Raw genomic sequence first — 285026 nt, 5'->3', positions numbered from 1 at the left:
TTCCAAGAATGTGAGATGTGGGCTCTAGAAAGCAAGGTCTGGGCGTTGGCAGTGCTTTGTTGCTCCTGGAGCGTCATTGCATTAGGAGGAGGTGGGCACTGTGTGCGAGTGGTCACCCTGTGTGTATATACAGTGTTTCTGTGGTCCTCTCTATCTACACCTGGTTTCCTACTGATGTGGCTCACTTTGATAAAGGGTCAGGGGTCCCTTGTTTTCCTGACCCTGAGAAATGCAGCTCCCACCACTCATTTGAAAGCAGTTCCAGAATTGCTAACCATACCCTTGTGGGAAACAGATTGACAACTAGAGTATAGGCTTATGCACATTCTTTTTCTTCTCATCTTTCCAGTTTGTAGTCAGGACATTGATGTCCAGTGTTATTTAGGTCTGCTCCTTTTCCCAGCCGTCCCTTCAGTGGGGTTTTGTCAGCGTTTCTGATAGTCATTTGTCAGAGGATCCTTGTTGATTTTTGAAATTTATTCTGCATACCTCACAGTTCATTGTTTGAGTGGGTTTGACAAGTGCATAAAGTCACATATCCACCACTTCAGGACCCTGGAAATAGTTTTATGACCTAGAGTTCCCCTGTATGTGCCCCCTATGGTTGGTCACTGCCCTCCACTAGTCTTGGCAACCACAGATCTGTTTCATCCTTGGTGGTTTTGCCTTTTCCGGAATATCATATGTGGCTTTAGGGTCTGCCTTCTTTCACTGAGCAGTATGTATTTAAGTTTCATCCACGTTGCTGCATGGATCTGTAGCCTATTCCTTTTCATCACAGAGTCGCATTCCTATATATATATATATATATATATATACATACATACATACACACACACACCTTTCTACTTTGTACATTCCACTGGACCGCGGTTTGCTTATCCATTCTCATGTTGAGGGCTGTCTTGGTATCTTGGTGTTTTCCAGTTTTAGTGACTATGAATAAAGGTGCTGCAAGCATTTGTCTACAGGTTTTTGTGTGAACCTACATTTTCAGTTCACTTGTATAGATGCCTAGGAGTATGATTGCTGATTGTATGGAAAGACAATTTAACTTGATAAGAAACTGCCAAGTTAACTGGAGGGTATTATGCTGAGTGAAGTAAGTCAGTCAGAGAAGGACAATCATCACATGGTTTCATTCATATGGGGAATGTAAAAAGTAGTGAAAGGGATTATAGGGGAAAGGAGAGAAAATGAGTGGGAAAAATCAGAGAGGGAGACAGAACATGAGAGACTTCCTAACTCTGGGAGATGAACAAGGGGTAGTGGAAGGAGAGGGGGTGACTGGGTGACGGGCACTGAGGGGGGCACTTGATGGGATGAGCACGGGTTGTTATGCTGTTGGCAAGTCGAACTCCAGTGAAAAATATACAAAAAAAATGGATTAAAGAAAAATAAAACACAAGTTCAAAAAGAAAAAAAAAATCTGCCAGATTGTCTTCTAAAGTTGCTCTACCCCACATTTTATTTTGGAAACATACCATCTTAATGCATTGTTCTTAATCTTGGTGTTTCACTTAATATAGTATAGCCATCTTTTTTTATTGTTGGGTTTTTTTGTTTTTTGAGAGAGGGAAGAGAGGGGAGGGGAAGAAGACTTTTTTTTGAAGATTGGTTTATTTTAGAGAGAGGGCATATGTGTGGGAGAGTGTGGTGGGGTGGGGGGTAGAGGGAGAGAGAGAATCCCATCCAGACTTACTGCCCAGTGCAGAGCTGGACCCAGGGCTTGAGGTGGCAACCCTGAGGTCACCAATGGAGCCAAAATTGAGAGTCAGGCAGTTACCCAAGTGAGCCACCCAGGCGTCCCTAGTGTAGTCATCTTTATGTATTTGCACATAGAGAACGACACAGTATTCCACTGTATGGCTAAAACATAATTCAGTTGTTAGTGAAACAATTCTTTAAATTATAAAGGTATTGCATATCACGGCATAAAATGTGAGTTTTATCAAAGAGAATAGAATGAAAAGCAAGTCTCTCATCTGCCCCTCCTTTCTCCATTCTTCAGAAGGGAATTGAGAGCTCATGGGCATCTTTCCTGTCCTCCAGCAGAACTTTGGAACTTCTGCTAGTCAGGTGTTGGAGGTCCCTAATCTCTTTGCCTTTTTATTTTCATGTTGTCCATTTTTCTGTCTTTATTTAGTTAAAATATTTTGGAGATTTTCTCTACTCTGGCTTCCATGTTACTGATATGGTTTTGTCATTTAGTTTGGCAATAGTATTTAAAGTAAATTAAGTAAAAACACTTAGTTTTTCATTTGGCAATAGTCTAATTTTCAAGAACAACTTCTTTTTCCCCCTAGAAGTTTATTTTTTAAACAGATTTATTGAGGTATATTTTGTATGCCATAAAATCTTCTTGGTGTAAGTATAATTCTGTACTTTTAGTACATTTAGAGTTGCAATCATCATTACAATATAATTTTAGGACCTTTCCACCACCACAGAAAGAAACCTTGTGCCCGTGAGTGGTCAGCTTCCCAGCCCCAGTCAACTACTGATTTGCTTCTTGTCCCTGTGAACTTTCCTTTCTGGACATTTCGTGTAAATGAGACCTATGCATGGCTTCTTTCACTTAGCATATTTTTGTTAAGGTTGATCTCTGCTGTAGCGTATTACATCTGTTGTTCCAGCATCATTTGTTGAAAACACTATCCTTTTGCTCTGAATTATCTTCGAACTTTTGTTGAAAATCTCTTTACGGGACTCTGGTGCAGGTCTCTTTGGGGACTTGGTATTCTGTTACGTGGATCTGTGTGCCTGTCCTTCGGCGCTACCATAGTTTCTTGAATATTGTTGTATAGTAAGTTTTGAAATTATGTGGTGGAAGTCTTCCAACTTTGCTTTTCTTTTTAAAGATTATTTTGGCATGTTGAGGTCTTTTCAGGTCAGCTTAATGATTTTCACAAAGAGACGCCTGAGTGGCTCAGTTGGTGAAGCGTCTGCCTGCAGCTCAGGTCATGATCTCAGGGTCTCAGGATCCAGCTCCACATAAGGCTCCCTGCTTCTCCCTCTACCCCTCCCCCACGTGTGTGTGTGTGTGTGTGTGTGTGTGTGTGTGTGCGCGCGCGCGCACGCACGTGCGCGTGCACTCTCTCTCTCCTCTTAAATAAATAATCTTAAAAGAAGCCTGCTGTGATTTTGAGTGGAATTAAAGCAAATATCTAGATTAATTTGAGGAGAACTAACATCGTAACAGTTTGAGTCTTCCATCCTGTGAACATGACATACCTGGCCATTTATTTAGGTCTTTTATATGTTAGCAAAGTTTGTTGTTTTCCGTGTGTAGATCTTATACCTGCTTTATTGAATGTATCAATCAGTATTTCATGTTTTTTTTTAATGTTGCCGTAAATTATATCATCTACAGTTTTTTTTTTAAGATGTATTTATTTATTCATGAGAGACAGAGAGAGGCAGAGACACAGGCAGAGGGAGAAGCAGGCTCCCTGCGGGGAGCCCGACACAGGGCTGGATCCCCGGACCCCGGGTTCACGCCCTGGGCCGAAGGCAGGTGCTAGACTGCTGAGCCACCTAGGCATCCCTCATCTACAGTTTTATTTTTCAATTATTCATGTCTTATATATAGAAATAAAACAGGGACATCTGAGTGGCTCAGTTGGTGAAGCATGTGACTCTTGATTTAGGCTCAGGTCATGATCTCAGGGGGTCTGAGCTAGAGCTTTGCCTCGGGCTCTGTGCTGGGCATGGAGTCTACCTAAGATTCTCTTTCCTTCTCTGCGTTCACCTCCCTTCCCCTATCCCTATCACAGGATCTCTTGCTCTCTCAAAAAAAGAAAAAAAAGGCTTTTGTATTTTGACCTTGCCTTGTGCAGCCATCCTAAATTGAGTTACTGTTTTTATATTTTCTGTAGGTATTTCTGCATATACAGTTGTTTGCAAATCAACCCATTTTTACTTGTCTGATTTGTGTGTCTTTTATTTATTTTTCTTATCACACTGGCTGTGATCTGCAGTACAGTGTTGCATGTAAGTATTGTGGTAATTTCTCCTTGATTCATTTTTCGGAATCCAGGTAGCACTTGCTGTACTCTCTTCTTGAACTCTTAGCTCCAGGGCTGGGGGTAGGTCAGTTTTGCATTTCTCTGGTGGTCTTCCTGGAGCTTTTTCTCTTAACTCCTTCTTTTAGCCTTTCTAGTAATGTTGTAAGCACCCAGTTCCTCGCTGAATTCTTTCTCCTTAAAACATATCCATTTTCTGTTTTCTGCCCTGAGCTTTGACTGATACACTTTTTAAAAATTTTTTTATTTATTTAGGATAGTCACAGAGAGAGAGAGAGAGAGAAAGAGAGAGAGAGGCAGAGACACAGGCAGAGGGAGAAGCAGGCTCCATGCACCGGGAGCCCGACGTGGGACTCGATCCTGGGTCTCCAGGATCGTGCCCTGGGCCAAAGGCAGGCGCTAAACCACTGCACCACCCAGGGATCCCTTGACTGATACACTTTAATTTACCATGTTGGTCATTCTTAGGGCCCTTGGGAGACGACTTCTTCATGGGTCAAATAATAATTAACATTGGAGGAGAAAGAAATGAATGTCTGCCCAGTGTCCTTTTTTGATGGGTCCTCCATGATCTGATGATTCCTCATGATCTGATACCACTTTTGAGTGAACTACATGGAAACATTTTTGCTATGGAGAATGGGAAGGCAGCCTCATGATGAAGATATATTATCTAAGAGTGGTATAAGTAACTAAATAACTGACTAACTAGCTGGCCATGCCACTTAATTACCAGTTGTTTCTTTCAGTCCCTGGGTGCATGTTCTACAAATAGTGTAGGTTGGAGAGTACAGCAGAAAGTAACTGCTCAAAGCCAGACATTGTCTGAATGCTTTATTATTTTGAAATGTTTGAGGTGGCATTTAGATTTAATTGCTTCGACCGTGTTCTCAACCAGGTACCTGAGCCATAGTATATTGAAAAGAAATGTGCTCAGTTGTGTATCAGACAGGAGATTATAAAATTTCTTAGGTGAATTTGCTTTTCACCAGAGGTAGTCTTGTTCTTCAGGTAAATTTTTGAATGTTGACCCTTGAACAATGTAGGGGTTAGGGGTGTCCACCCCCTGCACACCCCTGCACAGTTGAAAATCTCTGTGTGTGACTTTGACTTCCTCAAAACTTAACTAGTAATAGCCTATTGTTAACTGGAAGCCTTACCAGTACTGTAAACAGTCGATTAACACATATTTTGTATGTTATGTGTGTTACATACTATATCCTGACAACAGAGTAAGCTAAAGAAAATGTAACTAAGAAAAGTCATAAGAGAAAATACATGTACAGAACTGTATTTCTCCAAATTTCCAAAAAACTCCCCAAATATATTTATTGGAAAAAAAATTCATGCATAAGTGGACCTGCACAGTTCAAACCTATGTTGTTTAGGGTCAGCTGTGCTATTGGGCTTGGAAGACCCTGGAGAAATGTCCCTCCCCCGGGGCAGGGAGGACAGTCACATTTGTAATTGCCATGAAATGTGGGGATCATACAGCAGGAGGAGTTGGGGGGAACATCATTATGGAAGTGATAACTAAGTTAAGACTAAAGAATAATTAATAGGTACTAGCTAGACCTTTGAAAAGGTCAGGACATTTGGGCACACTGAAAGATGTCCCGAGAGGTTGGGGATGATGATGGCTGTTGGGGAAGTGTTAAGCCGTTGTAAGTGACTGCTGGGACCATCTTCTTGGTCAGAAAGGACATTTTGCTCCACACCAGGGTTATTCTGAGGAGTCCACGTTGAGTGTAAGTAACCGCACTCGAGGTATTTGGCCAGTGATGCAGTCAGAGGTCTGTTGCTACCGTATTCAGCTCTGCCGGTATTAAATTTTTTGAGGATTGATCGAAGGCTCTGCAGTCCATCCCTTCTGGAGGTCTTGGATGGACATTGTAGTCTGGAATCCCTTGAAATTGTATTCAAAATTGTGCATTTGGTGAAGGGAAGGGAGGATTGCTCCCTTTAATTAGTTTCTCATAGGGTTTTGAAACCACCTACCTGCTACCCCGGTCTCATCCCCCAGGTACTTTGATGTGCTCCTTCAGAGTGCAGAAAGCGTGCACCTACCTGTATAGAGAGGTCTTGACTGAACTGTACTTTGGATGCTGTCCCTGCTGTCCCCAACCAGGGGAGGAATGCTGTCAGCAGCCCTCCAGTGACACTCATCTGGCTGTTAACGAAGATGTTGCATTTCAGTGTCCTTTTTAAGGGGACCTGGAGGAGAAATTAATTCTTTCTGTTAGCAATGCAAATAACTCTTTAATCATTAAAAAATATATTTTTTAATCTTAGTGGCGTTTAGTTGTGACTTTTTTTTAAAAAAATACTTATTTTTTTCATGAAAGACACAGAGAGAAAGAGAGAGAGGGGCAGAGACACACAGGCAGAGGGAGAAGCAGGCTCCCTGCAAGGAGCTGGATGTGGGACTTGATCCTGGGTCTCCAGGATCACACCCTGGGCTGAAGGTGGCACTAAACCGCCGAGCCACCTGGGCTGCCCTAGTAGTGACTTTCGGATCATACTTCCTTTTTCATATAAGCTGCTAGATTCTATTAAGACTTGACAGAATAGTTCCTGGTAGCCAGTGGAAGACTGGATGCATGTACATTTGAACAGTTATAACTGTAGTGGTGGTTGATTGGTTCATATTAGTCTTGATGGACAGTCTACTGGTTTGTGTCAGGGTTCCTGAACTTGATCGATCAAGTTCCAAGAAATAATCACTGGGTGAAGACATGACTGTATATACTAAGTTTATAGGAATCACAGAAATCGAATGACCATTAGGTTAGTTGATAAAATCAGGATTTAGAAAGCTTTCTACAATTGTGCAGAAAATTTGCTAAAATAGCAGATAGTAGTTATTTGTTTTTAAAACCATTTCCAGTATGAGGTCAGGGAGACCTAGCTTGGCAGTAGGCAACTTCTGATAAAGGAGATCTATATTGATCACTCTTTATGTTAGAATGGGCTAGGTTATGTTGTGGTTAAACACATATGCGCGCACACACACACAGACATACCCCTGAAGACCCCAGAGGTCTCTGCTCACTGAGGTTGCTCTGTGACAGTGCAGCCACCATCTCAAACATTGCCAGAGAAAAGCACTGTTTATCTGGAGGCTCTGTTCAACCAATAAAAGCTCTGGCCAGAAGTGAATGGAGGCACTTTCACTTACAAGTCACGGACTAGATCTCATCACATGGTGCCTCTCTAACCACAAGGGGGCCAAGAAATGTATTCTTCCCCTGGTGTCTGACAGTGTCGCTGACAGCTCCATTCTGTTCCTAGTGCACTGTGTAGTCACTGCTTGACATATATTGAGCACTCAGTAAACCTAGGTTAAATGGATGGCATTGTTCAAGTTGCTGCTAAATTTAAATCTCTGTAAAGATGGTTTTAAAGGGAACTCCTTTGCAGATTATATTAGAACGAGGCAGACTTTATTTATTTATTTTTTTTAAGAGAGGGAGAGATCGAGGAGGGACAGAAGGGGAGAGATCGAGGAGGGACAGAAGGGGAGAGAGAGAACCTTAAGCAAACTCCACGCCCAGCAGGGGCTCATCACGGAGATCAATCTCCTGACCTGGAGATCATGACCTTAGCTGACTCATGACCTGAGCTGAAACCAAGAGTCCAATGCTCACGCTCAACCAATGCTGGAGCCACCCAGGCACCCCTCGCAGGCTTTATTGAATTTCTGCAGTTGTGGTTGCTTCTTCATTAGTACCCTTTCTCAGGCATCTTTATTCCTTTTCTCCGTTCATTCCTCTTTTCTTGACTCCTTCTGAAAGTGTAAGCTGTGTAGATGAGAGTGCAGTGTCTTATCTACTCTGAGGGACCATGAAAACTGTTTGAGTATCCGATCTATATATTTAGGATTATTTTAGCTTATACTTATTCTTGATTAGCATTAATATTTTATGTTCGTTGGGTCAGTATAAAGTGTGATCTACATGTAAAGCCTTCTTTAATTAGCTAGAAAATATACCTTAAGATGAGAATTACTATTGGTCTTCACATTAATGACAGTAGATGATATTTGTATTTTAGGGCAAGTATGGTCATTTCTATAAAGAGGATAGATCATAAGTTGCATAGTAATTCTGAATACTATATTGTTACTGTCCTCTTAGCAGTCCTGATGTAAAACTAGTTTGAAAAGTGCAGTCTTGAATTATTTGTGTTTAAATTATGAGAAATACCATCCTTTTTTGGATTTTTGAATAGTACCCTAGGTTATTTTTTTAAGTATGGTGTGCTGTGTTTTTCCTCCCCATTCTCAATTTGAGTCTCTGGAGTCTGTTCTATTTTTACTTGTGGATCCTGCATACTGAAGCAGTCTCTGATTTCATGCTCTGCAGATCAACAAGAGATCTCTTGTAAGATGAGAATTGGGTAATAGGTGACTATTAGGGGAGTAAACAGTTCTTAGTAAGTTAGTAAACATTTATTGAGTGAAATGTTTTCGGTAACAGCAGTTCTTTACCAAATGTCTGTTGGTACTATGACTAAAAATAATTCCAGAATAAATGCAGTAGTTGGCTTTTTGCTGTGACTGCTAGAAGTGATTTTTTTGTAGTATTGTTGAAGCTCTATTTTCTATGTGTTTAATTTTTTTAGCTATTTTTTAAGGGATCACTGAAAGTAATATTTATGAAATATTTACAATTGTCAGAAATAAGCCAGGACTGTTGAATTTTAAAAAGTCTTCATTTGGGACGCCTGGGTGGCTTACTGGTTGAGCGTCTGGCTTTGGCTCAGGGCATGATCCTGGGGTCCTGGGATCAAGTCCTGCATCAGGCTTCTCACAGGGAGCCTGCTTCTCCCTCTGCCTGTGTCTCTGCCTCTCTCTCTCAGTCTGTGTCTCTCATGAATAAATAAATAAAATTAAAAAAAAAAGTGTTCATTAATGAAAGTAAAATACTGTTGTTTGTTTATTTATTTATATATTTATTTTTTTAAAGATCCAACATCCCAGGATCACACCCTGGGCCTAAGGCAGACGCCCAACTGCTGAACCACGCAGGCGTCCCAAACACTGTTGTTTGTTTGTTTATTTATTTATTTAATCTATTTTTAAAAGATTTTATTTATTTATTCATGAGAGACACAGAGAGGCAGACACACACACAGGCAGAGGGAGAGGCAGGCTCCATGCAGGGAGCCTCACGTGAGACTCTATCCTGGGTCTCCAGGATCATGCCCTGGGCTGAAGGTGGCGCTAAACCGCTGAGCCACCTGGGCTGCCCAGCACTGTTGTTTAAAATCAAATTGTGCCACATTTACTCTTTGTAGGGCATTAGAATCTGCTTGGGGCTGGGGTTAAAAAAATTATTTGGTTGTTAGATCACTTTTGCTAAACATTGCAGAGAAGACCTAATGACACTGTTTTTCCCCTCAAAGTGATGGACATTAAGTTGCTTATTGGGAGATTGGGGCTTTCTTGCATATCTGCCTATCTGATTCCTTCTGGGTGTCTGGCCTAACAGGACATCATATCAGATTTTAATTATGAGTCAATTTACTTTGCAGAACTGTTCTAAAATTTTCAGATTATTTTGTTTTCAAGGTGAAGTTTGATTTTTATTTCTTGTGCACATGAATGCATATGGTAAAGCAAAACTTGTTTGAACTGGAGGGAATTTCTAAAGGTAGGTTTTCCCACAGTTGAACTCTTAGTGCTTGGTTCTTTTTTTTTTTTTTTTAAAGATTTATTTTTATTTATTTATGATAGACATAGAGAGCGAGAGAGAGAGAGAGGCAGAGGGAGAAGCAGGCTCCATGCCAGGAGCCCGACACGGGACTTGATCCTGAGACTCTAAGATCACGCCCTGGGCCAAAGGCAGGAGCGAAACAGCTGAGCCACCCAGGGATCCCCTAGTGCTTGGTTCTTAAATCCTGATTTGTCTGCATATTCAGTTTGCTCTTTGACATTGGTATGCTCAGTCTGTTAGTTGTTTCTTTAAAGTTAAATCATCCTCTCCCCTGAGTTGTGCCTGCCTCCCACGCATTTTTTTTTCTCTTAAATCTGTGGTGAGTTAGATGTCTTGGATGCAGGCAGATAGTCACACAGAACTTTGTTGGACAGGCAGTTGGTCTTTTTGTCAACAGTGGAGCAACAGGGAGACAAAGGACAGGAGATTTCAGGAGAAAGGCCCACAGGGTGTGGTAACACATTTATTTACTGGTTCTCACTAAATGGAAACAGGGCTCCACAGAGAAATGACTGATTTGTCTGAGATTGGCAATGTTGGGAACATCCTGTCTTGTGTACAGAAAGCAGGAAAGCTATCAGAGGTCAATGGGCAGGCAACTTTATCACTGGGCAGGGTTCCCATTGGACAGATTGCTCAGTGGGACAGTTTGGGTGGATAAAATGAGTACTAATTATGGATTGAAACAGATTTCATAATACTAAAGCCAATGACAACAGCAGCAGCAGTAACAGCAAAACACTTTAACAGTCACCTTGGAAGACATGGAACCAGCCCCCTCTGAGGGCAAGAGTAAGGAATCAGGTATTCTGGGTAGGTGAATCAGTATCACAACTAATAAAAATATGAAAGAAATTAGAGTATTGCCATTTTGAAGCCTAATTAAATAGCTATAGGTAATGATCTATAACAACAACTGCAGCTAGTAGGTTGAAGAGGGTGGCTTCTGTACAGATCATAAACAGGGACCAGCCAGGACATGGGCTTCCTGACGTGATGTAGTGGCACCCCCTGTGAAACTGTCTTGCAAAAAAACTCGATTCTGAATCTGATTAAGCCCTTAGGTCTGCCAATTTATAGGAAATACAAGGTACAGAAGATCATGTTCAAAGACTCCCTGAGAGGATACACTTGTAAAATCCAGAAGTAAATTCTATAGGAAAGATGTCTTGGCTTCAACAAATAAGTGACAAGAAAAGAAAACAGCTCAGGGACCTAGAAATTAAAGAGCCATATTGACCAAATATAGTGTGGGGATCTTGTTTGGATGGATCCTGGTTCTCACCAAGTAATTGTAAATTAGTCTTATGGAGCCAAAGGGAAAATCTAAGTGCTAGATAAGTGATGCTAGCAAATTGTAAACCTTTCTTAGGATATAATAATATTGTGGTTATGTTTTAGAACCTATCTTAAAATATATTTTTTAAAGATTTTATTTATTCATGATAGATAGAGGCAGAGACACAGGCAGAGGGAGAAGCAGGCCCCATGCAGGGAGCCCGACGTGGGACTCCAATCCGGGTCCCCAGGATCACATCCTGGGCCGAAGGCAGGTGCTAAACCACTGAGCCACCCGGGGATCCCAGAACTTATCTTAAAATATTAATAGATGGAAGTATGACATCTGGAGTTCCTTTTGTGCTGAGGCTGCAGCCATGAGTGTGCTCAGGCTTCAGAAGAGGCTTGCCTCCAGTGCCCTGCGCCGTGGCAGAAAGGTCGGGTTGGACCTCATGAGACCAATGAAATCGCCAATGCCAGCTCCTGCCGGGAGATCCAGAAATTGATCAGAAATGAGCTGATCATCCAGAGGCCTGTGACTGTCCATTCCCAGCTCTGTCCCGGAAACCACTTTGGGCATCGGTAAGTGAAATGGTATTTTCTGACAGTGCTCGAATGCCTGAGAGGGTGGCCTGGATGAGGAATGAGAGCTCTGCACTGGCTGCTCAGAAGATACCGTCAATCTGAGAAGATAGGCCACTACATGTGTCACAGCCCGTACTTCAAAGTGAAGAGTAACATGTTCAAAATGAGCGGATTCTCCTGGAACACATCCACAAGCTGCAGGCAGACAAGGTTGGCAAGAAGCTTCTGGCTGACCAGGCTGAGGCCCACAGGTCTAAGACCAAGAATGCCCATCAGTGCTGCAAAGAGCGGCTCCAGGCCAGAGGGGAGATCGGTAAGACTTTGTCCAAGAGAAGGAGACCAAGAAATAGAACTCCCACTCCTCTGTATGTAGTGGCCTCAGATCAGTTATTCAATAAAACAAATCTTTATCAACACCCCACCTCCCAATAAAGTATGACAGCTGGAGTTTACTTTGAAATCTAGGTTGGGAGATAGGGTTGCAGATATAGGTAAATGAGAATGGTCATGTGCTGATTTGAACCTGTGTGGTGCATACATGGTACATCATGTAACTATTCTACTTTTCTTCTAAAAATCTGCTAAGTTTTAAAAGTCGTATATGTTGATGCTTTGATCCTATCTGAATTGCATAAAATTCAGTTATGTATGAGGAAAATTTGTTTTCTCAATTGTTAAATTTTTTTCTTTAGCTGTTTACTCAAAGAACACTAGAACTTTTTGGTAATGGTATTTATAATTTGAATTCTCTGTGAAACTTGAATTCATGCGTTATTTTTTCAAGTGTAAGGTTACTCTAATTTATCATCAATTCCTGCTTGCCTAATGGTATACTTTTCACTAGGGTATACCTAAAACTATAGTAAAAAAAACATGGTGTAAATATTCCTGAGCTATCGATTTACTGACAATTCAAGAAAAACCATGAGTATTAAATTAAACATGGATGTATTACAAAGTTAAAATGAAAAATTGCCCTAACATTTAAAGTAAAAATGAGATTTGAAAGAAATTTATATTTGAAGATATTTATGTTCTCTGCAGTTAGAGTTTTTTTTTTTTTTTTAACTTCTGTCAACTTTCAGTTTATTCATAGGTCTCCTGGTTAGGCTACGGATTTTTTTTTTTTTTTAATATTAAGATTAAAATAACGCCTGGGACCCATTTTATTTATTTGTTTATTTTTAAGATTTTATCTATTCATGAGAGACACAGAGACATAGGCAGAGGGGAAGCAGGCTCCTTGCAGGGAGCCCAAAATGGGACTTTATCCCGGAACCCTGGGATCACACCTTGAGCCGAATGAAGGCATGCGTAACTGCTGAGCCACCCAGGTATACTGAGACCCATTCCTTTTAATTAGACTTCTGTTTGAGTACTAGGGCGAGTGGTAAGAACCCTTTTTCCGTATTTTTTAAAAAATTATTTATTTATTTATTGATTGATTGATTGATTCATTCATTCATTTATTTATGAATGATAGACCTAGAGAGGCAGAGACACAGGCAGAGGGAGAAGCAGGCTCCATGCCGGGAGCCTGACATGGGACTCGATCCCGGAACTCCAGGATCGCGCCCTGGGCCAAAGGCAGGCGCTAAACTGCTGAGCCACCCAGGGATCCCCATTTTTCCATATTTTTGATTGGGCTTCTTGGTTGTAAAGTCTTTGAGGTACCACATGTTACGTTGTATGCTCATCCTTAATAGCAGTAGCTAGCTATTCTTTATTGTTTCCTTGTTATACTATTTTTTCCTTATACTGACTTGCCTTAATGTTGAGCATAAAACCTTGACTCTGCCTTCACTATATGGAGGACTTGGTTTTGTTTTAGAAACTTGCTGGGGTACCAACATACTTGTTAGCCTCAATTTTTTTTCTTTTAGCTAAAAATCTTTGCTACTTTTTTCCGGAGATGTCCCTGGAGCTTTAGTCTCCAAGGTTTATATCTGCTGCAACTGAAAAGACATTTACTGGTAATATGGGTTTTTTTTTTCCCCCTTTCTGGAAAAACGGTTTGAAGAAGAATGTAGTAAAATCTCTTAACCCTTATACAGGAACAAAGGGCTTGACCTTGTTTGAAAATCATAGCTTTTAAGCCACAGGATCATGTAAAAATTATCTTAATATAACACTTAAAGCACTGACATACCAAATTTAATCTTCAAATTTAATTCTGTAGCCACTTAACAAATATTTTGGGTTCCTGTTTCTCTAAGAATAATACTTAAAATAACAGCGTAAAAATCTTGCAGGCATAGCATTTACTTTTAGTGTGTGAAGACCGATAATAAACTAGATAATTAAATTTAAAATATGGTGTGTTAGATTGTGATAAGTGCCCCAGAGAGAAAATAAGGGAGAGAGAGAATGAACAGTTGGGGGTGGTGTATTGATGTCTGGAGTGCTTTCCAGGCCTGTGGACTAATAGCCAGGCTCTGCTCCAAGATGGGAGGAAAGTCTGATGAGGAGCTCAGTGGGAAGTAGTGGCATCGTCTTCATAGGTAAGGACTTTGGTTCTTACTCTGAGGTTAGATAAGCCATTAGAAGTTCTTCAGCATAAGAGTGATAGGATCTGGGGTGCCTAGGGTGGCTCAGGCATTTTTTAAGTGGCCAACTCGATTTCTGCTCAGGTCATGATCTCAAGGTCCTGGGACCCAAGTCCCATGTCGGGGTCCATGCTCATTGGGGAATATGCTTAAGAAATGTCTCCCTCTGCCCTTGCTCGTGTGTATGTGCGTGCTTGCTTGCTGTCTCTCAAATACATAAATCTTAAAAAAAAAAAAAATCTTAAAAAAAAAATCTGACTCCTGTTTGATCAGTCTTGACTCACAGGGTGAGAATGGACTGCAGGGGGACAGAGGCAGAGACAAATACGTAGACTGGGTATGAGGCTTTAGCAGTAGGTCAGATGGGATGCCATATTGGCTTGGTCCAGGATGGTGGCAGTGGAGACGATAAATGGTTGAATTCTTACCTTTGTTTTCTGAACAGAGCTCTCAGGATACTCTGGTGGATCAGATGTTTTTTGGAGGGGTGCATGTGTGAGAATGTTTCAGGATGCTTTCGGGGTTTTTGGCCTGAGCAGCTGAAAGGATGGATGTGGCAGTGAGGTGGAAGGACTGCAGGACCAGAACATTACCAGAGGCTCAGTGTTAAATAGACAAATTTTGAATTGCCTGTTAGACATTGATGTAGAGGAGTCTTGTAATGTAGGCAGCTTATCATACATGATCAGGAATTCAGTGAAGAGACTTGGTTCAGAGCTGTAACTAGGAATTGGTATATAGATTGTATATATAGGGCAGCCTGGATAGCTCAGCGGTTTAGCACCGCCTTTAGCCCAGGGTGTGATCCTAGAGTCCTGGGATGGAGTCCCACGTCGGGCTCCCTACAAGGAGCCTGCTTCTCCCTTTGCCTGTGTCTCTGCCTCTCTCTCTCTCTCTCTTTCTCTCTCTGTGTCTCTAATGAATAAATTAAAAAAAATCTTTAAAAAAATTGTATATATAAACTGAGGCTGAATGGGATGAGTGAGAGAAGAGGGTTAAGGAGTAACCGTTGGAGGCACACCAGCGTTAAGCAGTCAGAAGTTAGCAGAAACGAGTGAAGGGGTAGGAGGAGGAGTCAGGGAGGTAAGTGGAAAACCAGAATATGGTAGTCTGTAAGCCCACCAAAGAACATTTCAAGGAGGGAGGGAGATCACCTGTATCAGATGAGAAGTCTCAGGTAAGATAAGGGATAGGGGTCACTAGAGGTGAATGGTGACCTTGAGAAGGAGTTTCAGGGGGTGTGGTTGGGGCAAACGCCAGATCAGTGGGAGCTTGAGAGAATGGGTGCGGGAATTGGAGGCATGGATATGGAGAAGACCTCTTAAAATACCCCGCCTCAAAAGTTAGACTATAAAACGAAATCAGAGAAATGGGACAGTAACTGGAATGAGGTTGGGCTTTTTCCTATTTCTTTTTGTAAAAGTTGGAGAAATTATAGCATGTTTGTTGAGGGGATTGAATTCAGTAGGGAAGGCAGGAATTTCTGGAACAGAGTGTCTTTGAGTTGGGGAAATAAAATGGGATCTGATTACTGCCCAGTTTGGAAGCCTGAGCTGGGAACAAGGACAGTTGATCCAGAATTACACAGAGAAGGTAGAGGAATAAAGTATATGGGCAGAGATTCAGGGGAGAGGGTGGATCTGTGTAGTGTGTGTAAATTTAAGTAGTCACTTCACAGGATTTTTGTGAGGATTAAATAGGTTAATACTTATAAAGGGATCATGATGGAACATACTGAGTGTTCAGTTAGTATTGACTACCATCATCATCTCTTGTAGAGGTAACTAAACGATTTGGTGTCTGAGACTGTTAATGTTGTAATATTTATTTATAAAGTTAAAGAGTTATTTAAATAGCCAGTTTCCTTAAATCTGTGTGACACTCTGGAAATACTCTCGTTTTCCCTTGAGCCATATGGATCAGTCTGTAATTTCTGGTTATGCAGTGGTTTCTTGCAAAGATGCAGGCCACCAGAGGTGCTGCTCATACAATTAGCAACTTAGAGCACATCCCAGAAAAACAGGATTTCTGAATCAGAAACATTGTAGTTTTATGTTGATGGTTTTGAAGGTATTTGTTTTTGTATATATGAGTGAAAGTTCCTTCAACAAAACTGTAACATTGTGTGATAGAAAAGAGTTCTTTTTATACTTTGGTTAGAAGTAGCAGAGAAATCCACATGTATCCAGGTGAAAATTGTATTTGCAGCTTTAGGGTCAGTTGTGAAGTGGGTGGGTGGGACCTGTGGATACTTAGGAAACCTGCTTAGACTCTCACTCTCAAATAAATATTTTTAAAAAGTAAAATAACCTAAAAATTGAATGTAAACAAAAGAGCAAAAAAGTGAAGTCTAGTAATGCCACCTTGATGTATATAAAAATGTATCAGTGGGCATTTTCACTACTGCTTGTTGGCCCATGTCTTTGCCAACTCTTGTTACGATTGAGAAGTGCTTCCCAATCTTCAGACACAAGTGATTTCCTTGTATTTTTATTTTTTTTTAAAGATTTTATATATTTATTCATGAGAGATAGAGAGAAAGGGGCTGAGACACCGGGAGAGGGAGAAGCAGGCTCCACGCAGGGAGCCCGATGCAGGACTCGATCCAGGGTCCCCAGGATCATGCCCTGGGCCAAAGGCAGGTGCTAAACAACTGAGCTACCCAGGGATCCCCCTCCTTGTATTTTTAAATTAGTGGAGTTTGATATGCCTTTATTAGACATTTGCATTTACTCCTCTGTGCTTTATTCGTGCTCTTTACTTGTTTAGGGATTCATGCATGTTTCCCCCTCAGTGAGTCTTTTGGGTTCCTCTTCCTCCTTTTCTGTTTTCTGCATGACCTCTTTCTGGAACTTCTATTCATAATGTCAGATGTGTTGGGTCACTGTGGGGAGTTTAAACAGGAGAGCAGTGGAAGAGGAAGATGGACAGCCAAAGAGGCAGCACGTGCGTGGTCCTGTTGGGCCTTGTGGGCCCCTTGTAAGGGCTGGGCTTGGCCGGGGGTAGGGGTGGGGGGGTGGAGGGGGGTGTCTCAACAGGTGTCGTCTGATTCTACTGTAATCCTTTCCTTCTGACACAACCCGAACCTCCAAGTGCCACGGAAGATGTGCTTAAATAGAAGTCAGAATGTGCTATTTCAGCAGCTAGAAAAACAAGCCCCCAAATACTTAAAAATTCAAATGGTATAATAGCTGCACTTTTTGTTAGATCAGACTTTTTTTTTTTTTTAAAGATTTATTTATTTATTCATTCAGAGAGAGCGAGAGAGAGGCAGAGACTCAGGCAGAGGGAGAAGCAGGCTCCATGCAGGAAGCCTGATGTGGGACTCGATCCTGGGTCTCCAGGATCACTCCGCAGGGTGCAGGCGGCACTAAACCGCTGCGCCACCGGGGCTGCCCTGTTAGATCAGACTTAAAATATCTGTGTGTGTAAATTATTAGTGCAGTATTTTATCCTTGAATGGTTTGTTAGCAGCTAATATTGGGCTGTATGTTTAACATTTATTTTAGTAAGTTTACATTTTGTTGTAATTAACCTTTTCTTTTGCATTGAGATTATTTTTACAAATTTAAAAACTGTTAAGGATACTGAACACTATTTAAAATGCAAATGTTACTACTGGTATTCAGATACCAAGGGAAGGCATACTGGCATCTGTTTACTCCAGGATTGCACACCCTGACATCACCTTGTCACATTCCATTCACCACCATGCCCTCCCTCTTCCCCCAAACCCAACCCAGCATTTTGATGGAGTGAGTGGCCCTGAATTTATAGATTAATTAAGGAGGTATTTGACATTTTTGCAATATCAAGTTATTTTTCCAAGAACAAAATCTGACTTCCTACATAACCATGTCTTTCAGTGGGCATTTTAATTTATTTTTAGAGCGTGTTCTACGTTTTCCACCAGATTTCAGTTTCTGCTGGGGACAGTCATTTTTCAGTGTATTTTTTTATTACTTAGTATTTATGTATAAGAAACCTGCTAATTTTGTAAGTGACTACTTTGTTAATAGTTTTTATTTGGTTTGGTCAGTTTCCTAGCTGTGTAATAATTATATTCAGATCTCTAATTATTTTCTTCATCAGTGTACATTGCCCAGTTCTAAAATAGTGTTAAATATTTATTTTCATTATTTTTTATTAATAGTTTATTAACCATATTATATGCTTCTGTTTTTGTTTTTCTTTCTTCAAGGAACATCCATTTTATTACTTGTCTTCATTTCTTGTCTTCTGTGGTAGTTATTATGGCAGGTGACCTGGTTTTTGTCTTGTTATTGACTTAATGGATATACTTGTGATTTCCATCTTTGTGGCATGATGTGTTAATGTGTGTATGCAAGATCCTTAATGAATATACACATATTTGCAGCTTAATGTATGTTATGTGGTATGTCTTTGCTAAAGATACTGGTACTATACCTATCTCTATTTTTGGGGGATTCTCTTTCCATTTAGTATCATAAAATAGATAATCTATATACATCTATATTACATTTTATGAAAGATTTTCAGCAGTGGAGATGAATGTCCTTTCTCTTGGACCTTGATGTGATGTCTGCGAAACAGACTGAGCCTCTCTTGAATTTGTGAAAGATTGAGACTTTTAAAATTTGTTGACTTTTATTTTAGAAAAACAGTAAGTGCCTAATCTCTGAGGTGTCGTTGTGTACGTTCAAACTAGCCTCTCTGTTAGCACAGCTCTCTGGGGTTAGCCTCCTCAACGGTGCAGAGAACCAGTCTGCAGCTCTTCAACAGGGTGTGGCCGTCAGCCCGCTGGAAGTAGTACTAACGTGATGTACTGGCTGCTTTCTTGTGACTGGCTGGGAAAGCGGTCATACCTGGCACAAACAGGGCTTTCCGGACTCTGCTCTAGCAGAGCCAAGCTCTGGCACCCTGCTGGTAGTAGTGGTGAGTCTCTTGTGCTTGCCACCCTCCAGCTGGGCTCATTGTTTGCAAACAACTCATATACATTGCTACCTAGACTGGTGTCTGGAGTTCAGTAACTACTACTTGGTAGTGCTTGCTGTTAGTATTTCGAATTTTTGCCAAGTGTATTCTCTGTGTTGTTTGTGTGCAACTGGCTTCCTGAGATAGGAAACTTTGTTTTTTGGATATGATTTAATAAAGTTTAATACAGGAATTACCTTTTGAATTTACTGTGAAAGGTTTCTAGAATGGTTGGGGAGATAACTGACACTACACTAAACCCTGTGGTGGTCAGCATGGTGTTTGTCTAGTCAATCAGTGGAACTGGAGAACACTCTGGATTTTCCTTGAAAACCACCTACTTCATCTATATCACAACATTTAGTACCTTAAAATTTAGTGGAGACTTTTTTTTTAAGATTTTATTTATTTATTTGACACAGCAGCATGTGTGTACAAGCAGGGGGAGCAGCAGAGTGAGAGGAAGAGGGAGGAGCAGGGAGCCCGATGCGGGACTTGATCCCAGAACTCCAGGATCACGACAGGTTGCTGAAGGCAGACGCTCAACCACTGAGCCCCCTGGGTGCCCCCTACTGGAAACTTAGGTCATACTTAGTTTGGTTGCTTGTGTTTCATCTTGTTTGTTTTTTAGCCCTAATTTTACATAATTGTTTTTTTAGTCCTGCTAATATGTTTCTTTTTATTAATTTTTCTTTTTTTCAAAATGCAGCTCCTAGATTTTATTTATTTATTTATTTTAAAGATTTTATTTATTCATGAGAGAGACAGAGAGGCAGAGACACAGGCAGGGGGAGAAGCAGGCTCCATGGGGGAGCCCAACGTGGGACTCGATCCTAGGTCTCCAGAATCACATCCTGGGCTGCCCATGGTTTTTTTGTATATCACTTTATAAACATATCTTCCTTAGACAGTGATCTTGATCATTATAAAAAGCGATCCTTTTCTGCCACATTTCACGTTCTTTGAATTGCACTAGTTTTAGGAACATGTTGATACTTGCCTGGTGGACTTTCATCTCACTTTCATTTGTAACCTCCCAGAGTCTGTTCTTTTATGTATGTCTCATTGAGACCCCCTACTTTAATCTAAGGTTGGGGGTGGACCCCGTGTGAGACACTTTCTATGCATTTACATCAATATTGTATGTTTGGTTTTGCTTCTGTGATATGGTTTTCTTCATTGACTATCTTTTTGCTTGGTTTTCTTTTTTCTCTATTATTTTTAAAAATAAGGGCATTTTATTTACTTATTTATTTAGTTGTAAAAATATTAACTTATTTTAGAGAAAGCTGGCGTAAGCATGAGCAAGGGGAGGGGCAGAGGGAGGGAGAGAATCTCCAGCAGACTCCCTGCAGAGCATGGAGCCTGGGCTTGACCCCTTGACCCTGAGATCATGACCGGAGTCAAGATCAAGACTCAAACGTTTAACTCGCTGAACCACCCAGGCACTCTTCTTTTTTCCTCTGTGAAGTACGGTGTTTATTTTCTTATTTGCTATTCCCATGTCATTTTGTAAGTTAAATATCCTATGTCATTATGTCTAAGGTACCCTTGAGTAAGAGGCCTCATTATTCTGGTAGCCATGATGGTGGTCAAGTGCGGCCTAAGAACCTGGATGTGCTATCAGTTGTGGTACATGTACTTTCAGATACGCTCAAAAGTGAAAAAAAGTGCATCTTAGAAAAGATGAGATAAGGTGCTTTGTTTATTTGTAGTTATTATAAAGTTGTAGGTTTAACATATACTGTCTTTTATGTTTATCAGGTACATTTTTGTTTGAGGACGGCTTGTGTGTTTAGAAATGTCCATCAGTGGCTTCCACAGGTGCAAAGATATTTTGGCTGATTATAGAGTTTTTGAGCTATGTTACCTTTCCCTTAACACCCAGTAAACATTTTTCTGTTGTCTTCTGGTTCTGGGGTGACTCTTTCCCCCTTTGTTGGTGACCTCCTTGTGCCTGGGTGTTGGTGGGGTTCTTTCTCTGGTCTCGTCGTCCAGAACATCCTTTCTGCGAGGCGATTCCCTGTCTTGTGGAATCCTGGCTCCTTCACTCTGACCTGGAGTAGTTTCTGATGCATCTTTTACTGTGCTTTCCTTCTTATCTTCTTTCCTTGGGAAATACCAGGTTTATGCTTGTTCATCTCTATGTCTTAGCTTTCGTTTTATTATTTTTCTGAGTGCTTCCTTTGTCCTTTTCTGCTTTGTTCTCTGTAGATTATCTTTCATAGCATTGTTTTCATCAATATGAGGTCTGCGTCTTCCTCTGTATGATACAGTTCTCATGTTGCCGGTGGCTTCAGCACACCATCCAAGTGCGTTTATTTACGTCTGCGAGCAGCCCTTTGAATTTGTCTCGTTTATCTCCCTATTCTTAAAAAAGCCTTTATTACTCTTTGTGGTAAAAACAGGTAAAACCACATTGTTTTTGAGAAGATGGGGAAAACCATTTGCAAAGCAGCTAATACCAAAATTTATTTTCCAAGAGCACAAAACAAGTGTTTGTTTATTTACTTATTTAAGATTTATTTATTCATGAGAGACAGGCAGAGACAGGCAGAGGGAGAAGTAGGCTCCCCAGGGAGCCCGATGCAGGACTTGATCAGGGATTGTGGGATCACGCCCTGAGCTGAAGGCAGATGCTCAACCACTGAGCCACCCAGGCGTCCCTAAAACAAGTATTTGTTTTATCAAGTTCTACTGTTAGGTAGATTTTTTTTTTTTTTTTTGTTAGGTAGATTTTAATGACACGAAATACGGAAGAGCCATTATTCATGTGCAGGCTTAGAGATGCTTCTTCTTGCACTTGGGTAGCCTTCTTTTGTACATGGTAGAAATGTTTTTCTATCATATGTGCTTTTGTGGATGAGGAAGAAGTGTTCAAAGACTTTTTTTTTTCTTTTGTTTCTGTTAATCTTTAAATCTATTGATTTTTTTTTTTTCTTCCATTCGGTGAATTGTAGATGAGGAAAGAAACTCATTGAAATCATGACCAACAGGGGCACTGTTGTCCATGTGGGCCAGAACAGACCTGGTGTGTGAATTTGTCCTTCCTGCCGAGTTGAAGGACACAGCGAAACTGTGAACGTGTGCAAACTGTGATTCCTGAGAATGAGACTTTGGCTGTGGCTTCAGAAAAAGACACCAGACTTGTGTACTTGGAAGTTTCTTAGCTGTTTAGGGAATAGGTTCTTCCATGGTTTGGTTGGTTTGTTTTTAACGATGGCCAACACACAGGCATTCTTTCTGTTAGTGTGTTAACAGTGGTTGTCTTATTTTGTAGACTTGCCTCTTCACTGTGGCTCATGGTGTATGCAAGCAACATGTTCAGTATTGTGAAAAGCCTGAATTTACTACTCCAGAGTCTAAATCATCACTTATCTTTATAATTAAAATGATCGCTATCTTAACGGTTCCAAACTTAAAACTTAAACACACACTTAAGCTGTGTTTAGTTGCCAGTAATAACAGCATCTTCCTAAGATCTACCTATTTCATTTTATTTTTATTTTTTAAAAGATTTTATTTATTTATTTATGAGAGACACACACACACACAGAGGCAGAGATACAGGCTAAGAGGGAGAAGCAGGCTCCATGCAGGGAGCCTGATGTGGGACTCCATCCCGGGACTCCAGGATCACACCCTGGGCTGAAGGCAGGTGCTAAACCACTGAGCTACCCAGGGATCCCTACCTATCTATTTTAAAGACTTTATTTATTTGAGACAGCGAGAGAGAGAGAGAAAGAGAGAGCAGAGGAAGGGGGTAGAGGGAGAGGGAGAAGCAGAAGCAGATTGGGTTGAGCAGGGACCCCAATGTAGGGCTCAGTCCCAGGATCCTGGGATCACGACCCAAGCTGAAGGGTCTGCTTTACCAACTGAGCCACACAGGTGCCCGAGAGCTATGTAACTACTGCATTAATTTAGCAGGTAGTTGGCAAAGGCCTGCTCGGTGCTGGGGGCTGTAGCATGGCATGGATTGGGCACAAATTTGTCTTTATTTATTTATTTATTTATTTATTTAAATTTGTTTTAAATGGGCACGGATTTAACCCATGATTGCTGTGGCTCCATCAATAAAAAAGACACCCATGCCTTTTAGAGCTGTGTTCTCCTGGGGCTGGGGGAGGACACAGGGCTAAGAGCACAGTGTAAAGGGTTGTGGGGGATACAGAACAGGAAGGGGGATGAAGTAGGAGCAGTGTGCACGTGTGCAGGGGTCCTACTTTGAACGAGGGTGGTGACACTACAGAGGTGAGTTAGGTGAGGGCCAGCTGGAAGGTTGATGGGATCTGCTGGTGGAACTTCAAGGGCCCTGTGGCCAAGGCCACCATGCCGACTCTGATCCTGCTGGCTGTGAACTCTGGACACGGTCACTGTGTCCCCCCCCCCCCCCCCCCATGTAAGTGAAAGTCCATGACCAAAGTGAAAGCTTCATCAACAGCATCTCTGTCTCATTGTTTCCTTTTCTTAGGAACAAGAGATCCTTCTGGTGCCCCCCCTAGATCTGTGTCATGATCCCGTGACTTGGGGTGGAGAGACACCTGCTAAATGCCATGTGGGCTGTGCTGTGACGGGGAGGGAAGGGAGGGAGACAGATGGCCATGTGTATTAGGGAGAAAGGGGGAAAATGTAAAAAGGAAAAAGAATTAAAACTTCACATCAACATTATATGTACATTTAGTTTCAAGAATAATTAACTGTGAGGCCTTCAAGAGGCCTAATGCTGAAGAGCCCCGCTTCCCAGGGGCAGCTGCTTTTAAAACACCTTTTCCATGAAAATTTCATGGGGCTCCATGTTTCTAAATAATGTGTTTGTCATGTTTATTGTTTACCAACCTTAGATGCTTGCTGTGACACATTTTCAGTGTCCACGTCTCACTGCTGATCCTATTCCCAGGCACTCTGCTCACAGAGCAGTCTCTGCCCTTCTGCCTGGAAGACCAACCACCGCTGCCTCTTGCCTCCTTCTTCCTCCCCCTCCTCCTCCCCTCTCTCCCTCCCCCTCCATCTCCTCCCCTCCATCCCTCCTTTCCCCTCCTCTCCCTCCATCCCTACCCCTTCATCTTGCCCCTCCCTCCCCTCCCCCCAGTGGTGGGGGAGTACCCTCTGGGAGTAACCTGTACTCTGATGCAATCACTGTCTCCCATCCATTTTCCATCTTTAAGAGCCATGGACAAATCTACTTTGTCTTTAAACAAAATATTTTTAGCTAAACGGTTATTTTAAAATTTGTTTAGGTAAATTTAATTATTAGGAAGAAGAGGAAATGAACACATGGGATCACGCTGGCATTGTAAACTGAAGATAGATTGGAGGTTGGCCACAGCCTTTTTTTTTGTTTAGTATGCACAGTGTGTATTTGTTAAGAGAGATAAATTTACAGTATTTTATTTTTTTATTTTTATTTATTTATTTTATTTTATCTTTTTAAAACCAATTTTAAACATTTGCTCATGTCATTAAATGCTCTTTCAAAGTACTTTATATTATTATTAGTAGTTTTTAAAAATATTCATTTATTCATGAGAGACACACAGAGAGAGGCAGAGACAAGTCAGGCAGAGGGAGAAGCAGGCTCCCTGCTGGGAGCCTGATGCGGGACTTGATCCCAGGACCCTGGGATCACACCCTGAGCTGAAGGCAGACGTTCAACCACTGAGCCACCCATGTGCCCCTCAAAGTACTTTAAACAGATGCATAGCAATTTTCCATATTTTGTTAACCATAATATTTCTCGAATTTTGACTTTTAGGTTGTTTTTGATTTACAAATTATTAAAAATTATTTGTTATAGCTAATGCTTCTCTGGATTTTCCTTATGAACAATATTTACATGTTATCTTAGATTATTTTCTCTTAGGATAAATATCTAGGAGTGGTCACCATTATATCAAAGAAGAACATTTTTTCTTACCATTTTATTCAGATGCAGCTGACATACAGTATGGCATAAATTTAAGATGTGCAGCATCATTGCTTTACATAGTTAAAATGAAAAAAAATTGTTCCCCATCTGTCTCCCATCCCTCCCCCATCATGAGAGCTTTTAGGATTTCCTGTCCTGGGAACTTCCAGGTGTGCCTCAGGTTGTTAGCCATAGCCATGATGTTGTGTGTTACCTTAGGAATGGAAGTTTGTCTTTTCTGAGGTTGTTCATAATTATCACCAGCTGCCTGCTAGGAGGCTTGTGCTAATTTATATTCTCATTGTTGTATTGAAAATTCACTTTTTACTATGTTCTTAATACTATCAGGGACTTCTGAAAATGTTTGATTCTGCCAGGTAAAAAGAAATAATTTTATTTTAATAATTGCCAAGAATGTTGTAACATTTCTTGACAGTTTTGAATTTTATGTATGTATGTGTTGGTTGTTTTAAATAAAGGTTTGTAAGAGCAGTTGTTTGTCTTTTAATTTTTTATGGTTATTTTACGTGGAAAAGTTTTTTTTTACTTGTCCAATTAATTAGGCTTTCCTGTGTTTTCTCCCCCCCCCCCCCCCCCCCGCACTTAGAATGTTTCCTAAGATGAGATAAGGCTACGGAAAATTTGAAAGTCTCTTGGAAACGGGCGTGGGGGGAGGGGCGGTGCGGGGGGGGGGGGGGGGCGGGGACTTGACATCCCTTCCTTTAAACACAGCTGGCCTTTGGCTTGTATTGAGAAAAATCCATCCTGGTAATTTAATTGTGGTATGTTGTTGTCTTGCCTTGTACTGTAGAGGTGTTAAATTATTAGATGCTTCCATGAAAATACTTTATAACGTGTCAAGCTTTGTAGATGTATGAGGATTTACTAGTCCTAGCAGCTTGGAGCTCTGGGTAATTGGGCTAAATGAGTCCACTCACAGGGCATGATACTTCAGCTGTCTCTAGAGTCATGGGATGTCACCAGGGAATTTGTCACTGTTTGGCATAATTTTATTAGGATCTTCTGGTGATAGTTTATAGTTCTTTTTGGGAAAAAATTAACTTACTTATTTTAGACTAAGAGAACTTTTACTGACATTTTAAGGTATTTATAAGTAGCAGTGTGTTATAAAAATGTTTAAAAATTACCATTTAAAAAGCCTACATGGCAGTGGGCCATGCAGCATCGTAAACAAGGTATTACTGGGAAGGGAGAGATTGGCTTATGAATTGGCTACGGGAGACAGAGAAGAATTATTTTGGAGGGATCCCTGTTTTCTGAAATCTGAGAAATTATAGAGAGTGAACAATCTGTCTCATTTCACTTGCACAATTACTATGGTTTTGGTGTATTTTTTTCTCTAGACTTTTTATTTATTTTATTATTTAAAAAATTTTTTTATTGGAGTTCAATTTGCCAACATATAGAATAACACCCAGTGCTTATCCCACTAAGTACCCCCCTCAGTGCCCATCACCTAGTTGCCCCAACCCCTCGCCCACCTCCCTTTTCCACTACCCCTTGTTCATTTCCCAGAGTTAGGTGTCTCTCATGTTCCCTCACCCTCACTGATATTTTCACTCATTTTCTCTCCTTTCCTTTTATTCCCTTTCACTAATTTTTATATTCCCCAAATGAATGAGACCATATAATGTTTGTCCTTTTCCGATTGACTTATTTCACTCAGCATAATACCTTCCAGTTCCATCCATGTCAGAGCAAATGGTGGGTATTTGTCGTTTCTAACGTTCTTTAGCCTTTTTAGTCTGCATTTGTTTGTATATTTTATAATCATGTGAGCATGTTGCCCTCGGTAGTGAACAGTGTGTTTGCGGCTGTGTTTGGTGTTAGTGTGGATGTGGCACAAGAGCCCTTCACATCATTTCTCATTTAGACCTTTCTGTAAAAGTCTTAATTCCGGTGTTTCATTTGGGTGGTTAAATTTCGTGTGTCTGTTCCAGTAGAGACTGTCAGAGTTGTCCCATGGGTTCTGGCACACGTCCCTTGGTGGTGCTGGCGGCCCAGCAGCCCCACATGCCCTTTGTTGTGCCCAATCACCTTCCCTCTCTGGTAGTCAGGGTACAAGGCCGTGAATTCAGATGGAAACCTTGGGCTTTACTGAAATGTTTGTTAGTTCATTGAACATTTATTCTGCCCATGAAACCACCTGGTACAAGTGAGAGCTGTTGGTTTGCATCAGGTACCAAACACCTTGGTGTGTTTGTGCTTTGAAGAGCAGAAAATACTAGCAGCTTATGCATGTTCCTAAGCATGTTAGTATGTGGAAAGTATTTCTCGTGTTTTTTAAAAACCAACACTGGCTCATCTTTACCATCTAGTTTTCAGCTGGGAGAAGTAGACTGACCACTGTGTGCTAGTCTTGGCTGTGACGTCCCACTCTGGGAGGGCGCCAGGCCTCAGCCTGCTAGGGTTTGCTGTCTCCTGTGAGCCCGAGCTGTCTGTGGGTCCAGCTGGGGTTGCTTCTGCCCTCTGGGTGTTAAGCAGTGTTGGTGAGGCTGCTGGCTTCCTGGTACTACGGGGACTCTGGTAGGGACTCCAGTGTACCTGTCACCTGCAGAGAACAGGAGAGAACATGGTCCTGCAGGAGGAGAAATATAGGTGTGTCTTGGGTTGCATGTGTGAAGGCAAGGGTGGCAGACGTGCTGGCACTTGTGTGTTTGGTTGGAGTGGCTGCTGAGTGTATGGCGTTGGGAGGCCTGGAGTAGTGTGGCTGGTGATCAGTGGTGCCTTCCTGTGGTGTGGCCCACATCACGGCCTTGAGAGTGAGTGAGAGCCTTGGCTCTTGCAGTCTGTGCCTCGCTGTGTCCACCGGGAGGCAGGAAGGTGCTTGGCTTCCCTTTGGCAGGCTCCACATTGATCTGATTTGTATTTTGGGCATTTTTTGTTGTGATACGATACACATAACTGATCCTGTTAACCCTGAGTTTGTAGTTCACTGGCATTAAGCACATTCCACCACTGTGTGTATTGAGAGCATTCTCTTCATCTCAAACTGAAGTCTCTACCTGTGGCACAGTCCTGCCCATCCTCTCCTCCCCCAGCCCGTGTAGCCACCATTCTGTTTCCTGGCTCAGTGAATTGGGCGACTCCAGGTACCCCCTATCAGAATCACAATATCTGTTCTTTGTGTCTGCCATGTGTCACTTACTGTAATAAGTTTTCAGGGTTTGTGCATATTATAGTGTGTATCAGTTCCTTTTCAGAGGCAGCAAAATACTCCACTGTGTGTATGGACTGCAGGTGGTTTGGCCTTTGTGAATGCTGCTGCTGTGAACTTGGTGAACCAGTGTCTGTTTGAGTCCCTGCTTTTAATCTTGTGGGTAGATAACCAGAAGTATATTTGCTGGGCCATACAGTAATTCCACTCTAAATGTTTTCAGGAGCTCCTGTACTGTTTTTTTTTTTTTTTTTTTAAGATTTGATTTAAAAAAAAAGATTTTATTTATTTATTCATGAGAGACACACAGAGAGAGGCAGAGACACAGGCAGAGGGAGAAGCAGGCCCTTGCAGGGCACCTGAAGCAGGACTCGATCCCAGGACTCTGGGGTCACACCCTGAGCCAAAGGCAGACACTCCTACCACTGAGCCCCTTCTGTACTGTCTTTACAATGGCTGCACCATTTAACATTCCCATCAGCACTGTACAGGGGCTTCTAATTTCCCTATATCCTTGTCAATATTTGTTTTGTTTTTATTTTTAAAAAGATAATAGCCATTCTAATCGGTGTGAAGTGGTATCTTCCTGTAATTTGGATTTGCTTTTCCCTAATGGTGAGTGATGTTGAGCATCTTGTCAAGTGCTCACTGGCTGTATGTCTTTGGAGAAGTTCCTGTTCAGGTCCACGGCCCATTTTTGACTTGGGTGTTTGCGTGTGAGCGTGTGTAGACTTCATGTTTGGGTGTCCCTCTTATATTGGGTGATTTGAAGATCTCTCCCATTCAGTGGGTAGCCTTTGATGCATAGGGTTTTTTCATTTTGATGAAGTCAAATTTACCTTTTTCCCGCTATGCTGCCTTGTGCTTTTGGTGTCCTATATTTAAAAAAAAAAATCATTACCAAATCTAATGTCTTGAAGACTTTCCCCTGTGTTTTCTTTGAAGAATTTTTTAGGTGTAGCTCTTATGTTTAGGTCTTTGACTCATTGTGAGTGACTTTCTAATATGGTGTAGGAGTCCGCTCCCTTCTTTGGCATGTGGACAACCAGCTTCCCCAGCACCTTTTGTTGAAGACATGGTCCTTTCCTGGTTTTGAGTGATCTCAGGTTTCTGTGATGAAAATCATGTGACCATATACATGAGAGCTTATTTCTGGGCTTTTATTCTAATCCACTGATCTATAGATCTTTTTATGCCACTATACTGTTTTGATTGTTGTAGCTTTGTAGGAGGCTTTGAAATCAGAAAATAGGAGTCTTGCATCTTGGTTTCTTTTCAAGACTGTTTTGGCTATTTTGGAGTCCCTTGACATTCTATATGAATATTAGGATGGGTTTTTTTTTTTGTTTGTTTTCAAGATTTTTATAAGGCTTTTGTTGAATCTGTACATCTCTTTGGGTGGACTTTTTGCATATTTGAGGAAAAAAATTCAGTTTAAGGGTCTCATTTTAAAAAATATTTTTTTCGGTTTCTTTCAAGTGTTTGTCCTTTTCACTCTTATGCTGTATATTTACATAGATAGTATGTGTATGTGATCCATGTGGTTTAAAGAGATATGTAAGGCAGCGTGTAAGAGTATGGATAATCAGGTGGTTGTGATTGCAGCTGAAGTCAGAAAACAGAAGTATGCTCCTCAGGATGTGGTAGGGAAGAATGCTGTATTAGGGGGTGTCTCGTGAGCTGGGGACAGGAGGCCAGCATTGCTTATAGCCTGGTGCTGCATCTAGAGTAGACAGCGTGAGTGCTTGTGTCGGGAACATTGCTCTGGACATCAGCTAGGAGTCTAAATCTGTAATGGTTTTGCCAGGATTAAGAGTAAAGGAGCTAGAAAGCACACCTGTTAAAGCAGAGTCATATTGTGAAAAGAGTTAAAGCTAGTTTGAACCCAGAATAAGCTGATCTGGTTGTTGCTGATTACTGCTCTCAAACCCCACACTATGCATAATTATAGTCAAGTGTGATTGTGCATCCATTTGAATTGCCTAGATTTCAGTGTGATTTTGGCAAACTGTAATAATGGTAGGAACTTTTTTTTTTAATTTTTTTTTTAAATTTATTTATGGTAGTCACACACAGAGAGAGAGAGAGAGAGAGAGGCAGAGACATAGGCAGAGGGAGAAGCAGGCTCCATGCACCGGGAGCCCGACGTGGGATTCGATCCCGGGTCTCCAGGATCGCGCCCCGGGCCAAAGGCAGGCGCCAAACCGCTGCGCCACCCAGGGATCCCCTAATGGTAGGAACTTAATATACATTTTCTGTAAATCAACAAGTGCTATATGGAATCTGTGCTTAGTGTGGTTCTGATAAGTGTAGGGTTTCTACCGACAGGTTTGTGTGTTATAGCTATCAGGTGAGTTTTTGCATATCCTCTCCCCTAAATTAATGGCTCTCCTTGAGCATTTTACAATATAATTGAATTATTAAAATAAACCTAAATTAATTAATATGGCCAGAATGTGGCAAACTCAGTAATACAAAGCGGCGGGGAGCACAAATGAGAAAGGTAACTTATATTCCTGGTTTGGCATGAGGAGAGGGGGCCAGATAGGTTTAGGAGGAAGTCGGCAGTTGTCAGTATGAGCACCCCTGTAAGGGTGTTCAGGGATGCAGAGGATGTATAGGAAGAGATAAAATGATGGAAAACTTTATTTATTTATTTATTTATTATTTATTTATTTATTTTTTATTTATTTATGATAGTCACAGAGAGAGAGAGAGGCAGAGTCACAGGCAGAGGGAGAAGCAGGCTCCATGCACTGGGAGCCCGACGTGGGATTCGATCCCGGGTCTCCAGGATCGCGCCCTGGGCCAAAGGCAGGCGCCAAACCGCTGCGCCACCCAGGGATCCCGAAAACTTTATTTTGAAGTTGAATCACAGAGGACGAGAATTATGTCTGAGGAAGAATAGTCTGGTGGCAGTTTGCAGGTTGGATTGCTTGGAAGGACAGTGGAGGCAGGTTGGAGAGAGGTTAGCCATCAGGAGCCTGCTGCAAGGCTGGGCGACAGGGGAGGGGACTGACATAAAGTCAAATGGAAGCATGGTTTAGGACAGAGCGTGGGTTCAGGTTGAGCTCTGGTAAGATTTTCTGAAGCTAGAAGCTTGAGAAAGGTAAATTTGGAAGTAATCCTCTACAGAAGGTAGAATTTGAAGCCTTTATTGTGTGCAAATGCACAGAGGAAGAGGACAGATGACGAGATCTTGGAGGGGAGATGGAGGGAAACAAGCCATTAAAGAGCCCAAAGATACAGATGTAGTGATCTGAAGGTGCACCTGCCACCCCAGTGTTCACAGCAGCAGTGTCCACAGTAGCCACATTGTGGGAGGAGCTGATATGTCCTTCAACAGATGAATGGATAAAGATGTGGTGTAGATATACACTAGAATATCAGCTATCAGGAAAGATGAATACCTACCATTTATATTGACGTGCATGGAACTAGAGGCTATTATGTTGTGTGAAATAAGTTGATCAGAGAAAGACCATTGTCATATGGTTTCACTGATAGGAGGAATATAAGAAACAGTGCAGAGGTTCATAGGGGAATGGAATGAAGACTGAATGGGAAGTCATCAGAGACAGACCAACCATGAGAGACCCTTACTTCCATTTCGGAAACACACTGAGTGAGGGTTGTTGGAGGGGAGTTGGTGGGGGGACAGGGTAACTGGGTGATGGGCATTAAGAAGGGCACATGAGGGGATCCCTGGGTGGCGCAGAGGTTTAGCGCCTGCCTTTGGCCCAGGGCGCGATCCTGGAGACCCGGGATCGAATCCCACATCGGGCTCCCGGTGCATGGAGCCTGCTTCTCCCTCTGTCTGTGTCTCTGCCTCTCTCTCTCTCTCTGTGACTATCATACATAAATAAATAAAAATTAAAAAAAAAAGAAAAGAAAAGAAAATCAACATAGCCCTGCTGTGAAACTAACATAGATCATCACTGATGTTTTAAAAAAAAAAAAAAAAAAGGGCACATGATGGGATGAGCACTGGGTGTTACATGGAACTGATGAATTATTGAACGTTATATCTGAAACTAATGATGTAGTATATGTTGGTAAATTGAATTAAAATTAAAAAAAAAAAAAAGAGCCATTAATGCAATGAGCAGTGGCGGGATGAAGGAGAGAGTCACTGAAGCCTGAGGGATGGAAGTCTGGAGGGGAGGTGCAGGGTGGGGGGAGTGCAATTCCTAAACCCAGGTGGTGTGCCCAGCCACAGGGCAGGCGGGGAGTACGATGGAGCTAGATTCCAGAGGGAGGCTCTGTCTAAGGGAGTTGGCGATCTACCAGGGGAGAGGTGAGGGCTGAGGCATTTTGAAGGATATGATTTAGTGGCATTACATCCATTCACATTGTGCAACCTTCACCATCACCAGAAACGTGTTTGAGTGGGAGAGATTGGAGATAAAGTGCTGTTTAAATATTTTTTGGTTTGATGAGTTGGACTATCATTTTTTCTCTTTCTCATTCAAAAAGGGCTTTGTGGTGGTTTATGGGGATTCTTGAAATGCCCAGATGTGTACAAGTGCTCCCACTTGAAGGTTTTGTAAACTATGCCCACTACTATGCCTCATCCTGGTCCTGTTTTCTTCTCCAAGCTTTATTTTTCTTCACAGAAAGCATCACTTCCTGGTATACCTTATTATTTGTTTGTCTTTTCCAACCAGAATAAATGATCTGCAGACTGTCAAAGGGAGCAAAGATTGTTTTGCTCATTGCTGTATGTATCTCCAGTGTCTGGCACATAACTCAAGTAAAAATTTGAATAAATGAATACCTTTAGGTAACTATTGACATCAACTATTAGAAGAGAGAACAAAAGGGGAAAATGGATACAGGCATAAAGTATTCACTAGAATTATCTTTTAATAAAAATACATACCGAACAATTCTGTGTACTTACTGCTGGTATAAACTGCCTGTTCAGTATTCTCGCAGCCAAAATTTAGAGGCAGATTGGATGAGTGATGCAGTTCATGGAATAGATAAGATAAAAACATAAGCCACATACTCTGAAGAAGCCTATGCATTGCTGAGGTCAGAAAATTATTTCTCTTGAATGCCTTCCCTCATAAGGAAGGTACACACTATTTGAGTATAATAAATAACACCCTCAACCATCTTTCCAGTAAATACAGAAGACAGCCTTTAGTATAGGTGGAAAACAGTTGGGATAGTTTTATCGTATTTTAGGATTAAACCTAGGCTATCGGTATCCCTGGGTGGCTTAGTGGTTGGGTGCCTGCCTTCGGCCCAGGGCGTGTTCCTGGAGTCCCGGGATGGAGTCCCACATCAGGCTCCCCACAGGGAACCTGCTTCTCCCTCTGCCTGTGTCTCTGCCTCTCTGTCTCTCATGAATAAATAAATAAAATCCAAAATAAACAAACAAACAAACAAACCTAGGCTATGCTGAAAGAAGAGAGATGGTGGAGATATTTTGGAAGGAAGGAACATCTAGCTAGCAAGGGTGACTAGAGGCTCCTCTTTTTTTTTTTTTTTTTTTTAAGATTTTATATATTTATTTGGGAGAGAGCACAGAAGCAGGAGGAGGGGCCCGGGGAGAAGGAGAAGCAGACCCCTGGCTGAGCAGGGAGCCCGACGCCCGCACACAACTCGATCCCAGGACCCAGAGATCTTGACCGGAGCCGAAGGGAGGTGCTTCCCTGATGGAGCCCCCAGAGGATCTTTAGTTATGTTGAAGGGACTGGTCGTACATGGAAGGGGGGTCAGAGAGTAAGTCTTGACCCTGCATGGTTCAGGAAATGGGGGAGGTTGTGAAGAGAAAGAACGAGTAGGATGAAAGTAGACTCAGTACTCATCCTGCCATGAAAGTAGCTTTATTTTCTGATTATAAAAATATTAATATTGCTTTTTAAAGTGTCCCTCCCATTTTTTTCAAAAATACTAAAAAGCTATATATAGAGAAAACCATTTTGCAACGTTTTCTCAAGTACTGTATTTTTTGTTAAGATTCTATATATTTATTAGAGAGAGAGCATGTGCATCCGGGTAGAGGGGTAGGGGGAGAGGGACAAGCAGACTCTGCACAGAGTGGGGTGGGGGGCATCGAGGTACCCATCCCAGGACCCTGAGTCTGCGACCTGAGTCGAGATCAAGAGATCAAGAGTCAGGACCCTGAGACTGCCACCTGAGCTGAAATAAAGAGATCAAGAGGCGGTGGCTCAAGTGACGGAGCCCCCAGGCGCCCCTCAGGGGTGGTGTTTTGAGCACAGCAGCAGAGGCTTTAGGGTAGCCTGTCGGCTTTTCTGTGTGAGCAGTTAGCCTGGCATTTTTTTCTTGTTCTGTGAAATGAAAATATAAGATGGCTTTCATTTCTAAGAAAGGGCCTGCTTTAGAGATTACAGAGCTGCTTTCCAGTATTATCCTCTTTACTAAAAAAGATGTGTAGTAGCCTCACTGTCAGCAGTGGCTGTTTTCCGGTGATATATAATGTCCGCTGTCTCCAAGACCATCCAGGACTTGCTCAGCAACCTGACTTTCCTACTGAATCTTGTCCTCTCACCTCCTCCCACCTTGCACGACACCAAATGCCTGTTGTTGTGTCCACATGGTGCTTGGCGGCGTCCGTGCTGACTGGTTATAAATCTGTTGTATGGAGGGCTTGTCTTCTCTCTTCTCCAGAACAGCCATCTGTACCTCCTGCATTTTTATTTCTCTTGCATAGAAACAGTCTTATATGTGGTTGCGGGAAGTGTGATCACAGTCAGACTCCTGTCTTTGGTTTTGTTTGGGCCTGTGCTCCTCTGGGCCCCTTGCTCATGTTTACCTGTGTTTTCACAGGACATCCCGGTTTCTGAGAAGCCGCTTTGGCTTCATGTGGAGATCACTGTACTGTGTGCTTGCTGGTAAAGGTTGTGTTGCTCTCACTCCATTTCTGGCCATGCAGCAGGGTTCTCTCCTTTTGTTGATGTGATGATAATGAGAAAAGAAAAAAGCACCTACAAATAAAATGAATGGTAATTAGAAGAACATCATCTATCAGTACCACTGAGGGAAAGGTTTGAAGAGGAGTTTAAGATGATGGGGGAGGCGTGCCATAATGAATTAATACATATAAGTAAAAAAAAATAACACATAAGTAATATGTTAACATAGTGATGTTACTGCTGTCCCCACCCTGTCACACCTATGATTCTCCTCTTGGGAAGAAATCTTGGCCCCGCCTGTTTCTCCCTGCTGCAAGGGAGGAGGACATTGTGGTAGAACCAGGAATCAGCATTGTGTTTAGTATGCATTTGTGATGCAGCATCTTGATTTGTATCACTCATCCTAGATTTTACTTTGTGTGTTGCCTTTTTTTGGTATTTGTTACGTGAATCCACTAACACGTGCAGCAGAAGTACGTTAAAACTTGATCATGTGTTAGTAATCTTTTTTTAAGTAAGCTCTACCCCCAACATGGGGCTTGAACTCTCAACCTTGAGATCAGGCGTTGCAATGCTCCACTGACTGAGTCAGCCAGGCGCCCCTAGTAATTTTTTCCTGTCATTCATTTCTGTGTAGACAAAGCTGTTAATTGACTGGTGTGACTTTTGAGTTTCATGTCTTGCTTAGTCCCGCTAGTGAATAAAAAAAATCAAAACTAAATTATTTTAGTTTGAAAATTATTAAAAACTTTAAAATAATTTAAAAATTATTATAGCTTATATATAAATGTATAATGTGATATAAGTCTTAGACTTATTCCTCTCTTCCCCAATGGACAATTCTATAAATTCCCAAAGAGCCTGTTTTTGTCTAGCATGTTGTATTGATCTGTTTATTCTGATATTCATGTCACTTATTCATGTGACATGAATTATAACTATTATGAAGATTATAAAGCTTCCTGTTTCATTTGAGCCTATTATAACCATGGTATCCAAATCTGACAGCGTGGAAACACTCTGGACCAGAGGGTGGAGGAGGGGTGGGCAGAATGGGTGGGGCATGGGGGGTCCAGGCATCCAGATACAGAAGGAATAAGCCTCAAAAGTAAAAGGCACAGTGCAAGGAAGATAGTCAGTGATACTGTAGCAGCCTTTAGGGTGACAGGTGCTGGCTACACTGTGGTGAGCATAGAATGAGGTATAGAGAGGCCGAATCATTGTGTTGTACACTGAAACTAATGTAACATTGTGTGTCAACTGCGCTCAAATAAAAACATTTATTAAAAAAGAGGGATCCCTGGGTGGTGCAGCGGTTTGGCGCCTGCCTTTGGCCCAGGGCGCGATCCTGGAGACCCGGGATCGAATCCCACGTCAGGCTCCCGGTGCATGGAGCCTGCTTCTGTCTCTGCCTTGTCTCTGCCTCTCTCTCTCTCTCTGTGTGTGTATCCCATGAATAAATAAATAAAATCTTTAAAAAAAAAAAAAAAGCACTCTGGACCAATTCCAGTATAGATGCCAGATCCTCAGTAAGATCTTAGCAAGTTGAAGCCTGCAGAATAGTAAATGACCAGTGGGATTCCACTTAGGGATGTGAAGGTGATTCAGTACTGTTCCTGCTGGTACTGTACATTAATACATTAAAGGAGAAACAGTCCACTAAATCACTGAGCCACCCCAGCTGCCCATCATTCTTCCTTTTACAGGCAGTGGAATGCAGTTCAGCCAAACACTGGTTAGCAGAGGAAAGACAGCTTCCTTTGCTCTGGTTCCAGCCCCTTCCTGGTTGCCTTCAGAACTACCTGCTCTGTTGCAGATGGTCTGCGCCACCTGCCTCGAGCCTTAGTACCTTTTCTTTCTTTCTTTCTTTCTTTCTTTCTTTCTTTCTTTCTTTCTTTCTTTCTTTCTTTCTTTCTTTTCTTTCTTCTTTCTTTCAATTTCTTTTTACTTCTTTTTATTTTTATAGTATAGTTGAATTCCTTTTTTTCTTTAGGGATCTGCTGTTTTCCCCAATTGGAAATAGTTTACATGTCCGACTCTCCGTAGACATTTTATCTGGGCTTTGTGGAATGCTTGTCTTAGGTCGTTACGGGTGCCCAGAAAAGCTAGTAGAGATTTTATTTATTTTATTTTATATTTTATTTTATTTTATTATTTTATTTTATATTTTTTAAACATTTTATTTATTTATTCATAGAGACACACACACACAGAGAGAGGCAGAGACACAGGCAGAGGGAGAAGCAGGCTCCATGCAACAAGCCTGATGTGGGACTCGATCCCGGGTCTCCAGGATCACACCCTGGGCTGCAGGTGGCGCTAAACCGCTGCGCCACTGGGGCTGCCCGCTAGTAGAGATTTTATTTTATTTTATTTTATTTATTTATTTATTTATTTATTTATTTTTTTTGCTAGTAGAGATTTTAAAGCACATGTGTGCGCTCACACTGTCTGCTTTTATCTCCTGCATATTTTTGAAAAGACTCACTACCATTAAGTTCTTCCTTTTCCCACTTTGCCTAAAATACGCTTTTCCCAGTCATAAAAACAAGTATTATAGAGAATTTAGGGAAGTTTAGGGGTGTAATTTTTTTTTTTTTAATTTTTATTTATTTATGATAGTCACAGAGAGAAAGAGAGGCAGAGACACAGGCAGAGGGAGAAGCAGGCTCCATGCACCGGGAGCCTGACGTGGGATTCGATCCCGGTCTCCAGGATCGCGCCCTGGGCCAAAGACAGGCGCTAAACCGCTGCGCCACCCAGGGATCCCTAGGGGTGTAATTTTTAATAGTTTATTTGGACTCTTTTCTAGGTGCTCTGTAGCCAACTTAGGAGTTTATGTATGCATATAACAAATGACAATAAGACTCTCAGTTCGGATTATTTCAGCTTCTGGGTAGATACTCAGGGGGAGTGAAAAACTTTATAAGGAAATGCTGTTACAGACGAGTCCAAAGCCTAGTAGTGAGTTAGGGCTTGATCGCCTTCCCGTCCAGGGTCCACTAATAATTGGCTTTCCAGATCTTGGGGAAAAGATGGATTATTTAATAAAATTCCCTGGAACACCTGACTAGTCCTATTTGAGATAGTTAGATGGGAACTGGATTCGTATCTTTATGTTTACATAAATTATAAAAGGATCATGATAGTTATTAGTGTTTCCAACGTGCTGAGCAGTAGGTTAGACACTGTACACGTGTGAGTATATTCTTCAGACATGAAGTAGACACTGTTATCCTCCTTTTACAGATTTGGAACCTGACTGTTGACAAACTATTAGCCAGTAATTGAAATAAAAGATAAAAAGACCATTAGAAGAAGATAATCAAGTATTTTTTAGTCTGGAGCAGAGGGAGGGGGTATTTCTAAGCATGATGAATGAAGGAACCATGAAGAATATTGACTTTTTTTTAAGTTACATTGCTTGAACTTCTGCTTAGCAGAACACTAAAATTTGCAAAGCTAAAGCAAATAAAAAGTATTTTAAAACAAAATGGCAGTTATCCAGAGCCATAATGTTTAAAAGGCTCAAATCAGTAAGAACCTAAATCACTTAATATAATAAAAAGGGGGCAAAAAATATAAATAGGTAATGCATGTAAAAAATATAAATTATTAGTGCTCAGTGGGAAAAGGATAATACCCAGTGTTAGAAGTGCTGTAGGGAAATAGGTACCTACAGTGTCTTTAGGGATATAAGTTGAAATAAACATTTTATGATTGATGTGAATATTCCTTTGACCATAGTTCAACTAATAGAAGTTTATTTATTTAATTTAATTTTTTAAAAGATTTTATTTATTCATGAGAAACACAGAGAAAAAGAGAGGCAGAGACACAGGTGGAGGGAGAAGCAGGCTCCATGCAGAGAGCCTGACATGGGACTCGATCTCAGGTTTCCAGGATCAGGCCCTGGGCTGAAGGCAGTGCTAAACTGCTGAGCCACCTGGGCTGCCCCAACTAACAGGAGTTTAGATTTGGGGTATACTTCCTCATAGGTACTAGGACAGCACAAGAATGCTCTATGGCAGTATTATCTATACCTGGAAAAAAAAAATAGGAGGAACCAAGTATCTAATGTATACGCCATACCTACATGACCCACATGGTATAAAGTGATTCCATTTTCTGTACATAAGGGGTGTTGTTCAAAACCAGAATGTGTATAGCAAACTGTTAACAGTGTTTATTTTGGGAGGATGAGAAGGTAGAGTGATTAACTGCTTACATTTTATTTTCCTGTGTTATTTTAGAATGAATGGCCTTTTTTATAATTAAGAAAATAGAAGTAAAAATAAAGTTGAGGGATGCCTGGGTGGTTCAGTGGTTGAGCGTCTGCCTTTGGCTCATCAGACTCCCCATGGGAGCCTGCTTCTCCCTCTGCCTATGTCTCTGCCTCTCTGTGTGTTTCTCATGAATAAATAAATAAAATCTTAAAGAATAAAGTTGAAAGAACCCTATCACGCACATAGTAATAACCATCACTGACATTTGACAAACAGCATTTTAGACACTTTGAATGCATATGTGCAGGTGGAAACACAGAGTTATCATATGCATGCGAGTTAAAAATCTTAACTAGATTGCATTTGACTGAAACAAAACACAACAAGCTAAAAGGTGTTATTGGAAACCCGATTGAACCATAGACAGATTCCTGAAAGAGCTGGAGAGTGGATAGGAGAGATTATGGAGGCCTCTGGGTGGTTGTGAGAGAAGGCATTCATTTCTTGGTCACCTGGCCCAGGAACAAACATACACATGTTCTCCTCCTTCCTTGTCTTCCCTTTCCTGATTTTTTTTTTTTTTTGGGGGGGGGTGTAAGTTTTATTTTTACATGATCAGGGTTTATAACCTAATTTTAAAAGTTTAGAACCAATCATGGTGCTTTAGTTTGAGTTACGTATTTACATGGGGTCAGTGAGTACACTGGTCTTTTTAGTCTGGCTTTTCTGTTGCATAATTCTTTATTTTGATTCATTTCCCAGCAGTTACTCCAGGCAGTGCCATGTACTTCTGGAGTTCTTAGCTCTTGGTGTTGGGGAACACTTACTGCCCTCGTTTCCTGGCCACCTCTTCTGGTTCCGTGTCTGTGGTGCTCCCCTGTCCCTCAGACTTGTGGTTGCTCCCTCCTGAAGGGAGTGCTGCAGAGATGACTGGGCCTGCCCTGCCCCAGGCCTGCCCTGCCCCTGCCCTTGCCCTTGCCCTGCCCCTGCCTTGCCCACCCCACCGCTTCTCGGTCACCGCACACGTGCTCTGGTGGCCTGCGTTTGGTGCCATGGTTTTCCTGGCCTGTGTGGTGTGTTATCAGGCTGTGTATTTAGTTAGTATGGGAGAGTTTTATTTATTTGTGGCCTTTTTATTTTCTCATCCGTTTGCGAATACCAGATCTCCCTTTATTGTCTTCACTCCGTTCAAGTGTATAATCGTTTACCTCCTTAACATTAGGACCATGATTTATTTACTAGCGATGCTAAGAAACATTTGTCCTTTCTAATATGACAGTAATCCCTGTTTTTTCTTATTTTGTTTCTTTTCTAAGTTTTTCTTGCTTGCCTTGAAGGTGTCTGTTGCTTTATAAATAATGCCTTCTTTCAAATCGTTGAAAATTTTTAAAATTTTATTTTTATTTGAGAGAGCACGAGTGAGCACACAAGTGGAGGGCAGAAGCAGACTCCCCACTGAGCAGGGTGCCCGAGTCCTGCAACAATCCCAGGACCCTGAGATGATGATTCCAGCTGAAGGCAAACACTTCACCGACTATGCCACCCTGGTGCCCCTCAGGTCTTTTTTTTTTTTTTTTTTAAAAGATATATTGCAGTATTTTCTTTGAGACTCTATTTGAGTCTTCCTGGATTTTTATATGTGTTATTAGATGGCTTAAGTCAACTTGAACTGAATTGGCATAGAGATTCAAAAACCTCATTATTGTGCTGTGAGATTTTTTTTACTGTGAGTCTCCTGTTGACAGTAACAGGGATGGTAGGGAGCGGTCAGCTTCACTTGGAGGTTGTTGAGACCACAGGTGTAGGTGAATACAAAAGAAAGCAAATTCCAGGTATTGATAAATTAGAGTAATTTAACCTAGTTTCATTGTACAAAAAAAGGTAGATAAGGAGATAAGGTCTGCTAGATACTGAATAAAACAGAACCTGGTTTTGAGAATTTTATACCCAGAAACCTTAATTTAATTTGAGCAATACTTAAGAAAATCAGGATGTAGGATGTAGTAAAGTGATTGACTCTCACCTGCATTCCTGGCAGTAGGAACAGACTTTCCCTGTTCACCTGCCCTGGGTGGATGGGTGGCTGGGATTGTGCGCTGCCACTGCCACTGCTGCAGTCCCTGCGAACAGCCTTTAACTTCTGTATTCCCAGTGATGTGTTTGAAGCTGGAAGGAAAGTTGAGGACCTTGGTTGTGCCCTATTCAGGGGAGGGAGGGGGCAGAAGCCGGCAGAGTCCAACTGGATGTGAGCTTAGAAAATACAATTCTTCGAAAGGAGAAATAAGTACCCTTAGTTGGAAGGGATAGGAATTGAGCTAGAATGAAGTATGGATACAAAAGGACATTTGGGGGATCCCTGGGTGTGGCTCAGCAGTTTAGCACCGCCTTTCGCCCAGGGCATGATCCTGGAGTCCCGGGATTGAGTCCCGCATTGGGCTCCCTGCGTGGAGCCTGCTTCTCCCTCTGCCTGTATCTCTGCCTCTCTGCCTCTCTCTCTCTCTCTCTCATATAAATAAAATCTTAAAGAAAAAAAAAAAAACCAACCAAAAACAAAGGACATTCGGCTCCTCCAGATTTATGGAAGGGCAAGAGTGTACCAGGTGTCAGGAGCTAGAGTTCTGTTAGAACCTCTCTTGCTGTTGCTTACTTTTTTCATTTATCTCAATTTTGGCTTCATTTTCTCATACCACCGTTCTCCTTGAGATTTGAACAGCTGCCATGCTTCATGGCACAGCTTCCCCATGGAGTTGGGACTTCCTTTCTTTAATGCCAGTTTGAAAAATCATCCAGAAGATCTCATTCTTCTGGCTTGAGTCTGTATTCATTCACTCATTCTTATGACCCTGCATGTGGGTCTTTGTTAGACAGCTCCTACTGGAACTAAATAGTTGAGTGTGATGTGTTAGATGTAGGGTAGGTAGTATTTCCCCAGACTTCAAAATTCTAAAGAACATTGATTATTCTTTTGGTAACCTGTAGCCCAGTGAGCAGTTTTAAAGGAAGAGCTGTTGTAGGTTTTACCATACTTTACCAAAGAGGGGGATGAGACTCAGAAGGAATGAATATGAGAGAGAGAGAGAAAGAAAGGAGCAAGAAACAACTCGTTCATCATTACAAGGCCAGGGAGTGAGTTGGCATTCACACCCAGGTCTGACTGACATACTACTGTATCATATTGATGAACTAATGGAAGCTTGGAGGAAACAAATGTTTTCTCTATTTATTTGGGTGACTTGGTTTGTGGTGACTTAAATGTTTTAAATTAGTATGGTAATTTATTCTTACAATAAGGTCAAAATTATTTTAATAAACCACCTCGATACTTAGGAGGAGTCATTAGATGGTATCTGGATAAAAGGTTCTGTTTGTTATTTCGAAAGTTCAAAAATAAGCCAGTGTAAAAATAATCACTTACAGAATTGCACCTTCGAGCCAGTTATGTGTTATAGTAACACACTGGACAGGAATGCACATTCCCTGGACCAGGAGGCCACAGCCACCCAGACACAAAGGAAGATCACTGCTTGGCTATAAATATCAGTTTGTATTTGGCTTTGTAGCAGTTAGACTTAATCAACTATTGGTTTTGGCAACGTGTATTTATAGTTAAAGTAGCTTATTTCCTTAAGAGTAAAGTATAAAATGATACATAGTTAGGTCTTTGAATGTTGTTGTTCTAAGACCTCATATTTTTGCTTAGGCTCAATGATAGCGTGTTTTCATGTAATTGATAAAAAATTGTAAAGCATTATTTTTAGAGACATTAGAGTGCCTTTAAAGCATTTTTCTAACTATTTGAGAAAAATTTTAGGCATATAGTAACACCAGAGTAGACTGATTGGTACCTGACTCTCCATGTACTCACCTAGCCTCAGGAATTAGTAGGTTGTGAGCAGTTTTATCCATCCCATATGATTTTGAAGCCCATCACAGAGTCATGTATCATTCTTCATTTGCCTGTAAACATTTCAGTATATGTTTCTAAAAAATGGGGATAAAAGACCAGCCTGTTACCATCACCACATTTTTAAAAGCTAATAATTGGTTAATATCATAAATGTTATATTAATAACTTAATATTACCTAATATCTATTTAGCCTTCAGTTTTTTGCATGTGTCATATATATATTTTTTAAACTCTTGAGTTTAGTTCTCTCTTCTGTTCCCCATGTGGTATGTTTATTGAAGCTTTTCCAGGCCCTGCCTTTTAAAATTTCCCTGCAGTGGGGTCTTTGCTGATGGTGTGTGTCCCGTGCTGTGCGTAACCGCATTTCTCTGTGTGTTTCTGAAATTGGTAATTGTGTCTGGGGGCATGGACAGGCTCAGGTTTGTGAGCGAGGTGAGATCAATCACTTCCTGAATGGTGGTTTATCAGGAGATACATAATGACTGGTTGTCTTCCTTTTTATTTATTTTTATTTTTATTTTTATTTTTTTTAAGGATTTTATTTATTTATTCATGAGAGACAGAGACACAGGCAGAGGGAGAAGCAGGCTTCATGCAGGGAGCCAGACATGGGTCTCGATCCCAGGTCTCCAGGATCACACCCCGGGCTGCAGGCAGTGCTAAACCACTGTGCCACCGGGGCTGCCCTGTCTTCCTTTTTAAAATGCCTGGACCAGAATGACAGTATGACAATGTGTCCATTTTTCATTTTTTAACTGGATTATTTCTATGGAGAGATACCTCATTTGATCAAATTGTAATTACTATTTGATTACTTGGTAGTATAATTTTGTATAGAAAAGGAAGAATAAATCTTGAATCTTATGCCATTTTTAATTGGTTTTTAAAACAACAAAATGGTTTATTAGCATCATTGATACTCATATTGTCTCATATGTGGCCAGTGGGAACCTCTCTAAGTTGGATGAATCCTTTTCAATTAGCAATAATCACACCTCAGATAAACCTCATTGGCCTATGATACTGCCACTGCACAAAGCTTGGATGGGTCCTTTGAAAAAGACCATAGTATTATTTGACAGCTTCCTTTTGATTTGGCGTGTATGACATGAGCCTAGGACATGTGCTTTCAGAGACCTGTACTTAGCCATTTCTCTGAGTATTCCCTGGTCCCCGTAAGTAGTAAATCCTATCTGGAGCCATATTCTGGGCACTAGTGATGCTTGTTTCTACAGGGCTGGTCATTGTTCCTAGACCTTTCTGTGGATAGAGCACAGAATTTTTTTTTTTTTAAGATTTTATTTATTTGTTCATGAGAGACACAGAGAGAAGCAGAGACATAGGCAGAGGGAGTAGCAAGCTCCCTGTGGGGAGCCCGACGGCGGGACTTGATCCCAGGACCCCGAGTTCCCACCCTGAGCCAAAGGCAGATGCTCAACTCCTGAGCCACTCAGGCATCCCCAGAGCTTAGATTTTTTAAAGCTTTATCATGAATTCATACTGAAACTTGGATTCAAATTCAGAAGTATAGTTCTTATTTTTCATATGCAGCCCCTATTCCCATTCTCTTTTACTCTTATCTCTCAGTAATGACCTATCGTAAAAGTCTGCTCATGCATTATTGTCCATCACTTATACCTCTCCCTGTTGTCATACTTGTACCTGTACCTATTGTTATTCTTAAGGACATTTCGTTGTCCTTGGTTTGTTTTTTGTTCATTTTTTGTAGACTTACCTGTTATGTTGCAAACAGTGTCTCCTTTGTACGAAGCTTTACTGTTGTGCTGGGTTTAAAATATTTGGTGCAGTACAGTCTGTCGAGCTTTGCCTGTTGGAGGTAGCTTAGGAGGGCCGCCTCCAACCCAAAATTATGTAAGAAAAACAATCCTATATTTTCTTTTCATTAAATTTATTGGTTAGTTTTGTCTTGTAGTCCATCCAGATTTGAATGTATTGGGAGGTATCCCTGTTAACATTTGAATGTTGGTAGGATGTTGAAACATTTTTCTTTGGCCTTTCTCATTAAACACCCATGGGAATTTTTTTTTTTTTTTAAGTTTTATTTATTCATCAGAAAGAGAGAGAGAGAGAGAGAGAGAGAGAGAGAGGCAGAGACACAGGCTGAGGGAGAAACAGCCTCCATGCCGGGAGCCCCATGTGGGACTCGATCCCCGGTCTCCAGGATCACACCCTGGGCTGAAGGCGGCGCTAAACTGCTGAGCCACCAGGGCTGCCCGGATTTTTTTTTTTTTTTTTTTTTTAAGATTTTGTTTATTTATTCATGAGAGAGAGAGGAAGAGACAGAGGCAGAGGGAGAAGCAGGCTCCACACAAGGAGCCCGATGTGGGACTCGATACCAGGACTCCAGGATCACGCCCTGGGTCAAAGGCAGGTGTTAAACTGCTGAGCCACCTGGGAATCCCCTACCCATGGGAATTTCATCTACGTGTGGCTACTATACTTTTCCATTTACAGGCCTTAGAAAAAGTTTCCACTTGTATTTTTTCCCCTTACCTTCTTTTTGTCACCTCTGTGTTGCCTAAATGGCTCCTGCCTTTCCATTATTCTGACACTGGTTATGCCTGGGGCCTTCTTGGCTTTCCTTTACTGAACCCAGTGGATTGATTTTAGACCTCCTCTTTCTTGAGTAGTGTGTTTATTATTGTTGGCAACTTTCTCCATTGGCTTCTTTAATATAATTCTCTCTTGGGTTTCCTCCTACTTCTCTGTCTTCCCATTCTTAGTCACTTTTATGGCCTCTCTTTTTTTTTTTAATCCTCAAATATTGGTATCTCTAGAATTCATTCAGTTAGATCTTCTATGTAGGCTTCACACTTATGGCTCATCCTTGATGATGCTATCAATCTTGAGACTTCAGTTCCAACAATATTCTGATTATCCCCCTCCCAAGTTTCTCTCTTTAAGAATTAACAAAAAAACACAGTGTATTTATGCCCATAGGTTTTTAAAACTAAGCCTATCATCAGGAATGCCTGGGTGGCTCAGTTGGTTAAGCATCTGACCTGTGATTTCTGCTCAGGTCATGATCTCAGGGTGGTGAGATGGAGCCCCACGTCAGGCTCTGTGCTGAAGCGTGCATCTTGCTTTAGATGCTCTCTCTTGCCTTCCCTCTGTCCCTCCTCTTCATTCCCGTTCATATTCTCTCTCTTAAAAAAACAAACCGGGGACGCTTGGGTGGCTCAGTGGTTGACAACGCGTCTGCCTTTGGCTCAGGATGTGATCCTGGGGTCCAGGATTGAGTCCCGCATCAGGCTTCCTGCATGAGGCCTGCTTCTCCCACTGCCTATATCTCTGCCTTTCTCTCTCTCGTTTCTCTCATGAATAAATAAAATCTTAAAAAAAAAAAAACCAAAAACAAAACTGTTAGACCCATCATCGTTTCTTTTTGTCACCCCTCAAATGAACACATCTTCCTGATGCTGGTGGGCCGGATCCCCGGCTGCACAGGATAGAAATAAAATGTGAGCCAGCAGGAGGTAAAAGCGGAGTTTATTGAAGGGCTAGAGAGAGTACAGGTGTGGACAGTGTCTGGGAGACTTAGAGAGGAAAGGAGAGTCCCGTCCTCTGGGCCTAGGGTTTTTTATTGAGGATTGTGGTCCAGTGTATATGACCTCAGGCATCCAGTAACAGGCTTGACAAAGAGGAGAGTCCAGGTGTTACTCCTTGGAGCCAGGGAGCTTGGTGTTCAGTAGTCTCTTGCCTGCAGTCAGGAACATGCATATGGTGGCTTCGTCCAGTCTTTCTTACCTGGTCATTCCTTAGACGTGGTCTGACTCCTTGTCCCTTGCAAGGAGGACGCACGCTGTCTGTTTTCTGAAGCCTGTGTGAAGTGGGGGTGCAGGTCCCAGCAAGAATAGAAGCAGGAAAAGGAGCAGAAAGCAGAGTTGCATGGGGTCCTCGGTTCCCTATTTCATGCCCGTAAGTCTCATTTCTGAGAAGGAACAGACTTCTGCTCTGTTGCTCTGCAGAGAAACCTGTTTATTTTTGAAAATTGATATAAAATTAAAATGACATCTGTTTTCAGGTGGACAGTTCAGTTGTATGGAGTGTATTCACAGTTTTGTGCAAACCACTGTCTTTTCAGTTCCTAACCATTTTCCATCACCCCACAGACACCCACTGTGTCCGTTTCCCCTTCCCCCCATCCATTGGCAACTCTGCTCTGCTTTCCATCTCCACGGACTCACCTTTTCTGGACGTGTCCTATAAATGGAGTCCTACAATATATGACCTTAGGTGTCTGGTTTCTTTCACTGAGCCTGGTGATTCTGAGGTTCATCTAGGTTGTAGCATATGTCAGTATTTCATTCCTTTTAGTTGTCAAGTATTCCACTGTACACACACCAGAATTTGTTCTTCCATGGACGTTTGGGTTTTTCCACCTGTGACTATCATGAATAATGGTGACACATAATCATTTTTGTGAAACTTGTATGTGGACAGATGTCTTTGTTTCTCATGGGTAGATACTTAAGAGTGAACTAGTGGGTATTTGGTAACTTTGTGTTTAACTTTTGGAGGAATTCTGTGTCATTTTAGACTTGTTATTTTAACCTGCACATCACCAATTTAGTTGGTTGATTTTTTTTATCCTAAATGTCCCTGTTCCCTGCCATTATTCCCACTGGCATTTACTAAAGGTACACTTTCCAGGATTACCTTTAAGGCTTCCTTTTTCTTTGGTTTTTGTCATCATTACAGCTGTATTCTCTGTCATCTTTTATGCTCTGCAAGATTTGTTTTTGGAAATGTAAATCTCATGGTCACCTCATTGTTTTAAAAACAAAACACCAACCCTCAGAGGCTTGTCATTGTCCCATGGATACAGGGCTTCTGACCTTCTGTCTGCCCTGGGCTGCATACCCTCCTTTGTTCCAGCCAGCTCTGATCCCTGTTTCAGGTTTCTGTATAGGCTCCTCTGTCTAAGCCTTGCAGCAACCACCCAGATCCTTTGTCTTATTTCAGAGGTCTCCTCTGATTTTAGAACCCTTTTCCTGTCTCTTGAGGATGCTCATGTGCCCCTCCAAATCACTGCACTGGGTACTTCCATGGGAATCGGGGTGTCATGCAGAAGTATAATTGGGAACTTAGCAGAAGTATAATTATTGGGAGCTTAGCAGAAGTATAATTACTGGGAGCTTAGCTGAAGTCAAAAAATGATTATTTGGTAAATTATTTAGGTAAGGCCTCATGAAAACAAGAAGCGTTTGTGAAGGTGTGGTATCACTCTGCCACCACAGGTGGGTGGAACCTGCTGAATACCTGTGAGTCTAGGCCTTGGGATCCCCTGCTGGGGGCAGAAGTCACAACAAAAGTGAGATATTGGATATCTTCAGTGTTGCTTTTGCATTACCTACAAGCAGTAGATGTGATCACTCCTGTAGAAGAAAAGCATGGAGGGAATGTGCAGAAGAATTTTGGGAATTATGATGCATTGACAAGAGTGAGAAGCAGTCATGTACTTTATGGGACATGTGAGGAAATTCCCAAGGGTAATTTTGACCATATGTGCTACTTTCAGGGCTAACCCACCTCCATTTATAAAACTCCACTGGACTTCTGATGGAAAATGCAGCAGGAAGATGATTTCTGGATAAATGATAGAATCTCCACAGGTCTTGAATACAATGTTGAAGAAAATGGTCTGAGAAATATGATCATGTTCATCTAGAAAAAGAGCATGAGTGCCCTTAGTGTATGGTCTGTGCTGTACCCTACCCTGTGGACCGTGACATGGGTCTTAGGGTGCCCCCCCCCCCCCCTGAGCTGGCATGAGCGTTCACATGCAGAAGCAAATGCAGTTCCTAGCTTCATGTCTTTCCATCCTCAGTATCCTCTTAAAAATATCTTAGACTTGCCATTTATTTGAAAGATTTTATTTATTCATGAGAGACACAGAGGCAGAGACACAGAGGGAGACAGAGGCAGAGACACAGAGGGAGAAGCAGGCTATCCCCGGGGGGCGGAGGGGGGCGATGTGGAACTTGATCCCAGGACCCCCGAGGTCACAACCTGAGCCAAAGGCAGATACCCAACCACTGAGCCCCCAGGTATCCCTGACTTGCTATTTAAAAGTAAAAATACATTTCTTGCCCTTTGAAATACAGTCTTGATTTAAAACGTTAGATAAGTCTACTATGCCTTTTAGGCGAAAACTTAGACTTTTGTTTATTTATTTATTTATTTATTTATTTATTTTTTGAAAACTCAGACTTTTAAAAAAAATCTCTCAAATATTGAGAAAAGACATTTGTATTTAAATATAAATAAAATTTAACTTTAGGCTCGGTGTTTCACTGGCATGTTGGGGTGTTAAATTCTAGTTATTGAAATAGCACCACCTTCTTATTCCTCAAAAATTAAGATCTTCTGGGTTGGTAACACACTCTGTTCGGTCCTCTGTAAAAGCACTCTGGGTTGTATTACACTCACTTGTGTCCTTAGACTGAGCTCTTTGAGCCTGACGGCAGAAGCGTGAGACTCACACCCTTGTTCAGGCCCCAAGTGTGCGGTCCCCACTTCTCACTTGGAGCCAGTTGGTGCTACTGTTTGAGCTCCTTGTGGTTTTTTTTATATACAGGGTGTATATATATTTTCTATCATAGTGTTGATGGCTTTACAGGTGTGTACGTATATTAATATATATCAAGTTTTATTTAAGTATATTAATATATATCAAGTTTTATTTAAATATGTGCGATTCACTGAAGGTCAATTGTACTTCATTAAACAGCTGTTTAAAAAAATCTGTTCATAATACCCACTATCAGTAGGTCATTCTTTTTTTTTTAAAGATTTTATTTATTCATGATAGAGAGGCAGAGACACAGGCAGAGGGAGAAGCAGGCTCCACACAGGGAGCCCGACACGGGACTCGATCCCGGGACTCCAGGATTGTGCCCTGGGCCAAAGGCAGGCGCTAAACCGCTGAGCCACCCAGGGATCCCCAGTAGGTCATTCTTAAGCCTTGTTGGCCTGTGCGCCCCCACCTCACTAGTACTTTGCTTCCATCATCCTCTGTCCACTCCATAGCACTGTCTCTCTGGAAGGGGGGAAGCTCATGATGCCACTGCTGTTGCTGTAGGCTCCAGCTATTCTTCTTTTTAAAATATATTGATTGACTTAAGTAATCTCTACACCCCATGTGGGGCTGGAACTCAGGACCCTGGGATCAATAGTCACACTCTCCTGATTGAGCCAGCCAGGTGCCCATCTGGCTGTTATTCTTAAGCCATCCCATATGCCGGAAGCGTGCCTGGCAAAGGGGTCAACACACATGGGTGGGCGAGATGCGAGGAGTCTTTGCTCCCTCTGTGCTGAGTCTGAGGAATCATGCATGAACACCGGCTGTGGATTTGTCCCCCTGGGGCTACAGAGGGCTCGGTAGATAGACACACATTAGTATCAGTGAAGGCTGGGTGAGCTCCGCAAACTCCAACAGAAGGTATTAGGTCCTCTCGTGGTGCTTTTTAAAGTGTCCGCCAGAGCACAGTCTAAGAATTAAGAATGCCTGGGCATGCTGGCTTCCCTCACCTGTGGGCCACAGGCTCTGAGGGGCTGGGCCTGATGGCCGTGTGTCAGGATGTGTCCACCACGGAGGTCCCCCCAGAATGCTGAGAGCCTGCTGGAAACCACGGTGGACGTATGAGGGGCCAGGTGACCCTCTTTACAGAAATGCAAGTATTTGGCCGTCTGGTAGCATTTTGCTAATGGACCCCAGTATATCTGCTGAAAGGTTTGGAATTTATACTATGTATATTCATATTCTGTAATTTATCTGTTGGGTGAAAATTTTATGCCTAAAAGTTCTAATTTTTTCCCCCCCACAGAACTCAACAAAAATCCTGTGGAAGGCTTTTCAGCAGGTTTGATAGATGACAATGATCTTTACCGGTGGGAAGTCCTCATCATTGGTCCTCCTGACACACTTTAGTAAGTACCATGGAACTGATACTACAGTGGCTCTCATCATTAATTGAAATCTAAACTGCTTTGGCAAACTGAAGTGAAATTATCTTTTAAAGCAGTTGAAATGGCTTTGTTTAGGTGAAATTGTTTGTACTAAATGATCATGTCTAGGGTTTTTGTGTTCCGCTTGAAATTCTAGTGTCTAAAACCTGTTGCGCCGAGACACTTGCACCCCAATGTTTATAGCAGCAATGTCCACAATAGCCAAATTGTGGAAGGAGCCTCGGTGTTCATCAAAAGATGAATGGATAAAGAAGATGTGGTATATGTATGGAATATTACTCAGCCATTAGAAATGACAAATACCCACTATTTGCTTTGACGAGGGACCTGGAGGGTATTATGCTGAGTGAATAAGTCAGTCAGAAAAGGACAAATATTATATGGTCTCATTTATTTGGGGAATATAAAAATTAGTGAAAGGAAATAAAAGGAAAGGAGAGAAAATGAGTGAAAATATCAGTGAGGGTGACAAAACATGAGAGACACCTAACTCGGAAATGAACAAGGGGTAGTGGAAGGGGAAGTGGGCGGGGGGTTGGGGTGACTGGGTGATGGGCAATGAGGGGGGCACTTGGCAGGATGAGCACTGGGTGTTATGCTATGTGTTGGCAAATTGAACTCCAATAAAAAATTAAAAAAAAATGTTGCTTTCTTAAATATATAATAGTTTCAGAAATTCCGATATTCTTAATACCTGGAATAAATTTATTACAGAAAAGCTATTTTTAAGGTGAAATATATATACTTTATATGAAAAAAAAATATATATAGGCCCTCCTGACACACTTTAGTAAGTACCATGGAAAGCTATTTTTAAGGTGAAATATATATACTTTATATGAAAAAAATATATATATAGGTCCTCCTGACACACTTTAGTAAGTACCATGGAAAGCTATTTTTAAGGTGAAATATATATACTTTATATATATACTCTATGTATTTATATATATATAAATAATGTATTTGTTACTTGTTCCTTGGATATTGGATTCATTTTGGCAGGATCGGGGGGAGAAGAAAATTCTTGATTGAAATGTTTCTCCCTCTTCCCTACACTTGTACTGTAGTGTGCCTTCACCCCCAAAGGGAACATTGTGATTTCAAAGATAAGTCTTTACCTTTCTTAGCACGTTATCAGTTTACTTAAAGCATAGTATTACATCTGGCAGATGTTCATGCAGAACAGTTTACGTGGCAGTGTCTTCAGACTGGAGAGAACTTGCCAAGATCATGAGTGTTTAGTGCTGCTTTAATTGGGTCCCCACAGAACACTGCCCAGAACCAAGGTGTTCTGACCCTTGAACTAATAGTGAGCTAATGTTTACCTTTTCCCAGGTCATAAAAGTGATTGTTACAGCTAATCAATTAATCGTTGTTAACTGATGTGAAGTTAGACAGCAGAATGTAGTGGTATCAAAGAGCAAGGGAAAAAGAGAGATGGGATTTCTTAAATATTTTGTCCTACCTTTTAGATTCAAAGACCACAGTCTTATTTTCTGCTCTGAATGTTTGCAGACTATTTTAAACTTACTAATAGTCTGTGTTCTGTAAGATGGATTGTTAGTGATGAATGTAAGTTCCGTACTGTTTATATAAGTTGAGGTTTTGGAACAAAACGCAGTGACCTTCTTAGAGCCAAACACCCAAGGGACAGAGGGCAGATCTGTATCTTGACTTTCTTGGGGACTACACTTCCTTGCTCAGCTGTGGTCCTCGACGCTATGCAGGCAAGGATTTGGATACAGTGGTTTCATTTTAGGTGTTAAAAGATGCCCCCCCCTCCCCCCCCCCCCCCCCCCCCGTAAAATACCTGATGGAGAAGAAAATTCAGGCTACTAGTTACCAGGGCAGGCTGGCATGGGACATACAGGGTGAGCTGTGGTGTGGGCTTTGGGTTTTCTGTCGTTTGGAAAAGTGATTCACGTTTGTCACGATTGTTTCCAATCAGAGTTTTTGCTCACGTATTTCTCAGTGCTGTGTGTGTATTGGTGATTGCTGCAAATTCCATGCAAACATGGAATGGTCGTTCCGTGGTGTTAGTTTGGGTAGGTAACAGTAGCTGTTGAAAACCATCTTTGAGGTACCCCCTCACCTTCATATTATTTAAAAGCAAATTTCTTATTAAATTTTGCATGTAAAAACCATACATATAACCTGGTGTATAAGCCTGATGAAGTCCAGGTTTTCAAGCTAAACACATGACATGAAGCTTCACTTGGGAAACACAGTGACGTTCCAGTGGCAGAGTCTTGTTACTCTTCCAGTTGATGGGAGGTAACAGGAAGGATTCTTCTAAACTGGTGTCTGTAGAGAAGATTAGTTAGGCTTCCAGGCATGAGCTCCATTTCTCGGGACCTCGTAGAGCTATCACACTTCCTCGTGCAGTGCTGGCACGTGTCTCTAAAGACTACTAGCTGCTTCTTATGTATAACATGTACCTTCGGCTTCACCAGAGAGAACCACTTTTTAATAATCGCTGTACTGATTAATAGCCCATTCTTTCCATCAATTAAAAACTTATTTCAGTCTTCAGTATACGTTTAAAAAGTGCTAGCTGCTGGTCTGAGATATGGGTAGCAGAAGCCTTTGTGGCAGCTCCTCTGGAGTGTAGACGTCCTGAGGAGACAGCTGGAGGCCTCCGTGCACAGTCCTTCCTGATGGGACAGCTGTGCCACACTTGCATGATGAGCATCCTGTGAGTAATGAGGCATTATGCCTTTGACAGACATCATAATAACCATCCTGAATAACCTGGATAGAATTCCTTCTTGTTAAAAATCTTTTCTAAGATTCATGTGCTGAAAGTTATGGTATTGTTTTTTTAAGGCTCTCAAAAAAAAAAAAAAAAAGGTTTACTGAGCCTAGGCCATCGCTTTGGCAATTTCCTATTTAGAACAGTTGCAAAAATAAAGCATTACACTGGTGTTTACATTGCTCCTTCATCTAGTCCTCAGATGTTTTCGAGCACTCTTATGTTAGATTCTGGGAACACGACCTTGGTTAAACGCAGCATCCCTGCTTGCAGAGCGGTTACCGTATAGTCGGCAGAACAGATCACCACATGGTCACTTACCACACTGGGTAACGGCCACGGTGTTAGGGCAGCTCACTGAGGGTGTGGCCGGTTTGGGGCACCAGAACTTTCCCCCAGAGGAAGCTGTATCTCAAGTGGGAACTGAAGAGTGAGGTAGTAGGCTTTTTTGGCTACAGGCAACCGAAATCTGACCATAACTGGCTTAGAGAATAAGAATTTGTTGTCCTGCACTGTTAGCAAAATGGTTAGAGCAGTTTTGAGACATGTGAGCATTTCAGAACATCACCTGAAGGAAGAAGAGAGGCTAGGTTTTTCTTAGTTTTATGTGTTTTAGACACAATCTAGAGACTTTCCCATGGGAGCTCTCCAGCTGTCAGAGTGGAGTCACCTGCTCATTTTTACCCAGTAGCTGGTAAGACGGACGAGATGGCCACAGTGGTTTAGATAGCTATTCTGGAATGGAAGAGATTGGAACTGTTAGCAACTGAGTAGGGATCAACTGGACAAGTGTTCTGGCAGAGGCGGGGAGGGGGGTGGTAATGACGGGGCCACGGTGTTTCCTAGGGGAGCTGTGCGTCATGGGCATGGAAGGTGGGATGCTCCACGGTGTGGCTGCGGAGAGAGGTGAGCACACGGAAGGTCCAGATACAAGGTTGGACAGGGAGTGGAGGGCCACTGGAAGTTTATCAATGCTGTTAAAGGGCTTGGATTTGTATTTGGTCCTGAGGACAAAGCACAACCACTGGAGAATTTTACCCCATGAGCCACCAGTTAGGTTTATAGGGTACAGTGTGCATCGAATTCCTGAGTATCACAACTTTGGGATTATGGATTTCATTTTCCTTCAGCTTACTTGCATTTTATTTCTGCAAGAAAAATTTGTTTTTAACACTGTTATTCTAAAAGTTTCTTCGTGGTGGACAAGATGGGCTGGGAGTTGGGCGCTAACCATAGCAATCCCCGGGAGGGAGATGTACAGCCTTTGCTCAGAGGATAGAGTGGGAGCGCTTGGGGGCAGATGAGCCCCAAGGGGGTAAAGAGAGGAAAGCATGTGGAGAAGTAAGCTCTCGAAAAGTGTCAAGAATCCAGTATTTCATTTTTTTTTTTTTTTTTTTTTTTTTAAGAATCCAGTATTTCATAGTGTGTGTTGATGTAACAGTAAGGAAATTCCCGGTGTTCTTGTAGTTGCCTGAGTGGTGTACAGAGAGTCAAGGCCACATTGCAGTTGTTGGAGGGGTCTATGGGGTGCAGGTGTGCAGACTTCCAGTGTAAACCACTGCTCGCAGGGCACACAGGGGGCTAGGGTTAGAAGTCAGTAAAAGTTAACGTGGACTGATCACTTCACCACCTAGCAGATGTATGTAGTAGACAGCAGGAGTTAGTGACGTGAGTCATTGGCCGTCATGTAGTCACTAGAGGGCACTCTACACCGTTCAGTTGGGTGATCAATAACTAGTCATCCCCCAGTTTCCCGAAGCCTGAGAGTTATCACGAGTGTTAATGTAGCCGTTGTAGTTCTCCTTCCATGGTATTATGTGTCTGTTACCGCTTCCTGGTGCTGAGAACAGGCTCTCTAAGCTGTGTTTCTGTGACAGCTGAAAGGTGTGTGCACCTCTGTGTGTAGCCTGCCCGTGTCAGGTAGCGTCCACAGAAACAGACATTTTAGGCAAGAGCGGCAGCATGGTTTTTAAAAGAAGCTCAGGAGACTCGGATATCACTACATAATTACGAATTTTATAAATTTGTACCAGTGAATGGTGAGTGTGTACCTTCTCTTATCTCTTATTCTTTCATCATCAACGGCTAGCCTGTTCAAGAAGTATGCTTTATTTTATTACTCCTGGCACGGGTGTGGAAATAAGATTATATTGCATTTTATTGTACTGCGTTTCCTTGAGTGGGTATAGGAAATGTAGAGTCGATTAACCAAACTCTGGTTAATATTATTCTATAGTAACAACATCCTTTTACGGTTCTGCTTAAGACTTGGAAGTACAAGCCATATGTTCTGTAACGAGAATTTGGAAGGAATGAACCTTGTACCCGCATTGCTTACCAACTGGTGTGTCAGTGGCAACGCCACGTCCCTTACCACTCAGCTCCCCGACCCTGCCACTTCTGTTTGCCGTGGTGACTTCTTAGTTACTTCAACTTTGTCTTAACAGTTTTGTGTCTAGGGTAAAAACCCCATGCCCAGGAATGTTTGGGATACTCACTGTTCTGCTGCATGTAGTAGCAAAAAATTTGTAAGTAATCAAGTATCTGTATGAATAAATTGTGAAATGTGGTAGATAAAATGAATGGACAAGAAACAGGTATGACCAGGAATATTTTTAAAAGAACAGTGTTGAGCAAAATTTCAGATGGCAGCATTCAGGATGTCGTTTAAATAAAGTAAATATGACAGAATGATAGAGTCTGGTCTCTGTAAGATTTCTGTAATTTAATACAGAAACAGTAAGTGAGGCTCATGGAAGAGGGTTCAAGAAGGCTTATTTAGGTTTCTCAACCTTTTCAAACGTGAAACTCTATTGGTTTCTCACCCCTTTTTAACATCATGCTGATAATTGCACTATTAGTATCTGTGATGTAACAGAAGATATTTTTTTTTTTTTCAGAAGATATTTTTAATTCATAGATGCTTTTTACTGAACTGTCATGTGACTCAACCCAGTAACATTTTTGCAGATTTGGAAAGTAGTAAATATGTGACATACATATGAACGTTTAGTTTATAAAATTTCATGCCCCAGGGGTGGTGCTCCTCTTCCCAGTCTGGCTGTTCACCGGGAGTTTGCACCCACAAGCCGAGAGCACTGAGCTTGGGTTTTAGAGAAACAGGTAGGAATCCACTGATAGGAGGAAAACTATCAAGAATAATATGGTTGGTTCAGAGTGGGGAGGACTCTGTAGAACTCTGTACACAGAGTGAAAATTATGTGCTTTAAACCTTTTGAGATAATTCTTTTAATAAAATTTGATATTTTAAAGATTAAAAATTTAAGAGAGGGAGGCAGTTTTTCATGACTGGGATTCCAATCAGCTAATAGAAAGTGGATCTAATCAGTCAAAATGAAGACCCCTAGGGTGCTTCCTCAATACAGAGGCATGCATGGCTGGGTCCTTGGACCGAAGCACGAGGACTTTGTGGCAGCTCTTCTGATGTCCTTTTAACGTAGACTTTTAGCTGTTTTCTGTTGGTAGCTTTCAAACTGGCCTTTTTTTCCTGCCATCATCAGAAGTGTTTTACATCATGACCCAATGCGTGAATGTAGATTACAGTAGTAAAAATGGTTCATCTGGGATTAGCGCCAGTGTTTTCTACTTGAGTTTTATTAGGAAAACTGGTTAGTGACTCATTTAGTTGGCTTTGTAGCCACAGTTTGAAAAGCGCATCCATACGTTCACAGGTCCCAGGGTCAGTCTGGCACTAAGTCCGCACAGGGAGGGGAGCTGTGTGCAGTCCTGCCACCGACATTGCGCAGACCCTTCCCACCAGGGCCCTGCTTCCCCTTCGGTCCGTTGTCCGTTTGTTAGGACTGGAGGCTGTGTGCCAGGCATACACTTGGTCATCGTTCTAACTTTTTTTTTTTTAAGATTTTATTTTATTTATTTATGAAAGACACAGAGAGAAGAGAGAGAGAGCGAGAGAGAGAGAGAGAGAGAGAGAGAGAGAGAGGCAGAGACACAGGCAGAGGGAGAAGCAGGCTCCATGCAGGGAGCCTGATGTGGGGCTCTATCCCGGGACTCCAGGATCACACCCTGGGCCAAAGGTGGCGCTAAACCACTGAGCCACCCAGGCTGCCCCTCATTCTAACTTTTTACCCCGGATATATGGACCGCATTCAGTCTGTTCTTTCAGCACAAAAGGAAAAGATGGGGGATCCCTGGGTGACTCAGTGGTTTGGCGCCTGCCTTTGGCCCAGGTTGCGATCCTGGAGTCTTGGGATCGAGTCCCGCGTCGGGCTCCCAGCATGGAGCCTACTTCTCACTCCTCCTGTGTGTCTCTGCCTCTCTCTCTCTGTGTGTGTCTATCATAAGTAGAAATAAATAAATAAATCTTTAAAAACAAAACAAAACAAAAGGAAAAGATGTTCTTTCTTTTTCCTGAGGAGCTTTTCTTCCAGTGGCTTAGTTTGAGTGTCACTCATCTTCCTTTCCCATGTCCTTGCAAACAAATTCCAATTTTTCCCTCTTTTTTTGAAGCCTGGTATTTGTGGTGTTTCCCCATCCAGTTATCCTGTTCTGTAAGTGCCAAACTTTTCAAATTGTCCTGCACATCATGCTTGTCCTTGACCACCCCATTCTCCCTCTGACCCTCTGTAGCCCTATCCTGTTGATTTTACCACGATGGTGTCACCATGGTTACTCTGCATGGTGGGAGCCCATCGGCCTTCCCTGGGTGTTCAGAAGTATTTGGTTTTAATGATCTGCTGTCTGTTTTAAAGTCGTTCCCCCAGAAACTTTGTGCTCAGGAAAGGCGATAAAAATTAATGCTTGTGGTTAAAAATTCGATCTATATTGAAATATACAAAGCAGAGAAGAAAAGATCCCATCCTCTTGTGCTCTGTCTGTAGTAGGATTGTGTTTGCTGATGGTTTTCTATCTATACAGAAGAATTCCCTGTTTTTCCTTATGAGGGACAAATGGGCTTATCCTATAGATACTTGATTTTTTAAAAAATTTAATATTAGATTGCTCCCATCATTCCAGTAGTTATTACTGGTATTTTGCTTGATACTTTCTTCTGCCACTACAATGGTAAGTTCTGTGAAACTAGTGGTCTCTAATGTCTGCTTCCCTGTTTTATTATTTTACATAGAAGAGGGCCTCACACAAGCAGGTAATCAGTGTATATTAGTTCAATTAATGAAAACCATTTAATGAACCACAATGAGATACCACCTTACACCAGTGAGAATGGGGAAAATTAACAAGGCAGGAAACAACAAATGTTGGAGAGGATGCGGAGAAAAGGGAACCCTCTTACACTGTTGATGGGAATGTGAACTGGTGCAGCCACTCTGGAAAACTGTGTGGAGGTTCCTCAAAGAGTTAAAAATAGACCTGCCCTACGACCCAGCAATTGCACTATTGGGGATTTACCCCAAAGATTCAGATGCAATGAAACGTCGGGACACCTGCACCCTGATGTTTCTATCAGCAATGGCCACAATAGCCAAACTGTGGAAGGAGCCTCGGTGTCCATCGAAAGATGAATGGATAAAGAAGATGTGGTTTATGTATACAATGGAATATTACTCAGCCATTAGAAACGACAAATACCCACTATTTGCTTCAACGTGGATGGAACTGGAGGGTATTATGCTGAGTGAAATAAGTCAATCGGAGAAGGACAAACAGTGTATGTTCTCATTCATTTGGGGAATATGAATAATAGTGAAAGGGAATATAAAGGAAGGGAAAAGAAATGTTGGGAAATATCAGGAAGGGAGACAGAACATAAAGACTCCTAACTCTGGGAAACGAACGAGAGGTGGTGGAAGGGGAGGAGGGCGGGTGTTGGAGGGGAATGGGTGACGGGCACTGAGGTGGACACTTGACGGGATGAGCACTGGGTGTTTTTCTGTATGTTGGTAAATTGAACACCAATAAAAATTAATTAAAAAAAAAAAAAAGAAAACCATTTAATGACCTGAGAATCCCATTTCTAATTGATCTGAAACAAATATAATCACATGACCCTGCTCTGATGGAGCATACACCGAACCATAAAGAATCAGATGTGCAAATAGATGTTGGAATTAAAAAATGAAGGCAGTGTGATAAAGGGACACAGTGGGTAGTTAAGAGTGGGGAGTCAAGTAAGGTCTCAAGAGGTAATGTTGAAGCTGAGTTCTTTTTTTTTTTTTAAGATCTTATTTATTGGGGTCCCTGGGGGTCTCAGTGGTTGAGTGTCTGCCTTTGGCTCAGGTCAGATCCTGGGGTCCTGGGATCGAGTCTTGCATTGGGCTCCCTGCAGGGAGCCTGCTTCTCCCTCTGCCTGTGTATCTGCCTCTCTCTGTGTTTCTCATGAATAAATAAATAAAATCTTAAAAAAATAATTTTATTTATATAAGAAGAGTGAGTGAGTGTGTGAGCATGCGTGGGGGTAGGACAGAGGGAGAGGGAGAAGCAGACTCCTTGCCATGTGGGAAGCCCGACTCAGGACTTGATCCCGGGACCATGAGTTCATGACCTGAGGTGAAGGCAGATGCTTCATCGACTGAGCCCCCCAGGAACCCCGAAGCTGAGTTCTAATTGATGACAAGGGGAGAAGGGTATTTCAAACACAGGAAATGGCCCATACCAATGACATAAGGCAGGAACCCAGTCATATGCCCCACAAGGCTAACTTGATGTCCTTGGTTTTTGCTGTTAACATAATACTCATTGTACTGGTTGACAGCCCTTCCAGAACAGATCTAAGACAGCACTAAGATAGCCGTCACTGGCTGTATGTTCTATTAAAATGAGATAAAATTAAAAATTCAACTCCTCAGTTGCATCGGCCATATTTCAAGGGTTATGGGCTACCATCTTGGACAGCATGACTATAGAGCATGACACCACTTGGGAAGTCACTGGAATGTAAACTCCTTGAGAGACTTTATGCTCCTAGTGTCTGACAGGTAAAGGGTGAAGAAGTATTTGTTAAATGATGAGATGAATAAATGAATGGATGAATGGAAGTTCAGCACATGTGTCCCCATGGGGAACAGCCAGTACGTGTGTGAATTCTGAGAAAGAGCTGATGTGAGCTGATGAAGGGACAGAAGACGGCCTGGAGTGGAGGGTAGGTGGTAGTTGGATGTCAGGATGGAGGAATTGGCTTTGGCCCCATGGACAAAGTTACACCCCCGGCCTCTGACATGTTAGAGTTGCTGGCACAACAGTGATGTGACCTGGTACGGATGCCTGTTCCTTCCATTTTCCCAGCTCTGTGAGAGTTTGGTAAAGTGTAGGTGCAGCAGCGGTCTGTTAACTGACTGTGTGAGTGAGGGAGACCCAGAACCTTGATTCCCTTCACTTACAGTTGGCAGCCAGCATCTTCGTCTCATGTTTGTTGTCTTTATTGTTTGTTGATACACAGAACTCACGGCAAGAACTTGTCTTTGTTTTTCTTCCAGCGAAGGTGGTGTTTTTAAGGCTCATCTCACTTTCCCAAAAGATTATCCCCTCCGGCCTCCTAAAATGAAATTCATTACAGAGATCTGGCACCCAAATGGTAAGTTTATCTGGTTTTACTCTGACATGTGTAAATATGATGACCCATCACTGAGGTTTTCAAGGTCAATGAGAAAGAGGTGGTTGTCAGTGAAATCACAGTGGGATTTCTGTGCCCAGGTCACTGTGTTCATTATGCGCATGGCCTTGTGTTCGTTTGTCTAGAACAGCAGGAGGAATAGACCTCATATAAAAATATTTATTTATTTACTTAGTTTTCAACTCTTTGAGACTCAGGGTTTCATGAGAGGCAAGGTTATCACTGGGTAATACTTGCCATGAATGGAGTGCTTACAATTGAGGAGACAATTTCCAAGGTATGAGGTGACTCGAGCTACTGTGGAGAGCACAGGACTAATTAAACCTGGATTTTAAATTTATATTTCTCATCTTTATTCTTAGACTGTGGACAACTGTTAACTTTTTACCTATATTAGCTGTTAAGGGAAGCATCTTGCTGGCCTTAGGAGGTGACCGCCAGGGTCAAATGAGCTGTGTCCCTTTTGGAAAGCATCCAGTCCTGCTGTGCCTGGAACGCGGTGACACTGACTCTTCTACCCAAAGATGTATTACCATTTAAATTTTTTTTTCCAATTTTTATTTATTTATGATAGTCACAGAGAGAGAGAGAGAGAGGCAGAGACACAGGCAGAGGGAGAAGCAGGCTCCATGCACCGGCAGCCCGACGTGGGATTCGATCCCGAGTCTCCAGGATCGCGCCCTGGGCCAAAGGCAGGCGCTAAACCGCTGCGCCACCCAGGGATCCCTGTATTACCATTTAAAATCCACTTTGTGGGCCAAAGGTTGGGCTAGGTAAAGTGTGTTTGTACACAGTCTCCCTGAGCCTTTGCCCTTGGTTTGTGGGGTGGGGCTCACAAGTGTTTTTTTCTTGAGTGTCAATGTTTTGTCACCAGAGTTGTCGTTTCTGGCTCCTGCACTGATCTGCGTTCTGCTTCTCGCATCGGCGCTGCGTTGCCAGGGAGCAAAAATCCGTGAGAGTGAGTGAGTGAGTGAGTGAAGGCTTTGTTACAAGGATATGGAGAATATAGGAGAGCCCAGAAGATGGGTGTTGGGAGACCCAAACTGGGGAGCGGAAAGCCCTCAGGAGCCCCGTGGGGAGCCAGCTTCATTGCGCGTGCCGCCCTGACTGCCTCTCCTCGGCTCTGGCGGCTGCTCTTACCTTCCCTTGTGGGATTTGACGTGTCAGAGGCAGTCGTCTTGCACCCGTCCCGGAGGAAGATGGAACAAAGCTTCCGGGTGTTGGCTCCACCGCCTGTTGGCTGCGTGGCTATAGGCGAAGCCTCCATGAGCCTCAGTTTCTCTGAGAGCCCCGCGTGAGAGTCTCTTCCTTTGGGAGGCAGGAGAGCAGTAGCCTGGTAGTTTACCAGGACAGCTGATAAAATGAGGGCTTGTTGTAGGTTGGAGAGACTTCATTTTGCAGGCCACGAGGGGAGAGGCGGTGGTGAAATCACCAACACTTGACTGGAGAGCAGAGGTGCTTCGTGAAGAAAGGGCACCTGAGGAGGTGGTGGGGCAGAGAGAGGGGGCAGGCCTGGAGGCAAGAGAGGTCATTCCAAGGGAGAAGGAGGCAGCCATGAGTTGGGCCCTGAGGGGAAGACGGTTCCTGAGTCTCAGGGGAGGAGCGGACATGCAGACGTGACATTGGGAGGACAGTGTTGTTGCCACACGGGCGTTGGGCCACATGGATGAGAGGCTTGGAGAGTGCTTTCTAGAGAATGTGATTCTTAAGCGGAATTTGACGTGTGAACACCTGGCTTTAACTTTGTTCCTTGGGCTGTGGGTTCGCATTAAATTCTGGTGCTTTATTTTTTTATTTTTTAGAAGATTTTATTTATTTATGAGAGACTCAGAGAGAGAGAGAGAGAGAGAGAGAGGCAGAGGCAGAGACACAGGCAGAGGGAGAAGTAAGCTCCATGCAGGGAGCCTAATGTGGGACTCGATCCCCGGACTCCAGGATTGCACCCTGGGCCAAAGGCAGGCGCTAAACTGCTGAGCTACTCAGGGATCCCCAAAATCTGGTGCTTTAAAACTGTGTGGAAGATTCATTTGAGTGTGTCTCCTTCTGGAAAGATGACACCCATGGAGGAAGGACTGAAGAGTGAGCCAGACCAAGGGCTGGGAGACATGTGGAGGATGAAAGCTTGAGTGGAGAGTCGAAGCAGGAAGGGAGGTTTAGTTCCTTTCACTCGCTGACTAACAGCTGTGGGTGGTGGTAGTGAGGGAAGGATTTGGAAGTGATGGGCCACTCACAGAAGGTCTGTGGAGTCAAAGCCACATCGAAATACGTTACACTCACCAGGTGGCTCCTGTCAAAAAGGAAGATGACAAACGAGTATTGGCGAGGGCACACAGGAGTGGGAACCTTTGTCCACACTAGAAAGATCACAGCGGTGCAGCCACTGTGGGGGGAGAGTCTGGCGGTTCCTCAAGGGTTGAACATGGTTACCTCACAACTATTTCTAACTCACTCCATTCCTACTGGGTGGAGAACCAGGAACGTTGGAAGACATGTCCACACAACACTTGCACTTGAATGTTCCTGTCCCTGGATTTGTCATGGTGAAGCACTAGAAACAACCGTCAGAAGTCAGGCTGAGAGGCCTGGACAGTGAGGGATCCCATGCGCTCGAGCTCGCATGACAGGTGTGCTACAGGGGTTGGGGCAGCAATCCTCACCTGGGTCCCTTGTCGAGGGCTGGGGGCTGGCTGTGTATATATAGGCAGTGGATTAAAACTCCAAATGGAGTGAACAATTTCAAGTAGCTTAAAAAAATAAGTTATTTGTTGGGTGTTAGGGCAAGAATTTCCTAGTTTCACATCCTGAAAGGCTAAACAGTGAGATGAGTGGCCACTGAATGGAGAATCAGGCTTGTAAGTGAACCTGTGTCAGCAAGAGCAGCGAGGATCCCTGTTGGGGTGTGAAGGTGACAGGAAGATGGGAAGGAAGCAGTTTGGCAAGAAAAAACTAGACATTTGAGTCTGTAAATGGGTAAAGGTTAAAAACGGACATTTCACCAGAGGAAATATATTTTCTTTCTTTTTTTTTTTTTTTTAAGATTTTATTTATTTATTCATGAGAGACACAGAGAGAGGGAGGCAGAGACACAGGCAGAGGGAGAAGGAGGCTCCGTGCAGGGAGCCTGATGTGGGATTCGATCCTGCGACTCCAGGATCACACCCTGGACTGAAGGTGGCGCTAAACCGCTGAGCCACTGGGGCTGCCCTATTTTTCACTTTTCTAATTTAAAGATTTATTTATTTGGGAGATAGAGAGAGAGAGATGGGGGAGGGGCAGAGAGAAAGAGAGAATCTCAAGCAGACTCCCCACTGAACACAGAGCCTGATGCAGGGGCTCCATCCACGACCCTAAGGTCATAACCTGAGCCAAGGCCAGGAGTCAGATGCTCACCCCACTGAGCCACCCAGGCGGCCCACTTGGATTTTATATTTTAGACTGTAATTTGGTAGTAGGTATGGAGCCTATAAAAACCTTTCACTTAAAAAAGTTAAATTATGTTTAAAATGAAAGGACTCAGGTTAAAGATTTAAAGATATTAGAAGATAACAGTAGTTCCCAAAAAAGGAAAATGAGTTTTATTTTTTTAAGATTTTATTTATTTATTTATTCATGAGAGACACACGAGAGAGAGAGAGAGAGAGAGGCAGAGACACAGGCAGAGGGAGAAGCAGGCTCCATGCAGGGAGCCCGATGGCGGGACTCAATCCCGGGACTTCAGAATCACACCCTGGGCCGAAGGCAGGCGCCAAACCACTGAGCCACCTAGGGATCCCCAGGAAAATGAGTCTTAAATTGATTCTGTCTGATAGAGTTCTATAGAAACATTTAACACCATGTTTTCAAAGAAAATGACTTGGAAAAATCCCTCATTATGTGGTACACGATGAAATTAAAGAACGCGGTACAAGCATTTTGTGTCACATTTCGCAGTGCGCTTACAGTTTGTCATTACTTTTCCTGCCTCTGGTCTAGTGTCTGCACTCTGCCAATTGTACTGGGAGGTGGGGGCCTGAAGAGCAGCCCAGATGAGGCCCGAGTTGCAGGCCTGTCACAGCTGTGCTCGTACGCCCGTGTGCAAGCAAGCATCAGGGAAGCGTTTGTTGGGGCACAAGCAGTATGAACAGACTTGGGCTCAGCTTCCCCCGAGTTTCTAACAATAAGGCAGGGGCCCAAGTCAGGACATGGAATGTAACTGTTAGGGTGGTACCTGTCACAAGTCTGTTAGACCTCAGGTGCAAAAACAGGGATGAATTAGACATATTGCCACTGATTATTTATGGGATTTGGACATTTGGTTGAAAAGCTTCTTAGGCCAAAAATTCTTAAACTTTCCTGCCTTTTCTAACATTTTCCAAATGAGTATACTTTATCTTCTTTTTTATTTTGCAGTGGAGAAAACTTCACCATAAAAGATTAGTCATGAATTTTTGGTATATTTGTGTGATATGAGCTGGTGGGTTTGAAGTTCACCTTTGTTGTGATCAACAATTAGTTTGTGACTTGGATTTTAAATCCTAGTTTTACAGAAAATATGCTTCGTGAATGTCATTCACATTGATGAAATTTCATTGGCAATGTGACATGTTCCTTTTCTGAATTTGAGTATGCTCCTGTCCCTGAAAATGTGATTTTGCCTTTATGTGATTTAAAAACTACATGATGAGGTTACTTCTCATGTTTTCTTTAGGGAAGTCTCTGGATGTTTGTCACCACTTTAGATCAGTAAGTTGGTGGGGAATCTGGGAAATCCTCACATAGAGACTCAGCTTTGGCATTTGGATCTGTACTTGATACGAAGAGCAGAGTCATTTTGTATTTCCTGCGTGTAAACCCATGCATGTATAGGCACCTTGGGGCTCTGCACATGGAAGAGATTGCTTGTGTGTGTGTCGGCTCTGACAAGTGGGGCCTGCTGGGTACAATCTGTGGTCTTCCTAAAGGTGAACAGGTTCCATCTTGGAAATCATCTTCTGTATATTTTGAATTATTGAATGTTTTGTACAGACCTGTGGGAGCCAGGGCCCTGTCTAAAATAGCTGCTTCTATGTTTAACCACGGTATTGTAAATACTTTAAACAGACTCTCACACTTTAATTTTGCAGTTGATAAAAATGGTGATGTATGCATTTCCATTCTTCATGAGCCTGGGGAAGACAAATATGGTTATGAAAAGCCAGAGGAACGCTGGCTCCCAATTCACACTGTGGAAACCATCATGATTAGTGTCATTTCGATGCTGGCAGACCCTAACGGAGACTCACCTGCTAATGTTGATGCTGCGGTAAGCTGGTCATGCACAATGTTCCCTTCCCTTTAACCACCCTCAACGAGGGCTGCAGTATCTGTGTGTGTGTGTGTGTGTGTGTGTGTGTGTGTGTGTGCGCGCGCGTGATCTATTCACACACATGTATGTCTTTCTGGAATCTGTACAAAAATAGGTTATAGACGTTAAGTAAGCTTTACCCCTAAATACTTGAACCTGCATCTTTTAAGAATAAGGGCACTATCTTTCATAGCTGTAAACACTCTTCACCTAGATTCACCAATTGTGGAGATTTTATGACATTTTTTTTCCCTAAAGTGTTTGAGAAGTCTTTACAGATGCCGTGACTCTCCACTTGTAACACATCACCAGCCTCTCCTGAGAACAGAGGCATCCTCCTCGTACCCACAGCACAGGTCTGTCAGCGTACAGTCCTGCTCATGCACACGTGGTCCATAGTCACACTTCTCCAATGTTGTTCTTCATACCTGCCTTTTTTAAATCCAGAACCTGGGAATCTACATTTTCTTTGTGTTCATGTTTTATTAGTCTCTTGTGCTCTGGGATAGTCTCTTTCCTCAGCCTTCTGTTCTCCTTTGAAAAGCCTTTCATTCTAATTCTTATTCTTAGGACTTTTATGAGCATCTGTCAAAGCCAGGAGATTAAATTCGCCTTTCTTCTTGGGTTACTTCAAACCGATAGAAGAACCTGGGTGAGATCGCCTGTATTATATGTAGAAGAACTACATTGATGAACCCTTTTCAAATTATGCCTTTGAATTTTTGAACTTAGTGAACAAATTGAAATAAAAACTGGCAGAAAAGCCTCCTAGCTTTTTACTTAGCTGAGCGCCAGTCCGAGCACTGGAAGCAGTGGGAAGGGAGAAGAAATCCTATGGAGTCATTTTGAGAGAGAACTAATTCTTGTTTACTTTGATGCATGCTTGGTTTTCTGTAATCAGATCAGAACTGACAAGCTGTATCTTAATCTTCATGAAGGTTAAAATTAAGGATAAAATAAGAGCAAATACCTGAAAGTATGAATATGGAAAAGTTATTAACTCCCCAGGAGAACAAAGTCTGGAACCATGGGGCCTCCTGAGAAGGGGCTATCCTTGCCTGATGCTGGACGTTTCCATGAAGATGGGAGTAGCTTTGTGCAAAGCTGAACTATTGCAGATGAGACTCTGATCTGTGCACCACAGGCTGTGGGACATCTGTCCTGCTTCTTCTGACTTCATCAGTTAGTTGCCTCCTGTACAGATGGTCCTGGCTTGCACGTGGTTTCGTTTACCTCTTATGTTGGCTTTTCCCTCTTGATTGGACACCTCATTGTGTGTTCCTGTGGTTCTGTCATTTGCTCTTCTGACTTCCTGGTCAGTGGTGCCTGTTCCGGGAAACCCGCATCCTCTCTGGAGACCCTCTCCTGGCCCCTCCACCCTTGGGCTCCAACAGGGCGTGGCTGCTGTCCTGGGACTTATGCTACCTGCTCTGCTGTTTCCTGGGTCCGGCTTGTCCTTTCTTGGTGGCCATCGTCCTGTTGCCCCACACATTTCAGAAAGGCTCTTTGGGAACTAAGACCTGGGTCCCTACTTGTCTGGATAGGTTTTTATCCTGCCTTGTACTTAAGGGAGCGTTTGTAGAATTCTGGGGAGGGGTGCAGTGCAGCTTTATACAGATTTGGACTTTTTGTGTTATTGCTGCTGCCGAGGAAGCTGATGCATGGCTGACTTTCTTGCGTTTGTGGGTGACCTTTTCTTTATTTTTCTGTTTTCCCTGTTCCCTTCAGGTTCTTGATCTTCAGAATTTCATGTTGTGTGGCATTTACGATTTTTCATTTCTGTGCGGTAGTCCCTCTTCTTGGTGACGAGGATGTTCTGAGACCCCCGTCCCCCGGGAGATGCCTGAAATCAGGGATTAGTACCCAGCCTGTGTACATTTGATGTTTTTGTTGTTGTTGAAGGTCTCATTTATTATTTATTTGACAGAGTGAGTGAGAGAGCACACAAGCAGGGGGAGGGGCAGCGGGAGAGGGAGCCTAATGCCCAACTGGTTCCCAGGACCCTGGGAAGGCAGACCACCTAACCAGCCAAGCCACTCAGGCACCACCCCATGTGAGGTTATTTCCTATTTGTACACACACGATAAAGTCCAGTTTGTGAGTTGGGCCCAGTGAGAGATTTACAGCGACGACTGATAACAAAACAGCAGCTGTAATGGTACCCTCCCTGTAAGACAGGTCGTGGGACTGTGGGGCTTGCCCTCCTTGCCAGGCTGTGAGGTGATCATGTGCCCTCACGACACAATGACGCTGTCTGAGGCAATGGGTGACCCTTCTGGTGTCACTCAGAGGGGATTGTCTGCTCCTGGGCTGACCGGGCTTGGCCATGGGCAGCTGAGCCCACAGAGCGCACCACGTGGCTGTGGGGGGACGCCTGTGGTCAGCATGTCCTTGTGGGACTTGAGCTCTGGGAAGTTGTCCTCATGTATGGTATTCTTTCCTCCTTGTCTTTATTGATTTTTGTATTTGAGCACATGCTCCTTCCTGCTTTGGACCTGTAGCTTTTGCCCAGATGGCCTCGTGCTCTGCCCCATCTAAACCTGCACTGATTCTGAGTCCTGTGGAATTCTCCTTTGGGTGGCATTACTCTTAAATTTTTAATAAGAAGCTTGTTCTTTTCTGCGTTTTTATCCTTTTTCATAAAATCGTGTCACTGTTTAATTAAGTGGTTATTCCATCTTGTGGGAGTTCTAATTAAATTTTTTAAAGTTAAATCTGGTCATTTTCTGAAGCAAGTTTTTTCTCTTGTATTTGAAGTCTGGGCCAGAGCCGTGTGGGCTTTCTGCTCCATGGGTTGCTGATGGAGCTGCTAGGGTGTGCAGGGCGAGGATGGCACAGGTGCACGCACGGGGTTGACCCCGCTTGGGTGCGGGCTGCGAGCCAGACACAAAGTTCAGCCTGGAGGGGCAGGCCCTCCTGGTGCTAGCCCACGCTAGTGGGATCGTGCATCCTTGTTGTCTGTTAGCATCTCAGGAACATGGTAGACCCTGGGCCTGGGCCATGGGTGGGAGGAAATGCCATACTGTTGAGCTGTGTCCGTTCAGCCCAAGTCTGAGTGGCTCTGTGTGAGCTATGCCTTCTGTGGGGTTGGCCTGGTCCCCCCTTTTCTCTGGTTCCTGCCGCCTGCATGTGGTCTTCCAGAGGAAACTCTTGCCCCATTTAGATGACTGTCCTTGGCAGCAAGGGTTTATAACCTCAAGAAACAATTTCAGTATGATTGTAGTAATGGGGTCTCAGGAGAGCAAAGACATGGATGGACCCTGTGCCTTTGGCTTGAAACTGCAGGTAACAGCACCATAGGGCTGGTCCTGGGCAGTGTGTGCCACAGTGGCCCCCGCCATGCTGGCGGTCCTGGCAGGTGTCTGCCCTGGGCCCCCTCTGGCTGGGGCGCCTCGTGCTGCGGAGTCTGAGTGCCTTTCTCCACTGCCCTGTATGTGGGGATCAGCCTTCCTGCCTGGGCCCTGTGCCTGTGCTTTATGCTCTCTGCTTGAGGAGACTCTGTTCCTTGAGACTGACCTTCTCTGTGCCTGGGATTGCTCTTTTCTTCCTTTTACTTAAAAAGTGATGATGAAGTATTTACAGATCTTGTAAGATTTTATCTGCAAATACTTGAGCGGACATCTCCAAGTCTCTGTGTCGGCGTCACAGTATGTCCCAGGGTTTATCATGGTAGTTGGCTTCCTGGGCTGCCCTGCTTTGAGGGCAGAAAGTTCAAATCTCTTCCTCTGCAGGGGCGAGGAGTGAAGATTTCTAGCCTTTTCTGTTGCTAAATGAAAGATTTTTTTTTAGAGGTGGGGGAGGAGCCGAGGCCTAGGGAGGGATCCCAGCACAGGGCTCCACCTCACGACCCCGAGGTCACCACCTGAGCCAAAACCAAGTCTGACGTTTAACTAACTGAGCCACCCAGGTGCCCCTGAACAATGTTTTTCAAAACAGAAAAGGGCTGGATGCATTGGTGAGAATTTTCTGCTGCTCTCAGGTTCGAGAAAATCAGCCCAGTTTTCATAAACTCTGCTGGTGCTGCCTTGGGTCCTGTTCTCACGCCCACGTGTCCCCTCTGTGTGGCACATGCATTGCAGCTCTACTTAGGGAGGACCTTAGCGTCGGCTATAGTTTCTGGAGCCTCCTGTGGCCTGAGAGCTAACCTGCAGGTGTCACTGCCCTTTCCAGTAATGTACAACTGTCATTGTTCACCATGCATTCTTGTTTCTCTGAGGATTTTGCCTGTAGAGGAAATTTGCGTAAGGGATTTCTGCTCTCGAGTCCCAGCACACGGTGCCTGGCAAAGTATGTTTTGACTACTTTTCTGACCTTTTTTTAAAAAAATTTATTTATTTATTTATTTATTTATTTATTTATTTATTTATTTATTTATTTATTTATGACGTAGAGAGAGAGAGAAAGAGGCAGAGACACAGGCAGAGGGAGAGAAGCAGGCTCCATGCCAGGAGCCCGACGTGGGACTCGATCCCGGGACTCCAGGATCGTGCCCTGGGCCAAAGGCAGGCGCTAAACCGCTGAGCCACCCAGGGATCCCCTACTTTTCTGACTTAATCAGCTATTCAACGTTTAAAGTGTGCATGTTGCCAAAGCGTTGCATTCAAAATAAAAAACTAGTGTCTGAGATTATAAGAAGAACTTGCATCAGGTCACTGCATGTTAACTTTTGTATCTACAGAAGGAATGGAGGGAAGACAGAAACGGAGAATTCAAAAGGAAAGTTGCCCGCTGTGTAAGAAAAAGCCAAGAGACTGCTTTTGAGTGACATTTGTTCAACAGCTGTAACTTCATTATTTCAGGGTGAGTTCATTTTTAAATCCTACTCTTTTGCCTTGTGGTAAGTGGCATATACATTTTTTGGAAATTATGTGATTTGGGTATTTGAACAGCCTGATTTCACTGGTCTCATTTTTTAATGAATGGGAGTGTCCAGTGATCTGTTTTCTTAGCAAAGACTATGTAGCCCACGTGCGTTTTGCTCGGATAGATTCTGAGTCTTCAGCCAGACAGTTGTGTTTCACGGGTCACGTGGGGTCGTGGTCTCTGCTCCTTGACCATGTGAGATGAGGCTTTGGTTTCGAGGTTGTTTCTTCTGTCTTCACCGCCTGCTGGGCACTGAAGTTTACAGTAAAGGGTGAGATGAGATTTCATTTTCTGATTATTTTTTTCATTTCCTTTTTTTAAAGAAAGATTATATTGTAAAATAAACTGGCAGGACCATTAAACATCTACCTTCTGTGTTTTCATTGGTCTTCATTCCTGTTCACTACTGATAGGGCCAGTAGGAGACGTCTCCCTCTTGTATGCTGCCCGCAGGCCTTTCTTACATCCAGGAGGGAGTCCAGGATAGAAGGGGACACAGTGTGGACCAGATGTGTAACACTTCAGTTATTCAGTTTCTTTCTTTTCCTTTTTTTTTTTTTTTAAATATTGGTGTGATAAAATTAATTACCACATGTAACCTGTAAAGAATAAGAATCACCATTCCTGATGCATCCCTGTACCTGCCACCTGGTTTACACCCTGTGCCCCCCCTCTGGCCTCTCTCATTTCTCACGCACCCTATTCTGTGCTTACCACTGGTTTCCTTCACTATTTCATCAAGCTGGTACCCAGGCGGTGTGCTGTGTGACTTTGAACTATGCGTTAGTGAGGTACACTGTGTACATTCTTCCGTGGCTCATGTTGCTTCATGGTATAGTCTTGAAAGTGGTCTGTGTCGTGTCTAGTTGTCCGCGTCTGTTGTCACGGTCACGTTGGGCCCTCATCAGATGCGTCACTGTCCCTCGTGATGCTGACTGCTGTTATCTCCCAAGTGGGGAGAGTTTTCTTGTCTGCGTGTTTGCTGTCAGAGTGAGTGTGGCTGCCCTGTTTGTTGATTGTGTTCGTGGGGAAAGCCTGTCGGGGTGAACATGTGAGGTGGAATTGCTGAGGTAAGGGTCTGTGCACATCACGTTGGCTAAATAATGCCACATTTTCTCCAGAACGCTGCGTCTTGTTTGTATGTCTATTTATACTCCGAGTCTGGATCCTCTGCTCCACTTGCTATCAGCAGACTTCTGTGTCCATTTCCACTTGTAAGGGTGTGGAGTGAGCCCTCTGACGTGCATGGCCGGCCCAGCTGAGGGCCGGGTCACTTGTTAAGTTGTTTCTTCTGGGAAATTCCTATTCTCCTTTTAGCTTCTGGATTTGTATCCTGGTCGGTTCCCTTTCTTTGTGGTATTTCTGGATATAAACAGAGTCTTTGTCTTTTTTTTTTTTTTTTTTTTAAAGAGAGAGTGATTGTGCATGCGTGCACATGAGCGGGGGGGAGGGAAAGAGTGTCATGCAGATGCTGCGCTGAGTGGGGAGCCCAGCACGGGGCTCAGCCTCACAACCCTGACATCATGACCTGAGCCGAAGTTAAGAGTTGGGCACTCAATCCCCTGAGCCACCAGGCACCCTGATGACAGAGATTTGTGACCTTAGTGCAGCTGGATTAGACATCTTGGTATGGAGTTGACTTTGTGTTCTGGTTTTTCCTGTCTTGTGAAAGTTTTGTGGTTTTGCTTTTGGTACATGTGTTGAAGCCACTGCAGTTGATTGGTGTGTGGTGTGAGGCAGGAGTTGGGCCCTGGTGCTCCTGGGTTAGACCGTGGCCTCATCGACTGTTGGCCGGTGGTCACCATGGATGTTCAGGGGCAATTGTGCTAGGAAATCGTGTTTATGGATGTGTTGGTGTATGTCTGATCTTACTGTTTTATTAGTTGGCTTTTCCTGTCCCGAAACTAGCTTCACATTGTTTTACTTTTTATTATTTTTATGATGAACTATATCAAATGCAAAGGTGCAAATCAGAAATAAGGCTGAGTCTACCCACCCCTTGTTCTGTTTCCATGTTTAATATCCCTCGTTTCTCGAGACTCTGATCTACCTTTAGGTCTCCTTATAACAACCTGAAATGCTGACCAGTCTTCACAGTATTCCTGGTTTCCACCAGCTTGTTTGTGTCTAACCTGCTTATGTTTGGTTAAAATCCGGTCCCTAATTCATTACCTCTGCACCTCCCCTTTCTCTCCCCTCTGCTCAGAGGTCTCTGTCTTCCCCCGTTTGGCCCCTGCTTCCCACCACCTTCCATCAAGTTGTTCTTCATAGATTGCTGTCTGGGTCTGCTGGGCCTGAGCAGCTTTCCCTTGCTGCTGGGCCTGGACGCCTCTGCTTGCCCTGCTGTCTTCCGCTCAGCTCAGTACGCTCAGTGCACTGGGTCTTGCGTGGATATGCCAATATCTTAGCCATTTCTTCCTCACAGGATTTCCCAGTCAGAGAGGAGTTGGAGGACGACAGAGATTTGCATATACTGAAGCCTCAAAAACAGTACTTTGTAAATTTAAGAAATAACCAACAATTTTATATTTATCATGGTAGTATATTAGAAATTTAGTTAAGTAAATAAATAAATACTAATGAGGGGCCACGAACACACATTGTTAGGTATTGTACATTCTCTCCTTCGCTAGTGGGATGAGGGTTGATGTTAGATCACAACATACACCTGTGCATAAAGTGTACTTATCTAGGTTAAAGTTCACTCGAGAAGATGGAGGCAGAGAAGTGTTGATTCAGGTCACCTCACTGTTCAGAACCGGGTAACTGTAAAACAGCGTGATGTACTGTGAATGATGACACGGAGCAGATGACTTGCAGGTAGGGAGTGAGGAGGCAGTAAGTGGATGTCTGGGCCTGCTCAGGTCAGCTCTGTACACGGGCTTCCCTGTCACAGGTCCTTGTCCGCCAGACACGCCGTGATGGCTTATGCTGCTGCCCAGGCCATGGCAAGCCGGAGTCCTTGACAGAGCAGAGTTTTAAATAAAATTAATACAGTGATTGTGGGAGTGGTTAGGGGTAGTTACTACTCCTAATCTGGTTGGGACTGTTTAAACTCAGGATTTTGTGTAAACGTGATCATCCTTGAAGTGTGTGTGTGTGTGTGTGTGTGTGTGTGTCTTGCGTTGATAAGAACCGAATACAGGAATTGGTACTTTGTTGTCGTTTTGAAGTCCGTCGGGAGCCCTGTGTGGCTCACCTCTGGGCGGAGGCAGAGTGTCCTTGGGAAACACTGGCTGACTTGCTGGAGGTGCCGCACGTTCCCAGGCCCACCGGAGCCACGCTGGGAATTGCTTGTGTCCATCCATGTGTGCATGGGATGCTCCTGCCCTCACTCAGCAGGTGTTTGGGTGCCAGCCCTGAGGGAGGGAGTGCGTTTCCGGGCCCCCATACAGTGGCTCCTCCTGGTTGGGCCTCATCCCGGCTGCGCTCCTGTGGTGCAGCAGCTGCTCCCCTGACAGGGCATCCCCCTCCAAGGTGTGATGTGCTCCAAGCCTTAACTCAGCCACAGAGGGTGTTTGCTTACTCTTGTCGGCCACAGTGTGTTGCAGCTGGGAAATAAAGGCCACGATACATAGCTGAGCCACACATCTCTCTGGGTTAACTAAGATAAATCACATGAAGATTGGACTTTGAAGAATTCACATCAAAGTCCATGAGTTAACTAATGTCTTCTGAAAGCAGGTCCGTGTTGTACTCATCACTGACCACGGAGCAGTGTGCGCAGCTGTGGGGTTGAGGTGCTGCGTGATTTTCACATGTGCTTGTCCTTACCTAACTGTCCTGTATGAGGCTGTTTGCAGAGGCCAGGTCTTGCCACCAGCATAGACACACTGGCCTGTCACTAGAACTCTTCGTAAAGGCTGGTTCTCTCCATGCCTTGTCAGCTTCTGCATGTCCTAGGAGAGTTGTGCTGTAGGAGGTGCATGTGAAGTAAAACCCCTGAGGTTAAACAAAAATAGATTCAAAATTGTTTTACAAAATCTATATCCAAATCCATGACTTGTGTTTTCTAAAAAACAAGGTATTACTGTTCAAGAACTTGATTCAGGCTTTATTTTTTAAAAAACTATGGTGAAAGCATGTAGGTTTGCCCCATTGCTAGTTCTTATGTGCACTGCAGTGTTGCTGTTTCCAGAGGCCAGGGCTCCAGGTGTGAGGCCGTGGGGTCCTCTGGCTCTGGCCCCCTCACAGTTGGCTTCCTCAGTGGTAACAGGTGAGGGGATGCAGAGTGGGGTGGCCTCCCATCCAAAAGGGAGCACCGTACCGGACTACCCACCGTGCTTGGTGCAGACGCACAGACGGCTTGCTCAGGCTGGTCCTTTTCCTGAGGTTGCCTGCATCCACCGGCAGGTCAGTGCAAAACCCGCTGCTGTGTGGGACCAAGGACGGCCTTGATGTACCTGCGCCCCCTGCCCCCCAGTCATTTCTCCTGCCGGATCTGGGTCCCGCTCTCTTGTGTTGGGAAGCACTTCTAGGAACTTTGCACAAATGCATCTCACTACCTGTTTCCCAGGGGCCCTGAGCTACAGCTAGGCCTGGTGTGGCCCAGCACAAGGAGGTCCAGCGCAGCTGCCGATGTGTGTGTGTGCAGGCCCCTGGTCCTCTCCCCCTAGTAAATGAGTGGGATTGTGAAGGAAACGCGTGGCTGGCCAGCTGCACGGGCTTTTGGCCGCGGCCCTGTTAGCCATCTGCAGGAAGTCCCCAAACCCAACTATTCTAGAACAAAATAAGGGAGAATATCAAGGTAGAGAAGGACTCATCAGGCTCGGAAATACCCAGAGAAGAGAAAAATCATAACTTTGACTACATCTGAACCAAAAACTTAAATATTACAAGACAGTGAACAAAAACAAATAGGAGACCTGGAACAGATAACTGTCGGGTGTTCAGGACTTGTCTCTAGCATCTACAGCAGCGTGGGCAAATCAGTGAGGAAACAGGCAGTACAGAGGAGGGTGATCTGCAAGGTAATGAGAGGAACTGGAAAGAAGGCTGATCGTCACACATTTGTCATCAGAAATGGGAAGCTGTGAGGAGGTGACATCAGAGCTGCTGGGTTGTCAAAGGTCAGAATGTCCCAGAAACCTGGGCACTGGTGAGGATTTGGGGAAATGTGCTTGGAATGCAGCGCAAGCAAAGGTGGCGCGTCAGCGCTGGGGAGCAGGTTGTTGGTATGGGGTGTGGCTGGAGACAAGTGGCTCGGCTCTGCAGACGTGCATTCACTGCCTGTGGTGCTGGCCGAGGTCTCAGAGGCCCCACAGCACAATAGGCTGGTTCAGGTGGCACTGTCGGCTGTTGTCTAGCAGTGCAGGGTGTGCCGTAGGCGAGTCACACATGCTTGCGGGTGGTTAGACCTCAAACAGCAGTCGAGCAGGAGAAGCCAGTTTGCCAATAAGAACTAATAGCAGCGAGTAGGACACGGTCCGTGGGAGTGACTCACGTGGGTGGTGTCCTTCCCGGCCATGGTGACAGAGAGGTTCTGTTAACACGTGAACTTGAAGAAATTACACACAGTTCCTAGAACTTGCAGTGGTACCTGGGGAGCAAGAGTGCGGCACACAGGTGTCTGTGTCGGGCACACTGGGCACCTGCCCGCCCTCTTGCTGTGCTTCTCACACAAGGTCACCCTTCCAGGAGTGTCTTCCGTCCTCAGCCTTCCCTCCTCTGCTCACCTGTCCTGTTGCAGGGATGGCGCAGACACGACAGCATGGCAACATGGAAGCCTGTCCATGAGAAAACGGCTCTCATGGTGCCCCGGTTCTGTCCCCAGGGGTCACCATGGACCGTAGCTTCATCTTCAGAACTCCGACTCCTCCCCTCATAGGTGTACACATGCCACGCCTGTGCCCCAGAGCATGTCTTAGGAATGTCATGTGGCCTCTGGATACCATGCTTGTTCCCTATGGTCTGTGTGTCGTGTTGTGATGCAGATGCGCTTTGACAGTCGTGTAATCTGGAGAAAGTGGGAGGTGACGCCCAGAGCAGGTGACTCTGAATCGCTTCGGTTCTCGTGCCTGGGGACGTGTCAGTCTGGGGCTCCTGCCGGGACCGGAGTCTCCAGAGTCAGTGCAGGTGCCACTTATGAGGGCCAGGGACCACCCCTCTTGGCTGCCATGTGTCGCAGGATCCTCGTGGGTAGGGGAGACGTGGAGCCTTCAGGGGCGTTTGTGTGAGGGCAGCTCTCAATGAGGAGCGGTGGACATCACTGAACGCTGACTCTGCTGAAGAGGTACTTTCACTAGTACTCTTCTCATCAACTGTGGTTTTGTTCGGAGGCTCACCTGCCTGAACTGTGGTTTTTTTTTTTTTTTTTTTTTTTTACTTTTTAAAAAGATTTAACTTGTGTAGTCACATAGGAAATGGATTTAATTCCAGTTTTAGAAATAAATGTTAGAAAAAAAATGTTAGGCGTTTAATGACTTTGAGCATCAGCCCCTCTGGAGCACTTTTCTTTTTAAAACTTTACGGAGGGGCAGCCCAGGTGGCTCAGCGGTTTAGCGCCTGCCTTTGGCCCAGGGCCTGATCCTGGAGTCCCAGGATCAAGTCCCACGTCAGGCTCCCTGCATGGAGCCTGCTTCTCCAACTCTGCCTGTGTCTCTGCGCCTCTCTCTCTATCTCATGAATAAATAAATAAAATCTTAAAAAAAAATAAAAAAAAATAAAACTTTACGGAGAGACAGTTTTTAACTGATTTTTTTCATGGCCCTGAAATTTCTCATTCACTTCCTCGGGGGATGATTCTAGAATCTCTTTTTTGAGCCCTGACAGATGAAGTGGACAGGGCCTAACTCAGGTGTGGTTTGGTCTTTGGAAAAACCTTCAAGTCACATCACCTGAGAGTCACACTGCCTGTTGTATCACGAGGTGTCTGTTTAAAGTCTTTGGATTTTCCAGCAAAATACGTGTGTGTGTTTTGTGTGTCTGGGCCGCGGAGGAGCTCGCGCCTGGTGTGCACCTGCTGTGCCAGAGGCTGCGCTGGCTGGGGGGAGCAGAGCCGAGGTTCTGCCTCAGGTTCTCGTGCCTGCGGACGTGTGAGTCTCCTGCTGTTGGCATCGTTTTGGGGAGGTGGTCCTCGTGCAGGGCACCTGGGGGCAGGCCCACTGTATGCTTTGGTGCACTTGAATTTGGGTGACGGTGAGGTTAGCAAATCCCTTCGGGGTTTAGAAGGCTTGCTGTGCTGTGGCTGACGTCGTTGTCCTAACCCGGCTGCCTGCTTAGGTTAGGAGCTGGACATTGTGCCCCCTGGGCCTCCGGTCATCTCGCGCTTGGCTTCTGTGTCCCTGGCACCATCGCAGCAGGCAGGGCAGGTGTGGGAGCATGTGCAGGGTGTTTGGGGCTCACAGTGGCACAGCAGTGGCTCTGACGCCCAGCCATCTTTGACCTACACTGGCTTCTGTTTTTAACTTTTGAACTGGAACCTTGTGTTTTTCTAACTTGTGGAGGAGGAAACCCTGCCCTGTACTAGCCGCGCCATGTGTCTCACACTTCTATGTAGGGGGACGCATCTTTGTGTGGGGCTGAGGAACGTAGCATGAGGTAAGGCTGTGGGCTGGGCATAGGGATCTCGCATGTGGGCTGAGGGCGTGAGAGCACAATGTATTGGAGACCATGGTTGGATCAGAGGGCTGTCCTGGGCTCGGAACCTACAGGGTTGGCTAAAACTCACCATGTTGAGACGTGTGGTGATCTTGTTTCTCTGAATCTGCCTTACAAGTTCCCACATCCCTTGACTTGCAAGTACTTCTGTGTTTGACTCCAGACGCAGCAGAATTCGAAGGACATTCGGGATGTTGAAAACAATGTCAGGTGGAAATGCTGCATGTCTGTGCTGTCCCGTGTGGTGTTCGCCACTCACAGTGAGCACGTGAAGGCGATTTTAAGTTGTATTCACTGTGATTTAAATTTGAAATAAAATGGCTGTATGTGATTACCATGTTGGACGAGCACAAGAGTGAGCTTAAAATGAAATTAAGAATTTGTCTCCAAAGAAATACAGGTAAAAATTTCTAATGAATGAATTCCTTTGTCGTTTGTGAAGTCATGTCATGCTGTTTGTTTCATTGTAGGTCTCCAACTGAGAAACATGGCACTGTTTTTCCTGCACTCTACCCACCTATTGCTGGACTTCTGTTGTAACAAGTTGGCGGACACTGGCTGGAGCTGGGCTGCAATAGAACACGCCAGTACCAGTGCTGACAAGAGCCTAACAAGTGCCAACTTACAGAGGATTACGCATTTTGAATTCTAATGAACTGTTTTAACCTTCAGGAAGAATTGTAAAGACCTGTACATAGCACAACATGATCCGGATAATATATATACATGTACATCCACAAATACACCTTGTACCAAATAATGCTTTCTTGTAGTAGAATAAGAATCGTGTAAATTCTAAAAGATTTTAGCAGGTTTTCTTTCCCTATTCATTGTTTCTTATCAGTTTAAAAAGACTCCTTAAAGCATGTCAGATGAAAAACAATTAGGATTAAAAGTTTCCATTTAATTTCCTTTAAACCATTGAGGCTTCATTAAACTCTTTTCACTTACTAAACTTTTGTATCTTCTTGTTTTGACATACCCCCCTTTGCTTTTCTCTCTTCTCTCTGCCAGAAAGTTTTCAAATCATTTAGTTCAAATACTGAAATACTTACTAAGCAACTACTTGATTTTTAGTGATGACTTCAGAGGAGTGGTCATCACTAGGTGCTGGTCCTTTTGTACTCTGGTTGCACCGTCTCTTGGATCGGGTGTAGCAATACCACATTTTGGCTGTTGAGAGCTCTTGGACTCACTCATTATCCCTGAGAACTAAAAAGAGTTGGTTCAGAATTCAATGTGCTGAAATTTGCCCCGGACAGTACAAAATTCTGGTCTGGTTTTGTTGTGCTCCCCCCCCCGGGTGTTCAGGGTGGATGGACTAGTGTATGCAGCTGCAGGCTTTCTGCTTCACCTGTGGGTTTGCTCTTATAGACGCTGTGACCCCCTCCCGGCCCCTCTCCAAGGCCCCTTGTGTTTCTCTGCCTCTATTCTTCGATACTGCAGATTTTTCTCATGTATTGTACAAAGAAATTGCGATGTATATTTTCATGTAATTTGATTTTGGAATTCTGTCACCTTATGTAGTGAGTTCTTCCAAAATATAATTTGTTTTCCAATAATTGTCAAGTTGTTGGCTTTTATTGTATTGAATGAAGGTTATGATACTGAATGCCAGAGAAGTGCAGTTTAGAAAAATCTCAGGTTGATTCCTTATGCAAACAGACTTAATACTTGAAAATCCCATGGCCATGGCAGTGTGTGCATCAGGCTCCACCTAGGTTCTTCTGTGGCTCAGAGCACTGCAGGGTGTGAATGCTTTGCTGTTTGACACATAGATTCTGTCGCTGACATAGTGCGCTTGGATTCCATTACTGTTTGGGCAGAAGTATATACTTCATGTCATGTTTTATAAAGTAGCTTCAGGAAATGATGAGGCGAGTGTGCAGCGTGAGCGGCAGGCCCAGGTTCCCCTGTGTTGGGTGTGAGGTTGGGTTTGGGAAGTAGTCTTTGGCCTGGAAAGGACAGGATGTACCAGAGAGACATGAGACGGTACCAGAGGGGACATGATTCCGTGCAAATTGGTGCGTCTCTGCTCCGTGGGGCTTGGAGCGATGCTTGGGCAGAGTGGAGGGGTCCCTGCGAGTGGCCTGTCCTCTGTGGACCTGCATGTCCTTCTGGAGCAGAAGTAAGATGGTTGTGGATGTAGACACAGCAGAGTGATTTTTTTCTAAGTCCCTGTCTGTTCTTCACTTTGAGGCATAAAAACCCATAAATGTGTTAATGATTGAATGTGAAAATGGTTTGTTTTGACTCATTGCAGCAGATTTTTCTCCAGAACTTCATTTGTGACTTTTTTTTTCCTCCAAAGACTGTAAAATGTGTTGCCCCAAAGTGCTGGTACTGCACACCCGCCTGGGATTTGAACGCAGTCCCTCTTACTCTTACATCAGAAGCTTTGCGTGGTTGCTGGTGGCAGAAGGGAGTCTGCATTTCGCTCTCCTCTTGCTGTGATTCTGTTAGTGATCTGTCAAGTTAAAACCTGGGGCTTGACTCTTCAGGGGGTAGCAAGTGACCGACTAACTCAGGGACAACTCTTACTGAACTCCAAGTGCCACCGTAACACAGGTACCTTGGCGTAACCGTGTGTGTTTTGGGGCTAGACAAAGGGGTTGAAGGGAGAGCCAGAAATGCGTGCCCCTCCCTTCACGCCCCTTCCTGCCTGGCGCCCTGGCATGCTGCACGTGGACACACAGGCCTTGGGAGGTGGTGTGACTTGCCCTCCTCCCCCAGGGGCGTCACCTGTGCCTTTCCCTGTGTTCATCTGACAGTGCGAACCTCACACCTCCACGTTCGATCGTGACCCACTCTCAGGTGACACCAATTAGGTGGCCTTGGTGCCACTAGCGCCTCATCACTAGTGTGAGGCGAGTCCTCTCCGCTTTAGGAGAAGGCATCTTCTCCCCAGCTCTGTGCCCAACTGTCAACATCCACACCGTCCCCAGGGTTTTGGAGCTGTTGGCGGTTTCCCAAATTGACTCCCGAGTTCCTGTAAAGGCTTAGAGATTTCAGTCTGTGCTCATCACGGGATGGATGATCTCCGTGGCTTTTCTGGCCTCATTTCTGTGAGTTTAAAATCCACGTGAGATTGGTTCCCTTGTCATTACGGGGCGGTCTCTCCGTGAGGCTGTTCCACTCGTTCTTTGACTACTTGGCTGTCCTGGTAACATTAATGGCCTTCATTCTCGGTCGTGAAATTTTATTCTGTGTGCTCACTCACCCTCCACAGATCTGCACATTTTGGGCTGTGGTACCTGTTATCTATTTTTGCCCGTCTGGTCTCCAGTTGGTGGAATTACCTTCCCTGTACCTGCCACTTCTCAGCATCTTTGAAATTTGACATAATGTTGCTTCATTCCAGCTTTTATTTCCCCTTTCTTTTCTTTTTTCTTTTTTTTTTTTTAGTTCTGTAACTTGTTGATTGTATTTAACTATGTTGAGTTCTGTTGTGATGTTTGCTGTATTGTAAAGCACCTCCAACATGTTGGGGGGGGGTGCTCTGTAAATCAATAAATGATGACTTAGAGGCTGTATCACGAGCTATTTTGGTTTTAGGATGCAGGTCTCAAAAGCAAATTGTGGGATTATTTCCAAACAGCACATGATACCAAAAGGTCCATGGGAATCTTGATAAAGAATTCTTAAAACTTCAAAGAAGGAACCAGAGGGCGGGAGGTGGACTTCCAACCTGATGTGACAGTTTTAAAATTTCCAGCAGGGCCAAGCCCTACTCCTCACCACGTGGTACGCTTGCTAACACGGGGCCTTAGGTGAAATGAGCACGGGTTAGCGCATGTTTGGGGGATTTTGTCTGTAGCCTGAACTGGCTCTACAGAGACATAAGCTAGACAGTGAAGAACCTAGACTGGAGTGTGAGCCGGAAGAGACTGCCGGCGCTCTCCACGATGCCATCTCTGTCCTCTACATGGATGGGCACATGTGGCTCAAATACCTGCCCAGGATCACTTAGCAAGTTAATGGCACAAAGGAACAAGACTGAATACTTTTTCCTTATTTTCTTACTAGGATGTCACAGTCTGGCCTTCACCCTGCACCCTCACGTGCAGTTCCCGAGGGTGTGTCTGTTGGGATGCACACTACCCATGGCTGCATGGCCTCCTCCTCCTCCTCCCAGAGAAAGGGATGAAAAGCCAGATCCCTAATCAGAGCTGAGTTAGAGACCAGAAGAAAATCCTTGAGAGCAGATTGGAGATCATTACCAAAATTTAATTTTCCTGATATATACATTTGAAATAAATTATAGAAGAGTCCAGATGATGTCCCTGCACCTCAGATGCCAGTTTTATGCACAATCCTCTGCCCAAGGTTAGAGCAAACAAGCTGCTTCAATTGCAGAGAAACAGGTGTTTGCCTAGGTAGGTCTACTGTCCTAGGGGGAAGGACCTTTCTGGGGAAGGACCCGCTGATTTTCCCTGTTCCCCCTCATAAACACAGACCTTTCTTTTTTAAAAAAATATTTATTTATTCAGAGAGAGAGGGGCAGAGACACAGGTAGAGGAAGAAGCAGGCTCCATGCAGGAAGCCCGACATGGGACTCGATCCCAGGTCTCCAGGATCACACCCTGGACTGCAGGCGGTGCTAAACTGCTGCCCAAACACAGGCCTTTCTAACAGGTATTCACTTTGTGAGCAAATTACTTCCAGGAGAAGGTACTTACAGTTGCTTGGTCTCAGATGTGTGTGACATAGCAGCCAGGGTAGCGCCAGGGTTTCCGTTGTGGTTTTGTTTCTGAATCCGCGTGCCCCACAGAACAGTGGTAAAATGATGGGAACGTTTGGAGTCCTGTCCACTAAATCAAGAAGCAGACACGTCCTAGATGCAGGAGCTGCACAGAAGGTTCCAGTAAGGTGCTTAAGTTTTCTCCCTTCCCGGGAGGAGTGAGCGTGATGGCGCTATGTGTTCACATCTCCTTTATCCCTCGTGGCCCAGAAGTCAGACTCCTGTTGTTTGAGCTTCTGCTTTGTAGCAGGCTCATGCCCTGTGTGCTCTGTGACAGACACAGTCCTGTTCTCACAGGGATCCTCCAGAGCAAGTGTAGAGCGAGCACGTTTGGGTGGGGACCTAGCTCCACAACCCTGCCCACATATAGGTGCTACTACCCTGTTCATGGGAGGACCAGCCCAATGATCCTCCTCCCCTTTTTACCGTGACGTGGCGCTCTTCCCCCAGAAAGAGTCTGCTCCCTGGTGCCCCAGAGGCAGCCAGCATTTATGTTCCTGCACCTGGTGTTTCCAGTGGGGACCACCCCACACTAGGCTCCACACTAGGCTCCTCTTCCTCCTAGCAAGACCTGGGCCAGGTCTCCAGTGAACTCTGTTCTAGTGCTCAGGTTTTTCCGAACGTCTATATTTCGGGTTGCGTCTAAAGTTGGGAGCACCCCTGAAGCCCATGGGGTGTTGAGTTAGGTCACCAAGTGCGAGAGATGCCCTGTGTCCCAGGCTGGACTCAGAAGGCCCCTCCGTAGCTCGGGGATTTCGAGCCAGTAAGAGTCTACTGGGAAGACAAGGCCCAGGGTCAGGTTCTGTTGGGTGCCTCTCAGAGGGGTGCGCTTGCTGCTGATGGAGGCTATGAGCAGGAGCCCTCTAGCCCTCGATGAGTTTCCATTTGGCTGTGGGCACCTAGGCCACGGGAAGGGCACGTGTTGGTCTCTCCCCGCACTGTGCTGCTCCGTGGTGTCTACCACCTTCTCTCGGGTGCACCGTGGGTTCTAGTCTCGCTCCGCACTGAACCCGCTGCAGAGCCTAAGAGGGCAGCATGAGCTGGCAGGGACATCACCTGCTGAGCCAGACGTGACCCTGGTCCTCCCGACTGTGGGTCCCAGCCCACAGAGCTCAGGGCTCATCAACCACGAGCTCCTGCTGTTTGCCTGACCCCCCGCTGCTGGGGACATCAGCTCTGATGATTCCTCCTAAACACTTGCACATCACCAGAAAGTGTTTGTAGGGCACTCTTAGGTAGACAGGCCACTTGTGGCTGTTTAAGGCCGGCCTGAGGACCCTGGGGGCCCACCGTCGGGCGCACCTCCCACCATGCTTGCCAGGCAGCAGGGGTGAGATCTGGCACCCCCCATGCAGCCTAGACCACCTGCTGTGCCCGGCCAGTGCCAGGTTGCCCTGCCTTCTCCGTCTGTCCCACTGCTGCGCAGACGTGGTCCCGACACGTCGTGACGCCCCTTCTTCCATCTCCCTGGAGCCCCTCTGCCACAGTCCCTCTTCCTCAGAACTTGAACCCCATGACCCTTTGTTTCCACGATCCAAACCCCACATTCCTTCTCCACACCTAGTAATGCTCCTAGGAGTGACCCCAAGTAGCACCTAAGGCTTCCTCCTTCCCGACCTCAACCCCAATCCCTGACTTCAGGCTTTTCATCCCCTGCAGCTGGTGTGTTTCACTCCCTGCCCTGGACTTCATTGCATGCTAGTGCTGCCCAGCTTAGGGGCTTTGCTGTGTCATCCTGACGCAGGGCCCACACTGGCCCTCGACCTCCCTGGGACCTGGGTCTCACGGCCCTACACCTGCCTCTCCCAGGTCTGCGCTTGAGCTGTCTGCCCCCGCACTCTCAGCTGCTGGCTGTGGCGGGAAGGCCCCAAGCCAGGCCAGCACTGTCAGCTAGGCTGGGTTTCTGCTCAGAGGTCGCCGTGTGCAGGTGCACAGAACACCCTGGGGGGGGGGGGACTGCCCCGCCCGGCGTCCCTTCCCAGGTCTCCCGGCTCCGCCTGACCCCAACCCCGAGCTGACGTCATCAGGGGATGTGATGCCTCTCTGCCCTTCACATCCACTTGCGTGGGCTTTAAAGGGCTAAGCCATGGCCTCTTCTCCCTGCTGGGGTCCTCGGTGGGATGCATCGTGGGGTCTGTAGGGTCTGTGGGGGGTTTCCGCAGTGGGGTGCACCGTGGGGTCCGCCGTGAGTCCCCGGCTGAGTTCCTGTGGCCTCTCCCGCTGCCCCAGCCCCTTCCTGCTGGTCACAAACGCGCCTGGAGACCTCCACCCCCTCCGGACCGTCCCCGGCCGGGTTTGTGCTGGCAGTTGCGCGGCCGCCGCGTGCACCTTGCTCGGACCGGGTCCGGGGCCGCTGGTCCGGCCTCGAAGGCGCGAGGGGAGGAGAGACCGCCTTGCTCCCCGCCCGCCCCCGAGACTCTCGCGAGACCCGCGGGCTCCTGTCAGCGTCCCGGCGGCGCGGCGCGGCGCACTTCTCGCGAGACTGCGGCAGGGCCGGCCCGACATGGCGGAAGGTAGGGTGTGTGCGGGGCCGCGCGGAGAGGCGCCGGGCGGGGCGGGGCGGAGCGGGCGGGCCGGCGGGGCGACGCGGGCCTCGGGGGCCGGCCGGGCGGGGGGCTCGCGGGGGGCTCGTGGGGGCGCGGGGGTGCTCGCGGGCCGCCCCGCCCAGGCCGTGCGGGCGGCGCGGGCCGGCAGCCCTGGCGCGGTGCTGAGGCGACGCCCCTCTGGCGCCAGTGACCCCGCGGGCCGCGGCGGCTGCGGGCGGGATCCCGGGCGGGCGGGCGCCGCAGCCCCGCGGGCAGCCGAAGGGGGCAGCCGGGGCCGTGTCTCCGTGTGTGTGCGGGCGGCGAGGTGGCGTCCGGGTGGGGGCCCGGAGCCGGGGGCGCCCGCTGCTGTTGCCGTCGCCCCGCGGTGGCGCGCTCGGGCCGGGCTCCTCCCGGGACTCGCCGCGCGCCCAGCGAGCGCGGTGGCTGCTCGCCAGCCGCGTTGTGGGCCGGGAGCTGCGCCTGCACCGAGCCGTCCCCCTCGGACCCCCCGCGGGCGGCCAGGGTCTCTCGCAGGCCTTTCCCGTCGGGACCGGACTTGGGAGCAGGCTCGTGCAGGGGCCAGGGCGGGGGTCGCGGCTGAGCGTGGCGGGAAGCAGGGGAGGAGTGAAAGGAACGAGGGACGGCGAGGGTGTGCAGCGAAGCTAGCTCGAAGCCAGCTCGGGATAAACCGCGGGTCACATCGACGTTGCCGGCGGGTGGTTGGGCACAGCGGGAAGGGCAGGGCGGGGTGTGTGAGGCGGGGACGGCGGTGCGGCGGGGCTTGCGGGTGTCCTGCGGGGTACAGATGGTGGCACTGCCCCACCTTGCGTCGGGCTCCCGCCACGCGGACCTCCTGCAGGCTGGGCACACGGATGAGTGGAGTTCCCTGCGGGGGCCTCGACACGAGCCTCCGGGGAGCCCTTCGTCCCCGCGGTTAAGTTGGCCCGGGATGATGGAGAGGGGAGTACAGGCCTGAGATTCTGACCTGACAGCTTCTCTTTTATTACCTTTATTTGTGTTTGAGTTTTCTGGCCTGTGTTGTGATTGAAGATTTTGGGAAACAGTGTTGCAAAACTTTGACGAGGAAGATCTGCGTAGGGCATCGAAGGTGTTACGCGAAGGAAGGCGAGAGTTGGGAGAAAGTCTTGGCGCTGTTGAGTCCTGCTTGTGCGTTAGTCAGCATTTGTCAGAGCTGGCTACCCTTGTTTTGAAATACTCATTTAAATATAAACGAATAGAAATCTGTGTCATGGAAGAGTGAGATTATCTGTGAGCGCGCCCTGTGGGAACTTCTGATAATGGTTTTGTCTGGGGGTGGAGTGTGTGAGCTGTGGGAAGTAGTGCCTAGGAGTATAAACAGAACCCGAGGGCGCTGAGTGGACAGTTCTCTTCCCCTGTGACTCTTCTAGTATCAGCCTTTTTTCCCCTTCTGTGCGTCCATGGGTATTGGTTTGACCGATGTATTTAGCTAAAATCTGTCCTAATATTACTTTCCTTTTTCACTCTACATGTGCAGCTATCCTACTAATATAAACTTGCTTCATCAGTCAAAAAAGTCCTTCCTATTTGGACTTCCTGGTTTTACTTTTTCTCCTTGATCTTGCTTCCTCACAGCCTACTTTTACAGTTTCCAGTGTTCCCTTTAAAACGTAAAATCAGGGCAGCCCTGGTGGCTCAGCAGTTTAGCGCTGCCTGTGGCCCAGGGTGTGATCCTGGAGTCCCGGGATCAAGTCCCACATTGGGCTCCCTGCATGGAGCCTGCTTCTCCCTCTGCCTGTGTCTCTGCCTCTCTCTCTCTCTCTGTGTATATCTCTCATGAACAAATAAATAAAATCTCAAATAAATAAATAAATAAATAAATAAATAAAATCAGATCATGTCTCTTTCACTCTTCTCAGTGTGCCTACCCCTGCATACCCCACTCTCCACTCATGGCTCTCCGTGATCTTAAAATATATTACAAAGCCTTCCAGTGCCCTGCAACTCCCAACAGGGTCTGGCCCTGCAACACTATTTCCTACTTCTCATTGCCGTGTTCTCACCACTAACTTCCTTGTTCTTTGTACATTCCCGGTGCTTGTATCTCTCCATCTTTGTCCTTGCAGCTCTCTTGGCCTGGAACAGTCTCGGTTTCTGCATACAGCTCACTGACTTATTTGGTTCACTTCTGTCACCAGCAGTACCTGTTCACTTTCTCCTTGAGGATTTTTTTCCCCCCACAAAGAAAGAAAGCTTATCCATTGACTGCAGTGGCTATGGATGTGCAGAAGAGAGATCCAGGGTTCCTGCAAGGCAAGTTGGCTCTGGTTGAGACGTCATCATGATTTATTTACATCATGCCCAACAAAATGAGAAATTCCTGTGTCAGTCTTTCTCTTGTTGAATTGGAGTAGGCCAAGGATCTGGGGTATTTTTGAACTCTACCTTGTAAGGCCCTGTGGGTAGAGGATGGGATGAGCATGGAGTAGGAGGAGGGAGAAGCAGTGGTAGTTAAAGCAGAGTAGCCAGACCTAGAGCTTCTTCACAGAGCACTCTGCAGTCTGTGAGGGGAGGTGAAATGCATGTGTGTAAGAAACTGTATTGTAAAGGAGAAGGTGAAGATGCTAGGAGTTAACTGAAAATTCAGATGGGAAGAGGCTTTGTAGGAAAGTGGTAAAGGGGGTTTGTTTTGGGTGGTGAGGGAAGGCCTTTGCTGCAGGAGATAGTGTTTGAGATGTAATGTGGAAAATAGACCTCTTTTGGACATGGAGAAATGGGAGTGGGAAGAGGTCACTCTTCTTGGTGGAAGGAGTAGTGGGATATGAGGCAGATTATGAAGGATGGGTTAAGCATTTGGATTTTACTCTGTAGGCCATGGAGTGAGGCCTCTGAGTGATATCAGCCAAGGTAGTGACATGACTAGAGTCGTTGGAGGCACGTGGGCATGTCTACAGGGTAGACGATGGATCTGGGAGGAGGCCGTCACAGTTGGTGAGGAGTTCTTTGGTAAGGAGCATTGGGGCTGATATGAGTGAGACTTACAGAAGGTATAAAACACAGGACTTTCGAAGCCTGTTTTTATGTTGACAAGAGAGATATCAAAGATGATTCAAGGCTTCTGGGTCTGGATGACTCAGAGAATGGCTGTTAGGAGGAGGAACAGATTCGGGAGCAAATATCTTGACCTCTGTTTTGGACATACTTTGCCGTGTCCAATGCTTGTCTCTTAGCAGGCAATGAGAAGCATTTCCGGTCCGACTGGCATTTGGGTGAAAATTAGCTAGGTAACTAATATTTATTGCATATCTCTTATGAAGCCACCCCTATGACCAGGGCTCCACAGAGTGAGGTTTTGAAGGCTGTGTGTCATGCCACTGACATGTAGATGAGACTGCATGATGTGTAGATGAGATTTCACAGAGCTGGGTTACATTCAGGAAAGTGTATTTCATTTCTGTTAGGTGCAAGCTGCTGTGCCAGGCGTGACAGAGTGAGCAAGACACAGTCTTAGCCTTGACGGGTGTGTGGAGCAGACAGTCACAGTTTCTCAGAAAAGCATGCGTATTGTGTTTTATAGTCACGGATATTGTCCAGCCACACTCTGAAGTAGGTGACCTACATTCCATCGCCAAACCTTTGGGTCCCGTGAAGCTCTCACACGCGTTCCTTTCTGTCTGCTGCCTTTCCATTGATTCAGACGAGCGGCTCTTCACACAGAGAACCCTGCACATTGGAATCATCTGGGGAACTTTTAAAAACCTGGATTTATGCATCACTCACCTCAGGGAAGAGCAACATAGCCCATAAAACATTTTCTTCAAACTGAGTAATTATTGAATAAAACATGGTTTTACTGAATCAGTTTTTTAAACAGATATGTTTATGTATATATGTGTATCTATGTTTATATAGATATACATGAAATAAGGTAATATTTCTTATCTAACAAGAGTCCTGGGTAGTTAATTTTTATCTGTAACTAAAGTAAAAGGATTTTTTAAAGCAGGCGTTGGTTAAACGATGGCTTTTGTACTTTGTGAAAGCATCAAGGCAGTTATAATTGCTAGAATTTTTAAAAAGTGTATAAAGTCAGGATATGAATTATCTCTTAGCACCATCATATTTTTAGTAATATCCAAATGGTGTGTGTGAGAGAGAGAAGCAGGCAGGTGCAGACTAGCAGGGTCCTGTGGCCCTGACTGATCCTTTGCGTGTTCCACATGGTACTAACTGCCTCTTCCCCTTTTCCTTTCCAGGAGGCCATGTTGTGAACCTGAGTTCTCAACAGTAAATTACTTTGTAATTCTTACTTCATATTCTCTGTTGCATGATTGTTCTACAGTTAGCACTCTTGATTAATGAATAGATATGAACCCCTGTGAAGGAAAATTTCCTTCTGCTCTGGAAGGGGTTTAAAAAATCATAGTGGTGGTAATTCATCACTGGGGAGGAGCTTTTATCTGTTCTGATGCTGGTAAGGAAGATAGTAGGTTCTGAGAAGTTGATATTTTAATGAAATACTGTTATTGTGGAAGACCCTAATATATGCCTGAAACAACAGGTATTCTTATAGCTTTCAACATAGGATTTTTTTTTCAAAATAGGATTTAAAAAAAAAAATTATTTATTTATTCATGAGAGACCCAGAGAGAGGCAGAGACCCAGGCAGAGGGAGAAACAGGCCCTATGCAGGAAGCCCAATGTGGGACTCGACCCCAGGACCACACCCCAAGTCAAAGGCAGACGCTCAACTGCTGAGCCACCCTGGCGTCTCTCAAAATAGAATGTTATCATAGCTTTTACAATTATTTTTTCTTTTATCTCATGGACATGGTTAAAGCAGAGTAGGAATAATGTCATTTAGTCAGTAAAGAATTGTACAAATAACCCTAACTCACTGGTAAAATTGGCACTGGAATTAGAACTAGAGAATTGTGAAGAAAGGAAATAGCAAGATATTGTTTGTTTTTTTTTTAATTTTTTTTTTTTTTATTTTTATTTATGATAGTCACAGAGAGAGAGAGAGAGAGGCAGAGACACAGGCGGAGGGAGAAGCAGGCCCCATGCACTGGGAGCCTGATGTGGGATTCGATCCGGGGTCTCCAGGATCTCGCCCTGGGCCAAAGGCAGGCGCCAAACCGCTGCGCCACCCAGGGATCCCCGCAAGATATTGTTAATCTAAAAAGACTTGATGAGTACAGTTTGGGTTAGAATCAGAGTAAGCAGAGGGACATAGAAATTGCATTTAGAATAGGGAATGGGAAGAACATATTTAATTCCTGGTTAATGAATTAACAATACATGTTTTTTGCTGTCCTGATATTGGAGCTGAAATTAGGCAGCGTGGTACAGTGGGATGAGCAAGGGCTTTGGCTTGAGATCTTGAGTCTTAGGTTAGTCTCCTGCTAATTGTATAATTTTAGACAATCCATTGAATCGAAGTGAATTCTGTTTGTACTGTTTGGAATACATATGAGAGAATTAACTGCTATAGGAAACATAAATATTAATTCCTCTTTCTATTGCAAAGTGTTACAAAACTGTACATTTTATGTACTGTGTAAAACTTTGCTGTTGACCCTAATCCAGCAAGAAGCTGCTAGGGCTTTAGAATTTTTTACTGTGCATAATCTTTTTTTTTGTAAGGGTAAATGTATTAGTTTTCTAGGGCTGATGTAACACGTTTCCCCAAACTGGGGGAAGGGGGGTGCTTAAAACAACAATTGTATTCCTCATGGTTCTGGAGGCCAGAAGTCTAAAATCAGTGTCACTAGGCTGAAAGGAGAGTGTCACCCAGGCCATACTCTCCCTCTGGGAGAGAATGTGTTCCTTTCTTCCTTCCGCTTCCAGGGCTGCTGGCATTCCTTAGCTTGTCAATCGTCAAGGCTAGCATCTCCATTTCTCTCTTCTGTCTTCATATGGCCTTTCCTCTGTTAGAGCTTCTTTCTTCTGCCCCTCCTAGTAAGGACATATGTAATTATTCGTGGGGCCTGCCCATCTCAGCTCTTCAATTTCATTAGTCAGGTCTGCAGACCACCCCCTCCCTTGCCATTGCCATAGAAAGGTAACATTCACAGGTGCCAGGATTAGGGCATGGACATCGATGGAGACGGTTTTCCACCTACCATAGTAGGCAGCGTCATGAAATTTGATCTACTAAGTCGTAAGATTTCTAAAATTCTTCTGCTTGTGTGCAGTTTCTGAATGCTCAGAGAACATGCCACACAGTTCAAAGTACTGTCAGTGGACTACAAAGATAAATAAGACGTTTCCGGCCCTTAACAAACTTCTTAGACGAGCTACAACACCTCAGTAGGAAGCTTGTACTTTTGTAGACAGTGGAGAACCAACTGAAAGTGTTTGGCTAAGTGAAGCTGTGTTTTAAAAAAATCAATCAGGGATGTGTGTGTGGAGTACGACAGGGAAGTATGAGAGAAGGATGATAGGAGCATGTGAGTGAATGATGTATAGCTTCGAGAAAATGTTGGTGTGATGGTGTTCAGAAAGAGAAAGATGTCAAGGTGCATCCCAGAGGGACTGTGTTGTTAGTTTTATTGAGGCATAATTGACGAACAGTAAAATTCACCGTTTTTAACTTGTCAGTTGACATATTGACAGTAGTGTAGGTACACTGCAGTCATGATCTAGAACATTTCTATAATCTTAAGGAGTTCAAGGGAACTCCAGTTCTGGGCCTCTGCATCAGTTCCATTTCTGGGCCTCTACAACCATTGATCTGCTTTCTGTGATGTGATTTCCCTTTTTCAAATGGAATTATGTAGTGTGTAGTCTTTTGTGTCTGGCTTCTTGAACTCAGCATGTTGCTTTTGAGGGAGTATGTTCATGTAGTCTATTTTTTTATTTTTATTTTTTTTTTTACCTGGGAGTAGTGTTTCATTACATTACTACCATTTGTGTCCATTCACCAGCTAGACCTTTGAGTTGTTTCCTGTTTGTACAGACATGTTTTCATTTTTCTTACCTAAATACCTGGTGGTAGAACTGCTGGGTCACAGGGTAAGTGTATGATTAACTTCTGGAGAAACTGTCGGACTCTCTTCCAAAGTGGCTGTGCTGTTCTGTATTCTCACCTCTACATTTTTGCCAGCACTTTCCTTTTAGCCATCTAGTAGGTGTGCAGTGGCTGTCAGTGTGGTTTTAATTTGTATTTCTTTAATAACTAATGATACTTGTCATGCATTTATCTTCTTTGGTGAAGTGTTCAAATTTGTGGCCACTTTTTATTGAGTTGTCTTATAATCGTGAGTTTTAAGAGTTCTTAATATAGTCTAATAACAAGTCCTTTGTTGGAAATACGCTTATCAGATAGTTTTTCCTTGTCTGTGGCTTGCCTGTTCATTTTCTTATGTGTTTAAAGAACTTTTGAAATTTATAATGTCTAGTTTATCCAATTTTTTCTCTAATTCTTTTTATCCATTTAAGAAATCTGTGCCTCATCTAATACTTTTTTTTTCTATTTTTTAGTCTAGAAGTTTTATAGTTTTAATCTTTATGTTTAGATGAGTCAACTTTTCCATAGAGTGGTGTGTGAGAGTTGGGGTTTTCTTGTTCTATATGGATACTCAGTTGTTCCAGTCCCATAGTCCTGTCCTCATTGAAGTGCCTTGGCATGGTTGTCAAACCACCTCACCTGGCTGTATATGTGCAGGTCTGTGTCTGGGTTCCAGGCCATCCGCTGCTCTCAATGTCTATCCTGATGCTGATATGACATTGTCCTGGTTATTGCAGGCTTGTAATAAGTTTTGAAATCAAGTCATGGAAGTGCTGCATGTTTCTTACCCACTCCTCCCCTCAGTTGTTTTGGCTGTTCTAGGTACTTTTAATTTCCATATAAGTTGTAGAATTGTCTTGTTAAGTTATACCAAAAAAAAAAAATCTGAAATTTTATTGGGATGATGTTGAATCATGGATCAATTTGGGGAAAATTGACATTTTTTTAAAGATAAATTTATTCATTTGAGAGAGTGCTTGCATGGGGGTGAGGCAGAGGGAGAGGGAGGATCTCAAGCAGACTCCCTACTGAGTACTGAGCCTAAGAGTTAATCCTAGGAGCCTGAGATCATGATCTGAGCTGAAATCGAGAGTCAGATGCTCAGCCACCCAGATTACCACCCCCCCCCCAGAATTGACATCTTAATAACACTGAGCCTTCTGTTACAAGACCATAGGATAACTCTCCATTTATTTATTTATTTATTTTTTATTTTTATTTTTATTTTATGATAGGCACACAGTGAGAGAGAGAGGCAGAGACATAGGCAGAGGGAGAAGCAGGCTCCATGCACTGGGAGCCCGACGTGGGATTCGATCCTGGGTCTCCAGGATCGCGCCCTGGGCCAAAGGCAGGCGCCAAACCGCTGCGCCACCCAGGGATCCCTAACTCTCCATTTATTTAAGTTTTTATTCATTTTTTATTTTTTATATTTTTAAAGATTTTATTTATTCATGAGAGAGAGAGGCAGAGACACAGGCAGAGGGAGAAGCAAGGCTCCATGTGGGGAGCCTGATATGGGACTCGATCCCAGGACCCCTGGGTCACACCCTGAGCCGAATGCAGATGCTTAACCACTGAGCCACTCAGGCGTCCCTGAGTTTTTAAAATTTCTGTCAGCAGTGTTTTATGGTTTTCAGTGTGCAGGTCTTGCATATTTTTTGTTAAATGTATTCCTAAGTAGTTTATATATTATATTCTTGTAAGTGGATTATCATAATTTATTCATAGGGCTTTTAAATCTTCTGTAACAGTTGAAATGGAAGTAGCAAGAGGAGTTTGATTTGAAGAACTTTGATTTGGGGCTTGATGAGTTTGTGGTACTTGTAGGTTATCCTCCATGAGAGGCTTTTAAGATTTGGAGCCATTTACAGGGAGGTAACAGTCAAGTATGAGTGTGCATGAGGCCTTCAGGAAACAAAGTTTAGAGCAACGTGAGTTGTAGGTCTCCACCTTGTAGGTAGTCAGACTAGTTGCTTTCTTTTCTTTTCATAATTGGGTCTGGGCATTCTTTTGATAGACTAATTCTTTAAAAATCACCTAGAGCGGGGGTTGGTAACTCTGGCCTGTTTGCCAAATCTGACCTGAGACTTAACTTTTGTACAGCCCTTGAACTAAGAATAAATAAGTAAGTATATGTTTTTTTTTTTTTTTTTAATGATTGAAAAAAATCAAAAGAAGACTATATCTCATGGCATGTGAAAAGTGGATGACATTCAGTTTTCAGTGTCTGTAAACAAATTTTGGGGGAGAACAGCCCTGCTTATTCATTTGTGCTTTTGCATTACAATGGCAGAGTTGAGTAGTTGCCATAGACTGTGTGGCCCACAGAGCCTGAAATAGTCCAGTCTGGCCCTTCACCGAGTTAGTTTGCCCAGTCCTGACTTAGAAGGAAGAATCTTGTACAGACCACTGCTGGTTCCTTCTCTGACTGTCCCATGACTTGCTGATTAAATATATGTAGAATTATTTTAGGCTATTCATTGCGAATGCAGATATTTGAGTCTTAAGCATTTTTGGTTAAGTCAAGACTCATGAACTGTCAGCTCCTCACGATGATGTCTGACCTCAGATTGCTGTTGGTGAAGAGCATGTGGGTGTTTACTATCTGGGCAGAAACATGGTAAAATTATAATGCAGGCTGCTGACAGTCCTCACTGATACTTATCAGCCCTTTTGGGGAAATGATAGGTTTTCTGTGTTATGTAAATTTCCATGCTTATTTTTCTAAAGGAAAATTGGAGGAAGAGGAGGGAACATCAGTTGAAACCAGCCACTTAATGAAGAAGTAGATAGTAACCCTTTAAACCAGACACTGCTCTAAACGATTTAACGTGACTTAATTCGTCCTTGACAAAACTCTGAGATGCGGCTTTTATTCCCATTTCCTCCAGAGAGCAGTGACTGCCTGAGGTCCCATGGCTAGTTAGTGGGCAGGCTGGGTTCCAGCTCAGTCCAGTGAGGCTCCAAGAGTAATGCCACTGGGGACGAGACTGTGTTGCCTTTCTAAGGGTTGTGGTAGTAGCAAACATTCACTGACCATACATCGCAGGGCAGGTCTTCTTCTAAGTCACAACACATTTACAGATAAGAATGAGGCATTTGGCTTAGGTGTCCCCAATAGAAAGTGTGGGGCCAGGGTCTGATCCCACTTAGTCTTGGTCCAGAGTCTGTGCTTTTCCCCCTGCCCTGTGCTGTAGGTCCTCTCTCCGCTACTGCTCAGAATGGTAACTGTATGCTTTTTTCCTATATAAACTCTTAACAGCTTGATCGCACTTCAAGGACACTCTTTTGTTGTTTGCAAGCAGACTTGCTTTCTCCATGATATAAGAAATGGTGTGATGATGGTGGTATCACTGTTCGGCAAGGATGCTGGGCAGGGGAGCATCTGTGATTTTGTGATAAGAGCCCTAAGTCACCCTGAAGCCTTCTTTTATCTTGCCTCTTCTCATGATAATCTTTATAGGTCCAGGCAGCTAGAATTTTGTGTCAGCAATTCTGGAGAGAGATTAGGGCTGTTGCTGTAGATTTTGGAATTATGTGTGGATAACTGATAGCCAAAGACATTTACAGGGATTCCTTGAAACAACTTTTATGCCCTCCTAATTTTAAGGGTTAAAGGAATCAGTGACTTCTATTCTCCAAGGCAAATGTCTTCATAACTCAGTATCCAGATACCTTGTGCCCATTAGTTTTGTTTCACCCTTCTTGTTTGTGAGCGCCTTGTAGGTACTACATTGGTGCCAGTGTTTGCAAGAGGTGCGAGCTAGACCATCTTTTTAAAAACCTCTCCAAGAGGCAATTCCTAATCTGTAATGCTTAGTCCATGTAGGTGCTTCATAAATACTTGAAGATGCATACATAGTTTAAGTGAAATGGAAATGCACAGTTGTGGGTTGGAGCTCTTGAGGAGCATAATACTTAGGTGTGATGGGAACTGAGGAGAAAGGGTTCAGTTTGCTTTGTGGAAGAAGCATCAGCGGTCTGTAGCTGCAGGCTGGCCCTGTCTCTCAGGCAAGTGGGATGTAAGTATAACTAGCAGATAGAACTAGCAAGTTGAGGTGTCCTCTGGCCATCCTTTTCATTTGGCTTAGGCAGAGGCAGGAGTGGCAGGCGTGTTTGTCAGTGAGCTCTTGATAATGAGGCTGGGCCTTGCCTGCTAATTATTTGTATTTCTCATATTCTGAGTACTATGTTTTCTACAAACCTGTTGACTGATACTAGTTTGAAGGGAGAATCTGACCAAGAAAGTAAAAGACTGAAGCCAGTTACTTATATTTTCTGGACTCAGTATGCTACAGATTCTTACCAGGCTTTATTTAAATCATTTGAAGTAAAACACCCCTCTCTTGGGACGTTTTCCCTTGTTCTCGTGTAAGCCACGTGGCTTCAGGGTCTGGTTGTATCCCTGGCAGAGTGCTGTCTTTTCCATTCCTGTAGCTGTGTCTTTTCCTGTAGCTTTATAAACAAATTGTGTGCCGTGATGGTCATCTTTGGCATTGGCTCTACATTCTTAATGAACGTGACTGGATTATGCACTTGTCTTCTTCAGAGTGGAAATCTTCCAACAAATCAGTGAATGAACCAAAAATGCAATTCAGTGGGTCTTCTGTCTTCACATAAGTTCCCAGAGCCATCTCCCTGCTCGCGATTTGGGGAGGTGTGTGCTGGCTGCTGAACTCTTCCTCCAGGGCTGTCAGCGGTTTTTATTTTTTAAAACATTTGATTTATTTATTCATGAGAGACAGAGAGGCAGAGACACTGGCAGAGGGAGAAGCAGGCTCCCTGCAGGGAGCCCAATGTGGGACTTGATCCCAGGACCCCGGGACCACTCCCTGAGCCAAAGGCAGACGCTCAACTGCTGAGCCACCCAGGTGCCCCCCCCCCCAGGGGGGGAGCTGTTTTAAAAGTACACTTTCCCCAGCCCCACCCCAGATCTCCTCAACAGCCTGAGTGATTCTTAGGCAGCACAGCCTGGGGGTAACATCATCCTGCAGACCCTGAGAGGCCAGGGGTGGTCACGGGTTTGGCATCATCTGGGAGTTGAACTAAAAAATGTGGTCCTAGGTTCCTCCCTTGAGAAAGTTTTGTGACCTCTGAAAACCCTTCTACTTGGGTATTAGAAAATTATTTGTCTTTGTTTTCCATAATCTTTAAAATGTGTATAAAACAATATATTTGCTTTAAAAGTGCACATAGATTTAAATTTAAATATCGGGGCACCTGGGTGGCTCAGTCAGTTCAGTGTCTACCTTCGGCTCAGGTCTTGATCTCAGGGTCCTGGAATCAAGCCCCACATCGGGCTCCCTGCTCAGTGGGGAGTCTGCTTCTCCCTCTGCCCCTTGCCCCCCACTCATGCTTTTTCTCCCTTTCAAGTACGTAAATGAATAAATGAATAAATAAATAAATAAACAAACTTAAAAAAAAACCCAGTCTATTAGTATTTCTCTTAAATCTTGTTTTCTTTTTTCCTGTCTGAAAAAATACTGCTTTCTAATTATAAAAGCAGAACACATTTGTTTAGAGTACCTGAAATGTGCAGAGAAGTGCAATAATACTTCCCCCATGAGACCTGCTAATATTTTGTCTGATTTGTCTTTTTATTTCTCAGACATGTGAATATTTATAATAAAATTGGAATTATAAAGTATAGTTTCAGTGCCTGCTTTTTTCTGTTAATATTTATCTTTGAATATGCATGTATAGTGTTACATATTTCTTTGAAAACATTTGTTGCTTAACTTCACAATCAAGTACCACACTTAGTTTATTTAATAATTCTTGTGGTTTTGAACCAATTTTTGATTGCATATTTATAAAGAACAGCAATTGGGTTGCAGGTAGGGGAGAGATGAAGATGAGGAGGGGAAAGGAATCCTCTTTTATGAAACTGGATTGTACAAATATTTAGTGAACCTTTGTGTGTCAGGCCCTGTGGTAGGCTCTGAGATGTAGATGTGAATCCTTTCACATTGGGGATCAGATACAATGACTGAGGGCCTGAATTAAGTCATAGTGGAGATGGGGATACAGCAGACAGGAAGGATTCCCAGAGATGTTTAAGTGGGAAAGTTGATTTCTGTAGGGTTGGGGCCATGCGAGTGAGAGGGAGATATTTTAAGATTACTCCCACATTGCCCCTTTACATAACTGGGGTGGACAGTGGTGTCATTTATTAGTATAGGGACCATACAAAGGTGGAGCAAATTTGCCTAAAGTTCTGTCCTGGGCGTAGTGAACTTGAGGTGCCTGTGGGCCACTGGACAGCAGTGTCTTTTAGGCAGATAGATGAGGCTAAGAAAAGAAGTCTGGACTACAGAAATGGGTCCGTGGATCATTGGCACTTAGATTGTGGCATCAGCTGCAGAACCTGACCTGGTGGAGCTGCCTTGGGAAAACATACAGTTGAGAAGAGGGCCAGGGGTATAACCCTGGAGAGTATCAGTGGTCAGCGGTGAGAGGGATGCAGAGAAGCATGGGAAAGACAGAATCGGAATTGGAAAGAGGGTAGCATTGTGGTTGCTGAAAGAAGGGAATAAAATTGTCATATGCTGCTTGGTAGGTCCAGGAGAAGAACCATGGCAAGTGTCTGTTGGATTTGGCTATTAGGTCATTGTTGAGGAGTTTCAAGGGAATGGCGGGGACAGAGGAGGGAGTGGCTGGGGAGTAGGGGTCAGGAGGTGGTGTATGGAAGGGTAGTGGTGGGCAGATGTGCTGTGGAAGGAGGGTTTTGTTTTGCTAGAGTCCTGAACAGGTTTATGTGTGCTCTTTTCATCCCAGTTGAAAGAGATTGAAGCTGCTAGAAGGGTGGTTGATGCTAAAGCAGAGGACCTGCACAGAGTGATGGGATTGGGGCCTAGGTGGAGGGATTGCACACTTGCGTAGGTGGAAGATGCTTACCCTGAGGGAGCACAGGGTGGGCAGGAGAAATTGTGGCCAGAGTTGTTAGCAGTAGCTCACTTTTCTCAAGACACTGAGAATGAGGCAGGTTGCATGCAAGATGGGCTTGACGGCAGTGTCTTGTGAGGGGTAAAAGGGGGAGGGGCCAAGGCCTGGAGCTCCCTATTTCCATGGTTAGAGGTCTGGATCTGTAGAGGTACTGATTAACATCGTGTCCTGAGTCCATCAAGGCTTTGGATCCCAGGTAACGGAGAAGGAGAAGGGGAGTTTCTTAACCGTGTACTTCCTCAGGGAAGTCTTCCCTGGTGTCCTAAGTTAAATTTATTACCGGTTCTCTACTTCTGTGCTTTCCTTCTAGTGCTCCTAGAGTTGTATTTCTGCGTTTGATTGTTAGCAGTGTTATTGTAATCATAAAAGTTTCCTCAGCAAACTGAAAGCTCTGAGGACAAATACATCTGAATTTGCTTACCAATGTGCAGTGTCTGGGACCTAGTAGGTGCTCAGTAAATGTTTGTTGAGTTTAAGAATCAAATATAGTAGTTTTCAACCTTTTTAATCTGCCTCAGCATGCCTGTGGATGTGACCTGCTTTCATCTGAACCATTATTGACTGCTCTGCTTCTTTCCTGAAGGAGGGGAGGTCAGGTGGTGTGGAATAGTGGGTAATAAATCATAGGCCCTGGTGTGAGAATGTATGGGCTTTTAGCCCAGCCCCATGTCTCAGCAGCCACAGGACTGTAGCATCCTCACCTGTGGAGTGGCTGGTGATTGTGCCAACTACATGGGGTTGTTCTGAAGCTTGCCTGAAAGAGTTCACATATGACATATAAGAATCAATTTTCACTACTAGTGATTGGGAAAAAAAAAGTCCTAGGTGATTTTGATAATCTTTCTTTGAGACTCCTGGCTTAATGATAAAGGATTTGCAGGGCAGGTACCTGTTAGCAACTTAAGTGTGTTTGTTTCTTGTCATTTATTGAATATTGAGCTTCAGAGAAACTGAGTAGAGAAATCCCTGAACCATAGGGTCTTTCTGGCCCAGTAATGCGGTGTCACCTGTAAACAAAGCCATTATGGGTCCTCAGTCAGTATTGCTAAGAAGTAGATATTTTGCTAGCGGTCCTGTCTGTGGGGTGAGGAATTGGTGAATGCTGTCTGCTTCACATGTGCCACAATAAACTTGATTCTTTGTTTCCCTCACAGAGGAGGTGGCCAAGTTGGAGAAGCACTTGATGCTTCTCCGACAGGAGTATGTCAAGCTGCAGAAGAAACTGGCAGAGACGGAGAAGAGATGCACTCTCTTGGCTGCGCAGGCAAACAAGGAGAACAGCAATGAGTCCTTCATCAGCCGCCTGCTGACCATCGTGGCTGACCTGTATGAGCAGGAGCAGTATAGGTGAGCAGGACTCTTTGGATGGATTCCCTTTGGTTGTCACTCCTCTCTTACTGACTCCCTTCCAAGTTAATTTTTCTCTAACCAGGATACTAGCAAACCTTTAGCAAACCTGGAATGTAACCCCTTTGGGGCAAGATTTAGTTCCTTTTATTTCCTGTTTATTTTCAGCACAGAGTTTGGGAGTTGTGGTGATAGCATTAGTGATGTAGACTGGAATTAGCTTACATGTCCAGGGATTCAGAGGGAAAGGTCACTTTCTCTTGGGATAATAAAGGAAAGAGTCTTGGAATGAGTGGGGAGGGTAGCGGGTGATTGGGGAGGATCTGCAGTCACACAGCCTGTGGTAGAGGCTCAGCGGGCACTTACGGCTGTGAGACCTGAAGTTGTGTGACATGCTTCAGACTCCTAAACTATAAAATGAGGATGCTGCTGCTTACCATTATGTTGTGAGGATTAAGTTAATAAGTACATGTTTGAATCACTTAGATCAGTGTCTGGCACATAGTAGCTGTTGTTACTAAGTGAGTTTTGAGGTAAATGTTCTAGATGGGGCAGTAGATAAAGGGTTCAGTAGATAAAGACCACGAGGTTCTAGTAGGGGAGCCTGAGGTTAGGCTGAGACATAGCATCATGCAGAGGATTCAGAGGACAGGAGGGGCTGTCATGGGGTACGTGTCCATGTGGGGGCCACTGGAAGAGGTGGGCAAGGTAGGGTGGTTTGCATTGGGAGACCAAGATGGGAAATTTGGACTTGATCCTCTAGGCATTGTGGGACAGCACTTTGACTTGTTGGACTGTCATTGTCAAAGGGGTGTTACAGGAAGACGAACCTGGTACCATCGTGTAAATAGCACTGTGCAAAGGATAGGGCGGAGGAGTGGCTGGAATGTTGTGCATAGTCTAGACCAGAGATGAAGAAGGGTCAAATCAGGATGATGGCAGTGGCTGTGGAGAAGACATGGGTGTGAATGTACATACGAGGGAGAGTTTGGCTACTGAAGAGATGGATGATCAGACTAGCTAAGACTTAGTAAAATTCTACAATAAATCAGGACATTTAAAATAGATAACGTCCAGAACTGCCATATTCCAACTTAATCATTTGTAAAAGAAAGAAAAGTTTAATACCAAAAACATAGGAAGTATATACTCCGTGAGTAAGGATAGCCTTTAAAAATGAACAGATATAGCTACTTGTAAAATATAGTTGTCTCTTTTTTTTTCTTCTTTTTTCCATGGACAAGTGAAAACTGTTTCCCCTGGTGTGGGGAGGCCTGACCCTGCACTGTTGTGGGCGCCTTGCTTGCACTCCAAGGATCTTCTCCCTTAGAACTCCCATTGTTGGAATATAAAAAATAGTGAAAGGGAATAAAGGGGAAAGGAGAGAAAATGAGTGGGAAATATCAGAGAGGGTGACAGAACATGAGAGACTCCTACCTCTGGGAAACGAACAAGGGGTGGTCGAAAGGGAGGTGGGCGGGGGGTGGGGGTGACTGGGCGATGGGAACTGAGGGGGGCACTTGATGGGATGAGCACTGGGTGATATGCTGTATGTTGGGAAATTAAACTCCAATTAAAAAAAAAAAAAGAACTCCCATTGTTTACTTTCTGTTACTTCTCTGCCTTGTGCATCCATTATACTGCGGCCCCTCTGGGAGGCCATGGATTGGGCCCACTCGCTGTAGTGTGGTCCCATGGCTTCAGCATGCACCTGCTGAGCTGCTTAAGCTTAAGCCTGTCCCCTCACCCAATGCAGGTTGGAGATCCCATGGTGAATGGGGCCTTCAGAGGTGACTGGGGCTTTGTAGATGGAGTACCTGAAGCTGGAAGATCAGTTTCTAAAGCAGATGGTCTTTTACTAGAATAAGAAAAAAAAAAAATCCACAAACCTTTGTCCCATAATATGCATGTTGTTGAAGACTTTATTTTTTTTTTTTTTAAAGATTTTATTTATTTATTCTTGATAGAGAAAGAGAGGGGCAGAGACCCAGGCAGAGGGAGAAGCAGGCTCCCTGCAAGGAGCCCAATGCAGGACTCGATCCTGGGACTCCAGGATCACACCCTGGGTCAAAGGCAGGCGCCAAACCGCTAAGCCACCAGGGATCCCTGTTGAAGACTTTAAACAGTATTTATAGGGCAGCTCTGGTGGCGCAGTGGTTTAGCACCGCCTTCAGCCTGGGGTGTGATCCTGGAGACCTGGGATTGAGTCCCACATCAGGCCTCCTGCGTGGAGCCTGCTTCTCCCTCTGCCTGTGTCTCTGCCTCTCTCTTTCTCTGTCTCTATGAATAAATAAATAAAAAATCTTTTAAAAAACCCCCACTATTTATATGTGCATCTCGTTAACTGGAGTAATTAAAGAATAGGTATTCAAAGGGTTTTAAATTGAGAAATGTGGAAAAAATTGGTCCCTTTATTTTTACTTAAGTTCAGAAGAAGGTTTTTGTTCCTTATGATAGTTAAAAGTGATGGTAATACATCATTCTTCCAGTAATCAAGCTTACAGTTTTCCTGTTAAAGTGTTTGAGAAACTACCAAGAAGAAGGTCTTATTTATGCTTCCTCTCCAGTAACAATATCCTGGTATCTGTATTTTACAAGGAAATGCTCTTTGACTGGAGTGAAAATTAAAAAAAAAAAAATTTATTATTTATTTGAGAGAGAAAAAGAGAGGAGAGAGAGAGAGAAAGAGAGAGAGAGAGAAAGAAAGAGAGAACCAGCAGGGGGAGGTGCAGAGGGAGAGGGAGAGCCAACTCCCCACTGAGCAGGGAGCCCAATGCGGGACTGGATTCCAGGACCCTGAGATCATGACCTGAGCTGAAGGTAGATGCTCAACCGACTGAGCCACCCAGGTGTCCCTAGAATGAAAAAATTTTAAAATTATTAGCCTCCTATTTGTTTCTGCTTAGTGTTCTCAGAAACTTACGCAGTCTTCCCTTTTTTTTTTTTTTAAGATTTTATTTATTCATGAGAGACACAGAGAGAGAGGGGGCAGTGGGCAGAGACACAGGCAGAGGAAGAAGCAGGCTCCATGCAGGGAGCCCGACGTGGGACTCGATCCCAGGTCTTCAGGATCACGCCCTGGGCTGAAGGCGGCACTAAAACACTGAGCCACCCAGGCTGCCCTAGTCTTCCATTTTTGAATTGCATTTATAGAAATTGTTATTGTTAGAAAATATTAGCAAAGTCCTTGTCTGTATTTCCCTTTGGTATGTTGGACTACAAAAGAGAAAACAATTTGGCCTGACAGTCATGAATATACATAAATATTCATTTTTATGATTTTGTGGCTAGAAGTCCAGTTGCTGGCTGAAACTGGAAACGAGTCTTCATTTAAATTACCAGAATTTAATACTTTATGCATAAATTCAGAGTTTAAAAATTTGTGCTTTATAAACAGCTTGTTTTCATGAATTTTAGAAATTTTGTCAATGGATATGATTTGTTCTATTTTAATAAAATATCGATTATTTCTTTTTATTTGTTGATTAATAATATTTTACTATGTTAACAGTAGTTAGTTGGTAATAATTTGAAATACTGAGTATCCTGTTGCTCTTCTGATCAACTGTGATTAGTTGCAGCCTGGTCTTCATTGAAGCTGGAATTGCTGACATGCTTACATCATCATATAGTACATTCTGGATGGTGTGTTTGTGGGATAAACTGCATCTGTATCAAGCATTATATAGAAACAGTGTTCTGCTCGGGTCTCCTCTTAAGAGGATGAGTTAATTCATGTAATAGATTTTTTTTTTCCTTTTATTGTAGTGACTTTTGTGTATTTAGCTTGTAAAGGTTTCCGCCCTAACATGTTTTGAAGGGGAGTATGAAAATAAAAGAACATGTAAATACACAGAATGATGATAATTAATGACTTTGGATTGCTGCCAACAAAGCCATCTGGCACATGCTTGTGTCAGCCCAGTGGGTCATCCTTAAGTTTTTGTTAAATGTCCAGACGCTTTCCTCCCTCAGCATTTGACATTTCAGAGTCAAACATAAATAACTATTTGGAAAGCTTTTTTCACATAATGGTTTGTCATAAATATGGAAATTTTTTTTTTTTTTTTTAAATTTTTATTTACTTGAGGGAGAGAGAGAAAGTGAGAGAACACAAGTCGGGGGAAAAGCAGAGGGAGAAGCAAACTCCTCACTGAGTGGAGAACCTGACACAAGACTCAATCCCAGGACCCTGAGATCAGGACCTGAGCCAAAGGCAGATGCCTAACCAACTGAGCCACCCAGGTGCCCCTAAAACATGTTTGAATAAAAGATTTCTCCTACCCCATTTCCTTATAAATGGTGGAGTAAAATATGTCCAATAATAGGTCTAAATGTTTCTTTTGAGATCAGGAATCTGGATATTGGGTTTCATGTTCTTGCCAGCTTTGTCAAAGCCAATTTTTAGTTTTTCCGCATACCCTTGTTTGAGCGCCAGGACAGTACAGAGCTAGTGTCCTGCTGTTTACCCTTCCTGTTTTTCTCTCCCTGATGATTTATCCTGATTTATTCTGCATGAAACCTCATCTTGATTTTATATGAATATTAATCCTCCTATTTATCTGGTAGATTCACCGCTTTAAGAATCCCACTAAGGGAAAAGCAGAACATCCTATGTGACCTGAAGCTTGAATGTAGAAATACAAACATGTCTAGCAATGTGTATTATACACATGGCCCAGTACAGTTCAATGCTAGCACAGAGAGAGAGGTTTGCTGTGATTTTTCTTCTTTTGCAGATATATGTTGATCAACCCCTCTATTTATCATTTGTGAATCCTAGCCATACCTAATTATGACATTTTTCTTTATCAGCGATCTGAAGATAAAGGTTGGAGGCCAGCACATCCACGCACACAAGTTTGTCCTGGCAGCCCGCAGTGATAGCTGGAGTCTGGCTGCTTTGTCTTCCACCGAGGAGCTGGACCTTTCAGGTGAGCCTCTGACCTGGTGAGGGTTCAGAACTTCTAGCGCAAGAACTCTTGGCAGAAAGTTGTATGTGTCATTTTGAAATATTAGTGGTTTAATGAAAGTAGAAAACGTATCAGTCGATGGTGACCATAAACTAGTTAAATAATTAGTGAATCGGTGGGTTGAACTCAAACACTTGTTTGATATCTGACTAATAAATTGTAAATATTTGGATATATTCAATATTCTTATAATTTATAAATTTAAAGTATATGTCCAAAAACTCTTTTCATATAATATTACAAATATGGGAGCAAGGATAGAAAAAAGTTTTTCTTCACCTAAAAAGTCTAGTGTTCATTTGTTTAAAATTTAATCATAGTTGCCCAAGTACTATTCCTGATTTACTTCTGAACTCAGAAGTAAGAGTTACTCTAGAGACGAGGAGTTGTCTTTCTTTAGCATTAAAGGATGACCATTAGGCTTCAGAATTTGAGCGGGTGCATTGAGCTGTTTAATGTATGACTTAAAATTGTTTTATGCCACATTATGTTGTATAGAATTTGGGTGAATGCGGTAGTAAGTAGACTTACAAAATTCATTTTCAGAAGTTTACTTTAGAATTGCATTATCATTTATTACCTACTTTTTTAAAAAAGCAAATTTAAAATTTAATTCTCTTATTAATAGTCATGAGAATTAGAACATATGGTAAGGAGATACTCAGGTAATAGGATAATAAGTTACTTGGCAGAAGTGATTGGCTGTGTGAAAATACTGCTGAATTAGATCTTTCTTCAAAAGGTTTGCCAGTTCGGAAGGTACTATTTTCTATGTGCAGTGCTGGGAACACTGAAATGATTACAACAAAGTCCTTGCCGTACAGAAATGAGGTAATAACAGATCATTTCAGGCCAGGGTTCTGCATACAGTATTATAATTGTTTTATGTCTAAGGCACAGAAGATCAGCATGGGCTGATCTGAGCAGTGTTGCAAAGGTTAAGTGGGCGTTTATATTAAGAGTTTAGGGGAGCAGATGGCTAATGCATCTTTACTGTGAGTGAACTCTTGTTTCTTTAGGATCATTTCTGGGGTTTAGCCTGAGACCCATAATTCAGAATTGCAAATACAATATCTATGCATGGATACACATATGTGTCTATACATAGGCGCCTATACCTGTGACTACACATCTGTTTGGGAGACAGTCTTCGCTGCTGTACGACGAAAATCTCTGAGCAGAGCTTTTCCTGAGGCCATATGTCTTTGACTCCCTATGTAACAGAACTGTGGATAACGTTTATTTATTTATTTTTTATTTTTAAAGATTTTATTTATTTATTCATGAGAGACACACAGAGAGAAGGCAGAGACATAGGCAGAAGGAGAAGCAGGTTCCTCGCACGGAGCTGCTGCATGTGGAACTCGATCCCAGGACTCCAGGATCATACCCTGGGCTGAAGGCGGTCCTAAACCGCTGAGCCATCCAGGCATCCCTGTGGATAACTTTTAAAGCCCATTAGATCATGAGGTATTCTTCACAAGGTGCATGATAGGATCTTAATTTAACTACATGACCAGGTAGTTTACAAAGACTAGAGGAGATTATGTTGAATGCAATCAAAATGAATAAGAGTGGAGAACAAACCAAACTTTGTAAGGATACAGAAAATTGCATTAAGGTGTAAAAAAGCCTAATTCAAGCATTACCATTTTGCTTTTACTTTTTTCGTACATCCTAACACTGAAGAGTAGCTTTAAGTCAGTGACTGAGCGCAAGACTGCATCACTGTGAATCAGGAGATTAGAAAATGTTTAGTGTGGGAAAGTGTAGTGTTCATGCCTTTAAATGTCCTTGGGCTCCTTCCTGTTGTAAATACTAAGCCTGGTTTGATCCCTGTGGGATCACAGAAGGGAGCCACAGCAGAGCAAAGGTTTTCTGTCTTGGGTAGATTAGATACCTCCTCATTAGCTGACAGCCCAGCCTGTGGTGATTCTTTTTTTCATACAGTTTATCCGTGAAATTTGTCCTGGGGTGAGTGTGAAGGAGGTGGTGCTAGAGGTGGACCTGTTAGCCTTTATTCCCTTGTGTGTTCAGCTGCAGCCCTGCTGCATTGCCTGGGGGGTGTGGGTGCCATCGCCCCGTTTGGGTTGTAGCAGCTGGGAGTGCCTCCCAATCCTGTAGGTTATGTGATACCTGGAAGCACTGACCCTGCAGGGCTGGCCAGCAGTTTGAGGGAGATTGGGAATAAGCTCTTGTAAACAAGTGTATAAATAGCGCAGCAGCTATGTTTTAAGTGGTTGAACTTTTCCACACTAATGGAGTTGATAAAATCATTTCATGAATTTGTTGGTGTTTCTTCAGAATTATTCCCTCCATATCACAGATGATGGACACCTCAGGGCACTAGGACACAGAGCAGTGAACAGAATTAAATTCCTGTTTGCATGGAACTTACATTCTTAGACTGACTTTCTGAGTTCCACATTTTCTTTTGAAGTTTTTGTGTAATTGGTATTTCTTAAAACTCAAAATAAGTACAACTTTGTGTTAGTCATTGTAAGGGTTTTAGCATGTGTTGGTGAGGATACAGTAAGGCATTGAATGCCAAGTATTTAAAACGTGTCCAAATATATGAGAGTTTTCTTAACCCATACGTTGTTCCAAAGAGTACATACACTGTGTTGTGTCTGGTATGATGCATTGACAAAAGTGCAGTTATTTCTGTAGGATTTGCAGTAAGCACATAACCTCGGTCTAATTATGAGAAAGTATCAGACAAACCCAAATCGAGGAACATTTCACAAAGTAACAGGCCAGTGTCACTGAAGTCTGTCAGGGTCATGAAAGACAAGGTACCAATATTACAGACAGGAGAACAGGGAGACAGTGAAATGCAGTGTGGTTTTTGTACCATAACAAGGAAAAATTGGCAAGATTTGTAAAGGTCCATAATTAGGTAACAGTTCTGTGTCAGTCCTAATTACCTAGTTTTGATTATTGTCCTGTGATTAGATGTTAATATAAGGGGAAGATGGGTAAGGGGTATCTGGGAACTCTGTAACTTTTCTATAAGTCTGAAATTATTTCAAAACACAAAGATAAAGAGATAGAAATTTGCTTTTTATTTCTTTATTTGAATTATAAAGATACATTTGTTATATTATAAAGATACTGAGTGATCAACTGGGAGGAGAAAGAATTTAACTACTAGCTCAACAGAGTATCTCCAGACTGGAAGGAGAGCTTCTCTGTGAAGTAAAACTGCTTGCTTCAGGCAAAACGACTTGTTTATAGTATCCCTATAACACTTTAGCAAGAACGGCTCCCAGCATTAGACTACTTGCTTTGAAGATAGAGTTTCTGGTGTGCTTTCTCCAGCAAAGGTCTGATGCTTTCCTGGCATAACTGTTTGTGGCGAGTCCTTCAGCTTTCCTGGAATGTGTCCTGCGTTCTGTCAAGCCTGTCCAAGTACCAGAGAGCATCCTTCTCCCTCCTGTTGAGTCTGCTAGGGCAAGCTGTGCCCTGAAGCACCACCTAGAGGCTGCTCTGTACAGTGGAGAGCACCCCAGAGAAGCAGGAGGAGCACTTTGCTGCAGCTCACGACCCCCGCCCTCCCCAACCCCGGCATCCGCAAGGTGTCTTTGTTTTTAAGAGAAACACAGCAATACTTGAATACTTGATGTCTGTTGGATACCGTGTGAACTGCTAGCTGAACGTGGTTCAGTTAGGGTTAGATCATGCTGTATTCCTTTGGATGATATCCATGGTAGACTTAAAGTATGTCCATAAATAATTTGATCCTCCTCCCTTCAAAGGTGGGACCCTAAACCCCTTCCTTCAGTACAGGCCGACTGAGCTCTACCCGAGAGATGGGGGTGGAAGTGATGGCAGGTTCCTTTTGAGGCAGTCGTGGAAGGCACTGTGATTTCCTCGTTGGTCTGTCTTTCGGAATACTCTCTGGAGAGCTAGCTGCTCTGTGCTGAGGATGTCACACAGCCTTGTGGGCTCCTGCTGAATGCTCATGCCCCTTGCCTGACATTCTCTGGCAGACTCTGTATCATCGGTGGTGAAACTCCCTTACTCCATCCTGGTGTTGCTGTTGTGTTTTTCTAATTATTGTTTATGTTAACTTTGTGTTTTTGTGTAAAATAGTCTTACAGCAACACCCGGGTGGCTCAGTCGGCTAGGCATCTGCCTTCAGCTCAGATCATGATCCCAGGGTCCTGGGATTGAGTCCCACATCGGGCTCCCTGCTCAGCAAGGACTCTGCTTCTCCCTCTGCTGCTCCCCCTACTTCTGCTCTCTCTCTCAACTCTTTCTGTCAAATAAGTAAATAAAATCTTTAAAAAAGATAAAATAGTCTTTTAATACTAGTAGTAACAGCCATGTTCACATGGTTTTTACTGCGTCCTGGTAGAGCTCTGTGTATACTTCACCTGTATTCACTTACTCATCTTTAGAATGGTGTTTTGAGATGAGTACTGTTTGCTTCTATTAAATAGATGAGGGAACTGTGAGGGATGGTAATATAGAACGACCCACCCCGGTCAGCAGTAGGAAGTATGCAAGCTGGAGTTTGAACCCAGCCAGTTTGGCTACAGAATCCTCGCCATTAACCACAGTGCTGTGCTGCCTCTCACCTTTGGTTTCTTCGCTTCCAACTTCATTGAGATGTAAAGAAAGTATAATAAATTGCGCTTATTGAAAGTGTATAGTCTGCTCACTTGACATAATTGTGAAACCATCCACAGAATGACAAACACTTTCACTTCCCTAAAATTTCCTCCCATGTCTTTGTAATCCATCTCTCTTCCATCCACATCCCCAGGCATCCACTGATTGGCTTTCATTTATTGTTAGATTAACTTGCATATTCTAAACTTTTGTTAAAACAGAATCCTGGAGTTTATAATATCTTTCTCCCAGCTTCATTCACTCAGCATACAAACTGAGATTTGTCTAAAAATCTCTGTATGCTGTGGTTTCAGTTGTTCATTCCTTGTCACCCCTGAGTAGTATTCCATGTGTGCATGTACTGTGCTGTGTGTTCTTTTGGTGACCTGCTGGTGGATGTTTGGATGGTACAAATAAAATTTGTGTGCTCGATCGTGTCTGTGTTTCTCTTGGGTAAATACTTAGGGTGACTCAGTATACTGTTAGGGAACTACCACCCGTTTCTGAAATGGATGCAGCAGTCACACCCCATCCGCAGTGTGTGTCAGAGCCCCCTGGCTTCCAGATCCTTACTGACACCATGGGCAGGTTCACCATATGAAGGGATATGGAGTGCACGGTGGTTTCATTTCCCATTTCTCTGAGGACCAGTAATGTTGAGAGTACCTCATGTGTTACCATTTGTGTGTCTTCTTTGGGGAAGTGTTATTTATTTTTTAAAATTTTATTTATTTATTCAAGATAGACATAGAGAGAGATAGAGACAGGCAGAGGGAGAAGCAGGCTCCATGCAGGGAGCCGGACGCGGGACTCAATCCCGGGACTCCAGGATCACACCCCGGGACAAAGGCAGGCGCTAAACCGCTGAGCCACCCAGGGATCCCCTCTTTTGCCCTTTTAAAAATTGGGTTTCAAGTTTTGAATTGTAAGCATTCTGTATATAATCTGGATACAAGTTATTTGTCTGAAAGCGAGCATTCCTGCCTTGTTCCTGATCTCAGAGGGAAGGAGTGTGATCTTTAAACACTACATATAACTGTTGATTTTAGGGTTTTTGTAGATGTGCCCTTTGTCAATTTGAGGATTCTTAGTGTTTGAGATATTTAGGACGTGGTTTTGAATTTTGTCAAACCCTTTATTTTTCTATCTACTTTCCCATTTATGCTGTTAATATAGAGGATTACACTACTGAAATGACTCTATAGTGTTTCCCATTTATGCTGTTAATATAGAGGATTACATTGATTTTTTTTTTCAGTGTTAAAACTAGCTTTGCATTCCTGGTCTAAATGCCATGTGGTCACTATGTGTTATCTAAGTTGTAGACTTTGCAGTTTTCTCTTACTATTCCCTAATGACTTTTTTCATTGCCAGTGTTGGTGTTTTATGTTCTCTCCCCTTTTTTTTTTTTAATTTTTTTTTTTTTTATTTATTTATGATAGTCACACAGAGAGAGAGAGAGAGGCAGAGACACAGGCAGAGGGAGAAGCAGGCTCCATGCACCGGGAGCCCGATGTGGGATTCGATCCCGGGTCTCCAGGATCGTGCCCTGGGCCAAAGGCAGGCGCCAAACCCCTGCGCCACCCAGGGATCCCTGTTCTCTCCCTTTTATAACTTGATCAACCTACTTAGAAGTTTGTTGATTTTATTGATCTTTTCAAAGAATCAACTTTTGCCTTTGTTAATTTTCTCTATTGTCTAGTTCCTGTTTTAATACTTTCTGCCTTTTTCTTCCTTCTACATTCTCTGGATATACTTTACTCTTTTTTCCCCTAGTTTCTTAAAGTGGAACCTTAGGTTATTTATTTTTGATCTTCTGTTCTAATACAAGGATTTAAACTTCCCATTTCCTTCTAAGCACCACTCTAGCTGCATCTTGTAGATTCTGATATGTTGTCTTTTGGTTCAGGGTATGTTCTAATTTTCTTTGTCATTTCTTTAACCCATGAATTATTTCGAAGTATGTTGCTTAGTTTCCAGATACTTGGAGTTTTCCTAGATATTTTAGCATGACTAATTTCTTTCCTTCTTTCCTTTTTTTATTTTTGGAGGGAGAGTGCAGGCATGCACAGAATGGAGGGTGGGAGGGACAGAGGGAGAGAGGGAAGGAGAGAGAGAGCATCTAAAACAATATGGGCACTGAGGCGGACACTTGACGGGATGAGCACTGGGTGTTTTTCTGTATGTTGGTAAATTGAACACCAATAAAAATTAATTTAAAAAAAAATAAAACAATATGCCGCCCAGCGCAGAGCCTGACACAGGTCTCCATCTCTCCGCCCTGAGATCATGACCTGAACCAAAACCCAGAGTCTAACACCTAACCAGCAGAGCCACCCAGGTGCCCAGGAGTAATTTCTAATTTTTTTTTTTTAAGATTTTATTTATTTATTCATGAGAAACACAGAGAGAGAAGCAGAGACACAGGCAGAGGGAGAAGCAGGCTCCCTACAGGGAGCCCAATGTGGGACTCGATCCTGGGACCCTGGGATCATGCCCTGAGCCGAAGGCAGACGTTCAATCACTGAACCCCCCAGGTGTCCCTGATTTGTAATTTAATTCTGTTATTGTCAAGTAACATACTTTATATGGTTTTGATCCTTTTTAAATTTATTGAGGTTTGTTCTGTGGCTCAGCATATGGTCTATCTTGGCGAACATAAGTGCCCATGAGAAGAAAGTGTGTTCTACGGTTTTTGGAGATAGTCCTTTTTTAGGTGTTTGATAATAGTGTTCAGACTTTCTGTATAGTTTCTTTTTCTTTTCTGTCCAGTTCTGTTAGTGCCTTGAAGATGGGTGTGAATGTTGCCTCTGGTTTCAGGATTGTCAATATCTCCCTTCTTCTGTTCATGTTTGCTTCATATATTTTGGGCCTTGTCATTATGCACTTATATGTTTATTATGACTTCCTGATGAAGTGTGGCTTTTATCATTTTGAAATGGTAATATTTATTTCTGGTAATATTCTGTGTCTTGAAGTCTGTGTCTGACATGAGGTAGTTACTCTGGTCTCCTTAATATTTGCAGGGTATATATGTTTTTTGTATTTGTTTACATTTATCTTACCTGTATTTTTTTAAACGTGTCCCTTGTTGGCAGCACATAATGAGGTCCTGCAGTTTTATCTCTTCTTTTTAGGTGGAGTGCTTAGACCACCAGTATTTAATGTGATTATTTTTACGATGAAGCCTATCATCTTATTTGTTTGTCCCAGCTTTTTTCTGGAGTTCTCATTTTCTTGCCTTCTTTTGGATAATTTGGATATTTAGTATTCCATTTAGAATTTTTAAAAAGATTTATTTATTTTTAGGGGCACCTGGGTGGCTCAATTGGTTGAGCAAATGCCTTCGGTTCAGGTCATGATCTCAGGGTCCTGGAACTGAGCTCTGTGTCAGGCTCCCTGCTCGGTGAGGAGTCTGCTTCTCTCTCTTCCTCTGCCACTCCCCTTGCTTATGCTCTCTCTCCCTGTCAAATAAATAAAGTCTTTTTAAAAAAAGATTTATTTATTTTTAGAGTGAGAGATTGTACACAGGGGAAAGGGGCAGAGGGAGAAGGAGAGGGAGTCTCTAGCAGACTCCATGCTGAACTCAGACTTCCACGTGGGGATTGATCTCTCTACACTGAGATCACAACCCGAGCCAAAATCAAGAATTAATGGCTTAACTGTGCCAATCAGGGGCCTCCCCACACTTTTTTTTTTTTTTTTTTTTAGAGATTTCATTTATTTATTCATGAGAGACACACATAAAGAGAGAGAGAGAAAGAGAGAGAGGGGAACAGACACAGGCAGAGGGAGAAGCAGACTCAATGCAGGGATCCTGATGTGGGACTGGATCCGGGGACTCCAGGATCACACCCTGGGCTGAAGGAGGCGCTAAACCACTGAGCCATCTGGGCTGCCCCCCTCCCCCCTTTTTAAGATTTATTTATTTTTAGAGAACATGAGAGAGCAAGTATTCCATTTAGATTTACTGACTTCTTGACTACTTCTGTTTATATTATTGCTTCGTGTTTGATTAATCTAGGGCAAAGTTTGTCCACTTCAGCATTGTTGATATTTTGGACTCTTTAATTCTTTGTTATGAGAGCTGTGCATTGCAGGGCGTTTACCCTTTAAATGCAATAGCACTCCCCCAGTTTTGACAACCAGAAGTATTACTGGACATTGAGAGGTCCCTTGGGGGCAAAATTGGCCCTGGTTGAGAACTACTATAGGGACTGCAATATATATATATATGCCCCTCACTTTTGATAGAGTAGTTATAGTCTATTTATAGTCTGTGGTCTATTTGTACTACATCATGTAAAATGTAAAAACCTTTGCAACCCATGTAGGCCTGTTCACACTTCTACCACAGACCTTTATGATATAGCTGTCACACATGTTCCAAGTACATACATTGAAAATCCCACTCTTCACAGTTGTACATACTTAAACAAACTCAGCAGGATTAAGAAGTCATTTATATTTACTCAGATAATTCTTTTTCTTGGGTTGTCCCTTCATTTGTCAAGATCCATGTTTCCCTCTGGTATCATTTCTTTTAATCCTGAAGAACTTCCTTTCGTAGTTCTTACAAAGTCTGTTAGTGAGATTCTTTTCCTTCATCTGAGGGTGTCTTCATTTTTTCCTTGTGTCTAAGGATATTTTCCCTGGATATAGACACTGAGTTGATAGCTCCCCTTTCTAAAGGAACTTTAAAAATGTTGTTCCACTTTGTTCTGGCCTCTGTGGTTTCTGATGAGAAATCTGCAGTCATGGGAATCTTGCCTGTATGTAGTGGTCATTTTTCTCTAGTTGCTTTTAAGACTTTTATTTTTATTTAAAAATTTTTAATCATAGTAAAAGATACTTAAAATTTAAAATTTACCATCTTAAACATTTCTAAGTGTTTAGTAGTGTTAAGTATATTCACATTACTGTCAGCCTATCTCCAGAACTTTCTAATTTTGCAAAACTGAAACTCCATACCCATTAAATAACTCCACATTTCTCCCTGTGTCTAGTTCCTGACAACTACAATTTTACTTCCGGTTTCTATGAATTTGACAACTTTAATTACCTAATATAAGTGAAATCATACAGGATTTGCCTTTTTGTGTTTGGCTTATTTCACTTAACACAGCATCTTTAGGGTTCATTCGTGTTGTAACAAGTGTCAGAATTTCCTTCCTTTTTTTTTTTTTTTTTTTCCTTAAGGATTTGCTTATTAATTTGAGGATGGGGAGAGCTAGAGGGAGAGAAGGCATTTCTCAAGCAGACTGGGCCCTGTGCTCAGAGCCTGTGGGGCTTGATCCCAGAACCTGAGGTCATGACTGGAGTCAAAATCAAGAGTCAGATAGATGCTTAGCCAACTGTGCCACCCAGGTGCCCAGAATTTCCTTCCTTTTTAAGGCTGAGTAATATTCCACTGTTTGTATATACCACATCCTATTTGTCCATTCATCTACTGAGGGACACTTGGGTTGTTTCCGCCTCTTGGCTATTGTGAATAATGCTACTGTGAACATGAGTACATGTACATGTATTTCTTTAAGATCCTGCTTTCAGTTTTTTGGATACATACCCAGAAGTGGAATTGCTAGGTCATATAATAATTCCATTTTTAATTTTTTGAGGAACTCTCATACTGTTTTCCATAGGAACTATGTCATTTTACATTTCTACCAACAGTACACAGGGTTCCAGTTTCTTCACATCCTTACCAATATTTGCGATTTTCTATTTGTTTTGATAGAAAAACAAATTACATATATTGTATTTTTCATTCTATACTTCCATTTGTTCCTTTTCCGGTTTATATGCTGAAAATTTCTATCTTTTAAAAATTTTTAAAGATTTTATTTATTCATGAGAAACAGAGAGAGAGAGAGAGAGAGAGAGAGAGAGAGAGAGAGAGAGACAGGGGGAGAAGCAGACTCCCTGGAGGGAACCCGATGTGGGACTTGATCCCAGGACCCCCAGATCACGACCTGAGCCGAGGCAGATGCTCAACCACACTGAGCCACCAGGTGTCCCTGTCTTTTAAATTTTAACTGTGTTTTCCCTTACTTTCTGGAGCATAGTTACACCAGATGCTTCCATGTCTTTGATAAATTCAATATGTGGGTCATCTTGGGGTTAGAATATGTTGTCTTGTGCCTTGAGAGATGGTCATATTTTCCTGATTTTTTTTTTTCCTATGTCAAATGATTTTGGATTGTATTCTGGATATTCTGATTGTGTTTTGTAGACTCTGGGTCCTATATCATCATCCTCTGGAAAACACTGGATCTAACTTTAGGTTCAGACTGAAGTTGATTCACCTTCTGTAGGTAGTGGTTCAAACATCACTTCAGTTCTTGAAGCTGGACTGGGGACTCTGCCATGCATGAGTAGCTCAGAGGTGAGCCTGAGGCCTGTGTGGTTCATACACAGAACGGACCCATTTTCCTGGTGTACCTGACTAGGAAGATGGAGTTTTTACTAGGAGGTTAGGCATCCGCATGGTCACCATACCAGTGTGAATCCCTGACTGGAGTCTGTCTTCAGGGTAAAGCTATAGGGAAACAAAAATGGGTATGGTTGCTTCCTCAAGTTTCCCTCCCCCTATAATTCAGCTACATTTGTGTACTTTTCAGAATCCTTAGGTAGTTGTTTTTGGTGCTCTGTCAAAAGTTTTTAGCTATAATCAGTTAAAATAGGATGGGTTGTTACCCTGCCATGATAGAAATACAATGTCTGTCCTTTTATTCCTTTATAAAGGAATAAATTTTATTCCTTTATAATTTCTTTAGGGATTATTTAGAAGTATGAGTTGGGGTTTATTTTTATCTCCAAGAAGTTAGGGTGCATCCTTAAAATGAATAAAGAGGATGCTTTTACTTTTTTTTAAATAATAAATTTATTTTTTATTGGTGTTCAATTTGCCAACATACAGAATAACACCCAGTGCTCATCCTGTCAAGTGCCCCCCTCAGTGCCTGTCATCCTTTCACCCCCACCCCCCGCCCTCCTCCCCTTCCATCACCCCTAGTTCGTTTCCCAGAGTTAGGAGTCTTCAAGTTCTGTCTCCCTTTCTGATATTTCCTACCCATTTCTTCTCCCTTCCCTTCTATTGCCTTTCACTATTATTTATATTCCCCAAATGAATGAGACCATATAATGTTGGTCCTTCTCCAATTGACTTATTTCACTCAGCATAGTACCCTCCAGGTCCATCCACGTCGAAGCAAATGGTGGGTATTTGTCGTTTCTAATGGCTGAGTAATATTCCATTGTATACATAGACCACATCTTCTTTATCCATTCATCTTTCTATGGACACTGAAGCTCCTTCCACAGTTTGGCTATTGTGGACATGGCTGCTATAAACATCAGGGTGCAGGTGTCCCGGCGTTTCATTGCATCTGAATATTTGGGGTAAATCCCCAACAGTGCAATTGCTGGGTCGTAGCGCAGGTCTATTTTTAACTCTTTGAGGAACCTCCACACAGTTTTCCAGAGTGGCTGCACCATTTCACATTCCCACCAACAGTGTAAGAGGGTTCCCTTTTCTCCACATCCTCTCTAACATTTGTGGTTTCCTGCCTTGTTAATTTTCCCCATTCTCACTGGTGTGAGGTGGTATCTCCTTGTGGTTTTGATTTGTATTTCCCTGATGGCAAGTGATGCAGAGCATTTTCTCATGTGCGTGTTGGCCATGTCTATGTCTTCCTCTGTGAGATTTCTCTTCATGTCTTTTGCCCATTTCATGATTGGATTGTTTGTTTCTTTGGTGTTGAGTTTAATAAGTTCTTTATAGATCTTGGAAACTAGTCCTTTATCTGATACATCATTTGCAAATATCTTCTCACATTCTGTAGGTTGTCTTTGAGTTTTGTTGACTGTTTCTTTTGCTGTGCAAAAGCTTCTTATCTTGATGAATTCCCAATAGTTCATTTTTGCTTTTGTTTCTTTTGCCTTCGTGGATGTATCTTGCAAGAAGTTACTGTGGCCAAGTTCAAAAAGGGTGTTGCCTGTGTTCTCCTCTAGGATTTTGATGGAATCTTCTCTCACATTTATTTTCTTTTTAATTTTTTTATTAATTTATTTATGATAGTCACAGAGAGAGAGAGAGAGAGAGAGAGGCAGAGACATAGGCAGAGGGAGAAGCAGGCTCCATGCACCGGGAGCCCGACGTGGGATTCGATCCCGGGTCTCCAGGATCACGCCCTGGGCCAAAGGCAGGCGCCAAACCGCTGCGCCACCCAGGGATCCCTTCTCTCACATTTAGATCTTTCATCCATTTTGAGTTTATCGTTGTGTATGGTGCAAGAGAGTGGTCTAGTTTCATTCTTCTGCATGTGGATGTCCAATTTTCCCAGCACCATTTATTGAAGAGACTGTCTTTCTTCCAGTGGATAGTCTTTCCTCCTTTATCAAATATTAGTTGACCATAAAGTTGAGGGTCCACTTCCGGATTCTCTATTCTGTTCCATTGATCTATGTGTCTGTTTTTGTGCCAGTACCACACTGTCTTGATGACCACAGCCTTTTGTAGTACAACCTGAAATCTGGCATTGTGATGCCCTCAACTATGGTTTTCTGTTTAAAATGTCCCTGGCTATTCGGGGTCTTTTCTGATTCCACAGAAATCTTAAAATAATTTGTTCTAACTCTCTGAAGAAAGTCCATGGTATTTTGATAGGGATTGCATTAAACGTGTAAATTGCCCTGGGTAACACTGACATTTTCACAATATTAATTCTGCCAATCCATGAGCATGGAATATTTTTCCATCTCTTTGTGTCTTCCTCAATTTCTTTCAGAAGTGTTCTATAATTTTTAGGGTATAGATCCTTTACCTCTTTGCTTAGGTTTATTCCTAGGTAACTTATGCTTTTGGGTGCAGTTGTAAATGGGATTGACTCCTTAATTTCTCTGCTTTCAGTCTCACTGTTCATGTATAGAAATGCCACTGACTTCTGGGCATTGATTTTGTATCCTGCCACACTACCAAATTGCTGTATGAGTTCTAGCAATCTTGGGGTGGAGGCTTTTGGGTTTTCTACGTAGAGTATCATGTCATTGGTGAAGAGGGAGAGTTTGACTTCTTCTTTGCCAATTTGAATGCCTTTAATGTCTTTTTGTTGTCTATTGCTGAGGCTAGGACTTCTGGTACGATGTTGAATAGCAGTGGTGAGAGTGGACCTCCCTGTCTTGTTCCTGATCTTAGGGGAAAGGCTCCCAGTGCTTCCCCATTGAGAATGATATTTGCTGTGGGCTTTTTGTAGATGGCTTTTAAGATGTTGAGGAATGTTCCCTCTATCCCTACACTCTGAAGAGTTTTGATCAGGAATGGATGCTGTATTTTGTCAAATGCTTTCTCTGAATCTAATGAGAGGATCATATGGTTCTTGTTTTTTCTCTTGCTGATATGATGAATCACATTGATTGTTTTATGGGTGTTGAACCAGCCTTGTGTCCCGGGAATAAATCCTACTTGGTCATGGTGAATATTTTCTTAATGTACTATTGGATCCAATTGGCTAGTATCTTGTTGAGAATTTTTGCATCCATGTTCATCAGGGATATTGGTCTATAATTCTCCTTTTTGGTGGGGTCTTGTCTGGTTTTGGAATTAAGGTGATGCTGGCCTCATAGAATGAATTTGGAAGTACTCCATCTCTTTCTATCTTTCCAAACAGTTTTAGTAGAATAGGTATGGTTTCTTCTTTAAACGTTTGCTAGAATTCCCCAGGGAAGCCATCTGGCCCTGGACTTTTGTGTCTTGGGAGGTTTTTGATGACTGCTTCAATTTCCTCCCTGGTTAATGGCCTGTTCAGGTTTTCTATTTCTTCCTGATCCAGTTTTGGTAATTTGTGGCTTTCCAGAAATGCGTCCATTTCTTCTAGATTGCCTAATTTATTGGCGTATAGCTGTTCATAATACGTTTTTAAAATCGTTTGTATTTCCTTGATGTTGGTAGTGATCTCTCCTTTCTCATTCATGATTTTATGAATTTGAGTCTTCTCTGTCTTCTTTTTAATAAGGCTGGCTATTGGTTTATATGTCTTCTTAATTGTTTCAAGGAACCAACTCCTGGTTTTGTTGATCTGTTCCACAGTTCTTCTGGTCTCGATTTCATTGAGTTCTGCTCGAATCTTTATTAACTCTCTTCTTCTGCTGAGTGTGTAGGATCTATTTGCTGTTTTTTCTCTAGCTCCTTTAAGTGTAAGGTCAGCTTTTGTATTTGAGGTCTTTCCAGTTTTTGGATGGATGCTTGTATTGCGATGTATTTCCCCCTCAGGACTGCTTTTGCTGGATGCCAAAGATTCTGAACGGTTCTATCTTCATTCTCATTAGTTTCCATGAAGCTTTTTAATTCTTCCTTAATTTCCTGGTTGACCCTTTCATCTTTTAGCTAGATGGTCCTTAACCTCCATGTGTTTGAAGTCCTTCCAAACTTCTTGTTGTGATTTAGTTCTAATTTCAAGGCATTATGGTCTGAGAATATGCAGGGGACGATCCCAATCTTTTAGTATTGGTTAAGACCTGATTTGTGACCCAGTATGTCGTCTATTCTGGAGAAAGTTCCATGTGCACCGGAGAAGAATGTGTATTCCGTTGAGTTTGCATATAAAGTTCTGTAGATATCTGTGAAATCCATCTGGTCCAGTGTATCATTTAAAGCTCTCGTTTCTTTGGAGATGTTGTGTTTAGAAGACCTATCGAGTGTAGAAAGTGCTAGATTGAAGTCACCAAGTATAAGTGTATTATTATCTAAGTATGTCTTAAGTTTGGTTATTAATTGATTGATATATTTGGCAGCTCCCACATTCGGGGCATATATATTGAGGATTGTTAAGTCCTCTTTTTGGATATATCCTTTAAGTATGATATAGTGTCCCTCTTCATCTCTCACTACAGTCTTCGGGGTAAATTTTAGTTTATCTGATCTAAGGATGGCTACCCCTGCTTTCTTTTGAGGACCATTTAAATGGTAAATGGTTCTCCAACCTTTTATTTTCAGGCTGTAGGTGTCCTTCTGTCTAAAATGAGTCTTTTGTAGACAGCAAATAGTAGATGAGTCCTGCTTTTTTATCCAGTCTGACACCCTGCGCCTTTTGATGGGGTCATTAAGCCCGTTCACGTTCAAAGTTAGTATTGAAAGATATGAGTTTAGTGTCATCATGATATCTATTCAGTCCCTGTTTTTGTGGATTGTTCCATTGGACTTCTTCTTAAAGGGGAATTTTGAGAGTCCCCCTTAAAATTTCTTGCAGAGCTGGTTTGGAGGTCACATATTCTTTCAGTTCCTGCCTGTCTTGGAAGCTCTTTATCTCTCCTTCCATTCTGAATGAGAGCCTTGCTGGATAAAGTATTCTTGGTTGCATGTTTTTCTCATTTAGGACCCTGAATATATCCTGTCAGCCCTTTCTGGCCTGCCAGGTCTCTGTGGAGAGGTCTGCTGTTACCCTAATACTCCTCCCCATAAAAGTCAGGGATTTCTTGTCTCTTGCTGCTTTAAGGATCTTCTCTTTATCTTTGGAATTTGCAAGCTTAACTATTAAATGTCGAAGTGTTGAACGGTTTTTGTTGATTTTAGGGGGGGATCTCTCTGTTTCCTGGATCTGAATGCCTGTTTCCCTTCCCAGATTAGGAAACTTTTCAGCTATGATTTGTTCAAATACATATTCTGGACCTCTGGCCCTTTCGGCGCCCTCGGGAACCCCAATTAAACGTAGGTTTTTCTTCCTCAGGCTGTCGTTTATTTCCCTTAGTCTATCCTCATGGTCTTTTGATTGTTTGTCTCTTTTTCCTCAGTTTCCCTCTTTGCCATCAACTTGTCTTCTATGTCACTCACTCGTTCTTCCACCTTGTTAACCATCATCATTAGGACTTCTGGTTTGGATTGCATCTCATTCAATTGATTTTTAATTTCTGCCTGATCAGATCTAAATTCCGCAGTCATGAAGTCTCCTGAGTCCTTTATGCTTTTTTCTAGAGCCACCAGTAGCTTTATAATAGTGCTTCAGAATTGGATTTCTGACATTGAATTGCAATCCAAATTTTGTAACTCTGGGAGAGAGTACTGTTTCTGATTCTTTCTTTTGAGGTGAGGTTTTCCTTCTAGTCATTTTGCTCAGTGCAGAGTAGCCAAAAACAAGTTGTATTGGGAAGAGGAGAAAAAGAGAGGAGAGAAAGAAGGAAAGAAAAGAGAAAGAAAAGAAAAAAGAAAAGAAAAAGAAAGAAAAGAGAAAAAGAAAGAAAGGAAAAAAAGGGGTGGGGTAAGGAAACAAATCAAAAAGCAAAAAAAAAAAAAAAAAAAAAAAAAACCCAAGAAAACAAATAACACAGGGGAATATCCTCTGATTCTGTATACTGTAAGTCCCTTGACTTCCTCTGGAACTTTCCAGTGGTGCTTGGTCAATAATTTGTTTTTCCCCTGCCCGTTTAGCTGGTCTTCTGGGGGAGGGGCTTGTTGTGCTAATTTTCAGGTGTTAGCACTTGGGGGAGCTGCTCTGCCCCCTGCCTGGTGTAGAGCTCAGTGAGTCATGTTCATCCTGTTTATGTGGTGAGGCCACCTTGAGGCTCAGTGGGGGTTGTTTACCCTGTGAGGCCCCAGGAGGAACAACCACAGTGGTGGTGGCCAGCTCTGGAGCCCTGGATTCAGCTCCCGCAGTAACTATGGAGCTCTCAGTCTGCAGGGGCCTGGATGCTCCGGGGTTGGGGCCGCTGATCTGCTCAGCTTGGGGCAGGAGTGTCCTTGCTGTTCTGTGCCCTCCTGGACTCTGCCTGTCGGGGGGGCCTGCGCTGTTGCATTCGTGCTCCAGGCCGCGCAGCCCCCTCTGCGTGGAGCCTCTGCCAGAGCCCCTCCCCCTCCGAGCTGCTCCTTGTTCCAGGGTCCAGCCATGGGCACGCTCCAGCCCTTTAGGGAGCTTGGCGCACTCTCCCCGGGGCGCAGGTGTCTGTTAGTGTCCCAGGGAGCCTGAGGGCATCCCTGCTCTCCTGGTGTCCTGCTCTAACTCCCTGGGAGCGCCTTTCTGCCAGGGAAGATTGGTGAAGCTCCTGCTTCTCTGGGATGGTGCTTTCCTGTCCTGGGGGCACTCGCCTGGGCCTTAGCCTGGCTCCTCGCGGGCCCCTCCCCCTTGGATGCCTTTTGTTTCTTTATTCCCCCCCCCCCCCCCCCCCCCCCCCCCCCCGTCTTCCTACCTTGATAGAAGTGTCTTCCTACCTTGATAGAAGCGTGAACTCTTCTCACTGTAGCCTTTCAGCTGTTCTGTTTTTAAATCTCAGGCCGAATTCGTAGATTTTCAGGATGATTTGAAGGTTATCTAGGTAATCTGGTGGGGACAGGTGACTTGGGGACCCTACTCTTCTGCCATCTTCTGGCCCAAGTACTCTGCTTTTACTTTTGAAAGATGCTATTTATCACAGTTTTTTAATTTTATGAATCAAAAACTAAAATAAATGAAGAAAAAATTGTTGGAAACTTGCAGACAATTCAGTTAAACCAGAGTCATAGTAAGATATTCAGAACACTTTTCTCAGTGTTTTACTGATTAAGTACAGGATTTAGGTAAGGAAATTAATTTCCTCAGTATGCTTCATTTAATGGCTAATTGCCTACTAAGTTTATTCTCATTCTTTCCAAATGGCTTATAAAACGTTTATTTAAAATCAAAACAACAACAAAACTGGCTACATAAAAGATCTCAAGTTCTCTACCAAGTGTGGCTGTGGGCACCTAGACTGTGGTGACATCAGAAGTTGGGGTGTTCTTTCTCTTGTGGTCCCTACAGTCACAGACTTTGATCAGCTTGTGTGCCGGCCCTAGTGAAGGGTGACTGCCTCTAGAAGCAGGTATGCCATACAGGTCGTGGAGGCCACTGCTTTCACTTCTCAGAGTCTGCTCCTCTGCGTCTCCTCCTGCTTTTACAGGCTCCTTTGACTTGAACAGCCACTTGTGTAAGTAGATGGGATGCAATAGAGACTGCATGATTCACTTAAAAGTGTGCAGTTGGAATCACACCCCCTCCTGCTGGCTTAGTGCTCTGCCCACCTTGTACCATGGCTGCTTGGTCGGACTCTCAAAATGAATTTATTTTCAGTGTATTTTGTAGATTAAGGGAAGAGTCAAGGCATGAGTGGAATGCTTGGAGATCACTTGAACTTCATTTGAAATTTTGAGGGCTCCCAGAAAATCCCTGCTAATTATGGTTAAGAAAATTATTTAGGTTTTAGTTTATCAGTTGTCAGGTTTATTGATTTGGACAATTGAGGGAGGGTTTTTAAAGGAAAGCAGCCAAATTTTAAAACATAATCAGGGGCGCCTGGGTGGCTCAATCAGTCAGGCATCCCACTCTTAGTTTCAACTCATGTCATGATCCCGGGGTCCTGAGATTCAGCCCCATATCAGGCTCCACACTGGATGTGGAGCCTGCTTAAGATTCACTCTCTCCTTCAGCGTCTGCCCTCCTCCTTTCAAAAAAAAAAAAAAAGAAAAAAAAAAAAGAAAAGCAAGCAAAATCAGGGAAATAAAAAATTAGCCCAAAGAAAAGTTAGTTATAGATCCTACTAGGGTTAATTTTAGGGTTTATTCTTCCAGCGTCTCAGTAGATAGGTGCACCTGGTTGGCTTATTCCATGGAGCATGTGACTCTTGACTCTTGACTTTGTTTGGGGCTCAAACTCATGACTGTGTGTAGAGTGTAGAGATTACTTAAAAAAAAAAAAGACTGATAATCTTACGGCCATAGCACCCTGAATGTCCTCAGTCTTATCTGATAGGACAGATCAGAAGCTTAGCTAAGCAGGGTTGGGCTAAGCAGGGTTGGGCCTCGTTAGTACTTGGACAAGAGACAGACACAACGGTGTGCGTGTGTGTGTGTGTGTATACATACTGATACACATGTGTATACACACATATACATCTCCAAAAAATGAGATCATTTAATACATGTATTTTTAGCCTTTTTAAGAACCTGATATGTAGTGCATATCTTTTTAGGTTGATTATTGAGATCTAAATAACTTTAATTGATACAAAACTTTCCAGTGTGAGTATATACTATAATTATTAGCTTACCAGTATTGTACTCTCAAGATTTTTGTTCCAGTTTTTATTTTTAAAAATAATACTGTGTTGACTGTCTTAATATATATGTTTCTCTGTATTTGCTCAGTTATTAGACTAATATTCTACACATATAATTGGCGTACTTTTTAGGAATCTTTCAGACAAAAAATGTATTGTAGTTTAAATTTGTGTTTGTAGTTACTGGTAAGGTTTACTGAACCTTTTTATTTATCCTTGGGAATTACCATTTATATCTGTTGCCCATTGGTTATCCATGTTTTCATGTGTGTTTGTAAGATCTTTTTATTGGAATATAAACTCTGTCATATATTTAGAATGTTTCCCCCCAATTTATTTGATTTACATCTTTTTTCTTTTTAAGAGAGAAAGGTAAGGAGGGAAGGGGATGGGGGAGAGGGAGAGCGAGAATCTTAAACAGGCTCCATGCTGATGTGGGGTTTAATCTCATGACTCTGAGATTATGACTTGAGCTGAAATAAAAAGTCAGACACTCGACCTACTGAGCACCCAGGTGCTCCTTGACTTACGTCTTGAGTAGTTTGCTTCTCTTACTTACCACCCTTTGCAAAACTTTAACATTTTTCTGAAGTCAGATGCTGCCCAGAAAAGCATTAATTGCCATTTTTAATGGCTGCATGATATTTGAGTTGAGGGTACCAGAATTTATTAGTCTGAAGTTTTAGGAATCCTCAAACAGGCGTAAGTGTATTATTGGTGCTTTGTTTTCAGTGTCTCTCTTTTCATAAGCAGATGCTAACCCTGAGGTGACCAGGACGATGCTCCGCTGGATCTACACAGATGAGCTGGAGTTCAGAGAAGATGACGTATTCCTGACTGAGCTGATGAAGCTGGCTAATCGGTTTCAGCTCCAGCTCCTCAGGGAGAGGCAAGTCACAGCACATCTATTCAAGCACCTCACATGGTGGTGGCTGAGCTTTAATTATGCCAAGCTCTGGGAAAACAGCTGCTTCTGCTAATGTAAATAACTTTTGCAAGGTGTTCTTTTAAAGGCTGTGTGGAGATCATTTTATCTCCCATGCTTTGTTATTTTGTAAGCTAAATTTTGCCACAGTTTTTAGTTATTCTCTTTTCTTTCACTGATTTTTTTTCTAACCTGAGATTACATAATAGTGTGAGCTGATAACTGAGTATGAGCTAATACAGCAGATTATAGTGTCCAAACTCTCAGCTTTCCCTCCAATACCACTTCCTGTGACATTTATTCTACTTATGTGATATATGTACTTGGGTGAAGTCCTTGGTCATATTGTTTTTGCTAGAAACTCAATAATGCTTGAATTAATACACAAGAGTATGGCTCAGTAGGTTTCATAGACAGTGTTTCTGAGCTTTTGCTTCATTTGTTACTGCTTTTTAGGTTCTGAAGGAGATAGTCTGCTCTGTTTTTTTTATATTGCATTTTCTCTTTTGCTTTTCCAAGTTGGCCTTCCAGAGCAACAGAGAACAAAATGTCATCGAGATGATGTCATGCCCTTGATTTATGTTTGGCTTGTGGCCTTTGGTAGTCAGATTGGTTGGTGGGACGAACATCATTTAGTTATCTTTCGTATCACCTTGGGTGCTACAGGAATGGCCTTCAGGCAGTGCTCCACCTGCTGTTGTGTTGCCCTTAGAGCCCAGAGCTGCTTGCTGCCACCACTTTGGGGCTGCTGTTCACGGAGCCTGCCATGCACCACATGAATGAGCACACAGGTTCCTCTTAATGCTCTAGGGTTAACATCAGCTTGAATGTATTTTTAATATCTAAAACCAAAAACTCAAAAAACCCCAACAGGTCTGAGGTATGTAGGCATATCTAGTACTTGGTTAGCAAAGCTGACTTGACTATGGAGGCCTTGAAGTGAACTCTGCTTTGTTTGGGTGAGTATTTGAGCCATCTGAGAGTGAATTGAGAATGATTTTAATTAGATTGAATATGATTTGTATCTTTTTTCCCCAGATTTCCTGAGCTTTTTTCCATTGGCCTTGACAGACTTGCTTGTAAATTAAATTGCTTTGATAAAAATGCCCTGGGTTAAGAGTAGTATAGGTAATTGTAATCTGTGTAATGGATTCTTTAATTAAAATGTTTGCTTATTGACTGGGTAGGCCCTTAACCATCAACATTACCAGGTGCTCAATTTTGTATTGTTGGATATCAACATTAAGTTGTTATCTGTCTCTTTTGTGGCTTTGGTGAGAGCAGGGCTGGGAGATACCCAGGAGTCCGGGTGGGGGTGGGGTCAAATGTCAACTTTTTATGTATTTATTATTTATTTATTTATTTATTTATTCATTCATTCATGCATGCATGCATTCATTCATTTAGATTTTATTTATTTATTCATGAGAGACACAGAGAAAGAGAGGCAGAGACACAGACAGTGGGAGAAGCAGGCTCCCTGCAGGGAGCCCAATGTGGGACTTGATCCCGGGACTCCAGGATCACACCCTGGGCCAAAGGCAGGCACTAAACTGTTGAGCCACCCAGGGATCCCCCAAATGTCAACTTTTAAAGGGTCACAGAGTACAGAGTGCCCACTGCTGTGTGCAGGAATAATCACATGTCTGAGGTAGTAAGCTGTCATAAATGTGTGCAGGTCAGTATGAAGCAGGTATTGCTTATGTTTGTAATGTCGGGATCTCGGAGGTTTGGGAATGCTATCACCACTTTGATGAAAAGGAAGGTTTTTTTGGTAAGTATTATCAGAAAGATGATTTAAAAAAATTATTTATTTATTTGGCACAGAGAGAGAGAACACAAGCCGGGGTGCAGAGGCAGACTCCCTGCCGAGCTGGGAGTCTGAGGTTGGGGCTCCAGCCCAGGAAGCTGAGATCATGACCTGAGCCAAAGGCAGAAAGAAGCTTCACCAACTGATCCACCCAGGAGCCTTGGTTTTTTTTTTTTTTTTTAAAGAGAATTAATAGTATCTGCTAAAAATTGACAATTAATATAGTAGTTGTTTTCCTGATTGTAGAAATACAAGCTCAGCGTATAGCATTTAGAAAATATAGAATAATACAAAGAAAAGTCCCTGGGTCATTTGTAATTCAGCCACTGCTAATGTTTTATTGTTTCTCCTGTCAAGTATCTTGTCCACACCTCCTATTCATGCACATCAGAGTAATACTGAAACTAGACAGAAATTTGTGAGATGCTTAATATATTCTGGATTTTATACTTTGAAAATTGTTTTGTCCATTTATATCCTTTTAGTGCTCTAAAATTAAAACATGTATTAACAAAATTCCTAGGATACCTGGGTGTCTCAGTGGTTGGGCATCTGCCTTCAGCTCAGGGCGTGATTCCTGGGTCCTAGGATCGAGTCCAACATCAGGCTCCCTGCATGGAGCCTGCTTCTCCCTCTGCCTATGTCTGTGCCTCTCTCTGTATCTCTCATGAATGAATGAATGAATGAATGAATGAATAAATAAATAAATAAATAGAATTTTTTAAAAAAAAACAAAACCAAAATTCCTCCAAAAGAAAGTTAGTCTGTCCTGCTACTTTTGAAAGAGAAGATAAGAACTGAGAATCTGAATTTTTAAATGAGATGACATGGTCTTTTATGTAAAGGTAAGTTTGATTTTATGTTATGCAAACCATTTTGAAATCATAAATGGCATTCTGGGAACCCCAGAGGTAGGTGAAAATGAAGTGTCTGCCAGTTGTAGCAAAACATCTGTCTTCATGAAACACATTTGAGTATCTTTGTACAGATGTCATTTGGTAGTAGAAAGAAGGGGATTTGTCTGTAAGAGTGCTTAGCAAAGCTTCTCCGCAGATATGAATCAGTAGTCCCTTAGGTAGGACGTTAGGACAGCTGTTCATGGGTATCTGTCATTGTAAAATTGAGAATTTCCATGCATTTAAGCAGAAGACTCTTCTCCCAAACGCTCTGATTTCATAGCAGGTCACAATCACTTGGGGGAAGGTTGCTCAGATGGTGTTGCTCAGTACAGTAACTCACTGTGATACTGTAACACTTTGATTTATAAGTGCCCTGTGGGAGATGCTTCTTCACACCACCTCACCTGTGTTACTTAGAAACAAAGAACTTAAGCATCAGTCTTGGAATAAAATAGGTGCCAGCGTTTATTGCTGGATGGAGAAAGGATGGCAAAGCTGTTGCTGCCCCCCCTCCCCCCAAGGTCTCATTGGTGAGGCTTGGGAGGTTTGTTCTTTTGTTCTTCTCTGGTCTTTGTTAACACTTCCGTCCTTCTTCCCCTTCTCTCTCCTGCGTCAGTGGCCTCTCTCCAAGTCTGTGTGCTACCCCTCACCTGTAAAAACTCAGAATTATCTGCTAGATGATCATATTTTCTTACTGTAGTACTGAAACCAGTCCATTTTGGTTATAAACAAGGCTGCTGCCTTGAGAAGGCCCTCAAACTGGTGAGCATATCAGGTATGTACCAAATACTGTGTGCAGTTCACTTAGCTTTCCTTTACCTGGGAAAATGCACACAGATACTCTGACCCTCTGAACAAGAGCACTGTGTTTACTACATGGAACAGGAGACAGGGCACAGACAGTTCAGTGGATCTCCATTCAGGTCTTTTTTACCTCACAGCTCAGTGTTGTCAGTGCTGATTCTGCCCTTAGGATTAGAAAAGGGTTTCTGTGGGTGTTGCAGGACAGATGAAGCAATAGTAGGCTGCCAGGTCTCTGTGATGCTTTAGAGGTGAGCCTCATTTGTACGGAGATGTGCAGACACGGGAGTGGAAGGACTGTGCTACTTGCCTCCTTTCCCCCAGTCCCAGTGCTGCATCTCCTAGGCTAGGGTGTGGGTTGGCTTTGTGCCAGCAGGGACCTGGTTGCCTGTCTGACATAATGGGTGCCTTCTTATCAGTGCATGGGAGAGTCTTGTGGTGATGCTTGTAAGCAGACTTTTGGACGTCCATGGAGCTGATTTTTCTGTGTTAGCATACTCAATAATAAGTTAGGGACATGTGCATTGTACACTGTAGGTGTACTGTTGGTGTGCTTCAGGTGTAGTGGGGGTGTACTGTGTGTATACCGTGGGTGTACTGTGTGTATACTGCGGGTGTACTGTGTGTATACTGTGGGTGTACTCTGTGTATACCGTGTACATGCTATGGGTTTACTGTGTGAAATTCAGTTGGCTCTATATATTTTCTAGGTGGACTTTCAAAAGTCAGTTTTATTGAGTGATAATGCATATATCGTACGGTTCAGCTTTGGGAGAATGTTTCAGGCAAACTAATTTATTGAGGCATACACAGAGCCTCCTGCTTGAAGCTAATTTGAGGCCTCACTGGTGGCATTACAGAACTGTGCTGATAGGAATTGTACATATGTCCTGTACAGTTAAATATAAAAGGAGTGAATTTGACCTATTGTGTGTTTGATTTTGCCAGCACCTATGTATAATAAACCTGTGAGTTTCATGGAATTACTTATAAGGCAGTGGGGGGTTATGCTTAATGTGTTTATTTAGAGGTTATTTTGATTCTGACCAGAATGGTCAATGTGCTATATAATGCAATTCTTGTACTTTTAAAATATGATAGGTCAGCTGTACTTATTCCTAACTCCTCTGTGTAACCTTGTATGTTAGTGTTATTGGTAAATACACAGATACAGCCAGTACACAGATTACAGCTTTGGTTTGTTCACTTACAAATCTATTTGTCCTAATGACACCATTCATCATTAATATTCTCTTGCAGATGTGAGAAGAGTGTTATGTCTCTGGTGAACGTCAGGAACTGTATTCGCTTCTATCAGACCGCAGAGGAACTGAGTGCCAGCACTCTCATGAACTATTGTGCAGAAATTATTGCCAGTCACTGGGTGAGTGAGAGATTGAGGGGTGTGAGCAAAGCACCCTCATGGCTAGCCGGAGACCTGAGCTGAGGCCTGCTTCTATGGAAAGTTACCTCTCGGCTCTTACTTGCATTAGATGACATTTGAGATTGCTGAGGCTCTAAACATCTCATTCTGATTTCAGAATAGAGAGGTAGAGGTAGCTCAGGTCAAGAAATAGCTGCCTGTACGCTCCATCCACAGAAGCTGCCCACAAGCCCGGGTCTTTCCACGTTCTCTGCGGTGTGTGGAGACCATCATTAAGTCTCGATTTGCTGTCCTGCGGAATTGTTTGTCTTAAAGAACAGTATTTGCATTTAGAAAAAAATCATACCTAGTGCTGTGTTTTATAGCCCAGTTTTATAGCAAACTTTGGTACTTAACAACATTGTGAGAAAAGATGTCCAGAAGAATTGGATTGTAAAGAATCAAAACAGGTGTGGTGCTTTAGGATAGATAGAGATTTGCAGTAGTGAAGACCCTCTGACTGGGGGGGCCTCACCCCTGAAAGTTATGATTAGCTCTGCAGCTGCCATCTTTGTGGGGCTAACGACCCCATCGCCTGACAGAGGGCTCCTAGTGGCGTCCTTGCTGGGTGTCAGTGGTGCTTTACTGCCTCCGAAGGCACAGCAGGGCTGCTGTGGACAGCACAGGCTTGGTTCCTGGCTTTGTGTTCCTTCCTGTGCAAACCTGAGCAGGTTACTTCCCCCTTCCTGTTTCACCTTCTTTGTGCTGAGCCCTGTCTAGTAGGGCCAGACACGTTCTCAGGGCTTCCTCATGAACATCTCTTGTTACTGTTGGTGTGTAGGATCTGCTCCCTTTTCACTGTCCTTCTGTCCTCAGGATGACCTGCGCAAGGAGGACTTCAGTAGCATGAGTGCTCAGCTGTTGTACAAAATGATCAAGTCCAAGACTGAGTACCCGTTACATAAGGCGATCAAAGTAGAGAGAGAGGATGTGGTCTTCCTCTATCTAATTGAGATGGACTCACAGGTACTGTAACTGCTTTTTCCCAAAACCATACATGGCTTGTTTTTCTCTAAAATGTCCTCACTGCCCCTAAGCTGTCACCAGCACGGTCTTCTAAGGCACATCTGTCTACGCCTTGTTTGTTCAGGGCTGTCTGAGCTGTTTCCATTATGCTCCTCAAAATCCTTCCAGCTTCTGCCTGTTGGCCATTTCCAAAGCCACTTCCATGTGTTTAGGTCATTGTTGGAGTAGTACCCAGCTGCCAGGTACCAAATTCTGCTTTAGTTTTCTTTTGCTGCTATAAAAAAATTGTCACAAACCTAGTGGCTAAAAGCACATGTATTACCGTACAGTGTTGTAGGTTGGAAGTCCAGTGCAGCCATCCTGTCCACAGTTCAGGTGTCGGCAGGCTGTGTTCTTTTCTGGAGGTTGTAGGAGAGAATCTGTTTACTGTTCATTTGGTGTGCAGGCAGAATTTACCTCTTTGTGGTTATAGGCCTAGTAACCCCATTTTCTTGCTGACTCTAGGCTGGGGGCCCTTTTTGGCTTCTGGAGGCCACCACTTCTTCCCTCTTCTGAGCCAGGGATGGCGTCTCAAATCCTCGTGTCACATCTCTCTGCTCTTCTGCTTCCTTCTGCTTCCCTCTTTTACTTTTAAGGACACATATGATTAGACAGATGGGTCCCTCCCGGATAATCCAGGATGTGTTCCCTCAAGGTCCTTAACCTTAATGACACCAGCAAAGTCTCTTATGTTGTGGATGGTGGCACATGTTCTGTAAGTTAGGACATGGACATCTTTAGGGGCTATTATTCTGCTGACTGCACTGCCCGGTGAAGAAATACAGTTGCTCTTGACATATGGGAACATAATGTGCTTTAGACTGGGTGTCCAGTACCCAGGGAGACATCACGTTGTGTTGGGAATTAGATATTAAGCCATAGTCTTTTATGAAAACGTTAGCTGTCTCGCTTTGGGCTCTGACCCTCTAACCTGGCCTTTGTGTTCCTATAGCACTATCTGCATTTCCCTTGTGGCCCTCATTGTCTTCCACGGTGTTGGTGTCTGCTCTGTGATCCCCATTAATTCTGTGTTCCCTGAAAGACATGTGTTCAAGGAGGCCTGAGAGAAGTTTGTGAATCCAGTGGCATTTGGAGAGTATACAGTGTTCTAGCACTGTAATTTGGTATTTTTATAAAAAGATGATATGTAAGAGTCCAGCTGGGAGAGATTAAAATAAGTTGTATTATCTATTGGCTGGGTGCTAATTTACAGATATATCTCTGCAGCTCCCTGGGAAGCTGAATGAAGTGGACCATAATGGAGACCTTGCTTTAGATCTAGCCCTGTCACGACGACTAGAGAGTATTGCCACCACGCTGGTTAGCCACAAGGCTGATGTGGACATGGTAGACAAGAGTGGCTGGAGCTTACTTCATAAAGGAATCCAAAGAGGTAGGAAGAAGCAGTATGTTTTGTATTTTTCTCTGCTGGCAATTTTACTTTAATCCAAGTAATTTTTGAAGATTTCTGACCCTGTTGTACACATTCTACGTTCTGTAAAGCTTTTTCTGTCTGCACATGATGTAGAATCTGTGATCTAGGATGGGCTAGTGCCTGTGCCTGGTTTCTTTGGCTCTTCTGGGGTCAGCAGTGCTCCCAGAGGAAAGACCAGAGGGAGGTGTAAGCTGTGACTTGTAAGCAGTGGACGTGTATCACTTTCTAGAGGAATTGTGCCAGGAGGACTTTACATGTTTGGGGACTGTAAGAGAGGGAAAGTATCAAAACCATGCACGTTTAAACACATTCTCAGATTCAGAATTTTCACTTGTACAGGTTAGACTTCTGTCATGGCAAAGTGATAGAGTTTCATTTTGTTCTAGGAAGATTATTTGAAACTGTAGCTATGTTTTGATTATGTTGCTGTTAGTAGTGGGAAGAATATAGAAATGATAAAATCAAAACACTTTAGGGTAGTCGGGGTGGCTCAGCAGTTTAGCGCTGCCTTCAGCCCAGGGCATGATCCTGGAGACCAGGGATCGAGTCCCACGTCAGGCTCCCTGCATGGAGTTTGCTTTGCCCTCTGCCTGTGCCTGTGTCTCTGCCTCTCTCTCTCTCTCTCTCTCTCTCTCTCTCTCTTTCTCTCTGGGAGTCTCTCAGGAATAAATAAATAAAATCTTTTTTTTTTAAAAAACAATTTTAATGTTAATTAACTTTTCAAGTGGAAAAATACTAATCTTTTCTGTTTGGTTTTTCCTGTGGCCTTATTAGTTGGTAAGTCCTAAATGGATCCTGCTTGCCTCTGCTTTGCAGTCATCATTTCTGACAGAGTTAGAAGCTGTCCAGAGGCAGAGTTCCAGCACGAAATGACAGCTTTCAAAAAGGCCAAATCTTAATTCTGTAGAGGGTTAGATGACCTGATTGAAAGACTTAGCCATGGCCACATTTTGTTCACATGTGGACCACAAAGACAGTGTACTGATTTCTGCCCATCTGAATCCTGTATATTCACCTTTCCAATTGTGTAGCTATCATTACTCTGCTCTGGTACTGTGCTGTTGTTATTGTGCTATTGCACTATCACTCTTACATTTACTGTCATTATTATACTGGCATCATTTATATTTTATCATTCACAAGTTTCTCCTAGTTGGTGGAATGTAGTTACTTCAAATATGGTCCTGTTGCAGCTGTGGCTTTGCTCCTTTTGGGCAAAGGTTTTAATACAGATATCTTTCAAAGCCATGTGTTAGAGTGTGAAGCTTGCTGGCTGACACAGGGGAAAATGTTGCTCATCATCGGGAAGGAATTCCTTGGAGTGTGTCAGCGTCGAGAGCAGATGCATTTCCCAGGCGCCACTCTGCACTGTGCAGAGCTGTTGGGTACTTAGCGCACTGGGTGTGTGTGCAGTGGGGAAGGTTCCCACCACATGGGGAATTATTTTTCCCATACTCTGTGGTGTCTGGGATGTTTATTTTGGAAACAAATACACTTGTTACTAAAAAAAAAAAAATCTCAGAATTCTATTTCTTTCCTCTTAGGGAGTTTAAATTCTTATGTGTGATGAAAAAGCATCCTTGACGTGATATTAAATATTTTGGTGATTGCTTAGTTACCAGAGTTGCCAAGAATTGGCAGTGCATCTTTGATGCTTATTTTCAGGCGACTTAATCTTCCACTTGGAATTGATCAGTTGCCTGCAAGCCTGTGCATTCTGGCACTGGTATCATCGTCCTGATTGCTGCCAGCTCTGGAGAGTAGCCCATGGCATGGTAGACTAAGCACTGGGGTCAGAGGTTGGGTGGGCTGGGGTTTGAACCCTGGCTCACCACGGAGTCAGGGGCCTTGAACAAGTCAGTCAGTTACTGCTGGGTCTCCTTTTCCTTATGTGCAGAGTAGGAATCCTTCCTTCTTTCCAGTGTTCCCAGCACTGGGACTGCCGGGTGGTAGGGTCAGCTCCAGGCTGCTGTGCCATAACTAACTTCAGTTCCCAGGGGGCTGCTTTCACGTTTCCTTCTTTAGGTTGAGCCGTCACTCTGTGGCCCTTCCTAAATGAGTAATGTACTTAATTTTAACTGTCAACCTTGCTTTAAGTTCTTGATAATTTGAGCAAAGATCTTTGCTATCTGAGATGTGGGTCCAGTTCTGGATGCCCACTAGAATCTGTGCTGGGCAGTTCTGTGAAGAATGACATGGGCAGCCAGTGTCTCTGGACAAATCCTCTTCTTACAGGAGGCATACAGTGGCCAGAGGGTGGCCACCTCCAACTAGCTAGTCAGGGCAAGAAGGTGACTCCTTGCTGTTTAAAAATATCTGGTGATCAGCATTGACCTTCTAATAATCATTGGTGGTTGACGGGTCTCATAAGCAGGTGCTCCTGTCTCACTCCTTGCAGTCTGTGCACAGATGGTGCCAGCACCTGGAGCAGCGTGAGGCCGGCTGTGTTCATGGTGAATGTTACTGGGTTCCCTGAATACAGCCCTGCTCAGGAAGCTGCACTAGAGGAGAGGTCATGTGTGGACTTGTTTTGATGTTGGTGGTGTTAGGGTTATGTTGATGTGGACAAGCCATTACAGTGATATCTTGTTAACCTGGTGGTGCCAGTGGATGGGGTTGATGAAGTAGCCAACTTTGAAGCACCAAATCGTTCGTTCGTTTGTTCATTAGTTCTCTTTCTTTTCTTTCTTCTTTTCTCCCTTTTCTTTTCCCTTTCCTCTATTCATGAGAGAGACAGAGAGAGGCAGAGAGACCCAGACAGAGGGAGAAGCAGGCACCTTGCAGGGAGCCCATTGCAGGACTCGATGTCAGGACCCCAGGATCACACCCTGAGCCGAAGGCAGATGCTCAACCACTGAGCATCCCCAAACAGTTGTTATTGTAGCTGTGTTTGATGGAAATTTCTCCAGGATGTATTAGAAGTTTTCTTAGTGACAGAAACTTTATAAATGGTGCTTTTGGTATTTTCCATTCTCTCCCTTTGTTCTGCTCTTTGATGTCCACTGTCTTTTCCCTCTAGATTGTGTACCCATGGGGGCTAACTTTCTTTTAACGTAAAACACCCCGATTTTCAACTTCCAGTAATTCCTAAATAACTTTCTGTGTGGGGTGCATGTATTTGTGTGCATATATATATATATATGCAAGTAATGTATATTTTGTCTGGTTCATCTTCCATAGGTACAGTGTATTATAAGTTTTTCATAATGTAGTCTTATTTTAGGTTTACTGTGTTCTCTTAGTTTGGAGCATGGGCTGACCTTAAAGGTATAAAACCATATCCTAGCTCTCCATCATATACAGCAGGCTTTTTCATTTTAAGGCCCTCTGTCCCAACAGTCCTGGATTTCCTTTCCACTTCCAGAATGTAGGTGGCTTTCTCTGGGATATTTTATTCTGTTGCTAATGTTTGTACATATTCTCTCTTAGGTTGAATTTCTGTGGGTGTTGTTCCTACCACACATCAGGGCCTATGGAGAAACTCACTATGTATATATGAATAGCAAAGGCCTGACCCAGCCTAGCCCCCAACATGCATGTTGTTGTTTTTAGAGCTCTACCAATATTCTGGTGTACAGAAAGCTAATTTTTGGTCTTTTGCATGTGATGTTGGTAAAGATCACACTTTCCCCCAGACCCCAGAAAAGAATTGGGGGCTGGTTAGAGAAATTTGAAGTTGCCTAAAATCATAATTGATTGGAATTAGAGCCAATCTGTTGAAATGGGATCTCATAGCCTTGAGCAGTCGATCTGTTTTCTTCCCAAACATTTCCCTGGTGCCTGCTTTATATTAGACAGTGGCAGGTAGATAGGTATATCAGACATGGATCAATCAGCATCTGAGGGCCTTGTGGCAACCTGAGCATTTCCTTGCCCAAGCTGACATTCTCTGGCAAGATGGTCCCTTAGAAGAAAGTACAGAGCAGATAGGAGGTATTGAAAACCAGAGAATTTTGAAATTCTATGTCCACTGAAGACCAGATGCAACCCATATAGTCAAATGAAAATGAGCACAGGAATACAGGGGCACTTGGGTGGCTCAAGCAGTTGAGCATCCAACTCTTGATTTTGGCTCAGGTCATGATCTTGGAGCTGTGGGATTGAGCCCCGTGTCAGGCTTCACACTCAGTGGGGCGTCTGTATGAGGATTCTCTCTCTCTCTCTTCCACTTTCTCTCCCCTTGCTCTCGTATGCATGTGCGCACTCTCTCTCAAGTAAGTAAAATCTTAGAAAAAAATGAGCATGGGAATACAGATAATAGACTTGAGAACTTTGCCATTCCTGAAATCCTAAGCCCTATTCTGGATGTTCAGATTGCAGAACTATTGTTGAAGATGAACAATATTGCAAGATTATAAAAGAAACCTTGTCATAGGTGTCTCTGAAAGGAGAAATTTGTCATGTGGAGATTGGGAATCAAAGGAGTATACATCTATGGCACTAACAGAATTAGGGGCAGGTGAATGTGTCTGGATGCAAAGACAAAAACAGATCAGCTACAGAAGCAACACTGTTGCCTATGATCTGCATAGCAAAGAAGTACTATGGCGCCTTCGGCAACCTGGCCTCCATCCATCCTAACACTGCCAGCAGGCTTAAGACATATGTAGAAAGTCGATAGTCGTGAAACCAGCAGAGCAACAGTTACGCTGCATTTGGGGGATCTTCCAGCTGAAGAAGGATGTGATTTGTAAGAAATTTATTTTGTAGACCTTGGTGAAGTGGAGACAATTTACAGAAAGTACCTCTGAGTTTCAGCTGAACCCTTGGGACAACTTAGCAAAGTGCTGTGTCATGGCTGCTAGGGTTACACCTGGCCGGACAAGGGGAGGTTTGCTTTGGAAGACTTCTCTGCAGTGAGCTTGTCGGTACTACCTGGAGGTCCCCAGAAGAAACTTTTGCTTCCCCGCTCCGGCTAGACAGAATGCCTCAAAGCAAGCATCATGGATTAGTAACTGGGTGATTGCTCTGTTAATAGTTCATTATCTTACGATGCATTGCTATTTTTGCCTTCTTTTCTTTCTTTTCTTTTCTTTTCTTTTCTTTTCTTTTCTTTTCTTTTCTTTTCTTTTCTTTTCTTTTCTTTTCTTTCTTTTCTTTTCTTTTCTTTTCTTTTCTTTTCTTTTCTTTTCTTTTTTCTTTTCTTTTTTCTTTTCTTTCTTTCTTTCTTTCTTTCTTTCTTTCTTTCTTTTTTTTAATATTTTCTTAATTTATTAGAGAGAAAGCAGAGCAGGGAGAGGGGTAGAGGGAGAAGCAGACTCCCCACTGAGCAGGGGACCCAACGTGGAACTTGATCCCAGGACCCCAAAGGCCGATGCTTAACTGAGGGAGCTACGCAGATGTCACTTCTTGCCTTATTTTTTAAGAAACATTAATTTTATGTATAGTGAGTGTGTTTGTATGCATTAAGTTGTAAATGGAAGAGTGGCCTGGGTAGCTCAGTGGTTGAACGTCTGCCTTGACTTAGGTCGTGATCCCTGGGTCCTGGGATTGAGTCCTGCATTGAGCTCTCCGCAGGGAGCCTGCTTCTCCCTCTGCCTGTGTCTCTGCCTCTCTCTGTGTGTCTCTCAGGAATAAATAAATCTTTTTAAAAAGTTATAAATGGAATTAAATCCAAGGAGGATTAAACTTTAAGGAATCATCATAAGTTTTATTGCTTAATTTCTATCATCCTCCAGGTTGACTTGACAAGCCTACTTGAACTGCTTTCCACAAGTATTTTTTTTTTTTTAATTTTTAATTTATTTATGATAGGCACACAGTGAGAGAGAGAGAGGCAGAGACATAGGCAGAGGGAGAAGCAGGCTCCATGCACCGGGAGCCCGACGTGGGATTCGATCCCGGATCTCCAGGATCGCGCCCTGGGCCAAAGGCAGGCGCCAAACCGCTGCGCCACCGAGGGATCCCCACCACAAGTATTTTTGATGTGAAATTGTCAGATCGCTTGGTTCTGAATTTAGCCACGTATTTTCAGAATTGTATCCCTTTGGTATTTTTATGTAAACTTAATTCTTGGCCTTTTGTCAGGATGTCAAGGTAGTTTGTGTTTCCTCATACAGAGCACTGAGTAGTCGAGGACAGCAGTCTCACCTGTTGAATTTACTGGATTTTATGTAAGTTATTCAGAATTAATTTGGTATTTGTAGGTAGCCCCAGGGAGACTCTTGCACCTCTAAGTGCTCCAAGAGTTAGGGCAATGGAGGGGACTTAGGAAAAAGCTTTGTTTTGACAACCACTTAATGTACCATGTGAAGTTTTTATAAAGAGTAGTGTGTACTGATTCTTTATTTAAATATTCAGTTGCAAACTTCTTTTTTTTTTTTAAGATTTTGTTCGTTTATTCATGAGAGATACTGAGAGAGAGGCAGAGACACAGGCTGAGGGAGAAGCAGGCTCCCTGTGGGGAGCCCGATGCAGGACTCTATCCCAGGACCTCGGGGTCACGCTCTGAGCTGAAGGCAGACACTCAACCGCTGAACTACTCAGATGTCCCATTAGTTGCAGACTTCTTGTTGAGACTGTTTTGTTTGTACGTAATAGAACATTAAAAAAATCTGTGAATCACAATAAATCAGACAGAATTGTCCTCTGAACAGGAACCTGTATGCAGGTGTGGCAGATTGGTGGTCAGGAAATGACAGAGGGACATCAGTTGTGTTGGAGAAGAATCTTGAGACTGCCTTTGAGGGCTGATGACCAGGAGAGGCCTCTAAGTGGAGAAGCCTGGTTTACTTAAATAGTGATATTGAGGCGCAGGACAGGACATGTGACAACGGGTGATCAGAAACTGAATGAGGCCTTTGAGATTCAAGTACGTGACTTTGTTATCTTGATGATGAGTTTCCGCTTCCAGGTGTCCCAGATGTTCTGCGAAGACATGCCCGATTCTCCCTCTTCTTTGTCCATAGTTACTGACTTTCCCAGGAAGCATTGGCCAGAAGAGCTTGCCCTGGTGTTGTTGTGGGTGACCATTTTTCTGTCGTTTCTTTTCAAGGAGATCTCTTTGCTGCCACCTTCCTCATTAAGAATGGGGCACTTGTCAATGCTGCTACATTGGGTGCCCAGGAGACACCGTTGCACCTTGTGGCATTGTACAGTTCGAAGAAACACTCAGCAGATGTGATGTCTGAGATGGCACAGATCGCAGAGGCTCTTCTGCAGGCTGGCGCCAATCCCAACATGCAGGACAGCAAGGGCAGGTAAGTGGGGTTAGATGGCTTGCTCTCACTGCTGTTTCCAGAATGGTATTTTAGGGTGGCACATAACTAGTAGATTGGGGCTTGTTATTCAGTCTGATTTTCCCTGAGGTCACAGATAAAGGTTTGTCAGACCGATGAGAGGAGTGACTAAGCCCAGAGACATTTGGGGAAATCATTTCCGTGCTGGGAACTGAGGTCCATGGGTTTGTACGCAGTTTCTGTCTTGTTCAGGTGGTTACTGGTCCAACTTCTGCAAGGGAACTTTGTCTCAGCATCTTGGTCAGAGCTGGTGGGGTGCTGTGAAGAAGGGGTGCACACCGTCTCGGGCCATCTGCCGTGTTCCCGATCGGCTCTCCCCACGGCATCTCTGCAGCCTTTGTTGTGTCCCCTTTGCCTCTTCCCAGAAGTACCTTGTTAAGGATTCCTTGTGGTTTAGAGCCCATGAAAAGGCTGTGTATCTTTGGAGCAGCAGTGTGGGAGGCACAGAAGGGGACCACCAGCAAGGGGGACCAGCTCAGTGTTTTACACCCTAGAGAAACCTATCAAACTAAGAACAGAGCTCTGTGCAGTTGTCAGGATAGGGACATGGACGTGTGTGGAAGGATCTGCAATTGAGTGAGATGGGTCTCTGAACTCTCATTATCATGTGATAATTACTTTATTTCCCTAAGTAATTGCATCCTTTTTATCTTCTGTTGGATCTTTGACTTTCTCCTGCTGCAGCAGATGCTTGCCCCTGTGATGGGTGCTGGTGCAGGGTGGGGGGCCCCCTTCAGAGTGTGTGGGGGCTGGATACGCACAGTGAAAAGCGCTCAGATGCTGCTTCCAGCAGTCCCTGCCTGTTGCCAGGCTCTTTGAGTGTAAACGAGAGCTGTAGGAAGAGAAACATGTGTTTTCACATTGGTGGGGGATATGTGGGGAAAACAAACTGCTGTTTAAGAATATGGAGACCTGGTGCAAGTCAGCATTCAACTGGAGAGCGTTTTATTATCTCTTCCTTTTGGTGGATCTTGTCCTTTGGACCACTGAGTAAACAGTGACATGATTTTGGAAAGCTCTTGGCCAGAGCACGCAGAGACACTGCTGCAGAGATGGAGTTTTCTTGTGGGTGGTGACCCTGCCTCCTGCCCTGAGGAGTCCTGACCGATGCCTGTTCTGACCCCTCTTCTCTTCCATCTGTAGGACTCCCTTACACCTGTGCATCATGGCCAGGAACGAATATGTGTTCAGTCAATTGCTGCAGTGCAAACGGTACGCATGTGGAGCAGTGAAAAAACAGTTGGGAGGGTGGGATTGTGAGTGAAAAATAATTCCTTTAAAATGTTTTTTAGAAAAAAAAAATGTCTTTTTGTGTCATAAATATTAATAAGTAAAAGTAAACTAAAAAACTGTCATTCAAAATGTGCATAAAGAGGCTGTTGGCAGTACAGTGTCTGAAGAGGGTTCTATTTGCTGTTCCTGCTGCTTCCTTATTTCAGGCTAGATTTAGAGCTGAAAGACCACGAGGGCAGCACTGCTCTGTGGCTTGCAGTGCAGTACGTCACCATGTCTCCTGACCACTCAGTGAACCCCTTTGAAGACCTCCCGGTGGTGAACGGGACTTCATTTGATGAAAACAGCTTTGCAGCCAGACTTATCCAGCGGGGCAGCAACACCAATGCCCCTGACACCGTAACAGGTAAAGTGTGGTCCCCCCAGAGCTGGTGCTTAGGTCTGGAGGGCCGTGAAACATCACATCTGCCTTTTTACCAAAAGGTTAGAAACTGAATGGCATATTGTTTTGAGAATTAGTTTGTGCTTTTCAGTATAGTAAAATTCCAAGATTATGCTTTAAGAAGTTTAGCCAGACTCTGAGTCTGTTAAGCAGGAACACTTATTTGGGGCAGTGAGGTCCAGAACTCCTTTTACACTCTTAAAATGATATCTCAAAGAGTTTTGGTTTTGATAGGGTATATCTAAGGTATTTAACTAATATTAGAAATTAAAACTGAGAAATTTTAAAAAGATGTATTAAATAACAAACCATTACATGTTTAGCATATATCATTTATTATGAAGGATAATATTCAAACAAAATTAGTTGGAAGAGTGACTGGTTTCTTGTATCTGCATCTGTATTCAGCCTTTTGAGATATGTTGTTTTGGTTAAAGTATGTGAGGAAAACATACTCTCACACCTATGTAGCCGGCAAAGGGGGGCACATTTCAGAGCCTTCTCAGATAATTGTGGATGTGTTTCTCTGATTCCACAGCAAGCAGAGTTGACCAAGTGATAGTTTAAAGTTAGTTGCAATATGGAATCTGAAACTGTACCAAAGAACTTTTCATACTCATATTGAAATCCAGGATCCATTTGTGCTTTGAATGGATCTTTTCTCCATACATGATTCTGTAACATCACAACTTGATTATTTGAAAAATACTGGTTCACCGAGTTATGCAGATCTTCCAGATGTTTGTGTATTTTAGAATCTTGTTTACTAATGTCACCATTGATCTTATCAGAGAAATCTTCTGTTGATAAGCTGCCAAACTTGTAGTTTTTTTTTTTTTAATTTATTTTTTATTGGTGTTCAATTTGCCAACATATAGCATAACACCCAGTGCTCATCCCATCAAGTGCCCCCCTCAGTGCCCATCACCCAGTCACCCCCCCCCCCCACCTCCCTTTCTACCACCTCTTGTTCGTTTCCCAGAGTTTGGAGTCTCTCATGTTCCGTCTCCCTTTGTGATATTTCCCACTCATTTTTTATCCCTTCCCCTTTATTCCCTTTCACTATTTTTTATATTCCCCAAATGAATGAGACCATATAATGTTTGTCCTTCTCCGATTGACTTATTTCACTCAGCATAATACCCTCCAGTTCCATCCATGTCAAAGGAAATGGTGAGTTTTTGTCATTTTTAATGGCTGAGTAATATTCCATTGTATACATTAGCTATTTTTTTTTTTAAGATTTTATTTATTTATTCATGAGAGACACATAGACACAGAGAAACAGAGACATAGGCAGAGGGAGAAGGAGACTCCAGGCAGGGAGCCTGATGTGGCACTTGATCCTGGGACTGCAGGATCACGCCCTGAGCTGAAGGCAGATGCTTAACTGCTGAGCCACCCAGGCGTCCCAAAGCCTTAGCTGTTTTCTAAGTGAATATCCTTTTTATTGGATTTTCCCCGTTACAAGTGAAATGTCACACAGAATTCTGGAAGGATAGGTACCCATTGAAATTTAGGAAATGTAGTAATTTTTACTGCTCTATTAAGGACTGTGCATTTTTGGCTGGTGCAATGTGGTGCAGAGGAACGTGGTGACTCCTGGTATGCTCTGGGGCCCCAGTTTTATCTGACATAAGTGCCACAGTCATCATAGCGGGACAAGTGAGCATCAGGAGGATAGTTTTGACCTCATGGACCCCCTGAAAGACACTCTGGAATCCCCAGGAATCTACTGACCACACTTTGAGAACCCTGTTTTCACATGTGTATTTCCTTGTTCTGACTAAATAAAATACAGAGGTATTTTAAGGAAGAACTCAAGATAATACATATAAAGTATGGGTGGGTGCCACAGATGATGGGGATGGGCCAGAAGGAGGTGGATATTAAATAGCACTTTCCTTGAAAGAACTTAATGATTTAAGTAAAGAACAAATTCAGTCGCCCCTCTGGTGACTTGAATGCTAAAGTCAGGGCACTCCACACCAGGGGGGTTGGGAAGACCTTCTGGAAATGAGATTGGTCCTAAATTGCTCTGAATTTACAAAGGTATACTGGTCATTGGCCATAATTTATTCATTTCGAATATAATCATACTATACGAGGGCTGCAATATATAAGAACTTGGTTCTTTGATATTTAGGACTTGGATGCTAGCTACCTTCAGACCCAGTTCTTAAGAAAGTTTGACGGGTACCTGACAAGCATATGCATCCTTTCACTGTGGGCTGCACCACTATTCTCTTTTTTTTTTCTAAATTTATTTTTTATTGGTGTTCAATTTGCCAACATATAGCATAACACCCAGTTGCTCATCCCATCAAGTGCCCCCCCCAGTGCCCATCACCCAGTCACCCCCACCCCCCACCCACCTCCCCTTCCACCACCCCTAGTTCGTTTCCCAGAGATAGGAGTCTTTCATGTTCTGTCTCCCTTTATGATATTTTCCACTTATTTTTTCTCCTTTCCCCTTTATTCCCTTTCACTATTTTTTGTATTCCCCAAATGAATGAGACCATATAATGTTTGTCCTTCTCCGATTGACTTATTTCACTCAGCATAATACCCTCCAGTTCCATCCACGTCGAAGCAAATGGTGGGTATTTGTCGTTTCTAATGGCTGAGGAGTATTCCATTGTATACGTAAACCACGTCTTCTTTATCCATTTATCTTTCAATGGACACCAAGGCTCCTTCCACAGTTTGGCTATTGTGGACACTGCTGCTAGAAACATTGGGGTGCAGGTGTCCTGGCGTTTCATTGCATCTGTATCTTTGGGGTAAATCCCCAGCATGCACCACTATTCTCTGCTTACGTCCATGCATCAGGTGTATTTGTCATGCTGTGTACATCTTACAAGGTAACTTACTAACGTCTGGACTGCTTGATTTGTCAATTTGGGGGCGTATATGAACATTTTTCATTGTGAGTCTGAAGATTTGTCCACTGTCTTGCTAGTTCTGTCAATTTTCCTTTATATACTTTGAGATTAGGTACAAGTTCAGGATTATTATTTTTTCCTTGTTCCAATTCTCCTTTTACATGGAATGGCCTTTGTCCACTGTCTCAGCCTTTCTGTCACGTCTTAGCAGTTGAAGGTTACCTTGGTTTGATTCGGAGGCCCATGTGCACGTCTTGTGTGTCCCAGGAGGACTACAGGAGTGAAGATGGGACCCTCATTAGGGGTTTCTAAGTTATGGTGGCTCTCGGCCCCAGGTGGAATCCTGGTCTTTGAGGGAAAAGGAAAAACAGCATGAAAATAAAGCATTTGTCCCATTTCTTTTTTTTAAATCTAAATTTTAGGTTGTTACCATACTGTGCAGTATTGGTTTCTAGAGTAGAATTCAGGGACTCATCACTTACATGCAGCACCCAGTGCTCATCACAAGTGCCCGCTACATGCTCATCCCCTACCTCGCCCATCTCCCATGCATCTCCCTCCAGCCACCCTCAATGAGTCCCTGCTGTTAAGAGTCTTAAATGGTTTGTTTCCCTCTCTGCTTCTTTTTCCCCTCCTTCCTCTGTGTTCATGTTTTCTTAATTCCATATGAGTGAAGTCTTATGGTATTTGTCTTCCTCTAACTGACTTACCTCACTCAGCACAATACACTCTAGCCCATCCAAGTCATTGCAAATAAGACTTCATCCTTTCTAATGGCTGAGTAATATTCCATTGTGTGTGTGTGTCTGTGTGTGTGTGTGTGTGTGTGTGTGTGTGTGTATCCCACATCTTTTTAGTCATTCATCTGTTGAAGGACATTGAGGCTCCTCCCACAGTCTGGCTACTGTGGACATTGTTGCTGTGAACATTGAGGTGCAGCTGTCCTAGTGTTTCACTACATCTGTGCCTTTGGGGTAAATTCCCAAAAGTGCAATGGCTGGGTCGTAGGGTAGTTCTGTTTGTAACTTTCTGAGGAACCTGCACACTGTTCTCCACAGTGGCTGCACCGCCTTGCATTCCCACCAACAGCTCACAAGGTCTCCCCTTTCTCCACGTCCTCGCCAACACCTGCTGTTTCCTGTACTGTTGGTTTTAACCATGTCCCATTTCTTCACCTATTTTTAGTCCTGGTATTTAATGTGAGTTTTCAAAATGCATAGCTGCAGCACATGAGATTTTGTGTTGATCCAAACAGGAAATGGATGTTAATAGGAAGGGAAACACTGCTTTGGGGCTAAAACCATTCCATGAGGGAAAGAAGAAATGTTTTTTTCCTAAGCTTTTTATTTAGAAAATAGTGGTAAGCAAAACATTTCTGCGCCAAGAACAAACATTTAGGGTCTTAGGGATAAAATGTAAAGGGCATTTGCTGGTCGAACATCCCTTCTAGGTCCAGAGGTTCTCAGACAGTTGTCCTTTCCCCCGGACTTTTGGCAGCATCTGTATACATATTTGTTACAGCAAGGCTTGGGGTGCTGTTTGCATCTAGTTGTTTTACAGGGTGCAGAACAGCCCCCTCACAACAGAGTCACTTGGCCCGGAAGGTCAGGAGCACCGCTGCTGAGAAAGCACGCTCTGACCCATCCTCGGCAGCAGACAGAGCTCACCTCCGGTCTTGGGTGGCATCCAGTGGTGAACTCTAGGAGAACGAATGTCCTCTGACTCCCAGACCAAATCTCTGTTCCACCTGGGCCTGTCCAGTGTCTGCATCCACACACAGGACTCGGTGTGGGGTGTGGGCTGTCTGTTGGGATAGGTGGGCAAGGAGGTTTGTCGTTGTGCACGTGGGAACCGAGTGTGCTCACTGTCTCCAGGGAATTGCCTACTGCAGCGGGCAGCTGAGGCGGGGAACGAGGCAGCTGCTCTTTTCCTGGCAACCAGCGGCGCCCACGTCAATCACAGGAACAAGTGGGTAAGTGTGCCAGGGCGGCTGAGGAAGCGGAGTAGCTCTATGGGGAAAGGAAATGGTGCGTATATAGGAAAAAATAGCTTCTGTTTTCAATTTTTGTCCGAATGATACATGTACTTGGTTAAAAAACCAGGCTGAAATGGATGTTTTGTTCCCAAATACTGGTTGGTTGGTTGATTCAACAAGCGTTCCCTAAACATGTGTGGCATATCGGCTCCTCACCTAGATGCTGGGGGCTGCCAACTTACTGCACTAGGATCTCCATCTTCTATGACGCTTGGTGTTTGCTGAATCTTTCCTGTGTGAGTGCTTATTCAGCCTCAAGGTCGCTGCAGTGTTCAGGTCGAAGTGTGGCCTTGGGGCGAGGCTTCTCATTCTCATCTGCCCTGTGTGATTGTAAGCAAGTTACTGACCCTTTGTGAGCTTCAGTTTCCTTCTTTGCAAGATGGGGTTCACAGGGTGTAGCTTCAGGAAAAGGAAAGGGCACATGTGAGTGCTTGTGAACATATGTATGGCCAGGCCGTCTGGTGCCGTGTGAAGTTGTCTTACCGTTGTTTTCATGGAGAGAGGCTGTGCTTGTCTTTAAGGTCATGTTTACTTTGAGCCTTTATGCTAAGAGCTTTGAGGATGTTGGCTCTTAATTCTCAGAGTGGGCCTGGAAAGGGCATTCTCGACATCTCCAGATCCTGCATTTTGGGGCACAGAACGTTGAGGCTCTGAGAGGTGAGATGGCTCACCAGGGACGCAGCCTGCTCTCCCACCAAACAACGGCGTGTCCCTGAATGCACTTCTGGCTTTCTTGACTTTGCTCTGATCGTTTTGTGTCTCTGTGTCTGTCTCTTGCATTGCCAGTTTTGCCCACTGTTCATTTCTGATACTATACAGACACACCTTGTCTTCAACTTTAGAAAAATCCTTCATGGAGGGCGCCTGGGGGTGGGGGAGTCAGCCAGTGAAGCCTCTGCTTTCAGCTCTGGTCATGATCTCAGGGTCCTGGGATTGAGCCTCATGTTGGGCTCCCTGCTCAGGAGAGCCTGCTTCTCCCTCTGCCCCTCCTTCCACTTGTTCTCTCTCTGTCTCTCTCTCAAATAAATATGGTCTTTAAAAAAAAGTACCCTTCATGGAGCTCATGTTGTTTACCAGCTGTTCCTTCTCTGATGCCCTTTATAGCAAAACTGGGAGGACTCTGAGATGTGTGAGAAGAGACCAGTTTTGAAGGCAAGTGGGTGATTTTGGAGAAGGGTCTGGAGTGCTAGTTGAGTTCTTTGGACTTCTCCTATGGCAAGAGAAGATCTATGTGAAGGGTTTTGAGTAGACAGGTGGTATGACCTTCTGAATTGAGAAAGCATACCGGGAAGCTGCCATGTGGGTGCACCGTTGGGGTGGAGCCTGGAGCTGGTGTGTGTTCTCTAGGTTGGCAGGAGCTGTGCTGACCTCAGTTACTGAACATGGACCCACGGGGACAGGCTTCAAAGGGTTTGCAGAATTATACTCACAGCAGCTTAGGCTCTCAGAAGCAGGGGCAGGAGGGAGTGTGAGGCTGTTGGGTGCACCCATGAAGAGAAAGAGAATTGCCTGCAGGAGGAACTGCTGGGCAGTGAATTCGAGTTTGTGACTGTTGAGCAGGAACAGGTGGTGAGGACGTTGGCTGAGATAGTCGCATACTTGTAGGCTCTGGTGCGGGCCATGGGGGCCGGGGAGCATGCTCTGTGTGAATGTGGGTGTGGGGTTCTGGAGCAGAAGATGATCCCACAGAGGAGGACACTCTCAGCCCTCCACAGCATGACATGTGTCAGTGGGGAAGGGCGCAGTGGGGGTCAGTGGGAGTCTGAGTCCTGTGACATGGTGACTAGCCGTGGGGCGTCCACAGACATACAGTACCTGAGCCCAGAAAACTGAGAGGTGACAATGTAAACATGTTAGTTAGAACCCAGCTGAGACAGTTCAAGGTTCCCTCCAGGAAAGGGAAATTTTTTTTTTAGGGAAAAGGACGTGGGATCTTGCTGAGTTTCACAACGAGCCTTGTAGGGTCTTTGACTCTTTAAATGGATGAGGTCTAGCTTCCATAAGAATAAGGAGCAGAGCAGTGTGTTCTGTTTGTTTCCATCTGTTTGGGTGGAAAGATGCTGTGTGTGCATCTGTGTCCATGTCCTCTTCTGACTGTTCCGCCCTTGGAAGGATACAGGAAGCTGGCACTGGAGTTTCCTCGGGTGGGGGAGCAGGAGAGGACATTGTCATTGTCTGTTCTTGTACCTTTTGAACATTGAATCAAATACGTGGAGTACCAGTTTAAAATGTTTTTAATTTTGAGAGTGGAGGAAAGAGGACTTGATCAGAGACCCTGATGAGGTTGATGTGGGCCAGGCAGAGAGACCCGTGGGGGTGGGGGCCAACTCGTAGCCCTATCCCCACGGGGCCACAGTCCAGGCTCTGCCAGCCTCCCCGGGGCATATTTCTGTGGCACTTGGAGGTTGTCTGCAGTTTAATCGTTGAAGATGTTTAAGAAGATGATGGGACATGTAGATGAGGAGCCAGGGTCCTGGGAGGGCACTTGGGCCAACTTTGAAGAAACCGGGCTGATGGCATAGGGAAGGCAGGAATGGACTCGCAGGAGTTGGACAAGTCGTGGTCAGCTGGTGACAGGATGGGCTGAGGGCTGTGACTGCCCCTGGAGACTCGGGCTTGAGAATACAGGCGTCAAGCCTCTGTGATGGGCACTCCCATCCTGACGGTGCTCTGAGGTGGGCTGTTTGCTTCCGTTTAGGGAGAAACCCCATTGCACACAGCCTGTCGGCACGGCCTGGCCAACCTCAGTGCAGAGCTCCTGCAGCAAGGCGCCAACCCGAACCTGCAGACCGAGGAGGCCCCGCCTTTGCCACGGGAGGCCGTGTCTTCTGCCAGCTCAGTGGATGGTGTCTATCTACAGACGCCGCTGCACATGGCCATCGCCTATGATCACCCAGATGTGGTGTCTGTCATCCTGGAGCAGAAAGGTGGGTAGCTGGGGCCTCCCCACCCTTACCTGTGAACGGTCATTCTGAGGAGTTAGTTACAGAGTTCACGTTCCTTCCATTGATGAGTTATCTTGCCCCCAGATCCTTTCAGGTCATACTAGGTCAGCATGTAGTCTGGCTCCTGACCACTATTCCCTGTGTACATGCTGAGGGCAAAGCCTGCCCACCGCACCTGTCAGGTGATGGGGTTAGAACCGTAGACGACTTCTCTCTCATGTTGGGTGTTTCCCAAAGCTTTGCCTCAGCGTGAACAGTACCCAAGGACCCTGCAGCCTCAGACCCCACTTGAATGGGCGGTTCTCTCAGCAGCCTCAGTCTCCCTGGCACGCTGGTGGCTGGGGAACCGTGGGAGGAGCAGGGGGGCCCAGGGAGCCCCTGCCATGGGGAGGTCCACTTCCCTCAGAGAGTCCTCCCCAGGTTCTCCTCTTGCCTGTCTTGGAACCTGTCCTCCTCTTGCCTCTGTCCTGAGGAATGCCAGCATATTTCCTCCCTGTTCTTACGGAAGGAAGCAGGATTTCAGGTAGAATGCATCTTTCTCTGGGTCCTCCCTGGAGAGATAAGAAGGCAGGAATTACATATTAGGAGAGCCCTGCCAGGCCATGGTTTTGACCCCGTTTGTCTGCACTCAGATAATTATTATGTGTTTCCATAGTGGGTTTATTTTCCTTTTGTGAAGACTCAGTATTTTAAGCTTTAAAAACTTTTATTATTCCCATAAGCTGTGCTCCAAAATGCCAGGTTTCTGGGCTTCCACTCTGCATGAGAAGATTTATGAACTCTCTCTGTACAGAGGGGATTGTATTATAGCCAGTCAGTGAGTTGGAAACCAACTAGCTCTTAGCTCTGGAGTCCTTTAAATGTGGTCCAGGGGGTGGGGAAATCAAGTGTTCGTTTCCTTTAAAAATTTTAGCTAATGCTCTTCATGCCACCAACAACTTGCAAATCATTCCGGACTTCAGCCTCAAGGACTCCCGAGATCAGACGGTGCTGGGCCTAGCATTATGGACTGGTGAGGTGGTGCCAGAGGCTGCCGGGGGGGCAGGGAAGGCGTTGTCCAGAGGCTGCTGGGGTCTGCAGACCGGCCTCTGTCCAAAGGGTGGGGGAGCAGGGAGGGAGGGAAGCGTGCAGGGGCGGGGCTCATCGTTGGGTTTGGGTTAAGCCTGTGATACCTGGTGGAAAACTGCTGGCTTTGAGAAGTCGAGGGGGTGTGTTTGTTGCAGTGAGATGTTGAACAACGGGGGAAATGTGGAGCATGCGTTGGTCAGGGCCTATTTGTGTCCCAGGCATGCACACAATCGCAGCACAGCTGCTGGGCTCCGGGGCTTGCATCAACGACACTATGTCGGACGGGCAGACCCTGCTGCACATGGCCATGCAGCGGCAGGACAGCAAGAGCGCGCTCTTCCTCCTGGAGCACCAGGCAGATATCAACGTGAGGTAGGCGGGAGCACCTCCCATCTGATGGAAAGCATGATGGTGGACTTGTGGGATGGTGAAAGGGAATCCTCAGGACCCGGGCTCAGTACTGCACGGAGGTCAGTGCAGGACCTGTCCAGAAACACTTGTTTAGACAAGGATTTCGTACATAATGAAGAACATTCTTGGGGGAAAAATACAGTGTTAAGTTTCTATTGTTTCTGTATTTTCAAGGAATTTATCTGCATCGTCAGGTGACCCTGAATGACTGGGGAGTGAGAGGAGTGTTTGGTCAAGGAGGCAGCGTAATGGCCTTTATTGAGGTGCTGTCGGAAGCAGCTGTGCCTGAGGGGTTCCCACACGCTGGGGTGTTGGTCCATTATCTTCTGGGTGCAGTAGGATGGCTTGGCAATAGTTCCCAAAAAGGCAGAAGGGATAGATTCTACTGACAGGTTAAACTGCTCCGAAAGAATATTGATCAGTGTGCGTGAAGTGTGTTTGAAGGATACAGTGGGTTCTGGCCTTGAATGCCTGGGGTGGACGCATTACCATTTGGCTCCAGCTACAAATGTTGGTTTTGGGGTGCATGTCCTCACAGGACTCAGGATGGGGAGACAGCCCTTCAGCTGGCCATCAGGAACCAGCTTCCACTCGTAGTGGATGCCATATGCACCCGAGGAGCAGACATGTCTGTGCCGGATGAGAAGGGGAACCCCCCGCTGTGGCTTGCCTTGGCAAACAACCTGGAGGACATTGCATCCACCCTGGTGAGCAAGCTCAGCCTCAGCCTCTGTTTACACATGGGGATAGATTGTCACCTACAGAGTAACCACTAGGACAAGAGATCCACTGAGCAGCAAGTTGGGGCCAGGATGAGCTGTTGAAAGTCCTGTTCAAGAAACTTGCAGTTCAACATAATCTTGGCCAACACTTTGTTTTAGGCTGTTTTTATCAACACTGTCAAGAAGCGGAAGAGCCAAGGTACCTCCTCGGGAGTCCTCTCCTGAGGGTGTGCTCGGGTAAAGGCTGCCCTCACCATTAACATGGTGATAAGTCCCCAGATCCCTGGTTTGTCTTTCTTACCCAGGGGGGTCCTCATTCAGCTTTCAGAAATGCCTGGAATGGGACGAGAAGTGCTATGCAGCTGGGGGTCTTACCCAGGGGGCATTGAGATGAACTGTGAGTTTCAGGTGTGTCGCTGAGGCCAGAGGAGTGTGTGTGTTTTCTTTCCTTCCTGGAACACGGCTCCCAGGGTGATGATTAGCGTATTCTTGTATTTCTCAAAGCAACCTCACAGCATCTGGCACAGAGCACATTCTAATCAGTGTATGTACCAATCACAGGAATTAGCAGTTGATTATCAACTGTATCTCGCCTGAAAGAATGAACCTAATGGTGTCACGTAGAGCTTAGAGGTGGTAATAAAATGTGTGACTTTGCTGTGCAGTGTTGTGAGTAACCTGTTTTCCACAGGTCCGACATGGTTGTGATGCCACGTTCTGGGGCCCGGGGCCCAGTGGGTGTCTACAGACGCTCCTGCACAGGGCCATCGATGAAAACAATGAGTCTACCGCCTGCTTTCTTATTCGCAGGTCTGAGAACCCCACATGTCTCTTCGTGTCTTCTTCAGCTATAGGCCTGGCATGCCTCCGCTGGTCAGAGGGGTCCCCAGTTACAGTTGTTGGAGGGTCACTGTTCTATGAAGTCACCACTTAAGGCACTTCACCCAATTCTGAGGAGAAAGGCTTGGGTGCCCAAATGTCAGAGTCCAGAAGCTGAGCCAGTTTCCTGCCCTGGGGGCCGTAGAGGCTCCGGTAGTCCAGTCAGACCAGTTCACCCCGTGCAGCCAGGAGGTTGTGGTGGAGGAAGCCAGGTGGTCCCTGTGCCCCCGCCCCCCCCCCCCCCCCAATCTCCCCAGCAGGCCCACGTCATACTCAGGGGCACATATATGGGAGGAGCCTTTAGAGCAGTGGTTCTCAAGTGATAAATGCATACAGATCCCTTGGGGACCTTGAAGAGTTCTGATGCCCAGGTCGCCCCCAAGACCAAGAAGAAGCAATGGGAGTGGGGCCCAGACATCAGTATTTGACACCAAGGTGGCAGCAGCTTCTGTGTTGGATGAGACTGCTACTATGCGTTCATCTGCATGCCTCTGGCTGGGTTGGAAGCCTGGCTCTTAGAACCCACCTTTCATTTCCCCCTTGATTTCAGTGGCTGTGACGTGAACAGTCCCAGGCAACCTGGTGCTAATGGAGAAGGGGAGGAGGAGGCCAGAGATGGGCAGACCCCCTTGCATTTGGCAGCCTCCTGGGGGCTGGAAGAGACGGTACAGTGTCTTCTGGAATTTGGTGCCAATGTCAACACGCAGGTACGGAGAGTTTCTCTTTCCAGGAAATAGATGGTAATAAACCAGGTGTGTTTGTGTCTTGGGGTCACTGGAGCTTGGGGTGATGGCAGCCGCTCTTTTCTTCTCTGGGCTTGGCCTCTTTAAGAGCTGATTTCAAATACAGGGTGGCAATACTGGTTCTCAGAACCAAATTTGGTTTGAAAGCGATCCCCTTCATATTTTTCCTGAGTTTGTTCTTTCACCTGGAGATGGAAATCATGTCTTGTCCCTGCAGGATGCAGAAGGAAGAGCACCGGTCCACGTGGCCATCAGCAACCAGCACAGCGTCATCATCCAGTTGTTGATCTCCCACCCTGGAATCCACTTGAGTGTCCGCGACAGACAGGGCCTGACCCCTTTTGCCTGTGCCATGACGTACAAGAACAACCGAGCAGCGGAGGCCATCCTCCAGCGGGAGTCTGGGGCTGCTGAGCAGGTGAGGGACCCGCACCCAGCTTCCTGCACGTGACCACGCTTGGTGGAGCCCATTATGTGGAGATTAAAAAGGTGGCCATCACCAAACAGATCTCTTGGACATGATGATGTTTTTGTGGAAATTAGACTCCCCTTTCTTGAAGTCTGGCCATTCAGGTGAACTGTGGGTACCAGCTGAGATCTGGCTCCCCTGTCCTGCGTCAGCCCATAGTGGTGCCAACAGGGGGGCCCTTTGAGGAGGAATCCTGTGGCCTGCATACGTGGTATCACTGGTGTCTCTGTGTGCTTTTGCTTGGTCTAACTGCCCTGGTTATGAGGGTCCTGAAGAGATGTGACTTGAGCTGGAGGGGGGCTTGTGGTGTGATGTTGGAGCTGCTCTCTGGGGGACAGTTTGTAAGGAGCTGTCATCATCCAGTGTAGCAGGCTCAGGCCTGTCCTCTGGATCTTGAGCAGTTGCTCAGCATGGCTGGGAGGCACTGCCCTGTGGGACAGAGGGGGTGGGAAGTGCCAGCCACAGCCACTCCCAGGGGGACTGGGGTCCCCTTCCCGCCCCTAGAGCCCTGTCAAGGTCCAGGAGTAGTCACTGATGACTGTGACCTGGAGACTTGGCATCTGAACACAGTGCCATCCTGACACAGTTGGGGACTGTCGCTTGGTGTTTCAGTGTTTGTGCGTAAGCGAGTGGTGTGGGTGCTGGCCTCTGCCCCACTCACCTGCTGTTGTGTGTTCATGAAGGGGAGCCCCTCACCTGTCCTCACATGCAGTGTGACGTGGGCACAGTGGACCAGAGTCCTTTGCAGAAACAGCAGCGCGTCTGTGCTCATGCGCATGGGGGCTGTGATTGTGGCATGTTGCTGCGCCTACTTCTCACCGACATGACCGCCCTCATAAGGACAGTTTGTCTGTGCTTTGGTCCAAATGAGCTTTCATCTGCTCTGTGTCAGCATGCAGGGTCTGGCGGTCACAGCAGCTGTGGCATGAGGGAGCCAGAGGAGGGGATACCCATGGGGATGCACGTGGCTAAGCACTGCCTCTGCCTTTTCCCATCCTGCAGACGGTCTGTTAGCGTCCTAACCCAGCATCTGCTGTGGAAGGGTGCATGGTGTGCCCTGTGGCCCTGTGCATGTGCAGGGAGGGTCTGTGGTGTGTGTGGCAGGAGGCACATGCAGATTGGGTTCTTGGGAGGGGTCCCCTGGACCGAGGGCCTTGCCTGCCCCATCATATGCTCTCCTGTGGCCAGCACGGCTGGCCAGTGCTCAGGGGGTGCTCTTGGAAGGGGGACCACAAATGTTTTGGCTTCTCCTGTTGCTGTAGGTGGATAACAAGGGCCGGAATTTCCTTCACGTGGCGGTTCAGAACTCTGATATCGAGAGTGTCCTGTTCCTGATTAGCGTCCAGGCTAACGTGAATTCCAGAGTCCAAGATGCCTCCAAGCTGACCCCTTTGCACCTTGCCGTCCAGGCGGGCTCAGAGATCATTGTCCGCAACTTGGTAAGTGTCACTGAAATGTTGCATGCAGAAGCTCTCACCCGGGTTTTTGCTGGGGTTTGTGAGTGCCTGGTGTGAATCTGGGGAAGTAAGCCAGTGCTGGGGGTGCAGAGAGTCCTGAGAGCCCAACAGATGGGCAGCTTGTGCAGGTAGGTGCCCCAGTGAGGCCTTGTGAAGAAGCAGGATTTGGGGGGTAAGGCAGGCCAGGTGCAAGGGAGGGAGGCATTCAGCAGGCGGCTTGCTCAGGGCGGCTCGGCTCGCCTGTGTGCACACGCACTCGCTACCTCTTTTTTAATAGTCTTTTTAAAATTGGGGTGTAACTACTGTATAACATTATGTTAGTTTTTTGTACATCATAGTGGTTCAGTGTTTGTATGTAGTGCAGAGTCATCCCTACAATATGTTTGGTAAATGCCTGTCACACAATTATACAAGTTTTTCTCTTGTGATAAGGACTTTTAAGATGCACTCTTAGCAACCTTCAGATATGTAATATGGTATTATTAAGTGGGTTCCCACGTTATAGCCCTGGGACTTCTGTGTTCTGCAACAGAACGTTTGTGCCTTTGACCCCCTTCAGCCATTTCAACCCCCAACCCCCACCCCACCTCTAGAAACCATTAATCTGTTCTCTGTATCTACAAGCTATGGTTAATGTTTATGTTTTAGATTCTGTATGTAAGTGAGATCGTATGGTATTTGTCTTTTTCTGACTTACTGTAACACCCTCAAGTTCCATCCATTTTGTTACAATGGCAAGGTTTCATTCTTTTTGATGGCTGGGTAATATTCCGTTGTGTACCTTCTGTTTGTTCGTCAGTCAGTGGACGCTTGGGCTGCTTCTGTGTCTTGGCTTTACTTGTAAATCATGCTGCAGCGAACACAGGGTGCAGACAGCTTTTCAGAGCAGTGTTTGTCCAGTGATGCAGGATCTGTACAAGCCTGGAGCCCTCCCAAGGGTTGGGTGCCTGTGTGTCCGTGAGGGTCCTCACTGCGCTGTGCAACATGCAGTATGTGTTAGGGAAGGTGGTGTCCCAGACTCGGGAGAGGGCTCCCTCTCCTTTGTGGAGAACTAACTCTTGGGGAGGCCAGAAGCCGGTCTAGATTATCAGAGTTGAGGTGCTGGTTGTGCTGGTTCATTGGGTTTGTGTGATAGTAAAGGCATTTTAAAGCTTTATTACAATGTGTGCAATAAACATACTTCTTTATGTATTAAAGAAAAGTGTTTTTCCTTTGGATAAATACCCAGTAGTGGAATTACTGGATTATATGGTATTTTTAGTCTAGTATTTTGAGGAGCCTCCACACTGTTCTCCAGAGTGGCTGCACCAGCTTGCACTCCCACCAGCAGTGCACAAGGCTCCCCTTCTCCACATCCTTGCCAACATGTTGTTTTCTATGTTGTTGATTTTAGCCATCCTGACAAGTGTGAGGGGATACCTCAAGGTGGTTTTGATCTGCACTTCCCTGATGCCAAGTAGTATTGAACATCTTTTCATGTGCCTGTTGGCCATCTTGATGTCTCCTTTGGAGAAACATCTATGCAGTTCTTCTGCCTGTTGTAATTTTTTTTTTTTTTATTTGCTACTGAGTGGTACTGAGTTCTGTGTGCACTTTGGATATCAGCCGCTTACCCTATGTAGCATTTGCAGATATTTTCATTGGTTCAGTAGGTTGTGCCTTTTCACTTAGTTGATGATTTCAATTTCCTTTTCTGTGCAGAAGTTTTTTAGTTTCTGGCCTGACTTGTTTTTGCTTTTGGAGTCAGATCGAAAAATCAGCACCAAGACTGATTTTACCACTGATTTCTTTCTTTTTGTTGGCTGGGTAATGTTCCGTCATGTACATTCCGTCCGTTCATCAGTGAGCGGACGTTTGGGCTGCTTCCGTGTCTTGGTTTTACTTGTAAATCATGCTGCAACAAGCACAGGGTGCAGACAGCTTTTCAGAGCAGTGTTTGTCAAGGAGCTTACCACCTCCTCATTCTCGAAGCTACCCAGAGAGGTGTAGGGAAGGTTTTACCTCTTTCAAAGGAGAGAATGTAAGCTCAGGAACAACTTTCCCCCAAGATAATGGGGTAGTCAGGAGTGTGGCTGGGATTTTAGCCTTTTCTGTTTGGCTCGGAAGCCTGCCTTTTCCAGTACCACAGAGTGCCACCCGCCAGGGAGCAGTCTGAGCAAGGAAGCAGAGACTGGGAAGTCTATGTGCTTTCCCTAGAAAGGTGTGGTTGAAATTTGGGGGAGGGAGAGGTGGAGAGGAAGGGGCGGGTAGGGACCAGATTATGCCTGTGACACTTCACACCAAGAACCGCAAGCAGCCTTTATCTGTTGTGTGGAGAAGCCAAGCAGGTGAGCCCGGGGCATATCCATTCCCCGACCCTGGATGCTGTGGTTGCTGCTGTGTCCCACCAGCCCCAGCACCTGGTACATGAGTAGCCAGTGGGCACTTGACCCTTGGGTGGTGCCCTGCCTTCTTTTTCTTCTTTTTTTAAAATTAAATAATCTGTATGCCCAAAGTGGGGCTTGAGCTCACAGCCCTAAATGAGCTCTACCAGCTGCACCAGCTGGGTGCCCATGTCCCATTTTTGTTTTTGAAAGATACTTTTTTGAAAACCTTCATGCCTTGTTACATGTTAGAGCTGAGAGAGTTTTGACCTCTGTGGTGGGGTCTGTGTGGGGCACGGTCACGTGTGAAGAGCCTAAGGGGAACCAGTTCCTGGGAGTGGGCTGGAGAGCAATTGGTGGGGTATCTGGTGGGTGTGGGGACTGGCCAGGGAGGCAGAGGTGGGCCTCAGAGTCCGGCCATGTGTCCATCGATCGGAGAGACTCGGGAGGTGAGAAAGTCATGGGCCCCTTCACCAGGGTTGCACCACTGCCTCTGTAAGGCCTGACCTCACAGCTGATGCTGGAGACTGTTCACGTTGGAAGAATGTTTTTGCCCAAACCTCTCCCCGTCTCCCGGTTAAGCTCACCGGTGTTAGCTATGACTCCCAGTGCACACAGCACTTGCAGCCGATGTTCTCCTGGACCTGTGGGTGCTTTCACTGGGCACCCGGAGCTCTGGACAGGCTGGGACTTGGAAGTCGGGGTCTGCAGCAGAGCTGAGCAGGACCTTGGTCTCCCAGAGGCAGAGTGCTGCATGGGGGAGAGGCCAGGGTGGCCTCAGGCTGCAGGGTGGGCATGGTGGGCTGTGGTTGCAGCCCGGAACCCTGTCACAAAAGGAACATGTGGACAGGTATTGTCAAAGGGTCCTTCCTGCTTTTGATTCTATAATTTTTTGTGTTTATTTCTTTCTTTTAAAAATTAATGTAGGAGGGAAACCTGGCTGGCTCAGTAGGTGGTACAGGTGATGCTTGATCTCACTGTCATGAGTTCAAGCCCCATGTTTGGCATGGAAGTTACTTAAAGATAAAATCTTAATAACAACAAAAAAATAGTGTAAAAGTAGTACATGCTTATTGTGGGAAAACATGAAGCATGTGAGGATAGGAAGCAGGTCTTGTCTCCCTTTGCCCCCCATTCCTCTGAGTTTGGTGTCTCTGCTTTTACAAACCCTCATGGTGTGCGTGCACGCATCCTCTCTCCCTCCCTCCCACCATCTCTCTCTCTCTGCAGATAGGGTCGTACTGTCTTCTAACTGGCCCTTTTTGACTAGAATATCCTAGACCTCTTTTCATGTTATGCCCCAAATCTTTATTGTCTTATTGACTATTCATTATATCATTTGAATGTACTGTAATTTTCCTGACTGAATCCTTTCTGTGACATGGTTTTGCTCCCATAAGCAGTGCACGCGTCCTTATGTAGAACAGTGGACATCCCTGCAGTCCTGCATGGTTAGATCATGCAGTCCGAAGTAGAGTTTCTATGTCCTAAGGAATGGCTTTCTCATACCCTGAGAGTTGCTTAGGATGCATCTTGCTGGCTTATGCCTGCCGGGGAGTGGGTGTGAAGCCCCCGTGGTCCCAGCTTTGCCGGCCAGGCCTTCCGCGGGTGTCAGGAGACAGGTGGGCTTGGTCCCCGTCAGGGGGACCTTCGCTGGCTGTGGTGTAGAGACTGTTCATGTAATCAGCTTCAACAGCTTCTTGCAGGAGCCAAAGTGAACGAATTAACCAAGCATCGCCAAACTGCCCTCCATCTCGCTGCCCAGCAGGACCTGCCCACCATCTGCTCTGTCCTCCTGGAGAATGCAGTGGACTTTGCTGCTCTGGATGAAAATGGAAATAATGGTAGTTGCCAGTCATTCCCCTGTGCCCCATGCTCAGTGCCCCGAGCGGTCCCCCTGGTCTGGAGGTGGAGGTGCCCCGTGCGCTACCCTCCAGGGAGGCTGGTTTTACACCAGCAGAGTTGGGGCAGTGAAGGCTTTGGGCTGCGAGGCTCATCCCTGGGCAGCTTCCCATCGGCATGGTAACCCTGGGCCCCTAACGTGGTTTCCCACAAAACCATTTAGTCTTGCCTCTGGGCTGTGGTGGAAGCAGATAGCACAGTCTTAGGAGGCTGCAGGAGTGACTCTGGCATGGGGTGGTGGAGCCTGGAGGGGCCGTGAGTGGGCATGGGTACTCTGGTGCATCCCCTGTAGAGGGGGTTTTCTGCTTGGCACCCGGGCGCTCATGGTAAAAGGGTTTGCTCTCCAGCTCTTCATCTTGCCGTCATGCATGGTCGGCTCAGCAACATCCGGGTCCTCCTGACTGAGTGCACCGTGGACGCCGAAGCCTTCAACCTGCGGTGAGTGTGTGGGCTCCTGGGAGGAGGCCTGGGCTCCCCACCCTGCCTGCCCCTCCCAGCTGGCGGTCACTGTCCTGCTGGAGCCTCAGTGCACTGTAGAACTGGCCCTTGGGGCACTTGACCAACATTGGTACCTTGGAAGTTTCTTTTCGAAAAATATTTTGTAGAAAAACTTTCATGACCTCCTGTGTGTCCTTAAATTTATCCGGTGTCACAGAGTTCAGAAAATGACATCTTTTGTGTACGATGACCATGGCTCATCTGTACCCAACTTTCCCATCTTGCTTTATCAGAGGCCAGTCGCCGCTGCACATCCTTGGACAGTATGGCAAAGAGAACGCGGCCACCATCTTCGAGCTGTTCCTGGAGTGCATGCCTGAGTACCCTCTGGACAAACCGGACGCAGAAGGAAACACAGGTATGTTGGGAGGCTCCCGCTTCTCGGAAGAACAAGAGCCCGGGCACACGTGCCGTTCCCGAAGGACCCTCTGCCTGGTGTGTTTGGGCTGGGTTCCCGGAGCATCTGTCACTGATGCCCACTGGGGTAGGCAGTGTCTGACGTGGGCACATGCACGTCTGCAGTGTCTGCAGCCCCAGAGTATCCTCGTGTCCAGACAGCCTGCCCGCCTGCTGTCATTGTCCCCATCTGCCCCTTGTGCCATGGTGTGCTCACCCTCCCTGGGCCCCCCCATGCTGCTCTCGCTGCTGCAGTCCCTGCTCATTTGTGTAGTTGTGACCACGTTTTTGACGTAGTCTTGCATTTATATTCTCGTGGAAAACCCGCTACCCCGTGTATGTTAAGTAGCACAGGGAGCGTGTCTCCATTTTCCAAATAGGGAAACAGCTGGAACCCAGATCCTCCTTGCCGAGCCTCGCTTCTGCCACGTTCCCATTCACCCTCCATCCCGCCACACTGACATCGTTGGCCTTCAGCAGAAGTGTCACCAAGGGGCGTCCCAAACCTTAGCATGGGACCAAATATTTTCTCATCAGCTCTTGGCCTCTGTCCTATGAGGCTGGCGGTGATGGGCCTGAGGCTGAGGGACCCACACACCCCGCAGCTGGTGCCACTGTCCAGGACCCGGGAAATGGGCAGGCAGACGCTTCGTGTCTGGGCTCCCAGTGACATAGGCCTGGTTCCCAGGACTGGCTCGGTCCTGTTCTGGGTGGTGATGTGGGTCCATTGTAGCCTCTCTGGGCTTCTCCCGTTGGATTGTACTGTGTAGAGAATTAGGTGAAAATGTCAATGAAAGGTGTGGGGCAGGTGCGTGATGGGGCTGGGTGGGGCCATGGGCAGCAGTGGGCAGCTGAGACCACATGTCCCTCGGTGGGGCTTTGCTTACTTGTCCTGAGCTGCATACCTGGCAGGCTCCAGGGCAGCTCTGTGACCAGACAAGGTCCCCTAGAGGCCTCCCCAGGGTGTCTGTGGGGGCTGCGCTCTGTGCCCTGCCACTAGGCTGGGCCAGACTAGAAGGAGTCCGGCCTGTGGGTCTGTTTTCCAGTGCTGCTATTGGCCTACATGAAAGGGAACGCCAACTTGTGCCGCGCCGTCGTCCGCGCTGGGGCTCGCCTTGGGGTCAACAATAACCAAGGAGTCAACATTTTCAACTACCAGGTGGCCACCAAGCAGCTTCTGTTTAGATTATTAGGTGAGTGGCCCTTTCCTGCCCCTGCAGGGTGGACGCAGACCCTGTGCTGGTGACCTCTGAACCCAAATGCCGTGTGGATCTCCATGAGGGTCCCAGCAGTCCTGCGCTCCCCGACCCCATCCTGTGGGCAGGACTCCCTCGCATGGCCCCGGCAGCTTCTCCACATACCCCTTGTCCCCTCGCTGACACGGGCCACCACCTCCTCCAGCCCCCACTCACCCCTGCCCTGCCCTTTTGTGGTGAGGGGCAGAGGCTTGAGCTCACCGACTGCCAGGAGCCCTGGGAGCTGCCATCCTGGTGACAGTGCGGAAGGTGCCAGGCGCTGACTCCTCATGCTGTGCCTTCCCTGTGAGCTCTGGTCGCAGCTTCCACAGCTCACACCAGGCCTTGCCCCCTCACTCTGCCTCTCCTGCCACCTCCTCTGGTGCCCGTGCCACCACCCAGCCACCTTTGCCCACTCCGTACAGCCACCAGGGCTCACAGACCTGCCCCTCCCTCACTGACTTACCCACCGTGCCCCCCACCCCACAATGCCACACTGTCTCACCACCTGGGGCCTGGCCTCTTATGCCCCAGGCCACCTGCAAGTGCTGCCCCAGGGCACTCCCCCGACCATCCAGAGCGCCTTACTCCTTCACCCCTGGTTCACTGAGAAGCCATCCCTCCGTTGGCTCCATGGCTCTGACAGGGGTGGGTCCTTGCAGATATGCTGTCCAAAGAGCCTCCGTGGTGCGATGGGTCTACCTGCTACGAGTGTGCCGCCAAGTTTGGAGTCACAACTCGCAAACATCACTGGTAAGCCTGTGAGGTTGTGGCCACGGGGCAACAGCACTTCTGCCCATGTCCCCGCTCTGCCTTACTCCCTGACACCAGGAAGCCAGGCCCTGAGCAGGGATGGGGGCGCTGGGGGGTGCACCTGGAGAAGGGCAGGAATGGGGTGGGGGGTGGGTGGGAGAACCTGTTCTCTGGCTGCGGCTGAGCCGCCCTTGACCTTAAGAGGCTCGTCTGCCAGCATGTATGGTCCCCATGGGCTAGGGCTGTGTTTGCATGGACTCCCTAGGGTGTGTGGTGCTGGTGGGGGGCGGGCACCACCAGCCACGCTTCTCTGGGCCCCCCCTCACGCCCCCTGCTTATTTCCACAGCCGCCACTGCGGACGCCTCCTGTGCCATAAATGCTCAACCAAGGAGATTCCTATCATAAAGTTTGATCTCAACAAGCCCGTGCGCGTCTGCAACATTTGCTTTGATGTCCTGACTCTGGGGGGTGTCTCCTAGGGAGACCCCAGGCCATACCTGGTCACCTCCCTGGCAGCTGCTCTGCTCACCAGCCTGACCACCCAGAGCAGGGCCTGGCCTTCTGGTCTTCCTGCGGAACAGACTGCACAATGAAGGACCCAGCTGTCATCGACCCCATTTCGAGGATTCTGTTGGGTTGTCCATGTGTCCGTTATCGAGGTCACTGGATGACGCCGAGGACCAGGCCGAGTGGCCCCAGTGGCACCTGTCACAGGAATTGTACCCCATTCTGTTTGGAACATACGAAGACACCCGGAAAACCATTCCCCTCCCAGTAGCTTAGTGTCCATTGGAGCACCCCTGCACCTCCTGCACGGACAGTGGGCTGGCAGGGCCCCCACAGGGGTAAGAGCTGCCGTCACTCTAGGGTAAGTGGCTGTGGACTTGTGTGCACAGTGTTTTCATAAACAATACAGGATCCTCTTGCCCGAAGTCTTTTTTTTTTTTTTTTTTTAACCCTAAGCTGACATTTTTAGTGAGTTATCCCTTTAAAAACGGTGAAATCTTTCTAAACAGGGTTCAAAGATGAGAGCTGAAAAATCGTGGCCTTAACAACCGAAAGCTTTACCAGTACTCACGCTCTTGGGTGTTGGGAGCGTGGTCTCGTTCTCTCGTCTGGCCGTGTCCTGTCCGCTGAGGCCTTGGTCACGAGGTGTGCTGGCCGGGATGCACTTTGATCGCGCTGCACTTTTTAGGTAGCCGCGTTGTGGATGATTACAATTTACAAATCCATGTTCAGAAATAGCCTTGCACATCCACGCATTAGGGACTAACGATCAGCGCTGATCCGACCTTAGTGCACACAGAGTCTGTGGGAAACCGTCCTGCAGGCGTCCCTGTGACCAAGAGGGTGACCTGGGCCCCACAGCGGGGACGGCGTCGCCCGGCCTCAGGCTGGCAGGTGCAGGTCCCCCCAGTTGTGCGCAGCCTGCCTGGAACACGCAGGCTCATCTGTGGAATGTGGCTGCGGAGCTTCCTGGGCCTTCGTCACTGCTACTGCGTATGCTCACCCTGCGGCACCAAACTTCTCCTTCCGAAGGTTTGGCCAGTTTTTTACAAGTGTACATTACAGAGAAACTCGTACCACTGCTTTAAGGAACGAACTCTGAGACGAGCATTTGCATTAACATGTGTTCTCAGAGCCTAACAAGGTCAACCATACAGACCTTTAACAACCACTACATTCATTGTTTTGCATTAATGGGTGTGGGTATCTGTCAAGGGACTCAATATTTTTTTGCAACAGCCTGTTTTTAGGTTTTTTTTTTTTCTGGGTAGCAGTGTGTCCCCTATGTTGCTGTAGATTTATAATCCTGCTGCCTAAATGTGTGTAAGATGAGCTGATAAACCAGAGTGCTACTTTTTAATATTTCTGTGATTTATGAGATATATATGCTTTCTATGTTAATATGAACTTGTGCACAGTGTTTAAAAGAAAAAGTTAATTAGAACTGTTCCCATCCCCTAAATCTGTGATATGTTTCTATAGAATTTTTATAGAGAAACGACCAGTCTTGGCGGTTGCCCAGGCAAGGCCTGTGGTCAGCTTGTATTTTCTGGTGCCGAGTAGGGCCACAGGGAGGTAGTCGGGCTCTTCTTCAGTTGGAAAGGACAGTCATTATGCTCCAGATGAGGTTCAAGGCAGCCAGTACTTTTGTACTTGATCTTGTCACGTTTGTGCTGGAGAACAGAGGATGGTGGGTCACTCGGGGATGAGGCTGATTGTGTTGTCCACCTTGCCGTTACCGTTGTTAGTAACAGTTGTGCCTCCATGCCCTTCACGTCTCCGGTCCTGCTTCTGATAATCGAGTCCAGCTTCTGTTTCCTCAGAGAGTCCAGGCGGCTGTGGAGCCGAGTAGCCGCGGGGCGGGAGCGCCTTGTGGGAGTTCTGTGCCAGCGTCAGGTGTGTCTGCATACATGTGGATGGGGCACCTTCCGGGGTCTCAGGGTGCCCGCTGGGCTGCATGCAGCAGGTCTGTGGCCATCGCCGTGGCCCCCATCACTGCCCTGCTGGGACCTGACGCTAGAAAACTGCCGCTGTTCTTGAGACAGGTGAATCGTAGCTTGAGCCCAAGGAGCAGAATCTCAGTTTGATTCAAAGTAGCCAGTTGTGAGTCCAGTGGGAAGAACGCCGCTGACGCCAAGTCTGTGCTCACTGCCTCCTGCTCATCGCCAGGCTGACTGCACAGCGCGCTCCTGTGGCCTCTTCCACGCACCCGTGCATGTCGGGTGGCTGACCACCCCTGCTTCGATCCTCTAATGCGGGAATTCCTACCCAACTTAAGTGCCTACACTAGGACTTTTTAGTTCTGATTTTTAGTGCTGTCTCGTCGAGCAATGTGTCAGACGGAGCGTTGCACGGGGCGTTTGCTGCCTGTGCGCTGCCCACCCACCCCCTGCGTGGTCCAGGCCAGATCGGACCGCATAGCTTGCTTGCCACCCACTCTCCAGAGTGGGGTCCCCATGCCACTCGCCGTCTACCTCAGCCCTAGGTCACTGTGGCCGCCCCCGCGTGGAGCCCTCTGCCCCCCGCCTATCCCACTGACCTTATCCTGAGCTGACCTTGTCTGTGGGCTGAAGTGCAGGGAGGCCTGAAGGACCATGCAGTGCTTAGACCTGCAGGCACCCTGACCCCTGGACAGGAGCGCGCACAGCCGAGTGTGATGTAGTCATGACAGCTGCTGAAGGAGCTCCTGACGTGAGCGTCTGTCTGGAACTGGGATGGCTGCCTCGGGACAAGCCCCGGAGAAGCCTGCACGGCCCTAACCTGAGGTGCCCCAGCCGTGGAGAGGAGGCGCAGGAAGCCACAGGCTCAGTGTAGTTTAATGCGGGAACTCAGGAGGAGCCAGTGAGCAGCGCTTGATGGGATACAAACACTGAAGCCCTGGGAGCCGGCAGAGATGCCTTAAGGACTCTTCGGAGGAACCATCCCCGCCTGCGCAGTTCCCTTTGTGGCTAAGTGACATGCTCACCTGTCACACATGACAGCATTGCTTTTCTGTAGTGACGAGTCTCCAGGTGGCCCCTGGACATCAAGACGCATCCTGTTTTGGCTGAGGTGTGCCGCTGGCTGTCCCTGTGACAGCTTTGTGAGTGGGGGAGGGCGGTGGTGAGGCAGGACTTGGAGGCCACATCTGGGACTACCCCTGGGCCCGCAGGATGGGCAGCGGCCTCGTGGGTGGGCCCAGGCCACGAGGAGTCCATGTCTGGAATGTATTTCTCCATTTTCTGTAACAACTCCTTATGATACAATGAGGTAACATTGTGCACTTAAAGTGGAAACTTTAATAAGACCTTTGTAGTTACTTTTTAACGCAGAAGAACAAGACACATTAAAAACAGATTTTTAACTCCTGACATGTGAGTCCCTTTCTGTAATCACCCGCCCTCTGTTTGAATTCCCAAACACTTCACCTGCCAGTATATGCTGTGCCCGGGAGGCCCGCTCACTCTGTGACCTCCTCAGGAAAGACGGGGTGTGTGCAGTACACAGCGAGGCCCCTCTAATGAGGGCTGACGGGAGCCAGGTCTGTAGGCATGGAGGGGGCATCCTTGAGGGGACTCTGGATTTCTGGATGCAGCCGTACCCCGTGCGTGGGGTCCTTCACGACAGCTGTCCAAGAGCCAAACAAGCAGGGGTGTGGCTGTGGTCCGGGGGGCTCCCTCTGGCTGCAGGCTCTCCACACCGGGGGTGGGGGTGGTGGGCCGCAGCTCGTTCGGGTGCCCCTTCTGGATACTGTTGAGGTGGCCACGCCCAACATTGGTTCTATCTCAGCAAATCCTATGTCCGTCCTGGGGGGTACCTCCCAGGGTCTGGCAGCTCCTCTTGCCAAGGTATGAGGCAGGTATTGACGAGGAAGTGCGCATCCAGGGGATGCTTGGTCGGGAGACAGCAGAGTGTCCTTCCTGTTTTCAGTCTGGGCAGAGCCTGATGTCTGCACCCGGCCCCACACCGTCCCCTCTGTGACTTGTGGGTCGACCTCGCCTGTACGGCCCTCCTTCCCCCATTCCCCATGTGACCACAGAGGGATACTTGGGGCTCCTATCTACCCCGGGCATGGCGTGTAGAGCCGGGGAGGGGTGCAGGGGAGCTGGATGGGGAGGAGCCTGGTGCCCAAGCTCAGCCCCTCGGCCGAGGCCTGGGGTCCTCACCTGCCAGCTAAGAGCCAAGTCCACGCACTTGCCCCCGGTTGGGGAGCCCTCGGCCCCTGCTCAGGGAGAGGTGCCCAGGATTTCTGGGTTGGCGCAGGCAGGGACAGCCTGGAGGAGGCCCTGGGGGTAGGCATGGAGGCAGCAGGGAGGGGGCTGGATGGCCCCAGCAGCTGGGGGGCAAAAGCATTCACACTGGTGCATGGACACGAGACATCACAGATCCTGTGACCTGGTCATCCTGGGTGACCGTGCATAGCAGCATGCAGGGCTTGGTGGGGGGGGGGGATTGGGACAAGCGAGACTTCTCTAAAGAGGCTGTGGGAATGGGTGGGGAAAACTGGGGGCCTGAGGTGGGGTGGGTGAGGAGCCCCGGCCGTGGGGACCTTGCAGGGAGTCATGCAACGTGCAGTCCAGGTGCCCAGGAGGTGCTCCAGGGGACAGGTGTGGGGGCACAGGGAACCAGGCTGAGAGAGGAGAAAGAGAGAGAGAAGAGAGTGTTTGTAGTGCTCTGGGAGTTTTCATCGGGGTGGGGGGGGCCCTCTGGACACATGCCCGCAGAGGTGTTGCAGCACCAGAACCACCACTTCATCAGACACAGACACTCCCGCACTTCATTCTGCGTGTCTGCAATTGAAACAGCCTCGCTTCCAACTGCTGCTTTGTTCAGACATCTACACTGGCTGCCTCCGTAAGCAGAAGCTTCCATGTTTTACCATCTGCGCTCATGGTATGGGCCTGGGTCCAGCTCAGGCAGGACTCAGTTGTCAGGAAGGTGCTGTATGTCAGGGTTGCAAGTGTTCAGAACCTGGAGGGGGGACCCGGACGCGGTTAACTTAGGTCGATGTGTCTGCCTCAGTCTGAGCTGCAAGGGGATGGGTTTGCTGGTGCCCCCAGTGCCTCCACCGGCCTGGGAGGTATGGGGGGGGGGCCTGGCCCACCACCTGCCTGTGGGAAAGATGTGGTTGGAGCCCAAGCCTGATACCCGGGAGTCAGTCCCATGGGTCTACAGGGTCAGACGTGAGCGGGTCCGGGGACAGGGGCACCAACAGGACTAGGGGCTCAGGCTGGGCTCTCTGGGAGGGATCACCCCCAGGACACCAGCTCATAGCGGGAAGGAGCATGTGACGGCCAGGGGCGGGCAGCCTGCATACTCCCCCAGGCCAGGGTTGTCCAGGTCTCCACGATTTGTGTGTGCAGTGAGGCCCGGCGCCTGGTCACTCGGCGGTCCAGTTGTTCTTACACACACACAGTGCGGCTCCTTGGCACCTGGCCTGTACAGCTTCCTGGGGACACCGACCCAATCTCTGCTCACGCCTCCGCTGGGGACAGAGGAGAGGGCTTCTTACCAACGGGAACTCCTGAGTCCGGGGAAGGCCGCGGGGAGGCCGCCTGGCTTCCCCAGGCCCCGGTCTGCAGCGTTGCTTCCCTGATCCTTCCAGCCCCCCCGCAAGGGTGGAGCCTGACACCCGCTCCCTGGGCTCCCCGTGAGCTCCACAGGAGTGCTGCCCAGCCGGGTCTTCATCTTAGGGTCGGAGGCCCTAAGGTGCGGGTGCGCATGCGAGGCAGTGGTCACCCGTGAGGCCCCGGCACAGAGCATAGCTGCAGGCGGTCCTGCCCCTCGTCAGGCCCCGTCCTCGCTGTCCCTGAGCTCCAGAGGCAGAGGATGGGTCTCCCTCCCAACACTGCCAGAGCAACCTCTGTCCCCAGGCAGAGGGGCCTCCCAGCGAGGGGGCGGGGTGCCCACGTCCCTCCTCCCACCAAGGGGGAGGGGTGTGTCCTTCCTCCCACCGAGGGGCGGGGCATCCACATCAGTCCTCCCACCCAGGGGAAGGACTGTCCTGTCCCTACTCCCACCGAGGGGCAGAGTGCCTGTAGACCGGTGCCCATGGGTGTCCCCTGCCTGTTGGAGCAGCTCTGCCCCCCAGATACCAGCACAGCTGCAGGGGTGGGAACCTTTGCCCCCCTTCCGTCCACACCCAGGCCCTCTCTGATCTCAGGCCCCATTGGGGTAGGGGAAGCAGTGAAGCCAGAGTGGGCAGCGTCATGGGCTGGGTCCTGGCTCCTGGGGCCCCTCCTTCTGAAGACCTGGTCACCCTGGAGAGGCCCCATCTCTTCCTGCCGCATGCCCGGAATTGAGGTGGATGAGACATGGACACAGAGGTGGACGGCTTTGAGCCCTGGCTCTCTCTCTTCGCATGAGATCCACCTCAAAGAGAGTGACAGGGACACAGGAAGGCGGATCACCCGTTTCGCACTCAGGAAGGAGCCTTCCTGTTCTCGGGGGAGCTGGGTCTGGGTGGGTGTGGGGGCCCAGCATCCCCCAAACACCCTAGGATCATCCCTGGGCGTCCACCCAACTGGGTTCACCTCTCTTGGTTTCTATTGGAAAGGCTCCTGGGACCAGCCGGTTCTTCCCAGGAGCCTCAAGCGTGTGGACCTCTGAGCCGGCATCGCAGGGTGTCCTGCCGCATCTCATCCCCAGGCCAGGCCTCCCGGGAGTTCAAGCAGACACCACCCACCAGATCCGGCCCGGGACTTGAACCCGGGGCTACTAGAGCACGCAACCGCCCCAACTGTGACCCGGGACGAGGGGAGCCTGTTTACCTCTCCGTGGAGCACCAGAGCCGGCTGCCCCTGCCCGAGCTCCACTCCGCGTTGCAAGGGGGGAACTTTTGCTTCTCCTGCAGCGCCCGCTGGCCTGCCTCTGCGCCCCGGGCCATCACGGCTTCCACCCGGGTCAGGGTTGGGGTCGGGAGGCCGTCCTCTCCATAGAACCTTCCTATCACCCTGCCTGTGGTGACAGGAGAGCCGTCAGGATCCCGGGGCGGGGGGCTTTCAGACCTCTGTGGTGAGTCCAGGTTCCCAGGGTGCCGCCCCCCGGGGACACCTGAAGACTCCTGAGGCAGCCGCCCAGCTCTGGCTGTGGAGGCCTCCAGTGTGGAGCCCGCGGGCCTTCCCAGAGAGCAGAGCTGCCCCATGCGCCCGAGGCACCAGGAATGTTCCATGAACGTACCAAGGACTGGCGTATCTGGTAACGTTTCTGTGGCTCAATTCTTCCCCAAGTTAAATGATTTTGTCTTGTATAACTACAAGGAAGTAACTTATGGAGCATTTAATCAAGGTCAGGCACTACGGGCGCACTTGACCCACATCCTCCAAGTCCTCAGGGCGCCCAAGGGGAGAGACGGGGAGGGGAATAGTTGGGGGCCTCTGGGACCAGAGCTCGCTCCTCCCAACGCTGTCTTCTTGCTCCATCCTTCCGAGCAGGGACTGACAACAAACTTTTAATTCTTTCAGCACCGCCAGCAAGCGGTCCCGGAGTGGCATGTCCTCCAGGGGCTGGGTGACAGGAGTCAGCAGCCATGCAACCATGAGCCTGAGCCCTGCCTGGACACCAGGGGCAGTTGCGTCCCGTGTGTTCAGGACTCAGGCCCTCCGGACTTTCCAATTCTGTTTGTGTCACTTTTGTGATGGGGATTAGGAGCCACCACTTCCATTACACACAACATATGCTTCCCTGTGTGTGTGTACCACCCAACAGCAAAGGTCGCCAGTCCTGTCTCTGAAGACACCACGGTTCTGCCCATCTTTTCTATTTTCTGCCACTCCAGCCCTAACCCAACTCGGGCCTGGGGCTGCGGCCTCCCAACAACCTAGCCTCCCTACTATTCTTTCTGCACAAAGCAGCTGAGCGACTTTTGGAAGACACAAGCTCACCGGGTATCACCTCTGTGCCTGCTCTAACCTCCCGCAGCCTCTGAAAGCTTATGGATAAAAGACTTCCTGTCAAGGCCTCCAAGACTCACCATCTGACTGCTTTGCTTCTTCACATCCTTCCGCAGCCATTCCTTCCTTCCTTCCTGCCACCTGTGTCCCACGCTGATACCATCCCCTCAGCCCAACTGGCTTACCTATTGTCCTCTCCAGGCCACCCCAGCACTTGCCCTGTGGTGACATCCACCCCCATCTATGTGCACACAGCCCCACCTGGGAGCATGTGGTCGGTTTATTGCTAATGGTCTCTCTGCCCCACCCGTGAGGCCCTGGCACCCAGAACAGCTGAGGACAGAGCATCTGTTTTACATGCTCATTAGACTAAATGAAGGGATCAGGCTGCTAGTCCCAGGCCTGCGGCCTCTGAGCCAGTCTTGCAGAACACTTCCTCCTACGTGTCTCCGTGTGCGTTGTGACAAGCCTGTCGTGTGGGCTCTGCACATGAGACCCAGAGAGAGGGCAGGAGTAGGAGACAACAGAGAATGCAGGTCCCCACCAGCACAAAGAGAAGGCCCTCTCATTCACCGGAGCCTTGGCCATTGGCTGCTGAGACAGCTTCCCGTCTTCACTTCTGTGTGCACCTGTAATAAGCCTTCCTCCCCAGTGTGGCCCTTCTGGTGCCCAACAAGCCCAGAAGGTGACACAGCCCAGCTCCTGGAGAATGAACTTGCAGAGGGCAGGAATTCCACCTGACGCATCCCTGCTCATGTCCCCCATCACCACCAGAGCTATGACTTACCCGTCGTGGGAATTCAAGTACATGCGACTATAAAATCTGTCTGTAGTGTTGCTGACTATAGGCCTCTGCAACCCTGATGTGCACACACCAACACTGTCCAACCAAGGCTGGCTCACGCGTCCCCGCAGACACCTCAGTGTGTTCCCCAGGGGTCAGGAGGATGTGTGTGCTCTGGCACTCACTGCCCACTCTCAGGGCTCCATTCTTATTCTTTCATGTAAAGATTTCTTTTCCTTATTAATCTGGTAATATTTCAACCAACACAATGCAGAAAGCCCTTGGCCGCTCCAGTCACAGACACGATTGTGTTGTCAGGAATGACCCCGGACAGACCAGATGAAAACCAAGGAGGAGTTGTACAGGCTGGAAGTACAGGAGCCAAGGTGTGCATTGGGCGCTGGACACAGAGAGAGCTTCAGATGTTATGAAAAAAGCCCTGGTCAATTGGATGTGGGGGGAGCAGAGGGGTTCATACACATGCCAAGGTTCCCAGAGAAGGCAACCCAAGTGGTCAAGATGGAGCCGACAGTCGGGGGCATTAGGGGCAGAGGGAGAACGTTTCCAAGTGAGACCTGTTCAGGGGGTGAGGGGCACCAGTGTTCCCCAGGAAGCCAGCCATGTCCAGGAGACAGCACAGGCCCCAACCACCCCGATTCTGTGTTTACAGAGCACTTCAGCGTTTAGAGTCTAACATTTCCTTAGGACACCATTAGCGTCTTTCTGTGTAAAAGGTGATTCCCTCCTGTGTCACCAGGAAGTACCAAGTGCCATGCCCTGCACAACCCACTTTCCCGCATGTCTGATTCGCGGACTTCCCCCTGGGAGATGGCTCCCTCAGGATGGATGCCAACTACTGTTTGTCTCCTTACAGGCCCCCGAACACACCACTCAGTCTCAAGCCCGCCTGATTGGGTGTGGAAGCCCAACACCTGGGCAATCTTCTCGCAAGATGAAGAGTGAGGGAGACAGGCCCAGCCCGAGCGTGACGGAAACACTCCATGGGTACTTTACAGATTTTTAACACTGAGTCCAATCCCCAAAGAACCCCAAAGAATCCCCTTTAAAAAACCTGCAAGACAACCAAATGGAATCTATGGAAGAGACCTGTGGAATACCTACCAACCAATTCATAATTCTTCTCATAGAATGAAAGCCAATTCTGAAGTGTCAGCACCTCCGAAAATGACAAGTCAGACACATCGTCCACTAGGCCTGCTTCAGAGTAGTCCCCAGTCACAAATGCCCGGGACGCATCTCGGCCTGCAGGAGACAGAGGTCCAAGGAAATTAACTTGTGCCCCTCCGGCACTGCACTGACTCAAGAACCTGTGGTCTGACAAACATCTGGAAACCCCTTCCCCCATCTCCTGACACATGCTCCTGGACCTGCGACACAGGGTGTGGCATTCTGTGCCCTGCAGCTCCTCGACACCATGTTCCTGGCCTTACCCCCTCCGTTGCCAGTTTATTTTCCACCAGCCCTCAGGCACTATTCGTGCCCACCCCATCTGCTCTATCTGCACCCTCAACCCAAACTCCAGACCCGTATATCCAGTTGTCGACTCAACATCACTTAGATGTTTTACAAGTATCACAAGGTCGAAAGGTCCACAGGACACAAATCAGCACCCCTGCCCTAGGACACCTGCATCTATCCTAGTACTTCCTAGCTCACCAAGTAGCAACCAGCTGCTCAACCAAGTCATCCCATCTGTCTGCCTTTCTCCATTTGCCAACAAAGCAGGCCCAGGCTGCCATTGTCTCTCATCCTAACCACTACAGTAAACCCCCAGCAGCTCTACCTAAATTCTTTCCATAAAACATAGACTGGTATTTTAAACATGAATTGATGTCATTCTCTTGCTTAAAAATCTTCAGTGCCTTCCCTTTGGGCTAGAATACTGTCCAGATTTCCATAACATGCTTCTCAGGGCCCTACAGAGTGGCCACCAACTTCGCCTTGTCCCTCTGCTCCTTCCCTCTCCTCCCCAACAAGCTTAGGACCTCTGGTAACACAAGTATGCCTTTCTTTTAACACTCGTCACAAAAATAGTTCACTAATTGTTGACATAAGACCTACTTCCCGTCTTTTTCACTAGTTTGCAATTTTATCGGGGCAGAGAACACACCAAACCCAGTATTGGTTCCCCAGTAACTGGTCGTGCCTAATCTTTTAGTGATGACCAGTATTGGCTGAATGAACCCCATGGATTTACGGTCAATTTTCAGTGAGTCATATTTCAATAATTCAAGGGGGAAAGAATAGTTTTTTCAACAAATGGTGCTTGGACAAGTGGATAGCAACACGCAAAGCAATGAAAATGGACCCCTTCCTCACATATAAAATTAACTCAAAAAAGATCAAGGACATGAGTGTATGAACTCAAACTGTGTAAGTCTTAAAAGGAAACATAGGTGTAAACGTTTATGCCCTTGGATTAGGTGATGGTTTCTTAGGACACCCAAAGCACAAGCTAAAATGAAAAAATAAACTGGACTTGATCAAATTTTAAAAATTTTGTGCATTAAAGCACACTATCAAGAAAATGAAGACAACCTATGGCATGGGGGGAAAATTTGCAAATCATGGATCTGATGAGGGTCTAGTATCCAGAGTATACAAAGAACTCTCACAACTCAATAATAAAAAGACAACTCAATTAAAAAAAGGGACAAAGGATTTGAGCAGGCAATTCTCACAGAAGATATACAAATGGTCAACAAGCACATGAGAAGATGCTCAACATCAGTAGTTATTAGGGAAATGCAAAAAATCAAACCCGCTAAAATGACTATGATGAAAAAGACGACCAGTTTGGCAAGAATGTGGAGAAACTGGAACTCTTCATTGATGGTGGAGTACAGCCACTTTATTTGTTTAAAGACTGTATTTATTTATTCATGAGAGACAGACAGAGGCAGAGACACAGGCAGAGGGAGAGACAGGCTCCCTGTGGGGAGCCCATTGTGGGACTTGATCCTGGGACCTGGGGGTCACACAGTGAGCCAAAGGCAGACACTCAACCACGGAGCCACCCAGGCATCCCCAGGGGTGCAGCCACTTTAGAAAATAATCTGGCAGCTTCTCAAAAAGCAAAACACAAGATTAACTACATGACTCAGCAATCTCACGCTCAGACATTCACCCTAGGGAACAGAAAACATATGTCCAAACAAAACATGCATGTGTGTGTTCATAGTGTTTTCGGAACAGGCAAAATACGGAAACACAGACATCCGACAAATAATGATTAAATACACAAAATCTAGTATACACACTCAACGGAATACTACTACTCCACAAAGAGGAACACGGTAATGATACGTGAGGATAGAGCCTGGATGAACTTTGAAAATACTGTGCTAAGTAAAAGAAACCAGGCACAAAAGGCCACATGCATGATTCCGCTTCCAGGAAAAGTCCAAATAGGCAGATCCTCAGGCGAAAGTGAACAGTGGCTGCCAGCGGCTGGAGATGGAGGGACTGGGGAGTGACAAGACTCCTAACAGATGTGGGGTTTCTTTTGGGGGTGATGCTTGCGGGCTTTCTGAATGTTAAAAACTACTGAACTGTATGCTTTAAAAAGGTCAGGATTTTATATCATGTGATTATACCTTAATTGACAATACTACTGATATTGAACGAGTGCTCGTCTCTGCTTCCCCTGCTAGGCTGTGTGCGTGGGGGTGAGCGGCCCCTGGCTCAAGGCCGCTGAAGAGCAGTGGTCAGCGACTGGACGCTCAATCAACAGCAGGCACAGAGGAACTCAGCTGAAGCCAGAGCCCAACAACGACGACCCAGAGATGGAGGCTTTATGTCGGAGCGTGTGTATCCTGCCGAGGCAGCCACAGCAGGGAGCGGCGGGCTGGGCACCCAGGCTGCCCTCGCCTGGCAGGTGAAGGAACCCTGACTGCGGTCCCAGCTCGACTTCTGCATCGCCAAGTTCCTTCCCGGGCAGGTTCCTTCCCTTGCTGGGCTGACTGAGGAGCTCGGCAACTACCGCCCCCACTCCCCCCGTCAATCCTCTCGCTTCTGCAGCCCTCCCTAAAGACAAGGAGGGGAGAGGACTCGTGTTGAGGTACCAGAGGCAGCTTCCCAATGCTACGGCCGTAGCAAATAGAAAACGCCTCTTTCCCCTGGGGCTGGTGAGCCCATCTCTGAGGGGAAGGGTCCTGGCCCGAAGCCTGTCGGCCCATCCCCCCAGCTGTAGGATGGCGGCCGCGCGCTCAGCTCGTGGGCCGCAGCGGACCAGGGACCCCGCCACACGTGCTCCGCCGGGGGGCGTGGAAAGGACACACCTGGCAGGTGACCGGGCCTGCTTCTCGGGCCCACGTCGCGGGGGACGGCCGCCCACCAGCCGGGGCCTGCGGAAGAAGGGCCGAGGGACGCACGGACGAGCGGGGGCGTGAGTGAGTGAAAGAGCGCGCGCGCGGACGGACGGACGCCTCGCTAGTACCTGCGAAGCCGCTATAGTGGGCCCCAGGCTCGTAGTGCCTCCGGCCGGGGGACACATCGTACACGCGGCCAAGCAACGCCAAGTAGAGACCCGGGGCCCCGGGGCCGCCGCGGTAGCGGGCCAGCTCCTCGGGCACGAACAGGCGAAGACCAGCGCGGTCGCTCCACCAGCCCAGCCACCGTGCCGCCGCTGCCGCCGCCGCCGCCGCCAGGCCCAGCAGGAGCCCGCGGCCGCCGAGCCGCCGCATAGAGCCCACAGGCGGCCGCCCCGCCACCCACGGCCAAGATGGCGGTGGCGCACGCGTGACGTCACCGGCGCGACGCCCTCTCGCCCCCGCCCGCGTCACCACGGGGACAGCGGGGGACTGAAGGGAAAAAGGCTTGCGAGAGACCCCTCCCTGGCTTCGCCGTTTTTCAGCGTAGCTGGCGAACGTGGAGCGATACTGCCAGTGTCAGCGGCGAAGGCTCCGCCGCGCCGGCGCCCGCACCCCACAAAGATGGCGGCAAAGGAGGCTGCGGGATGACGTAGACGGCGGGACCTTCCGGGAAACCGGGGTTCCATCCTCTCCGGAAGCCGTCCTCCGCTTGCTGTCTCACAGCTTTCGCTTGGGTCCGCTTGACGGCGTCTTTGCGACGGCAGTTCTCGCTTGACGGCAAGGAAGCCGGAAGCCGCTGCCGCCGTCGTACCCTCCCCGTCCCGCCCGCCGGGCGCCGCGGGAGGTTGACAGGTCGAGGCGGGGAGGCGGCGGCGGCATAGCCGGACGCCCGACACGGAGACCCCATGGGGAACGCTCCGAGTCACAGCAGTGAAGACGAAGCGGGTGCCGCCGGGGGAGAGGGCTGGGGCCCGCACCAGGACTGGGCTGCGGACGCGAGCGCCATCCCCGGCTCGGGCCCCGCGGCCCCAGCGCTGCCCCCCGCCGCCGCGCTGCTGGAGCCGGCCCGACTGCGAGAGGCGGCGGCGGCGCTGCGGCCCGCGCCGCCTTGCGAGTCTCTGGTGTCCCGGCACCACGGCGCGCTGTTGCGCTGGCTGGAGGAGCGGCTGGGCCGCGGCGAAGAGGCCGTCACCCTGGAGCAGTTCCGCGAGCTGCTGGAGGCTCGCGGCGCCGGCTGCTCGGGCGAGCAGTTCGAGGAGGTCAGGCCGAGCTGGCGGGGGCGGGGCGGGGGCTGCAGACCGGCTCGCTGGTCCGGGAGGGGGAGGGCAGCGCAGTGCGCTCCTGGGACCGTACGGAAAGCCCGGCCTCGGCCGCCCTTGGTTGGAGGACCTTGGCAGGCTCTGCTGTGTTCGCATCCTCCTGGAGTACCGGCGTCTGTGCTGCTGCCGGACGCCAGGTCGGCTGCGGCCCGCAGGCCTGGGGATGGGGGGGGGGGGTGGCAGCGAAAGCCATCCTGTTTCACCGACTGGAGGGATTTTATGGATGCCCTTCTGGATCCAGTGTGGGCGCTGACATGTGGCGGGAGATGGCACGTCCCGGAAGAGCTTCCATTCTAGCAGCCATTCTCATCACACAAAGATTATCTTTTCCAAATACACATTTGTTTTTAGATAGTTGAAGGCCCATGTTTTAGACTCGTGGAAATCTGCGTGTAACCTGGGACTGATAGGCATATGTCAGGTTTCCTGCCAGTACTTGCAGTTATACAGTTTTTGGCATAGTCCCCAACATCATCTTTATTGAATCATGAACAGCAAGTTGATACCTCAACAACATATATATATATATATATATATATATATATATATATATATATTTTTTTTTTTTTTTTTTTTCTCAGAAGGGTTGTTAGGAATTGTACGTTTCACTTTACAGTTAAATAGAGACCTGATCCAGGGTTCCCGATGGCTCGTTGGCAACCTAAGACCTAGTACTCAGATCTTTTTGATTTATTTGTCTTAATGTCCCACTACCTGCTTCTTGGGACCCTATTTCTTTAACTCCACAGAGTTATAACAAAAAAGATACTTCGTTTTTGAAAATGAGTAAGCCATGTAGAATCCTCAGTGTCCGTGAAGGATGAGTATATAAAGCAGTAAACTTGACAGATGCTTGTAATGCCATTAAAAAGTGATGTCCACTTCACAACCAGAGAAGGCTTTTAAAATTTCTTAAGAATGTTTCCCTGTATGTGGTCAGAATTCAGATAATATGCTTTGTACGTTTCTTACATTTTCCTTAAAAAATACCTGTAAGACCTCCCAGTTCTTGAAAATGTGGTTGTACTACACAGTGAAGGGTCTCCATATATATTTTTTCTTAATTCCAAGAGTCCACATAATACTTTAGTCTTTAGGTCTATGCGTATTAAGAGAAAATGAAGTGGTTCCAGAAAGAGCTGTGTCGATCCGTTGAAGGAGTTGGGACATTTCAGAATTGTCCAGAAGGGAATGGAGAGAAACAGTATTTAACTTGAGAGTGTCTGACAGGAAAAGAGCTACAGGCAGAGTTGATGGAGTCCTATAATGTAAGGCCAAGAAGTCCTTAAGGTGTGGCCCAGAAATCACTCAAGGGCTGTGATATTGTTCATTGAGCAAATATTTGTTGGACATACACTGAGTGCCAGGCACTTGGATGACAGTAGACAAAGTAGATACTTGCTCTTAATGAGTGTGTAGCACTGAAGGAGACTCAAGTGAACTCAGCGGTTATAGGTGTATTACCCTAAGGCAAGTGTAAGGAAAAATATGGCAATATCTAACCTCACCTAGGAAGTCAAGGAAAACTTACTTGGAAAGTAACATTTCAGCTCAAAGAGGGATAACACATAAGGAACAGAAGAGTTAGCAGTGTTTCGGGGAGAAGGAATCACATGCACAAGTCGGAGTTCAGAGAGTGGAGAATCTGTAAGAACAGTGTGTTGTGTTAGGGTTAGGCAAAACTGCTTCAAGGGACAGAGAGGCCAGTGCATCAGTGGTTTAAATAGTAAACAAGCTTCTTAGGGAAAACTCCAGGTGGGTGATCTAGGTCGACATGGCAGTTTCAGTCATTGGGGACCTGGCTCCATCCATCTTGTGCTGTCATCCTCCACAGGCACCTTCTACCTAGTGACCCAGATGATTTCTTCATCTTTCACTTTGTGCATTACAACAGTAGGAAAGGGCAAAGGGAAGGAAAGGGCCAAGCTCACCTCCCATTGGCTCAAGCCCAGGGACATGGTGACACTTAGCTTCAAGGGGGGCTAGGAAGGATTTTTATTCCACGGCCATGTATTTAGCTGAAAAATCAGGATGTGATTACTGAGAAAGAGGAGAATAGATACCGGGTTACAGTTATTGTGAAACACATGGCTAGGTCCCCGAATGCAGAAGGAGGAGAGCAAGCTAGAGAAGTCGGCAGGAATCAGGTCATGAGGAGTCCTTTGCAGCCTCTGTTATGTAGGAGTCTGAAAACTGGAGTTTTAAGCAAGGTACAAATGCTCTGGCTACCTTATGGGGAACTGGTGGTAAGAGGCTACAGTGGATCCAAGCAGATCGGTTAGGAAGCAATTATGACAGTTCAGGTAAGACACTAGGTGGCTTGTGCTGGGGTGGTCACAGCCAAAATGGCATGAATAGTTGTGAGAGCTATTTAGGATGTAGAATAAGCAGTCCTTGAGACTAACATGTGAGTAGAGGATTAGAAGCAGAAAGGGATGAAGGATGACTCCAGCATTACTGTCTTAAGCAATTGGAAAGGTGATAGGGCTATTTATTGAGAACAGAAACCCTTTCAGGAAGGGATGATCTGGAGAGGGAAGATGAGTTTGGTTTGGCCATGCTGAGCCTAACGTGTCCATGGGGCAGCTAAGTGAAGGGATCTCTCAGACTGTCGGGTGTATGGGTCTGTAGAATCCTAGGAGAGAAGACTGCTTGAGATAACAGTGGTCTGTTTGTTCATTGGGGTTTCCTGAGAAATAGCCACATTGTTTCTTCCTACTAGGATGTGTGTGTGTGTGCGTGCATGCGCATACATGCTCTGTGAGAACTTAAATCCCTTGCAGGGAGTTTGTAGACTGTTGAGCATAGTCATTCAGGCCATTCAGCCACTGTAACTGAGGAAATATATGGGGAGAAAAATCTGAGTGGTTGTACCTTCCTGGTATCACAAGGTCACAGTGGTCACACATGTGGCAAAAATAAACATTTAGGAGCTGTAAGAGCAGCAGTAAGAACTGGTGACTTGTAAAATGTTTCAAGTTTGTATGTTATTTTTGCAAAAATCCCGGGGCCATCTAGAGCTGTGCCATAGGGTGTGAAGTATCCATGCACCAAACTCATGGATACACACATGGAAGTCTTCTTTCACATCTGTATAACTATCTCCCCTCACTCTCTAGGGTGTGTTCAAATACTGAGTGTCTAGTGATTTAGGCCAATGGGTGACGCCTGCCACCACACCGAGGATGACACTGAAGACCCTGTAAGATTTAGGGACTCAACTTCAGTAAGATGGGGAAGTGAGTTCTGGTGTTAACACTGCAGTGTGTCTTCTGACTCCAAGTTCTGGACCCTTCCTGGTTTAAGGACCTGGTTGGTTCTTTGGGATTATTTCTCTTTAGTCTCATCAATTTTTTTTAGTCTTAATTCTTTAATTTTCCCCTACATACTAAGGGAGGCCTGGCAAGAATAATTCAAATTTGAGAAAAAGCATCATGTATTTTTCTTGAAGCCTTTCACCTTTATTGGATTTGGTGCGGGGACAGTTGGTGCACGGTGTGGTGCTAAAATCTGGTGACTTGCCCTTCCTGCTTGTTTAGCACTGGTTAGTTGAAGAGAGCAGGCCTGTCTCTATGTGAAAGCTTAGCTAGGGTTTAAACAGCTGATGGGGATAAGCGCATAGTGGTTGTCCTGTCCATAAGCATGGAGTCATTATACAGCGAAGTGGCCAAGAAGATAAATATTAGCCCAGTATGTGTCTCCGTGCTCTAAGGTAAGTCTGTCCTTTGATATGAGTAAGTAGACACTTTTGTGGTCTTAGTTAATTTTACATGTAAGCTTGTGAAGATGTATTATGATTCTTCAAGTTTAAGGGTTTTTGTGAAGTGATAATAAAATGTCTTTATAGTAGCCACTAAAATGATGAGTTAATTCCCTTCCTTCATTTGATGAGACGTAGCACAGTAAAGCAGGTTACTTACCATTATCATCAAAATGCTAAATGGTTCTGGGCTTCGTGTTCTTGCCCTTGCGCTCCAGCTGTGCATTTCCGTCTGTCCACCCAGGTGTCTTACCTTCACATTCCCATGACCTTAGTTGCTTGAGATGGTATCCTAAAGAAGTTGCTGGAATCGTAATATTGATCAAAGTCTGAAGATTTCTTATTTTATAGTGTGGTGTACCTTTTCTTGTGGTAGGTGTGGTCCATGCGGATGGACTCTGATTTGGTCCTAGGGAGCGATATCTAATTGACTTTTATGCAGAAGAGGAATAGATTTAAATCCCTTTTTGATATCAGAGATTAGAGATTCCGTGTTTGTGCTCATAGTACAACATGCTTCTAGAAAATTATGTAGAATCTCAGGCAGGAAAAGGTGCTGAACAGAGGATGATGGAGATGGCTTTCAGGAGAGAATTGGAGAGGAACAGGTCTTACTTTATTAATTTGCCATACTAGCTCTGGGTCTTGCTTTGTGAAATTCATGGGGTTTGTAAAGCCTGAGGGCAGGACATTATTATGTATTTGCTTACTGTTTGGGCACAGTTGTGGCTCACAGCCAGTGCTCACTAAGGTTCTCCCCCACAGGGCCTCAGGTTGAGTTAGCAGATTGAATATGGTGTTGGCCTCCTTCTCCAGCTTTGTACTTGATATTCAGTCTGTAACCTTGTCATAGTAAGGTATTTTTTGATGTTTGAGGAAATAGTTAAAAATAGTTTAGAGAAAACTTTAAAAAGGTTCTTGGTCAAAAAAAAAAAAAAAAAAAAAGGTTCTTGGTCAGTGTGTGGTTTAGAGGAAATTTAGAGAAAAATAAGATTTGTCTTTATGTCAAAAGTATTAATTAGCTAGTTTAGAATAGCTCTGAGCCCAAGAACTATGCAAATAGAATTCTGCAGATGTGTTCTCTACTCTTTAAAGACAGAGTATGAGAGACTCGTGTCTGTGCTGGAAAGACCAAGCAGGCCACCAGCATCACTTGCCCTCCACTCGGAGCATGCAGAGACTCCCTACATATTCCTCAGAATGGGCTAGACCCCGCACGCTGGCCTGTCTCCCTGCCCGACCTCATCGACCTCCACTCCTCTGCTCAAGCCCTGCTCCCTAGCCAGTGGGACACCTGCCTGGTCCCACACGTGGACCTTGTTTCTCTCAGCTTTTCAGCGTTGCCCACCTTAGCACCATCGCTTGGGCAGGACCACACCTTTCTTATGACACGATTCAGGTGTCTTCTGTATAATTCTGTTTCAGCCCCACACTTGAGGTTCTTGTTTCCTGTTCTGTACCCATTATTTGGCATTTAGAGTGCACTGTCTGGTCTTGTTCTGCAGGTAGGCTTTGAGGCCCCCACCCACCTGCCTGCACTGCCCCAGCACAAAGAAGCATTCAGTAAGTGATGGCCGTTAGTGGTGATGAGACAGCATAGGAGAGAAAGATGCTGGGTGAATTGGAGGTTATTTTGACCCTGTGTGCTTTGCTATGTCGGGGATGATGGTACTGGCTTCTGGAGATGAAGAGCTGTAGAGGAAAGGCCACAGCTCTGTTTTACATTTCCGTGATTTCCAGAACACTACATCATGTACTGTCTTACTGTAGAAGCTTCAGTGGCTCCCCATTGCTTTTATAATCAAATGTTAGACTAACCTTTAAGTCTTCATACCTTTCCATTCTTACCTCCTGGTGCTTTTTAGCCAGCCAAGCCCATGCACAGTTTCTCATACACATGGGGATTTTGTCCTTGGCTTCCTTACCCCCCTGTGGCTCTTTGTTCCATCCTAACCCCTCTTCACTTTCAGGGACCACAGAGGAGCATTTCATAGTAGCGTGGAATTTGGGAAAGGCTTCACCAGACCAAGGCTTGAGAGATTAGAAGAATTGCCAGGCGAAGGAAAGAAGGGATACAGCTGAAAGGTGTAGCATGGGGGCGCCTCCATGGCTCAGTTGGTTGAGCGTCCAACTCTTGATTTTGACTCAGATCATGATTGCAGCAGGGTCGTGAGATTATGCCCTGTGTGGGGCTCCGTGCTCCATGTGCAGCCTGCTTGGGGCTCTTTACCTCTGCCTCACCTCCCCCCCTGCATGCACATGCGCGTGTGCTCTCTCTCGCTCGCTCACTCTCTCTAAGAAAAGAAAGATACAGCATGTGCAAGTTGGGGTGAAAGAGTGTCACAGTTTGAGAATGGTACTCCTTTGTCAGTCTAGAGTCTGAGTTGGAGGGACCTTAGTAACCATTGCATGCAATCTGTCCCTGCCCCTTGCCCCAAAAAGGAGTCCCTCTTGTAATATCCTGGACAGCTGTGTAGTGAGTCTGTTAATGGTATCTGTGAGCTTGTTGTTTTGTAAGTCTCCCTGTACCACTGTTCTTCTTTAACCTGAGCTTAAGACCTGGGCCCTGGGGTCAAACTGCATGTGGGAAAATCATGGTTCCACCATCCTCGAGCCATGTGATTAACTCACACAACCCCTCTGTGTGTCTCCCTGTCTCCTAAAAGATGAGCATGATAATGGTGTCTACCTTGTATAGTTAGCATGAGGAGTAAATGAATTAGTTCATATTGAACATTTAGAGCAGTACCTGGCACACCCTATTCTCTCTGTTTGAGCTCTGCACTAGGATGGTTTACGTCATCTTCTGTGTCACAGCCCTTTCAGTACTTCACGTAGACATAAATGCAACACAGTCTCACAAACAAGTAAACTGAGACGTTAAGTGGAGAGATGAGCCTCTCAGCCAGCAAGTGGCAAAACTGGGACCAGATCCAGATCTCATATGCATCTTGTTTCTCCCAGGTTGAACCAGTGTACAGCCTTCGTGTGAAGCCTGATGGGTGTGTTCTGCTGGTTTGTGCCCCTGTTCTGGTGTGTGATGATTTTGGTACATTCTCGTGTGTACCATGGTCTTGATCTCACTGGTGACTAAGGAGGTTAAGCAGGAATGGTCTGAGTGCTGTCATGTATTGCCCTTGGGCCAGAGCAAATGGGTGGAAGTCGAGTCAGCCAGTCCACTTCTCTGCCTCTTGTCTGCAGGGTGGATCATAACGGCCTCTAATGAGATTATAGTAACAGTTCTTTGCAAGTTTATTAGGTACATTCTTGTTCGCGAGACCTTTGGATCTTCACAACAAGCCAGGAGGAGGGGGTTTGTGCAGGAAGAGGGGTTGAGACTTAAGGGCCCAGGGTCTTGTTCCAAGCGTCACAGGGAAGTGGTGAATCTGGCACCATCCTTGAATCCAGACTTCCCGTCAGCCTGACTGGGTGACACTTTTTCTCTCCCATGCTGCACGGTAGAGGGCCTGCACTCGCTCAAAGAGTTAGGGCGTGGATGGCAGAGCACATGAGTGGGTGAGGTAGGAAGAAGCCTGAATCAGGAGAGGAGGAGGAAGATACAGTAGGCCATGTTACTGTCTGCATGGAAATGGACGTTAGCTCCATGGACATAGGGGGCATTGCTCTATTTTTAGAGAGGAACATCGACTTCCTTCATTTTGCACAGTTAGAGCCAGACCCACTGTATTCAGTTGGGTTTAGGGCCCCACATTCCAGGCTGTAGAGTTTTAAACTGTTGGGGATCTATTTAGTGAGTGTTAACTTGCATGTAAAACATGAAGCAGAATAGAGTGGAATAGAAAATATCAGGATATATTGTATCTGATAAGAGAAAGTATTATTTCTTGAAACTTTTATATCAGCATTACACAGGCATCATGGAAATGTGTGTGTGTTTTTTTTTTAAAGATTTTATTTATTCATTCATGATAGAGAGAGAGGGAGAGAAAGAGAGGCAGAGACATAGGCAGAGGGAGAAGCAGGCTCTGTGCAGGGAGCCCGATGCGGGACTTGATCCCGGGTCTCCAGGATCACGCCCTGGGCCAAAGGCAGGTGCCAAACTGCTGAGCCACCCAGGGATTCCCTGGAAATGTATTTCTTATAGTGGCTCAGCCAGTGAGACTTGAGAGGCACTGCTCTGAGGTTGTGTCTGGAGGGTCCCAGAGAGGGCAGCCAGCATGGGAATGAGACTAGAGCCATTGCCATTAGAGATCTGGTTGAGGGAGACCAGGGCCTGGTGATCACTGGTGTCAGTGACTGGGGGGCTGTCTTGGGGCAGAGGGGTCTGGATGTGTTCTGAATGGCCCACAGTGATGACATTAGGGAGGTACATTGCCATTCATCATACAGAGAAGAGAGTTGTTGCTGTCAGAACTGGCCAGAAGAGCTTCCCATCACTACAGTGTCACAGAGACACTGCAGAAGGGGTCCAAAGCTACGGGAAGGCACGTATGTTAAGAGACTGGTAGGTCTATTCCAGTTTCAAGGTTTATGTAGATATGGAAAAATCAGCCTTCTCCACCCTTGATATTCTCCAGTGGGCCTGTGGTGCTGTTACTGTGCGAAGGAGCTCCTCAGCCTGATGGGCCAGGTTTTCTATCCTGACGTCTGTCTCTCCATTGACTGTTCTGCCCCCGCGCCCGCCACACCGAGCCAGTAGGAGTCCATGTGGTCTTTCACACACTCGTGTCTGTGCCTGCGTTCTGGCCCCTCCTGAGGATGGCTGTCCCATCTTCCTTTGCCCATGAATTCCTGGTTATTCATTAAAGCTTAGCACGAGGGTTGTTTTGTCAGGCCCGGGTTCGCTGAACGTCTGTCCCAGTCCCTTTGGGCTTCTGGCATCTGGAGTTTGTTAGCTCGAAGCATGCTGGCATGTAGTGCAGGATCCCACATCATACCAGGATTCAAATCCAAGCACCGTTATTTACTGGTATGAATCTTGTAACCTTGAACAAAATACTTGACCTCTCTGCACCTCACTAGTAAAAGGGCAGTACCCTCCTTTAGGGTTGCTGTGGAAGCTAGGAGTCGGTCAAGTGAGGTCCTTGAGCTCTGCCTGGAGCTTAGTAAATACTCAGAAAACATTAGGTACTGTAGTTGTTTATGCTGTAGTTCTGTTGTTATAATTATGATGTATCACATTGGTGCTGTTGGTTTACAGATTTGTCTTCTCCCAGGCGGTGAGGATTTGGGAGGGTAAGGACCATGCCCTGTTTATTTTATTTTATTTTTTATTTTTTTAAGGATTTTATTTATTCATTACACACACACACACACACACACACACACACACACACACAAGCAGGCTCCATGCAGGGAGCCCAACGTGGGACTCAGTCCCAGGTCTCCAGGATCAGGCCCTGAAGGCGGCGCTAAACCACTGAGCTTTGGGTTCAGGTATATAGTGGCTGCTTATTAGAGAGTGTTGAGTGAGTGCATGAGCAAACTGGATTCCATGAAGTCCTGTGAAACAAACTATGTGTTAAGTGTTACTGTAAAAATCTGTACATTTCTTTAAGGACAATTTCCAAGTGTTGGGAAGTTACGTATTTATTTAGTGAAGCTGTTAGCAAAGCTGATTTTTTTTTCCACCTAAAATGTCTTTGTTTTTGTTTGTTGGAAAATTCTTTTTATTGTATTGACAAATGAACATAATCTTTTTAAAAATAATTTTTAATATAATTTTTACTTCATAAAGATTTTACCAATTTATTTGAGAGAGTATGAGTGGGAGGAGGGGCAGAGGGAGAACCAGACTCCCTCTCCCTAAGACTCCCCCACTTAGGGAACCTAAAGGGCCTTGATTCCAGGACCCTGAGATCATGACCCAAGGCAAAGTCAGATGCCCAACTGACTCTGCCCCCCAGGCACCCCCTAAATTAAATTAAATTTTTTTGAGAGAGACAATATGAGTGGGGTGAGGGGAGGGAAGGAGCAGAGGTAGAAGGAGAGAGAGATTCTCCAGCAGACTCCATGGTTAGCACAAAGCCCAGTGTGAGGCTTAGTCTTACAACACTGAGATCATGACCTGAGCCAAAATCAAGAGTTGGGTGCTTAACCCAGTGAGCCACCCAGGTGCCCTTGGAATCTTTTTATAATAGCAGAAACGTCACTATTTTTATAGCCTTGTTTCTATGGAATTTTTATCAGCAATCAATGCAGGAGTTGGGAAGCAGAGAGCTCTGAAAACTTGGGAAGCAAGTAGGAAGTTTGCAGGAGTTTTGGTGGACACAGGACTTGAGGGCCACCTTGAGGTTTAGAGAAACTGAGTCTCAGGTGTAAGGCTAGTTCTGTGGGAACATGGGCAGGAGGTGCTGTTAGAGAATGAGGAGCTTGGAGACAGGTTCTGTGCCGGGGGTCTCCAGATCTCTCGGAGCCCCGGGGCTTCTCGGAGCACACGGAGGAGTTGTGAAGAGCTTATTAGCTCTGGAGCCTTGGATTCCAGTCCTAGCTGTGTGACTTCAGACAAGTTACCTGAGCCCTCTGTGCATCTAGAAAATGGGGAGGTCGGTAGGAAGTACTACTGCTGTGAGGAAGGATAAATGGTATTCTGCGCAGGGCTCGAATATTAGTTCAGAGCTTCCCACACCGTGTGTCATCCCAGCTCAGTGGGCGACAGCTGCCCCCCTCCCCTCAGACCTGCGGCTGTACATACGTCACTTACTGAGCTGGCCTTGGACAAGTGGGGGAAGGGGCTGTTTTCTCGTCCTGTGGTACTCACGCCTTGAGACAGACAGACAGAAGGACAGACAGAGGCTCTGCTTCCCTTCTGTCTCCTCCCACTGCCTCCACTTTTTTTTTTTTAAGATTTTATTTTATTTATTTATGAGAGACATGGAGAGAGAGAGAGAGAGAGAGGCAGAGACACAGGCAGAGGGAGAAGCAGGCTCCATGCAGGGAGCCTGATGTGGGACTTTATCCCGGATCCCGGGATCACGCCCTGAGCCAAAGGCAGATGCTCAACCGCTGAGCCACCCAGGCATCCCTGCCTCCACTTTTATATGAAGCTTGTGCTTAAGATTTCTTCATCTTTAAGATTCCCCTTCGTTATTACAAAAGCAATGTGCAGATTGACATGTTAACCACTGTTAAACAGTTGTTTCTTCTTTCAAGTCTTATTTTGTCTACATTCATATAATATTTTCACGTTTCTGTGTCTGAGATGTTTTGTACTAATGTGGGAACTGCATATTTGCTTTAAAACTGACATGAGGGGCACCTGGGTGGCTCAGTTGATTGGGTATCAGACTCTTGGGTTTTGGCTTGGATTGTGGGATTGAGCCTTGCATCGGGCTCCCTGCTCCATGGGGAGTCTCCTTGGGATGCTCCCTCTCTCTTCCTCTTGTTGCCCTCTCTCCCTCTCTCAAATAAAATAAATAAACTTCTTTTTTAGGAGATTTTACATATTTGAGAGAGAGAGAGAGATTGAGAGAGCACCAGCAGGGGGAGGGGCAGAGGAAGAAGCATATTCCCCAATGAGCAGGGAGCCCGATGCAGGACTTGATCCTAGGACCCTGAGATCAACCTGAGCCAAAGGTAAATGCTTCACTGACTGAGCCACCCAGGCCCCCCTAAAATAAATAGATCTTAAAAAACCAGCACAAAGCTACGTGAGACCAGCCTCTCTGCAAAAGGTACCCTTTTGCAGCCTACTTTTCTCAGTCCGTGGTCCTCCCCTTTCTGTCGGTTCCCTTCTGTGTCATCTAATACCCAGTCCATGTTCATATTTTTCCAGTTGTCCCAGAAATCTTTTATGGTTGATGCATTCACTGTGTGAAATGTTTACTTAGGAGGAAGTATTAGGCTACTTACAAAAGTTGTAAAGCTACCCATCCAGTATATCCCATGCTTGAAGTGGACACTCAGGATTGTTTATTTTCATATATTTGTTTCTCACATGGTACCAAGCCTACGAGGCTGCTGGTGCTAAAGGTCCTGGTCATCTGCAGTCCCACCCAGAGTCGTGCTCTACAGGAGCCCTCACTGCTCACCTCCTGCAGCCGGCTCATTCATGGTGTACCTGTGTGTCACCAGACAGCATGCTTACCTTACTCTTAGTTTTCAGCTTTAGACTTTATCCATGCTGTTCCCACTGCAGAAAGAGTCCATTGTGGTCTGACACCTTGTCCTTTCCACATCCATATGTGTCCTGTCCTGGCAGATTTGTGTCACAGTTGTTTAGACCCCCCTGGTGCGTATGTTCTTGTGGGGATGTACACAGCCGAGCCGTGCAGTACTCCAGGACTGCGTTCCCTTTCTATGCATCTTTTTATTTTTTCTGAGGTTAATGATGGAATTGGTACTTTTCTTGTGCTTAATTTTCTGGTCTTCTAGCATTAGTTTAACCCCAGACTCTGTGCCACTTGCCTGAATCTCTTCTAACACATGCACTGTGTTCAGGTACACAGTCCCTCACTTGTCTCCTCAAGAGCCTCTGATCCGCTGCCCTCTGCTCTTGGGAGTTCTTGAGGTGTGCTGTGCACGTGCTGCCTTGGAATCTGCAGCCATGGGGGATGCATTTTCTCTCTTGCTTTGACCACATTCTTCCCCTTTCTTGGCCTGTTCTCTATCCCGATGACTGCACCCTCTAGGAGCTTTCTGATTAAGAGAACACTAACTGGTTCATAGAGCCCTGCGTATATGAGAATGCCTCTCCGCCTCTGTTGCAGTTGGTGGTGTTGTGAGTGTGTATTAACCTCCGAGTTAGAGAGAGTCCTCCTGAATGTGGGAGGCCCGCTGCTATTCCAGCTCCTATGTAGCTGCCAAACAGGCCCTGCCTCCTGACCTCTGACATGGACACTGTCTTCTTCCTGGGAGGAGAAACCTCTCTTGCCCTCTCCTGCCTGTAGCTGTGATGAAATCTCTTTATGATGGGCTTTTGTCCACCGTGGATGGTATTCAGCATCTTCAGTTTCAAGGCTCACATCCTTCATTATCTTGGATCCTAAGAATTGTCATTTCTTTCCCTCCCTTTTCTGTTTCCTTCTCTGGAGCTCACCGTGTCTGGATCTCAGGCTCCTGGACTGGTGGTCTTCTGGATGTTTTCCTCTTGTGTCCATCAGTGTGTCTTTTTGCTCTACTATCTGGGCACTTTAGTCAATTTACCTTCCAACCTTTTGAGATTTATCTTCCCAGATCTGTTGAGATTTTCATTTTGCTGTGATATTTTTAACTTTCAAGAGCTTATAAAAGCATCTGAAGAGATTGTTTTTAGGCCCCTGGTGTTTCATGACATCTCAGGGTCCTTTTTTTATTAGGTGGCAGTGCTGCCGACTCCTCTACTCCAAATGTACTAAAACACTAGGTCGTATACTTTAAAAGGGTGAATTTTATGGTATGTGAATTACACTTCAGTAAGGCCGGTATTAAAAATGTCTTTTAAAGTATTTCTCTGAAGATATTAACAATAATCTTTTTGACATTTTCTTCTCCTTTCCTTTTTCCTTTCCTTGCTTTTTCTGTTTCACATGAAGCCTTTCCTTAAATGTCCAGTGGTCCTGGGCTAGCCACTCTTACTAAAGACTGGGGGACTCAAGAGGTGGATGCTCTTGTGCCTCTGCTTGGTGATGGCTGAGCCTCCCTGAAAGGTGAACTTGTTGGTCCCTTTGATGGGGAGCCCTCCAGTACTAGTGTCTTCAAGCCTGTCCTTGTGGTTTGTCTGGTTCCCCAGAGGAGACCTCTCCTGTCTCCTGCCTGGAGGGTGAGACTGGCTGCTAGCATTCTAGGAGCCCTAGCAGAAAGAGGAGTCTCATAAACCTTTACCCTGTAAGTACTCGTGCTTGGTACTTATCGTCCAGAGACTCTACCACCCTCTCAAGGGAGTCAACCCCTCAGGCTTCTGATTAGAGAGAGATCTGGGGGTTGTTTATATTTGTTTGTTTTAATGGAAAAATTTAAATATAAGAAAATAGAGAGACGCCTGGGTGGCTCAGCAGTTGAGCATCTGCCTTGGCTCAGGGTGTGATCCTGGGGTCTTGGGATTGAGTCCCACATCAGGCTCCCTGCAGGGAGCCTGCTTCTCCCTCTGCTTGCGTCTCTGCCTCTCTCTCTGTATCTTTTATGAATAAATAAATAAAATCTTAAAAAAAAATAAACATAAGAAAGTAAAGATAAGCATAGAATGTTCTTGTTTGCCATTTTCAACAGCCACCAACTCAAGGCCAATTTTATTTCATCTAAACCCCACCTATTTTCTCCTCCAAATTAGTTTGAAGCAAATCTTTTCCATCCAGAAGTATTTTATTTCATTTATAAATGTTTCCTTAAATATCTTTAATAGATAAGAACAGAACTCTTTTAAAAAAATAGACAATCCCGCTACTACCCTTTCCCTTCAAAACAAGAACACAAACCCCAGTGATTCCTAAAGATCAGCATTACAGCCAATTTTAACTGCTTTTTAAAATAGGCCGCTCACTGATTATGTCCCCTCTCCATGGCACCTGTGGCTGCCACGTCCTGTGAAAGCTGTTAGAGTCCTGCACTCAGAGCAGCCTGTGTCTTTGCTGTGCCCAGTGCCAGCCCAATGTCCCACTCTCTTGTGGGTGAGTGACCTGCACTGTTCCTCCATCTATTCTCCAGCTTCCAAACTATTGTTGCTGTTGTGTGATACAATGTTGTCTTTGTCTTGGCTCTTAGAAAAAGATCCCTTCCTAATACTGTCTTAGGGGGGCTTGAGGAAGTAGAGGTATATGCATTGGGTTTGCACACTCTTTGTGGCTGCTTGTCCAGCTTCCTTCTCGTGACAGTCCATCGCAGGCACCTGCTCCTCACCCTGAATGCCTGCACCCCTGGATCCGTTCTCACAGGCAGGGTCTTCTCGCCACCACCATCTCTTTCCTCTGATCCCTTCCATTTCATTTCCTTTAGGTGTGGAGCTTCCAGACTGGGTCTAATCAGAAAAGAACAGGCTGATCAATTCTCTCTCCTTCTGAACATTGTTCTTTGAGCGGTGTAGCCTTGGATCCTATTAATTTTTGGATAATCTTGTCAGGTTAAGGAAGGGCAAATAGAATGCTGCGTCTTTCTGTTGCATGAACTCTGCCCTCCATCCTGTGTTCATGCCCATGGTTTTTGGAGCTGAGTGCAGGGTTTTACTCTGTTCCTATTCAACACTGTGTTTGGAGGTCTGTGGTGGAAATAGGGTCGGTCCTGAAACCTCAGTGGGACCTCCCCATATTCCATGAAGGAGAGAAATAAGGAAAAGACAGCAGTATTTATTTATTTATGATTATTTATTCATGAGAGACACAGACTGAGAGAGAGAGGCAGAGACATAGGCCGAGGGAGAAGCAGGCTCCCTGTGGGGAGGCCAATGCCGGACCTGATCCCAAATCCCAGGATCGCAACCTGAGCTGAAGGCAGGTGCCCAACCACTGAGCCACCCAGGTGTCCCAAGGGAGGAGTTTTAATAAAGAGTGAGGATTACTTAAAAAAGAAGGTGGGAGACTCCTGAGGTACTTCATGGTGGGGGATGTCTGTGAGTGACTGGATCGGCAGGAAGAAAGAAGCCACTGATCGGGGAGGGATTGCGATCCAGGGAGATCGGGCTGTTGCCAGGCAAGAAAAGTCTCCTGAATGTGGGAGGGGCTGGTGCCAGGGACACAAGAGAGGGTAGCAATGCAGGTTAGGAGACAGGGCACTTTGTGCTCTGATGTGCTTTCACTGTATTGGGCTCTCTTCAGATGTGTCCTCATCCAGACAGCAGCGGTGGCTGATAATATTTGTTCCGTCTTTCAAATCAAGGAACTTGGGCTTTGGGAGGTAACAGAATGTGTGGGAAGTCACAGAGCCTGTTAGTGACAGAACAGGATTCAAACTGAATCCCATACTATACCCAGTTCCCCAGACTGCCCGACACCTGCAGGAAGCAAGTTCAATTATGGCTAAAGGTTAGTGGAAAGTGCGCTGTGAATACCCAGTTCGGTCTTGTGTCCAAGGTGGGTTTGAAAGGAAAAGCCCCAGGAACCTGAGGTGCTACTTTAAGTCAAGTCTCTGGTGGTAGCTTTATGTATGACACTTTGTAACTGGCTGGAAAATGTTGCCCTGGTTGCTTTCTGTAATTATTTGGAGAAGGAGATTAATCTCTGGAAAGGGAGGTTATAACACTGTGTGTCTCTGTAGTGACACTTATATATATATATATTATATGCTCTGCAGAGTGCAGTGACTTACTGTCCTGAGCTTGTTTATTCTCTGAGTGATGTAAATGAACTCTTTCCCCAACCACCACCAGGGCACTGGCAGCAACAAAGTATCTGGATTTGGAACAGACGTGATTTTATTATATCACTTATGTTGTAGGCCTTTGCCCAGTTTGATGCTGAGGGCGATGGTACTGTTGATGCTGAGAACATGCTGGAGACCCTGAAGAATTCCAGTGGAGCCAATCTCCAGGGGGAGCTGAGCCACATCATCAGACAGCTGCAGGCCTGTTCTCTTGTCCCAGGTAAGGCTCTCATCCGAGTGTCGAGGGCCACAGAGTGCTCTCGTAGGGCCGACGTGAATGCTGCTGTCCCACAGGCGAGGCGAGGCGAGGCCAGCGGGAAATAGATGTGCTTCTCCACGAGTCTCCATGAAGCACACAAACTGAGTCAGTGTTCCAGGTAGTCACCTTCTTGTGTTCCCAGTAGAGTGACGCTTGAACAGCTCTGCCTTCCTCAGTGGACCTCTTAATTTCATCCTCTCAGGAAGCTGGTCCTGGCCTGAACCGTATGTTCTCTCAGCATCCTGCATTTGTCTTTTGCCTCATGTCACCACTGTCATTAATTATCCTCTTCTCTGTGTTTGTCTTTAGTCTTAACACTGTGAGCTCCATGAAGGTAGTGAGCTTTTATTTCTGCTGTGTCCTCACATTTAACACATTTTTGGTATGTGGTAGACATCCAGTGGGTTTTTTTGTTTATTAGAAAGCTATCACTCTGAAATTTGAGTCATAATAAAAGTAATATAAAATTAAGTAATACTTCTTTTACATGGTACCTATGAAAAAACTTTGTGTTTATGTATGGTTTCTTCTGGGGACTCAGAAGACAGAATTGAAATTAAATTACTCTCTTTTTTTTCCAGTGAGAAAACAGTTGAGTTTTTGAAAGGAAAAACTTTGCATATCATCCTTTTAGCCTCAGCTTATCTCAGAACTTTTCCTGCTCCGCAGTTGGTGTTGTAATGCTTAGCGCAGAGCCTGGCAAGAGCAGCAGTGGAGGCAGGTAGATTTGCTAGATGCATAAATGTACGTGTTTGCCCTTGACCTCTGTGGCTTGCTGCGGAGGCCATGCTGAGCTAGGGAAGGATGACGTTTGTATATTAATGAAGAATGCAGATTTCCATTCTTCCTCAAAATGTCTTTAATTATGTAATCTTTATAGAGCATTGTAGGTGGTCCATACGTGTGAACTTTTTTCCTACTCTCATGGCAGTTAAAATTATGCTTTGAATTATGTTAGCTAAATTACATCTTGGCATTTATGTATTACTCCCACTTTTGTGTTACCAGCACATGGGTAGCTTCTGGAGCTTTATGTGGACACTTCAGACTCATGTTTGGAAGGAGAGGAAGCAGGGAGACCAGGGGACCCACCTGAGAGAATACTTACTGCACGGCTGCTCTGGGTGGCTGGGGGAGGTGAGTTAGGTTAGAAGAACTTGGGGTTTGGATCCTGAATGGTTGTGTACCAGAGTTGTGACTAGGACCATATAGTCAACATTTTCTGTCATCACTCAGCTTAAAGAAATTGCTTTATCATGGTCTTAGCTTGAACCTTGGTGAGCTGGGCTGGCCTGTCTCCTGGGATTGTTTCCTTGTCCCTCTTCCTAAGCAAGATCAGAGCTTGTCCCTTTCTTACATCATCGCTCTGGTGCGTAGTGTTTGCCAGACTTGCTGCTCGCATCAGCCTATGAAGAAATGTTTCCGTTAGAAGAGTCTGTGCTTCCACCTGGGTCCTGAGCACATGGGTGTGCCATCAGCAGTGTCATTACCTCACTGCTGCCGTGGGGTCTGCCATGGAGGAAAACTTATACACGGATGGCAGCAGGTGGCACACATTTTTGAGTCCTGGGGAATCGAACTTGTGTCTCCAGGGTTTGTCTGGGGGGTGTCATCAGGATGGGGTGATGGGGTGCTTCCAGCACACAGTTCTCCTCATCCTTGTGTTCTATCTTAAAAATCAATGTGAAAGGATGCCTGGGTGGCTCAGCGGTTGAGTGCCTGCCTTTGGCCCAGGGCCTGATCCTGGAGTCCTGAGATCGAGTCCCACATCAGGCTCCCTGCGTGGAGCCTGCTTCTCCCTCTGCCTGTGTCTCTGCTTCTCTCTGTGTGTCTCTCGTGAATAAATAAATAAAAATCTTAAAAAAAAAAATCAATGTGAAATTTTAGTCTTGGATATAACCTGTTTGTTTTACACTTAAAATAATTTCTCCTGAGGCTTCTGGAGTCTTGCTTGAGGTGCTGCTTACATGGGGTGTTCATTTTGTGAAAGTTCATTGAGCCATACACTTATAATGTAGGCACTTTTTGTTATGTCTGACATGATTCATTAGAAGTTCTAGCAACAGAAAAGAAATTCCCCCAAATCTGCAAGTATATCTGAGCCCCAGGAGAAGCTGCTGGGTTTATCCTCTCCTCCCTTCACATGAGGTTACAGGCACTATGGTTCCTGTATATACATGGTAGGTTATGATGGACTGTGAAAGGGTTTTAGCCCAGGGTAGACATCCAGTGTTTTGTGTCTCCATAAGATTACTCATGTTAATGCCAGACAAAGGGGAGCCAGGAGGGCCACTCTGGATGTCTGGGGCAGTCAGTATGAACAGGTGATGTTGAGGCCAGAGGGACACACAGAACCGGCTGACTCGACAGAGCCATGCTGGAGGGGAAGGTGGGATAGTGGAGGAGCACTTGAGGGCAGAGCCTTATCTGCTATGCAATGCCACCAGGAATCCTGGGCAGGGCAGTGGCTGCGTTATCATAATCACGTCTTATATAGTGTAGTGTAAAAACTCTCTAATGCGATAAACTGTATCCTAGTCGACATGCTATATGCAAAGCTTGTTTAAAAACTTCTAGTTGAGGGACACCCGGGTGGCTCAGTGGGTGAGCATCTGCCTTTGGCTCACGTCTTGATCGAGTCCCACATCGGGCTTCCCGCAGGGAGCCTGCTTCTCCCTCTGCCTATGTCTCTGTCTCTCATGAATAAATGAAATCTTTAAAAACAAAAACAAAAAAAACCTTCTAGTCAGTATTTCAGAGCTTATACATTTTATTTTATTTTTATTTTTATTTTTTTTAATTTTTATTTATTTATGATAGTCACACACAGAGAGAGAGAAAGAGAGGCAGAGACACAGGCAGAGGGAGAAGCAGGCTCCATGCACCGGGAGCCCGACGTGGGATTCGATCCCGGGTCTCCAGGATCGGGCCCTGGGCCAAAGGCAGGCGCTAAACCGCTGCGCCACCCAGGGATCCCGAGCTTATACATTTTAAAGCTTGGATTGAAATAATTTATTGTAAGTCTTCTAAAATTCTATGAAATTAAAATTTTTACAGATTTTATTTTGAAGTAATCTCACCAGGCCAATGTGGGGCTCAAACCCACAGCCCTGAGATCAAGAGCCTCATGTTCCATGACTAAGCCAGCTGCCACAAAATTAATTTTTAAATTGAGATTACCACTGGTTCATTTCATTTCTTTTCTTTTCTTTTTTTTTTAAAGTAGGCTCCATGCCCAGCCTGGAGCCCAGTGTGGGGCTTGAACTCATGACCCTGAAGTCAGGACCTGAGCTGAGATTGCTGAGTTGGACACTTAACTGACTGAGTCACCCAGGCGCCCCTGCCACTGGTTCATTTCTTAAAACTTGTTTAGATTTTTACATGATGAAAGCTGAGAATATCAATGAAGATTCTTTTTTTTTTTTTTTCAGCCCAGTCTCTTTATTAGATCCTGACCCTCCCCATCCCACCCACCTCAATGAAGATTCTTAATGGTTGCTTTTAATTCAGCCAATTCTGATAGGCCACTAGGCAGAGAGCATGGGAATACTGTTGTGGTGGGTTCCTAAAAACACCAAATATGGGTTTTGTCTGCCCAGGTTTCATAGACATATTCTCAGAGTCCAAGGAGGGTCTGGGTGTGCACGCATCCCTGATCCTGCGTTTCCTGCACCGCAATCGGCTCTCCGGCATGGCCATCCCCTGCCCCATGCTGGACCACTGCAGTAACATGTGCTCCATGAGGGCTTCTGTTCTGAAGGAGTCTTTGGACCAGCTGGTACAGAGAGAAAAGGGTAAGTGTAAGTGTGTGCTGGGGGCTCCTGCACATGTTCTGTCATTGTTTCTTCCAAATGCAGTATAAATGAGGTCTTCTCCCTGCCTTCCTTTCTGAAAACTGGAACAGTAACCAGTTTGTAGCTTAAGAATGTGATCTGCTTACTTGCTTTCATCTCTCCCCCTGTCCCCCTCCCCCCTTCACATTTTGTTCAGATGTGACTTCAGGGAGGTCTTCCTCATTACCCTACCTCATTACCCTATCTAATTAACACCCCCACCCCACCATTTCTCATCTTCTGGTCACTATCACCTTTGTAGGTTTCATGGTCTCAGTGGCACTTATTATTTGAAGTTGTGACATTATTATTTCTTTGCATTTTGTCTGCCTTGTTCATGTTATTATCCTTAGCACCCAGAACTGTACATGCCACGTAGAAGGTACTCTGTAAGTGGTAGTAGAATCAATGAGGAAAGCCACTACACTCAGTCTGGACTCACTCAGAAGTTGATAGTGTGGATAGACAGGTCCATAGAACATAATAGAGTCCAGAAATAGACCCGTGGAATACAGGACCAGATATAGTCAGCTTTACAAATGGATGGAAAGGCAAATTAGTCAACGGGTGGAATTAGAGTAACTGGCCAACCTTTGGAGAAAAAAAATAAAACAGATTCTTTACCTCAGTTCCATTCACTGAAACCAATTTCAGGTGGATTAAAATGTTCAACGGCACAGAAACTGTAAAGTACCAGAAGAGAGTAGTCCTAGTGCACAACTCCTGATGGGAGACCTCGGTAAGCAAGACTTAGAGAGTCGGAAACTACAGGAGACTAAGACTTGATGCAACTGAAAGTACAGCAGAAAATATCATAAGCAGAGTAAAAAGCTGAATGATATTCTAGGGAACAAAAATACATTTTGTAACATGTTGCAACAGCCTGGATTTTTTACTAACTCTGATCTTGGACACTTATACTTAACTCTCTGTGCCTTGGTTTCCTCATCTCTGAACTGAATTAGTACCTAGAAAAAATAATGGAAAAGTGCCTGGCTCACAGTAAACATCCCCTGTATGTACATGTGTATATGCGTCCTATAGCATACAAACTGGTAAGAAAACTTGTGACCCAGCAGAAGGTAGATGAGGATAGGACTGAACTGCTCTCAGAAACACAAATAGTTTATAAAATCTCACACGTAATTAAAGAAATATAAATTTAAACTGAAAGATACCATTTTCTTCCCTGTTGTGGTTTTGCAAATACATCAATGATTTAAGTATTTTACCACAGAGGTCCTGGAGCAACCTTTGGCCAATGTCTGCTTTATATGAGTTCTTGGGAAGGCGATTTTTAAGGAATACTTATTTTTCCAGGGCCAAAATACTAAGCATATTTATGTTAGATATTTTAAATGATCCTTTTTCTCCCCTTTGTGAAAGAGATGTCATGTGATAGAATTTGGTTTTCCCTGTAGAAAGTCCTGGAGATCTAACCAGAAGCCCAGAGATGGATAAACTCAAGTCAGTAGCAAAGTGCTACGCTTACATAGAAACATCCTCCAACCCTGCAGACATCGACAAGATGACAAATGGAGAAACATCATCATACTGGCAATCAGATGGCAGTGCTCGCTCACACTGGATTCGGTGGGTGGTGTAACACCAGTTGAGAGTCCAAGAAAATTACCCTCTTGCTTTCTCTTGTCTCATTAGTGCATTAAATTATTTTCTAAATTTTAGAATACTTTCTACTTAACTGCTTGATTTTTTTCTTATTGTGACTATTTGTGAAAATGCATTAAGAATAAAGTAAAGGAAAAAAAAATAAAGGGAGGGACGCCTGGGTGGCTCAGCATCTGCCTTTGGCTCAGGGTGTGACCCAGGGTCCGGGATGGAGACCCACATCAGGCTCCTTGCAGGGAGTCTGCTTCTCCCTCTGCCTGTGTCTCTGCCTCTGTGTGTGTGTGTGTGTGTGTGTGTGTGTCTTATGAATAAATAAATAAAATCTTAAAAAAAAAACAAGAATAAAGGGAATTTTATGAAATCATGTTACCTGGTTCATGTATTCATAAACATGGATAATTCCTTTACTTGGTATTTTAAGGTAGAAAATAGTGTTTGACTAGTATTTTATAATACTGATTTCAAATCTTTTTCACTACTTTTTCAGAAAAATTAATATCACAAGGGGCAAATACTTTTCTTATCTCAGATGTGATTTTACCTTTTAAGATCCTTTCCATGCATTTAAAAAATCTGTATGCAGCTGTCTTGGCCAGTTTGGCAGATGAGTAGGGAATGGGATGACCAGGAACCCTGGGGTAGAATTGATGGCAGTAAACTGGTATTTATAGAAGTTTTAAAGCCGCCATCTAAATTGTCACCTGTCTCTTCGGAGAATGGGCTAATTTTGGTTGGTGAAAATAGAAATAATTGTCTTGTTTTCTCATAGAAAGTATATATGACCTTTGGTCATCTAATTTATAGATGAGGGAATATATTCAGTTCTCGAGCTTTAGAATTTACTTTTTGGCAGGTAAAGTGATTTTTTTTAGGATGTTCATATTGTACTTGCTTGCCTGTACTGATAGCTTAAAAGGGAATGTGAGGTTAATCTTGAATGGAAAGAAATTTTACAGACATGACATAAGCAGAAGGACTTTGAAACTCATAACATTTCAGGTTGGTTGTTTTTAGCATCATGGAGATGGGACCTGTGAATGTGGCCCATGACAACCTGTATAAACATGTGTAGTCTGTGCTCCCTATGTCTTCCAGCTTAAAGATGAAGCCAGATGTTGTGCTTAGGCACTTGTCCATTGCTGTGGCTGCCACTGACCAGAGCTACATGCCGCAGCAGGTGACGGTCGCTGTGGGCAGAAGTGCCAGCGATCTTCAGGATGTCCGCGATGTGCACATTCCCAGCAATGTCACTGGCTATGTGACACTTCTGGAGAACGCCAACATTAGTCAGCTGTGTGAGTCAGCCCAGATGCTTGTCCTTCTATTAAGGGGACTGGATGGCAGGTGGTGGGGAGGAGGTTGCTCAGTGGGAAGACCTCTAAAGTGGAGAAGCCGTCAGATTTCCTTGGGAGGTTGAGTTGCTTCTCGTGATGCACATGGGAGTAGCCATTATTTCACCTTTATGGTGTTGTAGAGGGTTATAGAAGCCTTTTTTAATTAAAAGTATTTTATTCTTGTTTCCTTATTATAAAAATATGGATTAACAGAAATTATTCAAAATCTCATTACCTAGGGATTGTCACTGTGAATATGTTAGTATGGATCCTTCCAGAACCTTTATGTGTGTGTGGTTTACACACATGGACACGTTTTAGGATAAAACATAGGGTTAAGTACATGAATTTACAAGAATGGTGGTGTTCTTTCTGTGCTATCATTTAATTTTTTTAGCACATTGTCAGACCATGTGTTCTTGCACACCTTTATTTAGTGATGTAAGAATTTGTCTTAATTTTAACCAGCCCTTTATTCTGGGACATTCAGTTTGTTTCCATTTTTATACAATTATAACCTTGCTTCACACCTGGCATTTTGGAAATAATCACAATTCTGTGATTTCTTTCCAGGCTTTTTGCATTCAGGGAGCCGGGATGCTTCATGTTTTGTCTCATTTCTCCTAATGCTTTCCTGGGCCAAAAGAAGTGTTCTTACTTTGCTCAGAGGAACTGAGGCCTAGGGAGGTAGAGTCTTTGTGTCTCATCCCTGGGCAAAGCAGTAGTTAAACTCCTGGAGTAGACGCTTGCTGTCTCACACTGTGCTGCTCCCTTCTCTCAGTTGTGTGCTTTTGAACTTGTCACCTCCTCCTCTCCAACCCAAATAAGAAATTGTGACAGCTCTTAAAAGTGAGTCATGCCTGTGTCATCTATTTGGACTTGATTATTAAAAATAAATTCTCACAACTGCTGTGAGCCAGCTATTGTTTAAATCAAAATTTCAGAACACTATCAAAAATTCTAGACATTTTCTTCCTGTGTATTTAATTGGGATTTAAAAAGTGATCTTTGTGTTAATTTTCAAAATGCATCAATTCCTAAGAAACTTTGTGATGGAAAGGTTTAAGCCACCCTTACACTTACATGTTATTCTTAGGACTCCTAATTTTGGTGATGCTTATCTGACAAACTTATATGCTAGCTCCATTGTACACATTATTTATTTCTTGCTTCAAAGTATATTTCAGAATTTTCTTTTCAAAATGTGAATTACTATTTTGCTTTTAGTTGGGAGCCTAGCATTTGCTGAACTGAAGAAGTTAATCCAACACTGAATTTGTCGTTTGCGCTTGACAGATGTCCAGATTAACATAAAACGTTGTCTTAGCGATGGATGTGACACTAGAATTCATGGTCTGAGGGCTGTTGGCTTTCAGAGAGTTAAGAAGTCTGGGGTCTCCGTGTCAGATGCTTCTGCAATCTGGTACTGGTCTCTGCTGACCTCTCTGGTGACGGCGTCCATGGAGACCAATCCTGCCTTCGTCCAGACAGTGCTGCACAACACGCAGTAAGTCCCCCTCTCCGCCTGACCCTGAGACTCTGTGGCTTAGCCCTGGGCACCTGGGTGTGTCTTGTCTGCTTTCAGCTCCCGTTTTGGGATGGGGGTCACAGGCGCCGTTCTGTTCCTCACCCATGGGGCAGGTTGCTCACATTCATGGAGCACTTTGTATCAGATACAGCACTTTCAGATGCTGTGCGTTATTTACCTACTCACATTGTGAAACATGTAAAACTTACTCCTGTGTCACCGATGAGGGTCCTGTGACGCTCCCCAAGGCGTGTCACCGGGCAGGGTTGCACCCCTGGGAATCACGCCTTGAAACTCAAGGTTGAGTGAGAATCTTTTCACTAATGAGGGAGATCTTCTCAAAGATACTAAACAATTTATTTTTAAATGTAGAGAGCACCTTTGAAAATAAAAATTAATAAGGTAAAATTAAGTTAAAATGAAGTAAAAAATTAAAACTTTATTAAATTTAAATTTTAAAAAATTAAACATTAAAAATCTAAAGAAACCCCCCAAAACTTTTTAGGGCAAAAAGCCACAGTGGTAACAGCCAAGACAAAAAGTAGTGACATGTAACCTTAAAAGCGAGGAAGTACTCGTGTTATATTTAAGTTCGGTCCCTGAGAGAGAGATTACTGATAGGGTTCCCTGGATGTCCTGTGAGAATGTTTGTGGTTGCTGTTAAGTGAACCTTTTCCTGTGGGCAGGGCCACGTATGGAGACCCATATTTGTCTATACTGCTCTGTCATGCTTCCTGTTTAAAATTGTTTTAAAAACATCGATTAGAAACTTGGAGAAATATTGCCAGTACAGTACAAACAGCTTTTATTTCCTTCTGAGCCACTTGAGAATGGTCTGCAAACCTGGTGCCCAGTCGTCCCTGAGTATACAAGTGTGTGTTTCCTGCCAGCAGGGAATGTTCTCTGCCCCTGTCTAGCTCAGGAAGTTCATGGGATATACAGTGCTGTCATCTAGGCCTCAGGTCCCCTTTGGGTCTCTCACATTTTCCCAGGAATGGCCTGTGTAGCAAAAGGACCCAGGCCACACTTTGTGTTTCGTTGTCATGTCTCTTTAGTCTCCTTCCGTGTGGACCAGTTCCTCAGTCTTTCCTCTATGTTAAGACTTTGAGGTTAATGAAAATTATTTCTAGGAGTGTTGTTCAGTTTTGGTTTATCTGATGTTTCATAATGATTAAATTTAGGTTTTATGTCATTAGCAGGAGTATCACAGAAAGAGGATGTGTTCTCATTGCATGTCCCGTCAGGTGACCCACAACGTTAGGAGTGTCCTCTGCTAGTTCTGCTCATATTAACTTTGACACCTTGAAGGAAGTGGAGTCTGCCAGATTTTTCCATTGTAAAGGGATTTTTTTTGTCTTTGTATAGTAAGTATTTTGTGAGGATGTGCTTTGAGACTGTAAATGTCCCATTCTTCCTCAAACTTTATGTGGGTGTGGACTCATGGTTTCCTGTGGTTAACATCACAGTATTGATGTCTAGAGTGGCCCAGATTTGGCCAGTGGGAACCCCATTAGCCTGGTTCATGTGTCCTTTTGACATGTCCTCAGCAGTTTGGAACGCTTCCTTACTTTCTAGAACAACAGAGTATCGCAGGCCTGTCTTGAATGCTCCCTGTGTTAGTCCCTGAATCAGCCATTGTTTCTGAGGAGTCATTATCCCTTTTAGTGGAGAATGATATTTAGGAATGAAACACATGGAGCTCATTGTAGGTGGGGTATTGCATATCTCAGGCCCTCTCAGTGACCCCATGAGGAAGTACGTGTTGTACATACGTAATATGCACATGTGTGTAATATGCACATTGTGTACGTTACATACATTTACAGCCATATTCATTTCTGTGTCTTTGGTGCTGGAGTTTGCAGCGATATCGGTCCTGATCCAGCACCAGTGTTCATTCTAGTTTTCTCTCTGTAATTGCACCTCCCTTCTCTGATGATGAGAAAACTGCTGCCCACTCCCCTTACTACATTTACTTATTTAATTAGTCCTAATCAACGTAAGCAGTGTTCCATCTCCCATGCCCTCACCTGGACACTCTCCTCACCCGACTCCTGCTCCAGCACCATTGGCAGGGCTTCTGCAGGGCTGTCCTTGTGCACGTGCTCTGCTGGATCCCCTGGATCCCCTGGCCTGGCACCAGGCCGCTCTCGTGGGTTTGCAGTGGCCCTGGTGGGCCATCCCGTGTGCAGATCCTCTCTCACGGTGCTCAGCGCCCCATCAGGGGCCACCATGCTGCCATGCCCTCCCACCCAAACACACAAGTGCCTGCCTTATGGACTGAGCTTTCAGGAAGGGGAAGAAGGAGAGCTCTCTACCTTATTTTTGAGAAGATATGTTAGGTTGTTGAAGAATGGATATATATAAAGTTTGTATATCTAAACAGTTGTAATTGTTAATCTGCAATTATGTTTTTACTCCTCATGTTTAAGTATCGGTGATCTAAAGCTACTGTAGAATTTTTTGAAAAATTTTCAGTGAGGAAAAATAAAAAACATTATGAAACAAAATTGTTTACTTGTCTCAGTAAAAATAGATCTGGTCAATCACTGCATGCTCATGTGCAGTGCTGAACTCACAGAGCAGTTGCATTTGGTGTGGCTGCTGTCCTGCATGGCTCCTTGTAGGGCAAGGGAAGAATGAGAGCAGAGGGAGGCTGACACAGTATTGGCTTTATCTTAGTGTCTCTGTCTTGAAATAGAAATAAATTGTTCGAGGGATTCTCATTATTGTTACCATATAATTGACTGTCAGTTGTAGAACTTTGAGTTATTTTTTTGTATCCCTTTAAGTTGTTCACAGTGGACTCACTCACCCAGCACACTTGCTGGCATAAAGGAGGACCCTGTGATTTTTGGTTGCATAAATCTGTTTGATGGCTGCTAGTCTGGAGGAGGTAAAACTTCAGAAAGATTAACGTAAGAGGAGACGAAAGAAGAGAAACATTGAAGCAGACATTAAAGGAGAAAGGTGGGCAGCCCCGGTGGCCCAGCGGTTTAGTGCCGCCTTCAGCCTGGGGTCTGATCCTAGAGACCCAGGATCGAGTTCCACATCAGGCTCCCTGCATGGAGCCTGCTTCTCCCTCTGTCTGTGTCTCTGTCTCTTTCTCTCTCTCTGTGTCGTGAATAAATAAATAAAATCTTAAAAAAAAAAAAAAAGGCAGAAAGGCCAAGAAACACAGGCAAGAATAGAAACTGTGACAGGTGCTCATATGTTTAGGAGGAAAGAAAATTCCTGGCATGTCTTTAGATGCTATCGATCTTACAATCGTATGTATAAATAATCTTCTTACTGGGCCATAACCTGCTCAGTCTCTGCGGGGTCACATATCTGAAGAACTTTGGGGTTTTCTGTAGAGTTTGTGTGTCTTTGCCCACCCTACATGAAATGAGGACTTGTTCCCAAAGAGTGGGATGAGTCTTCGTGGAGGGAAATGGAACTCTTAAAGAATAAATAAAAAAGAAGGAAGCTCCATGAAGTTACTTGGCACCATGACTCCTAGGGGAAAAGCTGGCTTGATGTTGTGTGCCAAGTTCTCTGTGGGAACACTTTGTTTGTGAGGGATTAATCCCAACAGGTGCCTAACAATTTGGTTTTCATCAAATATTATGAAATTACCTTTTTGCCTGGATTTGTTCTGATTTTCCATCTCACAATTGCAGGAAGGCACTACAGCACATGCCTCCACTTTCCCTCTCACCAGGATCTACAGATGTCTCAACTTTCCTGTCTCCCAACGTTCTAGAAGAGGTGGACAGCTTCCTCATAAGGATAACTAGGTAAAGTCCAGGTTGATGGGATGAGGCTTATAAGGGTAGATGGTCTGTATGCTTGTTAAAGTCTTTTTTTTTTTTTTAATTTTTTAGTGTTTTAAATATCAACGCTAAAAATGGCTCATTTTTAGTGACTGAAGAGAAAGTGAAATCATAGTTTAGCCCTCTAAGCTCCATTATCTAGCGACACCACCTGACCCCGGGGGGTGGGGATGGAGGTGGGGGGGGCCTCTGATGCAGCCAGAACAGGTGTCTCAGAGTCCCCAGAGCAGAGGCTCTCCACCTGCTTGGAGCCCCAGCCCATGGCCTCACCTGGCGCCTGCTGCCTCTGTGTAGGTGCTCACACCGCTCATCTGTGGGCCCAGGCAAGGCTCCTTAGTGGCTTGACAGGCAGTGCTTGCTGTCCTCTGTCCTGTTTCCACCTGGCCCTGAGGGCACTGTGTCAGAGTGCCGACAGTTTGAAAAGTTGCAGTGTAACGGGTTTAAAAAGGCATGTGTTGGAGCACACCTGAGGTAAGTTGTTGGTACTTGGGGGAATGAGCTCTTGACGTCTGGCTAGTATTCGTTCTTTGTAGCAGAGGCTTTTTATGTAGCAGCTTTTTTATTGTGGTTTATTTGTTGTTTGGTTGATACAGTCTGACTTGTTAAAATTGATATTGTTAGTATTATTTAATAGTTAACAGAATAAGGGCACAGAGGTAAGGATTGAATTTCCTTGTCCTATGGGTTGATTTAGTTTTTCTTTAGGTTATCTTGTGGATTTTGAGAAAGTATGTCTGATGAACACAGAGAAAGCATGTGTTATGTGATTTTACTAATGCTGGTCAGTGATGTGGGATTTGGGCTCCCTGGATTTTCTCATGATTTTAAGAAGTGAAAAGTGTTTTGCTCTTTGTTTATAGCTGCTGTTCGACTCCAGAGGTGGAGCTGACTCTTCTGGCCTTTGCACTAGCAAGAGGAAGTGTTGCCAAAGTGCTGAGCTGTCTGTGTACCATTGCTGACCACCTGGACACACGCTACGATGCCTCGTCCCTCATCTCCTCCATGGCATCAGTCAGGCAGACCCTGCTCCTTAAATACGGTAAACGAGCAAGGCGTGCTGGACCAGCTGCAAACCCATCACTAACCTGGCATCCTCTTATATCCTCCATGATTCTGGGATGACATAGCCTCTCCTACAGGGGAGGGCAAAAAGAAGAGGGTATGGGCTCATTGATGGCAGCATCAGAAGAGGCCCTGAGTGTCCCCGGGGTTGTACTCTTGGGATTTACTGGCCTGATCACTTAGGCTTAGTGGCCGTTTGATCACAGCCATCCTGGAGGAGGTGCAGGTGTGTCTCTGTGTAGACCAAGAGGTTTGGGAAGCTGGAGTACCTTCCATCTCAGGGAGGGAGGGATCCTGGTCTTAGACTTGCACCCCTCTGCCATCCCTCTGAGAGCTGCCTGCCTGCCACCGCTTTGCCCACCAGGGCTCAGCAAAGAGTCCACCTTAGTGCTTTCCTGCTGACCAGGATGGGCCTTCCTAACCCTTCTCAGTGGATGTGAGAGGAACAGCTTATTCACTGTCTCAGCCTCTAGTGCTAAAGATTCTGTCCACAAAGTCCAGTATTGGATCCTATCCTGTTCAGAGCGGCAGACAGTGCTGTCTCTGCCATGATATTTGTACCTTTGTCTTAATACAACTTAATAATTTATTTTATGTTTAATAATTACGGTCATACTGTTGATGTCTGGTAAATCCAATTTTCCCCCTAAATTTGAAGAGGTCATTTTGTTGTGGGGTTAAGGGGCCTGTAGCAAGCACAGCTGGATGGCAAGGGTATGTAGTGTTTGGAAAATACTCTCCAGGAAAGTTATCGATTCACATGAGCAGTTATTTGGGCTGGGAGCACTGGACAGAGGAGTGATGCATGCAGGAATGTTTGTTATTGGCAGTGTCCTAGTTCTGGATTGGGTTCTAGGTTAATGGGTATTCATCATAGTCTTAACACAAAAGGGAAAGGAAGAAAAGCTTTCAGGTCATTGTAGCAAATGGTACTTTTAAAAATTCTTAAAACTTTCAAAATTTGCCTGCAGGTATATTAAAGGAACAACACCCAAGACCCTAAGATATTATTTATATATTTAAATGCAATTATAATAAAATTAATTATTGTCTCCAAAACACCATTTTAGGAATTCCTCTCCCAAACTGTGAATCTGTGGTATAAATCTGTATCTTATGATGTGCTTTGTTTCAGAATAGTAGTTATTCTAGAGACCTCTTCTTGGAATTACATAGGGATGTAGAGCTCTGCGTGGTCTGTTTGAGGATGGCATGGAAGAACGGTGCCAGCTTTTGTCCAGTATAGCTTCTCTGTTTTAGCTGTTACATGAGTGTATTTGCAGTCAGCAGTGTGGGGGCCACCTGTGCTCCACTTCCACTGGCATGCTTGCTAGCTTTTATTTTTTTTACAAACTAACACCACCTTCAACCTCTCATTTCAACCTCTATTTTCTTCAATCAGGTAAACCTCTTCAGCTGACCCTTCAGGCCTGTGATGTTAAAGGGAAAGAAGAGAAATCAGGGCCCGAAAACCTCCTTGTCGAGCCGTGGACGAGAGATGGTGAGTGGTGGGTCTGTCCATGTTTGGTGAGCAAGAGAGGCCGCAGTGTGTCCTCTGGCTGTGGGGACCGTGGGCTGGGCCTTGGGCTGCTCAAGACATGTAGGCTGCGCACCAGGTCGGCCTTCATGAGGCAGTGGTTCTAGAACCATCTGTCCCTTCTGTAGGGCAGCGGGGTATCCCGCTTGGTGTCAGTCACTTGTAATGGCTTGCATATACTTGAGCCCTCTGTTTTTGAAAAGTGAGGACTCTTCCTTTTGGAATCTAAAAAGTCACCATTTTAAAAAATTGTTTTTAAAGATTTTATTTTTTTTATTCATGAGAGGCACAGAGAGAGGGGCAGAGACACAGGCAGAGGGAGAAGCAGGCTCCCTGTGGGGAGCCCAGTGAGGGACTTGATCCCAGGACCTCAGGGTCATGCCCTGAGCTGAAGGCAGACGCTCAACTGCTGAGCCCCCCAGGCATCCCAAAGTCACCATTTTTAAATTCAGATGATTTTTCTATTGTGTTGTCCTAAAGCATTAAAAACCTCAGCAGGTCCGAAGCATATTGCTGAAAAGATAGTTAAGGGGAACGGTCTATCTCAGTATGGCTCACCTGGATCTGGAATGTCTGGAAGAAAGCATCAGTCCTCACTTGGTACCAACACAGAGCTGCGGAGGCTCTCTCTCACGTGGTGTGGGCCCTTTGCCTTGTCCCAGGGTGTCGGTGAGGCTCTCCTCATCCGTCTTGTTGGCCAACTGGCTCACTTCCTGCATGTGCCCCCGTAGGGTCAGTGGACTGTTGGGAACATGGCTAATTCAGCCCAGGAAGGGGAATGTGCTGGCAGCCATCAAACACTGGCACGAATTGCCCTCCTGCTTTGAATTTGCTTTCTCCTGAGCCTTCCTCATGGCCACCTGCGTTCTTGGCGGTCACCTCTCCTCTGTCCTGTCCCCTGTGTGCTTCTGCTAAGGCACCTCCTCTCCCTGGTGGACTTTACAGGCCACAGACCCTTGCTGCGGTCCTCTCTGTGCTGCGCAGCCTCTGCAGGGACATTTCCTTCACTTGCTAAGGGCCACACAGGCTGCTCACTTCCCCACCACACAGTGAGCTCTTGTCCTCCCTCCCCGACCCAGGACAGGCAAGACCACTCTGCCAAAGGCTCTGCATTTTTCTTCACTCTCTGGAGAGTCAGGAGTTTTGTCTCCAGAGCATAGAAGACAGAACCTTCTCATAACCTGTAGGTGGATTTGTCTTGTACTCTCATCATCATCCACTGAAAAGTCTCTGTTTTATCTTTTTATTTTACTTTTATTACTATTTCCTTTTTTTCTTTTTTTTTTTTAAAAGATTTTATTTACTTATTCATGAAAGACACAGAGAGAGAAAGGCAGAGATGTAGCAGAGGGAGAAGCAGGCTCCAGGCAGGGAGCCCGATGTGGGACTCGACCCTGAGACCATGGATCACGCCCTGAGCCAGGGGCAGGTGCTCAACCACTGAGCCACCCAGGCGTCCCTTTTATTACCATTTCAAATCATGTCCCATCTATTATTTTATTTAAGACTTTTCTTTAGAGCAGTTTTAGTTTATAGCAAAATTGGAGGAAGGCACACAACATTCCTGTATAACCCCTTCCCCCATGCACCGCCTCCCCCATGATGAGCGTCACTCCAGAGGGAGGCATTTTCTTACTGAGGATGGGCTTATGTCAACATGTTATAATCACTCAAAGTCCATAGGTAACCTTAGGATCCACTTTTCTTTCTTTTTCTTTTTATTCTTTTTTTTAAGATTTATTTATTTATTTATGTATTTGAGAGAGAGGATGTCAGGTGGAGGGGCAGAGAGGGAGAAGCCAACTCTGCACTGAGCAGAGAGCCTGACTCAGGGCTTGATCTCACGACCCTGAGATCACGACTTGAGCCAAATCCAAGGTCGATGCCCAAATGATTGTGCCCACCAGGCACCCCCTTTAGGGTCCACTCTTGATGTTGTATGTTCTGGGAGGTTAAACAAATGTATAGTGACATGTAGCCATCATTATAATACCACACAGTATTTTCAGCATCTTAAAAAACGGTATATGGATTTATAACACTAGTCAAAGTCCAAAAGGACTGCACGTTTTTTTGTAGAATGAGAGTTGAGTACTGTGTTACTCTCCCTGTGACTCTTCTGCCCACCACCCCTCCCTCCCTTCCACTTCCCTCCTGTGGATGGATCTTGTAAAATAGTTGTAGTTGGTGGGCTGGTAATTTTGGTTATGTTTCTGACAAGTACACAGGTGGGATGTGTGTGAGCCTTGGTTTCCCCTGGTCGCTCACTCCATGGCCATCATGGTCTGTGTCTTGTAACTCTAGGTTTGAGTTTCTGTTGCTCACTATAGAAAGTGAGTCTGGGGAGATAGGTCAGGTAGGGGAAGGTCCTTGCGCCAGAACAGCTGAGTCTTGAGTGATTTCTTTCTTCCTTTACGGGGAAAGAGGCTCTTTTCCCTGGTACACTTTATGCTTCCCAAATACGCAAAGTGCCGCTCTGGACAAGTGCCTTTTGCCGCCCAGAGTGCCAGAACCCCCACACTGACCCTCCGAATGGCCTACTTTCCTGTCCCGTATTCTAAAGGACTACCAGGGGCTACCGACAGAACGAAGGGGTAGATTTGTGAAATATTTTAAATCTGTGATTTGTTATTTATTTACTGTCATTTTAAGAAAAGAAATTGGGTGAGTAGGGGAATGGTATCAAAACAGAGGGAGCTGTCTCAGGGATTGAGCATCTGCCTTCAGCTCAGGGCGTGATCTCGGGGTCCTGGGATCGAGTCCCACATTAGGCTCCCCACAGGGAACCTGCTTCTCCCTCTGCCTGTGTTCTCTGCCTCTCTGTGTCTCCCATGAATAAATAATAAAGTCTTTTAAAAAAACGGAGCTGTAGGACATCACATGAGCTGGTTTTTTTTTTTACCAAGGAAAGGAAGAACAAAGTTTTATTTATTCACCTTTTAGGCTTTATTGATGTATTTGTTTTAGGCTTTGGAAGAAACCTTTCGATGTGTGTTTGGTGGCAATATCATTTAAAAAGTGTCTGATTCTTTAAATGTAGTTACCGCTTCAGCTCCTTTGAGACAAATGGCCAGTGCGGGTGGTCAGTTAATGGAGGCCTTGAGCACACAGCAGAGCAGCTCACAGATTAAGGTTACTGGAAGTGAGTTGTGTGGGTTTCTTACTGTGTGGCTTCCTCACTTACCACGTAGTTACTGTTCCACAGAACTAGGTCCTGCCCTAGCTTCTTCTCTCTCTGAATGAGACTGTGCTCCTTTGGGTTTAACTTTCTTATTTTTGGTGACACTTTTGCATATTGTCTCATGGGGATTCAACTTCAAACATTTTTGTCTATTGAATTTAGTGTAATGAAGGAAGCAGCATGAGGTGGGTTTAATCTTTGGGTCTTGAGCAGGTGGAGTGGTTGACAGCGAGTTCATGGTTCCTGACTGAGTGGTTGGTGCTGATGTGGGCATGTGTGTGCATTTTATCATTTACAGATGTTTGAAAGAGAAAGACAGCCTTGGGTCTGGTAACAGACCTTTTTGTGGATTATTAAAGGATAATAGCAACAAAAGAGGTAAACCATGACTCATATAAATCTAAAGTGGACGGTTACACTGTTTATCTCATTAATGAGTGAGAGACCAGGGAGGTGTTATGCACAGTTCAAAGGAGAATTCGTAAAACACATACAGACAGTAAGAATGCCACAGGGACCTGCAGGTAGGTGCAGCATTGATCAGTCTTCATGAAGCAGCAGCAGGTACCTTTCCACAGAACACCGTCTTTATTTCTGCAGACAGAACCGTCCGCACAACTGTCTTTATTCTATGGTTTATGGAGTTGAGTAGCTCACAAACCATGAACGGTGGAGGGAGTGCAAAGAGTGTGCTCAACAGAACCCCTGGCCAGCGTTTCTGCCTGTGTCTAAGTCTTGCACAGTCTTTCCTTGCCAGAGTGTTCCTGAAGTTCCGTCATCCCTGCGTTGTCCTCTAGACACACGTGCCTTTAACCTGGTCAAGCATCAGGCAGGTTTAGGAATGGCATAGAAAGACGACTGATGGTCCTATCTTTTGCGTGTTTGAATTCAAGTCACACAATCTGTATAAAGTTGATATCTCGTTATTGCTACCTCAGAGCAGGGCTGCCAGTGTGGTTGGGAAGCTTGTGTGCTGAGGAGGCCGTGCCTGGCCACAGGCTGTTAGGTGGGGTTGGCAGTGAGCTCGCACCTATATAGAGGGGAGCTCTCTTCCTGAGTTTTATGAAAATACCAGGTAGACTAGTTATATCCCCCACCCCCTTCCCCCGGTGTGGACTCTCCGTTAGTTCTTAGGGTCATGACAAGGGAGTCAGTCGTCCTTACTTCAGTGTCTTCCTTTTGCAGGGTTTCTTACAGAGACGGGAAAGACCAGAGCAAGTACCATTTTTTCTGCAGGAACTGAATCTGCCTTCCAAGTTACACAGATCAGGATTATGGTAATTCTCACACTACCCTTTTTAAGCAATGTTACTGCTATTTTTAAACATAGAGTCACGTTTCCAAGTCCCTGTCACTGGATTTTCACCTCTCACTGAGTGATTATCCCGTGCCAGGACTGTAGCGGAGCACCGGGCACAGAGATGAGTAGATTTTTGTCTGGGAATGTGTGAGTATGAGGATTGAGAAAGATAAGGGCTCTCTTCTTAGGAAGCAGCTTTTCAATTTTTTCCAGGACTTAATGTATTCAAAATATCATTTTGAGTTTCCCTTTAAGCCATTTGAATTTAACCATGTTATTTGGAAACAAAACAGCCACAGGATTTTTGTACCTTCCATGTATTTGAGCTAGATCTCTGTTTCTAGGTTCGACGTGGTGGCATCGGTGCCCAGTGTGGGTTGGTGTTTGCCTATAACTCATCTTCTGAAAAATTTCATGCCGAAGAACACTTCAAAAGGTTTGAAAAATATGACAAGTGGAAGCTTCAGGAATTCAGGCAATTTGTAAAGAGCAGGTAAGGAACAGAATAAAAATCTTTGTAGTTAATAAGGCCATATGTGTTTTCTTACTGGCAAAATATGCTTTCGTGTCTTTGTGGAAGAGCTGCTCCTGGATATCCCCAGTGGTCATGAACATTCATTGCTTTCTAGCAGTATCTGTGAAAACATGTTGTAATTTGCTTGTAGATTCTTAACTTGGTCCCTTCTGTAACCAGGCATATGCATCTCCAGAATGGCTGGGTTCTGATGTGTGCCTGCACTGTCATGAGTGTTACCTAGTCACTGGGAAGCTTACTGATACTCCAACCTCCCCCCTCCTAATCATGCTTTTATTGGAGATACTTTTAATCACTGACTCTGCCCTGAGCCTGATGCTGGGTGCTAAAGAGATGCAGTGAACACGTTGGCACTGTCCCTGCTCTGTGTTGCTCACTGTCAGCTCACAGTGTCAGCACTGGGCAGGAGGGGTGGGGGCTCTGGGAGGAAAGACCCTGGAGGGAGTGTTGTTTGTAGAAAGAGCTACAAAGGATGACGTACCGTGGAACCACCACAGGAAGAAGTGGAAGGAGAGATCCTGAGCAAAGAGCAGAGCAGACTTGAGAACTCAGGTGAAGTATGGTGAGCTCAGGGACTTGCAAGTATCAGAAGTGTCCTGTGAGGTGGAGAGTGGTGGGACAGGAGCTAGAGGGCCGGAAGGCAGCCTGGGTCAAGGCTTGGGCTTGATCCTCTAAGCAAGGATAGGGGGCTAGCATGGGGGGAAGAATAAGGAGACCAGATGTGTGCCTTACCGGTACTGTTCTGGGTCACACTGCATGTAGTGTGTGGCCAGGGGAGAACCAGCATGGAAGCTGGATGGAGTAGGAGGGGGCAGCCAGAGGCAGGCGTCACCTCACCAGAGCAGCACTGTCAGTGATGGGGAGGTGGTGGCCCAGTTAGAGACCACCAGAAGGTGACTGAGTGTAGAGCAGAGGAGTAAGGATGCCACAGGCACCGGGAGAGCCAGGGACTTAGGACTAGGCAGATGAGGCCACTGGGAGTGTCCTTCTCTATAGAAAATGACTTGGGAAAACAGTCTTTGGGGAAGCCGATGAGCTCTGTGTTGGTTCTGTTGAACTTGAGGTCTCAGCAGACTTTGAGGTACTTGGCAGCTCATTGGACATGTGCGTTGGAGCTGGGAAGAGGTATGAAAGGTACCAACAGGAGAGACATTTAAAGGATGATTTAAGTGAGTTAGATGATTCTGGAAGAGTATGTGGCCTGGGAGAGAAGAGAGACCCTATAACTCAGCATGCTGACAGGCAGCAGGGAAGCCCCCGTGTGTCATCGCAAAGCCAAGAGCAGTGATGCTAAAGGAAGAGAGTGGGCAGCAGCATCACATGCTACCCAGGCTCAGGTGGATAAAGTCTGCAAGTGGACCTGCCCGGTTCAGCCCAGAGGTCATTGGTGAGCCTCGGGCAGCCTTGCCCCCCTCATTCCTAGCAGTGAGTTAACAGAGCTGAGCCCCAGACTTGTCTTGGGTGACGGGGTGCTAGACTACCAGAAGCCCTTAACTGTCATCCAGAACTGTGTTGCCAAGCTTGGGTGTGTGTACGCGTCCCCAAGGACTGTGTTCAACATGGATCCTGATTGGTAGTTCTGGGTGGAGACTCTGGTAAGAAGCTCTTGGGTGATGGCGTTCCCCACCCGTGGACCACACTTTGAATAGCATGGATCTAGAACAACTCTCTCTGTCTGCTGGACTTGGTTTGGTGGCATTCCTGACAGATGGTTGCTCAGCCTCTGGAATCCCCTTCCTGCTGGAGAACTCACTGCCCTTCAGCGGTTAGATTATGTTCAGTTGATCACTACTGTTAATTCTAGGCCTCTAACTGAACTTGAACAAGTCCCCTTCACTCCTAAAATCTTCCTCCCCACCATATATGTATATGATTTTTCAAAAGGTCCCCCCCCCCTTTTTTTGATGATGATAACTAGAAATTACACTTGTTTTTAAGCAGCTCTGTCCTATTCTTGGAACATATTAAAATAAGTTTTTTTTCCCTAAACCTGCTGTTAAATCAGATCTTTCACCCCTTATGTAGGTCTTTCTTTTACCCTAGATGTAGGCCTATTCACTACTCCCTTGCTGATTTTAGCTTCTGGCTCCAGCCTGCACTGCTCTGAAATCTTGGTCTGGTTGGCCTGCATGGTATCAATCTCTCTCCAGTTTGCAGATCAAAATGTTAATGTACATGTACCTATCTTCTTCCTTTTTCTTTTCTTTTCTGTCCTTCTGGCCAGATGTGGGTAAGTCAGCTTGCCCCTGTGCCCACTGGTGCTGTGCATACTTAGGAGGGTGAAGTTCTCTTTTCTGCCCTCTGCCTGCTGTGTGGTGTAGTGGACAAGGATGCTTCTCTGTGCTCTCTGACTCTAGCCAGCTGTCTCTCTCTCTGAAAGAGTTTCTTAATGGCTGCCACAGAGCAAATTTAAAAATCTTCCAATGTGATATTGATGAAATGGTTTGGGGTTAGGACAGAATACTACCTGTGCTATTGGTTTTTAGGATTAATTATGTCATGAGATTTTTATGGTAAGAGGAGAACATTTTTTTCTCCCTGCTACAGAACCTACTCAGGACCTTAATCTTTACCTCTTCTTGCCATGCATTCCCGTGTTAGCTCGTCCTCACAGAACACACATGTGTAGCTAGCTTGCTAGCTATATTACAGGCTAAATACTGGAAAGTTTTAGAGATGTGACTTGAAAAGACTGCCTTTTTCTCCTTTGGTTATTTAATTCCTGAAAAGGGAGTACGATTCAAATGTCTGGTTTGTAAACAGAAGTGGCTGGAGTTGTGCTCCCTTTAGCTTCCCTGGAAGGACCTTTTAAGGAACAGGAAAAAAATTGGAGGCTGACAGTTTCCTTTTTTGGAGCTATAGGATCTGAACGCTCCCTGGCTTTTACCCTCCAGTTGTTGCAAGTGCACCGAACCTCAGGCTCATCGTCCATATAGTAGCCAGACCTAGGGAAAGAAAACGATGGAACCTGCCTCTCCTTTGGATACTTCTGGAAGCACGCAGTGGTTGTTGCATTGTTCCTTCCTCCTGAGTTGCTCATCTCCGATGCCTTGGTTTCATGTCTCATTCTTCAAATATGCCAGCTATCTAGAGAAACAGACTTCCTCTTTAGTTCCTAGATTATATTTGGCACTGGTGCTGGTTCCCATGTCATGGATAAGGAGGCTGAGGGATGGGGAGGGGATCACCACCAACTACTTCACACACTTAGAGGCACCAGGTGCCACAACCCGTCCCTGGTTGTTAACTGCAGGCCACACATACAATTCAGTGCCACTCAGATGCTGCTTTATTTGTTAGACCCTTGAGAAGCGTAGAAATAGGAAAATGTTTTGTGATTACCATTGTGTTTACAGGGTTGGTTGCTCAGCTGATGACCTTGGCGAGGATGACCCTATTGGCTGGTTTGAGCTAGAAGAAGAATGGGATGAAGCAGATGTCAAGTTGCAGCAGTGCAGAGTTGCCAAAGTAAGCATTAGTGAGTTTTGGCCTTCACACATTTGCCCACTCCCTGCTTTTATTCTGTCCGTGTTTATGGAGTGGTTAGCATGTGCCAGCCCCGTGCCAGCCCCAGAGCCCTAGAGCCAAATCGGCCATGACTGTGCCCCTCACGGGGACACAGATGGATGAGACGCCACATACAGGGATGTACGGGGCTGTCACGGCCCAGAGGAGGAGAGTCTTACTGCACCCAGAGCTCACTAGGGGAGGCTTCCTGGGAAAGGTGGTGTGCTCCCAAGTGTTGAAAGTCGATGAAGTCCCCACCCAAAGCCAGGCTGAGAGTATGGGGTAGGGTGTCTGCAGCTGGGAAGCAGAAAGCACACTGGCCTAAGCGCATGAGAGATTGTCTCCACGGTTGTGAAAGGAGCAGTGATTATCCAGCTACTTCATTTTTTTAACCCTTAGTGTAAATCTTAGAAGCTTCAGTATAAGAGAAATAAGAACTATCTTTAGGGCTCATATGTAGTAAGTGTTCAGTAAATATTTATACCTTCGAGTAGTGGAGTCTGAATGGCTCTTGACAAAGGAGCTTCTACTGCAAGACGCAGAGAGTTTGCACGGAAGTCGGGCTTTAAAATGGCTTTTGCTTTGAGCGGACAAGTCTGTGTCCTGGGCTATGGTTGTATTATTGTTTTGTTGTATTGTATATTAGTTGGGGGCTTCCTTAGGGCATTTGTTGACTGTTTTTACCACATACCTGGTTTCTGTTTCAAAATGACTGGGCCACAGAGCAGATATATGTCTCTGATTCATCCTGTCTTACCCTGTGCCGCGAAGAGGAAGTAATGCTGTTTTTCCTGTTGTGATCTTTCCCAAAGCCTGACACGATTCAGCACGACTTTTTTTTCTGTTTGTTGAGATGTTGGGTTTCTGTTTTGTGCCCCGTGCTAGGGAGAGTGGAACCGAATTATTAAAGTCCTCGGGGGACCTTCCCAGAAGGGCGTTTATCTCTCTTCCATTCGTATTCCAGCTTCTGAGTCCTCCTTAAATCTCTCTGTCCTTCCTCCCTAGTATTTGATGGTGAAGTTCCTCTGCACCCGTCAGGAGTCGGCAGAGCGCTTGGGAGTGCAAGGTCTCAGCATCAGCGGGTATGTCCGGCCGATGCGAGTGGAAGCAGAGCAGCACATTGTCTGTGCCCACTGCAGAAAGGATGGGGAGGAGAGTGTCTGCGGGACCACGCTACTCCTCAGGACACTTCAGTTCACTCAGCAGCTTGCCCATGACCTGGTAGTGTTTCCTCAGTTATTGAACCTTGTTCCTTGGGGAAAACTAATGGTGGCATTGAGGGAATGAACAGCCACCGGTGAAAGCTGGCCTTTTGAAGCATGCGGTGTGAACGTTGTGCTGCTGTGATGATGTTGGAAGAGCAGGGGAGTGAGGTGCTGGCCACCAAGGGGGTCAGTGAATCAAGGACCAATGGAGGCGTATGGTGTCCCTGGGAGGCTTCCTACAATAGACTACAGGCAACCGTAGAGACCCCAGCTGTGATTGCCAGAGGTAGACTAGGGACACAAAACAAGTTTATGGGATTCCTGTCTCCTTTAAGTACTAGGAGAATTATTTCTGAAGTGCAGGTGAATGGTTTGTTCAATAAAGGTACCAAAATGTCAGGATTTAAAACCAGTTGTTTCTGATGCTGACTTGTAGAGTCACTCATGAAAACACAGTGACCAGTTGCTCCAGGGAAGCTTCTTGCCATTGTCACCATGGAGAACACGACTTAACCTCTTGCACTCGTCAGGGTGTGTTTGGGCGCTGTGACTCAGTTTACCTTTGGTGTGCTTGGTCTGTTATTCAAGTTCTCCGGTGGCAGCAGAACACATAAATGAGCGAGTGGTGGAGATGTTTGGAGCTGCGGGTACACTGGAGCAGCTGAGAGTGACTCATGCAGCCAGGGGTCAGAGTGCATGCTGTGTAATCTCACTGGCACTCTGGGTATGGTGGTCAGGGAGCCTTCCTGGGTATGTGTGTGTGTGCATACATTTACACATGTGTTCTTACATATATGTGCATGCGTGTGCACACACACACACAGGTCTTGTGGAAAGTTTCACACCAGGAGTAGTTGCTCAGGTGCTCCTGAGTTGGGAAGTGTTAGTACTGGCTAATGGGAATTCTGCATGTGTGGTGCTGCCTCACCCGCTCACATCGAGGAGTAGTTGAGCCATTACAATATTTCTCTGAAATATTGAATAATATACAATTTTGAATATTGAATAATATACAATTATATGAATATTATTAATGAATATTAATGAATATTCTGTATATTGAATAATATACAATTTTTCATTGTATTTTTTCTGGTTTTTCTAATTTTTTAGGTGCAGCAGAAGGAAAGTGGCTTAAAATATAAATCTTTTCTGGACTTCACGGGTCTTGATTTGCAGATCTTCTGGAATTTTTATAGTAAATTAAAGCAAAAGTAGGTCAGAATTTGTTATAAGGTGATAATCCTATAAACAAAAGTGAAAATACTGTTTTACATTCTACATAGGTAGTTTTTTCTTCCAAGATTTTTAGACTTCTCACTAGTTTATATTGTCTTCATTTGAAAGAATTGGTTATTATTAAAGCTAGCAGCTCACGTTTCTGTAATGTACTTTGGGCAGTGTTTCTGCAAACACTTTGTCATCTGATTCCCATCACAACCTGGTGGGGAAAGCAGGTCAGGGATTGTGGTAGTACCCTCATTTTATAGATGAGGACATAGGGTCAGAAATGCGTGTCTCTGCCCCACTGTGGACAGAGGCTGTCAGGGTCTGTGTGTTCAGACTCTACCTACCAAGATGTCCTTTTTTGCATCCTGCCTCTCTTCCTCTTGTTGGCATTGTTTGTACGGTGCTGACATGTGGAGGAGAGCCCTCTTAGACAGCTGCTGGCTTGGGAGGGTAAAAGCAGCCTGCCTCTTTGCCCTCTGATACGCTTTGTCTTTCTGTAGCCCGAGGGAAGAGTGCATCTGTGCCCAGACCCTGCTTCTGCGGCTCCTGCAGAGCTGCTTGTCAGTGCTGCAGAGAGACGGGCCAGCCACCCCCGAGGAGGCCAAGGCTCCCCGGCAGAGCCCTGGAGGGGCGGGGGCTGCCAAGGAGCTCCACGCACACTTATGCGACGGTAGGGACTGGGCTTCTTGAATGAGACTGTGTGCTGGCAGCCTTCCAGGCCTCTTGCTGTGAGAACAGGGGTCCTGTGATCACACAGACCCAGGAGAGGGATCCCTGGTTTGGGAAATGAGTGTTTCTTTGAATCTTGTTGTGAGTTGTCCGAGAATTCACTCGTTTATGACTCTATCTCCTGGGTTCTGACACATAGGTGTGTCACCCTGAGAGTATTGACTGTTGTGAAGACACTGGGCTGGGTGGAGGGCAGAGGGTAAGGATGAGCAGGGATCACACACCTGGCCACGTGACAGCACTTTCAGGGCTGTGCCGGCTCGTGTCTTAAAGGGACAGGGAAATAATGAGAGGAAACCTGGCACGTGTGGTCGCTGTGTTAGTTGAGTGTGGTTTCCTGATACCGCCTTGCCGTGCCGAGGTACCATTCTCTGCGCGACAGGGAGTAGGGAGTTTGTGGGCAACTTAAAGCACGTGTGTGTGTTGAAAGTGAGTAGATGGGAAATACTAAAGCTGAGTCCATTATTCATTTTCCTCAGTGGTGGATAGGGTGGACGGAGACTCTGTGCCCATGGAAACATTAAAACAAGAAGTCAGGAACACCCTTCTCAGTGGGGCTGCCGTCTTTTTTCCTGATCGACAGAGCCGGAGGAGCCATCTCTTCACTATGATGGTAACCATTTGCATCACAAGTCTGGGGGATGACATGTATTAGTCATCTTCATTTTCTCTAAGTATCTCCTCAGTTTCAGTTTTCCAGATGTGTATGTAATACTCACTATGTGTGGAGCAGTGTGGGACACAGACCCCTGAGAACCTAGTACCGCCCTGCAGGAGGGGACGGCAGGTCAGAGCCTATGCTCCCACAGCGGGGTACAGTCTCTACCCTTTTAGTGATTCGCCTGCAACAAGCATTCTTTTTAACATTTTCATCTTTTATTGTGGGGAAATCTAAAATACAAAACTAGAGTAAATACAATACCTCCTGCCCTATGTGTACCCATCACTTAGATTGTAAACTTGGGCTAATCTTGTTCATCTGTGATCTGGGTCTTCCACGCTCTCCCTGCCCTTCCCCCAGTATTATTTCAGAGTCCATCCCTGACCTCTTCATAAATATTTCATATTATACCTGTCATGAAATGCAGCCCTTGCAGACACTGTCTCCTCCTCACTCAGACATTAGTAGTGGCGGTAAAATATGCTTTCGGTATTTATAAGCATTATGTTACCAAGTGGATTAGCCTGTACAAAGATCCAGGTTTTTCATTCTGAAGGCAGTATTTCTGTGTGAAAAATGAGTGTGATACATGGAGAAAGATAATTAATGATAATGTAAGACAAGGAGAATTTTCTCTGCGGTTGGGCTCTGTGCTCAGCCTGGAGTCTGGTTGTGCCTCTCTCTGCCCTCCCCCTCCATGCGTTTGGGGACATGTGTTCTCTGTTTCTCTTTAGCTCTCAAATTATTTAAAAAAAAAATAAAAATAAAAACTTAAAAATTTCTCTCACTAAACCACACTGAAAACTTCTAGGTCAGGGAAATTCAGAGTTCCCGGCATTCCAGTGATAGTGCAACACAGGGAAACATAAAGAGTAGCAAGGAAGCAGAATTATAGACCAGTCTTACTTGTAAACATAGTTAGAAAAAACTAACAAAATATTAGTAAACCACTTCAGTAAAATACAAAGTCCTGACAGAGTTGAATTTACCCTAGGAACACAAGGGTGGTTTAAGGTTAAAAATTAGTAAATGAAGTCAGAGGAAGAAGTTATGTCAGTAAATAAAACATTTAAATAAGATTAAATTCTGTGGGTGATTAGAACTGTAAAACCATTAGCAAACCCAAAACAGAAAGAAAGGGACTCCCTCAACCGGTGGAGGACATGAACCCCAGACCTTTAATAAATTATATACTGGGTGAGTGGGCCACTAGAAGCATCTCTTTCAAAATGAGGAAGCAGACAGGATTTTTACTGTATTAGAGGGTCTGGCCAGTGCGGTAGGACAAAGAAAAGAAATTTTTAAAAAAACAGATGGTAGGAGAAAGCACAAGTGGGGAGGAGAGGGAGAAGCAGACTCCCCACTGAGCAGGGAGCCTGACGTGGGACTTGATCCGGGTTCTCTAGGACCACACCCTGGGCTGAAGGCGGCGCTAAACTGCTGAGCCACCAGGGCTGCCCAGGACCCTGAGATCATGAACCTGAGTTGAAAGCAGACTCAACCAACTGGGCCACCCAGGCGCCTCAAGGAAGAGAAATTTTAAACATACCAGTTGGAAAGGATAAAAGAAATAATTCTTTATAGGTGATACAGTTATAGATTTTTTTTTATTGTCTGTAGACAAGCTGGCAGTTGAATTACTGGTAAGAGTTTGATGAAGAAAACTAGATATAGCATTTTTGAAAAGCATTTCTAAAAAAAAAGAAAAATCATTTCTAAATGCAACAGCTAATTAGCAAATGTAATAAAGTGATCTGTGGGATGTGTAGAAAGAAATAAAGGAGGGATCAATAGCATAAAATGTGGCCTCTGGTACCCGAGGCCTACAGCCCAGCTGGGGACACCTGCCACAAGGAAAAAACGCAGATGTGTTCCACTTTTTTTTTTTTTTTTTAAGATTTTATTTATTTATTCATGAGAGACACACACACAGAGAGAGAGAGAGAGAGAGAGAGAGAGAGGCAGAAACACAGGCAGAGGGAGAAGCAGACTCCTCACTGAGCAGGGAGCCCAACGTGGGACTCGATCCCAGGTCTCCAGGGCTGAAGGCAGCACTAAACCGCTGGGCCACCAGGGCTGCCCAAGATGCATTCCACTTTTAGAGGAGAATCATGATGGGGCAAGTGATTGTGGGTGGTTCCTGAGAGGAGGAAGGATCTTGGGGGGTTTTCAGTGCTCTGCAGGGTTTGTACATCAGCCTAGAGGATCAGCTTTCACATGGAGCCATGACGTTGGACAGCATCAGTGGCCTGCCTGTGCCCCGGACTATGGGTGGGACTCCATCGGACTTGTTTACCAGGCTGCTGAGCTATGATAGGTTTGGCTAGCATGTGTTCCACACAGAAAAGGAATGGACATATAGCCTGTCATGTGACGCTTCTGTTAGTGGAGAAGCCCTGTCACGTTCCCTGGCCTCTCCCTGCCAATGACAGTGGTCAGGGTCCTCCCGTCTCATGCTGATGACTGAACAGCTCTGCAGATGGGCCCCGGGGCTCAGGTCTCTGGAAATCCACCACCTTACCTAACAGTTCATGTACAGTGCATTCATGGAATTCAGAAAGTGCCTTCTAGTAGCCCAGTAGCCTTGTCAGAATGTGATTCCTGTTAACTTTCCTCACAGGCTGCTCTGGCTTGTGGAGGGAAAGCTTTGATCTATTTAAAAACCAAGAGAAAACTCACAAGAAACACCCCTGCCCTTTCCTCTTGCGACACCATACCCAGTGACGGAAAGCACACATCTTAGCGTTGGCATCAAGATTTCCAGCAGGAAAGCTTGGAAATGTTAACTTTGGCAGTGAACAGAAGTCAACCTGCTGCCTTGTTTAGACGGGTGCTCCCACCGAGCACCAGGCTGCTCTTAGCTAGCGCCATGAAGCATGTGCCCACTCCAGCTTTCCTCTCACTTGGGAACAGTGGCCAGTGCATGCTGCCCCACTCTCTGGAGTGTTGTGGACCAGATCCTCTGATCGTGCTCTTCCTTGTTTTCTAGAAGAATGTCACCGAGCAGGAACACAAGCAGTCCCAGCAGCTCACTTTCCAGTCACTCTGCACCTATTTTAGGTAAGTTCGTCGTCGTTTTAGGTTGTGTAATAGCTCAGATCTTTGCAGAGTTTTCTTTAGCTGTCCCTCCTGTTTGCTCAGCCAGGTTTCTAGAGTGAGCTACCACCAGTCACAGCGATGACTAGAACTAAAATAATCTTGTCAGGAGTTTAATCCAAGTTCCAGTCCTCATGAGACCGTTTGGAATAGAGCTCGCTGAGGATCTCTGAGCACTTCAGATTCTAAGTGATGTCTGAAGACACAAACTGAAGCCAGAGGAGTTGCAGTCCTCTACCCAGGTCTGAACACCCAGATGCACAGAAGGGTAGTCGAGCAAAGGAAGGAAAGGAGCTGACTTGGAGATTTTTACGAGCTTTGGCTAGCAAAGCAGCCAATGGGCATGTAGGCTGTGGTACCGCAGGAATAGGCTCTTGAAGAAGGAGGGAACTAATTGCCCAGGGTACTGTCTGCACCTCTGCCTGTAGCTGGTGCAAGAGCAGACTGGAGGGCCATGTGAGGGCTGTTGAAGGGTGCCTGGACTTGTGGGTCGAGGGCCGAGAGAGAGCCGTGGAGCTCTTGTGGAGGGCGTTTGGAGACAGAGGAGGTTCAGCCTGGGTTGTCACATTAGCCAGCATGACGTCTTGCTGGCAGTCAAGGTTCATCAGATTGACTTCTCAGAATCTCCTCCTAGGACTTGAGGGTTTACGGGCTTTGCTTATTAGGGACATGGGGACAGAGGGTGGCATAGACCCTGCTGGGACGTGGCCTTTTCCTGACCCAGACCCCTCACCTTCCTGAGAACTGGCACTGAAATCCTGCTAGGTTCTTTTTTGGAATAAAAAATATTTTTTTTGAGGTAAAAGTGTGAAAATGCCTGCCTGAACAAGGTGTCCTGACAGATGTGTGTACTTGCAGTGACAAGGATCCAGGTGGTCTTCTGCTCTTGCCTGAGAAAGGTGACCTGGCCGACATGAACAGCAGTGAAGTTCTGGCCGTCATGAGCACCCTCCTGTCCGTTGCTGCTCGAGAGGTAACTGGGGGCAGCTCTGCTTCCGTCCTTCCTCCTTCACCTCGTGGTCTGGTGATCAGTCACAGTGTGGATGTAGCTTTGTCCCCACAGCCGTGACGGATGGGCACTGATGCTCCGCAGCCCACCGCGGCTCCTCTCCCACTCTGGTGGCGAGTGAGGCATGCTGGCCTGTTCTGTGGTCACCAGTGAGCAGTAGATGTGTGGACGCTCGTGGAGACTTCTGTGTGGAAGACGAGGGGGTCTGTGGTATGGCTACGGAGCCCGACGTTTGAGCGTGTGTCTGTGGTGTGAGTTCTGAGGAAAGTGTAAGATTGCTTAGTAAATCTTCAGGTAAATTAAGTCTGGAGAGATGGTGTCTTTTCTTTTGTGGTAATGAGATTTCCAAATTGTTACTGTATTCTTTTTAACATGAAGGATTGTTTCTCAAGATGTAGTCCATGTGTCATCTGGATCCAAATCAGCTGGTGTATTTGGACAGAAATTTGGGTTTCCAGGGCCCGGCCCGGGCTCCTGGTGTAGAACTTCTGGGGATGGGATTAGGGGTCTGTGTTCTAGTGCACATGCCCGGGACTCTGACAGGACAGGACCCCCGTGGCCAGGGGATGTGCGACATGGGGACAGACGACACCCTTGAGGCTTTGGATGACAGAACTTTTCCTGTGGCTGAATTTTGAGTCTTGGTCTTGGTTTTAGTGCTTTCCTGCTTTCAGGTGCCACCAGAGACACAGTTTCATTCATTCTGGCTACTTTGCTCTTGGAGAGACATCTTTGAGTGCACCAGCATGTCGTTTGCCAGGGTCACCCTACGGGCTGGCCACTTCATATGGCTTTCAATCCAGGGTGGTCTCTGTCCCACCATGACACCTGCGTCCTTTAGGGTGCCGTGCTGCATCAGCCTCACCTGTGCGGAGTGCTCTATGGCTGCTGTCACTCAGGGCTCTAGTGACTTTGCATCCCGGTCTTGTCTCCATACTGTCCCATATCTATCTTCTTTGAAACTCTGTGTCCCATTAGCTGTGCCCCATCTGTATTTAGGCCACCTCCCATACTTGCACGTGTGCATAAGGCCAGTGATAAGACGGGGAGAGCCGGGTGTTTGCAGAGGAGGATGACTGTGGGCCGACTTGAGATAGGCTGACTTGGAGGCTCTGGGGGCCTCCAGGTGGCGGGAGCTCTGGGTGCTCAAGAGTGGACTCAGTGCTACGCATCTGGCAGCTACTGACCAGCGGCTGAGATTCGAAGCCACAGCCTGGGGCCCCTCCTCACCTGTGGGCATCCGAGGACCATCTCACTGGAAAGGCAGGAGGGCAGCAAGGCTTCCTGGGAGCCACAAGTCTCAGGAAAAAGGAGTTTCGGGAAGCACAGTGATGGGAGAGCCACTGATCTCATGGTCGGGTACTGAGGTTGTGTGCTCTGGGTGGGAGCGGTGGCCTTGGGGAACCGGGTCAGCGAGCGGCAGCAGGGGGGTGGCCAGGAGGGAAGGGCTAATGCACAGCAGCCGCAGGTGTCTTGGTGGGATGGAGCTCATGTACAGGAGAGTAGGACCTCATGCAGTGCAGGGAACCACCTGGGTAGCTACATGCCTGCCTGCAGCTCACTCTCCATCCTCCCGGTGGCAGCCACCCCTCCAATTTATCTGAACCTGTTCTCTTGAGCGTTTCCTGCATTGCAGGCTGATTTTGCCTGGTGTCAGGTCCACGGGGTCACAGGGTACACAGTCTTTGGGGACGTGCTGTTTGCACTCCACGGTGCTTTTTGAGGCTTGTCTATGCTGACCTGTCACTGGCACTCAGGGCTCCCTACACCTGCCATGGCGAACCTGGTTTACTTTGGAGGGGTAATTAGATTGTTTCCAGGTGGGGGCGATTAAGCGGAAATTGTGGTAGGATCGTATTCCGTGGTTCTTTTGTGTAAGAATTTCCCACCGAGGTCAGGTGGCTCTGGAGAGAGCTTCAGGAGAGAGAAGCTGATAGTGGGAGAGTCAGGGAGGATGTGGAAGGACTTTAAAGGTGGGGTGGGTGCGGCTGGAGCCAGAGAGAAAGGGGGCTTGCAGGTGGAAGAGGGAGGAGGTAACTGTGGGACGAGCCCCCAAGGGGTGGAAGAGGAGGATGCAGGCAGCGCAGACCATCTGTGAGGCCTCCAGGGCATGGCGGGTGACAGGGCTCCTGCACCCCCACTCTCTCCATCCCTTCTTCCCATCCCCACTCCCTTGGATGGCTGTGGGTCAGGAGCCCGTGCCTGCATCCTGTGAAGGCCTTTCTGTAAATGCTCTCTCTCTGTCTCCTTCCTCGTAGTGTGAGCTCCTGCTGCTCACCAGGGCCCAGGGACGGCCTGGCTCCGTGCTCTTCTCCCTGTTCTGGGCCGTCCAGGGCAGCCTGCTCTCCTGGTGCTACCTGCAGCTGAAGAGCACCGACGCGGGAGCCCGGGGTCTCGCCGCCCACCTCATTGACCAATGTGAGTGTCAGCATCTGGCGTCATGAACCCGCCAGCACAGAGAGGTGTCTGGGTGTGGCTCTCTCCTTTAATGCCTAGTGCATGCGGTGCACATGGGGTTTGGTCTTCTATGTCTCTGGGATGTTTTTTCTTCCTAAAATGGGAAGCTGTACATGTGTTTTTGCCCAGAGTGTTCTGCTGACTGTGATCAGCCTAGGAGTTTCATCATGAAGTCGGGTCACTTCACAGCCCGAGGGGATGCAGCACGTGGAGGGGAATGCCACACACTTCACTAGAGCCTGTCATCCCAGCTCTAATCGACTTATCCAAAAAAGAAAGTCTTTTCTTTTAAAATCTAAGGTAGGGCAGCCCAGGTGGCTTAGTGGTTTAGTGCTGCCTTCAGCCCAGGGTGTAATCCTGGAGACCCGGCATCGAGTCCCACGTCGGGCTTCCTGCATGGAGCCTGCTTATCTTCTCTGCCTGTGTCTCTGCTTTTCTATCTCTCCCTCTGTATCTTTTATGAATAAATAAATAAAATCTTTAAAAAAATAAAAAAATAAAATCTAAGGTATAGGTGAGCACTGCTTTGGTCTTTTCAGAGCCTGAAAATCCTCATACTCGTGTCCGGTAAACCCACAGAAAGTTCTGTGACCTTTCTCAGGTTCTGAGAGCTACACAGGTGGGAAATCCCATCACATTTAGTCTCAGTAGTGTGACACCGGCTGATGGCGCCGAGCCCTGGCTCCTGTGGCTCGGCCTGTGGGCTGCCCGCTGAACACGGGCCCCTGTGAGCACAGGGAGCTCCCAGCCTGGCCACCGGGTCGCTCAGCCGACAGCTTCACCTACACAAGGGCTGCGCTCTCTGCCTCATCCCAAAGTAGCAAAGACCAAGAGATTTGCACTCCTTTCCTCCCAGAGGAAAACCGATCTGTGACCCTTCGTGGTCCCAAGGTCTTTCTTACATGGTCCTTGGTCTGGGACCCTCTCCAGTTTTGTCCTCAAGGATGACCAAGCCGGTGGTGTTTTTCACCTATCATGTTAATTACTGTCTTTATGTCTTGATAGATGTGGGACAGTTTGTGGCAAGCACGAGAGTGATCCTGGAATCCCTTTTGTCACAGTATAGTGGACAAACCATTGTAGAGAAACTGTGTAATTCAGTGTTTTCGATGGCAGCTCGTCAACTGGTAAGATGTGGCGACAGCCTTTGTGTGGGAGGAGAGGTGGTGACCTCTGGCCCCAGGCAGAGCCCGAGGCAGGTGCTGAGTGCCTTGTCAATCTCCCCCCAGGTGATCTTCCTGCTGGACTTTTGCACTTTAGACATTTCACACTGTGTACTCCTGAGAGAGTTCAGTACACTGACAGAACTGTTAAAGCAGCTCTGTGCGGACCCCACAGGAGAGCCAGACAAGGTAACCCGGGGTGTCTGAGTGACCTGTACAGCGCAGTGCAGACCCAGAGAGGTTGGCTGGGGAGCCCCCGAGTTCTAGCAGGGGTTTGCTGGCACAGGGCAGCGACAGCCCGAGCTGACCGGCGTGGTCAGCGTTAGGACGGAAGCCATGTGGAGGTCTGTCTCCTCTTACGGTGCATGAATGTGTGTGAAACCATGTAGCGAATGACCAGATTGAAGTCCAGAAAAGAGAATATATGGCGAAAGACAAACTAAAAGGATCCAGGGTACAGAGATTCTTTGCTATCTTTGAGTCTCAGACAACTGTGTGGGAATAGAAAGGGCATAAGCTGTAAAGCCTGTTGTAAAGGTATAAGAGCAAGGACTCAAAGTGGACAGGGGAGATGATGGGCTCAGATTTGCCAGGGTCCAAAATTCAGTGTTTTTTCCACTGAAATTTGGAAATTCATGACTGTGGTGATTTAAAGAAATAGCTCAGTCATGGCCAGAACCAGGAGCTCACTCTGGGGATCCTGTCGTGTGCTGCGGAGCCCAGTGTCCCCTGCCAAGGGTTCAGTGTGCGTTGAGCTGTGTGTGCAGACGGAGCAGTGGGGAGGCTGCTAGCCCGTGTAACCATCTGCGTCCCATGTCTGGGCTGCCCGTCCACAGCGCTGACGCAAGCACGGTTTTCTCTGTGGCCCACACAGAGTGACGGGAGCTTGCCTTCTTGACTCATTTGTGTGTGTAGCTCGATGAAGACACTTGGCAGCAGGAGTGTCCTGTGGTATTACACACCTGGACCAAGGAGTCTGCCCACAACTATGAGAACAATTGCCATGAGGTGTCTGTCTTCATCAGCCCTGGGGCAACCTACTTTGAGGTAGAATTTGATGAACGCTGTGAGACTGAGAAGAGGTAAGACTCACGTGTTCTCTCCCTGAGCCACAGTGGGTGAAAGCGAGAGGAGGACAGTGACAGACATTATGCCTCCCCAGGTATGATTATTTGGAGTTCACTGACGCTAGAGGCGGGAAAACACGCTATGACACCAAAGTTGGCACTGAGAAGTGGCCCAGGGTAAGTGGTGCTCCCAGCACCGGTGATGCCTGCCCCTCTGCACTGGCTCTCCTCGCCGTTGGTCCCCTGGGGTGGGGCATGGTCCACGAGGGAACCATTTCTGTCGCACTTTGGTAAAAGGAAGAGCTGATGTCGGTTCGTACAGGACTGCCGGCCACTTGTCTCGTAGATACAGTTACTTATCTCCATTCCCTTGATGTGTCATCCCGCTGCTCGGGCACTGTGGGGCCAACTTGAATGGTCACTGCAGAGACCAGATGGCCCCAGGGGTCTAATGACTTCCTGTCTGGTTGTTTACAGGAACATTGACCAATCCCTGGTTTGTGTCGCAGTGTCCAGTGTGAATGGGGGAGTAGTGGTCCTTAGTGTGGAAGGGCTGGGCCCAGGGGGCCCCCAGTATGTGGGGGGGCCAGCAGTGCCCACTTGAGGCCTGCCAGGTCTCCAGGGCACAGAGCCAAGTGCCACTCCCTGCTGTTGGCACACTCTGCCATTGGTGATCTTGGCGGGGAGCAGCAGGGGGACACAAGCCCTGTTCCTGGATGAGCAGGGAGTGGACAGGTGGGTGTCCACAGGTGACAGAACTGCCACAACTGCTGCTTCACGCGGTGCCATCGTGGACTGTTTCAGCTGCTCCTTCGTCCATCCCTCCTTCTCTCAGCAGGGTGGGCAAGCTGAGACAGTGCGGCTGGAAGGCAGACCGGGTGTAAACATAGAATGATTGAATCTTGAAGGATGTGCTTGCTGCTGCGGGTGCGCCTCTCTGGTGCGTTCCACTTCATGGCTTTTTTGCTTGTCTCTAGAAAGTGATCTTCAAGGCTGGCCCCCGGCTGCAGTTCCTCTTTCACTCTGACAGCAGTAACAATGAGTGGGGTTACAAATTCACCGTCACCGCCTATGGCCTGCCCGATGTGGCCGTGTCCTGGGCCCTGGATTTACAGCTGCTCGTTTGCCGGCTGATGGGACGCCTCGCTGCCCAGTGCATGGCGCTCAAGTCTGCGCACCGTGAGTCTCAGGCGCGTTGGCTCCACACAAGGGCAGGGTGGAGGCGTGTACAGGGCGCCCTTGCAGGCCCTGTGCACCAGACCCTGCACGGCGTCTGCTCAGCGCTGTTGCCCTGAAGCGTCTTGACACACACTTGGGCACGTACCCCTGAGGGTGCTTAGGCTCCCCTGTCTGGAGCACAGCCTGGGCAGGGACTGGTTTTTAGCAGCACGGTCATCTCTTTTTGTTAGTGACATTTAGAAGGCAGAAGTAGAATAAACCGTATATCCTTTAATCAAATGAATACTTATGTTAAATATGGAAGCGTGGATTTTGTCTTTTTTGGTTTTTTTTTGGATTTTTGTCTTAAAGTGATTTTTTTCAACTTAGTTATTAAGTGCATCCAAGAAGCAAGAACTATAGAATGAAACTTTCTAGTATGTCTTATTTCATTTCTGGAGATTTTTTGTCTGTAAAAGGAAAATATAGAAATTGCATGATGGAGAAAGATCAAGGAGAAGAGCCATTCCTGGTGCTAACACTTAACATTTTCATATATTCCCATCTAGTCTTTGCTATCTAGTCATAAACACGTGTGGGTGGGTGTTTAATTCTTCTTCTTCTTCTTCTTTTTTTTTTTTTTTTTAAAAACAAATGTAAGTTTATGAATTGCAAAAACTTCTCCATCATTGAGCATGTGTGCCCAGCCTGCAGTTACTCCCTGGTGGTGGCCCTCACATCCCTTCATCTACCTGACCGGGATTGCAGGGGTGCCTGTGACAGGCTGTCCCACAGTAGGGCTGCGCTTCCGGGCACCCTCTTGGTGGGGGTGTGTTTGGGGTGCATGTCCATGAAGCAGCACAGCTAGCTCTGTGCTGGCAGGTGGGGGTGGATACCCTGCACGTCCGCAGGATGCCCACATAGTCGAGACCTTCTTTTGGTTGGCCCACCAACCTTAGTGTCCCAGGGAAAGCATGGGGCTCTCACCAGCCACCTTCTCTTTCCAGAGTTTGGAGGTGACATGGCAGTGGCTCCAGCAAAAATGGCGTTGGTCCTGAACTCTCCGCTGTGGAAACCTGTTTTCAGGCATCAGTTGAGTCCAGAGTTGGGATTAGCAGTGAGCTGGCCCACGCACCTGCACCAGGATAGTAAGGAGGTATTTATGTCTTTCTCCTTGGAGTGCAGTCTGTTTGCTGATGGCTCCTGCTCCCAGTGATGAACCCTTGTGTTTGCGTCATCTTCACCCCCCTCAGCTGTTGGCGCTCTGATGGCACATGGCATCCTTTGTTCATGTGGTATCCACATCACATGTGACAGGTGCCGATTGGCAGTGGTGTTCAGACCCAGCGAGCATAAGTGCTCAGGAAATCTGGCTAGGTTGCTGGATGGGTCCAGTGAGTGTGTTCCCAGCACCTGCTGAGTTAACGGTTCATGCTGCACCTTCTGTTCCCCATGGAACAGCAGCACCCTGCCTGGGCTGGACAGGTCGGCCCATGGTCTCTGTTCTGTCCCCCCTGTCTCTGTCTCTGCCCTGCACTCTGATCTGGCTCCTTCCCTTGGCCACGTCACTCGGGGCAGCCAAGAATCAGGGGCTCTTCCATGGGCTCTGTTATGTTTGGCTCCCTCACACCCTGCCTTGCTCTGGCTCCGTGTGGCCCGCTGTCTTCTCCAGCTGTACCCTGGCATCCATGCTGGGCCTCATCCCCTTCCTCCCTGGAAAGTAGGCTTTCCTCGGGCTCTCTCCCCTGTCCCACAGCTGCCGACACTTTATCCTGTCCCCTCTCTTGTGCTGTTACACTTGTGTAGAACCTCCCTGCGCCTCTGTCTGGAGCCCCGGTGCTTCTTGGGCTCCACTCCTGTGTCTCTGTCCTCCCATTAGGTAGTCTGTGTCAGGAGTGGCAAGCCAGGACGTGTCCCTTCCCTGGCCACTCGCTGCTGTCACTGTGCATCCTGTGTTCCTTGGTGCTGAACCATGGCTCCCCATCTTGTTCTCATTTCTCCTGCCCAGTTGGCCCCCACTCCATGGACTTTCCTGGGGTGCATCCAGCTCCTCCCGTCTCCCCTGACTGCATCTTCCTCCAGGCCCTCTTCCTGCACTTGCAGTGTGCAAGGTTACCTTGGGACCTACTAGGGGTTTTTAACTACCGAATACCTTGTTAACTTGCCGCCAAACACCATTCATGGCTCCCGTTGCCCACAGGGTGAAGTCTGGGCTCCTCAGGGTGGTGGCTGAGCTCTGTCCAGTGTCCTTTTGCCTTACCTCTCTGCCTCTAGTTCCCACCACTCCCCAGCTACACCTCAGGCCAGGTCAGCATCTCCACCGAATCCTAATTTCTGCTCACGATTTTGTTCCTCAGTGGGCAGAGCTGCTCAGTGATCAGGGTCCAGCCCAAAGCCCACACCCTCCAGGAGGCTTCTCTTTACCACCAGAGCCTGTCAGGAGCTCTCTCCCACCAGGTCCCAGCACGGGCCGATGCCTCCTGGCACTTGGCCCTCGGGTACCTTCTGTTCCGCAGTCGCGCTATTGTTCATGTTCTTAGGTGTTTTATTTAGGTTTGCGTTGTCTTTAAACCCACGTATCTGCCTGGTTATAGGCTTAGTCGGTGTCCCATGAGCTTTGTTGTTAGAATGACTGTATTAAACGTATGTGTTGTTTTTTTTCCAGGTCAAGAACATCCCCGATGATCCCTGCCACCACTTTCTTCTTGAGTTTGCACAGTCAGACCCTGCCCAGAACTTCTGTGGGCCATTTTCAGAACTTTTCAAAGGATTCATACAGGCATGTAGAAAACAGGCCCCAAAGACAGATATAGTTGCTGGTTCCACTATTGATCAAGCTGTGAACGCCACCTTTGCTGCTCTGGTGTGTCGTACTCCAGGCTTATATGAGAAGCTGCAAAAATATGGTAACTTATACTACAGGGAATATTTCTGATCTGAAGGCCAGTTGCTAAGTTTTAAGAAAGCCTATCTTTTGTGAACATTTTAAAACAAACATTTCTACAACTGTAGACCTCATCTGGTTAAGTCCTACTCTGCCAGTCAGAAGATTCGTGACTAGTTTATAGTTAGTGGATCGTCCTCTATGGCAAGTAGCCTTGAGTTTCCTAACCAGGTCGCTTCTTTCTCCAAAATTCTTGTGGAAAACTGCCCAGAAGTTTAACAGAAGGAGACTGTAACTTGGGTTATAGTCTCAGGCAAAAACTAGAAGTTGTGCAGCTTCAGGTTGATCAAACGAGCTCTCTGCACCTTCGTACCTATGTCTGTAAACTTGGGAGTTGGAAGCTCTACCCTTCTCACAGATGCCGGTTAAACCCTGAGTTGTTTAGGTGATTCAGTATGCTGGTAGCCAAGGAAGGAAACGTCTTCACTCTTAGCTTTAGTTTAAAGCCTTGTAGCTTTTATAGGCTTCCTGGTTGGTAGCCTGCTCCCCACCATTTCTGTTCCTCCCATCCCCCCAGAGAGATGCCTCTGCTATGTACACACGCGCACGCGCGAGCGTGCGTGTGTGTGTGTGTGTGTGTGTGTGTGTGTGTGTGTGTGTCGCCAGCAGGCTGCAGGAACCACAGGAGGGACGGCCTCTCTCTCCTCATCATCTCTCACGGGGAAACATTATAGACCCTACTTAGGGATGAGATAGGGCTTTTCCCAAGCACTTTGGCGGGGTGTGTGTTTTTTCCATGATGCAGATGTGAGGAGCAGATGGTAATTATTACAGGGACGATCATTGCTGCCCTGTGCCACTGAGGTCTTTAGGTCTCACATTGCAGAGTTTATTTCCTGATTTCTAAAACATCTCCATTAATCCTGCTTCCCAAGCTTTACTATTTCCTTGAAGAAGCTGCTCAGATAAAACCTATATTGAGGCATGAGTGGTTTATGAAAACAAGTGTTCTATGGAAAAGTGTGTCTCTGCCAGGGAGTGGAGGATCTGCCAGGTTTTTTGTTTTGTTTTGTTTTTTGACCTGCCAGGTTTTTAAAGAAATCCAGTATATGTTTTCATGATCAAATTATAGCAAGAGACCTGTGCAGTCTTTGTTGTTGTTTACCTGTGGGAACTCTCAGGAGATAGATGAAAGCCTTGTGAGTTAAAGCTGAGAAACAAAGTTTCTGGCTGGTGGTGAGCTCCCAGCTTCTTTTCAGATTATGTTCCTGTATCACATCCCTAATTTCAGGGGCGAGACACACAGTCTGATGTGGAAACTAGAAACACTTGGCTGAATACAGGTTGTTTCCAGAATAACCTGCCACTGGGGCTTTGGAAGCACAGCTGGTCTGCGTGCTCCAGGGCTGTTTGTGAGTCCTGCCGGGCGGAGCTGCTTGAGCTTCTCAGTGCTGTGTTTGAGTGCCTGGGGTGCAGCCCCGCACCTCACACCTGCACAGAAAGCAGCCCTCGCACTGTGCATTGGGTCTGCAGAGAGCCTCACGCTTTTCTGGTGTATCATCCTCTGGTTTTTACAAGCCAAGTAAGGAGTGGTCTCAGTAAGTAAGCCTCAGAGGTCTTTCTGAGTGGTCTCAGTCAAGTAAGCCTCAGAGGTCTTTCTATTAAACAGACAACTTTGTTATTTTTCTAATCATGAAAAAATTACCCATTCATGTAGAAACTTACAAAGTACAGGAAAGCTTAATATAATTATCAGTTATAATCTGACCACTTGAAGGGTGCATCTGTTAACATTTTTCTGTGTATCTACCTGGCCTTTTTACCTGGGCATATTTGTGTGATATATATAGCTGTATATGCATCGTAGATGTGTGTATATATACATATACATATATTTACACACACACATCATGTTTTTAATATGTATGTTCTTTTTAAATAGGTAACTTTGTGTTTATATGGTTTCAAAACCAGTCTTTTTTACTTTATACTATGAACTTTCTTCATGTCAGTAATTATTTTTTACCTGCACTTAATCTTTGTTTTACTTTTAATATTTTTCACTTTCATATTTTTACTTTAAATATTTTACTCCATTTAATAGTATGTCCATTTCAGATGTTCACTTGAAAAGAGTTAGTTTGCAGTGACACAAAGAACCTGTGCCAGGTACTTGTGACTTAATTGATCCCCCCCCCCCCCCCCAAGCCTCGTACCACCCGTGGTGTATGAGCCTCAGGGGAAAGACTATTTCTCTGTGTTGGGAGATTTAGAAGCTACTTTGTGTGTAGGTTGCACTACTGAACCGAATTAACTGAGTATGATCTCATCGTCTCTCCTTTCCCCAGTAAACAGTGGAGGCAACACAGCCCTGAGCGAGGACTTTGCACAGGTGTATTGCTTGGCAGATGGGATCCGAGTATGGATGGTAAGATGCACTTTGCGATTTTTATGTATTTTGAGTTGTCCCACCATAGTTTCATGCAGTTAAGGTAAGTAGCTCTCTTCTCAAGAATATAACTTTAGGAATTTTTTTTAACTAAAGTTCAGTGACATGAAAAGCTCTAAAATAACTTAGGATGCTTGAAATCGTGGTATGAGTGCTGAGAATGTTCAGAGAAAACAGGGCGCATGCCTGGAGCCCCCTAACACCCGTTAGCAACCCCAAGGCCACTCTGTGGGACCTCTTCAACCAGGAGGGAAAATTTTGCTGTAGGTACTGGGCAGGCGCTGATGGCTTTAGGCGGGTGTGAGGCTGCTCTCCAAGGAGAGGCCTTCCTACATTGTAGAAATGTAGTTCTGTAGCGTTGCTTATGGCAGCCATGCCATGGAGGAGCAACATGTCCATGAGTAGGATGAGCAGAGAAACAGTAAGTTGTGTTACTGTGCAATACGGCGCTACCATGTGAGGTGATTTGTACGATGCTGTCCTGTAGTGAGAGTGAAGGAGGTGAAGTGTGTGTGTCAGCTCACACATGATGAGCAGAAGCCAGTCCTAGAGGAACCCATGAATATGTTTTATCTTGTGTAAAGTTTACACACAGCCCAAATCTGTGTCATGTTAGGTATATAAGTAGGTAGTAAAAGTATACAAAGTCATAGAAATGATGAACATCAAACTCAGGAGAATCATTTTTTTTTCTTGAGCGTGGAGAAGAATCCCTATGTACTTTCATTATGGTCCCGGTATTCACAATCATCTTGAGTGCTGTGTAGGAATGGGGAGGAGTCATGAAGTAATGGAGAGGATGGGCAATGAACTTGAGAGCAGGAGACCAGCTGCAGTTCTTAGATGAGCACAGCGGCTGCTCCTGGGTGTAGGATGGTCAGATTCTGTGGCTGGAGTGAGTCGTGCATGGTGGTGTGTCCCAAGACCCTTCCCACATTCCCGGCTTGGTGACTTGTCCCATTTGGTGGAAGCGTTGACCAGACTGGGGAAATGGCCTTTGATCTGGGAGTAGGGTGGGGTGAATTTGTTCTGGGGCCACACAGGTGATCTGAGACCCAGGCTGGAGAAGTCAGTGAACCTGGAAGAATCTAACTGGCTGGTGCTTCACAGAAATGTCAAAACAGAGGTACAGGTAGCTTCAGATCACTGGCAATGGGGTTTCTTAATGTATGAGTTTACCCAGGAACCAGAGAGGCTTGACCAGGGACCACAATGATGAGAACGTAGTTGGTGCTCAGTACGTACAGGATAGGTAGGTGGAGACCGAGATGGACAGAGTCTCCCGAGAGAAACTAAAAGGTGTTGTCAGAATGGTAAAAGGAGGGTCAGGGCAGTGTTGATGAGACCCTAAGGTAGTAGTAGCAGTTTAAGAAAAAGAGATTCTGATAAAACCGCCTACCACAGATGCTTGAAGCAGAAGAATTTGGCAGTTGATGAGGCACAGCATACATCGTGCCTCTGCTTTAGGGTAGGACAGACTGCCGATGGCTAAATGCGATGCCAGCCTTCTCTCTCAGACCTTGGCCTCCCAGACGTCACACATGGCTTGTGCTTGGGCTATGAGCACTGTGGCGCACAGCATGACCATCACCTGTGCTGCTACCAGGAGCACTGCTCACTGCCCGGCAGGCCCAGCCTCACTTACACAGGTCCCCTCACACAGGGTAGAATGGAGATCAGATTGTGGTCCAGTGTGTACCAACCTGGGTGGGGAACCCCAGTCAGCCCCTGCACTGCTCTAGAGCTCCTCTGCTCTGTCTGTACCAGGTCCGCTTTAGATAAGGGCCCCTCCAGCCCCAGTGTTCTTTTTTTTTTTTTTTTTAAGATTTTATTTATTTATTTATTTGAGAGAGTGGGAGAGTGTGAGCAGGGTGAGGAAGCAAACTCCCTGCTGAGCCCAGAGCCTGATGGGGTACTTAATCTCACGACTCTGAGACCATGACTGGAGTTGAAATCGAGAGTTGATCGCATAACCGACTAAGCCTCCCAGATGGCCCAGGATTTTTTAAGTAATAGGATCTGGGGTACCCCCACCCCCACCCCCCGCCTCCGACAGTGCATAGTTGAAAAGAAGACTGCTTCAAAGCCTGGATTCCTTCTAGGAAAGACCACACAGCTCCACCCTATGTCCTCAGCAGCGGGATAGTAATTGTACAGTTTTCTGTGATGTCCGTGCTGTGTGCTTTGAAGTCCTTGTGTGGCTGCTCATGTAGTCCGCCCTCCACAGTGTAATCATGTGGCTCCAACTTTGCCCCCCAGCTGGAGATGAAGCAGAAGTCATTGATGAACCTGGGGAATGAGGCAGAAGAAAAGCATGGCCCAGAAGCTGCTGAGGCGAACCCTGAGAGCCTGGGTGAGTGTGCTGAGCCTTCTGTTACATGTCCTGGGAAACCGGAGGCCTGTCTTGGGGGTGATTTTAGTTGAAGGTGTGTTGACCTATGGAAAGTACTGCAGGAGCTAGATGTGGTTTCTATGGATGGGTCACAAATAGAAAATGCCAGAGAGTCACTGTTTTGTAACATGATCCAAACAGAGCACTTGTCTCAGAAGTGAGAGGCATCAAGTGCTTTTGACCTACATTTTGTTGTGTTTTTGTTTTTTATATTTTAAAAATTGTTTTTAAAGGGCAGCCCCAGTGGCTTAGCAGTTTAGCGCTGCCTTCGGCCCGGGGCATGATCCTAGAGACCCGGGATCGAGTCCCACGTCAGGCTCCCTGCATGGAGCCTGCTTCTCCCTCTGCCTGTGTCTCTGCCTCTCTTTCTCTCTGTGTCTCTCATGAATAAATAAATAAAATCTTTAAAAAAACTAAAATAAAAAAATAAAAAGATTTTATTTGACAGAGAGAGAAAGTGCACAAGCAGGGGGAGTGGCAGGCAGAAGGAGAGGGAGAAGCAGGCTCCCTGCTCAGCAGGCAGCCCAGTGAGGGACTTGATCCCAGGACCCTGGGATGATGACCTGAGCCAAAGGCAGACGCTTCACCAACTGAACCACCCAGGAAGCCCTCTTGTTACGTTTTTAAAGTGTGCTCTCACTGAATATTCAGTGAGATTAAGGAATTACTGTTAATGTCTTAGTGATATCATAGTTCTGTTAGAAACTATTACTATTTTAGAAAAATGCTAAAGTTTTTAGATGAAAGTATGATGCCTGCAATCTGCATGGCAATAAACCAGGGAGAGGGTGGCTGGTGAAAGGAGACAGGGTCAGGTGTACATGATGGGTCCTTATAGTCTTTTCTCTCTGTATGTTAGAAAATGTCCACAATAGAGGCACCTGGGTAGCTCAGTCAGTTGAGCAGCCAACTCTTGATTTTAGCTCAGGTCGTGATCCCAGGGTCATGGGACCAAACCCTGTGTTGGGCTCGCTGCTCAGCAGGAAGTCTGGAGATTCTCATACCACCCTCCACCCCCCACTCCTCCCCTCACTCACGTATACTCTCTCCTTCCTTCTCTCTCAAATAAATAAATAAAATCATTTTTTAAAAAAGGGAAGAAAACAGTGCTGGGAAAGCTTTGATTTGTATATGACATAGAAGTTTGTTTTCCTCAGAAGATGCATATGCCACTTTTTTAATGGAAGTATTTCTTGTCCTAAATTGTAGAGTTTTGGGACATCTGGGCAGCTCGGTGGTTGAGCATCTGCCTTCAGCTCGGGGCATGATCCCCAGGTCCTGGGATCAAGTCCCACATCAGGCTCCCCATAGGGAGCCTGCTTCTCCCTCTGCCTGTGTCTCTGCCTCTCTCTGTGTCTCTCATGGATAAATAAATAAGGTCTTTAAAAAAAAAAAACAGTAAGTAATTTTGACTTTTTTCCGTGCTTTCTTTGCTTTCTGCATTTAGCAAAAGAGTGTATTCAGAAGAGTCTTCTGTTACTACGATTTTTGCCCATGGGAGTAAGTTCAAAAGAAAGCTGTGACAAGCTGGTGGCTGCAGTAGAAACAGATCACCTGCAGCCCTGCGACAGGTGCCCAAGGACGAGCTCTGTGGTGGAGGAGCATTTCCAGGCCTCGGAGTCTCCCGTGGACACGGGCACCCTTGCCGCAAGCAGTGGGGGTCCTAGCTCAGATGTGCCGCTGAAGCTGCTGCCCAGCGGTGGCCCCCCTGCCACTGAGGTTTCCTTTGCCACTGCCGAAGAGCCCTCTTCACCTTCCGCTCCTGCCCGGCGGCCTCCCTTCACCCGAGGGCGACTTCGACTGCTCTCCTTCCGGTCAGTGGAGGAGGCCAGGCCTGTGCCCACCGTGAAGGAGAAATACCCCGTGCTGAAGGATGTCCTGGACTTCATTAAGGACCAGTCCCTCTCTCATGAGAGGTGAGCTGGGCAGTGCCCTCCCCCCCTGGGCTAGTCAGGGGCTTCACGTTCATGCTGAGGGAGGGGTCAGGATTTGTTTTAGAACCTTCAAGATGAAGTTGGGTGATTCTTGTAAAGAAGTATTTTTTCACTGAAGGTTTGTACCTTATACTGTACATAAATTTTATCTCAGTAAGGTACTACTAGGATAAAAAAAGAAACATTTGTTTTGGAGGATGCCATTTACAAATGTGTCTTATTTTAATCCTGGGATAAATTTAGGATTTGAGATTTTCTGACAAAATATCTGTCAGCAGGCTTGCATCTCCAGAAGTATTGCATGTTTTAATTTCCTGCCTTAAGAATTAAAACTTTGTCTCTGTGGGGCAGTAAAAATATCACAGTTCCTTTTTAACTAATGAATTAGTTTGAGCTGTTGATATGAGCTGTCCCTGTTGATGCTGAGCGCTGAACATAGCAGACGGGTGCAGGACTGCCCTCCCAGGAGCAGCTCTGCGTTTCCGTGCTGCAATCGCAGGTTCACTCGGAGGCCCTGACCTGTCTTCTGTCTTCAGTGTCATAAAGGTTCTTGCCTTGAGGAAAGCTCAAGCTCAGAGCATCCTGGAAGTCCTGAGGATCATTCAGTACTGCACGGAGTCCCTGGGACGGCCTCATTGCTTCCACCCGCCGTGTATACTTTTCCTGATGGAGCTTCTCACCTGCCAGAAAGAGTTTACCAAGTAAGGATCAATTACAGGTCTGTCAGGAAAACAGGGCTCATTTCAGAGAAATCCTGACGATTGTCTTTAATTAGTGACTATTATTTCCACATAGGATGCAAATTTATGTTTTTGGCCAATTCTTTCATCCTAAGGAGAAATGGGTTCTATCCTTTTAGTAAATAAATACCAGAAATGTGTTTATTCCTCCTGGTGAGTTTATCAGCTTTATTTTACCAGACAGCGAGGATTGTGTTCCCTGGGTGCCCACACTTCTGAAAGCCGTGAGCTATGTAGAATTTTCTTTTACAGTAAGGACATTAATCTGAGTACCTCACAAGGTTGTTCTAATAGCCACTCTAACTATTTCCTGAGCATTGACTGCCCGGCACTGTTCTAGGTGATGCAGATGCAGCGGTGGACAAGGCAGACGAAATTCTTGTTCTAAGGGGCTTGTTCTGTTGAGGAAAGACAGATGATCAAAGAAATCCATCCATCCATAAAATATGCCCATCCCAGACATGTGGTGACTTAGTCTGGGTGGTCAGGGAGCAGGCTGGGAAGTCCCCCTGTGAACAAAGAGATGAATGACCAATGAGCTTAGAGGGTAGAGCACTGGAGGCAGAAGGAACCATGCCCCCGAGGTGGGGGCTTGTCCCCAGGAAGTGAACTAAAGCCGGTGTGCCTGTGTGAGGGGGGACAGCAGGAGACCAGCTCAGGAAATGAGTTGGGGCTCAGATGATGTAAGTCTTTGTAGGACAGGATTTCAGGTGTTTGGATTTTGTCCTGAGTTGTAGATGGGAGACCCCTGGGGAATCCTAAGCTCACAAGGAACATGCTGCATTTTACGTTTATGAAAGATGTTTCTGGCTACTCTATGGGAAAGTGTGGACGGAAGCAATGTAGTCGGGAAATGGCTCAGCCGGCCAGGCAGGAGGTGGGGGGCTCTGGACCCTGGAATAGTCCTGGAGATGGAGAGGAACAGGGGCACGCAGGATCTGCTTTGGAGGTAGAGTTGCCAGGATGCACGAAGGGTTGGGCATAGAGTGGAGATGGAAGGAACCGGGAAAAAGGAGCAGCTGGGTCTTGGCTGCAGTGGTTGTTGGATGGTGATGCATCTTACTGAGGGCAAGAGAATGGAAGGAACAGCTTGGTGTGTTAGGTTTAACCTGCTTCTTTCACATCCAAATCAAGGTTCCAGAGGACAGAGTTAAGGGTCTGAGGTTCTGGAGAGAAGCCAGGGTAGGGATAGAGTTTGCACACTGCGTGTAGCTGGTCTTTGCAGCCACGAGACTGGATGATCAGGACAGAGCACAGAGGTGGCCAGGAATGGGCCCAGGACTGAGCTGAGGGACACTTCTGTGTGCAGAGCTCAGGCAGAGGAAGAGGCCATCAAGAGCCAAAACCAGGGGCTGGAGGTGGGGCCAAGGCCAAGACAAGGAAATGCCAACGTATCAAATGCTGATGTAGGAGCTTGTGCCAGATAAGGACACACTGGGTTTGTCTGCGGTCCTCTGGGAGCCACGGGGCCGAGCGCCCAGCTGGACTGGCTTGAGTGGAAGATGGGGTGGGGGGGTGGAGGGGCAGACAACCACTTCAAGGACTCTGGCCTTAGGTGGAAGCAGAGGGAAAGGCAGAATTGCAGGGGCACCGCTGAGGGTTTTTGAGAGGTGTTAGCATGTGTTCACACGCTGGTGGGAAAGTCCTAGACTCACTGAGTGCAGGAAGAGGACACGGCTGGTTGCAGACGCAGAGGGTCAGTGTGGACGGGGCCAGGGCGACCATCTGGTGGCAGGAGCGGTGCGGCGCACGAAGAAGCAGGCCGGTTAGTGGGTTCAATGGCGCAGAGATGGGGCCTGTGTGGTCCTTCTGTTTTTTAAAAACAAAATAACATAGTCGTCAGTTAAAAAGGAAGGGTTGAGAGAAGTAGTGGTGGTTAATGGAGAGGCAGGAAGGCTGCCAACAGGGATGCACAGTGGGAAAGCCAGCCCGTGGGCCTGGCAGTTCGAGTGCTGCCCTGCGCCCCGTGGTCGTGAATGTATAGCGATGCTGGTCAGCCTGGCGGCCTCCTCCAGCAGCATGACGTTGCATACAACGGCAGGGTTTCTCAGGCCGGCCTTGGAGGGAGGAAGCAGTGGGGAGTGGGCACCTGTTAGGGCCAGGAGACCTCCACTGGCTACACTCAAGTTGGGATTTCAGAAGTCCTGCCATCACTGTGGGGACAAGGTCAAGGATGGGACGGCCTTTGGAATGGAGGAGGTCCCTGGAGGTGACCATGGATGTCTAAGTCTCCCGGGTGCCAAGGTCACAGGTGAGGGGAGAGTGGCAGGCCTGAGGGGCCTGGCTGAGTGAGCCGACGGGGTGGGTGGGTGTAGAGTAACAGGAATCCTTGCCTTCCCATATTACTGACGGCCTCGAGCTATCACTCCCTGAAGTTTGGTCCTTGTGCTCCTGCCTCCATGCCGCACTGTCAGCTCGCCGCTGCTTGGTCTGGCTTCACGTAAGGAGTAACGATCGTCAGCTCAGTGACGGCCCCGGAGTGATCAGTGCTTCCTTCTGCTTCCAGTTATTTCGCACACATGGAGGGCTGTGGTGCACGTCTGCGCAAAGAGATTCGAGACACTTACTACCAGTTTGTTCTGTTTTTGGTTAAAGCAGTTAAAGAATTTAGCAGCATGAATGACAGGTATGGTATAACTTTATCATTTCTACAGAAAACATCATTTCTATTCTTGCTGACTTTAAAAGAAATACATGTTCAGTGTTGAAAATGTGGAAAAACACAAAGTAAAAAAGACACCCCCTGGTGTTACCGTCTAGAGCCAGTTGGTCGCTTGGAGGCACTTGTACATTTGTTCCAGCCTTTCCCATGTGCTGTGTTGTTTTTCAGGGGGCCAGCCCTTGGTTTCCATGAGAATGTGTGGCCTGACCTGTACAGTTGCTCATGTTTCAGTGCAGTTTTAAGACAGGAATGAGAAGCCATCCCCCAGTCTTGTCCCTCATCAGTCTGCGCTGAATGAATGACCTGTGCTCGTTTGGGGCTGGCTCCTTGTCAGGATGTGATTCTTCCTCCCCGGCCTTGTCCAAAGGGTACCCTGAGACAGGCGTGGCCGGGCGGAAGCCTCACAGCGCACTTGCAGGACCCTTGCCAAACTGTCCTTTGAAGGGGGCTTGTGTGGGATGCGGGAATTTGAAAGGACGGCTGGCCCCTGTGCTCTCCGCTCACAGACACCCCAGGTTCTGACTGGAGTCCTGTGATGGGCAGCCTGGGTAATGCCCTGTTTCATGGGTCCCCTAGGTCGCTGCTGCCTGCCTTGTCCTGTGTGCAGACAGCCCTGCTCCACCTTCTGGATATGGGCTGGGAACCCGGTGATCTCGCTTTCTTTGTGGACATTGGGTTACCACACCTTCTCATGAAACTGTCACAAGAGAATATAAGCATCCACGACAGCGTGATCAGGTAAGAAGCCAGAACTGCAGCCTGCAGTTCCTGAGGCAGAGTGCTCAGAGTGTAGCTGCTGGCGTGATACTCCCTGGAGCACGTCCTGGCTCTGCTGACACCGAGTTGGGTGGCCCTGGGCCACTCGTTTGACCCTGCTGTGCCTCAGTTCCCTCTCCTTACACCTGGAGGTGATGGTGGAGGGTAGATGGCGATGCTTCTCAGTTGACAGCAGTGTCAGCTGCATGGAAGGGTCTGGAAGCTGGTGGAGGTGGGTCAAGAGGACCTGGACCCTCTGCGGTTTTGGAGCTTATTGAATTGGAGAATCTTTTTATTTTTTGATTACATGCATGTGGGATTTTAGCCTTTGTAACCTCTTGCACATCGTAAGGACTTAGGATGTGAGAAACAACAGTACGTGGATTTTTTTTCCTTCCCACTCTTTGTGTCTCTCCACCCTGCCCGAGTCTACCTCCCATCAGCCACTCGTGTACATAGAAGAGAGAACAGAACAGACGAAGGACAGCATGGGGAGGGGAAGTTAGTGAGTCAGCCTTGGTACAGGCTCCACTTTCTCAGACATTCTGGGAAGAGGAGCCAGAACTACCCTGACTTCTTATCCCAGAGACTGGCATCGCCCTCTGTGGGTGGATGTAGCTGGGGTGGCATATGAGCCCACGGGTGTGCCCAGAGTCCTGCCCACCCCCTGCGCCCTGGTCCCCCAGCACCCAGCTGGAGTGTGAGCAGGCCTGACCACAGTCTGTTCACACACCAGAATCAGCAATGTGTCTGTTGGTAAATGGTTTGCATTTGTGGTTCAGCAGATCCTTTTATATTTGAGGTTCTGGTTGCTAAAACAAACTAGAAACCGAAATTACAGAAATTCATGACTTTGCATCTAAAAGGAGCCTGTGAGATTACCTGTATGAAACTCCTTGTTTGCAATGAGGAGCCCTGAACCAGGGCTGAGTGCCATGTGAGGGCCAGGCAGCTGATAGGAGCGCCATTCCCTGGGGTGCCTGCCTCTCTCCTGCTGATCCACCAGAGCCACCTGGGCTGCAGCGCCAGCACATGGTAGCTTCACCACATGAGGCTGGCAAGGTCTGAGTCCTCATTCAGGGTCGTCTGCTCTGGAAGGGGCATTTCCCTTACTGCCCTGGGCTGTCAGCAGCCTGGACATCATGGGGCTTTGAAAAACCAGAGGTGCACGCCTTCTGCTTGGAAGTCTGAAAATGCTCCGTCATTAGACCTGTGGGACAGTGTGCCACCCAGCACCTGTGGGTTATTGGGAGAGGCATCCTGTTCTCTGCTTGTGTCCTTTCAGCCAGTGCAGTGAAGAAGATGAGCTCGCGGATGCCAAGCAGAATTCAGAATGGATGGATGAGTGTCAGGATGGCATGTTTGAGGCCTGGTATGAAAAAATAGCCCAGGAAGATCCAGAGAAGCAGAGGAAAGTAAGACCTCTTGACCGGAGTTTTCTGAAGTGATTGGCTGGGAGTTTGGAGAGGAGACTGCCCAGGGGAATGTCAGCAGACCATGTCCCAGAGGGCTCCCAGTGTTAGTTCACACCCTCGGGAGATGCTGTCACTGACTCTGCTCTGTGGCCTGGGGGTGAGAGGGGTTCCCTGAACCCTGGATTGACCAGATCCTAGGGAGACGACTCTGCTTTGTGGCCTGGGAGGGGAGGGAGGGGGTCCCTGAACCCAGATTGAGTGGATCCTAGGGAAACAACTCTGCTCTGTGGCCTGGGGTTGACCATATTCAGAGCACAGCTCCTTCCGGTAGAACTGGACTCAGAGCGTGGGCTTGTGCAGCCTGAGCATGACATAAAGTACCAGCTTATTAATTTACAGTGAGAGAAAGGATTGCCCAAGGGTTTGGGTTCTCGCGTCCTCGGGTAGCACGCTCCCCTTCCTGTGGGCGTAGGAGCGGGAGCCAGATCTTCATCACGGGCTGACTGCTGGGCGCAGAAGCAGCCATGTGCACTCGGAATTGGAATTCTGTTGTTCTGACGTGCACCAACCTGCCACATCAATCTTCATGTGAGATGTTGGTGTGTCAGAATATGTGATACCAAGTGGCTCCTGCCTCAGAGTCCTTCGTGTTTGTGGTGGTGCATGCCTGCTGTGTGCCATTACGGTGCTCACGTAGCACCTCTCTGGGGCTTGCATGGGGCACGCTGATGTGGCCTCTGTGACTTAGTGACTAATATCCCATCACTCTGGGCTGTAAAGAGAAATTGTACCGAGGCCTATGGCCACTCTCCAGTACAAACAGCTTGCTTGCTCTCCGAAAACTGCTCTGTCCCACCCAGTCCCCAAGCCAGAAGTCTGGATGTTCTTGACCTTGCCTTTCTTGACCCTGCGTCTGGTCCGTGCCCGAAGTGCCACACCATTTGGGCCTGCCCCCTGCACCGCTGTGTCTCCCCTGGTGCCGTGCGGCCCCTGCCCCATCACAGGGTACTCTGACAGCTGCTCCCGTGACCGGTCTCCGGGGCTGTGGCCTGGACTCCTTCAGTCCATCCTCCACTCAGCAAAGGAACTTTGAGAACACTCCGAGTGATCATGTACCACACCTGTCTCTTGGTCTCCTGCATTCTGCAGCCTGGTGCTGAGAGATGGCCAGTCTTTGGAACTGCTATCTGGCCTCTTGGTGCTTCCTGTAGAACTCAAATTTTGTTTGGCATGCCTGCCACCTGCCTCCCCACAGCAGATACCAGTCTATCTCTCGGGTCTCAACCAGGTCTTGCCCCATGACCTTTCCTGACAGTCTCTGGTGCCCTCTGCAGGGTTTCCTTGGCCCCTGACTTCATACATCAGAGCTGTTGTCACCCTCTGCGGTCCTCAAAGGGATTCCCCAGTAGACTCCAGGCTCCTCCCTCTCCTCACCCTCGCCCCTGGCTTCGTGGTAGATCTTAAGTACCTGTTGGAGGACGGCTTGATTGATAAGTCTTGGCCCCATCGGAAAGTCTGTGGGCTAATTGTGTGTATCTCTCCCTACAGATGCACATGTTCATTGCTCGCTACTGCGACCTGCTAAACGTGGACATCTCCTGTGATGGATGTGATGAGATTGCCCCCTGGCACCGCTACCGGTGTCTGCAGTGCAGTGACATGGATCTCTGCAAAACTTGCTTCCTAGGTGTGTGCCGCCCCCGAGCCAGTCATTGCTCTATTTTCTGTGACCTTATCATTTGTGTAACACCTGTTGTGTGAGATAGAAATACTGCTGGTGGTATGCCCTGACCCGTGGGCAGATAGGAGACTTATCTCCCTGAGTGAATGAGAAGCTCCATAGCTATTACCTGAGGTGCTTCTGTCTTCCCTCTTGCTGGGTGTAGGTACTCGGTGAACACACAACACCACTGAATGTACATTCAGCTGAGTTTCCGGAGCACAGTTTTTCTCTCTGAATCATGCGGAGTTTACAAGTAGATATACACACAAAAGCAGCCCTCAGAAATTCTTGACTATACCTGATGTACAGCAAATTGACAGTCTGAGCAGCCGTGTGCCTAGCCCCATCGTGCAAGCTACCGCCCTGTCCTGGGAGCACTTACAGTCTTAGCAGGGGCCTGGATGTCCTCGCACAGTGTACGTCCCAGGACAAGGGTGTGCATGCTGGGGTACAGGTGGGGTACAGGCCACACAAGTTCAGAAGTAGCCACAATCCCTGTTGCAGGGACAGCTTGGGAGGCAGCGGGAGGTACGATGTGACTCGGTCTCTGAAGAAAGTCAGAGCTGTGTGATGTGAAGACACAGAGTGAGTCCAGGCCCAGGAGTGAGCATCTGTGGTGTGTCAGTGTCTTTCCGGCTGAGTGATGGGCTGAGACAGGGGCTCCCAGACCTGGACCCTGGGGCAGTGGGGTGTTGACATCAGCAGACTTCTGCTGGAGGAAGGTGCTCCGGCCTTATGGGAGTGTCCTTTAGGGAGGCAGTCACAGCAGCGACAAGGGACTTAGTGCCTGGACCAGGTCCTCGGCAGTAGGAGCAGAAGTGGGTCAGCTGCCTGGAGTGGTGAGCGGGATGTGGTGGAGCTTGCTTGGACCACATAGGACATGGACAGTTTCTCACTCACTGGGTTTGAGGTTGTGGAGTCTGTGGTTCTGGAATGAAAAAGTGAGAGCAAAAACCTGGTCACTCCTCAGTGCTTGTTAACAGGAATACACAGCAGACACTTCGTGTTTGTCAGAGGAGGGGTCACATAGGAGACGGCTCACGGTGGGTACACGGACTTGTCTCTGTCAGGTGGTGGTCATGATGAGAACTGGTTGGGCTGTGTGGGGCTGTGTTAGGGGTCTATCCCTGGTACATGGCTGAGAAGTTCCGTCCTGGGAGCCCTGGGCAGAACAGTCTGGATCCGGAACATGCCTGTGGCCCCTCACATCCTGAGCAGGAACTTGGCAGAGTCCTGCTTCTGGATAGTCAGTGTTTGGAAACTAGCACTTCTGGAAGCCCTTAGCCCGATGACCTCATGCTGATGTTCTTTCCTCAGGTGGGGTGAAGCCCGAGGGCCATGGAGATGATCACGAGATGGTCAGCATGGAGTTTACCTGTGACCACTGCCAGGGTTTGATCATCGGCCGGAGGATGAACTGCAACGTGTGTGATGACTTCGATCTTTGCTATGGGTGCTACGCGGCAAAGAGATACTCCTACGGGTATGCCTGTGATGACCTCTGGCCACAGAGTGCCTTCTTTGTGTACTCCTTCGCCTTTTGTTTTCCTCAGTGATAAAAACCTTTTTACTATAACAGATTTAAAACACACCCACAAGTAAAGATGCTTGTACTCTGAATCCCCTTGTCGCCACTATGCAGATTCCACAGCTAGGCAGAGCTTGCTGTATGTGCTTAGCCTATTCCTTTTTTCCTTTATTACAGTATTTTAAAGCAATTCACAGACATTAGATCATTTCCTTCATATGCACTCCATATCCATCTCTGAAAATGAGTGTTTTCTCACATTACCAAAATGATATTATCACATTCTAAGCATTTCACAGTGAGGGCTCCTTGGCACCTGCTCTCCAGAGGCATTGTTTTGCCCGGGCAGGGATGGGGGCATGAGATCCTGAAGTGGCTTGTACAGTGTTTGTGTTGCTTCGTTGTTCTAGGCAAAGGGTGTTTAAACTTCAGTTACCACAGCCTTAGAGGTCACAGTGTCCAGTGCTGACCCTGAGCACTGCCTTCTTTTCGAGCCCTCACAAAGGCTTGTACGCCATGAGCATGTCTTGCCTTTGCAGCCACTTGCCCACCCACGGCGTCACAGCCCACCCGATGGTGACTATCCGGATCAGCGACCGGCAGAGGCTCATCCAGCCGTACATCCACAACTACGCCTGGCTGCTCTTTGCTGCCCTGGCTCTCTACAGCGCCCACCTGGCCAGTGCAGAGGACGTGGATGGTGAGAAGCTGAATCCCCAGGACCGTGGCAGTGCCAGCCTGCTGCGGAGCCAGTGCATGCAGCTTGTCGGGGACTGTCTGATGAAGGCTCACCAGGGAAAAGGTAATTGTTCCTCGTGCATAGGACCAGGACGACTCTCAGCTGCTTGGGTGGGAAGAGCCTTTGCAGAAGTGGAATTCTGTGCTTGGTGAGAGGCAGCCCGACCCACTTTCTACCCCAGGCAAGGGAGAAAGGGGCAGTTCTGAGTTCACCTGCTTCTGAGTTCAGTCCACATTCCTATGTGCGTTTGAGAAAAATGACATTAAAAATGCATTTAATTTCTCTAAAATATTCATGTGAAGATGTAAAAAAAAGTAGTAATTAAGACTCTTAATGTCTGTGGATGAAACACTTGATGTTTGAGCCTGCTTGGCTTAGCTTTGCTGAAGGAGTATTGTTTTGACCCAGGTGTGCAGATCTCCACGTAACTGCATTCTAGATGAGGGCCGTTTGTAGTTATAGTTGCTTGATTAATAAAATACCTGGCTGACTTTGACTTTACTGAGGGGCACTGAGGAGTACCTAATGTGCGTGTTCCACTTCTGAGGTGTTGGGAGTTCGAGGTTCCCTGTTCTGGTGTGAGGTAGGGACACCTGGTTAGGCAGCACGTGCACAGTGCTTCAGAGCTTGTCAGTGGGAGTGTAGACATCTGATTGTGTGGGGCTACTGTGCATTGTCATGTTAATGACCTTCTTTGTAGGCAGTCCTGTCTTGTCTTGATCTTCTGCTGTTAATCAAGTCTAGGCATGCCTCCTCAGGCTTTAGGTGCTTGATGTCAGGAGCCAATTAGATGTGGATAGCCAGGAAGGTTGGTGTTGGCGCTCTTCGGTTTGCTTTGTGGGGAACCCAGCCATCTTTCTCCATGCAGTGTAGAATGATGTATGGCATTTGCAGGAAATGACCTCACTGTAAAACTTCTAACCATTCCCTCATTTGCTCCCCATGCAGGTCTGAAAGCTCTAGCTCTCCTTGGTATATTGCCAGATGGTGAACCTAGTCCAGAAAGTCGGGCCCCACCTGTCACTGTGCCCACTCGCACGGCAGAGGAGGAGAGAGCTGTCTGGGACCCTGAGGACCCGCCACATAAAAGCCTTTCTATGTACTACAGTGTACGTCACAGTGTATTACTACACAGAAATCTCAGGCCGAAACGAGGAGCCACTTAGGGGTGGGGGCAGAGCAGAGAGGTTGAGGCACAGACTCTTGACCCAGACCCTGGGTTCCAGCCACTGCTCTTCCAGGTCCTGGGCACATTACCACAATCTGCTTCACTTTCCTGTCTGCGAAATGGGGTGAGAATAGTAGTACCCATCCCATAGGGTTATTCTGAGGATTTACACATATCACATCGCCAGTTAATGTGTGTACAGTGCTTAAAACAGTGTCTGTAGTACGTTCCATGTCAGTGCTAACTTCTCCTGTTACCTGCCTTCTGGTGGGAGTATAAGGAAGGAAGACTATGCACCTAAGGAGGTGAGTTCCTGGCTCATGGTGAATACCTCGTATGTGAAGCTGTTAGTATTTTAGAGAGAGAGAGAGGGTACGTGCGTGGCTGTGGGGCAGTGGAGAGGGAGACAGGATCTCAGACTCCATACCCATGCTTCATCTCCCGACTCTGAGATCATGACCTGAGCAGAAACCAAGAACCAGATCCTTAACCAGCTGAGCCGCCCAGCGGCCCTTGAAGCTATTTTTATAGTGAGCCAGTAGACCAGTAATACTAAGAGCTCTGCTTTCTGAATAGATATAGTGGTTTGCGTGTTCCTGTGTGAGTAGAAGGAAAGCCTTTTGGATCCAGGTGGAGCCTGTGATCACAATCCTAAGGTTGGTTTTGTGGAAGAGCACAGCATACGTTCTGCAATGCTGCCTCTGAAACTTGAGCTGGTGCTGTGAGTCCCCCTGACTTTACCTGAGGAGCAGCTGGTGTTTCCTGGTTCAGGGATCCCCCGTTTGGTGGGATTTGATCCCATTGTCCTTTAGAGGAACACAGAAGCGATGATGGCTGGTGAAAACCATCCCCTTCATTCGGCAGAGAGACAGCATAAGACAGGCGGCCTGAGCTTCAGAGTGGTCAATACTTTTGACCACAAAACAGCTTCTCCAGGCAGCATTTTAACCACCCACAGATGGTGATGAGGCAGAGAGGACGTTGTCAGTAGCAACAGTCTTCACCTCTGAGCCTGGAAATAGTTGTGTCTTCCTTTGAGCTCCTAGCATCTTAGCACATGCCACCCATGAGCACTCCGCTCCCTGTGTTTCCTCTTATCCATTAATCTGTCAGAATGACCTGGATGGATTTCTTTTTATTCCATAAATTAAAATCGATGACTGTTCGGGGCACCTGGCTGGCTCAGTCTTTAGAGTGTGCAACTCTTAAACTCAGGGTTGTAAGTTCAGCCCCACGTTGGGCAGAAAGCTTACTTAAAACCAAAATCTTTAAAATCTATTTTTCATTACATATTTTGATGCTGAAATTGTCCCATGTTTAGTGAGTGGAAGCTCCTTCCAACTGGCCTCTGAGTCCGTCCCATGCCTTTGTGTTTGAGTGCTTCCTTAATTTTTGTTGCAGAAAGATGTTTCAGGCTCATCCACAGAGGCTTTCCCTAGCTCAAGGAAAAAGGTCTCAGGAAATGCAAGCCAAGAGCTGTCATCTTGCCAGTCTGAGCGGTTCACTGCCTGACTCTTGAACCCAGGAAACCCTCCCACTCCAGTGAGAGCCCCTGTAACAAGGCTCCTTGTTACTTCCTTGCTAAAGTAGAATTCCCAGAGGTATAGACCAGCTCTGTGTGGTAGAAGGAACTCCATGTCTTTGTTTTTTTCTTCTTCCCAAGGGAAGAACCTTCCATACGTGGCTTCTCAAAGCTCAGTAGAACGTATTAGAGGTTTATAGTGGAGTCATTGCTTGTGAGACTGCAGCTGGCACAGGGGCATTTGGGAGATGTTTGGGGGATGGAGTGCAGCGATTACTGTCTTAATTAGAGCATAGATTTGTCATCAGGAATGATGGACATTTTCTTATGGAATTCAAAAGTATTTCAGTCTCTAAAGACTGGCTAATGATTTTAAAAATTGTATGACAGCATTAATGAGCAAACTCCTTTACATTTTGTTTTCAGGGAAAGGAAGATGGTCCTAAGGAAGTCAGACCTTTAGATAGCAGGCAGAGAAGTAAGGCAGATGAAGAAGGTGCATCCTTAATGAATGGTCCTTCCTGCCAGACTCCAATCTCAGACACACCTGCAGATGGTAGCACCCCTGCAAGGCTTCCAGGTAAAGGCTCTGTGATCGTTACCTTCATCTCTTCTATCTTTTTTTTTTTATTTTTTTTTTATTTTTATTTTTTCATCTCTTCTATCTTAAATGCTCACAGACCTATCCCTGAGTGATGTATTGCACTGGCTAGTGACCATGGGCTCCTGGTTTCTCAGTTTTGCATCGGTGGTACTAATAACACTTTGAAAGTCCACTTCCCTTCACTTTGTCTGCTCTCCTCCCTTGTGATTCCCGAATTTACTGTGTCTTCTATGTGCCAAGCAGTCTGCTAGAGTGTGGGGGGTACAGCAGGGAACAACAGGCAGACACACACACACACACACACACACACACACACACACATATAGCTCCTGCCCTCATGGAGCTTGCAGTCTGGGAAGATGGAGACTAAGGTCACTGTAATCTGAGTAGGAATGCGACTCTGTCCAGGAGAGAGTGATGAGTGGGTGCTGGCACCTACTGGTGTCTAACTGGAATAGACAGTATCCACAGGAAGCCTCGTAAAGGTTGGGCTGCGAGGAACTTTAGCTGTGCTACCCTCCCCTGTGGGGAAGGGGTTTCTGGGCAACAGGAGCAAAAACCCCAGAGTGGGAAGCCCCCAGGCTAATACACGGGGAGTCCCATGGACAGGTGCATGGGGCTGGAGCCCTGGAGGGTATAGTGTCGCTCCACTGTGGGGGCCTGAGCTGTCTGCCTTGGGACGGCTGCGGCAAACTCAGAGCTGCATTTCAAGGTCAATGGAGGTGCCATGGGTTGAAGAGCCTCCTCTTGGGGCAACCACGGCGGCAGCATCTGTTCACCTGCCTGCTTCCTGACGGAGGCAGAGGTGAGCTCCTGGCATCCTGCCCCATCTGTGGGGCGTGCTCATCTGTGCAGTGCATGTAATTCCACCTTCCAGATAACAGGCCGGCTCTCCTGGTCAGTCCCGGTCCACATGTGGTTCACTCCTTCCTCAGGCGCTCACCGGGCACCTGCCGTGCTCCAGGTCCAGCTCTGGGTGCTTGTGGTGAGCATACACCTCAGGGGAGACAGACAGATAACCCATATCAGTGGTTTGATGTGTTACAGGTGAAAGTGGCCTGAGCCCCAGAGAGCAGACTTGGGGGCGCTCTGCATTTTCGTGGGGTGGTCGGGAAGGCCTCCTGGAGCAGGATGGTCTCTGTTGTCTAGCAGCATGTTTGTTTGCCTATTTGTACGTGTTCACAACCTGGCAAAATCCGAACATTTGATGTTTTATAACTCAGATGCTGAGAATACAGTCATGTTGTCTCAGGAGTCCATCGAGGAAAAGGCGGTTACTCCAAGTCCTGAGCAGGTGTTTGCTGAGTGTTCCCAGAAGAGGATTTTGGGATTACTAGCAGCCATGTTACCTCCCTTAAAGTTGGTAAGAGACAAATGGTATTTTCTTCTCTGGAAGAGGGGTGGTGGTATATGTGGAAAAATACATTTTTTTGGAAAGCCGTGTACTGAAACCACCTGTTAAGAACCATCTGTGTGTCCCTGAGAGCTGTATAGTTAGATGTAGTGTCACAGGATGATGCCGGAGAATGTTCACACGTGATTGTATGCAGCTGTTGGTGAAGACACCGCATAGTCCCTTTGGCAGCTGGCCAGCTATGAATAAGATGTGAACAGGCTCAGTGTTCATTTGTGGTTAACGTGGATTCCATGGTAAACAGGCATCTCTCCCTCTCTCGGCAGGACCCCACAGTCCCCGTGATAGACCTGGAGCACGTCCTCCCACTCATGTTTCAGGTTGTCATCTCAAACGTAGGCCACCTGAATGAGACCTACCACCTCACGCTGGGTCTTCTTGGCCAGCTCATCACCCGCCTTTTACCAGCGGAGGTGGATGCTGCGGTGGTGAAAGTCCTCTCCGCCAAGCATACCTTGTTTGCAGCAGGGGACAGTTCTGTGGTGCCAGATGGCTGGAAGACCACCCACCTGCTCTTTAGCCTGGGAGCCGTGTGTCTGGACAGGTAGCCCCCCACACTCCGCCCTTTAGGTCCATGATTTGGCTGTGGATTGAATCCAGGGTGCTGGTGTCTAGGCATCTCTGGTGAGATTAGGATGAGATTTAGTAGAAAAGGTGTCAACTGACATTAAAATTGTACTTAAAACTCACATCTGGGCACTATCTGCTGGTTAAACTTTCTGATGGTGTATATTCTGGTGGGTTTTTTTCCTGGCAGCAATAAGTACAGGCTTTGGGGTTCAAGAAAATAGGTCTATCTTTGTTATAAAGCAACATAATCACAATATCAAATATGGAAAATGGAGGAAAAAATCACCCAGCTGCACCATCTTTTTTTCTTTTCTTTTTTCTTTTCTTTTCTTTCTTTTCTTTTCTTTTCTTTTCTTTCTTTTCTTTTCTTTTCTTTTCTTTTCTTTTCTTTTCTTTTCTCTTCTTTTCTTTTCTTTTCTTTTCTTTTCTTTTCTTTTCTTTTTTACTATTTGAGAGAGCAGGAGTGTTTGAATAGGGAGTACGGTGGCAAAGCGATATCAGACGTCCCACTGAGCACAGAGCCTGTCCTAGGGCTTGATCCCATGATCCCAAGATCATAACCTGAGCCAAAATCAAGAGTCAGATGTTCAGCCCACCAGGCATCCGCCAGACATCCCCCACAAGTGCCATCTTAATGCACCTGGTGCTGTGTTAATATATTTCCTCCTTAGGTTTTATCTGTGTGTAAATGTGATTGTGCACAAGTGCACATGGGTGTGTGACTTTTTACAGAGATTTTTTTAAAAAAATCTAACCGTATATTGAGTGTATAGGTGACAGAGGCTTTGTTCTGAAGTTCTTGAACCATTGGGTGAGTGGCTGTTGGGCACGCTCTGAGTGGAGTTTTGAGCCGTGCCCTGCCACCTAACGGAGTGCTTGCCTTCCAGCCGGGTGGGCTTGGACTGGGCATGCTCCATGGCAGAGATCCTGCGGTCCCTCAACAGTGCCCCACTGTGGCGTGACGTCATCGCCGCCTTCACAGACCACTGTATCAGGCAGCTGCCTTTCCAGCTGAAGCACACCAACATCTTCACCCTGCTTGTGCTGGTCGGCTTCCCACAGGTATAGCACTGCAAGGCCCAGCGTACCTTCCCGTCCTTGTTGCATACAGCAGGCTCTCTATAGCATATATTTTTGGGAGTTTCTTTCCTTCAGTTACATGATTTGCATTTACGGTATTGGTATACTTTCAGGATTATGGGATGGTTTGTTCAACTGCATTTTTAACATTTTAGCTATTTGACTCATTTTATTAGCCAGTACTTTAAATAATAGGTAATGAATCTATTAAATTACAGAGAACTTCTGAGTATGGTTGTTTCTCACTTGGCATTCATCTTGATCTCATTTTAATCCTCATGTCTCACAATTGGTTGGAACAGAGAGGGCTGTGAAAACATGGCTTCATCCTGTGGGCATGTAAACCACATCTGTACGGGGGGGTGGGGTGCTGGACTCAAGAGAGCCCATCCTGGAGCCCCTATAGAAGCTGTGGCACAAACAGAGGATGGGCTTGTGTCCCGTTATGGGTCCGTCCCTGTGTCTGCTGCCTTCTGAGTTGCCTTCTTGGTCTCTGTCACATTCTAGGTCCTCTGCGTGGGGACCCGCTGTGTGTATGTGGATCATGCCAATGAGCCACATAATGTCATCATCTTGAAGCACTTCACGGAGAAGAACAGGGCTGTGATCGTTGATGTCAAAACCCGGAAAAGGAAAACAGGTCCCAAGCCTAATTATTTTTTCTTAGAAGGGAGCTGTCAAATGACTGCATACCCTGAAGTCAGTGAAGATAACTGTGGTTCTTGCTTAAGTTATAACTCCCTGAGCTGCTTTTTCCTCATCTGTGAAGTGATATGGTTAAATGAGGGTAGATTGGAAAGGTCTTGCCATGCCATCATTTTGTATACACAGCTTTGGAGTTCTGGTTTAGGGTCTGAACGTCTAATACTGTCATTGGCTGATGATTTGTTTTCTAGGGTAATTTAAACATATCGTGGAATCAGAAGCTACATGAATGTAAAATAACTGAATAATTGTGTTGACGTTTGTATCCCTTTCCATTTTGCTTGATAAGTAGAACAGTGAAAATATAAGACCTTTGACTTAATTTGCCGAACATGAAACACTTGGAGTATGTCAGTGTATGTGCGTAGTTCTGCTTCTGAAACATTCAGCTTCAGCATTAGCATTGTCTGTGCTACTTTTGTGTGTGGTGTGAGGTAAAGACCAGGGTTCTTGTTCTTTTCCTTTTTCTTTTTTGCATATTAACTTCCAGTTGTTTCAGGACCACTTGTTGAACAAACTAGTTCTCCACTGAATTATCCTGGCATCTCTGTTGGACTGAGAGAAGTAAGGCAGATGAAGTGTGTGTCTATTTAGGGTTCTGTTACACACCATTATCTCAAATACTGCATTCTCTCAACTGTTGTATATTTATACTAAATCTTTTTTTTTTTAAAGATTTTATTTATTTATTTATTTATTTATTTATTCATTCATATTCATTCATTCATTCATTCACGAGAGACACACAGAGGCAGAGATACAGGCAAGGGGAGAAGCAGGCTCCCTGAGGGGAACCCAATGCGGGACTTGATCCCAGGACCCCAGGATCACAACTTGAGTTGAAGGCAGATGCCTAACCGATTCAGCCCCCCAGGCACCTGAGTTTATTGTTTAATTTACAAATATTTGGGGGATATTCCAGATATCTTTGTGTTACTGATTTCAAGTTTAATTCCCTTGGGGTCAAAGAACATACTTTGAATTATTTTAGTCCTGTTACAATTATTGAAACTTGTTTTATGGTCCAGAATTTGATCTGTTTTGAGTAAGGTTCCATATGCACTTGAAGAGATTCATATGGCAGCCGGGGTGGCTCAGCGGTTTAGCACCGCCTGCAGCCCAGGGTGTGATCCTGGAGACCCGGGATAGAGTCCCACGTCGGGCTCCCTGCATGGAGCCTGCTTCTCCCTCTGCCTGTGTCTCTGCCTTTCTCTCTCTCTCTGTGTGTCTCTCATGAATAAATAAAAAATCCTTAATAAAAAAAAAAAAAGAGATTCATATACTGGGTTGTTGGCTGTAGATGTCATTCAGGTCAAATCAGTGGATAGTGTTGTCTTCCATGCTCTTACTGGTTTTCTGTCTGTCCTAATGATTACTGAGAGAGGAGTGTTGAGGACTCTAACCATAACTGTTTCTCAACTCAGTACAAAATATATCCTTTTTATGTCTGATAATATTCCTTGGCTGAAATTGACTTTACTATTTATGTAGCTTCTCTAGCATTTGTTTTATTACTGACATTCATGTGGTGTGTATGCTCACTGTGACCTGTCTGTGTCTGTCTGTCTGTCTGTCTATCTATCTATCTATCTATTTAAAAGGTTTTATTTATTTATCCATGAGAGACACAGAGAGAGAGAGAGAGAGGGAGAAGCAGGCTCCATGCAGGGAGCCCAACGCAGGACTCGATCCCGGGTCTCCGGGATCATGCCCCGAAGTTGGTGCTAAACCGCTGAGCCACCCAGGCTGCCCTGTCTTTCCATTTAAAGTGGATTTCTTGGGCACGCTCCTGCGTGTGCCTCGGGGCATAGTGAGTGAGCTCTGCTGAGTGGAGTTTTGAGCCGTGCCCTGCCACCTAACGGAGCGCTTGCCTTCCAGCCGGGAGGGCTGGGACTACCTTCAAATAATATTCTACCTCTTAACATGTAGTGAGGAAGCATGGATTTTGTATTTCTAACCCCCATTCCTTGGTGCTGTAATTGTCACACATTTTACTTCTATACATTATAAACCTCAGAATAAAACATTATTTTTGCTTTAAAAAGTCAGATATTTTGGAGCACCTGGGTGGCACAGTTAGTAAAACATCCAACACTTGGTTTCAGCTCAGGTAGTGGGATTGAGCCCCACACTGGGACGAGTCTGCTTAAGATTCTCTCTCTCTCCATCTTCCTCTGTGCCCTGCCCCCAGCTTGTTCACATGCACACACATTTTCTCTCTCAAATAAATAAATACATCTTTTAGAAAAAGAATTCTCATTTAAATGAATAAAAAAATAAAAGGTACTTTAAGAAAGATTTTAAAATGAAAAAACAGTATATTTTATATTTACTTACTGACATATTTATCATTTCTGGTACATTTCATTCCTTTGTGTAAACTCAGGTATCTACCTGGTATCATTCTTCAAGCTGAAAAACCTCCCTTAACATTTCTTGTATCACAGGTCTGCTGCTACAGAACTTTTGATTTGTCCTACCAAATATTTATATTTATTTTGATTTTATCTTCGAAAGATAATTTTGTTGCATATGAAATTCTAGGCCAAGAGTTTTTCTTTGAATACTTAAAAGGTTTTGATCCATTTACTTGTGGCATACCTAGTTTCTACCACAAGGTTTGCTCTCATTCTCTGTTACTCTTCAAATGTGTCTCTTTTCCTTGGGTACTTTAAAGATTTTTTTTCTTAGTCATTGTTTTTTAGCATTTTAATTAGGATATACCTGGACGTGATTTTATTTGTTTCTTCTTGGGGGCTTATTGATCTGTAGATTTACAGTTTCTATTAAATTCAGAAAATTTTGAACTATTATGTCTTCAAAATAGTTCTTTTTTTTTAAGATTTTATATATTTATTACTGAGAGACACAGAAAGAGAGGCAGAGACACAGGCAGAGGGAGAAGCAGGCTCCCTATGGGGAGCCCGGTGTGGGACTCCATTGAGGGAATCTGGGATCAGGCCCTGAGCCAAAGGCAGAAGCTCAACCACTGAGCCACCCAGGCGTCCCTGTCTTCAAATAGTTTTGTCCTCCCTCTCCCCCTCAAAGAAACATCTACTTTCACTGGGGGAAAGACAATAGTCCCAGCTCTGTGAGCTCCAAGAATTGTTCATCCTACTGCTTTCCTAGAACTAGGTGGTTTCTTGCCACATGTTTGTGCGGGTCATACTCAGCCAAGAGGAAGCTTCTGTGGCTTTGCACAGAGGTCCCCCAAACCCTCTCTCTATCTGTGCGTCTCCCTTCTTTGTGATCATCTGCCCCATAAATTCTTGCTGCCTTGACTTCCCTGAAAGCTCACCTTTTTATCATCAGTTCACTGAGACCTATAGGACTCTGCTTAGCTTTCTGGTCCCTGTTCTAGAGCCTGGAAATGTCTCCTGAAAGCCAGGTGGTGGGAGGGCTGCTCTGGTTTATGTCTCTTCTATCAGGGATCATAGTCCTGTACTACTTTTTGCCTCGTGTCTGCAAACCATTGTTTCTTATATATTTTTTAATGCTCTGATTGTTTAGGATAGGAGAATCTATCCAGTCTGTCTTAGTTTTGTTTGGAAGTAGAAGTCCCACCTCCATGCTCTATTAAGAAGTCCCTTTAACACTTGGAGACAGCCTGTTTGTGCACAGTAGTAGGCATGTAAATTGTCTCTCTTGGTGGCCCAGTGCCATTTCTGTGCTCACCTGCAAGCCAGCCTTGAATGTAATGGCTGGGTTTGAAGCCAGGGCAATTTGTATTTTGGGACCTGCAGTTCTTGCTTTGGTAAGGCACGTTACTGGGGAAGAGCCTTAGCTGCAGGAAGCATTCACTGTACTTTCATGCCTTTCTCTTCCTGCCTGACATCACCCTCCAGTGAAGGACTACCAGCTGGTCCAGAAAGGACAGGAATGCAGCAGCTCTCAGGCCCAGCTGAGCCAGTACTCCCAGCACTTTGCTTTTATCGCCAGTCACCTTCTGCAGACCAGTATGGACAGCCAATGTCCCGAGGCAGTAGAAGCAACATGGGTCCTGTCTCTGGCCCTGAAAGGACTGTATAAAACACTAAAGGTAATGGTGACTTTCCAGTTGCTAGTGAATTGCTGTGATTTAGTGTCTGTGGGGCATTTACTGCAAGGAAGTGCCATCTAATTTCGGTGGGTGGTTAGCCAAAGAATCATGATTATTTTTGGGAATGCTTGGGGTCTTGCACAAGGATAATTTTAGGGAGGAAACAGAATTTTCCCAGTATCAGTTCTTTGTATTTTTTTTAGTACTGTTTCATGGAACCAAGTATTTGCCTGATGGGCATGGCACCATGGCAGATGGGCAGAAACTGGAGAGAATAGTTTCCCACTTCCCTTGGGGCCATCATAGGGCAAGGAGAAGAGAGCCAGGGGACCAGCCTCCCGTGGAACCCGTAGCCATAGGCTTGGTGGTTGGGGTGGAAGGAGCAGATACGTCAGGAGCCAGGGGTGGGAGGTAGCTGGTGTCAGACAAGAAGCCCCTGCTTGTGGGAACGTGGGTCTTCTGGTACCTGAGGGGCCTGACAAAGGAAGGGATCACCTTTAGGAGGATCTTCCCCTCAGAAGTTGCCATGAGAGAAGAGTTTAATTTTAATAGCCTGTGGGTCCCTGGATTTGGGCAGAACTGCCCAGGTTGCCACAGAAGGGCTTGGCAACACAAAGTCAGCATGGATGGGGTCTGGCTCTGGCCCAGCTCTGAGCACGTGTTGAGGGCTCTGAGGCTCTGCAGCTGCTATTTGTTGCCTCCACGGCATTTATCACAACCTGCTTTGTTTTAGTTAGTTTGTTTAAGATCTTATTTATTAGAGAGAGAGAGGGAGAGGCAGAGGGAGAAGCAGACTCCCCATTGAGCAGGGAGCCCAATGCGGGTCTCGATCCCAGGACCCTGAGATCATGACCTGAGCTGAAGGCAGATGCTCAACCGATTGAGCCACCCAGGCACCCCTTGTTTTAGTTGTTTGATTATGGTAGGAAAGAGAAAATAAATGCCCTGAGGGCACAAACTATTTCTTTGAATCTGTTTTGATACATATTTGTTGAGCAACAAGAGCCAAGTGGAGCTGTGTGGCACTGACCTCAAGAGAAGGTGGGCTGACAGTCTAACCTGCCAGGGACACAGCACGGGCCCTGCAAGGTGGTGACACGTGAAGTGGTGGATGAGGAGTCTGGGCAGAGCGACATGTGCAGGGAGAGTGGTTGTCAGCAGCAGGAGGATACCCCCAGGCCTTCAGGACAGAGAGCAGGGGAGCAGGCAGGGGGTCTGCAGCACACCGTCTGCCATGAGTCGGAATTTAGGCTTTGGTCCAAAGAACACAGGGAAGCCTTTGGGAAGGCAGAGCCTGGAGGGAGCTGCTGGTGCAGGATGCTGACGGGGACGTACTGAGCAGATGGACTCAGGTGAGGGCTGAGGCTCGCCGTTTCATCCTCCTGCCAACTCTGGGATTTCTGCATGCCGTGACCTGGGCCACTCAATGGGACTGGGCTCCTCCCATCCGGCTTGTGCTACTTCCCTTGAGGCAGCGGCAGGTGGTGTCCCTTGTGTTTGGCAGGCTCACAGTTTTGAAGAGACCCACACCACCTTCCTTCAGACGGATTTGCTGAAGCTGCTGGTGAAAAAGTGCAGCAAAGGGACTGGTTTCAGTAAAACGTGGCTCCTCCGGGATCTGGAGGTAAGCGGTGGGTGTGGGTCCTGCTGCTGCACTGCCTGCTGCTGGTGGGTAGGTCCCTGCGTGGACTGAGTAGTGGGGTGGCCATGGCCAGCACTGCCCTGTGCATGCCATGCTGTGCAGTCCCAGAGCCGAGCCTAGATTTGTGTTCCGTCTTGGAAACAGGGATTCCGACCCCTGCCCTCCCTGTCAGGGGAGAATGAATCTGATGTTTGTTTAGAGAACACCAGAGGGGAAGTATGTTACGGACGCGCACGGCCACTCATGGCGCCACAGTGATGAAGTGTGTCCTTGAATTATCATTTCCCTTTGTCCCTAACTCTGAATTTATCCTCGGTCATGTTTATTTTATGAAGGATTTAAGTCAATAATTTTTACCTTCTCACAGTTCCTCCTGGACCTCAGATTTTTCTCTGTGGCATTACTGAGGTTCTGTGTGGTTCTGTGCACTGAGGGGCAGCCGCAGGTCCAAGAAAGACTGCTGTGCGGGCGGAGGTCCACCAGCCGCGCTCCGTCACACACAGGCTGAGTGCCAAGAGCCTGCACTCTGGCGCCACGAGAAGGTTTGCTTAGGTCTCAGGAAACTGCTGAAGTGTTATAATGCAAAACCTGGAGAGCATCAGAGGAAACATTTTAAAACGAAATTTTTTTATGACTCAAGTAATAGAACCACAGTGCAGAAAATTTGAAATCTGGAAAAGAAAGGAAAACTTCAAATTCTGCCCCACAAACACAGCCTTTGTTAATATTTTATGTATTGCCTTATTCTGGTTGTTTCCATCTGCGTCCCTGTCACACGCATAGACGCAGGTTAAACAGTGCGTGGCACTGAGACGCAGTGAGCGCGTGCGGTGGCCACTTCCCTGAATCACCAGGGTAATGGCTGCAAGTGAAACATGAGGGTGGATTTCAGCTTCATTGACCATAGCACGTTTTACATAATTCCTAAAAGGTGAGTTACTGGCTAGGTCAGAGGCAGGAGATATTGTCATAGTTCCTTATATTTCATTAACAAAGTGCGTTCTAAAAGTGAGCCCAATTGACGTTGTCAGCAGCAAAGTTAGTAAACAATCCCTCGTGGTTTCAGTAGGTATTTTTTTGATTTCAGGTAAATTGAACATGTTTTGTTTTGTTTTTATTAATTTTACATTGTCTTGGGAATTGCTGTATCTTTTACAAAGTTAGGGCAAATATTTTGTACCATCTGAGGGTTAGAGATCTGCATGACGTCCTCACTCATGGCACCACCACACCCCTGCCCTGCCTGTTTCCCATCTGCAGATCCTGTCCATCATGCTGTACTCCTCCAAGAAGGAGAGCCACACCTCGGCTGAGCACACAGCCCTGGAGCAAGATGAGAGAGGAGACCAAGAGGAGGAGGTGGATGGCACAGTCAGCAGCCCTGGTGAGCCAGACCAAAAGAAGCTAGACCCTCTGGAGAGCCTGGACGAGCCCACCAGAATATGTTTCTTGGTGAGTTCTGGGGCTGAGGTGTGGACGGAGAGGGAACTCCGAGGGATGGATTCTTTGCTCCCTTTGTGTGAAAATGCCTCAGTCTGACGTGCTGAGAGGTCACTTCCTGAAGACTCAGTCTGAATCGTGCAGAATTGATCCAGAAGAAAGAAGCTCTTGCAACAGTAGTTTTTAGGCTTTTTGGGTCTAAAAGCTTTAAATATCTGTCCCGTGAAGTAAGCACATGCAGTTTTGCTGATACTTTGCAGCCCTTCCAGGCATGGTGTCCCCTCGTGGCTTCTGAGTTGCATTTTCTTATTTATGTTCCCTGGGGATACGCTCTTCCCTGCACATTCCGTGACTGCTGGGAGAGTCAGAGAGTGTGGGGTGGGGATGGGAAAAGCAAGTATAGTTACTCAGAAACCAGAAGGAAGCACCTCTTTGGACTCAGGTGCCAGTTGTCAAAGTTTAGTACATGGCATCTGCAAAGCAGCGAGCAGTGGGCGCATTGCGGTGGGTGGCAGCTGTTGCACGTGATGGCCTCGTATTTCCATGCTTTACGTTTTCCTGTGAGTATTTCTAGTAGCAGAGCAGATCCTACAGTCCAAGTTTTAGAGCTTATAACTTTATTTGCTTTAAGTGACCACATGATACTCAGTAATTATAGCCCGTGGTAACTTTGGAAAACCGTTTTACCCGTTTTGAGTTCAGAGGATAAGGATGCCCTGAAGCAGTTTTTTGGTTTGTTTTTTTTTTTTTAAGATTTTTTATTTATCCATGAGAGACACAGAGAGAGAGAGAGAGAGAGAGAGAGAGAGGCAGAGACACAGGCAGAGGGAGAGGCAGGCCCCATGCAGGGAGCCCGGTGTGGGACTCAATTCCGGGACTCCAGGATCACGCCCTGGGCCGAAGACAGGTGCCAAACTGCTGAGCCACCCAGGTGTTCCACCTGTAGCAGTTTTAAATCATCTCTCGTGCTTCCTCCCATGGCCTTCAGATGGCACACGATGCGCTCAATGCTCCTCTGCACATCCTCCGGGCCATCTACGAGCTGCAGATGAAAAGGACGGATTCTTTCTTCCTGGAGGTTCAGAAGAGGTGAGGGAGCCGCGGTGCAGCTGACACGGGGATGGAAGGACACAGAGGGCAGGGCCGTGATGGCTTCCTGCCAGCAAGCTGTGGGCCACATCCCCTGCGAGGCCAACATGTGGAACTGGTTCATGGCTTCGTGAAGTGCCGTGGAAGCCCACCCCGCCGTGTTGGCTGCGTCGTCTCTGTGCTATGCTGTGTGTCCCTCCTGGGTGCAGGCTGATGCCAGGCTCCCTGCATTGTTGCCCCGGGCAGGGTGCTGTGTGTTTACCCCTGCACGGTGTTTCCATGGGTTTTCCCTAAGGCTTATTGTAAAGTTAGTAATGTGCCTTTCTCTTGGTCAGGAAGCTTGGAACTGCTGCTTGGGCTCTGCTCCCAAATGCGTGTGGAACTTTACCTGTCTGCAACAATTTCCCCTCTGTCCTGTCACATCCTACTTTTGACTTCTTATTCTTACATTCAATTCCAATTTAGTTTTTCTTTTGTGTTATTTTATATTTCTATTTTCTTGTGTTTCTTAAATGTTGCCTCAAGTCCTCTACAAAATGAGACAGGGTCCAGTCTAAGCTGCTGTAACTAAGCAACCCACAGATATGGGGTCCAGGAAGATAGAACTGGTTTTCCCTCTCGTGGCATCCAGGGTGGGTAGGCGGATGTGCCCCGTGCAGTGGTCCTGTGCCCCAGGGGTATTGCTCTCCTGTGCGTCATCACATGGCTCACCTATACCCACCTGCATTCCAGCCCAGAGGAAGGGGGGGGAGGTAGAAGGGTTCACCCCCCACCCAGCTGCTTGAGGGTAGGCTCCTCCTGTGGCAAGAACCTACTGGCATTACCCTGGGTAGTTGAAGAGGGGCTGAGGACCCTGTCACAGCTGGGCGGTTGTGTGTCTTGCTAAAAGTTCTGGGGACTTTGTTTCCAAGATAAGGGAGCATGGATCCTGAGGGATGGTTCATGTCTCCTGCCAGCAGGATGTATAAGGACATCTGCATGTGAGAGGCAGTGAGTGCCTGAGTCTAGATGGCGGAACGTGGGGGCAGTGCTGTGATTGCAGAATACCAGGAGAGCAGCTCTGACTGCTGCGGCCTGAACTCCTGGTGTCCTGTGTGTATGAACCCAGCCCTGTGCCCTTCTCTCCAGGTTTGATGGGGATGAGCTCACCACAGACGAGAGGATTCGCACCCTGGCTCAGAGATGGCAGCCCAGTAGGGGCCTGAGACTGGAGGAACAGAGCACCAAAGCCGTGGATACAGACATGATCATCTTACCGTGTTTGGTACGTTGCCTCTGCCTTTGGTGTCTGCCCCTGCCTTGCCTGGTGGTGAGGGCGCAGGCCATGGTAACGGGGGTCTTTGGGTTTGCAGTCCCGGCCTGCCCGCTGTGACCAGGCCACGGCCGAATCCAACCCTGTGACCCAGAAGCTGATCTCCAGCACCGAGAGTGAATTGCAGCATAGCTACGCCAAACAGCGGCGCAGCAAGAGCACCGCCCTCCTGCACAAGGAGCTGAATGGCAAGAGCAAGCGGGCCATCCGGGAGTACCTGTTCCGCGTAAACGAGGCAACAGCTGTCCTGTATGCCCGCCATGTGCTGGCATCCTTGCTCGCCGAGTGGCCGGGGCACGTACCGGTGAGCGAGGACACCCTGGACCTCAGCGGCCCTGCCCACATGACCTACATCTTGGACATGTTCATGCAGCTGGAGGAGAAGCACCAGTGGGAGAAGGTGATTGTGAAGCAGGCTGGGCTAGGCCCTCGCCCTCTCTGCTCACCCTCTGCCCCCACTCCCCACACTTGAACAGGTCCCCCTGGTGAGGACCCTCCTGGAGGGAGGTGACCCGTGTGGCTGTGTGACAGCTGTGGTGCAGCAGATGTGGGGTCGGGGGCAGGGGGCTCATGGCTGGGCTCTTGCAAGTGCTGGCCCAGAGCTGAGTTCATAGCCTGATGCAGACTAGATGTGTGGAGAGAACCTTCCATCGCTGTCCCATGGAGCCTGGCTTTGCACCCTTCCTAGCCCATCACTTGTCATACCATGCCAAGCCCAAGCCACGGAGTGAGTTATGGCTGAGGGCCTATTCCCATGGTCCAGGAAGCCACCAGGGCCGTCTGCCCCAGGGCACTTGCACCTGTTGTATTGTAAGCTGTCGGAGGCCCCCAGCCTCTGGAAGGCAAGTGTGGTCCGTAGTCTAACCCCGCACTCCAGGTCTCAGCGTCTAGGCCTCTGGTTTTGGTCTCATTCTTAATGTCAAATCTTCAGTGTCGTCTTTGAGAGCAGTCTCAGGGCTAGCGAGGCTTCCTGGGGTGAACACACCCAGAGGGGCCACGTAGAACCACACGGCCTGGTCTGGGCGGGGGACTCCATGGGCACCACCTCCAGCTGAGCTGGGAAGTTTTGTCAGCACCTTCCCAGCTTCTGAGCACAGAAAACCTGTATCACATCACTGCCACCCCATCATCCCCCTCGTCGTGGCAGCAACACATGCCACACGCCCTCCCCCTGTCTCACACGGGCTCAAGCATGGCCTACGGGAAGGTTCCTCAGGAAGTGAGCGTTCCTTGTCTTCCCTGACTTGCCCATCTCAGAACCCAGAGACTCGGTGTCTCAGTCCCTGAGTGGAGATCGCAGTCCCTGGGGTCCTGGCAGCAGCGCCTCTCATTGGAGGTGCCGGAGAGCAGCATGGCCTCCCCCGGAGTCCCCACTTCCACATGATGCAGCATGTGTGCCCTTGGACTGTGATTATTTCTCTGTGCATCCCCGTGCTTGGCTCAGGACTCTTACGGACCCGGGCCCCCCTCTGAGCGGCTCTGTTGGTTCCCTCAGAGCTCCCACAGAGTGTTTCCAGGAGGCACAGAGTGTCCTGGTCCCCAGTGAGGGGCGACTGAGGGAGCTGGCCCAGAGGTGGGGCCAGGGCCCAGGGTGAAGCCAGCCCCTCTGGATGGGCCTTGGGTTGAAATGGACGCCTCTTCCTTCCTGCCTCTTGTCCCCCAGATCCTGCGGAAGGTGCTTCAGGGCTGCCGAGGGAGCATGCTGGGGACCATGGCCCTGGCCGCCTGCCAGTTCATGGAGGAGCCGGGGATGGAGGTGCAAGTGAGAGAGTCAAAGCACCCGTATAACAACAACACCAGCTTTGAGGTATGGCCTGCACACGTGGCTGGCAGACCCGACCGTGAGGGTCGCCAGGGATTCATCATCGTCCACAGTGGCCGTTCCCCTCAGGCAGCCCTGGCCGAGAAGGGGCTCCCATAGTGTGAGCTGCAGTCTGCCTCCCCAGCCCCGTCTTCCGACCCTGTTTTCATAGGAAACAAGGGCCTCTGGGCCAGGGGGAGGTCACTTTTCCTGCAGCAGTGTCCTTGCAGGGAACCCTTGGCACCTTCAACAGGGAGACTGAGTGTGGGCCCGGGAACCTGGCTGGCTGCACCTCGGGGTCCCCTGCCCTCCGTCTCATGGCCAGTGCGTTCCCCGTCCCCCTTCACTTACAGGATGCGGCCAGAGACAGACCATCAGGATTGACAGTGTTCTTGTGTCCCCTCCCCAGGATAAAGTTCACATCCCTGGTGCAATCTACCTCTCGATCAAATTTGACTCGCAGTGTAGCACAGAGGAGGGCTGTGACGAGCTAGCCATGTCCAGCAGTAGCGACTTCCAGCAGGATCGACACACTTTCAGTGGGTCTCAGCAGAAATGGAAGGATTTTGAGCTTCCAGGTAGTAAAGGAGCACTCGGTCTTCTGGGCTCTTAGTATCAGTACCAAGGAGAGGGGTGTTGTGGGGGGTCACACAGGGTCAGCCCTTTTCATCAGGAGCACGTCACTTGCATTCCCTGTTGCTGCAGTGTCCTGAGCTGTTTCTGTTTCTTTGTGACCCAGGGGATACTCTATACTACCGCTTCACCTCTGACATGAGCAACACGGAGTGGGGTTACAAGTTCACTGTGACAGCCGGACACCTGGGCCGATTCCAGACAGGTTTGTGCTCTGTTCTCTCCTTTGTGTGGCCTTCGCGCCAGGGACCCTCCATGTGTGCAGGTGCTGCAGTGTCCCTGGTCTTAGCGTCACAGCAGGTGCTTTCCTCCGAGACTTGCACTCATATCCTGCACACATAAACATAAATGGATACAAGAGCCACCTGTTCCCCGGGGTCCTACGGACACGCTTTTTCTCTTAGGATTCGCAGGGCACAGGGATCCCTGGGTGGCTCAGTGGTTTAGCTGCCTGCCTTTGGCCCAGGGTGCAATCCTGGAGTCCCGGGATCAAGTCCCACGTCGGGCTTCTGGCATGGAGCCTGCTTCTCCCTCTGCCTGTGTCTCTGCCTCTCTCTCTCTCTTTCTCTCTGTGTGTGTATCATGAATAAATAAATAAAATCTTTAAAAAAAAAAAAAAAAGAAAGAAAAGAATTTGCAGGGCATTTTGCAAAAAGGGAAAACTGAAAATGGTGTTTCTGTGTTGCTTTTATAAAAGGCATAATTTTAGGCAAAATTTAAATGATCATGGTTGTTTTATTATATTTTTATATTTATTAAAACTTAAGCAGCTAGTATTTTAAAAATAACTGTGTTTTGTGGGTGTGGGCCAGGCTTCGAGATTTTGAAGCAGATGTTGTCAGAAGAAAGAGTTGTGCCACACCTCCCACTGGCCAAAATTTGGGAGTGGCTGGTGGGGGTGGCTTGTCGCCAGACTGGTCATCAGCGATTGAAAGCCATCCACCTGCTTCTGAGGATTGTGCAATGCTGCACCCACAGGTGAGCCGATGTGCATGGGTCCTTTGCGGGGAGTTTGCACCGTAAGCCCCTCCTCCCACACTGGGACTTGCGTTTCTCTCTCAGTGGAGTCTGATGAAAAGACATTTCTAATTTTAATATCTTGCAGTTCATCAGTCTTTTCTCTTACATTGTAGTGCTTTTGTTGTGTTGTGTTTAGGAAATTTTTGCCGTTTTCCATCTTGGGGTCATGAAGATATTTCCTGAGTTCTTGAAGCTTAATTGCTTTTTCTTTCACATCCCTGCCCCTCCCCATCTGTTCCTCACCCCAGCCCCTCCTCCTCTCCTCGCCCCCAGCCCCTACCAACCACCCGTGTCTATGAGTTTGTTTATCTGGTTGGTTCTGGTTTCCACATATATGTGAGGTCACAGGGTTTGTCTTTCTCTGGTTTATTCCACTGAGCACAATGCCCTCATGGTCCATCGGTATCACAAATGGCAGGGTCTCCTACACTCAGATGTTCACAGTACATTGTTGAAACAAACGGAGTGCCCATCAGTGCAAGAGTGGATAACACAAATGTGGTGCATGTACATACCCACGGGAGAGTTACTTGTGCTCCCATGGGCACGGCAAGATCTCTGGGTTTTGATTTGCATATCCTTGATGATGAGACATGTACAGCATCTGTCTTTCCGTGAGTCTGTTGGTCATCTACATGTCTTCTGTGACAAGATGTCTGCTCAGGTCCTGTGTGGCCATTTTTCAATTAGGTTATTTGGGTTCTTTTGAAATTGAGTTGTACAAATTCCTTGTATATTTTGGATATTAACTCCTCGCCTGGTTTGTGGTTTATGTAGCTCCTCCATTCCATAGGCTGCCTTTTCATGTGTCGCTGGTCTCCTTTGCTGGGCAGCTTTTTTGTTTGATATGGTCCCACTTTTTTATTACTGCTTTCAGTGTCAAATTCAGAAAATCATTGCCAAGACCAACATCAAGGAGCTTACTCCTTATGTTTTCTTGTAGGTGTTGTACAGCTGGAGTCCTCACATTCAACTCTTTAGTCTGCTTTGAGTTGGTTTTGTGTGTGGTGTAAGAGACGGGGGCCAGCCTCGTGCTTGTGCATGTGGCTGTCCCATGTTTCCAACACATTTGTTGACAAGACTGTCCTTTCCTCATGGCACATTTTTGGCACTTTTGTCAAATATTAATTGTATATGCTTGGGTTATTTCTTAGCTCTCTGTCCTGTACATCAGTCTTTATGCCTGTTTTTATTTCAATACCATCCTATTCTGATTACTATTGCTCTGTATTATGGTTTAAGATCAGTAAGTGCAATGCCTCCAGCTTCGTTCTTTTTCAATATTGATTTGTTTATTCAAGGTCTTCTGTAGTTTGATATGAATTTAGGATTGTTTTTCCTATTTTTGTGGAAATGCCATTGAGATTTTGATAGGGGCTGCATGGAATCTGTACATTGCTTTGGGCAGCATGAACATTTTAACAGTATTCCTGGGGTCCTGGAACACAAATTGTCCCCTACACTTATTTGTGTCTTCAGTTTCTTTCATCAATGTTTACAGTGTTCGTTGTACAAATTGTTTACCTCCTGTGTTGAAATTTATTTCTAAGTATTTTATTCTTTTTTATCTTACTGTAAATTGGTTTGTTTCCTTGCTTTCTCTTTCTGATGGCTCGTTAGTGTATAGAAATGCAACTGATGTTCTGTATTGATTTTGTGTCCTGTAACTTTACTGAGTTTAGTAGTTTTAACAGTGTTTCTGTGGCATCTTTGGTGTTTTCTGTATAGAATGTCGTCTGCAAACAGACAGTTGCACATGTTCTTTCCAATGTAGATACCTTTTGTTTCTCTTTCTGGTTCGATTGCTCTGGTTAGAGCCTCTGGGACTTTGTATTGTTCCTAATGCACGTGTTGTTGTCTGTGCATGACATACGCACACACCTCTTCACCTGATGGGATTTTGTTTGATTCTTGAGAAGACTGAGTCCCCTGCTCCACCGCCATTATGTGTCAGCTCCTCTGCAGGCCTCCACTGCTCGGGTCTGATGATGTTCCACAGGTTTCTGTGGAGAGGCCCACACAACATTCCGTGAGTTATTTCTAGGTAGTTAATGGTTTTGATGCCATTGCAGTTAATGTTTTAGAATTCTTTTCTTTTTTTTTTTAGAATTTTTATTTTTGTTTTTGCTCATATATAATTAAGTTTTGTGTATTTCCTTTGTGTGCAATGACCATGCTCTGTTTGTTGACTCTAAGAGGGTTTGTATAGAATGTTCAGAGCACAATCCTGTTGTCTCAAACCCCACAAATCATAACGGGTTTTAGATTTTCCTCTTGGTCCTTGGAAACCTTTTTTTTTTTTTTTTTTGGCCTGTTTGCACGAGCCAGGGTCTCCCATAGAGTGTTGAGTAGATGTGGGGATTAAAGACATTGTTCTTCATCGTAGACAGCAGTGTTGGCAGCTGTGCCACATGCGTTGTCCACACTCGCACCCTGGCCTGTCAGGGGTCAGTCTTTCTCTCTAGCATTTCTTTTCTTAATAGAGAATGTGAGCTGGGGGTGGGGTGGGGTGGGGTGGGGGGCAGAGGAGAGAGAGTGTTAAGCAGACGCCTAGCACAGAGTCCAATGTTGGAAGGGGGGGCGCTTGACGTCATGACCTCAAGATCATGAGCTGAGCCGAAATCAAGAATCAGATGCTTAAATGACTGGGCCCCCCAGGCACTCTCCCCCCAGCATTTTTAAGACACACAGACACAGGGTGCCAGTCAGTGGAGTGATGATGTCTGAGTAACAGGTCGTCTTCAGGGATAGGATGGGGCCATAAGCAAGTCAGGGGGCGCCATCTGTGTGTGTGCAGGCTGGCAGGAGGAGGGAGAGAGCCAGTGGGGTGGCTGTTGGTGCTGCCATGTCCTGCAGTGAGAACTGTCTGGTTGAGTGATGGATTGGAAACTGTCATCAGGCGCTGGGCCCTTCCTGGCTGCATTGTAGGTGCACTCCTGCTACATGCAGACCTTCCTCAGCCCCTGGGGTGGGCAGATAGACGGACGGACGGACAGATGGACGGATGGAAGCGGGGTGGGCTGCACAGTTGCATCGACCTTGCTCCCTGAGCACTTTCCTACAGCTGTTGAGCTGTCCCTTTGCATCAGGCCAGGTTTTCCCATTGCTATGCTTTAGGAAGACTGGCTTCTCCAGGAGGAAGGGATTGGCTCCGAGAGTAGGTATACAAAAGGTCACACACCACATAAAAGGCAAAATTTAAGGTGATACATGCATAAAGTCGTGTAGCGAGGCCCAGGGTATTATTCGCATCGTAACTTTTCTTCTCTGAAGGGTGTTGAAGTGGAATTAAAAGCACGTTCTGAGGGATCCCTGGGTGGCGCAGTGGTTTGGCACCTGCCTTTGGCCCAGGGCACGATCCTGGAGACCCAGGATCGAATCCCACATCAGGCTCCCGGTGCATGGAGCCTGCTTCTCCCTCTGCCTATGTCTCTGCCTCTCTCTCTCTCTCTCTCTCTGTGACTATCATAAATAATAAAATAAAAAATAAAATAAAATAAAATAAAATAAATTAAAAAAAAAAGGAACGTTGTACCCCGTAAAAAAAAAAAAAAAAAAAAAAAAAAAAAAGCACGTTCTGAGCCGAACGTGTCAGCGAGTCTCAGCAGAGACCCAGGGAATGGTGAAGGGCTCTGGCCCAGGCAACCTCTTTAGCACATTTCTTGAGTTTGTGAGCCTAAGATTGTGATAACGGTTGTCACTGCCATGTGAATGTCTTGTGGTCTGATTGTTGAGGCAGTGAGCATTGCAGAAAGTCTAGGAAATCGACTGGGACAAGCGCGGAGAATGTGTTGGGTGGATTGTGTTTATCACGGTCACAGCACTGTGTGTACAGCTGGGTTTTCATTTTTTAGTGTTATTTTGTATGTGTAGTTTTATGTGTTGCTTTTTTCCCCGTTAACATTATTCTCAGGATTTTCCCACCATCAGTGGAATCTCTTCACAGCAACCGTTGAGATGGTTTCTGTGCCTGCTGCAGGGTCCCTGCTTCCTGGAGCCCCCGTGGGGGTTCTGCTCCTTTCCTCTCTGCTGCTAGTGAATATTTTTAGCTATTTTGGGGGAAGGTCATGACTTTACTAGATGTGGGGGGAACCCATCCCTGGCGTCTGTCTCACGTCTGGCCCCGCTCCCCACAGTGACCTCTGTGACCTTGCGCTGCTAAAGCCCCTGTGGCAGCTCTTCACCCACATGGAGTACAGCCTGTTCGAGGACGTGACCTCACCCGGCATCCTCCTCCCCCTGCACCGTGCCCTCACTGAGCTCTTCTTCGTCACCGAGAACCGTGCCCAGGTGAGGTCTCCGCGGGTGCCACCTCTGCCACCCGGCTGGGCAGGTGTGGCCTGCAGCCCCAGATCCCCGCTCTGCCCGACCCCCAGGGACGCTGCCTACTTGGTCAGGCCTAAAGCCCATGGGGGAAGAACTGCCTTGGCTCAGTCCTTACCGGGAGTGTGTTCTAGAAAATGAAATGAGGGGCTCTTCTGGTTCTTCCTCCCCGATCATAGGCGGCTCACTAAATGTGAGACATGAGAGGCCTTTCAGAGTTCTCTGGCTTACCCCCCGGTGTCCACATGAGGAAGGAGCCCCTACCAGGTCCCCCCGTGCATGAGTCAGGGCAGAGTCCCCAGAACCAGGCCTCTGGCTCCTCCTGGTCCAGCGCCTTCTACAGCCCTCGAGTGAGGTGCCTGGCATCACCAGGCGAGACTGTGTGCTTTTGGGTTGGTGTCCCCTGGGTGCTGCTCGCTGCCTCTGCCCCTGTGCCCCTCCCCAGGAGCTCGGCTTGCTGCAGGAGTATCTGCTGGCCTTGACCACGGACGACCACCTTCTCCGCTGCGCGGCACAGGTACTGTCTCTCCGCCAGAGCTGGCCATCACCACGTCCCCGGGGTCTGCATGGGGCTCTGTCCCCACTCGGTTGCCTCCTGGTGTCCGAGAGCACTTGGCCCATTTATCAGCATTGTTCATGTGGGGTCGTGGCTTGGAGGATGCTAGCAAGGATTGGTGTCTTTGAAACCGAAACAACCAGTGCCTTAAATTAACAGCGTGCTGAGGTTCCCTCAGGGTTCGGGGTCAGGTTCCCCTGGTAGAACTCCCTACCGTCTGGTCCCACTCTGCTGAGTTACTGAGCATCCTAAAAAGCTTTTGCTTATGTGTGTTTTACGTATTGATCATATGCCGCTAGACGTTAAACTAGACTTTAAGTTTAGAAATTAAAACTGAAACATTCATTAGTTCATTGTAAGAAATAGTGTACTCATTCCATGTTAATAGTAACATTCTGTGAGAAAACAACTATATTTTTCAAAATAAAATCGTTCCTGAGGAGGGTGGTGGACGTTCCATCCATCCTGGCAGAAGGCCTCCAACTGGCGCCTTGCCATTGTCCCGGCGCGCACAGACCTCTGGGAATGTCCCCACATGCTTGAGAGCGTGCAGGTGGCAAGGGCAGAATCAGGTCTCAGCATCGCTGTGACGGTTGCCACCACACAGACACCCCTTGACTGTGAGAGAGCTTGTGGTCCCACTCTCCTGGGCACCTGTGGGGACACTGAGGCTCCAACAGGAGTTTGCCCAGGGTCACGCGGGAGCAGGCCCATCTGGCCCGGGGGGAGGTTCTGGGTGCCTGCTTGGAAGCAGGAATCCGCATCAACTAGGAGGTCCTGAGCCCCGTGGGCAGAGGAAGGTCTCTCTCCTCCCCACAGTGCCCCCGACCCCTCGTTTCAGGGCTCAGGATGCGCAGCCAGAGTTTGAGGTTCAACCATATGGCACGGGGAGCCTGTGCCACACGAGCCTGTTGGCCCCTCCCACCCACCTGGCCCCTGGCCGGCCTCCGGCCCTCACTCTGACCCCCAGCCTGTCCGTGGTGCTGGACGTGCTCTGCCTGTCTCCCTGCCGCCCTCTGCTCCTGCCGTGCTGGGCTGGTCCTCCAGGCCCACTGAGGCCCCAGCGTTGCCCTCCCCCCTCGGAGCAGTGATAATATTTCCACCCTATGTTCACAGAGAGAGAATTTGTCTCTGTCTCTGGGCTGCTCCTCTGGGTGAGGGGAACCACTTGGGGCTCGTGTTTGCCTTGCTCCCCAGACATGAGTGCTCCGCTGAGGGTCCTGTCCAGGCCACACCTCATGAATGAGCAGACACGTGGTTCTTGATGTTGGCAGTGACCCTTTGTCCCTCCACAGGCCCTGCAGAACGTCGCTGCTATCAGCCTGGCCATCAACTACCCAAACAAGGCGACCCGCCTCTGGAACGTTGAGTGTTAGCCCTGGAACGGCGCACATGCAACTAGCTGCTCAGCCCCAGGACTTGAGAGCAGACATCTGAACTCCTTCAGGAAGAGGCTGTGGCGTCCGTGCCTGGCTTCCCCTCAGTTCCCACTTGTACTCCACCTCCAAGAATGCACCGCATCACCATCTAGCCTCCTGCAGACGGCACAGCGCATGAGGACGGCCAGCCAGACAGAGCCCTTGAGAAAGGAGACCTACCTTCGCCAGGGTTGGTTCCAGTGGAAGCCACAGCCCAGAAGGATCTGAAAGAAGCCTGTGTGGATGGGGTTGTACGTCCATGAGCTGGAGCTGCTGGCCCTGCCCTCACGTCAGCACAGTCTGCCCAGAGCTGCCTTCTCGCCAGGACCTCAGCAGCCCCTGCTTGGCCTGGGAGCTCTTCTGCGCTTTCTTGAGACTGGGCATCCAGACCAAAGCTGCTGCGAGCTTGTCCTGGCCTCCCCCTGGTCCCCAAGCATGCACCTGGCTGTCGCGCAATGTCCTCGGTGAGATTGAGAACCCGTGGACATGCCAGCAGGCCGCCCACGTGCATTGCTCACACACCGGCTCCCAGCATGCCTACATTTAGCTGTTTTAACATATTTCAATTTCCACCTGATGTTTTTAGAACAACTGTACGACTGCCTTGTGAGGCTTCAAGGGGCGCCCAAAGGAATGGTCATTCAGAGGACACACGGTTCATGTGAAAGCTTCTATACATAAAGACTTGAAGTGTTATCCGATGAGAACTTATTTTAGAAGTGAAAAAAAAAAAACAAAAAACACACAAAAAATATATGATTTTATTTCTTCTCCATGGTCATAGTCACACACCGCATCGCCTCTGGGAGTGCTTGCTTATTTGGCTGTGACGAGGCAGTAACTGCATTAGTTCTAGTGAATGCTGTTTCCCATTCTCCTAATGATCGCAGAATGATCACTCTCTTTCCAAAGCCGTGTTTCGGGGAGCGAGGTGGGCCATGGCCGCGCCTTAGTGGCACTTGGCGTGGATAGCACCTGAGCCAGCAGCCAGTGCAGGATGGCGTCTGGGCCCGGGGAAGGCCTCTTGTAGCCAGGACCACGCTGAGCAGGTTAGCACCACCATGGCCTCCAAAACTCCCTTTGCAGGGTCTGGGTGGGAAGGCTTTCCTGTGGAAGTGCTTTCTGGGTCAGGAGTCTGAGGGGCGGCCCCCTAGCCCTGGAGTTTGGCTCCCAGCCCACCTGTCCTGTGAGGGGCCCAGGGGAGGAGCAGAGGGCAGGCCCTGAAACGCTGTGCAGAGGCCCGAGGCCTGGGCCCGTGGTGTTGGGTGCTTTCACCCTGCTGTACCCCTGGGAAAGCCCCATGTTCTCTGGGGGCCCCGGCTCCAACACAGGGGGCCTGGGAGACGAGACAGTACATTCCCCACCTGGCCTCCTGCCGTCCGCGCTCATGACCAGGCTGGCTGACCGAGCCAAGACAGGTGGGCAGCAGGGTCACAGCTCTCAGGGCGTCACTACCGCCTTTGCCCGCTGTCTTCCTGTCAGGAGGCTGAATTATAGAGAGGCCGGCCTCCACGGAGCTGCTCTCTGCTCTCACCCCTGTCCTTCTGGCCACTCTGGCCCCACTTTGCTCAGAGCCCCCCAGCTTCCGCTTTGCTCAGCTGCCGCTCTACCCTGCACCCCACCTCCACCTCTGCTCCCTGCATCCGCGGGCCCACAGTGTCTAGAGCAGTGGACGCCAAGACTGGTCGAGGCCAAGCCGCCAGGTAGGAGACAGCGGTGTCGTGGAAACATGTGCCTGATAAAGCGATTCTGACCCCAATCCTGTATATTGTAACATGGACACTGCTCCCAGTGGGAGGGGTGACTTATTTTCATCATCGTTTTTAATTTGTTTTCTTACGGGTTTACGATTTTGAATTTTTCTTATTTGTTTGAAAGAAAGAATTTTGATTATATCAAGCTGAGCACGTTCAGCCTGTAAAAAAGATGTTAAGTTGTGGGTAAAATATACAAATGAAGAGAAATATATTGTACAAATTCTATATATAAAAATGCAACTGTGTGTGTGTTTTTTTACCCCTCCTTTCCTGTCCTGTTCCTCTGCCTCTGTGAGGACCCTACTTGGAGCATCTGCAAGGCCCAGAAGGATGGAATTGCTGGAATCTCTGGGCCTCGGGGTAGGCGGGACCAGAAGGGTCTTAGCTCCAGGCGGCAGCTCCTCTACAAGGCTGAGCCAGGACTGGTGCCACACGGCAAAGTCCATGCTCACCTCTGCGTCACGCCTGTACAGCGGCTTCTTGGAGGTTTGCACCCATGCTGGTGTCCGCGGGTCAGCCCCTCCAGCCAGTCACACCCTCTCCACCCCCCACGCCCCCCACCCAGTGCCTCGCACAGCTCTCAGGGCTGCCGTGCTCCTACCTCTCAGTGCGGGACTGACATCTGCCTGTCTTTGGGTCTTGGCTTCCTCATCCTTCTGGCTCCCTGGGTCTCTGCTGTGCAGTGCACGGCTGTCCCCTCTTGGCCACCTTCCTGGACCTGAAGGCTGGCTTGGGTGAGTTAGGAGAGACATTTAGGGGGAGCTGGCCATCTCTGACCATCAAGACACCTTGCCTCCAGCTGGGAGCATCCAACACATCACCCCAGAGCATAGGACAGCCTTCCAGGGACTGGGGGCAGCGGCTGAGACCCAGACTCCACCCTCACCATCTCTCAGGCCAGGATGAGTCTCCGTGGCATCCCTCTGCACGCTTCTTACTCACCGAGTCCCTCTGCCCCGAGTACTCGGACCAGAGGCCATCTGAGCCGTGTGCTGTGGGGGATGGAGAGCAGGAGTACAAGGGGAGCGAGAGGACATGGGGAGCGGGAGGACTGGAGAGCAGGAGGACATGGGGAGCGGGAGGACATGGGAGTGGGAGCATGGAGAGTGGGAGGACTGGAGAGAAGGAGAACAGGGAGCAGGAGGACTCAGGGAGCATGAAGACATGGAGAGCGAGAGGACTCGGGGAGTGGGAACATCGAGAGCAGGAGCACACGGGAGCGAGAGGACTCGGGGAGTGGGACTAGAGAGCAGGAGGACAGGAGGATACGGGGAGCGGGAGTGAGAGGACTCGAGCAGGGGGACACGGGGAATGGGAGGACATGGAGAGCGGGAGGACTTGGGGAGCGGGAGCTTGGAGAGCAGGAGGACTCGGGGACAGGAGTGGGAGCATGGAGAGCGGGAGGATTTGGGGAGCGGCAGGACACGTGGAGCGGGAGCGGAAGGAGTGGAACCCTTAAAGGGCATGTGATCTTGACTTTATTACCTAAACTCTTACCTGAATTTTCTCATTTTTAAAAGGGAGATAATAATTGTCAGTTATCATGTATTCCATGCAAAAGCACCCAGCACAGTCCTAGCATAGAATATATTTTCAATAAATGTTGGAAACAGGAAAAAAGACTCCAGCAGGACTTCAGTTGATCTCAGATCCTCGGGAGGAGCGGAGGATGTGTTCCCCGCCCCGCCCCCCTCAGGTCTAAGTAGGGACTCATATGTGTTGGAGTGGGGGGAGGCAGCTCACGTGACTCTACACTTGAAATCCTCCAGAACAGGGGGATCCCTGGGTGGCTCAGCGGTTTAGCGCCTGCCTTTGGCCTAGGGCGCAATCTTCGAGTCCCAGGATCGAGTCCCCTATCAGGCTCCTGGCATGGAGCCTGCTTCTCCCTCTGCCTGTCTCTCTCTCTCTCTCTCTCCTCTATCGTAAATAAATAAATCTTTAAAAAAAAATCCTCCAGAACAAAACCTAGGAATTCGGTAGCAAGTTGTGTTATCTTTGTTATTCTCCTGAGCATAAAGCCCAAGGTTTCTACCATCTCAGAGTATCCAGAGCAAGTGGTCTCAAGAAGCTAACTCCTCAACCATGGTTTAGATTGTGTTTGTCATTAGTCATCAGCAAAACCAGTTCCCAGGATATTTTTCAAAGAAGTCATTTCAGGTCAGCCTTGTCCGTGCGCCGGGTGCTCCAAGGCTTGATCATCCGTGGGACCAGAGCGGTCCCGCCCAGCAGTGGGGGGATTCACACTCCACACCTGGCGCTTGGTCAGCTTCTAAGGTCTTTCCTGAGGAAAAGCATTTGTAATACCTGATTACCTTGCCTGAACTTCAACTGCAGCAAAGACTCATCCAGTTCCTGTTAAAGGATGGATAATATCCAGGATCCATCAAACATCTGGAATATTGTAAATAACACTTTTGAATAAATGAAAGAAAACATTCCAGGTCAAGTTATTTCTGTTTAGAACTTATGTTGCTTTTGAATTTTTCCAGTGTTTGAAGAATACCCTCGGTACTAGTATTTCAACAGCACCATCTTTTGATACAGCACCAACTGTCTGGATCATGGGATCAATAAAAAATAAATTTGAGGGCAGCCCAGGTGGCTCAGCGGTTCAGCCCAGGATGTGATCCTGGAGACCCAGGATCAAGTCCCACATCAGGTTCCCTGCATGGAGCCTGCTTCTCCCTCTGCCTGTGTCTCTGCCTCTCTTTCAGTGTCTCTCATGAATAAATAAAATCTTTAAAAAAAGAAAAAAAAGAAATTTGAAAAATCAGGATTAAATGTATCAAGTAGTCTGAATATACAGAGACCAAAAAAATCAGTTTACAATGTTTCTATCCCACGCAAAAAGGATTTGTCGAATCTGATGAGGCTGCCTCTCAACCTATTTCCCTATGTTTTCTTAATTGTTCTGTTTTTCTTTCATAGAAATATTACCATAATCTTAGTTTAATAACAGTTATCATTAAAATACAATTCTTTTTTAGAGTCACTGGGGTAGGTGCTGTGACAATTTAAAAAAAATAAAAGGGTTCTTAAGTGGGTCCTGGTCCCAGGGGTACATTAAAAGTAACCATAGGCAAGAATTTAAATCAGTTTTGAAGAATTTCCCAAGGAAAATAATTTTTTGGTAGATCTTGCCTCTTCAGAATGATTCTGAGCACAGCTATTTCCATCTCCAATCTCTGGATATGACAATAATAGGTTAACATTAGGATTTAAAAAAATCCAGACCGGGAATCTTCATTTACCATGGAATATGTAAGGAATTTTTGTGGGCAGGACGTTTATGAGAGCTGCCAGCAGTTCAGCGCATAGACAAAAAACACCATTCAAAATGCAGACGATGCCTTGAAACAGATTGCTGGAAATTATTGGCCAAAAAGATCTACTCCCCCCTATTTCTAAATATAACTTTATATTCGGTCTATTATTTATGGGATGACACCTTTTGTCTGGATTGTTTCTTTTCAAATGTAGTTGTGACGACTAAGACCTGTCTTGGATATTGCATAGTATAAACCAATAGTCCCAATTCTGATGCAGGAACTGTCTCTTTGACCCCATGAGAATAAGCTATGGAGTTTATTAAAATCCAGATTTCTAGGCTGCAACCCCAGAGATTGTGATTCAGCCTCCCATGGGATTCTGATGAGTATGCCCATTTTTGGACTACTGGTCTACACTTTCTACTCTACTGGGGACTGGGAGGCAGGCCGAGGTGAAACTCTGCCACTATAACTGGCCTTGTGGAATCTGAGTCATATAAGTCCAGAGTGTAGCTGATGAACATGTCATCTAGATATGGAGGCAGCTGAGAAGATGCCAAGAAACTTCTCCAGAGCTCTTTGGTCAAGATGAGTGGCTGATCCTCTGAGGAGACAGAGGAAATGCATCGCTCCTCAAGCTACAGCAATAGAGTCACCCACTCCAGCTCTTATACCTTGGATACACAGCTTCTCAGGAAGTCACTTTTCTGTAGCTCATGTAATGCTTGTGTCAGCTGATGGGGAAGAAATATTACATATTCCAGGAAGCATGAAATTGCAATGGGGAAGCCTGGAGCTTCGTAATAAATACAAGCAGAAGAAGATAACGACCTCCAAAATGGTTTTTTTTAAAAAAGACTATCTTATTAAACTTGTGCTCATGATTTGTCTGACTTGTTTTGGTATATTTTATCATCTACATTCAACATGAAAAAAAAAACATGATTTTAAGAAAGTTAAGCCATTTTCCCTCCTTTTCACCTCCCTTAGAGAAAAGATCAAAGACTCCTCAGCCTATAATGACATTTTAAGAATGAGGAATGGTCATCTCCAATCTTTTGCTACACACCCAATAAAAAAGAAGTGCCCAATCTCTTTATTTTTTGGTATTTTTTTATTGGAGTTCAATTGGCCAACATATAGCATAATACCCAGTGCTCATCCCATCAAGTGCCCTCCTCAGTGCCCGTCACCCAGTCACCCACAACCCCCCCCCCCCGCCCTCCTCCCCTTCCACCTGTTCTTTTCCCAGAGTTAGGGGTTTCTCATGTTCTGTCACACTCACTGATATTTCCCACTCATTTTCTCTCCTTTCCCCTTTATTCCCTTTCACTACTTTTTATATTCCCCGTATGAATGAAACCATGTGATGATTGTCCTTCTCCGATTGACTTAAAGAAGTGCCTAATCTCAAGGAATTTACAATATAGGTAAGAAAAAGTATATCTCAAATATTGAATTTATATGAGACCCAGGATCAGAAGATTTTAGAGCTGGGTCTTTGTATCTGAATATTACTATCCTATATGCAGTAAAAGACTAAAATGTGGAGTTTGTGCTGGACATCACTGACTCTCTTCCTGTGATTACGTAGCACACGTTGAGGGGATCCCTGGGTGGCTCAGTGGTTTGGCACCTGCCTTTGGCCTAGGGCGCGATCCTGGAGTCCCAGGATCAAGTCTCACGTCTGTCTCCCGGCATGGAGCCCGCTTCTCCCTCCTCCTTCTCTCTCTCTCTCTCTCTCTCTCTCTCTGTGTCTATCATAAATAAATAAATAAATAAATAAATAAATAAATAAATAAATAAATCTTTAAATTAAAAAAAAAAAAAAAAGCACAAAGTGTGCTCCCTTTACTGCCTCTTTACCTGTAATGTGA

The 285026-nt window shown here is 46.4% G+C and overlaps 4 protein-coding genes and 2 pseudogenes across 10 annotated transcripts in view; 4 read left to right on the top strand and 2 right to left on the bottom strand.

The window, feature by feature from the left end:
• Positions 1–82825, top strand: part of UBE2G1 (ubiquitin conjugating enzyme E2 G1) — a 99651-nt gene extending 16826 nt beyond the window's left edge. Inside the window, exons 2-6 of the mRNA XM_041770345.1 lie at positions 51062–51164; positions 61371–61468; positions 66610–66788; positions 71509–71630; positions 79763–82825. Coding sequence (XP_041626279.1) covers positions 51062–51164; positions 61371–61468; positions 66610–66788; positions 71509–71595 — 467 coding nt within the window. The 3' untranslated portion in view covers positions 71596–71630; positions 79763–82825. The remainder of the gene's footprint in view (positions 1–51061; positions 51165–61370; positions 61469–66609; positions 66789–71508; positions 71631–79762) is intronic.
• On the top strand, positions 11253–12833 carry LOC121499573 (annotated as a pseudogene).
• Positions 44079–44252, bottom strand: LOC121501109 (annotated as a pseudogene).
• A 5546-nt stretch (positions 82826–88371) lies between the features above and the next one.
• Positions 88372–168324, top strand: ANKFY1 (ankyrin repeat and FYVE domain containing 1). Of its 3 annotated transcripts, none has more exons than XM_041770438.1 (25): positions 88372–88850; positions 101652–101844; positions 106660–106778; positions 127248–127383; positions 132190–132313; positions 133169–133318; positions 134585–134750; positions 141787–141991; positions 143174–143242; positions 143470–143669; positions 148465–148562; positions 151324–151552; positions 152484–152582; positions 152857–153010; positions 153588–153756; positions 154463–154581; positions 155201–155357; positions 155611–155811; positions 157125–157301; positions 161451–161526; positions 161932–162022; positions 162316–162440; positions 163525–163671; positions 164376–164466; positions 164814–168324. In XM_041770438.1, exons 1-25 carry the CDS (start codon positions 88814–88816, stop codon positions 164944–164946), a joined length of 3465 nt encoding a protein of 1154 aa, XP_041626372.1. In that variant the 5' UTR covers positions 88372–88813; the 3' UTR covers positions 164947–168324. The 3 variants fall into 3 exon arrangements, with proteins under 3 accessions (XP_041626372.1, XP_041626370.1, XP_041626371.1); XM_041770436.1 differs by having other exon boundaries at positions 161370–161526; XM_041770437.1 differs by having other exon boundaries at positions 88375–88850; positions 161379–161526.
• On the bottom strand, positions 168233–178484 carry LOC121499607 (neuferricin). 3 transcript variants are annotated; one of them, XM_041770439.1, is made up of 5 exons: positions 178089–178484; positions 174752–174892; positions 171724–171910; positions 171205–171325; positions 168233–170438 (listed from the first exon to the last, which is right to left on the bottom strand). In XM_041770439.1, exons 1-5 carry the CDS (start codon positions 178333–178335, stop codon positions 170334–170336), a joined length of 801 nt encoding a protein of 266 aa, XP_041626373.1. In that variant the 5' UTR covers positions 178336–178484; the 3' UTR covers positions 168233–170333. The 3 variants fall into 3 exon arrangements, with proteins under 3 accessions (XP_041626373.1, XP_041626374.1, XP_041626375.1); XM_041770440.1 differs by lacking the exon at positions 171205–171325; XM_041770441.1 differs by lacking the exon at positions 174752–174892.
• Positions 178485–178723: 239 nt separating this feature from the next.
• Positions 178724–280115, top strand: ZZEF1 (zinc finger ZZ-type and EF-hand domain containing 1). 3 transcript variants are annotated; one of them, XM_041770433.1, is made up of 55 exons: positions 178724–179222; positions 195346–195490; positions 199129–199323; positions 200784–200955; positions 202087–202286; positions 203622–203832; positions 207516–207632; positions 208529–208707; positions 210133–210231; positions 214634–214725; positions 215093–215241; positions 218640–218751; positions 219796–220011; positions 221109–221209; positions 221726–221895; positions 222434–222567; positions 225608–225675; positions 226570–226684; positions 228979–229138; positions 230183–230304; positions 230407–230529; positions 231256–231422; positions 231503–231584; positions 232385–232586; positions 233573–233721; positions 235231–235471; positions 237798–237877; positions 240158–240251; positions 241738–242206; positions 242761–242925; positions 245471–245590; positions 246203–246364; positions 247668–247797; positions 249346–249484; positions 250838–251003; positions 251588–251850; positions 252736–252896; positions 254904–255057; positions 256305–256444; positions 256762–257039; positions 257953–258127; positions 258653–258785; positions 262696–262889; positions 264394–264513; positions 265792–265983; positions 266960–267060; positions 268189–268324; positions 268413–268772; positions 270036–270179; positions 270583–270751; positions 270913–271011; positions 271619–271784; positions 275963–276116; positions 276595–276666; positions 278001–280115. In XM_041770433.1, exons 1-55 carry the CDS (start codon positions 178869–178871, stop codon positions 278079–278081), a joined length of 8892 nt encoding a protein of 2963 aa, XP_041626367.1. In that variant the 5' UTR covers positions 178724–178868; the 3' UTR covers positions 278082–280115. The 3 variants fall into 3 exon arrangements, with proteins under 3 accessions (XP_041626367.1, XP_041626366.1, XP_041626368.1); XM_041770432.1 differs by having other exon boundaries at positions 225605–225675; XM_041770434.1 differs by lacking the exons at positions 178724–179222; positions 195346–195490; positions 199129–199323; positions 200784–200955 and having other exon boundaries at positions 202153–202286; positions 203702–203832; positions 225605–225675.
• Positions 280116–285026: the final 4911 nt, after the last annotated feature.

Source organism: Vulpes lagopus, chromosome 10, assembly GCF_018345385.1.
Source record: "Vulpes lagopus strain Blue_001 chromosome 10, ASM1834538v1, whole genome shotgun sequence".
NCBI lineage: Eukaryota > Metazoa > Chordata > Mammalia > Carnivora > Canidae > Vulpes > Vulpes lagopus.
The sequence above is the reverse complement of the archived record's forward strand: the minus strand, read 5'-3'. Positions and strand labels throughout refer to the sequence as shown.

Excerpts from the sequence above, each read along its gene's own strand:
- LOC121499607 (XM_041770439.1), bottom strand. The coding sequence starts at position 178,335 with ATGCGGCGGCTCGGCGGCCGCGGGCTCCTGCTGGGCCTGGCGGCGGCG. Across the intron at positions 171,911-174,751 it reads GAAGAATTATGAATTGGTTG|GCAGGGTGATAGGAAGGTTC; the intron begins GTAGGTATTCCA and ends CTGTCACCACAG. Across the intron at positions 170,439-171,204 it reads GGCCTCTCCAGGGTGACCAG|CGGAGGCGTGAGCAGAGATT; the intron begins GTCTTCAGAAGG and ends CTCTGTCCCCAG.
- ANKFY1 (XM_041770436.1), top strand. The coding sequence starts at position 88,814 with ATGGATGTGCAGAAGAGAGATCCAGGGTTCCTGCAAG. Across the intron at positions 134,751-141,786 it reads TCATAAAGGAATCCAAAGAG|GAGATCTCTTTGCTGCCACC; the intron begins GTAGGAAGAAGC and ends TTTCTTTTCAAG. Across the intron at positions 154,582-155,200 it reads GCCTGCTTTCTTATTCGCAG|TGGCTGTGACGTGAACAGTC; the intron begins GTCTGAGAACCC and ends CCTTGATTTCAG.
- ZZEF1 (XM_041770432.1), top strand. The coding sequence starts at position 178,869 with ATGGGGAACGCTCCGAGTCACAGCAGTGAAGACGAAGCGGGTGCCGCC. Across the intron at positions 231,423-231,502 it reads CGCTGTGAGACTGAGAAGAG|GTATGATTATTTGGAGTTCA; the intron begins GTAAGACTCACG and ends ATGCCTCCCCAG. Across the intron at positions 252,897-254,903 it reads GCCTTTCTATGTACTACAGT|GGAAAGGAAGATGGTCCTAA; the intron begins GTACGTCACAGT and ends TTTTGTTTTCAG.